This window comes from Melospiza georgiana, chromosome 6, assembly GCF_028018845.1.
Source record: "Melospiza georgiana isolate bMelGeo1 chromosome 6, bMelGeo1.pri, whole genome shotgun sequence".
NCBI classification, from domain to species: domain Eukaryota; kingdom Metazoa; phylum Chordata; class Aves; order Passeriformes; family Passerellidae; genus Melospiza; species Melospiza georgiana.
This window is the reverse complement of record NC_080435.1, coordinates 61671711-61952808: the sequence shown is the minus strand read 5'-3', so window position 1 is coordinate 61952808 and position 281098 is coordinate 61671711. Positions and strand designations below refer to the sequence as shown.

Genomic DNA, 281098 nt, shown 5'->3' with positions numbered 1-281098 from the left:
TCCAGCAAATTCCCTGGCAGAGGGGATTGCAGGGAATGAGCAGCATGGATGGGATTGTGCTGGGGCATCCAGGAGGAGAGGGCTCAGAGCAGAGAGAAAATCAGAACTCAGAGCAGAGGGAAAATCAGAACTCAGAGCAGAGAGAAAATCAGGGTTCAAAGCAGGGAGAAAATCAGGGCTTGGAGCAGAGATAAATCAGGCTCAGAGCAGGGAGAAAATCAGAACTCAGAGCAGAGAGGAAATCAGGGCTCAGAGAAAAATCAGGCTCAGAGCAGGAAGAAAATCAGGGCTCAGAGAGAGAGAGAAAATCAGAGCCCAGAGCAGAGGGGAAATCTGGGCTCAAAACATGGAGAAAATCGGGGTTCAGAGCACACGATAAAATCAGGGCTCCGAGCAGAGAGAAAATCAGAGCTCAGAGCAGAGATACAATCAGGACTCAGAGCAGAGAGAAAATCAGGCTCAGAGGAGAGGGAAAATCAGGATACAGAGCAGAGATAAATCAGGGTTCAGAAGCAAGAGATAAAATCAGGGTTCAGAGCAGAGATAAAACCAGGTTTGGAGCAGAGATAAAATCAGGGTTCGGAGCAGAGATAAAATCAGGGTCGGAGCAGAGATAAAATCAGGGTTCAGAGAGGGAGGAAATCAGAGCTCAGAGCAGGGATAAAATCAGGGGTGTTTCCAGGGGAGTCTCCTGTTTGTCCCTGCAGCACACAGCAGACCACACACTGCCTGTCCCCATCACTCTCCAGAGCAAGGAACCAGAGCAGAATCACAGAATTCCCTGAGCTGGAGGTGCCCCCAAGGATCAGAGCCCAGCTCCTGGCCCTGCCCAGGCCCCCAACAATCCCACCCTGGCATCCTGGCAGCTCCTGGAGCTCTGGCAAGCCTCGGGAATGTCACCATTCCCTGGGCAGCCTGGGCAGTGCCAGCACCCTCTGGGGAAAGAAAATTTCCCTGATATCCAACCTAACCCCCCTCCAACACAGGTCTGATCCTGCCCCATCCCAGGGCTCTGCCCCCAGCACGTGCTGGGCTGAGCTGCTGCAGCTTTGAGACTTTTCCTTGGGTGTTTATAGCCCAAATCAAGAGTTTGCTGCAGAATTAGGCTTTATTTGTTGCATGGATAGGCGCCCCTGCGTCTGGCAGCTTCTCCCCAGCTGGGAGTGGACAGAATCCCAGAATGATTTGGGTTGGAAAGACCTTAAATCCAATCTGGTTTCATGGGCAGGGACACATGCCCATGAAATGCAATGGGATTTAAGGTCCTTTCCTCCTGGGAAGCTGGGATCCCACAGCCTGCCCTGGGGGCACCATCAGAGATGGGATTCAGCCCTAATGTTAAAAATAGGTCAGAAACTGTTGTAAAATAGGTACGCATGTACTGTTAGTTTGGTTATTATATTGTAAAAGGGGTTAAAAGGGTGGTTATGAGAAATAGGGTGCTTAAAGTACCCTAACACAGCTCAGTAAAGTGCAGCACCCCCAGCCTGGACAGACTGTAATGACCATTCAAGCGCCTTAAACCTTCATGCAAATGAAGGATCCAAAAGGAAACCAATCCAAAAGGGACAAAAAAAGGACAAAAAGCAGCTTCTGACCCAGGAAGCTGTGCCACTCCATTGGGACATCAGGGATGGAGTAGGGCTGGCGCTGGGGCTGCTCAGCAGCGATGGCCCCGATGTCCCAGCACAATTCAGTGGGTCAGAAGCTGCTTTTCATCCTGTTTTTTGTCCTTTGGATGGTTTCTGTTTGGATCCTTCATTTGCCATGAAGGTTTAAGGATCTTGATCGGCCCATTGCAGTTCTGTGCAGGCTGACTCGTTTCCTTGGGGTACCTTGGGGGTAGTGCACTTTACTGAGCTGTGTTATGGTACCTGAGTACCTGATTTCTCATAACCACCCTTTAAACCCCTTTTACAATATAATAACTGTTCCAGATTGCAATGCAAGATTGTTTTCCATTACCATCTGTATGGCAGATTATCTTTTGTCAAGTGGGCAGTTTGCCTTATCTCATCTGAGTGATCACACCCACTCCTCCCTCAGGAGGGGACACCTGCTGATAACAGCCATTGAATGTCATTGCATGGCTGATAAGAACTACAGCATCCCATTGGGAGATGTGAGCCCAGAGGGAGGAGCCAAGCATTCCTGCCTGGAATAATCTGGAGATTCTGGAACACCAGCCAAGCATTCCTGCCTGGATATAATCTGGAGATTCTGGAACACCAGCCAAGCATTTCCTACCTGGATATAATCTGGAGATTCTGGAACACCAGCAAGCATTCCTGCCTGGATATAATCTGGAGATTCTGAACACCAGCCAAGCATTCCTACCTGGATATAATCTGGAGATTCTGGAACACCAGCACGGCTTCTCCACGGGATTTCCCAGAGATTTCTCTCTTCCCCTGGATCTCCATAGGCAGAATACATCCTTCTCTACAGGATCCCTGCTCCAGCAGAACCAGCCCTGACCCTGCAGGAGGGCTGAGCCACAATTCCAATGGGACTGCTGCCACCCAGCCTGACCACAGGGTGTCAGGTTGGGTTCTGACCCTGGCAATGTTGTTCTAGTGTACTGCATTGTTTATTTTATCCTTTTATTTTTTACTTTCCCTATTAAAGAACTGTTATTTCCTGCTCCCATATTTTTGCCTGAGAGCCCTTAATTTAACATTTATAGCAATTCAGAGGGGTGGGGAGGGTTCACATCTCCATTTCAGGGGAGGCTCCTGCCTTCCTTAGCAGGACTCCTGAACCATCTATCACCTATTTTACAACAATTTCTAACCTATTTTCAACACTAACAAATCTAAATTTCCCCCCAAAACCTCTTTCCAGCTCATCTCTCCTCTCCTGACCTCCTGGGGCCTCCATCCCTGACCCTGCAGCCCCGGAGGGCTCGGGGGGGTGACTAATCCCAGCAATTAGCCTCGTTCCCCGCATTTATCCGCTTCCTGCCTTTGTCATCCCCTGACAGCTCCTGGGAGCAGCAAATCCTCCCCTGGCCACATTTCCCCGGCCCCATCTGCCCCGCCAGCCTTTGTCCTGCTGGGTGAGGAGGTTATTGCCCCTCGACACGTGTCCCCTGCATCCTCTGTGACCAAAATCCAGCGCCAGCAGTGCCAGGGTCAGCGGGGGCCCGCCCGGGCTGCGGGAGGATGGATTTGTTCTGTAAATTGGAGACGGATGCAGCGCCGGCGGCGTTTCAGGCTAAAAGGGATTTCAGGGCTGAGCGATCCCGGCTAAATGGGGACAGAGGGCTTGGGGGAGCTGGAAATTCAATGGGAAATCTCAGCACACATGGGCAGCACATTTGGGAGCTGCCTGCTCCGCCCAGGACGGGCTGTGCTCCCGCAGGGACACACGGACATCCAGAGGGATGGAAATCCTCCCATCTGTGGGGTTCACAGCCTTTCTGTGCCTAAAGCAATCAGCCAGCCTGCTTGGATTTAATTATTGTGTTTATTGAGATTTTATTTTATAGTTCAGGATTCTTCTCCCCTTAAAATGAGATTGAAATCTTTTGGGGATTTTTTTTTTCCCCAAGGAGGTTTGGGCTGCTCATGAAGGAAGGAAAAGAGAGATGGAGCGGAAAAGGGATGGAGGAAAGGAAGGATGGATTTGGGTTGAAAGGGACCTTAAAAATCATCTTGTTCCACCCTGTGCTATGGGCAGGGACACCTTCCACTATCCCAGGCTGCTCCAAGCCCTGTCCAACCTGGCCTTGGCACTTCCAGGGATCCAGGGGCAGCCACAGCTGCTCTGGGCACCCTGTGCCAGGGCCTGCCCACCCTCACAGCCAGGAATTCCCAATTCCCAATCTCCCATCCATCCCTGCCCTCTGGCACTGGGAGCCATTCCCTGGCTCCTGTCCCTCCATCCCTTGTCCCCAGTCCCTCTGCAGCTCTCCTGGAGCCCCTTCAGGCCCTGCCAGGGGCTCTGAGCTCTCCCTGGAGCCTTCTCCTCTCCAGGGGAACATTCCCAGCTCTCCAGCCTGGCTCCAGCCTTGGAGCCGCTCCAGGTCCCTCTGATGCTGGGGGCAGCACTTTGGGTGCGATGGGATGGGCCGGGTGGCGCCGGGCGCGGCAGGGAGGGGAGGAAAAGGAGCGGGTGGGGCGGGGAGCGGGGCCGGTCCCGGTGACCCCGGTGATCCCAGAAATCCCGGTGATCCCAACAATCCCGGTGATCCCAACAATCCCGGTGATCCCGGGCGCTGCCGCCGCCTGCCGCCCGCAGCGGGACGCGCAGCCCGCACCGATGGGACACACCGACCCACGGACGGACACACAGACCCATGGACGGACACACGGACCCATGGACGGACACACGGACCCGCGGGACCCCTCGCTGTGCCCCCCCAGCCCCGCTGGTCCTTGCTCAGGACAAGCCCCTCCCTCAGCCCTCAGACACCCCGGGGTGGCACAGCCGGGACCCAGGGGATGGTCAGAGCTGCACCCCGGACACACCGGGGCCCCAACAGGTGCCTTCCTTCCTTTATTTCCTTCTCTTTCTCATTTCCTCTCCTTTTTCCTTTCCTTTTCTCTCCTTTCCTTCCCTTCCTTCCCCCTTTTTCCTTTCCTTTTCTTTCCTTCCCCTGTCTTCTTTTTCCTTTCATCTCCTTTTTCCTTTCCTCTCCTTTTTCCTTTCCTTTTCTCTCATTTCCTTCCCCCTTTGTCCTTTTTCCTTTCCTTTCCTTTCCCTTCCCCCTTCCTTTCCTTCCCTTCCCTTCCCCTTTTCCTTCCTTCCTTCCTTCCTTCCTTCCTTCCTTCCTTCCTTCCTTCCTTCCTTCCTTCCTTCCTTCCTTCCTTCCTTCCTTCCTTCCTTCCTTCCTTCCTTCCTTCCTTCCTTCCTTCCTTCCTTCCTTCCTTCCTTCCTTCCTTCCTTCCTTCCTTCCTTCCTTCCTTCCTTCCTTCCTTCCTTCCTTCCTTCCTTCCTTCCTTCCTTCCTTCCTTCCTTCCTTCCTTCCTTCCTTCCTTCCTTCCTTCCTTCCTTCCTTCCTTCCTTCCTTCCTTCCTTCCTTCCCCATTTTTCCTTTTCTTTTTCCTCTTCCCTTCCCCCTTTTTAATTTTCTCTTTCCTTTCCTTTCCTTTCCTTTCCTTTCCTTTCCTTTCCTTTCCTTTCCTTTCCTTTCCTTTCCTTTCCTTTCCTTTCCTTTCCTTTCCTTTCCTTTCCTTTCCTTTCCTTTCCTTTCCTTTCCTTTCCTTTCCTTTCCTTTCCTTTCCTTTCCTTTCCTTTCCTTTCCTTTCCTTTCCTTTCCTTTCCTCAGGGCGGGGATGGCGCCGTCCCCAAGAGGAGCAAAAGTCCCAAAGTCCCAAAGTCCCCTCTGCTGGCGACACCGCCACAGGCAGGATGAGGGGAGCGCTGGATGCATTTATCAAATTAAATTATCAAATTAAATCGGGGGGCTTTGGGCGGGTAAAAGGTGCTCGGTGCATGTTCCCAGAAAAAAAATAAAAAACACTAAAAAAAAAAACCCAAAATACCAAACCAAACAAACAAAACCAAAAACAAAACAAAACCAAAAAACCCAACAAACAAAACAAAGAAGTAAAAGAATTTTAAAACCCTAAACAAAGAAACGCCCAAAACAAAACAAAAAAGAAAAAGAAGAAAAAAAACCCTAAACAAAGAAACCCCAAAACCAAACAAAAAAAATCCCCAAAAAACAAAAAAAAACCCCACCCAAAATAAAACCAAAACAACAATTAAAAAAAACTTCAACAAAAAAACAAAAACCCAAACAAACAAACAAAAAAACCAAAAACAAAACAAAGGAGAAAAAGAACAAAAAAACCACCTTAAAGGAACACAGAAATCCCAAAAACAAAACAAAAAAGAAAAGGAACAAAAAAAGCCCCAAACAAAAAAGAAACCCCAAAACCAATACCAAAAAAACCTCAAAAAACCAAAAAAACCCACCCAAAATAAAACCAAAACAAAAAAACCAACAAAACAAAAAAACCCCATCCAAATAAAACCAAAAGCACAAAAACCCCAAAAACCAAAAAACCCCATCCAAAATAAAACCCCTAAACCAAAAATAAAACCCCAAAAACAACAACAAAAAAACTCCAACAAAACAAACCAACAAAAAAATCAAAAAAACCCCAAAAAACCCAAAGAAAACCAAACAGACAAATAAATAAATAAATAAATAAATAAATAAATAAATAAATAAAACTCCAAATAAACTAAAAAAAAACCCAACCAAAATCCCCAAACCCCACTGTTCTGAGGGATGAAAAACCCCAGGGTGTCCCCAGGGTGTGGTTCCCCATCTTTGTGCCTCTATCCCCGGGTGCCACTCTGAGCTCTCAGCGCATCCTTTTGGCAACTCCTGCCCCCCATCAGGGAGCTGTGAATCCCCAAATCCCCAAACTCCCAAACCCCCAAATCCCCAAACTCCCGAAACCCCAAACCCCCAAACTCCCAAATCCCCAAACTCCTGAACCTCCAAACCCCCAAACTCCCAAATCCCCAAACCCCCAAATCTCCAAACCCCCAAATCCCTAAATCCTCAAACCCCCAAACTCCCAAACCACCAAACCTCCAAATCCCCAAATCCTCAAACCCCCAAACCCCCAAATCCCCAAACTCCCGAACTCCCAAACCCCCAAATCCTCAAACCCCCAAATCCCCCAAACCCCCAAATCCCCAAACTCCCAAATAGCCAAATCCTCAAACCCCCAAACCCCCAAATCCCCAAACCTCCAAATCCCCAAATCCTCAAACCCCCAAACCCCCAAATCCTCAAACCCCCAAACCCCCAAATTCCCAAACCCCCAAATCCCCAAACCCCCAAATCCCCAAACTCCTGAACCCCCAAATCCCCAAATCCTGCTGCCTGTAAAGAGTGAAAATCTGAAATCCTGGTCAGTCTGGGGGAAGCAGAGCTGGGGAAGGAGCCCAGGGAGGGTCCCTGGGAAGGGGAACGAAGCTGGGATGGGGCTGGAAGCACCAGGGACAGGCTCCAGGCAAGGAAAAGGCTTTTCCCAGGCTGGGAATGTCCAGCAGGAGCTGCCAAAGCCTCAGTTCTGGCTCTCCAAAACCCTCCTAGGGATCTAAATGAGGGTTTCCAGACACCAGGATAAACACTTCCAAAGGGAGAGCTGAGCTGAGGGGACAGAATCCAGTGCCCCTGACAAAGAGCAGGCGGGCAGCAGAGACACTTTGGGAAAAGCCAGGCTTGGAAAAATATGGTACAGAAGCAAGGCAGGAACTCCTCACCAAAATCTGGCAGGGAGAGGCTGGAAGGAGAAGCCAGGCTTGGAAAAATTTGGTAAAGAAGCAAGGCAGGAGCTCCTCATCAGAATCTGGCAAGGAGAAGCTGGAAGGAAAAGCCAGGCTTGGAAAAACTCAGCACAGCAGCAAGGCAGGAGATCCTCACCAAAATCTGGCAGGGAGAAGCTGGAAGGAAAAGCCAGGCTTGGAAAAACTCAGCACAGCAGCAAGGCAGGAGATCCTCACCAAAATCTGGCAGGGAGAAGCCGGAAGGAAAAGCCAGGCTTGGAAAACCTCTGTACAGAAGCAGGGCAGGAGATCCTCACCAAAATCTGGCAAGGAAAAGCTGGAAGGAAAAGCCAGGCTTGGAAAAACTCAGCACAGCAGCAAGGCAGGAGCTCCTCACCAAAATCTGGCAGGGAGAAGCTGGAAGGAGTCAACAAAAGTTTTGGGAAAAAACCAAAAAACGAAACAACTAAAATTCCTTGCGGATGCTTCAAGTTTTTCCAGCTCTTCATTTGTCTCTGGGGTTTGTGGCTGCTTTTTCTTCCGTTTTGGGTTGTTTTTATTCCGGTTTTTTTTCCCTCCTCCTCTCCTCCAGGAATGTGACCAGCCAGAAGAGGGTCACGTCGGAAGAGTGACGAACGCACGGGGCAGATTCGTCATCCGTGGCGATGAGACTTTCTCCAAATAATTTTCCCCTCTCCTAATAGCCGCAATTTATGCAAATGACCCCGGGGAAGAGCTAAATGGGGATTTGATGGGACCTGGCTGCCCACGCCCGGAGATGGAGGAGGGAGATGAGTCTGAGCTTACATTCCTGGCTGGACACCTCTCCCAGCCTGAGCCTGGCTCCAGGGATCCATCCCTGCCCACAGGGAAGGATGGGCACTTGTTGGAACCCTGCATGCTGAGAATTTTAGATTTTCTGTGTTTAAAGGCACAGACCCTCAAGAGAGCAAGAAGGATCAGCCTCCCTAAAACTTCCATCTTGCTCTATATATATTATTACATTCTAAACCCTTAAACTCTTAAGTTTTTCACCCTGTGGCATTACACATTTCTATTCAAACTCCCCACCCATAAACTCAGTTCTATCATTCCATTTTGGAAGCTTCTCCGCAACCTCAGGTCAATGCAGTGTTCTCTTGAGGGTTTGTGCCTTTTAACAGAGAAAATCTAAATTTCTCATCACCCAGGGTTCCAGCAGGCACTTGGTGTGCTTGGCCATCCTCAGCATCAGGGGAAGGAATCCAGACCAGGTGGAATCACCCCCAGCCTCACCTGCATTGGATGGTACCTCCTGTGCCTGCTCCCAGGGCATCAGAGCCACACTGATGGTCCCAAAAAATTCCCTTCTCCATCCCAGGCTGTCCCCACGGAGCAGTGCAGGGGGAAAGGAGCAGCAGCACCTCCTGATCCTTCGGCGTTTCCAGCTGGTGCAACCCGGGGCAGCACCCACCTCCAGCAGGGGCTGGGTTTGGTCTCAGTTCTTCCTCCTCCTCTTGCCAAGTGTGGAATTGCCGCTGACCTTGGCCTTGTGGTGGCTGTGCAGGGACTTTCCCATGCTGGGGGAGCAGCCCAGAACTGCATCTCTTCCCCTTCAGAGCAGATGTGGAGTGTGTGGGGTCACAGCTCAGCTGATCCCATCCCTAGGGTGATCGCAGAATCCAAAATGGTTTGGGTAGGAAGGGATCTTTAAAAGACATCCAGTGCCACCCCCTGCCATGCCAGGGACAATTTCCACCATCTCAGGGTGCTCCAAGCCCTGTCCAGCCTGGTCTTGGGCACTGCCAGGGATTCAGGCACAGCTCCTGTGGGGACCCTGTGCCAGTGTGTCCTCCCTGGCATTTGCAGCATCACAGCAGCTGCTCCAGGGATCAGGACAGGCATTGTGCTCCCCCTAAATCAGCTCTGCAGAGATGCTGGGCCCTCCTTCCCCACCTTCACCCTGGGGAAAAGCTGAGGGATCCCATCACATCTCCCTTCCCCATTCCCTGCCGCTGGGATTCCCGCAGGGACCAGAGCGCAGGGTCAGCTCGGGAAGGCGCTGGGTGTTTTCCAGGAGCTATTTTGGAGGATTTCACTCGGATTGCTTCCCAGGGCAGCCTGAATTTCCTCTCCCCGGGGGCCCCAGGCAGGAAGCGGCCTCTGGGTTCGCGCTCAGCCCTAATGAGGGCAGCACTTCAACACCGACCGCCCGTGGGTGAGAGCTGAGCTGCAACGAGTTTATCTTGATTTCTTCCGGACCCGGGACTTTCCCTTGCGCTGCCACAAACAGTCTCTGCCCTCACTGCTAGAGGAATCACAAGAACTACCACTAAAACCTGCCGTGCTGATGTCTGGCCCCTCAAACCCCCTTTCCCGTCCCTGCTGTCATCTTGACACTCCCCTGCCCTTCGAGTACACTCACCCAGGGTAGCAAGGAGTGCTCTGAGAGCAGACAGGCACGGTTTCGTGCTTATTCATCATCACATGCATCCTGCAAGGCGCTGTGTGTGTGTTTGCAGCCGCGGGGCTGCGGTCGGAGCTGCTTTTCCTGGCAGGAGCTCCGGGGGCTTTTCCCGGGCTTTGCTGCTGGCACCGAGGGGCACTGCCAGGGCTGGGGTGTCAGAAACACCTGCGGGATGGGCTGCAGGCAGATGTGCCACCTGCTCATAGCCCGGAATCCCAGAATTGTTTGGGTTGGAAGGGATCTGAAGGATCACCCCGTTCGTGCTGTGGCGGGCAGGGACACTTTGCACTGCTTTGGCTTCTGGCCTGTGATACCCGCAGGGAATCAGCCCCAGCGCCTTTCCCTGGGCTCAGCCCCAGTCCTGGGCCCTGTCACCCGCAGGGAATCAGCCCCAGCACCTTTCCCTGTCTGTGTGAGGGCTCAGCCCCAGCCTGGGCCCTGTCACCCGCAGGGAATCAGCCCCAGCACCTTTCCGTGTCTGTGTGAGGGCTCAGCCCCAGTCCTGGGCCCTGTCACCCGCAGGGAATCAGCCCCAGCACCTTTCCCTGTCTGTGTGAGGGCTCAGCCCCAGCCCTGGGCCCTGTCACCCTCAGGGAATCAGCCCCAGCACCTTTCCCTGGGCTCAGCCCCAGCCCTGGGCCCTGTCACCCCTCCAGGTGCTCTGTCCCCCTCTCCCGTCACTCCCCCACCGTGCTCGGACCCCGCACCCGTCACCCCCCGGGCTCAGCCCTGTTCCCTTTCCCGGCACCCCCAGCCCGAGGGGCTCAGCTCCAGCTCCCTCCGTGCAGTGTCCGCTCCCAGAGCCCCTCTGGGACCCTCACCCCGATCCTTCCCCTCCCTCCCCTGCAGTGTCCGCTCCCAGAGCCCCTCTGGGACCCTCACCCCGGCACTCACCCCGGCCCTTCCCCTCCCTCCAGCCGGGGGAGCAGCGCGGCCCCCCCGCCCCGCAGCCCAGCTCCGACGGCCGGGGCGGGCCGGGCGGGACAAGGGGCTGTCCCAGGGGCCGTGCCCGCTTGCACCGCACCTCCTCCTCCTCCTCCTCCTCCCGCCTTGCTCTCGCCCAGCGGGGGGACAGTCACCACGGGCAGCCGCGGCGCGGTGCGGTGCGCTCCGTCCATCCATCCCATCGCATCCATCGCATCCCATCCCGCTGCGGGGTTCAGTCCCATCCCGTGCGTGGGGACATTCCCGGCGGAGCGGGGCATCCCTGGCAGCGCATCCCGGAGCGGGGCAATCCCATGGAGGCCGAGGGTTACCGCTGCCGCAGCAGCCGCCACATCGAGAGCGGCCAGTCGGCCGTGCCCAGCTCGGTGCTCTTCTCCGCCGGCCTTTTGGGGAACGTGCTGGCGCTGCTGCTGCTGGGCCAGCACCGCCGCCGCTCCCGCTCCTCGCCCGGGGGCCGCCCGCCGCGGGTCTCGGCCTTCTACGTGCTGGTGACAGCGCTGGCGGTCACCGACCTGCTGGGCAAGTGCCTGATCAGCCCCATGGTGCTGGCAGCCTACGCCTACAACCGCAGCCTCAGCCAGCTGGGGCCGCCCGTGCGCGGCGAGGAGCAGCCGGGGGTGCTGTGCCAGCTCTTCGCCTTCCTCATGGCTTTCTTCGGGCTGGCGCCCACGCTGCTGCTGCTGGCCATGGCTCTGGAGTGCTGGCTGTCGCTGGGCCACCCCTATTTCTACCGGCGGCACCTGACGCGGCGCCTGGGCGCGGCGCTGGGCCCGGCGGCCGCGGGGCTGTGCGCGCTGTTCTGCGCGCTGCCGCTGCTGGGCTTCGGCGAGCCCATGCAGTACTGCCCGGGCACCTGGTGCTTCATCCGCATGGCCGGCGGCGGCGCGGGCCGCCTGGGCTTCCCCGTGCTCTACGCCAGCCTGATGGGCTTGCTGGTGCTGGCCATCGTGGCGTGCAACGTGAGCAGCATGCGGCAGCTGTACGGCATGGCCCGCAGGCAGCCCCGCCGCGGCACGGGCCCGGGCCCCGCCGCCCCGCACATGGAGGAGCTCGATCACCTCGTCCTGCTGGCGCTCATGACCGTGCTCTTCACCGTCTGCTCGCTGCCGCTCATCGTGAGTAATCCCGGCGGAATCGCGCTGCCCCTGCGAGGGAGGGCTGGGGGGAGATGCTTCGGGTCGGTCGGTGCGTGGAATCCTTTGGGAAAGATCCTGTGCGCAGCACCGTGCCGTGGCAGGGTGGCTGGATTGATGATTTCGCTCCCTTGGAGTAGTTCCCCACCCTGTCCATAGGGGTCAGGCACGCTGGAATCACCCCATGCCCCCGCGGGTGGTTGGTGCATTAATCCATTTGGAAAAACACCCTTTCTTAGCACCATGTCCTGACAGGGAGGTTGGATTGATGATTTGGCCCCTTTGGAATAGCCCCCACCCTGTCCATGGGGGTTAGGCATCCTGGAATATCCCTCCACCAGCCCCTGCCCGTGGGAGCCTGGCTTGTTGCTTTGGCTCCCCTCAAATTCTCATCACCTCAGGGGTTGGTCATTGCATTAATCCATTTGGAAAAATACCCTTTCTTAGCACCATGTCCTGACAGGGATGTTGGATTGATGATTTGGCTCCTTTGGAATAGTTCCCCACCCTGTCCATAGGGGTCAGCACTCTGGAATCACTCCACGCCCTATTGCTCGGTGCATTAATCCATTAGGAAAAATATCCCTTAGCACCATGCTCTCACAGGGAGGTTGGATTGATGATTTGGCCCCTTTGGAATAGCCCCCACCCTGTCCATGGGGGTCAGGCATCCTGGAATATCCCCCCCACCAGCCCCTGGCTCCACTCTCCCATTCTGGGAGGTTCCCCACCTCGACACAAGCACCACATCCCCAGTCCTCAATTTATTGAAATTAATTAAATAAATTAAATTTATTTAATAATAACAAACAAACAAATAAAACAATCAATTTTAATTAAAGATTATGTCAGATAATTACCTTGTCTCCCCTCTGAGTGTCCCCCACCCTACCCTAGAGATCTGAGTATTGCTTTAACCCCCATGGAATAATGTCCAACACCCATCCTGGGATGGGGGAGTTAATTTATTGCTTAATCCTCCTGGAATAACCCCAACAACCCCACCACCCTGTCCTGGGGGTTGATTTATTGCTCAAATTTCCTGGGAATATTTGCCCCCCATCCCACTCTGTCCCAGGCAGGGTCATTCCGTTGCCCCTCCCTGGAATACCCAACCCCAGCACCACATCCCCAGGGCTCAGCTCATTGGTTTAACCCCCTAAAACAGCCCCCCATCATCACCTCTCTGTCCCAGAGGAGTTGGAGGGGTCAGTGAATTATTCCAGTCCTATCTGAGTGTCCCCTCCCCATCCCAGTTTGCTGCTTTAGCTCCATTGGAATTACACCCACCCCTATCCCATCACCATCCCTCTGTTTCTCTGAGGGTGCCCCTGAGGGGTTTAAGGTTTGGGAGGGGGGTGTCAGTTCATTGCATCAGACCCCGTAATAACCCCCTATTCCCACCCTTATCAACCCTTCAAAACCCCCATTCCCATCTTTATCAGACCCCTTAATAACCCCCCATTCCCACCCTTATCAGACCCCTCAAAACTCTCCATTCCCACTCCATGAGACCCCTCAATAATCCCCCATTCCCATCTCATCAGACCTTTCAAAACCCCCCATTCCCACCCTTATCAGACCCCTCAAGAACCCCCCCAATTCCCACCCTTATCAACCCTTCAAAATCCCCCATTCTCACCTTTATCAACCCTTCAAAATCCCCCATCTCCACCCTTATCAACACTTCAAAATCTCCCATTCTCACCCTTATCAACCCTTCAAAATCTCCCATCCCCACCCTTATCAACCCTTCAAAACTGTCCATTCCCACGCCTATCAGACCCTCAATTGCCCCCCATTCCCACCCTTATCACCCCCTCAGTAACCCCCCCTCTCCACCCCCGTGTCCCAAAGCTGCTGGGCAGATCCAGCTCCCTGTGACCACCCCAAAATCCTCTCTCTTCTTCCCCAGGGGTGGGAGCCCCCTGGCAGGAGGGACCCCTCTGTGCCCCCTTTGTCCCCCGCTCCTGAGTGGGATCCTGCATTTCCACCTTTCCATGGCTCAGATCCTGCACTTCCACCTTTCCACGGCTCAGATCCTGCACTTCCACCTTTCCATGGGTGGGATCCTGCATTTCCACCTTTCCATGGCTCAAATCCTGCAGTTCCACCTTTCCATGGCTCAAATCCTGCACTTCCACCTTTCCATCACCCTCTGCAGGCAGAGCTGGAGCCACAGGCGGGGCCACCCCAAAATCAGGGTGGGAGCTGTGAATGGGTGACAATTTCCACATCCTCTTCCTGCCACCTCTGGAGCCACCCCATGAGGTGGCAGCCACCCACAGCCCTGGCACAGCTGGGCTCAAACTGGTTTTGTCACCAACCCAGGCTGAATCCCTGCTGAGTTATCCAATGGAGGCTGAATCCCATTTCATGGCAAGGGGACCAGCACGAGTGGGGTGGCCCAGCCTTGGGGACAGAGCAGCACTTTGCTCTGTTATTGATGTTGTTGGATGATTCCTTCATCCATGAAGAATTCCTGGCCACTGGGACCACATTTCCACCTCCAACATCCTTGTCCTGATAGGATGTGCCATCCCTGAGCCACGATCATCCCTGATCCAGCCCCACTCCCAGCTGCATCCACAACCCAAAGTAAGCCCCATCTCCACCCCCATGTCCCAAAGCTGCTGGGCAGATCCTGCTCCCTGTGACCACCCCAAAATCCTCTCACTTCTTCCCCAGGGGTGGGATCCCCCCGGCAGGAGGGACCCCTCTGTGCCCCTTTGTCCCCTGATGCCACCTATGGGCTTAAAACTCCTTTTGCCGCCCTGGCAATATTTTTACCCCCACCGCAGCGCGACCTCCTTTAATTTCCTTCCCTAACTTCTCCCATTTCGTGGCTATTTATTTAATTTTCCCCCAGATCCGTGCCTACATGGGCGCCTTCGCCGCCGACTTCAACGAGAACGCCGACCTGAGCGCGCTGCGCTTCCTCTCCGTCAACTCCATCGTGGACCCCTGGGTGTTCATCATCTTCCGCACCTCCGTGTTCCGCTCCTTCGTGCGCCGCGTCTGCCGCCGCCTGGGCCCGCGCCGAGCCTCGCTGTCCCCCCGGGGCTCCGCTGACGGCCGCTTCTGTCCCCGCGGGACGGCCCCGCCGCCGCCCGGCATCCCCTGAGCCGGCGCACCGCGCGCGAGGATGAGGAGCGAGCCTTCGGCCCCCGGCCCTGCCCTGGAGCGTCCCGAGGCGTCACAGAGCGCTGGCAGCGCGGGGAACGGCGTCCAGCTCGCCGTGGAGGGTTCCTGTGCCCTGCCCAGGTTGGGGTTTGCCCCAGAGAGGATCCGGGATCTCCTGGGATGTGGGGATGTTCCGAGCGGCAGCGATTTGCGGAGGGGTTGGGGAGAGCCCGGCTCCGGGAAGGCAGAGGGGCTTTGGAGTGTGGTTCAGGAGAAGTGAGGGTGTGTCCCTGTGGGAATAAAAGTGGTTCAGTGTTTTCATCACCTTTGGCCTGTGCATGATCCCATTCCGTGCCAAGGAATGGGTTTGGGGTGTCCCCAGACTGGGTGAGGAGCAGGAGGCGCTCTGAAATTCCAGCAGCAATTCCTGGTGTGAGGAGGAGCTGGATGCAGGTGGAATCCCTCCCTGGCACACCTGGAATCCCTCCCTCCACCCCTGCCCAGGGTCTTCCCTATTCCCAAGGCAGGGCTGTGGTTTGTCCGCCCTTATCTCGCTCTCCTCTGGAAAACTCCGAGCACTGATGCTGCATTTGTGCTCCTCAGCCGTACCTGTTGTGCTCTAATTATTTAAATTCAGTATTTATGACTGTCCTGAGCCTTAATGAGAGCAGTAATTGAGAGAACACAGAGCCTGGCGTGCAAGAGGGCAATCCTTTTAATGGGAGATCCATTTCCTCTCGACCACAGGTTGAATTAAATACTGGATCTAATTTTTGCCTTAAGTGACCATTTAGGCCAAAAAAATCACGATGACCAAGTGTTGAGTGCCCTTGGAGGAGACAGAGGGCATTTCTCTCCTCTGTTTAGCTAAGCCTTGCAAGGTGTAGCCGTGTTCCTGCCTGCTCTCACGTGATGTTTGCTCTTGGTGCCAAACAGATTCTGCTTTTGAAGGAAAAATATCTTGGAGTTTTTGGAAGTGACCTGCTGGGCTTGGCTCTGGCTGTTGCTCCCAGCTGGAGAAAAGGGCAGAGCTGCGTTTGGGGATGTTTTGGGGACCCCTGTGAGCTGCCAGCTGGGTGCCTCTCCTTGGGTTTTTCCGAGGAGAAAGAAGGAAACGAGGGTTGGTTCATGGATTGGTTTCATGTTACTGGCATGGTATTGACTTGGAGATGGCTCACGTGGTGCTGCAGAGTCAACAGCTCCCAGCCTGCTCCGTGGCTTTCCTGGGACCTGTTCCACTGCAGCCAGGTGAGATAACAGCCCTGGAAAACTTTGTTGTGTCCCTCTAAACTGGGATCTGCTTCCCCCAAATGTCTGTGCTCCGCTCGGGACAGACGGAGCAGGCATGGCCAGGCTGGGAGGGTTTGGTGTGGGATCATGGAATGGTCCCTGAGGTGGGATGAGATTTCCAAGCTGGGGGCATTCTGGGGGTGCAGGGCATCATCTGCCCCTGGTGCCTGTGAGGATTCACCCCTGGAGAGGCCCTGGCCCAGGAAAAGCCCCAGTCCCAGGAAATTCCCTGCCCCATGACGTGCGTGTTTGCATCCCAGGGTAACCACCATCCATGGAAATCAGTCATTAAACCAACACAAACCAAATCATTGTTCTCTATTAAGGTGCAAAAATAGACTCCCCCTGAGCCCTGAGATGATGCGAACTCCTCATCATGATTTTATAATCTCGGGAAATAAACCACGGAGCCACGAGTGACCTCCCCATCCCTGTATGCAGCATCCCTGCACATCCCTGCACATCCCTGCACATCCCTGCACATCCCCGCTCCCTGGCTGGCCCCGCACATTTCCCAGTGACCTTGACACGCTCCCCTGGCTGGAGCAGCGCTTTTAATCGGGATCCTGCCCTTCCTGCTGTGGGAACAGACTCGGAGTCTCCAGCCCGGCGCTGCTGCTGCCTCGGGGCGAGCCAAGCGAGGGTTGGGCTCCAGGAGGATCGATCCTCCCTCCTGGCTGTTCCTGGGGCTGCCGTGTCCCCCGTCCTCGCCAGAGATGGCAGCACGTCCCCAGCCAGGAGGAGCCAGGAGCCCAGGGACGCTCTGCACCCCAAGCTGGTCCCTTGGGCAGCCTGTTTTTCAGTGCCTCAACTCAGAATCACAGAATCACAGAATGCACAGAATCACAGAATGCACAGAATTCACAGAATCACAGAATCACAAAATCCCAGAATCACGGAATCCCAGAATCACAAAATCCCAGAATCACAGAATTCACTGAATCCCAGAATCACAAAATCCCAGAATCACAGAATCACAGAATTCACTGAATCCCAGAATCACAGCATCACAGAATAATGAGCTTAGAAGAGATCTGTGAGATCATTGAGTCCAACCTATGCCCTCACACCTCGCCCAGACTACAGCACCCAGTGCCGTGTCCAGTCTGTTTTTAAACACATCCAGAGATGGTGATTCCATCACCTCCCTAGGAACAGCATTCCAGTACTTTATTATTCTTTCGGTGAATTTTTTTTTTTCCTAAAACACGTACAGTTTGAGGCTTCAGGAGTTATGTGGAAGCTTAGATCCCCTCCTTACCGAGTCTGGGAACGATCAAAATAAAATGAAAATATAAATTGAATAAGAATTGGAATGAGAAATCCCGACAACGCGCGGGTTGGTTGCAAATGTTGCTAAATAGGAGCCGAAAAAGCCCAGGGGACTGTTGTGGAGTTCTCCCTGATCCCTGATCGCATCCTCCCCCAGGCTCCTGCAGTGCTCAGTCATTGCCCTGGGGACCCTCCAGCCTGGAGCTCCCCAAGGGCTGGACCTGGTGCTAATGGATAAAGAGACGGTAAAGAGATGATAAAGGGATGATAAAGAGAGGCTGCTCAGCTCCTTTGGGGGCTCTTTCATGTCCCTGTCACCCTCCAGCCCTGCCCTGTCCCACGCTGTCACTGCTTCACCAGCATCCCCGCATCCCGCTCCTTTCCTGGACATAAATCACACTCAGGGTGTTTTGTTGTTTAGGTTTTTTTTTTTTTTTTTTTTTTTTTTTTTTTCCCAGCTCATGAAATCGAGGCACAACTTTGCTCAAGCTCATTTCCCGACAAATTGTTTCGCTCTTGCAAACAGCTCATTTTTTATTTTATTTTTTTTTTTTTTACTGCCTCCTGCATTTTTCAGTTGTTGTGGAAGCAGGGAGATGCCTGGGCAGGCAGCAGTGCCAGGGCTGCCAGCAGCCAGCCCAGGGGTGCCTTCCTCTGGTTTTTAACCCATGCACCCCAAACCTGGCCCATGCTCAGCCCTGCTTGGCCAGGGTGGGCACTGAGGCTGCTGCAACCTCTGGAGCACGAGATAAAGGGTGGGAAGGTTTGGAAGAGAAATGTTGTGTGGATTTGTTAAACACAAGTCAGGATGGGGGTTTGGTTCAGAAGGGATGAAGTCCACTCACCACAATAAGGTTTGGTTCATAAAGGGGCAAAATAAACAGGTTTGGTACAAAAGGAATGAAATCCACTCACCATAAACAGGTTTGGTTCAAAAGGGGTGAAATCCACTCACCATAAACAGGTTTGGTTCAAAAGGGGTGAAATCCACTCACCATAAACAGGTTTGGTTCAAAAGGGGTGAAATCCACTCACCATAAACAGGTTTGGTTCAGAAGGGATGAAATCCACTCACCATAAACAGGTTTGGTAGAAAAGGAATGAAATCCACTCACCACAAACAGGTTTGGTTCAAAAGGGATTAAATCCACTCACCATAAACAGGTTTGGTTCAAAAGGGGTGAAATCCACTCACCATAAACAGGTTTGGTTCAAAAGGGGTGAAATCCACTCACCATAAACAGGTTTGGTTCAAAAGGGATTAAATCCACTCACCATGCTCTGGTGCATGAGATAAGGGGTGGGAAGGTTTGGAAGAGAAGTGTGTGGATTTGTTAAACACAAGTCAGGATTCGGGTTTAGTTCAAAAGGGATTAAATCCACTCACCACAAACAGGTTTGGTTCAAAAGGGGTGAAATCCACTCACCACAAACAGGTTTGGTTTAAAAGGGATTAAATCCACTCACCACAAACAGGTTTGGTTCAAAAGGGGTGAAATCCACTCACCACAAACAGGTTTGGTTCAAAAGGGATTAAATCCACTCACCACAAACAGGTTTGGTTTAAAAGGGATTAAATCCACTCACCATACACAGGTTTGGTTCAAAAAGGGATGAAATCTTGTAGGGAAAACAAGGCCAACAAACCTTGGAAGGATGTATGAGGGGCTGGAGCGTGTCCAGGGAAGGGAACGGAGGTGGGGAAGGGTCTGGAGCCCCAGGAGAGGCTGAGGGAGCTGGGCAGGGGCTGCAGAATCCCTGAGGAGCTGGGCAGGGCTGCAGAATCCCTGAGGGAGCTGGGCAGGGGCTGCAGAATCCCTGAGGGAGCCGGGCAGGGGCTGCAGAATCCCTGAGGAGCTGGGCAGGGGCTGCAGAATCCCTGAGGAGCTGGGCAGGGGCTGCAGAATCCCTGAGGAGCTGGGCAGGGCTCACCTGGAGCAAAGGAGGCTCAGGGGCCCTTGTGGCTCCGCACAAGGAGGGCACAGCCGGGGGAATCGGGCTCTGCTCCAGGGAACAGGGACAGGATAAGGGGAAACAGCCACAAGCTGCACCAGGAGAGGTTTAAGTTGGATATTGGAGAAAATTTCTCCGCCCCAGGTGGTGTTCCCATCCCTGGAGGGGTTTAAAAACTGTCAGGATGTGGCACTTGGGGACAGGAGTCAGCGGTGGCTTTGGCAGTGCTGGGGGAATGCTTGGACTCAATGCCTTAGAGGACTTTTCCAACTTAAATAATTCTAGGATTTGGTATGGCCCTCGCTAGAGGCAGGACTGGAGCTAAACATGGAAGCAAGGGGAAGAAAACAAGCACTTCCCAAGGCAGGACAGATTGTACCAAGCAGCCTGTTCCTGGTTTCCAGCACACAAGGGGGAATGAATAAAAAAAAATAAATAAAATAAAATAAAATAAAATAAAATAAAATAAAATAAAATAAAATAAAATAAAATAAAATAAAATAGCAAACAAAAAAACCCCAAAAGCCCAGCAATTTTCCTATCATTGCAGAAAAATCCCATCAGAGACAACTGTCAGTGGAGAAGCCTGAAGCCCCAGAAGGGCATTTAAGGCTCCATTAGGCTGCCAGGAAAATGAGCTCCAGAAGGAGCCAAAACCCCTTCCTGAGCTGTGACAGGGAATGCCAGAAAGGAGTGGGAGGCTGGGAAAAGCCTTGGAGCACCCTACAGGGTGCCTGCTGCTGGGAAGGGGCTCTGGATGGGCATCCTGCAGCTGCCTGTGTAAGTGCATACTATATGGCTCTACACAGATATTTACAATATGTATTTCTATGTATTGATTAGTAGAGGTGAATATGTATTTCTATGTATTGATTAGTAGTGGTGAATATGTATTTCTATGTATTGATTAGTAGAGGTGAATATGTATTTCTATGTATTGATTAGTAGTGGTGAATATCTATTTCTATATATTGATTAGTAGTGATGAATATGTATTTCTATGTATTGATTAGTAGTGGTGAATATGAATTTCTATGTATTGATTAGTAGTGGTGAATATGTATTTCGATGTATTGATTAGTAGTGGTGAATATGTATTTCGATGCATTGATTAGTAGTGCTGTGTTAACATTTTAAATAGATGTAGTCTTGTAATTAGAAGGTAACTTTTGTAGTTAAAATAAGAACTATGCTAGTGGGGGTTTTTTTCTAATAAAGGAATGAGGCGCTTGCAGCAGATAGCAGCCACAGGACACCTAAATCTTTCAGGGAAAGGAATTTATTGCCTTCTTATCAGAAGAAGCGAACTTCTTCCCGCCTGGGTGACGCTGCTAGGATTAGAAAGGAGAAGTTAACAATGAACAGACAGAATCCTGTGTTTGATTAGAATTTATGCATCATGTATGAAGTGTATGAATATGCAATGGGCTGTTGTTCTTAGGGGTTAATCTTTTGTGAGCAGGGGTCCTTTTTCGGGCTCGTGCTGCCCAGAGAAGGTACCCGGACGTCCGTAACCCTTTAATTTTATTGTCCCATATTGTCCTAATTCAATTTGTCCAAATTGTTACTACTGTAATTGTGCTACTATTTTTATAACCATTTTATTCCTATTAAACTTTTAAAATTTAAAAAACGAGCCTGGCCTGGGAGTGGCCCCTCGGAGACGGAGGTGCTGCCACAAACCGCAGCTCCCCCGGCCCTGGAGCTTGTTGTGCCCCGAGTTTCCTTTGCGAAGTTTCCTGTTACAAAAGTGTGGGTTTGAAAATAACAGCCAAAGCCACCGGTGTGGCTGCAACCTGCTGGGCGTCCCCTGCTGGAGTCTGCCCTGTTCCTGAGGTGTGCAGAGAATAAATTCAATATTAAATTGTTACAGCTGCAATTGGGGCTGCAACCTGCTCGGTGTCCCTGCCCCGCTGCAGTGTTCCACTGAGGTGCAGGGAGTTGTGAAAAATGTGGATTTTATGACTGGCTTTTTGCAAATATTAAAATGAATGCTAGATGTGTTGTGTTAGAAAGTGATGCTGTGTTAATTCTCTTTAGTAGTGTGTTAAATATAGTTTTAGGTTATAACAAAATGTTAAAATAGAAATGATGCAGTGTAGGATACTTTTTTAAAGAAAGGACTTGCACTGAGATAGCAGCCACGGGACACCTGAATCTTTCAGAGAAAGAGAATTTATTGCTCCATTATCAGGAGAAATGAACTTCTTCCTGCCTCAAAGGCGCTGTCAGGATTCAGAGGAAGAAGCTGACACTGCCCAGACAGAATCCTGTGTTTGAATGGAATTTATGCATCATGGATGAGCTGTATGAATATGCAACAGGCTGCTGCTTTTAAGGGTTAATGCTCTGTTAACGTGGGGCCTTTTTCAGGCTCAGAAAAGGTACCTGGACGTCCATAACTCATTGTCTCTATTGTCTCATATTGTCCTAATTCAAATTGTCCAAATTATCATTACTCTAATTATATTACTATTTTTATAACCATTTTATTACTATTAAACTTTTAAAGTTTCAAAAACAAGTGGTTGGCGTTTTTCACAGAGTAAATTAAAAATTAAATTGTTACAGCTGTCGGGACAGCCCCAGGGCCACGGGAGGGAAAAGATGTTTTTATTCTGGAAGTTACCTGTGGAGAAATAAAGGGAGATTGAGTGAGGGCTGGTGTCCTGAAGGATGGAGGGGGCATCTGAGGCCGCTGGGATGGAGCGTGAGGATTTCCCAGCCCTGGGTGTGTCCCAGGTTGGACGAGCTTGGAGCAGCCTGGGATGGTGGAAGGTGCCCACGGCAGAGGGTGGGATGGATGGGCTTTGAGGTGAGGCTGCACCTCTTGGGGACCTCTGATGGCATGCAGGAGAGGGGACAATGGGGACGTGGCCTGGTGCCAGCTCTGGGCAGGGAATTCTCCGTGGGCTCCTCTGGAGCAATGGGAATTGCCCTGCACAGCCCGGGCTCTGCTGGGCTCGGGGGGTTTGGGGTTGGTTCTGCACCAGGACTGGAGCTGGCCCAGGGACTCTCTGACCACCGAGGGGCTCCTGGAGGGCACCGGGATCCGGGATTGGCACCGGGACAGAGCGGGGCTCCATGGCATTCCAGGAGCCACACCGGGACTGCTGCAGCCGGGCCGGGATCGGCCCTGAGAGCTGCTCCGTCTGGCACAGGGACTGCCCGTGCCCCGGGGCTCTCGAACCGACACCGGGGCTCCTGGACCGGCCCCGGGGCTCCTGGACTGGCACCGGGGCTCCTGAACCAGCACTGGGGCTCCTGGACCGACACCGGGGCTCCTGAACCAACACCGGGGCTCCTGAACCGACACCGGGGCTCCTGGACCGGCCCCGGGGCTCCTGAACCAGCACCGGGGCTCCTGAACCAGCACCGGGGCTCCTGGACCGGCCCCGGGACTCCTGGACCGACACTGGGGATCCCAGACCGACACCGGGGCTCCTGGACCAGCACCGGGGCTCCTGAACCGACACCGGGGCTCCTGGACCAGCACCGGGGCTCCTGAACCGACACCGGGGCTCCTGGACCGACACCGGGGCTCCCGGACCTACACCGGGACTCCTGAACCGACACCGGGACTCCTGAACCGACACCGGGGCTCCTGGACCGGCCCCGGGCCTCCTGAACCGACACCGGGGCTCCTGGACCAGCACCGGGGAGGATCGTAAGAGACGCTCCCGGTCGGGCAGTGCCGGAGCCGGGGCTGGGTCACACCGGGACTGTCCCAGAGATGCCGGGGCTGCCCGAGCACTACCGACCCGGCACTGGGGCTCTCGGACCGCACCGGGACTGGCCGTGTCCCGGGCTCCCACCCCGGTACCGGGACTGTCGGACCTGCACCGGGACTCGCCGTGTCCGGAGCTCTCAGAACGGTGATGGGACTCCCAGACCGGTAGCGAGACCGGCCGTGTCCCGGGCTCCCACCCCGGTACCGGGACTGTCGGACCTGCACCGGGACTGGCCGTGTCTAGGATTCCCACACCGGTACCGGGGCTCCCAGACCGGTACCAGCACTGGCCGCACACCGGGACTGGCCGTGTCCGGAGCTCCCACACCGGTACCGGGACTGTCTGACCGCACCGGGACTCGCCGTGTCCGGGGCTCTCAGATCGGTACCGACACTCTCAGACTCGCACCATCACTGGTCCTGTCCAGGACTCTCACACCGGTACCGGGATTCTCAGACCCGCACCGGGACTGGCCGTGTCCGAGGCTCTCAGATCGGTACCGGGACTCGGCGTGTCCGGATCTCCCGCACCAGTACCGGGATGGTCGGACCGCAGCGGGACTCGCCGTGCCCGGGACTCCCAGGCCGGTACCGGGATTCTCGGCCGGGCCAGGCTCGGTCCGTGCGCGCTCCCCGCCTCCGCTCCGTCCATCCCCGTGAGCGCCGGCCCGGGGCGGCGCCGGGGCCCGGGGCGGTGCCGGGGCCGGGGGGCGGGCGGGGCGGTGCCGTCGGGGCGGGCGGTGCCGGTGCCGGTGCCAGGGCCGGGGGCGGCGGCGCAGTCGGGCGTGCGGCGATGAACGGGACGGGCCGGGCGGACGGGAGCGCCGGGGAAGCGCTGCCGGCCGGGGCTCGCCCGCTGGTCAGCGCCCTCATGTTCTCGGCCGGGCTGCTGGGGAACCTGCTGGCGCTGGCGCTGCTGCTGCGGGGCCGCCGCGGGGCTCGGCAGCGCCCGCCCGCGCTGTTCCACGTCCTGGTGCTGGCGCTGGTGGTCACCGACCTGCTGGGCACCTGCTCCGTCAGCCCCTTGGTGCTGGCCTCCTACCACCGAAACCTCACCCTGACCAGCCTGGCCCGCGGAGGGCACATCTGCCTCTACTTCGGCTTCGCCATGAGCTTCTTCGGCCTCGCCACCATGCTCATCCTCTTCACCATGGCGCTGGAGCGCTGCCTGGCCCTGGGGCGCCCCTACTTCTACGAGCGCTTCCTGAGCCCCCGCACGGGCTTGGTGGCCCTGCCGGCCATCTACACCTTCTCGGCCGCCCTGTGCTCGCTGCCGCTGCTGGGCTTCGGGCGCTACGTGCAGTACTGCCCCGGCACCTGGTGCTTCATCCAGATGCACCTGGAGCCGCACCGCGGGCTGGACGTGGCCTTCTCGCTGCTGTATGCCACGCTGCTGCTGCTGCTGATCGTGGCCGTGCTGCTGTGCAACCTGAGCGTGATGGCCAACCTGGCCCGCATGCACCGCCGCGGGCAGAGGAGCCGCAGGGTGGCCGCCCCCGAGCAGCCCCGAGGGGCCGCGGGCTGCGGGCGGAGAATGTTCTCCATGGCCGAGGAGATCGACCACCTGCTGCTGCTCTCCATCATGACCATCACCTTCGTCATCTGCTCCCTGCCCTTCACGGTGAGTGGCGCTGGGTGTTCTCTCTCTGCCCAGCGCTCATATTTCTCTCCTGGCCTTTGTAAAGCATCCCCCAAGTCTGCTGGCCGGGCCTCGAGGGTTGGGGTGAAAGCTTGGGAGAGCACAGCTCAGCCACGAGCTTGGCAGTGTGCACGTCAGTGGGGAATGGGGGAATCGCTCCCTGCGTCCCCAGGGCCAGGAGGAGAATGGGATGGGGTGTCAGGATCACAGGGGGCAGGAGAATGGGCTGGCAGGAGAATGGGGTGACAGGAGGATGGGGTGGCAGAGGATGGGGTGGCAGAGGATGGGGTGATAGAAGAATGGGGTGGCAGGAGAATGGAAGGGCAGGAGAATGAGATGACAGGAGAATGGAGTGGCAGGAGGATGGGGTGGCAGGAGAATGATGTGACAGGAAGATGGGGTGGCAGGAGAATGATGTGACAGGAAGATGGAGTGGCAGGAGAATGGTCTAACAGGAGAATGGGATGGCATGAGGATGGAATGGCAGGAGGATAGTCTGATGGGAGAATGGAGTGGCAAGGAGAATGATGTGGCGGGAGAATGGGGTGGCAGGAGGATGGAATGGCAGGAGGATGGTCTGATGGGAGAATGGGGTGGCAGGAGAATGGGGTGACAGGAAGATGGTCTGACAGGAGAATGATGTGACAGGAGGATGGAGTGGCAGGAGAATGATGTGGCAGGAGAATGGGGTGGCAGGAAGATGGTCTGACAGGAGAATGGTCTGACGGGAGAATGGAGTGGAAGGAGAGTGATGTGGCAGGAGAATGGGGTGACAGGAAGATGGTCTGGCAGGAGGATGGTCTGACGGGAGAATGGAGTGGCAAGGAGGATGATGTGGCAGGAGAATGGGGTGACAGGAAGATGGTCTGGCAGGAGAATGGTCTGACGGGAGAATGGAGTGGCAAGGAGGATGATGTGGCAGGAGCAGAGGTGCCCTCCCACCCCACAGAGGCTCCAAGGCCAGGCCGTGTGGCTCAGGCAGGGTCTCCTGGACCACACATCATCATCACTGAGATTCCCAGGATCCAGGAGGTCATGGTGGAGCTGTGAGGGATGGCAAAACAACCAATTGCACTTTTAGGGAGGGGATGAAGGAGCTGCCCTGGGCTGGAGGCAGTGGATGTCCGTGCTGGATGGGATGAGTTATCCCAGATCTCTGTGGACAGAGCTGGAGATGAGGGAGGCTGTGCCCACCTCGCTGTCAGACAGAGGTTTCTGCTCCTCTGCAGCAGCGCTGAGGCGCTGGCACAGAGCTGGGAGATTTCTGGGAACAGAGATCTGGCACGGCAGCCACAGCACGTGGCATCCCCAGGGACGTCCCCACATCCCGTGCCCCATCCATGCACGAGGCTGCCAGCAGAAATCCGGGATCCAAACAGCAAAGTGAAGAGGAGAGAGCGAGTGCCCTGCCTCTGCCTGGGCTCTGCCCTCCCAAGGGCCACTTCTCACCCATCCAGAGGCTTTTCCAGAGCCCGGCTGTGTGAGCCCCCCAGGGCAGGAGATCATTTGGTCCCTTTAGGGGTGAGCCCAGCAAGGCCGGGAGCACAGCCAGTGCTAATTTCACACTCCTGGTGTTAAATAGACTCTGCCTTCCCTTCATCCTCCCTTGCTTTCCCTAAGGGAAAAGGAAATAACCACAGGATACGGCCGAGCCAGGGTTTTAGAACAAAGAAATAATGTTCAGATGCTCGTGAGCATCCCAGGAGCCTCAACACCCTGGGAGACTCCAGCTCCTGACCGTGACCCCAGAGATGATGGGCAGCCCTTGCCGTGTCCCAAAACAGCCCTGGGCTGGCTGCTGTGCTCAGGAGGAGCAGAACCCCTGGCTGGGCAGGGCCCTGAGAGCGTGCTGGGGGCAGAGGGGCTGGGAAAGCAGCCCTGGCCGGGCTCCCGTGGGGCCTGTGGGGGCAGACATGGCCTTGTCCAGAGCCAGCTTCCCCTTCCCATGTGGGGCCGCGCTTGGCAGCGGCTCAAACCCAGCCGCCTCCTTGGGTGACACTTTCTCTCGTGTCCCTGGAGCAGCCCAGGCACGCACAAACCCCTCAGGCCGGGAATTCCTCCCCAGACCCCAGCAGAGCTGGGAAATGCTGCGTGCGGTGCCATGGCAGGGTGGTACCCGGGGGATGCCGCGCAGGGCAGCGACGCTCCAGGGACGCTCCAGGGATGCTCCAGGGATGCTCCAGGGATGCTGCCAGCCCCATCCCTGCTGTGCCCAGCCCCAGCGAGGGGGCGGCGGTGACCCGAGTGAGTAAGGGGGGCTGAGTCACCTTCCAGGAAAACCCCGCGGGCTGGGATGAGTCGGCAGGGCAGGAAGGAGCGGCGGGGTCTCAGCGCTCACCGTGCTCATCCTCTGCCCCCGTGGTGTCCCACGGTTCTGCTGCCGTGTGGTCTCAAGGTGAGAGACACCAGAGACGCCACTTCCTCCAGCAGCTCGGGTCTGACCGTGCCTCTGAACGAAGGGCTGCCTTGCATTTAAAGTTCATTTAAACCCACACATCGCCGGCCGGGGGTGAATGTTCAAATCACAAACAGGACGGGGCTGGGAGCTGGTTTATTTTCTGGGAGCGTGCCTTGAGCTGGTTTATTTTCCAGCATCTCATTCATTACATGGTTATTGTGAAAAACGCCAATCACTTGTGTTTTAAAAATTTTTAAAGTTTAATAGTAATGAAATGGTTATAAAAATAGTAACACAATTAGAGTAGTGACAATTTGGACAAATTGAATTAAGACAATATGAGACAATAAAAAACAAAGAGTTACAGACAGTCCGGGTACCTTTTTCTGGGCACCATGAGCCTGAAAAAGGACCCCCGTTAACAAAGGATTAACCCTTAAGAACAATAGCTCGTTGCATATTCATACACTTCATCCATGATGCATAAATTCCATTCAAACACAGGATTCTGTCTGGTCATCATCAACTTCTCCCCTCTAATCCTAACAGCGCCTCCAAGGTGGGAAGAAGTTTGTTTCTTCCGATAAGAAGGCAATAAATTCTTTTTCTCTGAAAGATTCAGGTGTCCTGTGGCTGCTATCTCGCTGCAAGTCCTTTCTTTTAAACAAAGCATCTTACATAGCACAGTTTCTATTTTAACAATTTTTATAACCTAAAACTATATTTAACACAGTACTTAAGAAAATTAATACAGCATTGCTTTCTAACACAACACTTTTAATATTTGTGAAAAGCCAATCATAAAATGCATGCATTTTTCACTGTTGTGACAATGGGAAGATGCCATCAGCTCACATCCCAGAACTTAATGTTCCAACTTACTTTATAAGTTTTCTGACCAATCCCACAAAGCAAAAGCACATTGACAGCAGTTCCATCCAACCACTGTAAGCACAGGTACCTTTGGTTAAAACAATGCTTGCTTATTTCGAATACAATACCTGCTTTTAAGCCTTACAGAGCTCCATTATTAAGCTTCAAACTTCCTAATAGCTCACTAGATAAAGTTTTCTGTAGCTTAGGGAGTTATTCAAGACAAGTGTTAGTACACAGACCATTGTTCTAGTTGTCCTTGCTTTTCTACTTTTTAAACAATTTTTCTGCTGACCTATCCCATGGCTGCTGCTTAGCTCCAATCACAGTTCTGCTGTCTCTGAGCCTGCCTTTTGCAGCTTCCCCAAAACCCTCTGATTTTATGGATTCCCACACCACAGAGTCGGCAAATTTGCTGTGACAGCCCAAACTGCCCCAAAAGAGCTGCCTGGGGGGGCAGATCCTGGGAGCCCAAACTCGGGATTGTTTCTCCCTGTGATTTCTCCCTGGTTGAGGGAGGTGATTGTGAGACCCCCACCCTGCAGGGCTGTGTCCATCTCTGGGGTCCTCCCAGCACAACAGAGACCTGGAGCTGTTGGGGTAAATCCAGAGGAGGCACCAAGCTGATTGAAGGGATGGAGCAGCTCTGCTGGGAGAATTGGGATTGCTCACCCTGGGAAAGAGAAGGATTTGGGGCCGCCTAATTGTGACCTTCCAGCACTTGAAAGGAACTCCAAAGGACTCTTTACGAAGGCCTGGAGTGACAGGACCAGGGAGAAATGGATTCAAACTGGCAGAGAGGAGGTTTAGATGGGAAATTGGGAAAAAATTCTTTGCTGTGAGGATGGTGAGGCCCTGATACAGGTTGTCCAGAGAAGCTGTGGCTGGAAGGGTTCCAGACCAGGTTGGATGCATCTCCTCCAGGCAGCACTGACACAACCAGAGCACACAGCCTGAGCTGTGCCAAGGGAAATACAGGTTGGATATCAGGAAAAGTTTTTACAGAAAGAGTGATAAAGTTCTGGAATGGCTGCCCAGGGAGGTGGTGCAGTCCCCATCCCTGGGTGTGTTTAACAAAACCTGGATGTGGCACTGGGGGCCAGGGTTTAGCTGAGGTGCTGGGGCTGGGTCGGACTGGATGATCTTGAAGGTCTCTCCCAGTCCAGTGTTTCTGTGAATTCTGTGAATTCTGTGAATTCTGTGAATTCTGTGAGTTCTGTCTTCTGTGAATTCCATGAATTCTGTGGATTCTATGAATTCTGCCAATTCTGCCAATTCTGTCAATTCTGTCATTCTGTGATTCTGTGGACACCGTGATTCTGTGATCCTGTGAATTCTGTGATTCTGTGAATTCTGTCATAGTCACTCTGTGAATTCTGTCATTCTGTCTTTCTGTCATTCTGTCAATGCTGTCATTCTGCAAATTCTGTCATTCTGTAAATTCTGTGCATTCTGTGATGCTGTGATTCCGTGAATTCTTTCAATTCTGCCATTCTGTGATTCTATGAATTCTGTGATTCTGTCATTCTCTGATTCCATGGATTCTGTGAACTTTGTGATTCTGCAAATTCTGTCAATTCTGTGATTCTCTGAATTCTGTCCTTCTGTGATTCTGTGAATTCTGTGAATTCTGTCATTCTGTCAATTCTGTCATTCTGTCAATTCTGTCAATTCTGTCATTCTGAGAATTCTGACAATTCTGTGATTCTCTGAATTCTGTCCTTCTGTGATTCTGTGAATTCTGTGAATTCTGTCATTCTGTCAATTCTGTCAATTCTGTCAATTCTGTCATTCTGAGAATTCTGTCAATTCTGTCATTCTCTGAATTCTGTCTTTCTGTGATTCTGTGAATTCTGTGAATTCTGTCATTCTGTCAATTCTGTCAATTCTGTCAATTCTGTCATTCTGTCAATTCTGTCATTCTCTGAATTCTGTCCTTCTGTGATTCTGTGAATTCTGTCATTCTGTGAAATCTGTGATCCTGTGAATTCTGTCAATTCTGTCATTCTGTGAATTCTGTCATTCTGTCAATTCTGTGATTTGGTTCATTCTGTGATCCTGTGAATTCTGTCAGTTCTGTCATTCTGTGAATTCTGTGAATTCTGTCATTCTGCCAATTCTGTCATTCTGTGAATTCTGTGAATTCTGTCAATTCTGTCAATTCTGTCAATTCTGTCATTCTGTGAATTCTGTGAATTCTGTCAATTCTGTCATTCTGTGAATTCTGTGAATTCTGTCGTTCTGTCAGTTCTGTGATTCGGTTCATTCTGTGATCCTGTGAATTCCATGATTCTGTGATCCTTTGAATCCCGTGAATCCTGTGAATTCCCTGGATGCGCCTTGGCTGAACCCCGCCAAGCAGAACAACAACAGGCCCAAACCAGGCCGTTTTTTAACCTCCTCTCCCGCCCTGATCCCACAGATCCGCGCCTACGTGAACAAGCTCAGCGAGGCGGAGGGTGACCACGGCTGGGACCTGCTGGCCCTGCGTTTCCTGTCCATCAACCCCATCGTGGACCCGTGGGTGTTTGCCATCCTGCGGCCGCCCGTGCTGCGCCTCATGCGCTCCGTGCTCTGCTGCCAGCTCAGCCCCGCGGCCCCCGCCGTGTCCCCTGCTGTCACAAAGCTGCCAGCACGGCCACACCTCTGTGGGCAGTAGGTCCGAGGGGGGATGCAGCCTCCTGATGGGCAGTTCTGGGCCCCTCAGTGTGGGAAAGGGTGTGGAGATGCTGGGGAGCGGCCGAAGGGAGTGAGGCTGGAGAGGGGTTGGAACACGAACCCTGTGAGGAAGCCCTGAGGGAGCTGGGGGTGCTCAGCCTGGAGAAAAGGAGACTCAGGGGTGCCCTCATCACTCTGCACAGCTCCTGAAAGGTGCCTGTGCCCAGCTGGGGCTGGGCTCTGTCTCCAGCAGCACTGACACAACCAAAGGACACAGTCTGAAGCTGTGCCAATGGAAATTTAAGTTGGATATGAGGAAAAAGTTTTTTACAGAAAGGGTGACAAAGTTCTGGAATGGCTGCCCAGGGGGGTGGTGCAGTCCCCATCCCTGGGTGTGTTTAACAAAGCCTGGATGTGGCACTGGGTGCCAGGGGTGAGCTGAGCTGTTGGGGCTGGGTTGGGCTCCATGATCCTGAAGGTCTCTCCCAACCCAGTGATTATTCTGTGAATTCTGTGATTCTGCAAAGCTCTGCCAGCCTGGGCCAGCTGGGGGTGGCTCAGGTGTCGCCTGGGAAGTCCCTGTGGCCTCTCACAGGGACAGAAGTGCAGGAGGACAGGGTTGGAACGGCTGGTGAATCCCTGGGGTTGGAAGGACTGGTGAGTCCCTGGGTGCTGCTGGCACCCTCAGGGCTAGAGGAGGGCTCAGCCCTGCTGGGGAGGGTTGGGGGTGAAGCTTGGGGGGTTTTTTTTGTTGTGACCCCATGGCTGGGGGGTGTTGGGAAGCAGAGGTTCCAGGTGTGCTGCCCACCAAGATCTCCGTGGGTTTTTGGGATGCACAGCTGCTGGAGATGGGGCTGGGTGGCTGCAAACACCCATCTGTGTCCCCAGATCCATAAGGATTGGGAAGGAGAGGAAGGGAGCAGTGTGTCATTAAAAAATCCCCATTATTTTAGGCTGGTTGCCTAAAGAAATGCACTTTTTCAGGGCCAGGTCTGTGTGCTCATGTCTGTCTGTCTGTCTGTCTGTCTGTGCCACAGCCCTGAGATTTTAGGCACTGGTGGGTCCCTGAGGGGCACCAAAGTACTAAAAAAGCCAAATTTTGGTACTTCCCTGGTGCTGTGATGGAGCAGAGCAGCCCCTCCTCAGCACCCATTTGGAAATTCCCTTTGGAAGAGCCAGCAAAGGGAATAAAGAGCCTGACCAGGGAATGGCCACAGCCATGAGCTTCAACCACATCCAGGGTGGTGCTGCTGGTGGGGTTTGGGTTTGTCCTTGATTGGAATGAATATTTATTTAAACTAAAATGCAAAAAAATCAATAAAATCAAAAAACCAACTGCAAAACCATGCAGGTTTTGAAGCTGGACAGCACCCTTCAACACCACTATTTTGTTTTTCTGGGATTCCTCTTGCTCTTTGGGACTCCAGGATGGCTCCCACTGGGATGAGGAGCGCCCAACTCCACATCCCAAGGCCACCACTGCCATTAGGAATTTTCTTGTGGCTCCCATTTGAGGAACACCCCACACACCCAGTGGCATTTGTGCAATTCCCAGTGTGGGATCTCATTTGGGAGCTGCAGCTCTGCTCAGGGAGCCCAAAAGTGCCGAGATTTGGGGCTTTTCCGTGGTTTGTGAGGCGAGGTGATGTAAAAATTAAAAAAAAAAAAAAAAAGAGTTATTATTTAAATATTTAAATAATAAATGTGTCTCAAAGGAGCCTGCTGAATCATGTGTGGGTTTGTGCTTGTGATGCTGCTCAGGGTAGATCAGGCTCCTGGAGGAAATGTGTTGGATGTGGATGAAACCACGGGAATGGGGGGAGAGGCAGCAGGAGAGGCTGGCAGGGGGAAGTGGGTGCCTCCAATTTCCTATAAAGTGGCAATAAAATGCATTTTTACAGATGTAGAATGACATTTTCTTAACAGAGCTACACAATTTCCTCCCCATCTCTGAGCTCTTCCCTCAAACCTGCCCATCCCACAGGCAGGGAGAGGCAGGCAGAGCTCCCACCTGTTATCAAAACACCACCCCCAAAAATACCCACCCTAAAAAAGGCAGGGTTGAGGTCACTCCTGTCAGGCTGCCAATGCCCACAGGAAGTCTCCTGGCCTCCCAAATGCGTGTGGGCAGATGTCAGGCAGGGGCTGCTCTCGCTCAAATGAGTTTTTGGCAGCACCCTGTGGCTGGGGGGCTGTGGAAGTTTAGGAATAGGTTTTCCAGATGTGCCTGCCCATGGGGGTGAAGCTGGGGTGCTCCCAACGCCCATGGAATGTCATTAATCCTGGTGCCAACCTTGGGAACACAAATTTGGCACCATCCCACCCAGCACTGGCAGGGCACAGTTGTCCCTTCATTCCCAAATGATTCCCTCAGCAGGAGGAAAAGCAAATTCTGGGCTCAGTTTTGGGGGTCCCATCGTGGCTCAGGCTGTGTTCAGCTGGAAAAGGAGCCAAAAAACTTTAGGAAGAGCCTTTGGGTCCTTGAGCTTTATTTATCTGGATGGTCATGACCTGCTTGCTCACGCTGGAATTTCAGGACCAGTTGCCCAATTCTCCTCTGAGCCAGAGGGAATGGCTGCCTGGAGTGCAAAATATAGAAGGAAAAATTTTTAAAAAATGGGAAAAATGTTGGGAATGGCAAGGAGGTTGCATCCTGCAGGAATGTGACAGGGTGGGAGGAGAGCCCAAGGGCAGGATTCTCCCAGAATCCAAGGATTCACTCCTGCCAGCCCCCAGCTCCTCTGCTGACCACTAATTAGCAGCTGCTGGTTTTTTTGGGAGGTTTATGGCTCCTCATCAGGAAATTCAGCATGCATCCCCTGGGATTGGTTTTTGCTGCAGGAGAGGCACTCTCCCAACCATCAGGGCAGCAATCCTGGCAAGGATGGCTCAGGGAAATCATTTGGATCAAATTCAATGCCAGAATAAAAGGTAAATTGCAAGGAGAGGAACCCCTTAAACCTGAGTCCCTTGGCCAGGACACATCCTGAGCTGCTGGCCAGGGATTACACCCAAGCTCTGGAATCCGAAAACTCCTCCTTTCTCTGCTTCCAAAGGAGAAAAGGGCCTTCAGCAGAGCTCTGGGAGGACAGGAGGACTGTGAATCTCTGCATCCTGAGCCATGAGCCTGCACAAAATGCTGCTTTTATTAACATCACACAGGAGCCTTTGGAAAAAGCAAATTAATTTTCCTCTCATCAGCTCCCTCAGCATCTGCTCAGCTCAAATCCACGATGACAAAGTTTCATTTCATTGTCTGTGCCAGCCCTTAATGACTTTTTTATTCCCACACCGGAAACCTGCTGGCCCAGGGAAGCTCCAGGCAGGTCTTTAACCCTGCATTTCCAGCTGGGAATCTGCTGCTGGACAGGAGGGAGGGAGGAAACATTCCCTGGAGACAACAGAGTGCATCTGCTGCCCCTCAGGCTTTCTGAAAAATGGTGAGACTTTCCACAGTGCCTGAGGGGTGCAGGGAGCGGGGATCTTGTCCAAAATCTGCCATAGAATCATGGAATGGTTTGGGATGGAAGGGACCTAAAATGCCATCCCATTCTATCCCCTATCCACACCTTCCACTATCCCAGGGTGCTCCGAAGCCCTGTCCAGCCTGGCCTTGGGCACTTCCAGAGATCCAGGGACAGCCACAGCTGCTCTGGGCACCCTGTGCCAGGGCCTGCCCACCCTCATAGGGAAGAATTCCTTCCCAATTGTCTGGGTTTGGAAAGCCAGGTGTCTGCTAAGGAAGGCAGGAACCTCCCCTGAAATGGAAAATGCAAATCCCCTGCCTCCAAATTGTTATAAATTTTAAATTAAGGGGCTCTCAGGCAAAAATATGGGAGCAGGAATAACAGTTCCTTATTAGGGAAGAAAATAAAGGATAAAATAAACAATGCAGTAACTAAACCAACCCTGACAGAGTCAGAACCCAACCTGACACCCTGTGGGTCAGGCTGTTGGCAGCAGTCCCATTGGAATTGTGGCTCAGCCCTCCTGCAGTGTCAGGGGTGGTTCTGTTGGAGCAGGGATCCTGGAGAAGGGTGCAGTCTTCCTCTGGAGATCCAGGGGAAGAGGGAAATCCTCTGGGAAATCCCGTGGAGAAGCCGTGCTGGTGTTCCAGAATCTCCAGATTATATCCAGGCAGGAATGTTTGGCTGGTGTTCCAGAATCTCCAGATTATATCCAGGCAGGAATGCTTGGCTGGTGTTCCAGAACCTCCAGATTATATCCAGGCAGGAATGCTTGGCTGGTGTTCCAGAATCTCCAGATTATATCCGGGCAGGAATGCTTGGCTGGTGTTCCAGAATCTCCAGATTATATCCAGGCAGGAATGCTTGGCTGGTGTTCCAGAATCTCCAGATTATATCCAGGCAGGAATGCTTGGCTGCTGTTCCAGAATCTCCAGATTATATCCAGGTAGGAATGCTTGGCTCCTCCCTCTGGGCTCACATCTCCCAATGGGAAGCTGTAGTTCTTATCAGCCATGCAGGGACATTCAAGAGCTGTTATCAGCAGGTGTCTCCCTGGTTGTGGAAGAGATAAGGAAAACTGCCCAGTGAACAGAAGACAACTGCCATCCAGATGGGAAATCAAAAACAATTTGCTTGGAAATCCAGGACACCAATGTCCCATCTAACCTCTGCCAGTGGAAAGCTCCTTTGTTCTGGCCCTTCAGCCCCTTGGAAATAATCCCTCTCCATTCCCAAGTGATGCTGATGCCACACAATGGTTTTGGGGAAAAAGCATTTTGGGAGAGTAGAGAAGAAGGAAAAGCTCTTCCCTCCTGCTCCCTCGTTTCCTGGCTTGTTTGGAACATCTGCCCCACATTTCTGTGCTGACAGCAGGGAGGAAATGCTCATTTTTGGGCTGTCCTGGCTGTGGTTTTATGGGGGCTACAAAAGCCCCTCAGTCCCATTGAGGGGGGTCAGGAAATGTGGGCAATATTTGGGAACACCCTACAAAGGTGGGGATGGGATGGGATGGGATGGGATGGGATCCATGGGATGGGTTCCATGGGGTGGGATGGGATCCATGGGATGGGATGGGATCCATGGGATGGGATCCATGGGATGGGTGCAGTGGTGTGTCCAAGCCCAGCATTCCTGCAGAGCACTTCTGGAATTTCTGCTCCAGACCTTTGGGATGCTGGAAGCCAAGCAGAGCTGCCTTTGCAGGCCCAGGAACCCTCCCTGGGCTCCAGAGGGTGTGATCCATGTTAAATTGGATTACATTAATTAGCCAAGGAAGTGACTTATGGGGACATGGCATGGCTGGGCTTCCCATCTGGCTCTGCAGTGCTTCCAGGGCTTCCCATGCCACAGGAAAATGTCACATTTGGCTTTGCCACAGCTGCCTTCTGCTTTTGCAGCTGGTTTTGCACCTCTGCATCCCCACATATTCATGTGGAACCTTTCCTCCGAGTCCTTCAGGTCACCCCACATCAGAATGATCCTGTTCTGAAAGAGGGATCAGCCTTTTCCAGGGGTTGTTTGTGGCAACCCAAACTTCATAGGCTTAAAATCAACAACAACACTGAGACCCAAAGTGAGGAATTTGTGTTTTTTCCCTGCCATTGTGAGGGGTTATGAGACCTTGGAAGCAGCAGGGCTGGGCAGAATTACCTAAAGTGAAACCAAATACACCTGAGAGATCCAGAACAAACTTTTGTGGGGGCATAAATTCCTTGTGCCACATCAGTTTAACCTGGGAATCCTGCAGTGGAATCCAAGGGCTGGGATCCCTGCATCAGCCCCTCCCAGCCAGGAATTCCCAGTTCCCAATCTCCCACCCATCCCTGCCCTCTGGCACTGGGAGCCATTCCCTGGCTCCTGTCCCTCCATCCCTTGTCCCCAGTCCCTCTCCAGCTCTCCTGGAGCCCCCTCAGGCCCTGCCAGGGGCTCTGAGCTCTCCCTGGAGCCTTCTCCATGTGAACACTCCCAGCTCTCCCAGCAGAGCCTTGAATTTTTGAGCTTTTTTACAATATGTGAGTAATAACAACAATTTTCATTCTGGCTTTTGGGTTCAGCATTGCAGGGGGGTGAAGGTCTCACATTTATTTCCCCAGATTGCCATAAACTGTCCATTTCTCAAGCCTACCAGATTTATTTTAGCTGTGGGCGTGACCTCCTCACTCAGAAGGGCTGTGGCCAGACATTTTCTCACATAATTCAGTTTTTCTCTTCCTCTGACACCAAAACAACAACGTGAACATCCTGGTTCAGTGCAAGGTGTCCCTGCCCATGGCAGGACTTGGAACAAGATGGGCTTTAAGGTCTCTTCCAACATAAATATTCCACAATTCCATGGAGCTGCAGCCCTCCTGCTGCTCATTTTTCCTCACAGATGGAGCTGGGTGTGCTGGGAGGGTGAGCTGGAGCACTTTGGGATGGGGATGGACCCTGTGCCCCTGTATCCTTGAATTTCTGTATCTCTGAATCCCTGATTCCTCAAATTCCCAAATTTCTGTATCCCTGTATCCCTATATCCCCATATCCTAGAATCCCTGAATCCCTGTACCCCTAAATCCATGGATCCCTGTATTTCTGTATCCCCGTACTCCTGTACCCCTGTACCCCTGAATCCCTGAATTCCTGAATCCCTGGATCCCTCTATCTCTGAATCCCTGTATCCCTGTACCCCTGAATCCCTGTATCCCTGAATTCCTGAATCCTTGTGTCCCTGAATTCCTGCATCCCTGTATCCCTGAATTCCTGAATCCCTCTATCCCTGAATCCCTGTACCCCTGGATCCCTGAATCCCTGAATTCCTCTACTCCTGAATGCCTGAATTCCTGAAACCTTCTATCCCTGAATCCCTGCATCCCTGTATCCCTGAATTCCTGAATTTCTGAATCCCTGAATTCTTGTCTCCCTGAATCCCCATATCCCTGAATTCCTGGATTCCTCTATCCCTGAATTTCTGTATCCCTTTACCCCTGTATCCATGAATTCCTGAATTCCAGGATCCCTGAATCCCTGGATCCCTCTATCTCTGAATCTCTGTATCCCTGTACCCCTGAATCCCTGTGTTTCTATATCCCTGTATTTCTATATCCCTGAATCCCTGTATCCCTGCATCCCTGAATCCTTGTGTCCCTGAATTCCTGTGTCCCTGTATCCCTGAATTCCTGAATTTCAGAATCCCTGTATCCCTGAATCCCTGCATTCCTGAATTCCTGAACCTCTAAATCCCTGTATCCCTGTAACCCTCACTCCCCGTGTCTCTGAATTCCTGTATCTCTGTACTCCTGGATCCCTATATCCCTAAATCCCTATATCCCTGTATCTCTGCATCCCTGTACCCCTGAATTTCAGAATCCCTGTATCCCTGAATCCTTGTGTCCCTGAATTCCTGTGTCCCTGTATCCCTGAATTCCTGAATTTCAGAATCCCTGTATCCCTGTACCCCTGAATCCCCATGTCTCTGAATTCCTGTATCTCTGTACTCCTGGATCCCTATATCCCTAAATCCCTATATCCCTGTATCTCTGCATCCCTGTACCCCTGAATTCCCGAATCCCTGTATCCCTGCTATTCCCTGCTCCACCCTTTATCCAAAATGCACACACAGACAAAGGCCTGGATGGATCAGAGCCCCCAGAGCCCCCCAGAATTCCCCCCAACCGAGGGACATCCAACCAGAAACCCAAAGAAGGACAGGGACAAGCCCAGCCAGAGCTCCCGGATGATGCACAAGCGGCTGCAAACAGAAAGAAGGGAAAGTTTTCCAAGCCTGGCTGAAATTCCATCTCTCCCTCGGGGTGGGAGCGGCTCTGCAGGCACCGCTGCTCTGTGCTCCCGCCCCCGGAGAAAGTCCTGTCCCCAAGGAGCATCCCGATGAGGTGTCAGGGAATTTATATTGTTATTTATATATTAATAATGTCCTCCTTCCCCACGCACCCGCCAGGGAGGGCGGGATCACACATTCCCCGTGCCCTCGGGCTCTTCCCGAGCTCTGGAAGGGGCACCTCGTGTCCCTGCTGGGCAGCCTGAGGTGGGGAATGTGCTGGGGACACTCCTGGGTACGGCCAGGGTTTCCCATGCCAGGCTGCTTTGATTTTAACTGGCTTTCCCTGGAATGTGCAAACATCCAAGTGCATCAAATCCGCAGGGAAATGCTGCCCATCTGCTGCTCCCAGAGTGACCTAAATCTCCCAAAGCCAGAGACTAAACAGTGTCAAACTCACATGGAGCATCTGGATTTTATAGGGGCCATAAAAGCCTCGAGGCACGGTGGAGCGGGGTGGATCTCTCACCATCCTGCCCCGTGGGGTGAGCCTGTGACCTCTCCCAAAAAAACCCCACACTTATTAGGATAAAGCAGGATCCCGTCAGCATCCTCATGTGAGGAGGAGAGCAAAGGCCCTGGGGTTACCAAGCAAGTCAGGCCATAAATCCTTGTGGGGTTTTACGTGCCAGCGCTGGGGCTGTGGTTTCGTTGAGGTTCCCACTGGGCTGCCCCAGCTGCAGAAGGTGCCATTTTGTGGCTGAGTTAAAAACTCTCAGAAAAACCACCTGGAAATCTTGCTTTTCTCAGCAGCTGGGTTGTGAGCGAGCTCCTGCCATAGGAAAAATTCCAGCCCTCAGGTCTGGCACATCCCATCCCTGGCAGTGTCCCAGGCCAGGCTGGACAGGGCTTGGAGCACCCTGGCATAGTGGAAGTGTCCCTGCCATGGGGTGGAATGGGATGAGCTTTGAGATTCCTTCCACCCCAAACCATTCTGGGACTCTATGGTTGCTCTGCCTCAGTTTCCCCTCTGTGGTGGTGGAAATGGGGTTGGGAGAACCCTCAAGAGCTCCTTGAGCACATCACCATCCCCAAACCCATTCCAGCACCTCCTTCCTCCCTCTGCACCTGGAAGGTGCTGGACAAGCAGCACAGCGGTGCTTGGCAGAACTGGGATGGATAAATCCACCATAAATCCACCAATAAAAGGGATTGGATATCCACCAATAAACTGGGATGGATAAATCCACCATAAATCCACCAATGAAAGGTCCTGGCCTTTTATTGGGACCCCCCTATCCCAAAAACACCACAGCAGGGACAAGGATTTATCCGTCTGCTCTTGTGGGGGCAGGAGGAAATGGTCAGGGCCAGGCCAGATGTGAAACATCAAAGCAGACAGAGTTTTGAGCAGAGTTGAAAAGAAAAGTCTGTGTTTACAAGAAGCTGTTCCAGAGTGGTTTGGAGCCTGTTTATCCCTGGACATTCGTGCTACCAGAGCTCTGGCCCTGCACAGCAATGGGTTTGTCATGGGAGGGGATGCGTACATGACACAACACTTATTTGTCATGAGCAGCTGCTGCTTCCTCTGCTCCAGACCTTTTCCATGCATCTGGGGCTGGGAATTGAGCTAATTGAGCTGGGAGGTCTCTCTGAGGGCCCTGCAGGGGTTGGATTGGGCTGCAGATCCATCAGGATGAGCCCTCCCAGCAGATGAGTGCCTGGGGAAGGCAGGAGCAGCCCCTGCCCTGCTGAGGGCTCTGCCAGAGCTCCCCGGGGCTGCTGGAGGAAGCTGCTCATCATCTTGGAATGATCTGGAGAGCTGCGGAGTGCTCCTGCTTCCTCCAGGGTCATCCCCATCCTCATCCCGGGCATCTGGGGTCCCCTGGGGCTGTTCCTGGAATCCCTCTGTCAGGGACAATGGCCCTGAGGAGGATGAGGAGCCTCTGCAAACCTCCCTATTTGCAGCTCTTCAAATAGGGATTGGGCACAGGGGAAAGGGAAGGGGGGTAAGGGACGGGGAACAAGGGAAAGGGAAGAGAAATGGGGAAGGAAAAGGGGACAGGGACAAGGGAAAGGTGAAGAGAAATGGGGAAGGGAAGGAAAGGGAGACAGGGGAAAGGGGGCAGGAGGAAAGGGAAGGAGGATAAGGGATGGGGAACTAAGGGAAGGGAAAGGGGATAGGGGAAAGGGAAGAGAAAAATGAAAAGGGGACGTGGACAAGGGAAAGACAAAGAGAAATTGGGAAAGAAAAGGGGACAGGGAAAAGGGAAAGGCAAAGAAAAGTGGGGAAGGAAAAGGGGACAGGGAACGGGGGCAGGAGGAAAGGGAAGGGGGATAAGGGACAGAGAACAAAGGAAAGGGGAAGGGGATGGGGAAAAGAGAAGAGAAATGGGGAAGGAAAAGGGGACAGGGACAAGGGAAAGGTGAAGAGAAATGGGGAAGGAAAAAGGAGACAGGGACAAGGGGGCAGGAAGAAAGGGGAGAGGGATAAGGGACAGGGAACAAGGGAAACGGGAAAGGGGATGGGGGAAAGGGAAGAGAAAAGGGAGAGGAAAAGGGGACAGGGAGAAGAGAAAGGGGAATAGAAATGGGGAAGGAAAAGGGGACAGGGACAAGGGAAAGGCAAAGAGAAATGGGGGAGGAAAAGGGGATGGGTGAAAGGGGGCAGGAGGAAAGGGAAGTGGGATAAGGGACAGGGAACAAGGGAAAGGGGAAGGGGATGGGGATGGGGGAAAGAGAAAAGGGAAGGGAAAAGGGGACAGGGAGAAGAGAAAGGGGAATAGAAATGGGGAAGGAAAAGGGGACAGGGACAAGGGAAAGGCAAAGAGAAATGGGGGAGGAAAAGGGGATGGGTGAAAGGGGGCAGGAGGAAAGGGAAGCAGGATAAGGGACAGGGAACAAGGGAAAGGGAAAGGGGAAGGGGAAGGGGGAATGGGAAGAGAAATGGGAGAGGAAAGGGGGGCAGGGACAAGGAAAAGGGGAAGAGAAATGGGGAAGGAAAACGGGACAGGAATGAGGGAAAGGCAAAGAGAAATGGGGAAGGGGAAATGGGGCAAGAGAAGGTGGAAAGGGGACAAGGGACAGGAAACAAAGAAAAGGGGAAGGGGGTCAGGGGAATGAAAGAGAAAAGGGAAAGGGAACAAGAGAAAGGAGCAAGAGAGGGCAAGGGACAAGGAAAGGGAAAGGGGATGGGGATAGGAGAAAGGAAAGAGGAAAGGGAAAGAGGAAATGGGCAAAAGAAGGTGGAAAGGGGACAAGGGACAGGAGACAAGAAAGGGGAAGGAGGTCAGGGAAGAGAAAAGGGAAAGGGAGCAAGAGAAAAGAGAAAGGAAGATAGGGCAGGGCTCAGGGTACAGGGGACAAGGAAAAGGAGAAGGAGAAGGGAATGGGAGAGGGGAAGAGAAAAGAGGAAAGGGCAAAGGGAAAAGGGGAAAGAGGACAAGGGAAAAGCTTCCAGGCGCTGTCCTGGTGTGTCTGGCCACTGGAACTGCTGTGCCTGGCTGGTTTCTCAGTGTGTGGCATTTTGCCATCATCCCTCCATTCATTACCTTCTGCATTCCCCAGTTTTAGCAGCCAATCAGCCCTGAAACCTCAGCATTCCCTGCAGGATGCTCTGGAACCGGAGCCTTGGTGCTGCTGAGCGCCTTGGGAGCATCCCAGGACAGCAAAACACAGAACCCTGACACTCCTGAGAGGGTTCTGGGATCAAAACCAACCACCAGCACACCCAGGGCAGGACATCCTCTGCTTCAAGCAGCTCCTTCCCCCTCGGAGGGGCCCTTCCCCAGGTGGTTTGCTCAGCACTTCCCTCCTTGTTGGAGTTTCTGCTCAATCCAGGCCAGTTCTGCCTCTCTGGGCACAGCATTTTCCTGCCATGGTGCCACTTGCAGCTGCAGCAGGGACAAACTGGGCTCAGCTTCAGGCAGCCAGAGCTGCCAAACACTCGTGAGAGCTTCACCAGAGCTGTTCCCCAAACGATTCGTGGCTGGGATGAATGTTGTGGGAATCAGTCGGGATTTCCAAGGTTTATAATCAATAATCTTCTTTGGCACATCCCTTCTGTTTGGGAGCAAATATTGAGCACTGGATGAGTTTTTGAGGGGGATCAGCTCTGCCTGGGCATTGCAGAGGTGCTCTCATGGGTATCTGCAGCCCCCACAACTCCATCCTGCCCACCCAAAGCCCCTGGAGAAAATTCCCCACCCCTGCCAGGACAAGGACTGAGGCTCAGCCACCAAACAACATCACACTGCTGCTTTTCTCTGTTTTTCCTCTCTCCCTCTGGGGAGACAAAATGTGTTTTCTGACATTTTTCTGAAGTCATTGTGTGTTTTTAGAAGGAAGTGCTAAGCCAGGGAGGATTTCTTTTCGAGGGCATGTTTTCTCTCAGACTTTCCTTCACACAGCAGTGCCCAGAGCATTTTTAAAAATCCTGTTTAATTCCGCTTTCACCCCTGCTTGGATTCTCTGGTTCCTTCCTGAGAGTGGAAGGCTGCTGGCACTCCACAGGGCCATAACTAACAGGGGACACTTTTGGGGTCCCCATCCTTGCAGGGAAGGCCTTAGGGAGTCACTCAGAGACTCCTTAGGGAGTCATTGTGAGATCCTGTGGCATCCTGAACCCTAACAGGAGGGTCCTGTGGGTGATCCCTGTCCTTGCAGGGATTCATTGTGGGGTTTTCATCCTCACAGAGGGTCCAGACCCCTTTGGGAGTGCCCTTGTCCTGCTCTGAGGTCGCTGTCCCTCTGTAGGGGATGGCAGAGCCAAGGGGAGCTGGGTGTCTCCCACAGGGAGCCACATTCCAGGGACAACAGCCAGGGTGGAAAGGGACAAGGAGCTGGCTGAAAATCCAATTTGTGGGACAGACCAACAGCTGCCGTGGGCTGGAAAATCCCACAGAGCCTCACTGGGGGCATCAGAGCAGGACAGGGTGAGAGGGCAATGGCCAGGAGAGCAAGGAGGGGTGAGCAAGAGCTGAGCCCTGCAGAGAATAAAGTCACCAATAAAGTGACCAATGCCAGCACTGCCAGCTGGGAATCAGGGCTGGCAGGGACAAAAAGTCACCTTGGTCCACCTGGGCAAGAAAATGGTCTAAGGAAAGCTATCTCCTGTCACAGGATCATGGAATGGTTTGGGTTGGAAGGGACCTTAAATCCCATCCCATCCCAGCTCTGCCATGGCAGGGACACCTTCCACTATCCCAGGGTGCCCCAAGCCCTGTCCAGCCTGGCCTTGGGCACTGCCAGGGATCCGGGGGCAGCCACAGCTGCTCTGGGCAACCTTCAACTTTCACAGGGCACGATTCCCAGTTCCCAATCTCCCATCCATCCCTGCCCTCTGGCACTGGGAGCCATTCCCTGGCTCCTGTCCCTCCATCCCTTGTCCCCAGTCCCTCTGCAGCTCTCCTGGAGCCCCTTCAGGCCCTGCCAGGGGCTCTGAGCTCTCCCTGGAGCCTTCTCCTCTCCAGGGAACATTCCCAACTCTCCCAGCCTGTTCCACATCCTGGATACCAAGGATGTTCCCAGCAGGATGTTCCCACTGGATTTTCCTGCACAGGAGGGCGGGAGCACAGAGAAGTTTGGATCAGGGAAGATCCAAGGAGTGAGAGAGAGCAGAGCAGAGTTACACAGCCTTTGCATCTGATGACTCAGCTCCCAACCATCCCCAAGATCTCAGAGGGATGTTGCTCAAGAAAATAAAAAATCACGGAAAGCTGAGGACGTCCAGAGGAAGTGGCCAACAGGAGGCTCGTGATGAACTGGCTTTAGCTCACGTCCTAAAGGCACAGATCTGCCTGGGGAGCTGCTGGGGACAGGAATGTGCAGGGCTGGGCCTGCTGAAAGTCTCTTTGTGGCTCACCCCCAGCAGCAGACACGAGCTGGGATTCAGGGAGCAAGTCCAGGGATGAGGGAAGCCAGGACAACCTCAGCTGGTGATTCCCAAAAGCCAACTCAGCCCCTTCCTGAGGGAAGCCACCCCCAAGGCACCTATCCAGGGCTTTATCCATGGGTGGGGAACACACCATGGGCTCTGGGGGTGCCCCTCCAGGGAGAAAAGCTGGGAACTGCAGCCAGCTGGGCCCTCTGGCATGGCAGGGCACGAGGAATGGTTGAAGCTGTGCCACCAGGAGCCAGGCTGGGCTGTGTCGGGAAGCCTTTCCCTGGGAATCAGACGGCACAGTAAAGTCAGATAAAATATAAAATAAAATAAAATAAAATAAAATAAAATAAAATAAAATAAAATAAAATAAAATAAAATAAATCATATAAAATAAAATAAAATAAAATAAAATAAAATAAAATAAATAAAATAAAATAAAATAAAATAAAATAAATAATATAAAATAAAATAAAATAAAATAAATTAAAATAAAATAAATAAAATAAAATATAAAATAAAATAAAATAAAATAAAATAAAATAAAATAAAATAAAATAAAATAAAATAAAATAAAATAATATAAAATAAAATAAAATAAAATAAAATAAAATAAAATAAAATAAAATAAAATAAAATAAAATAAAATAAAATAAAATAAATAAAACAAAACATGTGAGACCTGTCCCAGCTGGAGCAGACTCCTGCAAGCCAAGCTGCTGGCTGTGAGCAAGGAAGAGAGAAATCCCTGCTGGGGAAAATTCCAGCTTTGTCTCTTACTCAGCCCAGGCAGCATTTTGGTGACCCATGTGTCATCCCTGGAATGTCCCTGTCCCCCATGGCCAGGCTGGAGCACCTGGCAGTGCCCCAGCACCCAGAGCCCTCCCTGCTGTGGGGTGGCACCCCTGGGTCACCCAAAAGCCACAGGGGATGAATCAGGAGGGATTTCCTCTGGCCAGGGCAGCGCTGAATCACATCCCACCCTCCCGTTTCACTCTCTGTGGCTTTCTCCTGAGCTGCTTCACTCCCAGGGACAGAGATCCCCGTGTGCCACCTCTAGGGACAGAGAGATCCCTGTGTGCCACCCCAGGGACAGAGAGATCCCTGTGTGCCCCTTCAGGGACAGAGAGATCCCTGTGTGCCACCCCAGGGACAGAGAGATCCCTGTGTGCCACCACCCCCCGGGACAGAGAGATCCCTGTGTGCCACCCCCAGGGACAGAGAGATCCCCGTGTGCCACCCCCAGGGACAGAGAGAGATCCCCGTGTGCCACCCCAGGGACAGAGAGATCCCCGTGTGCCACTCCAAGGGACAGAGAGATCCCCGTGTGCCACTCCAGGGACAGAGAGATCCCTGTGTGCCACCACCCCCAGGGACAGAGAGATCCCTGTGTGCCACCCCCAGCAGTGGGGACAGTCCCTGCTGGGTGTCCCAGGCCCGGGGCAGTGAGGGACACATCTGTCCCCAGTGCTCAAAGCTGTACACAGCAATTCCAGACCAGGAGAGAGGGCTGGGTGTCCCTCTGGGTGGATGGCAAGAGTGAAGGATGCCACCCTCTGGATGCCACCCTCTGGATGCCACCCTCACCTCACCCTGGGGCTCTCTGCTGCAGGTGCCACCCAGGATGGCCACCCTGGTGTCCTTGGGGATGGTGAAGGTGCCACACAGGAGGTGACCCATTCCCAGCATTGCTGTTGGGACCTCCAAACCTTTTGGGACCTTTTGGGACCTTTTGGGACCTTTTGGGACCTATCTCAACACCCCAAGGTTGCAGCATCCTGTCTGAGCTGGAGCCCCAGACATTCCCAGCTCCTGTCTCCAGCACCACTGGAAATCGTGGAGTGAGGACAAACAGACAGGTTGGGGCTTGGTGGCTTTTTTATTTATGGATTTTGGGTTTTGCTGATGCCCCAGGGATAGGGACGAGTGCCAGGTGGGACACAGGGATGTCACAGCCAGCCCTATAATTAAGCCAGCACTTAATTAAGCTCCAAAAGCACTTCCAAAAGCATCCCTGCTAGGGAGGGCTCTGGTGGGGAGCTCAGCCTGGCCTCAGAGCAGGAGGAATGAGAGAGGATCCTGCTGCACCTGCAGCCTCGCTGCTGCCTCCTCCCCAGCCCCAGGGGAAGAGCAAGGGGCTGCAGAGAGCCAGGAATGTGGAGAGTTTGGTTCAAGCATGGTTTAAAGAAAAAGGCCATGAAGCCATGCAATTGAGAGAAAAGTAACAGGTAGTTGTGAGCAGTTCCAAAGCAGTTCCCAGCCTGATTTCTATAAACAATTAGACTCTCTCAGGCATCACTTTATAAACAATAAGGTTCTCAGGCAGTCTTCCCATAACAAGCAAAACACCTTCTCTGGGAAAAGATGGCACCCTGGGAACAGATGTGGAAGTTTTGGGAACCTTTCACATCACAGTGGGAACACTGGTTCTGTTTTTAATAAACAATTAACGGTGTAGTAAAACAAAAGGTGTGGTCAGAGTTTTCTCTGTTAGCCTATCATGAACCTGGATTTTGGAATATGCATGAAGTTCGTTAACACTATTATTTAAACTGGCTGATCGATCAATAAACTCGAGTTCGATGCATCAAAGGATGGTCGTTCTGCCCTCACTTCAACACTGGAACTTTTGGGATTTGTCCCTCAGCTGGTGTCCCTTGGCAGCCAGAGCCCCTGAGGATGGCATGGCCGAGTTGCCAGCTCATATTTATCGTGTTCTTCTTGAAAGGAGGAGGAAGGATGAGTGCCACCAGGGTGGGGACCCAGGAGGGGACATTGGCCAAGTGACTCAGGTCGTTCCCACCCTGGTTGTCCTCTTAGCTCGCTGCCAACACCTGGAGATGGGTGTTGTCACCCACCCTGTGTCCTTCTGGGGGCTGTGCCCTTCCTGGGGAGCGTGCAGGAATCTGGGGGGAGATTCAGCAGGAGGGAAATGCAGGACCCCAGGGGTGGTTCAGAGGCAGGATTTGACTCTGGACACGTTCACCTGGCAAGGAACCCCACCCAGAGGCTCCTGCTGCCTGTCCCTGCTGCCTGCTTGGATTTACACCCAGCTCTGGCTCAGGGGGAGCAGGCTGAGGTTTCTGAGCTGGGTGTCCAAGAGTGGGTGGGTGTTTCTGAGCTGGTGCTTTCCAAGCTGGGTGTCTGGAGTGGGGAACCTGCTCCACCCTGTCTCTTTCTCGGCTGTTTTAATGACCTGGAAAGGCCCGGGGGTGGCCTTGGGCAGCCCACGCTCCAAAGGACGAGAAGAGGCTTCAGGTTTTTTCTCGATCTCCAGTGTTTATTAGTTTTTTATCTAAAAGATTTTCTCTCTGCCCAACAGAGGTCTGCACAGCAGCCAGCCATGAGCACACTGAGAGCCCCCGGGGCGGTCACCTATCTTTATACTCAAAATTACGTATACAATATTTATCATTTTTCCCCAATACCTTTTACCCTTATTAACCAGTGCACTTTTAGTAATAACGAATCCCAAAGTGCCACCATCACCACAGAAGATGGAGGACAAGAAGAAGAAGGACAGGACACGCCCCAATTCCTCCATCTTACTTCTCCAGCCCCCCCTGTACAGAAATCCTAAACCCTGTGTTTCACTCTCTAATTAACCCATCCCTTCACCATTCACCCAGTGAAATCCTCCCATCCTCATACAGGTGTTGTTTCCTGTGTAGGATCAAAGTCCAGCCACCAGACACTTCTGGCAACATCCCAGGACTCCCGAGCCCCCCAAGGGTGGTCTCAGTCACTCTGCACATCAGTCCTGAGATGCTGAGATCCCACACCACCCCTCTGTGCCCTCCAAAAGCACACAGCCCCTTTGAATCCTCAGGTGCTGATTGCTGGGGAAAAATGAGATTATTTGATTCTTGGTTCCCACATTTCAGCAGCCCTGTATTGACAAGGAGGATGATGCCACTTTTCCCCTATTCACTTTCCAGGTCCGTGGGATGGGATGTCTCCAAAAGAAGCCCCACAGATCCCCCCTCTGCCATAGAAAGGGTAATTAATGGGCAGATGTTGGTCATTCCCCTTTCCCAGCTCTGTCCCCTGTGTCTGGGAGCTGCTCTGGGCTGGGGGACTCTGGCTGCTGCCCACAGACACAGTTCCAACTCTGCTCCTGAAAGCTTTTCCAGCTATTTTTGGGCTGCAAATGCCTTTCCAAATATTTGCCTTGGTGTTGGTGCCTGGCCCTGCTCACAGCTGGGGCTCCCTGCCTGCTCCCTGCTGTGCTCAGCTGAACTCTCCCAGCTGCAGCATCCCTTGTATCTCCATATCCAGGATCCCACCTCTCCCCACGGGTCACTTCTCCCACCCATGTCCCCACAGCAGGTCCAGGATCAACAGGGAGCCACCCCAGACCTGCAAAGCTCCCACTCCCCAATGTGAGTCACTCTCAAGCCAAACTTAAGGAGAGTCCAAGACTTCAAACCCAGCAGGAGCCTGAGGAGATGCTCTCCCCTCTCCTCTGGGCAGGATTGCTCATGGAGCACCGTGGATTTCAACCCCAAGAGCCTGCTTCAGCCCTGGGGACAAGAAAAACGGCCTCAAGTCACTCCAGAAGAGGTTTGGATTGGATATTGGGAAAAATTTCTTCATGGAAAGGGTTGCCAAGCACTGGCAGAGCTGCCCATGGCAGTGGTGGAGCCACCATCCCTGGGGGGATTTAAAAGCTCTGTGGATGCACTTGGGGACATGATTTGGTGGGACTTTGCAGTGCTGGGGGAATGGACTCGATGATCTTAGAGGTCTTTTCCAACTGAAATGGTCCCAGGACTCCATGATTCCATGGCTTTGCCCTCTCTGAGGCTCCTGGATTTTACTCTGCGTGGATCCCTGTGCAGAGCGAGCTCGGGCAGCGGCCAAAGCACAGTACACAGAACACCGCCAAGTTTAGCAACAAAGACCATCCGTGTTCCTTGCAAGCCAGGAAATCCCAGCTGATGGGCTCTTCCCCATCTCCCCTCCCCAAGGAGAGCCCAGCTGGCCCTGCAGGGCTGGGGCAGAGCTGGGAGCTCTCCCACCCCAGCCGCGCTGGGGAACCGTCCCGTGCGTTACCGCGGAGCTGAATCATGGGCTCGCGGCCACGCTTTCAACACTCGGGAGGGATTTGGCAATTCCAGGGGCTATTAATAGAGCCAGGCTGCTCTCCTGGGCCCCACGGCGTGCTGGAGGGGTGAGGGAGAGCAAAGCAAACTCTGAGGGAGGTGAAGGGCTGAGTTTACCTAAGGAGAGGTCGGGAAATAACCTGTCGGGGAGCAGGAACCGAGCGCTGCCCTCTCCCCACTTATCGCTCCCTCTGCTGAGCCAAGAGGGAACAATGGACAAAGAACAGCAATGTCCCCAAGGGGACGTGCCACTCCTGCTCCCTCCATGGCCCCACGGAGCTCTGGGGGCTCCTGCTTCGTGGGAACAGCAGGAAAGGCACTGGGAAGGGATTATTGTGGGATGGACTGTGCTGGGTGCTGCTCTTCCAGCCTGGACTTTGACTGCAGCCCCAGCCTGTGAGCCAGGAGCAGTGAGAACCTGCAAGGACCTGGTCTGGGAATGGAGCAGGAGAGCAGAGCTGTGGGGGCAGTGCCAGCACAGGATGGAGGTGGAGCACATCTGTGGGAATGAAAATACAGGCAGAAGGTGTTCTGTGAGGAGCTGCTCTGGATTGACCTTCCCAGCTCCATCCCAGTCCCCATCCAGGAGGATGGAGCCAGTGGTGTCCTGGAGACCCAACTGCTGCCCACGCTGGGCAAGGGGCAGGAGGGATGGACACCCCTGAAAACAACAAGCTGGGGGCTGGGGGTGCCTTCCTGGGCCATTTGTATTTCTAGCAATGGAAGTGCCAGGTGGAGGAGCCACCCTGTGTTGTGAGGATCCCCATCCTGCCCAGCCAGCACCCCTTACCCCTCATCCCAGCTCCACCTGCACCCTCCTGTGCCCAGCTCTGCTCCTCAGCCACCTCCAACCCTGCCACTATGGCACCAATTGCTTCCCATCCCACCCCTGGGCCAACATCTGTCTGTCTGTCTGTCTGTCTGTCTGTCCCCAGACTGTCCCCGCTCGGTCCCCACCACCTGCCCCACAGTGACAGGCAGCAGGGGCATGGTGTGGGCTGGGGGGGCTGCTTTGGGGTGGGGAGGGGACACGCTGGGGAGGGGACACACTGGGGTGGGGACACTGCCAGTGATGGACACACTGGGGAGGGGACACACTGGGGAGGGGACACACTGGGGTGGGGACACGCTGGGGTGGGGACACTGCCAGTGATGGACACGCTGGGGTGGGACACGCTGGGGAGAGGACACACTGGGGAGGGGACACACTGGCAGTGCTGGACACGCTGGGGAGGGGACACACTTGGAGGGGGACACACTGGGGTGGGGACACACTGAGATGGAGACACACTGGGGTGGGGACACACTGGGGAGGGGACACACTGGCAGGGCTGGACACACTGAGATGGGGACACACTGGCAGGGCTGGACACACCAGGCAGCTGCGGGATCCTTCTCCATCCCCTCGGGCGATGCCAAGGGCACAGGGAACACACGCCGGGCACCAGGATGGATTGCATCACCCTGGATGTCCCCAGGGGTGGGCTGAGGACTGCAGGAGGCTGTTCCAGACACCCTCGGCAGCAGCTCCGGACAAACATCCCCGGAGCCAGCGGCACGGGCGGGAGGAGCTCCGGGGCAGGGATCGGGGCCAAGCCGTGCTGGGGAGGAGGACCCTGCCCCGCAGGGAAAGCATCTCTGCCAGGCTGAGCCGCCAGAAGGGATGCAGGGACTGGTTCTCACTGTCCCCCAGCCCTGCCGGCCTCCCTGTCCCCACCCAGGTCTTGTCCTGCTCCAGACCCTGCTGGAATCTGTCCAGGCAGTCTGTCCTTCCCGCGGGCCTGCTCCTGCCTGGCAGCATCTCCCTCCTGGGCGTCAGATCCTGTCCTGCCATCCTGGATCCCAGAGCAGAGCCTGGCCATGGAATGGGGCTCCCCAGGAAGGGCTGGGAATTTGGAAATTCTCAGCCAATTCGGGAAATCCACATTCCAAGACAAGGATTTGTCTCTCAGCGCCCAGGTTCTGCTCAAAGGGTGGAAAACATGGAAGGAATGCTGTGATTGTTTCCAATGTCCCACGGTTTTGAGAAGTCTAAAATCCTTTAAATGTGGAAAACACAACAGGCACTTTAAATATTCCCTGTGCCCTGTGGTGAGCACTGCTGCCAGCCTGGCTTTGTGGGATTCCTGAAGGATGGGGACAGATCAGGGAATCACAGAATATCCCGAGCTGAAAGGGGCCAACAAGGAGTTCATGGAGAATTTCCTGTTGTTTTGGACAATGAATTGTTTTGCTTTCAGGGCAAGCACATAATCCTTTTTTGGGTGCGTGTGTGTATCTTTGTTTTATCTTCTGATAATTTAAACACCCCTTGAAAGGCTCCTGAAGCACATCCAAATAGCTGCTGACATGAAGTCCCACCAGAAGAAGAGTTTGGTCTGAAGCTGTACTTGATCCCTATCAGCCAGGAAATGTTGAGCTGAGCCTGCACCCCGAGGAAGGCAGAGCTGTGGTTTATCCAAACATGACTTTTGTTGTTAAATGGTTCAAGAGGGAGCTGATAACATCAGTGTCCCTGCTGAGCTCACCTCACTTCAGCAGCAGCTTTGACACAGGGAGGGTGATGAGCAGGAAGACCCTGCTGGCTTCTGTGTGGAGGAGAGATCCTGCTCCTCCATCCTCCTGGGACAGGGCAGATCCCACTCCAGAATCACTGTGTCCCTCCCAGCTGCCCCCCAGAACACGAGCTCTGCCTCTCCTACCTCACTTCTCACCCAAGGCTGTAATTCCAGGCCATGCTGGATGGGAATCAGAGCAGCCTTGTCCAGGGGAAGGTGTCCCTGCCCATGGCAGGGTGGCACTGGATGCCCTTTGAAGGTCCCTTTCAGCCCAAACCACTCAGTGGCTGATTCCATAAACACTTTGAGTGTTTCTTTCCACCCTGCTCTGCCCCAGAGCTGGAGTTGTTGGAAACAGCCAAGTGCTGGAGCATTTCCTCTGCTGGGTGAGGAAATTTTGGGCTGCAGGCCCTCATCAAACTGCCCTCAGCTGACATGTTCCCCCTGTCCATACAAATCCTGGCACATTTCTGCCTCCGTGGATTTCCCCGAGCGCCTGTTTGGGCTACACAGTGGAAAAAAACATTTTTTGTATTGAGGAATAAAACCCCAATAAACCCCAATAAAATCCAGCCTCATCCAGCCTCATCTAGCCTCATCCAGCCCCATCCAGCCTCAGTCCAGCCGCCCCGGGAGAGGTGGGGATCTGCAAAGCCCCACTGGAGATGTGGCACTGACCCCTGCTGACGGCTCCTGCCCCAGCCCTGCACCGGAGAAGGGCTGAGCCTGGAAAAGGACACGTGGAGGAGATCAGGGATGTGGGAATGCCCCTCAAACCCCGGGGAAGGAAAGGATCCTGCTGCTGATGAGGGGCACCTGCCCAGACCCCCTGCTCCCAGCACCCAAAACACGCAGAGGAGCCTACTGGAGATGGAGTTTATTAAAGATGCAATGAAAAACCCAATTATTGCACTTCAAACCGCCAGTGGGCAGGGATGGGTGGGATATTGGGAAGGAATTCCTGGCTGGGAGGGTGGGCAGGCCCTGGCACAGGGTGCCCAGAGCAGCTGTGGGTGCCCCTGGCAGTGCCCAAGGCCAGGCTGGACAGGGCTGGGAGCAGCCTGGGACAGTGGGAGGTGTCCCTGGCATGGCAGGGCTGGGATGGGATGGGAATTAAGGTCCTTTCCAACCCAACCCATTCTGGGATTCGATGCTGGTGGCCAGGGCCAGCAGGGGAAATGAGCAATGTTCAGCTGATGGAATTCAGCAGCGTGAGGACCTCGTGGAGCACAGGAATGATGGGAACACACGAAGGATCTGCTCACACCCTTCCCTTGGGAAGCATGCCTTTGATCAGCAGGCTCCACTTCATTCCTTTAAATACATACATTTTGGCTCCCAGCCTGTCACTCAGTCCAAAAATGGTCACTCTCAATTAAGGCTTCCAGTGCAGCCCAGGACTAATAATCTATTTCTGGGTATTTCAAAAGCCTCACAGCCACGTGTGCTGCTTGCAGGATGAGAAATACTGAGTTTGCAATGCTCTCAGCAGTCCCTTACCAGCATTTTTTCCTCTTCTCAGTAATTTCAGAGCCTTAAGGAGTAGGAAGGGGATCTGACTGTCCCAGCACATCTCTCTGGGAGGGAGATCAAGTTCATTGAAGGGATGCTCATGGAATCCTGGACCATCTGCTTTCAACCTCCTGCCATTTCTTGTCTAGGAGATGTGCAGAGGCTGGAAATGCACTTGCCCAGGTTTTGCATCTCCCCACTGAAGTTTTGGATGTGAAGCAGCTCCATCCCACCTTGGAAGGGTCCAGCCTTGCCCTTCATCTCCCTCCCCTCTTGAGCTTTCCACAGAGCTTGCTCCCTGCACATTCCCAGCTCAGGAGGCACCAACCTTGCTGCTGTCACTGAGAGCAAAGACAAATGGAGGCTGCAAATAGCCCCTGGGCTTGTGACCAAGAAAATGCCAGCAGTGAGCAAAGCCATCTCCCAACCTGCCCACCCCTGGGATTTGCTGGCAGAGTTTTGTCCCAGCTATTCAGGACTGTTGTGTGACCTGAGCTCTGGCTTCTGGAATAAATCTGCTTTGAGCAGACCCTCCTCTTCTCCCGCTGTGAGGATGAACAAGTTCACCAATTCAGGTCACAAGTCAGGTGTAAACACAACTGGGGCTGCTTGGAGCAGCCCTGGAGTGGTGGAATGCTGGTTCCACACGTTTCCAATGCAGATGGAATTGCAGGACTTTCTGTCACACATCAGTAGAGCTTCTCCTGCAGCCAGGGAGGAGAGAAATGGGCTTTTTATCTTGGGATCACTCACCCCTTCCTGCTCAGGGGCAGCTGAAGTGACTCTGAGACTTGAGGAATCTACAGAGCACAGTCTCAAGCTGCGCCAAGGGAGATACAGGCTAGAATTAAGGAGGAAGTATTTTACAGAAAGAGTGGTCAAATACTGGAATCATCTACCCAGGGAGGTGGTAGAGTCACCATCCCTCGAAGAGTTTAAAAAAAGACTGGATGTGGCACTTGGTGCCATGATCTAGTTGAGGTGTTAGAACATGGGTTGGACTCGATGATCTTAAAGGTCTCTTCCAACCTAGAATTTCTGTGATTCTGTGATTCTGTGAATTGTTTTTTTCCAGTGTAGCTTGTTGCTTGATGAGCTCCCAAGAGCAGCCAGGGCACAACAAGTGGGATGTACAGACACCCCCAGCACTCAGCAGCAGGGAGTGGCCTCTCCTTTCACCATTCCCTGACAGCCAAACCTCTCCTCTCCTCGGAGAAAAGGCAGGGACAGTGCCAGGCTGTGCAGGCCAGCCCCAGCCCTTTCCCCTGCCCGGCTCTCAGAGCTCGCCGTGCCTCCTGCCATGCTTGTCCCTCGCTGCCATCCTCGGGGCCGTCCCCCGCAGGCCCCTCCCGGGGACACCACCCTCCTCCGCCGTGCCCTCGTGGGATGGCTCCTCCCGGGTGCCGCTGTCCCCTCCTGCCGGGGCCCCTCCGGGGCTTCTGGGCGGCTGCTGTGCCGGGGAGTGCCCGGGCTGCGGGGACAGCTCAGGCACCGATGGCTCCATCATCTGGAGGAAGTCGTAGGCAGGGAGTGGTGGCGTCCAGTCCTCCTCAGACAAGGTACCTGAGCAGCAAATACAGCCCCAGTTAGCAGGTGAAGAGTTATGTCCCACCTCCGTGGATAGTTCCCTTTCTGAGGAATTATGGCTTCCTCCCCGTTCTAATCAATACAAAATTAAAAATCTTTTTAAAGAACCACAGAACAATCTGGGTTGGGAGGGACCACAAAGATTATCTCATTCCAGCCCCTGCCATGGCAGGGACACCTCCCACTATCCCAGGCTGCTCCAAGCCCTGTCCAGCCTGGCCTTGGGCACTGCCAGGGATCCAGGGGCAGCCACAGCTGCTCTGGGCACCTGTGCCAGGGCCTGCCCACCCTCACAGCCAGGAATTCCTTCCCAATATCCCATCTAACCCATTCCCTGTGTCCTGTCCCTCCATCCCTTGTCCCAAGTCCCTCCCCAGCTCTCCTGAGGAAGGCAGATCCATGCTGGCTTCCTCCAAAGCCTCATCAGGAGGGATGCAGTGAAAGCTTCACAGCACAAGCCAACCCTTTATGTCCTAAAGCCTCCAGTAAAACATCAGCTCTCTCATCCCTTCCCATCCAAAAAGAAATGCAGGAAGGTGCCTGAAGAGCAGCTACTTCTTGCACTGTCAGCTGGGAGCTGGGAGGTTTTTATGAGCAAGCTGTGGTTGGGAATGGGAAAACACAGCCAGATTTGGGGATTATCACAGAGAAAAAATGTCAATTCCAAACCATCCACGTTTGGCTCTGAGCATTAAACAGTCCCAAAGCAAACTTGTGAGTGTGGGCATTCTCTCTTGGCTGGACTGTTTGTACTTCTGCAGCTCTAACAAGCAGAGCTGCTTTTTCCATCGTTAAATTCCAGGGCAGACAATTTATTGCACGTAGGATCTTCTCATAAACACACTGGAGCTCACAGTGTGTGCCTGGGAACGCTGTAAACCTGTGCCCACTTACTGCTGGGAATCTCCAGTCCTGCTTGGAGCTTCTCCAGCCACAGCAAGATGTTCACCTCAGTGATGGGCTGCTCTGAGGGGAACTTGAACACCTGACCCCCAGCATGGAGGTTCACCCAGAGGAGAAGGGGCAAGGGAGGAGTGGTGGAGAAGTGTGTCCTCAGGATCCCATACCCCACTGGAGTCTTCTTCCTGTTGGGAAAAGGAGATTCAGGTTTGGCAGCACAACAGGACTGAGAGCCAAAAAAGCCACCTGTAGTGAGAGTCCTATGTATTGGATAAGTGGGTCCTAGTTGCTCTAAATGAGCCACAGCTGTGAAGTCTTTAGTTGGGCAGCAGCTCTGGCTTGCAAAGATAACTAAGATAAAAGAGGGTGGGTTGAGAGCCCAGGAGGAGCCCCTGTGAAGCCAAGAGGAACTGCACAGCAGAGAAGAGCTACATGGTAGAAAACCAGCTAGAAGGTATGGACTTTAAGATGGGACTCTAGAAATATGAAATACAATACAATAGCCACCAAAGCATTTGGGTCACATGCAGCAAAGCAGAGTTTTGGTGGGACTGCAGAAGCATCATCCCTGGAAGTGTTCAAAGCCAGGCTGGACAGGGCTTGGAGCAACCTGGGACTGTGGAAGGTGTCCCTGCCCCAGGATGGGCTTTCAGGTCCCTTCCAACCCAAACCATTCCAGGATTCTGTGATTCTGAGCACTGTAAATAAGCCTGGTGCTTAAGGAACCTGCTAGGATCCAATGGAGAGAGGGCACACAACAGCCTGGGTGTGTGAAGAAATCCTTGAGCAGGACAAACTCTGCAGGAAGGTGGGAGATGTTTTCCACCTAAAGCTTCTAAGAAGAGGTAGGACAAGAGTGGGACAGGTCCTGCAGCCCCCAGGTCAGGCCCTGTCTGCAGGGACAGCTGAGAGCTCCTTCCAGCCCTTCCAGCTGCTGCCACTGCAGTTCCACAGGGATGGAAAGGCAAATTCCTCAGGTGACACACAGAGAGTGAAAACAGGACATTGAGCCAGGGGGACAGCAAGCCCACACAGGTGCTGAGACAGTCCTGCACTGTTTTAAGGCTTCAGGGCTGAGCTGGCTCTTGCCCTGGCAATGAGGGCTTCTTTCTAGCATGAGGGACTTTTGACAAGGACATGAAGTGACAGGACACAGGGGGCAGGGATGGATGGGATATTGGGGACTGGGAATTCCTGGCTGGGAGAGTAGAAAAGTGCCCAGAGAAGCTGTGGCTGCTCCTGGATCCCTGCAGTGCCCAAGGCCAGGCTGGATGGGATATCTTGGATAGTGGAAGGTGTCCCTGCCCGTGGCAGGGGCTGGAATGAGATGATCTTTACTCTTCCTTCCACCCCAAACCCTTCTGGGGTTCTGCCCTGTTTTGTGGCAGTGCCATTCTGCTCTGGCACAGGAAGTTTTTTGTGTCTCAGCAAGGCAGAGGAGAGGCAGATGTGTAGGTGGGGAAGTTCCAGGGCTCTCATTTCTGGTGCATTACTGGCAGCCCAATCCCCTTGTCCCTGAGCACATGTGCATTTCCCCCTCAGCAAAACTCCAGCCCACGCTGGTCACGGCTTCCCAGACTTCAAAGCAAGTTATGATTAAGCCACTGAAGTTTCTCTGGGCTTGGGCACAACAAACAGAGGCCAAAAAATTCAAAATGCAACTAAGAAGAGGAGGATTAAAAAAAAAAATCCCCTTTCCTACACTCTTTTATTCTTTAGGTCTTAAATTAATTTTGTTGCCTCAATATTTTTTAAATTTAATTTATGGGGCTTCTGGTTGAATCTTTTTGTGAAAGCTTTCTTTCCCCAGTCAATGACCAGTCATTCCCTCTAATTGCTGGTGGAAAATCACCATAAGACATTCCAGGAGGGCAAATTTCCATATTTTTTGTCTTCCCATATGCACTTCATCCCATCCCAACAAAAATGCAAATAACACCAGACCCAGGGTCAAGCTGCTACAAGCACTAGAGAACATTTTCCTCTATTGAAAACGATTTCTGCAATCAATTAAATATTTACTAATTTTACTTTGTCAGGCAATTTCTACAGTTGCCCAGAACACTGAGTGAACCATTGCTCAATGGTTTGACCTCCAATTCCTGATGATTTCAGACCAAATATTCACATTACCAGCTTGTCTTCTCAGCAATTGCAGCCTCAGGGTTTTTTTTTCTGCAAGGCTCAGAGTGAGTTAATGGAAAGAAGAGATTTTCAAACACTCACAGGTTCAACCAGCAAACCACAAATGTCTGCTGGGGTCTTCCTTTTGCCAGCTTCAGCATTTCCTCACTTTCCACCTGACTGATGTCACCAGCACTAAACAGGATGAGGAAGGGTTTTCCCAGCTGCAGGTACTGGGGCAGATTTGGCACGGTGATTTCTGGCTGCAGGACATCACAAACAAGAAATCGGGGGTTATGGGGGGGAGAAAACAGGAGAAAATTCCAATTTCTGCTAAGCAAGGCTTCAGTGTCTATGTGGAATGTGGGAAGCAGGAAGATTTTGGTGCACTTGGAGATGTCTTTGCCCAACCCAAGTGCACCAAGTTCGTGGGAGCAGCTGTGAGCTTGGAGATGGGGATGTGAGCAGAGCAGGCAGAGGCTCCAAAAGGCACAGGGAAAAGCCCTGGGAATAGGGAATAGACCCAGTAATAACTGTGACAACTAGCAGGTGAGTGACTCTGGGGCCAGTCCCTCAACTCCAGGGTCTCCTGCTCCAAGACCACACAGCAAAGAGCAGATTTGTGTCCTGACTCCCTGCTCCAAGCCATAAAATTTAAAAACAAACTCGGCACGATAAAAATAACAAGCGGACAAAACGGCCGTTCCGCAGAACTCCACGCTATAATCAGGGCTCTGCAAATGACTGCAATGGAAAAAAGGCATTTTGATTTTATTTTTACTCACAAAAATGTCCAGCAGTTCATATCTGATCATCTGCAGCATGTCCTGCACGTTGTGTTTGGACAGAGCAATGCCTTCCACGCTGCGGCCGCCGCTCCGGGCCAGGAGCAGGGCAGGGGGGGACACGGAGTATTTCTGGGATCTGAAAAACAGGGATGGGCACAGGGCTTAGGACACACCCTGACCCACACTGCAAGGCAAGGTGTATTCTGTTTGCCATCTGTATGGCAGTTATCTTCTGTTAACACTCACTCCTTCCTTAGGGAGACACCTGCTGATAACAGCTATTGAATGTCCCTGCATGGCTGATAAGAACTACAGCATCCCATTGGCAGATGTGAGCCCAGAGGGAGGAGCCAAGCATTCCTACCTGGATATAATCTGGAGATTCTGGAACACCAACCAAGCATTCCTACCCAGATATAATCTGGAGATTCTGGAACACCAGCCAAGCATTCCTGCCTGGATATAATCTGGAGATTCTGGAACACCAGCCAAGCATTCCTGCCTGGATATAATCCGGAGGTTCTGGAACACCAGCCAAGCATTCCTACCTGGATATAATCTGGAGGTTCTGGAACACCAGCCAAGCATTCCTGCCTGGATATAATCTGGAGATTCTGGAACACCAGCACGGCTTCTCCACTGGATTTCCCAGAGGATTTCCCTCTTCCCCTGGATCTCCAGAGGAAGAGACTGCACCCTTCTCCAGGATCCCTGCTCCAGCAGAACCAGCCCTGACCCTGCAGGAGGGCTGAGCCACAATTCCAATGGGACTGCTGCCAACACCCTGACCCACAGGGTGTCAGGTTGGGTTCTGACTCTGTCAGGGTTGGTTTAGTTACTGCATTGTTTATTTTATTATTGTATTTGCTGGGAATCTGCCCTGATGAAGGCAGGAATGGTGAATCTGACTCCATGTTCTCAGAAGGCTGATTTATTACTTTATAAACTGTATTATATTAAAGAATACTATACTAAAGAATATGGAAAGGATATTTACTCAATGCTAAAATGATAATAATGAAAACTGGTGACTTTTCAGACTCCTGACACAGCTTGGCCCTGATTGGCCAAAGAGGAAAACAACTCCCAGCAGAATCCAATGGAACAATCACCTGTGGGTAAACAATCTCCAAACACATTCGACGTGTGAGCACAACACAGAAGAAGCAAATGAGATAAGGATTGTTTTCCTTTTCTCCGAGGCTCCTCAGCTTCCCAGGAGAAAACTCCTGGGCAAAGGAATTATTTCAGAGAATGTGAATGCCACATTTTATCTTTTAATTTTTCTTCCCTACTAAAGAACTGTTATTCCTGCTCCCATATTTTTGCCTGAGAGCCCCATAATGTCAAATTTATAACAATTTGGAGGGAGGAGGTTTACATTTTCCATTTCAGGAGAGGCTCCTGCCTTCCTTAGCAGACACCTGGCTTTCCAAACCAAGACAACCCCAAATGTGCCACACACAGAGCTGGCATCCTCCTGGAGACATGTCCCATCCCTTGCAGTCTCCAAGACCAGGTTGGATGGGGCTTGGAGCACTCTGGGATAGTGGAAGGTGCCCCTGCCCATGGCATGGGGAGGAATGGGATGAGCTTTAAGGTCCCTTCCAACCCAAACCACTCTGGAATTCTGGGATTGTATTCCTACTTCTCCTTCATGTTCACACCTATGCTTGGGTGATGCAAAAACCCACCCAGAGCTTCACTCTGTCCCCCCAGCCAAGGCAAACAGAGGCCTCAGATTCCATCCAAGCGACACAACCCACACAAAACAACCTCCAGGAGTTGATCCAGGTTTTGTCTCAGTGAAGAAACCCCAAAATGCTGGTGAAGTCCAAGCCCCACATTGGAGCAACACACGCAGGCTGCACCCACCCACTCTTGGTGGAGTAGTCAGATGATGCTTTGTCCCACAATTCCCTTCTGGTAAGAGGGGTTAAAGTACTCAAAGAAAAGCTGAGAAAGTGGGAAAAGCAAAAATAGGAGAAGTCTGAGCAAATAAAAGGGCATTGGGGACACCAAGCTGTGACAGCAATTTCCTAGAAGTTTGAGGAACTTCAGCCCTGGAGGCTCCAGATGGCACTGCCCAGAGGAAGGGTGTGACAGGGGAAATCAGCTGCCTCTGCAGTTTTTGGAGTCAAGTCTGGTTTGTTTTTCAAAGGCTGTGACACCAAAGAATCCCAGAATGGTTTGGGTTGGAAGGGACCTTAAAGCTCAGCCAGTTCCACTCCCCTGCCATGGCAGGGACACTTTCCACTGTCTCAGGGTGCTCCAAGCCCTGTCCCAACCTGGCCTTGGACACTTCCAGGGATCCAGGGACAGCCACAGCTGCTCTGGGCACCTGTGTCAGGCCCTCACCACCCTCACAGGGAGGAGTTTAGGTCATCAATGATACAAAAAGTGGAGGGAACTGCAGATAATTCATTTCCATGATGTCCAGCTCTTATGGAGGCCTTTCCCATCCTCCAACACAGCATTTATCTCTCTGGGACCAACACAACCACTGCAAACCTCACTGTGAGCTGATGTATTTACAGTGATTAAATGTAAAAAAACCTTAGGGCAAAGTAGGACAAAACTCTAAAAAAATATTTAATTCAGGGATGTTGAACATATTAAACTTCTGTGGGTTTTACAGAGATTCCTTGGCTTGGTTATGGCTCAGAGGAGTGAGGATTCTTGTTCCCTGTACCTAAAATGCATCACCTTGTTCAGCAGCCTTTCATAAGCATCTGTGAGGGCGTGAGGCACTGGAAGGATTCCAGAGAAGATGCCCCTGGATCCCTGGAAGTGCCCAAGGCCAGGCTGGACAGGGCTTGGAACAACCTGGAATAGTGGAAGGTGTCCCTGCCCATGGCTGAGGGTGGAACTGGATGGGCTTTAAGATTTCTTCCAGTGTAAACCATTCTGGGGTTCTACTCTATGATTCTATAAGGAAATATCTTATAGACTGCCAGAAAATCACCAAATTCCCCAGCTACACTCTGTCCTGAAATGCCTTCTCCTCTTCCTGGTACTGAGGGCTTGTGCTGTTGCTCAACAGCTTTCCATTTATACAGCAGGACCATTGAGTGGGTAACACCAGTCTTGCATTTCAATCAAAACCATCTGCAAACAAATACTTGGCAGCAATCTCTGACAATAAAGACCTCATGCAAAGCATTTCTTCCTCAATGCCTTTTTCCCCTTCATTAGTGACCAGCCCAGCAGGTGCCTGCTGAGTAAACAGCTTTGCTCACAACAGAATTGTGTATCCTGCAGCCCTTTTTACTCTGGAAAAGGTCTACAGGATGCACAAAAGAGGAATCAGCTTTCTGTGACCTGGGAGCCATAAATATTTTCTCCTTGAGCACTGAGCTCAAGAACGGCGTTTCATTTTCTGAAGAAGGGAAGTGAGCCTGGCTCTTGCATAAGGAATTCCTGTAAGTGTTTACTTTGTGCTTACAGTGGAGAAGTCCATCAGCTACAGTAGCTTCACCCACAAATCACAGCCAAAATCCAAATTTGGCAGGACTATCAATGTAAACTGCACTAAATATTCCTGCTAAACAGGAGCAGGCTGCAGACTCCAGGAGCAGGGAGGTGGATTCTTGCATGTGTCAGCTCTGAGGGAACAAAGGTTTCTTCTACTGGTACCTTGAGAGATCACCCTGTCCTCTGCTTTTTTTTTCCTTCTATCAGCTGGGCTGAAATCCTCAGGAAAGAGAAGTATTGGAGCAGTTTGGTTAATAGAAATGTATCCCCAAGGTATTTGCATTTTTATTCTCCGTGCTCACCACAAAAATGCCAGTGTGTCATCAGGAATGCATCACACCTCTGAGGAACTAATGCAAATAATTCTCTGCTGCACTGCAGGCTGGTAAATGCACACCTGGAAAACAGGCCAAGCACCTCCTGGGATTTTTAACTCTGCCTTGACTGCTAATTCCTGATGGAAATGAGATGCCAGGGCAAGCTGGAGATTCCCCCTGGATCCAGCTGCATCTCTAGGCACTGAAGGACCTCTCACACTGCAACACAAAGGATTTTGTCCCTTGCTGGAGTGTTAATGACACAGGTAAGATCCCATTAACTCCCACCTGGCTTCAAGGCAGGGATGAAATTCCAGCAGGAGTGCAGCTCCATGGCAAGACAACATTTCTTTCCCAGCTTCCAAAGCCTTTTCCAGCACCCAGACTACATGTCCACTCCACTGCCAGCCCAAGCAGTCACCAGCAGCTTCTTTTCTGCCTGTTCTTGGCAACTGGGGGCAACCACCAGAGCAAGGGAAGGCACTGCATTGGCTATCCATCGTTTTTTCCTCCCTCACACACTGATGGTGTAACTTTTCCAGCCTGGTTTTTATTTTCAGAAAGGTTTGCTCCTGTTTGTGTGAGGAACACAACCACATCCACGGGGCTGAAGGACTGAAAATGAAAGTGAGCATGAACAGCAGGAAGGTGACCATGGACAGGCTGAGAAGCTGTGGCAGAGCCACTGAAAATTCCCTTTGGATGAGTCTTGAGCCATCTCCCTGCAGGAAAAAGTCACTTGTGGCTGTTTAATTCAGGGATGTTGAACTTACTGAACTTCTATGGGTTTTACAGAGATTCTCTGGCTTGGTCATGGCTCAGAGGAGTCAGGACTCCTGTTCCCTGTATCTGAAATACATCACCTTGTTCAGCAGCCTTTGATAAGCATCTGTGAGGGTGGTGAGGAACACAACCACATCCATGGGGGCAGAAGGACTGAAAATGAAAGTGAGCATGAACAGCAGGAAGGTGCCTGTGGACAGGCTGAGAACCAGTGGCAGAGCCAAGGTGACAATTCCTTTTGGATGAGTCCTGAGCCATCTCCCTGCAGGAAAAAGTCACTTGTAGCTGTCCCTCAGCACAGTGACACTTGCTCCAGGCACTGCCTTTCATTAAGTGCAGATCAGTTTGAATTCTCCCCAAAGAAAAAGAGAAACCACTTACAAAGCCAAGGCATCATCTTCAAAATACATCCCCATCCTTACGTGGCCACTTAGGATGTTTCCTGCCTCTTCAAAAGCTTCCCTGGCTGGAAGAAAGACAAAGACACAAGAATAAACAATACAAAGAGAGGTGTTGAGGTTTTTTTCCTGGAAACCTGATTGATGCCTGCACATATAACATCCTGCCAGAGCAGATTTTCAGGAATTAAACCAGGATTAGAGGCTCCCAAGAAATTACTGCAGGCCATAGGAGGAGGGGCAGGCAGAGAGGAAGGATTAGGGCAAAATTCCCATTATGAGAACAGTGTTTGCCCTTCAGCTACCAACACTGAGCCTCCAGGATCTGCAGGACAGAGGCACTGCTGGAAAATGAAATATCTTTAAGGACTTAGAGTCTGTAAGTGTTCTTGGAAACAGGAGACCAATTATAAGTCTAAACAAAAATCTTATAAATCCCAGTGACCTTTGAGAAATGATGGATGGTGGCTTTACTGGAGTAGGGCTAAGAGCCTGGAGATAAACCAACCTCTCCCTCAAGTGTCTCTTGGTTTATCCAGCTCTTCCCAGCAGACTGGGGCTGTTGCAGGATAAGCAAAAACCAGGCTGGGCTCTCTTGATCACTGAGAGCACAGCTCCAAAACAAAGCTGGCTGCAGAGCTGCTTCATTCCCTTATAAAAAGCCTCCAATTCCACAGAATTGCAGAATGATTTAGGTTGGAAAAGACCTTAAACTCATTTTGCTCCACTCCCTGCCATGGGTAGGGACTCCTTCCATCAGCCCAGGTTGCTCCAAGCCCTGTCCAGCCTGGCTGTGGTTTCAGGGAAAGCCAAGCTTTGTGGGAACATGCAAGGCACGGTGAGGAACTTGTGAAATGCAGAGATCAGAGCTCCAGAGAGCTGCTGCCAAAGGTGGGGTGAGAACAGGGAGGATTTCAACACCACCACCCCCCTCCTCCTCTGCACTGAGCAACTGAAACAACAAAAGCAGCTCTTCTGACCCAAGGAGAGGGAGAAATCTCACTTTTTGGAGAAGCCAGGTTTTCCCTGAGAATTAAGGGGGTATCTCAGACACAGCCATGACATAGATTGCTGTCACACACCAGTGACTGCTCCTCAGAACCTTCACTGTCACAGCACAGGCCAGCCCAAGCTCCTGGGAGCAGTGACTCACAGCTCAGTAGATGGAGATGCCTCTCACTTGGTGACTTTGTGACTTTTTGGTTCTTTGATTCCTGTTTTGCAGCTCCACTCAAAGCTGTGTTTTCCACTGTTTCCCATGTGGCCCATAAACTTTCATTTAAACTGTTTTCCTTTTTAAATGGAAGGAGTTCCTTAAGGAGTGGCTCATTGAGGGCTCAGTCATTATCACAGAATCTCTGAATGGTTTGGGATGGAAGGGACATTAAAATCAGCCAGTGCCACCCCTGCCATGGCAGGGACACCTTCCACTGTCCCAGGCTGCTCCAAACCCCATCCAACCTGGCCTTGGGCACTGCCAGGGATCCAGGGGCAGCCACAGCTGCTCTGGGCACCCTGTGCCAGGGCCTGCCCACCCTCCCAGCCAGGAATTCCTTCCCAAAATCCCATCCATCCCTGCCCTCTGGCAGTGGGAGCCATTCCCTGTGTCCTGTCACTCCAGGCCATTGTCCAAAGGCCCTTTCCAGCTGCTACAGAGAATCCATTCTTGGATGTTGCTTTCCAGCTCTTCTGCTGTTTGGTTACTTGATTTTATCAGTGCTGAAAGATATTTCCCATCCCAAGTTCCTCCACCAAGCTTTAAATCCCCACTTGAGATATGAACTTGTCTTGAAGTGCTGCCCTGGTCAGCCCTGGCTGCAGGGATTCCCTCCTAAGTCAGAACAACCTCCAGCAATACCAGGTTTATTCCTTGACCTGATGAGATCCTCTCTCCCCATCACACTTCCAAATTTCCCCTATTTCTGGCTGTCCTACACCCAGAGCCACACACCAGCCCATATTTCTCCAGGTTCTTTGCTTTGTACCCAAACTCCCCACAAATTCACACAGCTCCACTGAGGACAGGAAGCAATTAAAAAAAATCCATTTCAGTATTTCCTAGGAAATTATTCCCCCCTGAAAACACGATTTTCATTCCCTGGGGGGGCTGACCATGCTCTGCAGCACAATTTGGGCTGGAATCCCAGCTGCCCTGAATTGCACAAGCACAACCTCACTGCTTTGGGGACAAGAAGGGCCCAAGCTGCCTGATGAGGAAGGGTCTAAAATCCCTGCAGAGTTTTGGGAAGCAGGATCTGAGCTTCACTTTTTATCCCTCTGGAAGGAGGAATCTTCTGGGTGTGCTCTCCAGCACAGCAGCTACTGCTGCATCTCTCCTGCCTTCCTCACTGATGCTGCCAAGCCCTGTGAGGCACCAGAGCTCAGGGATATTTTGAAATATTTTCAAATATTTCAATATTTTCAAATATTCCTGAGGGCTTAGGACAGTTTTACTTCTTAAGATGCTTCCAGTTTCTGCATCAAACCCAAATTTCTGTCCTAGAATTTCTCTGAGTTTCCAGAAAAACGTCATAATACATTCACCTCTTCCTAGAAAATTTTATTTAGGATTTTTCCACCAAGCCTCTTTTAGCTCAGACCCCACAAAGGGTTTCTTAACATAGTCCTGATGCTAAGGGTTGGAAAACCTCCAGGATGTTTTTAGCAGGACATCTCATTGCTGTGTTTCAGTTCACCAGAAATGACAATGACCCCACTCACTGCTGCTCGGGGTTAGAGCAGGAATTCTGCCATGGGAAAATGGTTGGGAATTCTAAAGCTATAATTTGATAAATCTGCAGGTTGGTAAGAGGAACAATGTGGTTCTCCTGACTCCAGCCTGGTTTGATGCCAGAACAGCTGGCTCCAGGTTCCTGCTCCCTCAGGCTGTTCTGCATCTCAGCTCCAGCACCCTCAGGAAGTGGGTGGAGAAGACATCCCAAATTTCATCTCCCTGTGCCTGAGTTACCTCCTGAGGCTGAGGATGCCATTCTGGACTGGAATGTGCCCTGAGGGAACAGACAATCCTACAGGACCCACAAAGGCTCTCTGGAAACCCCCAAGGCTCTTGTTGGCACGGAAGGAAATAAAAAACTTCTCTGTAGAATCCTAGAATGGTTTGGGTTGGAAAGGACCCCAAAACTCACCCAGTTCCAAACCCAAACCATGGGCAGGGACACCTTCCACCAGCCCAGGGTGCTCCAAGCCCTGTCCAGCCTGGCCTTGGGCACTTCCAGGAGCAGCCAGAGCTTCTCTGGGCTGGATTAAAGGTTTTTTGGGATCAGTAGGGTTTCCTGTTGTATTTACCAGATTATTTCTCCAGAGGAAGGCAGAGATCTGGCTCTCAGCTGGCCTGGGGAACACAGCCCAAGTGTTTTCTAGTTGGTTCCAGGCATCCTGTCTTGTTCTTACCTCTTCCCTCTGGACCCCCTCACATGAGAAAGTAGCTTGGTTTGCATTAAACCAAAGTTTGGAGGCACAAGGGAGCTTTAAAAATGAAAAATAGTCTGGAAGTTTCATCTTAAGCAAGATCAGGAAGTTCTCCTATTTTTAAGGCAGCAATTCCCAGGGGGAGCTGGCAACTGAGAGTCTGTGGGGTTGGCAGACCTCAGCTCCCAACTGAGGCCCTGGCACAGGGTGCCCAGAGCAGCTGTGGCTGCCCCTGGATCCCTGGCAGTGCCCAGGGCCAGGCTGGACAGGGCTGGGAGCAGCCTGGGACAGTGAGAGGTGTCCCTGGCATGGCAGAGGTGGGATGGGATCAGCTTTAAGGCCCCTTCTAACAAAAACCATTCCATGATTCTGTGATTTGCCTGAAGTTCTCTCTCCAGACTGACTTTATTCCCTCTCCCCTGGTAACACATTGCATTTCTGTGTGCATCTATTCCAAAACCCACAAGTGAATTTCATTGAGTTGTTCATATTTCCTTCCTTCTGATGCAGGAAATTTCTGCTTTATCCTATTGCTGTTCTGTTATTTAAAAAAAAAAAAAGTTTTGGATTCTGTGTTACAAGAACTGGGGCTACTCCTTCTTCAGGAGAAGCCAGCAAGATCCAAGAGCGGATCTCTTCCTTTTTTAAGAAAATTATGCAGGGAGAAGTGGCACATGGGCTCCAGGAAGAGGCTGAGGGATCTGGGCTGAACCAGAGGCTTAAAGGGAATTATTGCCAGCCTACAACCACTTGGAAGGGACTCATAAAGAGGACAGAGCCAAACTCCTCAGGGTCAGGGGCAGGAGGCACAACAGGGACAACAGGTTTGGGGAGTTTCTACTCCCACTGTGGGTGTAGCAAACCCAGCTGAATGTCCTCTGAGCCAGGGATGGATCTGAAATCCCATCCCTGGAACCACCTGCTCCCCTCTGACTGTACAACTGGAAAAGGCAGTGCCAGGTGTTGTGCTGTGAACTTCCAGCAGCTGGAAGCAGCCCTGTGCCACCAGGAATGAAGCTGGAGAGTGCTAAACCCACCAATCCCAACAAACCTTTGCTGGTGGCTGAGCTAAACACTCCCAGGAGTGAGGGGTGGTGGTGGGATGGGAGCTCAGCTGGAAATTCCCCTCTCAAATATCCTTCTGCTTCAGCCATGGTGGCCAGCTTCAGTGGGCAGGGAACTTGGCTCCTGTGGAAAGGCAGAGAAAGAACTGGGCTGTTGTTTCTGCTGCTTTTGGGGTGAAGAGACAACAGGGCAACCTCAACCCAACAAGGCCCCATCACAATGGGACAAGTGTGACACCTCAGTAGAGACAAAAATGATCATTTGGCATGGTGATAATTATCACCAGAGAGGTGCTGGAGCTGGTGACAGCAAAGGGAGAACAGCCTGAGCCAAACTGAGAGCCTTGGGATCCCCACTGAAAATAACAGAGAAGGAATTGCAGCAAAAAGACAGGGATGGTGACAGAGGATGTGGCAGATGTCCCACTGGGGATTTGTCACTCACAGCAGGATGAAGCTGCTCAGCTCTTCAGCTCCCCACATGCCACCATATGTCACTGGCTGCTGTCCCTGCTGGTAAATCCTCAGGGTGGGGAACTGGGTGACATTCTCCTGGGAGCAGAGGCCAGGCCAGTCCCAGCAGTTCACCCGGGACAGCAAAAGCCCTGGGGTTCCTAGAGTGGAAAAAAATACTCATGAATGATATGAAAAAACTAAAAACAACAATCAACTGGTTGGAAAATAGAGCTTTTTATTAGCCCAGTGGATATTATTGTCTATATTTGTATTAATTCTGGCAGAAATCTACCAAAATCCAGCCCCAAATACAGAATCCCTTTGAGTATAGCCCCATTTCCCTCTTGGAATCACTCACTCCCAGAAAATTCACATCTGACTGGTAACTCCAAGCAACACCACAAAATCCTGAGACAACTGTCCAGGAGCTTAAAAGGCAGCAGGGAAAGGTATTGGAAATACCTTAGGAATAAGGCCAAGAGAAAGAAATAATGCAAGCACTCACTAACAGGAGAGAGGGAAGATAAAGCTTGCCATGATGGAGGAAGAGGATGCAGCCAAGGTTTTTGCATTTATGAAGTTGTTCAGTACTGAAAAATCTCTGTTCTACCTCAAGCATGAAGCCAAATGCACATGGAGCAGTTGAAGGGGATGGAAGAGAGATGCTCCCATCACTGCCCTCAGGCACAGGGTGGGATCCTTGGGGCTGTCCTGAGAGGCAGGAGTTGGGCTTGATGATCCTTCCAGCTCAGGATTTTCTGTGATCCCACCCAAGCCATGAGCAGATGCCTGTAGGACCTTAAGAAAGGGGTCTCACAAGTAAGGGAGTGGGAAAGGAAGAGCACTTGGGAATTACAGAGCAGTCAGTCCAACTGTGGGTCCTGGGAAACGTCCCAAAAAGGCTTTTTAAGGCTCTCACCAACACAAGAAACTCAAGAGGTTGGTAAGAAGTGAAACAAATGGAAAGTTGGTTCCTTGAGTGCTCTCTATGAGCCCAAGATTTGTGCAACTCCAGCATTAAGTTCAGCAAAGAATCATGGAGTCACAGAATGTTTGGGTGGGAAGGGACCTTAAAACTCATTTAATTTCACCCCCTGCCATGGCAGGGACACCTCCCATCATCCCAGGTTGTTCCAAGGCCTGTCCAGCCTGGCCTGGAGCACTTCCAGGGACCTTTTCAGCCTTTCTTTCATCTTTGGGCTGGGTGAAGCCAGCACAGGCTGCTGCTGGTCCATGGCTAAGCCTGACCTGAACCCTGAGCAGCTTCACTCCCTCCCTTCCCTTGGCTTCCAGCCCCACCTGAGCTGCCTCAGGGCCCTGACCAAGGACAGTGTGCAGTTGTCCATGCCCAATCTCAGAAATCTTCATTCCTTCCCCAAATCCTTCTTTGAACAAGACTCAAAACTGCATGGGAAAGATGGGATAAAACCTAGAGACAAGTACACACATGGAGGCAGAGCATGGCAAAGAATCCTGCAGAAACCAGGCTTGGGGCAGATGAGGAGGGTTTCTCAAGAGAAACCAGCCAAGCTTTCTTCTCTCCCTCTCCTGGCTCTGATTCTGATCACTATTTTCATTAAAGGCCTGGCTGATGGAATAAAACTGGTTTTGATCTCAAGCCTAGAGGGGCAGAAAGCAATGTGAAGGGCAAAGTGTGAGGACAGCAGCAATCCATGAGGAGATGCAGGAAAGGGATGGGCACTCAACAGCATCTGCAGCCCATGGGAGGAAAATTAAGTTCTTCTGTCCTGGTGAAACCTCTGCAGAGCCCAGCAAGTCAGCCTGGGAAACGTTTTTGGAAAGGTTTAAGCAAATGAGAATCTGGAGCAGTTTAAAAGATTTTCCTCCCGAGGAAAAACCCAACCAAGTTTGTCCTGGAAATCACCAGAGAGAGAGAGAAACAATAAAATCCATCAACATGTCAGGGGTGCTCTGAGGGGCAGTGGGAGCACTGGGCAGGGTCAAGCAGCAGCCCATGCCAGGGTGGGGAGGGCTGAGCAAATATTGAAACAAGTTGCTGAGAACTGAGCCCAGCTGAGTGTTGCACAAATGCTGTGCAGAGGAGCTGTGGAGCCCCTGACCCCTGGGAGGGCTCCAGGCCAGGCTGGACAGGGCTTGGAGCTCCCTGGGTTAGTGGAAGGTGTCCCTGCCATGGTAGGGGTGGGATGAGATGGAGATTTAAGGTCCCTCCCAACTCAAACCCTTCTGGGATTCCATGAGGGTTTCTGTGGATGGGGGTGAAGGCAGAGGTGACCTCAGCAGGAGTTCCTGCTCCTTATCCCTGCACCCTTGGCCTCCCACAGGACCATGTTCTGCAGCCTTCATTTGAGGTTCTGCTCTGCAGCTCACACCAGGAGTTTGCTGTTCTGCCTTGTGTCAAACTCTTGTGCAGGAAAAGCAGGAAGTGAAGGGCCTGCAAATCCACTCAGACAATAATTGTCCAAACACTCCACAAGAGCAGAAATGGTTTGTGTCATTCCCAGACTCTGCAAGAAGATCTCAAACTGAAAGCCTGCCCTCAGATTTGCTTCACACCTCTGAGCCAGTAGAGCTGGTTCTCATCATCTCTTACCACATCATCTTGTGTCTTGCCCAACTCTGGAAAAGAATTCCATGGAAATGGGGCTTTGATGTCCTGCTAAAATCGAGTTGTGAGGCTGCTTGAAGCCTTTTCAAAGATGAATTTTAATATTTGGATATTAGCACAGGGAATAATTTACCATGTGCTCTGAAGGAGCCCCATCTGGCCTGGAAAACATCTGGTACAGGATGGTCCCTCCCATCCCTACCTGCAGCATTTCATTGATGACTGAACAAGCAGAACTTTCAGGAACTGAGTAACTCAGCAAGGGACTGTCCAGCCCTGTGGTCACTGGTGAGGGGGAGGAAAGGTGAAAGAAGAGCACAAAATCCTCCCTGTGGTTTTAGGTGCTACTAAACCCAGCAACAGCAAGAACCTCTGTCCTAGAGGTCTTAGAAAACCAGGACAAGACAAACCATCAGTGCCACAGGGAAGAGGAAAAATCAGGAATCCCTTGAACTTATAATCATTTGAACTTAAAATTATTTGGAAGGCAGGACTGGCATGGTGCTTGAGCATGTTCAGGGAAAGGAATGGACATGGGGAAGGGAATGGAGCCCCAGGAGAGGCTGAGGGAGCTGGGCAGGGGCTGGAGAATCCCTGAGGGAGCTGGGCAGGGGCTGCAGAATCCCTGAGGAGCTGGGCAGGGGCTGCAGAATCCCTGAGGGAGCTGAGAAGGAGCTGCAGAATCCCTGAGGGAGCTGGGCAGGGGCTGCAGAATCCCTGAGGAGCTGGGCAGGGGCTGCAGAATCCCTGAGGAGCTGGGCAGGGGCTGCAGAATCCCTGAGGAGCTGGGCAGGGGCTGCAGAATCCCTGAGGAGCTGGGCAGGGCTCACCTGGAGCAAAGGAGGCTCAGGGGCCCTTGTGGCTCTGCACAAGGAGGAGACAGCCAGGGGGATCAGGCTCTGCTCCAGGGAACAGGGACAGGACAAGGAGAAATGGCCTCAAGTTGTAACAGAGGAGGTTTAAATTGGATATCAGGGAAAATTCCTTCATGGAAAGGTTTGTCCAGCCCTGGCACAGCTGCCCAGTACAGTGGTGAAGTCCCCATCCTGGAGAGATTAAAAAGCTGTGTGGATGTGGCACCTGGGGACATGGGACAGCAATGGACTTGGCAGTGCTGGTTGGACTCGATTTTGGAAGGTTTTTCCAACCTAAACAATTCCATGATTGTATTAAAAAACAGCTCACTTGAAGAGCTGGTCCAAAGACTACAACATGAAAGAGAAGTTATGTACAAAGTGTACAAAGAGGAAGAATCCAATACAGAATGGGAACAACTACCTGGAAAACATCACCCAATGAGCCCTGAAATCCTCACTCCAGTTTTAAGCTCCATGGATATGAATTGCTAAATCATGCAGCTGATCTTCCTGCCTCTGAGCTAAAATTCCACCTTGTCTTTGTAAATCCCTGGTCAAGAAGACCCCAGGAGCACAGAGGAGAGAAGCAGAACCATTTTCCTTCACAATTTATTGCTCTTCTTAGATACTGATTTCCTCTCTTCTTTGCAAAAAAAGGCCAATAAGCCACCCAAGAAATGCTCAGCAATGTCTCACCTTCACATCCTCTGCTCTTAACCCTGCTGCTTCCAAAAATTCCCATCTCCCAAACCAAACCAGAGGTGCAGCAGGGAGCCCCAGGGGGATGGGAAATTGTTGCTCCAAGGGTACAAAACCTGCTCAGTTCAGCAAGGCAGAGATGCTCCTCTGGATCTCTCAACAAATGGAAAACACTTGAGGGCTGGAAGCTCCCCTTGGTGAGGATGTGCTGAGCAGCTGGGAGGGGATGAAGGGGATGACTCACGGGGTCATTGCAGTCTCCAGCCTCCTCCACTCCCCTGTGTTTGATCACACATGGCCTGTTCTCAGTGCCATTGTGCACAAAGAACTGGCACGGGGAGCAGGACCTGCTCCTGCAGCTCACAAAGTGCCTCCAGCACGGGTGATTCACTCCTCAGACAGCTGCTGCTGGATTCCCAGCCCTTGGGAAGGAAGCTCCACCCCGGAGCAGGCAGGAATACCAGAGCTTCTGGGGAACTCAGAGTGCCCCAAGCCATTCCCCATGTCCTGTCCTCAGTCCTGCACAGCTTGAGGTCTTCTTCCTGCTCCAGCCATCACTGAGAGCCAGGGAACAGCATCTTCTGATGTTTTCCAGCTCCTCTGGTAGCTGGTTCTCCCAGTTCCCTGAGGCTCCTTCAGCAGCAGGGAAAAGGGATCTCCAGATCCACCAATGCAGCTGTTCTGTGTCTGCTCCCAGGTCATGGCAGGGAAAGCAGACTGGAGTCACTCCACAGGGTCACATCTGGCCTGGGAGTCTTTGCAGAGACCTCAGTGATCACAGAGGAAAGGCCCTGACCCCAGGCAGTTCATGATCTCTGCTGAGAATCTGTCTGTGGCTGCTTCCCTGCCCTGAGATTGTTATCAAGTGATTCAGAACACACATGGTGAAATCCTGGCTGGGCAGAACCCACCAGGGGTTGGCCACTGCCTTGGGAAGAGGCTGGGGTTTACCCACAGACCCTCCTGTGTTCTTGGGAAGGGGCTGGTTTTACCCTCAGACCCTCCTGTGTTCATGGGAAGGGGCTGGTTTTACCCTCAGACCCTCCTGTGTTCTTGAGAAGGGGCTGGTGTTACCCACAGACCCTCCTGTACTGTTTGGGAAGGGGCTGGTTTTACCCTCAGACCCTCCAGTGTTGCTTGGGAAGGGGCTGGTTTTACCCTCAGACCCTGTGTTTTTGGGAAGGGGCTGGTTTCACCCACAGACCCTCCTGTGTTCTTGGGAAGGGGCTGGTTTTACCCACAGACCCTCCTGTGTTTTTGGGAAGGGGCTGGTTTTACCCACAGACCCTCCTGTGCTGCTTGGGAAGGGGCTGGTTTTACCCACAGACCCTCCTGTGTTCTTGGGAAGGGGCTGGTGTTACCCACAGACCCTCCTGTGCTGCTTGGGAAGGGGCTGGTTTTACCCACAGACCCTCCTGTGTTCTTGGGAAGGGGCTGGTTTTACCCTCAGACCCTCCAGTGTTGCTCCTTTAGCTGGTCTGGCTGCTGGGAAAGTCCAAAAGAAACCCCAAACCACCACCAACCCCACAACAACAACCTCTGCTGTCCCTTCCTGTTTATTCCTGGGATTTCAGTCCAGATCGAAGCTGCTGCTGACTTTCCCTTGATGAATTCATGCAGACCATGAATCCAGCCCTGCTTTCCTCCAGCCCTCAGCACTGCCTGCAGCATTCCCAGGAACAGCTTCTTGTAAGCAATTCCCACTGCAGCTGCTTCCCAGAAAACTGTGGGGTCCTCTGCACCCCCCATTCATGTTCCCACTGCTGAATCCTGCAGGACACAGTGTCCAGTGCCAGGAAAAATGAGCCTTGATGGAGAAAAAAACCAGGAGAAGGCACCAGCCACCTCCAGAGGTGCTGGAATGGCTCTTGCCCAGATCCATGTGAGGTCCCCACTGTGCCACAGTGGGATGAAGCCACCTCAGTGTCCCCTGCAGCCAAGGGGAGAAAAAAGGCACCTCTGGATGAGATTAATCCCATGTAAGAACCTCTCTCCACAAACCAGAGTGGGATGGGGTTGGAGGCCTGAATGTGGGGCTCACACTGCACAGACCCTGCTGGAGGATCCCTCCTGCCAGATTTTTGTTCCCAGATTCCCTGATGTGCTGTCTCTAAGTGCTGCTCATTGCTCACCATCCCTGTGTTATTTATGGAGTTCTGTGGCCACCTGTGAGAACTCCCACAACTGAGCCAGACTGCAAACCCTGGAGGCACCATCCCTGCAAATGTGACATTGTCCTGCCCTGTGCCCTGGCCTGCCCACACCTGTCTGTCCCATTTTCCTCCAAAGCCAGGGATAATCACAGCTCCTTTTTCCAGCAGAGCTGAGGTGCCACCCAGCACATTGATTTGTCTCCTGGGCAGGACAGGACCCTGTTTCCATGTTCCAGGTCACAGTTCCTGCTGTTTGCTGCTCTGTGTCACCCCCTGGCCCTTCCCAAATTCTCCCTCATGCAGTCACTGTGCCCAGCAAAGGGGATCACAGAGTCATTTGGATTGGAAGGGACAGGGACATTTTCCACAATCCCAGGTTGCTTCAAGCCCCATCCTACCTGGCCCTGAATGTTTCCAGGATAAAATCATGGAATAGTTTAGCTCCAAGATCACTGAGTCCAACTGTTCCCCCAGCACTGTCCCATGTCCCCAAGTGCCACATCCATGTGGCTTTTAAACCCCTCCAGGGATGAGGACACATGGGCAGCTGTGCCAGGGCTGGACAATCCTTTCCATGAAGAAATTTTTCCTAATATCCTAAACCTCTCCTGCTGCATCTTGAGGCCATTTCCTCCTGTTTTGTGTTTTTTTTCTCCAGGAGCAGAGACTCTGCAAAGATCCCTAAATCAGACACAAAGAAAGGTTCCTAAACCACCTGCTGTGGATATGGCTTTCCTTAGGAGTCTGAGGGGTGAAAAATGAGTGTATTCCAGGGAATGAGGTGCCACCAATGCCACGTTTCCTCCTGCCAAGAGGAGCAGGGGAAGCCCTGAGCCCTGGGGTTCCTTACCCTGCAGGTGAGCGGCCACCTCGGAGTAAGAGCGCAGCACGGCCAGGGACACAGCTTCCCCTGAAACACAGGAGAGGGGATGTGGGATCTCAGCACCTCAGCACTGAGGTGCAGAGTGACTGAGACCACCCTTGTGGGGCTCGGGAGTCCTGGAATGTTGCCAGAAGTGTCTGGTGGCAGGACTTTGATCCTGCACAGGAGACGACACCTGTATGAGGATGGGAGGATTTCACTGGGGTGAATGGTGAAGGGATAAGTTAATTAAGGTGTAGAACACAGGGTTTAGGATTTCTGTACAGGGGGGTCTAGAGAAGTAAGATGGAGGAATTGGGGCGTGTCCTGTCCTTCTTCTTCTTCTTCTTGGCCTCCATCTTCTGTGGTGATGGTGGCACTTTGGGATTGGTTATTACTAAAAGTGCACTGGTTAATGAGGGTAAAAGGTATTGGGGAAAATTGATAAATGTTGTATATGTAATTTTGAGTATAAAGATAAGTGACCGCCCCGGGGGCTCTCAGTGTGCTCATGGCTGGCTGCTGTGCAGATCTCTGTTGGGCTGAGAGAAAATCTTTTAGATAAAAACTAATAAACACTGGAGATCGAGAAAAAACCTGAAGCCTCTTCTCGTCCTTTGACACAGCCCTGAGGGACAGCCAGGGACAGCCAGCCCCACCCTGCTCCCTGACAACGCCACATTACCAATCTCTGCATCCTGAGGTGCTTTAAAGCTCTGAGGATTTGAAATAAATAAGGAAAATTTAACTTTCTGCTTCATGTCTAGGCCAGCCCATGAGTCCACGCTACTTTAATTTCCCCTCTTGTCCCACATTTTTTTTTCTTATAAAATAAAGGTTAAAAATCTCTTAATATCAGAATAATATCTGCTATTATCAGCCAATGAGAAGAACTGATTTAATCTGTTATTAATTGTATTTAATTAATTGTATTTAATCCCTGCTCACGGGACAGGATGTGGCACAGATCAATGGCCAAAACTTTTCTCCAGGATCTCTTCAGGATCATGGAAAGCACAGAGAACATCCCAAAGGCACAGAAGGGACAGCCAGGCCACAGTTCATACTCACAGCTGGCATAGAACAGCACCACTGTCCTGGCAGCCTCTGGGAGGGAAGAGTGGAAGTTCTCCTCTGTCAGGACAAGGATCTGCTCCAGGGGCAGCTCTCTCTTCTTGTCCCTGGAAACTGCTTCCACCACCTGGTCATCCTGAATATCTGCAAAAAAAAAAACAAAACAAGCCTGGTGTGTCCAGGGCAGGGGGAACTGCACCCCCTGGGCCACCCCAGTGCATGATTTTGTAATCCAGAACCTCTCAGCAGAGATGTGAGTGAATTCTTATATGGCCACAGACACACAAACAAACCCCCCCAAAATGCCCCAATCCCACCTCACACCAGCTCTGCCCTTGAGTGGAACAATACTCAAAGCTCCTCTAGGATCCTGCCCCCTTTCCTTTTTTATAGAAAACACCCACAGTTTTGCACAGAGAACAAATTCCTTTTCAATTCTGCATTGCAGGGAGCAGAGTTTGCTCCCTGGAGGAAGCAAGTCTGGATCTGCTCTTACATAAACGTGTCTCAAAACCTTCCAAAGGGGTGGATGATTTTCAGATGCTTGTACAGGACACAGTGCAGGGTGCACTTTAACCCCCCCAGCCTTTGGAGCATCCAAGCACATTCCTGTCCCTCACACAATAACTCTGATTTTTCTCTCTGGTGTTTCCACTAAAAATCAGAGCTGTCTGTCATATTCCAGTGACCTCAGAGAATGAAAGAGCCCCTTTGTGGCCACCATGAAGTGACTGTGATGGTTTGCAAGTGTTCTCTAATGCTCTGCCATGTCTGATGCTGATTGCACCTTCTGTCTGATGACAATCAGCTTTTCACTTGATTAATTGCACACCTTGATTGTTATTCTCTTGCTGATCCTCATCTTCCTCCTCCTCCTCCTCCTGCTCATCCTCCTGGATTGGTTTCACCTTGTTCTTATCTTCCACCAGGGTTATAACTTCATCAGTGTCTTCCAAGACCAGGTATTGGATTGGCATTCCCTGAGGAAAACAATCAATCAGTGGCAGCACAACATCCCCCCCCTGCTTATTTTGTCTGCAGATCAGACTCAAGGTTGATGGGAACCATCTCCCAGCTCCTTATTTTTGGGATGTGTCACAGATTCCTGACGCTGCCAAGCAGGGGAATGTCTGGGTAATGCTTCTTTGTCCCAATTTCTCCTGTGCTTGAGTTTGTCTCACTCTAGAATTGATTCATTGATTGATTCTCACTCTAGGATGATGTTTCCTTGTAAATGTAAGGAAAATTGGCTATGTAAGTAAATGTGGCTAGGAGGGATCCTGTGGTGAAAGTGAATACCAGCCCCATCTCCCAGCAACTTCACTCAGATCCAGCACTGCAGGAAAAATCCCAGTGGACAAACAGGAAAGGAGAGCAGGGAAGTACTTGGATATCCCCTCATTAGAGGGGTCAGGCTAGGTCCAAGGAGCCCATCACAGCCTGGGAAACCAGCTCAAAAAATCCTTTATCTCATGGAGCTCAGCCAGGAGAAATGTTCCCAAGTGTACAGGGACTGGCCACCCATGGAAAGAAGCAAAAAAGCAACATGAATTTCTCAGAAATGAGACCCTGTCAGCTTAAAACCAGTGCTGGCACCACTCAGACAAAGGCACTGCAGAGAAAATGGAAAGTGGATCAGGAGCTGAGGGAAATGACAAAGTGCTGGCACCTCCCACGGGCTCCCAGAGCCACCCAAGTGCACATCTCTCAGCAGGCCAGGGGAAGCCCTCAGGGGATGCTCAGGTCTGATCCTGCACCTGAAATCACCAGTGGGACAGTTCAGGTAATCTGGGACATCTGTGTTCCCTGGCATCTGCCAGCAGCCCATTCCAGCCTGCCTCACAAGCTGGGTCAGGTCCCTGCAGGGTTGAACTCATCTTGATCAGCCTCACTGAACTCCCACCCTGCCCTTCTCCCTGCCAGGGGCACTGGGTTACATCAGCCCAGCACTGAGCTTTGCTTGTTTGCTCTTTGCTTCACGCTCAGTCCCTCTCCCATCTTTTGACACCTTTCAGAAATCCAAATCTTTTGGGGAATTTGCACTGGGATGGAGTTCACAACCTTGTGTTGCCTCAAGGTGCACTGGAGATGTCACTCAATGTCTTTAACCCAAAATAAACTCACTGCTTTGTCTTTCCCAGCAGGCACAGTGGCTCTGCAGCACCCAAATCATGGAAGGGACATTAAAGATGACCCAGTTCCACCCCTGCCATGAGCAGGGACACTTCCACTACCCCAGGTTGCTCCAAGCCCTGTCCAACCTGGCCTGGAACACTTCCAGGGGTGGGAAATCCACAGATTCTCTGGATAAACTGGGAAAGAAACTTCCTTGGTTAAATCTCCCAGCTCCCTGCCAGAGGCACTGCCTTACATCAGCCCAGCACTGAGCTTTGCTTGTTTGCTGTTTGCTTCACACTCAGTCCCTCTCCCATCTTTTGACATCTTTCAGAAGTCCAAATCTTTTGGGGAATTTGCACTTGGATGGAGTTCACAACCTTGTGTTGCCTCAAGGTGCACTGGAGATGTCACTCAATGTTTTAACCCAAAATAAACTCACTGCTTTGTCTTTCCCAGCAGGCACAGTGGCTCTGCAGCACCCAAATCATGGAAGGGACATTAAAGATGACCCAGCTCCACCCCTGCCATGAGCAGGGACACTTCCACTACCCCAGGTTGCTCCAAGCCCTGTCCAACCTGGCCTGGAACACTTCCAGGGGTGGGAAATCCACAAATTCTCTGGATAATCAGGAAAGACACTTCCCCCTGAGCTTCAGGGAATGCTGGCAAATCAATCCCAGAGATGAGCAACATCCCACCACCCTCTCCAGAGCTGAGCTGTCCAATAAAGAAATCCAGCATCCAACCTCATCTGGTGTCTTGAGGGCCACATTTGAGCGCTGCAGAACGTTCAGCTCCACGAGGTCCCTTCCAAAACACAAAGTGAACATCAGATGGTGTGACATGGAAGGTCACCCTTCCTCTTTCTGCCCCAATTCCATCACTGCTAAGTTTCCTCTCCAAAATCTCTCTTAATCTGAATATTCTTCCACCCCTAAGCCAGCAAAACTTCCAAATTAATACAATTCTGGATAAATCCTTAAATATGAAACACTCTGTCCCAGGATATAGCTTGGTTTTACTGCCTCTCATCCAAGTGTGATTGAATCCACTGACTGCCATCCTGGTGTTGGGGTAACCCAGCTCAGAAACCCCACAAAAAGCAAGGAGAACCCAAAACCACCAGAAATACCTGAGAAACACCAGAAATACCAGAAACACCTGAGGGAAATACCTGGACAAAAGGGCAACTCCTGCTTTCCCCAGGAGCTGCCAGGCCACCAACTCTGCTGTCCTCCTGTCAGCCTCATAGGTCTCCTTCTGGCTCAGGATGAACACCAGGGGCAGCCCGAGCTGCAAGTGAACAGTGGAGATCTTCTCTGGGTCCTCAGCAACCTCTGTCTGGAGAACAGCCAGGGTTAACAGCCAGGGTTATGCTGCAGCACAGCTCCACAAGTTGAAGCCACAGAAATCCTCAGGAAAAAGTTTCCCACCCCAATTCTAAAACATCCATGGAAGCAGAACCCACACAACTCCAGTGAAGCTGTTCCAACATGTCATGACTTTCCCTGTTAAAAACCTGGGCTTTATTTTGTGGGGATTTTTTTTTGTGGTTTAGCAATTCCAGATGTCAAATCTCCACTCATTTTTATTTACCTGGCATCCACTCCCTGGAGCAGTTTGAAAATCCCAGCCACAACATGCAAGGGCTGGAATCTTTCCCTTCCTGCCTTGGATGTGCTGCTTCATGACAGCACATGAGAGGTGCCTGCTGAAGCTCCATGGGCCTGACCCAGGAAAATGGCTGAAGGAGCATTCCCAGCTCATCCACTCATCCTTCTGGATGGGCAGGAATGAGCACTGGGATCAGGAGGCTGCTGAAGTTCTCTGCCCCTTGGAAGGAGGAAATAGGAGGGAACCTCCTGTCCCTGTGATCACCAAGGTGGGAAGGACTGACAGCAAATTCCAGAGGGTGCTGAAACTCCTGCAGGGAGCCTCAGAGCAGCTGTGGACTTTGGGGTTGTCTGGTTTGGAGAAAAGGAGGCTGAGGGATGATCCCATTGCTCTCCACAGCTTCCTGAGGAGATGCTCCTGAGCCTACAAGAGTAGCTGAGGGCTTTGGGGTTGTCTGGTTTGCAGAAAGGAGGCTGAGGGATGACCCCACTGATCTCCACAGCTTCCTGAGGGGATTCTCCTGAGCCTACAGGAGCAGCTGAGGGCTTTGGGGTTGTCTGGTTTGCAGAAATGAAGCTGAGGGATGATCCCACTGATCTCCACAGCTTCCTGAGGGGATGCTCCTGAGCCTGCAGGAACAGCTGAGGACTTTGGGGTTGTCTGGTATGGAGAAAAGGAGGCTGAGGGATGATCCCATTGCTCTCCACAGCTTCCTGAGGAGCAGCTGAGGACTTTGGGGTTGTCTGGTTTGCAGAAAAGGAGGCTGAGGGATGACCCCATTGCTCTCTACAGCTTCCTGAGGAGATGTGGGGAAGGAAACACTGATGTCTCCAGAGTATCCAGGGATAGAACACGTGGAAATGGTTGAAAGCTGCATCTGGAGAGGTTTACACAGAACACCAGGAAGGTTTCTTTACCAAGAGCACTGGAAACAGCTTCATATTGAGTGGGGAAGTGCTCAAGAGTCATTTGGAAAATGCCCTCAATAATTTATTGATGTTTTGGCCAGCCCTGAATTGGTGAGGCAGCTGCACCAGCTGATTCCTGCTCCTTGCCTGGAGCCACCCTGGAAGGGGCAGATTGCCACCCTCAGCCTTTCTCTCTCCTCTCACCTCCCTCCCTGCCCTCCCACCCAGGCAGCTCCTCCTTCCCAGTCCTACCACCAGTGGAGCCCCCATGAGCTTGAGGTGCCTGTGGATGTTGAGCAGGGTCAGGGGCTGTGCCAGGGCTGTCCTCCTGCAGGCCTGGGCTGGCTCTGTCACCTGCTGGCAGTGGCAGAACAGGAGCCAGGCAGAGGAGACATCGGGGTCATCAGGGCTGGGAGAGAGGAGACAAAACCCACCATGAGCAGGGGTTCCAAGGGCCCTGAGAGAAGGAGCAGGTTTGCTGATGTGTTGCACAGATTATCCTCAAGCCCAGGGTTTGGCAGGGCTGTGGAACAGGCTGGGAGAGCTGGGGGTGCTCACCTGGAGAGGAGCAGCTCCAGGGAGAGCTCAGAGCCTCTTCCAGAACCTGAAGGGGCTCCAGGAGAGCTGGAGAGGGACTGGGGACAAGGGATGGAGGGACAGGACACAGGGAATGGCTCCCACTGACAAAGAGCAGGGAGAGAGGGGACATTGGGAAGTGTGAGGGTGAGGAGTCCCTGGCACAGGGTGCCCAGAGCAGCTGTGGCTGCCCCTGGATCCCTGGCAGTGCCCAAGACCAGGCTGGATGGAGCTTGGAGCACCCTGGGCCAGTGGAAGGTGTCCCTGGTTAGCTGTGACACCCTCACTGCTGTTGGTCTGTGGGTAACTTTGGGAAGTCACTTTCCTTTTCCAATGAACCCATTCCCTACCCCTAAAACAGGGATCACCTTCTTTGGGTAAGGATTTAAGAGCTCTATTAAGCACTATTAAGACCTCAAATCCCGCTGCCCGGCTTGGCTGGAAGCTGTTCCTGCTGGAGAAGCTCCCGGCATTTCAGCAGCTCGGGAGGGGGCGGCGCTGCTTTGAGGAGAATTCAGGCGATTCCTGCGCAATGACAACCGTGCCATCTAGCGGGAGCCACGGCACAAACCCGAAACGCGGCAAGGATGGAACGGCACCTCGGCAAGGGCCACCCTGGTCCCTGTGACAAAACCCCGGGTCACTCATGATGGAGTTATTGATGTTGGAAAAGCCCTCCAAGATCACAGAGTCCAAAAGTTCCCACAGCACTGTCAAGGCCATCACTGAGCCGTGTCCCCAAGTGCCACATCCACAAGGATTTTAAATCCCTCCAGGGATGGGGACTCCACCACTGCCTTGGGCAGCCTGTTCTGACATGAAAACCCTTTCCATGAAGAATTTTTCCCTAATATCCAATTTAAACTTACCTTGGTGCAACTTGTGGCTGTTTCTCCTTGTCCTGTCCCTGTTCCCTGGAGCAGAGCCCAACCTCCCTGGCTGTGCCCTCCTGGCAGGAGCTGTGCAGAGCCACAAGGGCCCCTGAGCCTCCTTTGCTCCAGGCTGAGCCCCTGCCCAGCTCCCTCAGGGATTCTGCAGCCCCTGTCCAGCTCCTCAGGGATTCTGCAGCCCCTGCCCAGCTCCTCAGGGATTCTGCAGCCCCTGCCCGGCTCCCTCAGGGATTCTGCAGCCCCTGCCCAGCTCCTCAGGGATTCTGCAGCCCCTGCCCAGCTCCTCAGGGATTCTGCAGCCCCTGCCCAGCTCCTCAGGGATTCTGCAGCCCCTGCCCAGCTCCTCAGGGATTCTGCAGCCCCTGCCCAGCTCCTCAGGGATTCTGCAGCCCCTGCCCAGCTCCTCAGGGATTCTGCAGCCCCTGCCCAGCTCCTCAGGGATTCTGCAGCCCCTGCCCAGCTCCTCAGGGATTCTGCAGCCCCTGCCCGGCTCCCTCAGGGATTCTGCAGCCCCTGCCCGGCTCCTCAGGGATTCTGCAGCCCCTGCCCAGCTCCCTCAGGGATTCTGCAGCCCCTGCCCAGCTCCCTCAGCCTCTCCTGGGGCTCCAGACCCTTCCCAGCTCTGTTTGCTTCTCTGCACACACTCCAGCCCTTCAATGTTTCTTGTCATGAGGAGCCCAGAACTCAGCCCAGGATCTGAGGTGTGGCCTCAGCAGTGGCAGCACAGGGGACAATCTCTGCCCTGCAGCCACAGGGTGGTACCAGCCAGGTGCCATTGGCCAGCTGGGCACTCTGGGGCTGAGGAAACAACAGCCCCTGTGATGTTCCCAGCTCCTCCCTCACACTCCTGCCTGCAGTCACAAGGAGGGATCTGCCATTCTAAAGCAGCTCCTCCTGCCTGGGAAGGGGCTGGCCAGTGAGGGAATACCCAAATCCATGAGCAGTGCCACAGTCCTTGCTCTTGGATACCAGAGTGGTTTAGGATTTTAACATCAACTCTCCTGGAAAGTTGTGGGGAAAGAGCTTTAGGATTTTAACATCAACTACCCTGGGAACCCATGGCTGAGGTTTGATCCACCAGCCACAGCAAGGAGACACAGGGCTCTTATCCTGTGAAATCCCACCCAACACAGCCACAAACAGCAAGGCCAGGAACACAACCAGCAGCTTCTGGAAAACAGATCTGACTGTCCACCCTGGGCACAGCATCCTAATGCCATCCCAGAGCTGCTCTGGGACTCTGAGACACCAGGAGTGAGGCAAACAGAGCATGGCAGCAGCTCTCCATGGTGGGGGTGTCTCTGGATGTACCTGGTGGCTTTCAGCAGGGCTGCCTCAGTTGTCAGGACAAACTGGTGGATGGTCCCATAGACAAAAGCTGCCTCCATCACAGCTCTGTGCTCTGGAAAGGGAAAGGCAAGGTGAGCTCAGCTCTGTTTCCTCCACACCTCCTGTCTCATCCCTGCCAGGTGCAAAGATCAATTCCCAGGTGTAAATATCAATTCCCAGGTGCAAATATCAAATCCCAGGGGCAAATACCAAATCCCAGTTGCAAATATCAGTTCCCAGGTGTAAATATCAATTCCCAGGCTTTCAGAAACTCTTGGTACAATGTCACAGAGTCTGTCTGAAAACACACTGTGAAGGGAAGTGAGCAACTGGAGCTGGATCCCATTCCTGACACCCAGCAAACAGGTGCTGTGTGAGAATCCATTCTGCAGAGCCAGGATTTATTATTTTTAAGACAGCAACCACTGGCTTGCTTTCCCTCTCCAAGTCCATCTCTCAAGGTTTATGCTCCCAGCAAAACTTTTCTGGTGCAAGTGATCCCTTTGGAAACAAAGCAAGGCATATGGAAGTAGAGATCTTGTGGCTGGGAGGCCCTTTCAGGTTTTCATCTGCAGGATTTTGGGTCAGAAACTCAGCTCCTGGATATTCTACCAAAAAAAGGCTGGGGAAGAGAGGAAAGATGGAAATGAGCATCCATACCTGCTGTCCCAGTAGCTGGTACATAGGCAAAGACCATGTTGGACTTCCCCTTCAATACATTTTCAATGTTCTCAAGGTCTGCCAGTGTTTCAACATATTTAACTTCATTAAAGAGCAGGGCACTGAGGAGGCAGAAAAAACCTCATTAGCAACTGGTTGAAGAGTAAATTTGCAGCCACACAAGCATGATGGGGAAAACAGGGTAAAATTCCAGATTCTGGCTGGCAGATTAAGGATTCACAGCCAAATGGAAGAGCCCAGGTGTGTGCTGGGGAGTTATCTCAAGGGAAAAAGTTTAACAGGGTCAAACCATTATGAAGAGAGAAGCTTGACTGAGAGCAGCCTCTGGAACACCTTGATGCCTCAGGTTCAGCTTTTCTATTTTTCACATTCTGTGCTGCTTTAGTGTGTGGGTCTGAGGGGATATTATGGGATGGTGAGCTCTGTGCACAGAGCAGGGAGACAAAACAATTCCTGCTCCAGCTGGGCACCAAGGACAAATGCCCCAAATCTCAGCCCAGGAGCACAAACACCGTGGGCTGGAGAGAGAAAAACAAGCAGGGTGGGACTGCCTGGGCTAAAGCTGGAATGGGACAATGAACTGCAAGGTGCAAATGGAGCAGAACTGATCCCAGGGACAGAGCCCGTGCCCGGCCGTGCATTTTGGGGCCATTTTGGTTGATCTTGGGTGCAGCCCTGGCTGGGCTCTGGTGCTGCCCAAGGTGGATCCATGGAGGAGATGCTTTGAATGAATCCCTGCTTTATTCTGGAGCTCCATCCAGCCTCTGCTCTAGGGCAGCCTGCACAAGGCATCAGTTTCTGGTGACCCAGATGGGACACAAGGCATCAGCCTGGGGTTGGAATTTAGTGGGAATAGAAAGGAAAAGGATTTCAGAGAGTGGGATGTGGTCTGGGCATGTGGGGATGGACTTCCAGGGATGTGGTGTGGACTCACAACAGAACGTTGGCGACGATGGAGTTGCCGTCGAACAGGGCGTCGGTGGGGAACTCTCGGATCAGCCGGTGCCCTCTGCAGAGAGAACAGAGAGTCACCAAGGGAACTGAGAGAGAGTCACTGCGTGGATCCATGGGAAAAGGGAGCCAAGGCAGGCACAGCAGGACAGGGAGGATGATGGAGAAATGGCAGAACACACTTGAGAGGTCTTTGAGCTGAGCTGGGAAGCGTTCAAGCCCGGTTGAGCAGGTTCCTGCTGCACTTGGGGACATGGTGGCCTTGGCAGAGCTGGGGAAAGGGTTGGACTCGATGATCTTAAAGGTCTTTGGAATGGTTGCACTTGATGATGTTAAAGGTCTTTGGAATGGCTGGACTCAACAATCTTAAAGGTCTTTGGAATGGTTGGACTGGATGACTTTAAAGGTCTTTGGAATGGTTGGACTGGATGACCTTAAAAGTCTTTGGAATGGTTGGACTTGATGATCTTCAAGATCTTTGGAATGGCTGGATTTGATGATGTTAAAGGTCCTTGGAATGGTTGGATTTGATGACCTTAAAGGTCTTTGGAATGATTGGACTTGATGATGTTAAAGGGCTCTGGAATGGCTGGACTTGATGATCTTGAACATCTTTGGAATGGCTGGACTTGATGACCATAAAGGTCTTTGGAATGGCTGGATTTGATGATATTAAAGGTCTTTGGAATGGTAGGACTTGATGACCTCAGAGGTCTTTTCCAACCTTAATTATTCCATGATTGTCAGTACAACAGTCAATGAGAACTGAGCTGATTCATGGAAAAGCTTCCATGTGACAGCCCTAGGAGAGACCGGGAGCTGAACCTTCCCACCCAGGGCAGAAGAGTTAACCCCACCAACAAGGAGAGCACCAAAAAGTGTTTCTTTCTTGGACTAGACCCAAAACCTTGAGGTCTGAGTATAGGTCTGGGGGAGGGAGGCCAGAGGAACAGCAGAACACTGATGGAGAGTTTCTCCTGTGGTTTCATTCCACAGCTCATCCCTCTGCTGCTCCAAGGAACTTGGGGCAGGATGGGAGAATCCACACTGAGGACAAAGCATCTCCTCTGCCTGGGCTGGAATTTTGGGGGCACCTTTGGCTGAACTGTGCAGGTCACTGCTGTCCTCATGGCTCCTCTCATTCCTCCACTGACATCTCTGACTGCTGACAGTGTTTCCTGAAACATTTCCTTCAAACTGGGAAGAAATCCCAGGGCAGAGCCCAGAAATGCCCCTCACCTGAACAGGAAGGCTTTCCTTAATGCATTTTCTTTTCCACAATATCTTGAGACATCCTCCTTGGGACAATTCACCTAGACAGCAAATACATGTAATTACAGATGCAGCCCCACAATGACTCCACACAGCCCCTACAGCTTTCTGTCATGCAAGAGTGTAAATTCAGCCTCTCCAAACCTCCTGGGAGGGAAAATCCATCAAAATGGAGGCCACAGATGGAGAGGGGAGTTTGTACTTCAGTTTTGCAGCTCAGCCTGCTGATTTGGGTCAGATGGGATCAAAGCACCCCATGATCTGCCCAGCATATTCAAAGTGACAGATCAGTGCTTCCTTACTGACCCTGGTCTGTAGCTGGAGGAGATTAAATAAATCCAAATATAAATATATAAACACTTCTTAGAGTCTAATTACACTTGCCTGAATTTGTGAATCTGCATAAAATTTCAGCTAAAAACTCTTTTGTTTGAAATATTTATTGCACTGAGCTGAAAAGAAGTTAACCAACCTCATCCATCATGGAACATGGACACTGGAACAGGGTGCCCAGAGAAGCTGGGGATTTTCCATCCCTGGAAATGTTCCAGGCTAGGCTGGACAGGGATACCCAGGATGGTGGAAGGTGTCTCTGTCCATGGAAGATGAGCTGGAGAGAGATGAGCTTTAAGGTCCCTGAAAGCCAAAGCTGTTCTGTGAGTCCATGATCCTATGAAAAATTTGTGTTCATCTTTCCTTGCTCATCTCCTACTCATCCATCCCACCCAGCAGCTTCCCTGAGCCCCACTTACCTTCACCACAGAGACACCATAGTCCTGGAGGGCCTCAGCTGAGCTCTCAATGTGCTCCAGGAAGGGCTGGGCACCAGGAGAAACTGAAACAAACAAACAAAAAAAAATCCTCTGCGAGTCCTCAGGGTGAAGAGCATCCTCCTGCCACACACTGAGGTGTGGGAGATGTTCCTCAGCCCATGCCAATGTCTTTGGGAAATCACACCCAGGGGATCAGGAAGAACAAAAGGAAGGTCAGGGATCTTCTCCTAATCCATGACAGCCTTGAGTTCTCCTTCATGAAAGGGATTTCTGCTTTTTCTAGCAGGTGTTATGGAAGAGGGGAAAATTCTTAGGAAATTTGCTTTTTCCTCCAGAGTGCCTCCAGAAAATAATCCAGAAAATGAATGAAGATGTTTGAGGGACTGTGCCTGAGGACACAGCCAGGAAAGAACCCATCCCAAGGGGTCAGGAGCACTTGGAACTGTGAAAACACAGCATCTGACCAGTTCCTCAAAACCCCTTTGGGTTTAAAAACCTCAGGAACTGCCCCTTCACTGGGGAGGGCCACAAGTTGATCAGAGGGATGGAGCAGTTCTGCCAGAGGAAAGGCTGAGAAAATAGAAAAGGCTCTGGGGTGAATTAACTGCAGCCTGCCAGTGCCTGAAGGAGCCAACAAGGAAGATGAAGAGAGACTCTTTAAAAGGAATGGAGGGACAGCACCCAGGGAATGGCTTCCACTGCCAGAGGGCAGATTGGGAAGAATTCCTGGCTGAGATAGAATTCCCAGAGCAGCTGTGGCTGCTCCTGGATCCCTGGCAGTGTCCCAGGCCAGGCTGGACAGGGCTTGGAGCAGCCTGGGACAGTGGAAGGTGTCTCTGCCATGGCAGGGGTGGAGCAGGATGGGATTTAAGATCCTTCCAACCCCAAGCATTCCATAATTCAGTGATTGCTCCACTCTCACCAAGCCTTGCTGAGCCCTCAGGCTGATGGAAACTCACATTAAACACGTACCACTGGGGCTGAAAAAAGCCAAGGATGCTTTTCCAGCTTCCAAGCCACTGAAATAGTGCTGGGGGCTTGGCTCCTGCTGCAGGCTGGCACTTCCACACAGTGGGATGGAGAAGAGAAGGAAAACCACGGAAGAAACCCATCTGTCCTTTTGGGCTGGCATGGCTGTTCCCAGCTACAGGCACAGGAGAGTCACAGCTGGGAGAAAAAATAATAAAAAGAAAATATAATACATAACCACACACAAACACATATATGAATGTCTCTCTGTTTTAGTATCTGTTACATGACTGTAATTTCCAACAGTGGAAATTATTATTAATATGACACAAACATCTTGAGGATATTATGAATTACTCACTCAATCCACAGGTGACTCAGACAACTGCAAAGAGGACAGCAGAGGCCACTCCATTCCCTCTGAGTGTCCCTTCAAGTGCACAGACCCTCAGTGCTTTCAGCTTTAGGGCTGCTTTTCCTCCCTCTTTTTCATTTCTTTTGAGTCAAACAAAAATTCCATGCACAGGCATCAAAGCAGTGACAGCAGCATCCACAAACCCCCGCCCAAACTGTCTCAATTCCTGCTACAAAGCTTCCAGGGTGCCAGCAGAATTTCTGTGGCCCTGAAAGGTGTTTGCAAAGGGATGGGATGTGTTGTGGTTGCCAAAAAACCTCAATGGCCATTTGAGGTTCAAATAGGAGAGCTCCTGTTTCAGAGCAAAATAGAAATGTGCATCTTCTGGCACTTGTTTCTGGTCAGAGTGAGGGAGAATTTTGCAGGTATATTTATAAAGATTTGCTAGCTGAAGTCCTTAGCATGAGGATGTTCTGCTGGTGCTTCAGGAACACATGTTCCAAATTATTTTTTTTATAGAATAACTGATTTCTCTCTTATATTTATAAGGATTTATGTAACTTAAATGGATGCTATTTCTGTATATACTGCTGGGTTTTTTCTTTACTCTGTGATCAGACGTTCTATACAATTTAACCTTTAAAGCATTAATTAAAAAATCAGATTGCCCTTGACCTAAAATATGTGTAGCAATAAGTCAGACAAGAATTCTGTAAAATCCTTTCTGCTTCTGGCTGCTGATTTTGCCACTTCTCAGCAGCCACCTTGACTTCCTCAGAGAATTAAGTGTGAATTTTCCTGAACAGATTGATTTTGGTGGGAAGATAGAACAAGAGGACACAGTCTCGAGCTGCGTCAAGCGAGATGTAAGTTAGAATTAAGAAGGAAATATTTCACAGAAAGAGTGGTCAGATACTGGAATAATTTACCCAGTGAGGTGGTGGAGTCATCATCCCTTGAAGAGTTCAAAAAAAGACTGGATGTGGCACTTGCTGCCATGATCTAGTTGAATAGTTAGAACATGGGCTGGACTTGATGATCTTATAGGTCTCTTCCAGCCTTGAACTTCTGTGATTCTGTGTGATTCTGTGAAGTGTCCCTGCCCCTGGGATGGAACAAGATGATCTTTAAGGTCCTTCCCAAGCAAAACCAATCTGGGATTTTGGGATTCTGCTCACTCTAGGCCATGGCAGATGATGTGAGGAGGTTAAAGGATGAGGAGGCACCTTCTTCCCACTGCATTCCTCCCCAGCCTGCTCCTCAGGGATTGCTCTCTGCTGCGGGAGCGTGGCTGCTCCCTGCTCAACAAAGGGACAAAGCTGGGACTGAATCCATGCAGAATTGACATCATGAGCTGCAGCTGCTTCCCTCAACAAACAGCCCTGTGTCCGTGGGCTGTCACTGCTCCAAGCCCTGGCAGAGGCTGGCAGCTCAGCACGGCTGCCCTGGGATCAGCCCAAGCTCCAACACTCCAAAAACAAGCAGGGAAAGATCCTGTGCCATGCTCCAGGAGTGAGGGCAGGCACACTCAGCCCTCACAGGCTCCTTCTCCAGGAGCTCAGGGCTTTGGACCAGGCCTGAAGGCACAACAGAGATGGAAATACATTAATTTTTTTTTTCTTTTCATCTCAAAATCTCCAGTTGTCTCCTTTCCAGCTTTGGGCAGTGTCAGGCATTTCTGGTGCTGTGCCCTTCCATCTGTTCCCCTGGCTGACAGAGGGGACAGGGATCAGGCTGGGGGGGTGATGTTTATTAAATGACAAACTTGGCTACTGCAGGATGGAAAAATAAACACAATCCTAGCACGTGGGAACCAGCCAGCTCAAATGGGAGAGCTCACTGTCAAGGGAGGAAGAGGAGCAGCCTCCAAGGACTCAAAGATGTCTCAGGATTGTATCTGGAGGAGAGGGTCAGCAGCTTAAAACATAACTCCAGCCCCCAAGGAGAGCTCAGAGCCCCTGGCAGGGCCTGAAGGGGCTCCAGGAGAGCTGCAGAGGGACTGGGGACAAGGGATGGAGGGACAGGAGCCAGGGAATGGCTCCCAGTGACAAAGGGCAGGGATGGATGGGAGATTGGGAAGGAATTCTTGGCTGTGACAGTGGTTATGCCCTGGCACAGGGTGCCCACAGAAGCTGTGGCTGTCCCTGGATCCCCGGCAGTGCCCAGGCTGACCAGGGCTTGGAGCACCCTGGGATTGTGGAAAGTGTCCCTGCCCATGGTAGAGGCTGGAATGGGATGGGATTTAAGGTCCCCTCCAACCCAAACCATTTTGGGCTCCAGTGAAAAACGTGTGCTCACCCCTTCCCTGCTCAAATCCTCTCACCTCCTCACCCCTCCCTCCTGCCCAGCAGCTTCCCTCTGCCCCCCATCAACCCAGACATGAATATTCAGCTTTTAGGCCATTTCCTCTGTCACCTCTTTCCCATCCATGGAAAATGAACCCCCTAGGGCTGGAAACAGCCAGAGCCCTGCACCACTGACACCTGCAGGACTGCCAGGGATGTGTGAAATACCAGGGATGTGTGAAGCAGCTCTGTGTCACTGCTGGGAAACCTTAAGCCATGGCCAGGGGACAGCCTGGCACAGCCCAGAGGGAATGCCAGGCCTGGCTCATGTTCCACTGCCATCATGCCAAGGAAGAGCCAGGCAAGGTGCCTGAGGTCACTGCAGTGACCTGAAGTCAAACCAAATCCACCAGAAATATCCAGCCCAAACTCCTGTGGGGGCAGAAACTGCTTGTGCCACTTCAGCTTTGTTTGGGAATCCTGCAGGGGAATCCATGGGCTGTGATCACCTCTGGTCCCAGCTGCTTTCCAGGACACTGCTCCTCCTCAGCTGCCAAGATTTATCACTGAGGATATTTATCCTCAGGGAAGGGTGTAAGAAATAAATTTATAAAAATTTTCAAAGTTTAATAGAATAGAATATATATATATTATATATTATATATTATATATTATATATTATATATTATATATTATATATTATATAATATATATTATATATTATATTATATAATATATATTATATATTATACATTATATATTATATTATATATGCTATATATTATATATTATATATTATATATTATATATCATACGTTATACGTTATATATTATATTATATATGCTATACATTATATATTATATATTATACATTATATATTATATAGTATATATTATATAATATATATAATATATACTATATTATATAATATATATCATATATTATACATTATATATTATATATTACATATTATATATAACATATTATATATTACATATTACATATTATACATTATATATTTTCATATACAAACCTTAAAATAAGAAATACTAACTTAAAAACACCATAAAATAAAGCAAACATTATTTTTAAAATACTATAAAATAAAGCAAATATTGTTAAAAAAGAAACACTATAAAATAAAGCAAGCATTATTAAAAAAGAAACAAATTCCAAAAGATAACCTTACAAATAAAAGTAAATACTTTGGAAAAATAAAACTATAAAAAATGCACTGTAGAAAGACTCACGAGGGGTAATTTTAAATAATTAACTTTAAAGCATTTAGAACATAATGTAACAAAAACTAATGAGCTAAAAAGCACTAATCATTAAGAAATAGTTCACTTCTAATTATAATAAAGGAAATTATAACATCTGTTATAAATAATGAATAGTTCACTTCTAATTATAATAATGGAAATGATAACATCTGTATTATCTCACCCTTCACATACAACTAAAAATAAAATGAAAGTTTTTCAAGCACCTCTCAGTTACCACATCTCTAAGTCAGAAAAAGCCATAATCCCCCAGGAGGGTGTTGTGGGGTGGGATTTCAGAGTCACAGGACAAGGAGGAGCTGCTGTCCTGCTGGAATTCTGGCCTGCACAGCCAGCTGGAACCACCCCACCATCCATGGCCTTCCCTGGACTCAGCAGGAACTCCACCAGCCTGGGCTTTAGTGCCAGTGATGGAAAATCCACGCTTTGTCCTGTCCAAATATCACCACAGAACCCAGAATGGTTTGGGTGAGAGGGACCTTAAAAACCAAAGTTCCACCCTTGCCATGGCAGGGCCACCTTCCACCATCCCAGGCTGCTCCCAGCCCTGCCCAGCCTGGCCTTGGCACTGCCAGGGATGCAGGGGCAGCCACGGCTGCTCTGGGCACCCTGTGCCAGTGTCTCCCCAGAAATCCACCTCCCCTGTTAGTTTGATCCCATTCCATCCTCAGAGGTCTCAGCTGGTGAGTTTTAACTCTCTAAGTAATGTTCCTACACCAGGAGCATTCAGGATGCTCCCAAATGGAGTCACTCCAAGCTCTCCTGTGCTGACAGACCCCAGTGAGGGCTCTCTGTGCAGCAGGACATTCACCCCACACCCTGCTGGCACAGATTCTTGGCAGCATTCTCACCTGCCTTCCATGCCCTTCTGGCAGCACTCACCCAGGGAGCTGCTCTCCCAGATTTCCTGGCAGGGGAGGCTCAAAGCAGACCCCAAACCCACGAGGGGCTGGCTCAATCCCTTAGCTCCAGCAGGATGGGCAGGCTGAAGTTCTCCCTCCAGCTCACCTGGATGTCCCAGCACAAACATCCCTCCTGCTGCTGCTCCAAAATGCAAGGCAGAGAGGAACACTGACAGCTCCTCCTGCATTTCTGCCCATGCAAACAGGTTTCCTTTGGGTGATCCAGAAAAATGACAGAATCCCTAAGGCTGGAAAAGCCCTCTAAGATCATTGAGTGCAATCATTCCCCAAGGGGGATGGCTCCCACTGCCAGAGGGCAGGGTGGGATGGGATATTGGGAAGGAATTCCTGGCTGGGAGGGTGGGCAGGCCCTGGCACAGGGTGCCCAGAGCAGCTGTGGCTGCCCCTGGATCCCTGGAAATGTCAAAGGCCAGGCTGGACAGGGCTTGGAGCAGCCTGGGATAGTGGAAGGTGTCCCCAGGAGTGGCACTGGATGAGTTTTAAGGTCCCTTCCAACCCAACCCACGATTCCTTGCTTGGAATTATATTAACTTTTAATATTTTTCACTACACATGTCCCTTCCTTGCTCCAGACTTTTCCCACACAGCCAACAAGTTCATCATCACAAACCCATGATAATTATCACAGGTTCATTATCATCACCCAGTTAGCTGGCACAGAGCTCAACCCAACTCCTTTCAAATTTTCCAAAAGCAAGTTCTTGGACACAACTGATTTGAGTAGAATGATAGAGCTGCAATTCCCCAGCATCTGGAGCTGGAATAACAGTGAGATGCTTCTCCAGAGCTTTGGGATGAGCCTGCAATTATGGGACTGAAATAACCACTGGCCCTTTGCACTCACTGCATCTCCCTGCCTCCTACAGGGGCAGCTGTGGGAGCATCCTGAAGCACAGGGATCCTTTCCTGGGAACATCCAAGTGCATCCCAGTGTGCTTTACCTGGATTTTTGCTGAATTTTTTGCCTGGATTTTTGATGCTCCCATGCTGCCCTTTATCCTGCCACTTCCAGAAGAGTTTCACTTTCATTTTCATTTCCAGGTCCAACTTCCCAGCAGCCAGGTCTCACTTGCTACCCAAGGCTGCAGGAGGGACAGAGTGCAGCCTTTGTCTCTGCCCACACCAGGAGAGGAGGGCTTTGATTCCTGTGCACAGCAGACACCCTGCAGCATGGAATCACACAGGCTGGAGAAAACCCCTAAGAGGAGTCCAGCACTGCCAAACCCACCACTAACCCATGTCCCCGAGTGGTTTGTGAACATTTCCAAGGACAACGAATCCACCGCTTCCCTGACAGCATCGCCACATGCTGGAATCACCATCTGCTGGTATCTCCACCTGCTGAATTCCAACACTTCCCTGCTGGAACCAGCATCACCCACTGCTGCTCCTGCTGCTCCATTCAGTCTCCTTGGGAACCGGCCCCCCGAAATCCCCGGAAAGCAGCCGGCACTGGGTGCACATCACCGAGCAAGCTGCGGGCGCCTCAGGGCTGTCACCTACCTGGTGTCCAGAGCGTTCAGGCCGATGTCCTCATCCCTGCTCCGCGGTACTGGGACAGCACCGAGGCGTCCCTCGGTCCCGGCTGCAGGGCTGGAAAAGCCTGGATGGGCTCAAACCAGCGCGGGTGGTCTGTGCCAGCCGGGGAAGCGATCCCTGAGCCGGGCGAGGCCTCTCGGTATCCACCGGAGTCAGGAGCTGTTCGCAGCTGAGCTGTGCCGGCATCCACAGGGATGGCCGCCTGCACGGAAGGAACCGACGGTCCGTGAGGGACACCCGGACAGCCCCAGAGACGTTCCCGGTCCGTGAGGAACACCCGGACATCCTCCGCCAGTAACGGGGATGTTCCGGTCCGTGAGGGACACCCGGACATCCTCAGCCTGTAACGGGGATGTTCCGGTCCGTGAGGGACACCCGGACAGCCCCAGAGACGTTCCTGGTCCGTGAGGGACACCCGGACATCCTCAGCCTGTAACGGGGATGTTCCCGGTCCTGTAAGCGACACCCGGACATCCTCAGCCTGTAACGGGGATGTTCCCGGTCCTGTAAGCGACACCCGGACATCCCCACAGAGCCTGAAGCGAGGATGGTCACGCACCCCGACTCTGCCTGCGGAGGTGCCCAGATCCTCCCGGCTCCTCCATGAGACCTCTCAGCGCTCCCCTGACGGCCCCTCTCAAGCCTTCGCTCCCCTCTCTCATCCTTCTCATCCCTTCCTCCCCTCTCCCCGTCCGTCTCTCATCCCTTACCGGCTCTCAGGGAAGGAGGGAAGGAAAGAAGGATGGCGGGCGGGCGGCGCCGCCAACCCAACAAGCAAAGCGGCGGCGCGGCGGGGGCGTCGCGCGGGTGATTGACAGGCGGCGCCGGCCAGTGGGCGCGGCGGGTGGGCGCGGCGAGGGGCGTGGCCGGCGGGCGGCCAATGGGGAGCGCGCGCCGCCGCCCCTCAAATCAGCGGGCTCAGCCGGCTGTCCCCGGCACGGAGTTGTTTGGCGGCGGGCGGGCGGGCGGTGCAGCCGGGCGGGCGGGAGGAGGAGGAGAAGAAGGAGAAGAAGAAGGGGGAAAGGGGGGGTTCTCCCCTTTGTTGCATGGGGGTGTCCAGCCGGGGCTGAGGGAAGGCAGGGAGGGGGTCGGTGCCTCCCGCTGCCCCATGGCCCTCGCTGAGGGGGCAGCCGTGCCCTACGCCGTGGAGCTGGGGCTCACCGTGCTCCACACGGCGCTCTACGCCGCGCTCTTCCTCTTCGCCTACCTGCAGCTCTGGCTGCTGCTCTACTACCGCGAGCGGCGGCTGAGTTACCACACGCTCTGCCTCTTCCTCTGCCTGCTCTGGGCAGCCCTCAGGACCACCCTGTTCTCCTTCTACCTGCAGAATTCCCTGCAGGCCCTCCGCCTCCAGCAACCCTTCGCCCACTGGCTCCTGTACTGCCTGCCCGGCTGCCTCCTCTTCTCCAGCCTCTGCCTCCTCAACCTCTATTTCGCCGAGGTAAGTTTTGCCTTTTGGGCAAAACCCCTCTAAAATTCGCTTTCCAAAACCTCCACCCTGCGGGACAGCGGGGTTGGAAGCTCCTCTCCAAAGTTGGAGCGCCCTGGAGCCGAGGCTGTGGGGTGGGATGGGGATGTGAGCGCCCAGGTGCGGTCGGGGGGCGATCCTGAGGGGCCGGTCCTTGGGGACAGCCCGAGGGGGTGCGGGGATGTGCCCGGAATCCCGGCACGGAGCGGGGCACAGGGGTTGTGCCCTGAATCCAGACTTTGGGACAGCCTGGGGGGATGCAGGGGTTGTGCCCTGAAGCCAGGCTGGGAGGATGAAGCACAAGGATTGTGCCCTGAATGCAGGCTTGGGGAGAAGCACAGGGATTGTGCCCTGGATCCAAGCTGGGGGGGCGGGGTGGGATTTGGGGGGGATGGTGTGAGCTAAAAGTGTGCCCAGAATCCCAGCATCGGGGCTTTGGGGTGCAGGGCTGTACCCTGCCTGCACACCCCGCCTGCGGGGGACAGCACATGCCCTGAATTTGGGATTTGGGGGTGCGGGGGACATGCCCTGCTCCCAGGTGGGCTTCTCCTCTTTGCCCCCCAGACCCACCGCGGGGTGTTTGTGCGTGTGTGTATGTGGGGGGGCATCACTTGAGGGACTGTTTCGCATCTTTTTGGTTATTTTTTAATTGATTCCCGTTTTGCGAAGGGGACCAGAAAGTGGCAGCAGCAGGGGCTGCTCTGGCCTGGAGTGATGCCAACCATTACGTCACCAGCCAGAGCCTCTTCTGCTATTGTTGCTGCGCTCCCTCCTTCCCTCCATCGCTCCGCTGCGAGCCCGGCTTGTTGTTCCGCAGCTTGTCAGACAAAAAAACCCCGAGATCCCTCACACAACAGCCCGGGGCAGCCCAGGGAGGCCCCTTCCCAGCGCCGGCATCGCTGCTGGGACAGTGCGGAGCCGCTTGTTATTGTCACCGAGCCGTGTCCCTGCTTTTCTGGGCTTCCCATCACTCGTATGGTGATTTTTAGCCTCCTTTCCGTAGTCCTTCCACTTGCCTTTATCTCCTAAAGCCCTGGCTCTCCCCTCCCCATCCTCCTCCTGAATATTTTGTTTCTGCTCCAGTTTCTCTTGAGCAGCCCTTTGCTTCGCCTGCCTCCCGGTTCGCTGCCTATTTATGAAACAAGTCACCACTTTTCCCTTCCAGCTTTGTTGTTGTTGTTGGGATTCTTTGCTCTGCAGCTCTCAGCTGTTCCCCAGCCTCACAAAAGAATGGCTAGCACACAGAAATCTCTCCAGTGTGTCACCCACGGGAGTTATGATTTCATTTTCCCCAGGACACCGACATTCACATGACACTTGGAGCTCTGGGGTTGTTCTGCTGTTCTGGTTCTTTTCCCCCCTCAATAAACACCTGGAGGCTTTTGGGGGGTGAGCTGCCTGTTGCAAAAGGTGCTGTTGGTGGAATAACAAATGGTGCATAGAGTGCACAAATCCATCTTGTCTGCCTAAGGGAGCCTGACCTCCCAGTTGCTCCAGCCAGGAGGGGTTGGTGTCCCTTGAAAGGCAGGGATTGTGTGCTCTGCTCCACAGAGTGGCTGGATTTCTGCTTTTCTCTAGGTCACTGGATTTGACAGCAGATTTGCCTCTCTGCAGGCTTGTTTAAAGGTCCTCTTCAAGTAAATCCAAATAGATTGCCAGGCTTCTCCTCCTCCCACGATATCTGTTTTGCACTGAACTCTGCATGTATCCCACTTCTTTCTCCTTGAAGACCTGGAGCCAAGGGAAATCCTGTCTGAGGAAATAAGAGCTCTGAATCTGGAGTGGGGAAGGATAAAGTGACTTACAAAAATGGGTCTGCTTGCTCAGCTCCAGGGAGGGCCTGACACCTCCCTGGAACAACCAGGAGGGGTGTCCATCACTCCGTGGGGTTTTTGGGAAATCTCAGTGGTGAAGCTCCGGAGATCTGGAGGAAAAAGATGGAAATCCTGGAGCTTTTGTGGCTGCCAGGATCTGGAGGTGACTGGTGTGTTTACTGGGTGACTCCAGCAGGATGTGCCCATCCTTTCCCAGTTTTTAAGGCCCGCTTGGCAGCAGCCTGGGGAAGGACTCTGAGCTTCTGCTGCCCTGGGGGTGGCACCCTGAGCTGAGATGGCCTCAGATAAAAGCAGGAGCTGCTGCTGTGCTGAGGGCCTGGCTCATTGTCCCTGTGCACAGAGCCTCCTTTGTGGAGAGGATGGAGAAATGGCATCTGGGCAAGAAAATGGCCTGTGCTGATATTTGAGCTGTTCCTGCTTGATTTGCAGAGCCCCTCAGGCAGCACAGAGGCTGAGGATGGAAAGGTGCTGGGGAAGGAGCTCCAGGAAACAGATACCTGTGGGGAACTGGCATTACTGAACACTCCAGGCTGTTCCAGGGCTGAAATTCAAATTTGCTGAACTGCCTGGTGTTCCTCCTTTCTGTGGGGACAGCTTGTCCTCTTCCTATGCCATGAGATTCCTGAGGGGATGCAGAGACCTGACAGAATCAGTGTGGGATGTGTATTTATTTTTCATAGAGTCCCAGAATGGTTTGGGTTGGAAGGGACCTTAAAGCCCATCCAGGGACACCTTCCACCATGCCAGGGTGCTCCAAGCCCTGTCCAGCCTGGCCTTGGGCACTGCCAGGGATCCAGGGGCAGCCACAGCTGCTCTGGGCACCTGTGCCAGGGCCTGCCCACCCTCCCAGCCAGGAATTCCCAATTCCCAATCTCCCATCCATCCCTGCCCTCTGGCAGTGGGAGCCATTCCCTGTGTCCTTTCATTCCATGCTCTTGTCCTCCCCAGCTCTCTTGGGATGCTTTTTCCACCTGGAACATCCCTTTAGCTTGGGAGCATCTCCTCCTTTCTACTTCAGCTTGTACCAGAAGGAATCCTTTCCTGGCAGCCTGGAGTTCAGAGTCCCTCAGGTCAGAATTGCTCAGATCCACTCCCAGTCTTGCCTCAAGAGCTCTGATGTCCAACCTGGGATGCTCCTTTGCCTTTGGAGCAGCTCCTGTGCTGCTTGAGCCATGCCACCTTTCCCAAGTGGCTGCAACTTCTGCTGTTCCCCAGCTCTTTGTCAGGAGCAGGGAAATGGAAATACATGGAAGGAGCTGAGGGGATTCAGCCTGGAGCAAAGGAGGCTCAGGAGGGACCTTGTGGCTCTGCAGAGCTCCCTGACAGGAGGGGACAGCCAGGGAGGCTCGAGCTCTTCCCAAGGGACACGAGGAAATGGCCTCAAGCTGTGCCAGGGGAGGTTTAAATGGGATATTTGGGGAAATTCCTCCATGGGAAGGAGCTGCCAGGGAGGTTTGGAGTCCCCATCCCTGAAGGTGTCCAAGGAACCTCTGGGGGTGGCACTCAGTGCTCTGGGCTTGTGACAAGGTGGCAATCAGGCACAGCTTGGACCTGATGGCCTTGGAGGTGTTCTGTGAAATGCAGCCACAACAACCTTGATGTTAAAGACCTTCCTGAGCCCTTGGCAGCCCTGGCTGTCCTGGGAACCAGCAGGGATGGGTGAGGAGTGCTGGCCTGGTGTGGGTGGGTTTCTCTGAGTGCTCCATGGGAGGAGATGCCATCAGCCCCTTTCATCCCTTGCTGCTCTAACTGCACTGCAGAGAGCATCCAGCCTGGGAGCTGTTTGTCTGTACTGTCCTGGATCTTCTCAGATGGAAAACTGGGAAAATTTCATCTTTTATTTCTCTCTTTCCACCTTCCCTGTGCAGCAGACACCCTGTGCTCAGAGGGACAGCTGGGCAGGGATCTCTGAAACTCCAAACTGCTCCATCCCATAGCTGCTGCTTGCCATGTTTCCCAGAGGAACAGGTGGCCCTGCTGGGCACCAGCTATTCTGGGAAAGGAGGGAACATGCAGAGTTCCAGCCTGTGTTCAGGATGGCATGGAATCATCTGGATATTAATGGGAGGATGGTGAGAGATCCTCGTGGACACTTCCAGCTTTTCCTCTGTGGGCTGCAGCTGGGGTTTGCACACTTGGTACAAGGTGTGATCCCAAAACAGTCTGGTGAGCAGAGGGATCTGTCTGGGATGCTCCAGCAGCTGAGTGTGTTGGGGCAGGACTTGTTTGCAGAGCCCAAATTTGTGTTTCTGAAGGAAAAAAAAAAAAAGGATTTGATTCCAGTGGACAACAAGTTCCTGGATCTTTCAGATCTGCTGAAAAGTAGCTTGGTTTTGGTCCAGCCTGAGTGCCTCACTGTGAGGTTTAAGGTTTAAGATCCTGGCATTGGGAGTGGACCTTGGATTCATCTGTAGCATCTGGGATGTGTCACTTTTCTTCCCTTAGCAGCTGTGACACCTCCAGGGCACCTTCTGAGGGTGAGTGTGTCTCTGAACACACCCTGGGGGCTCTCTGGGCTGTGATGTGAGCAAGGAAATCACTTTTATGGGATAAACCCACCCAAAAGCCTCCAGCATCCCAGAGGGCTTTGGGGTCTGTAGCTCATTGCAGCCTCACCCCCTGGCTGATGTGGAGTGCTCTGGAAAGGCACCTGGGTGTTCCAAACTGCTGTGAAGGATTTGTTCAGAGTCAATCTTCCCAGTCCTGCTGCTCTGTGCTGCTGAGACCTCTGTTCCCTCTTTTCATGCTGCATTTCTGGAGCTGGGCTCAGCTCAGATTTGAGGGACCCGTTCAGTTTGCAGGGGTTGATGAAGCACAGGGGTTTGTTTTTCCTGTGTTTCTGAAGAACAGGATTGCTCCTGAGCTCTCTGTGCTGGGTTTTCCACAGCAGAACCCTCTGCCTGAGCTGTCCTTGGGCTCTGGGAGCAGCAGAGCCCCATGCAGGAGGCTCAGAGCTCATCTCAAGGATAAGAACCCAGAGTCACCCTGAGCACTCTGCTGGTGGCACCTCCTGACCCAGTCCCTGGGCAGGAAAAGCAACCTTCAGATAACTTATCAGCCTGAATAACCAAAACCAGCAGAGCAGAGGTGGCTGCTCCCTTCCTGAAGTAATTCCTACAACTATCCAGGGGCTAATAAAAGTGTGAGGCTGGAGCTGTGGTCTCCCTCTGCTTTCCATGGCAGCAGGCCAAGCATGAGGCTCAAATTGCTGTTGCACTCTTAACCCTGACTCAGCTTTGTGTGCCTTCATCCCTGGGGCTGCAGGGGAAGCTTTGGCAAGAGTGTCCTGCCCAAAACAGCATCTCCTGTGAGCCAGGGGCACTGCCCTGCTCAGCTGAGGGGCTGGCAACACAACAGTCCCAGCTGGGATACAAACCAGGGGCTCTGCAGGGCTCTTAGAGGTTACAGCAGGAGTGCAGATTGCTCAGTGATTTCCATGCTGCTGGGATGGGTGCAGAACCAGGAGTGCAGATTGCTCAGTGATTTCCAGGCTGCTGGGATGGGTGCAGAACCAGGAGTGGTGCAGATTGCTCAGTGATTTCCAGGCTGCTGGGATGGGTGCAGATTGCTCAGTGATTTCCAGGCTGCTGGGATGGGTGCAGATTGCTCAGTGATTTCCAGGCTGCTGCAATGGGTGTTCAACCAGGAGTTCCCCAGCTGGATGTCACCAATGCCTGTTTTGACAGGACAAGAGGAAACAGCCTCAAGTTGTGCCAGGGGATATTTAGATCCTAACTGGATGTTAGGAAAAAATTCTTCACTGAAAGGGCGGTGAGGTGTTGGAACAGGCTGGTCAGGGCTGTGGTGGAGTCCCCAGCCCTGGAAGTGTTCAGAAAACTCAAAGTGGATGTGGCACTTGAGGGCATGGTTTAGTGGTGAGTGTGGTGCTGCTGGATTAGTGGTTGGGCTTGGTGACCTTGGAGGGCTTTTCCAGCCTCAGTGATTCAGTGATTCCAAAGTGCCTGAATGTCACCCTCAGCAAACAAGGGAGGATTCAGGGATATTTCTGGTTTTGAGTATCCATGTGGCCCAAAGGATGAGTTGTAGGGCTCAGAGTGGACTGTGCCATGCTCCTGCACTTCTGTGTGCCAGGACAAGGGGACAGAGAACATTCCTGGGGCTGGATGCCTCCCTCTGCTGAAGAACCACATTCATTCCTCACTCAGTTCAGCTCATCCTCTGTCAGCAAGAGGAGCCAGGCACTGGACGTGGCTCTTGGAAGGGAATCACTGAAGCTGCCCAATGTCCTTTGAAACGCTTGGAAGCACTGCAGTGGCTCAGACAGCCCTCAGATCCTGGAATGGCTCTGGGAATCCCCTTGGCAGCAGCCTGATTCCTGAAGCTCGTGTGCCATTTCTGCCTCAGTGCTGACGTGGAAGCAGGAGCCAAGGAATCCCACCAGGATAAAAGCTGCCTGAGGATGCCAGGGAGGAGATGGGTGATCCTTCACTGCTGACAGGGAAGGCTCCTTGTGGGAGAAGGGAAACTGAGCCTCCACAGCTGAGCAGTGATCCCACAAGTGCAGGTGGGACTGCTCTGGATGTGTCTGTGCCTCTTCCCAAGTTCCTTCAAGGTCTCCAGTCAGAGCTTTGCCTGTGGTTGAATGGCACCCCAGCTCTGGGATCCTTCCTGGTGGGAGCTGGACACAACCCTAATCCAGTTCTGAGCAGTGTGAGCACAGGCTCCCTGTGCCTTTGCAGCAGGAATTCACATCTGAGCTGTGACTTGGGAGTATCTGCACCTTCCTAAACTGTCCCTGCTCCTCTTACATGGAAATCCAGCATGGTTGAGGTCCTAAAATAGCCCAAAACATTGGGAAAAGGAGGTGTATTTTTGAAGGACTTTGAAGTGCTAAACTCCCTTCTTTTCTTGAAGTCTTCAAGGTGTGGTGTTAAAGTGCTTGTCACATATGGGGTGTTAAATATGTTCATGGTTGTTGGGAACCTGTATTTGGGCTGGGCTTGTACAAGGAGAAAGTGCCATTGTTTTGGGTCCAGAGCAGGAGTTGGTGCTGATAAATAATCCAGATTCCTTGGAGATGTCCAGCTGGCTTCTGATTTCCCTGGTTATCTCTTGACAAAGTTGAAAGGAAACCTAAATTAATCCTGTGCAAATCTTTCCTCCAGGTCATCTTCAAAGTGAAATGTGCAGCTGAATTCAACAAGTACAAGTAAGTGCTGCTGTCCTGACCTTGCCTGCAAAGCTGATCCCATGGGAACTGGCTGGGAATGGGGGGGGACAGGCCCCAAAAGCTGAACAGAGTTCTAATTCCATACCTGTGCTCTGAGAAAGGAGCAGAATTTCACCCTGGAGCAGGACTGGGAGCTTCAAGGGTGCCAGAGGAGCTCAAGCATCCACTTTCCCTGGGTGGACTCCCAGGGTCACTCTGAGCTGTCCCAGCCCAGCACAGATCAGCAGAACAAGGCTTGAGCAGTGGGGGAGCCCCAGGTTTGTGCAGCCCAGGGAACCCCAGGGTGGAAATGCAAGCTCCAGGGGCTCTCCAGAAAGGAGTTGCAGTGGTGCTGATGACTCATGGCTTATTGACTGGAGTTAATGCAGAGCTGGAGCAACACTTCAAATCTGCAAGATAAGAACCTGACTGTCAGAAGATGAGTCTTGTAACTCATGACTGCTTACGCTGCTCATGTGTTCTGAGAGCAGCTCCAACAAATCCTCTGCAGCCTTGGGCTGCCAGTACAACCCCAGAAATGTGCTGGAATGCCTGAGCTGCCCAGCAGGCTGAGCCCTGGGAGGCTCTGCTGACACAGGAGGGAGGTGCACAATGAACCTGCCCTTGTCTCCCTGACCATTTTTCCCCCTCACCGTGTCTCCAGGGTCCTGCTGTACCTGGGCTCCATCCTCACCAGCCTCCTGTTCCTGGTTGTGAATTTAACCTGTGCAATGCTGATCCATGGAGAGGTCCCAGAGAAGCAGCTCAGGTGGACAGTCCTGGCCCGGGCTCTGGTCAATGACAGCCTCTTCATCCTCTGTGCCATCTCCCTGGCCTGCTGCATGTGCAAACTGGGAAAGATGTCTTCAGCCAATGTCTACCTCGAGTCCAAGGTGGGTAAATGCCTTGGGAATTCCCAGCTGGGGCTGGGTGTGCTCACTCAGGGCAGTGCTGGCCTGGTGGCACCTGAGCTGCTCTGGCTCAAATTCTCCTTCCAGTGTGGAGGTGGCAATTCCTGGATTCCTCCCTTTCACAGAGTGCATACTCCTGCTGTGGGAGTGATGTTTCCTGCATCTTTTAGAGAAATACTTTGTCTGCAGCTTTGGCATAACAGATTTATGAGCTGCTTCTGCTTTTCAGGCATAGAAAATCCCAGGTTTGCCTTGAGGAGAGGGTTCTCTCAGAGCAGCAGATGCAGTTTGTGCTGTAAATTTACCTGTAGCAGATGTGTCATGATTCCTGCAATGGGGATCCCCAGAAATCCAACTTTAGGTGGGCTCTCCTTGGGTAGGATGAGATGTCCAGGGTGAGATGAGTATTTTGGAATGGGAGGAGAAGTTGCTGTAGGTCCTGTCCCAAAGCAGGACAGGTGAGGGTCTGAACACACATAGCTCTTTTCCAGCAGCTAGGAAAGTGGAAAAGTCACCAGGATTGTGGCAGGAGGCTGCAGTCAGTGTCCACCTGAGTGCCTGGAAACATCCAGAGGAAAAAGCAGAGCACCTGAGCACAGCCAGCTGTTCCTGAGGCTTTCTCTAGGAGATGTGTGGCTCCTTAAGCAGCAGAGGGCATCGGTGGCCTCCGGGCATGCAGGGGGTGTGGGCTGGGCCTGGTGTCCTGCCTGGCTCTGTGACAGCTGTCCAGAGGCTGCAGGTGGCACCCAGCTCTGCAGTGAGGCAGGGACAGAGGAGCTGCTCACACCCCTGCTGGCCTGGGCCTGCTGTCCAGCTCTGCCTGCCTCTGACCCTCATTAACTCACCCAGTTCCCCCAGTGCAGGAACTTCCTCTCCTCCTCCTGAGGCTGCCCCTGGGCTGTGTGCAATGTGCTCCAGGGAAGCCTCTGCTCTGCACTTGGATACTCACCTTGCTGAAGGTCTCTGCCTCCCTCCCCTGCCTCGGGGACATCCTCTGATGTTGTGTTTGGGAAATTGCTGCAGAAGCAGGCTGGGGATGAGCAGAAATGTCACACAGATGCCCCAGAAGGTTGTCCTGCCCCTGAACTCAAAGGCACACAGCAGGGCTGGAGGTGGGAAGGTTGGAGCTGTGGGAAGGAGGGTGGACTGCAGCCAGCTCCTGTCCTGGGGTCTTTGTGAGCTGCAGATTTGCTTCAGCAGCCTTTGTGCCTCATTGTGCTGCCCTGAGCCCCCAGGCTCAGCTTCCAGTGGCAGCAGGATGTGTGCTGGGCTTCAGGGCTGTCTCTTGTCTGTTGACACCTCTTTCTTGCTGACTCTGAGCTCCAGATCTAGGAAAATAGAGCTGGGATGTGCAGCAGAGCACTGGGATGAACTTCCCCAGCAGATTCTCTGCTTAAACACAAAGGCAGCTCAGGTGCTGAAGGGTGTTTGCCCCTCACTGTGACTTGCTGCCTCCCAGCAGCCATTGAAGGGATTCATGGGTGGATTTAACACAACCTGGTTTGTCTCAGCACTCCTGAATGGTTTGAGCTGGAAGAGATCTTAAATCCCATCCAGTTCCACCCCCCTGCCATGGGTTACCTTTAACTATCCCAGGCTGCTCCAAGCCCATCCAGCCTGGCCTTTTCACTGTCAGGGACACTGTGCCAGGGCCTCACTACCTCACAGCCAAGAATTTACTCCCAATACCCCATCTAACCCTGCCCTCTGTCTGTTTGAAGCCATTCCCTGTGTCCTGTCCCCTCCAGGCCATTGTCAATGGTCTCTCTCCATCTTTCCTGTGGGCTCCCTTCAGGTACCGGGGTTCAAGCTCTGGATGTTTCTGCCCACCCCAAATACTTGAGCTCCTTTCTTAGAGCACTGTTGGGGTGCTGGGTGGCTGCAGGTGAAAGGGCTGGGTGAACACCTCTGCAGGGTCTGGGCTGTGAAGCAGAAGTTGATTTTCCTGCTGGTTGGTTGTTGGCTTTGTGGAGGTTCCCAGAGGAAGGCAGGGGGTGGAAAGCCTCTCCCTGGACCCCCAGTTTGGAGCTGACTGACAGAGTCCTGCCAGGGACACTCCAGGGCCTCAGATCCTTCCCTGCTCCCAGGCAGCTCTGGCTGTGTGGCTGCTGCAATGAACTCATCACATGAGAAAGCTCTTAGCCAGCTCTGAATATTTTAGCAACAACATACAAATGTTCTGGGTCATTCTTGCCTGCACAGCTGCTCATGCATTTAAGGGAATGGGGAAGAACATCACAGCTCTGTATTAAAACTCTTTTTATTTCTTCCTGTCCTAGGGAACATCTGTCTGCCAGGCTATTCTGGTGGGATCTGTAGTGGCCCTCCTGTATTCCTCAAGGGCTTGCTATAACCTGGTAGCTGTGGCCATATCTCCAGACAATGTTCCTGGTCCTTTTAACTATGGCTGGGACAACCTTTCAGACAAGGTGAGTGTGTCACCCCCAAATCCAGAGCCAGTGAAGTGAGATGCAGTCACTCCTCAGCCTGTGAGGGTGAACAGGGGGTTTTGGGGGGATGTCTGAGTAGCTGAACCCCCAAATGAGCTGCCTTTCTGCTCTGCTTGCTCTCTGCACCCAGCAAATCTGAGTCCTCCTCTCCCCAGCCACTCCTTCAGGAAGGATTCCCTGCTCTTCCCTTCCAGCCTGCCAACTCTTCTTGTGAGGGAGAGGAGGGACAGCTCAACTAGAGCAGAACAGCAATGCTTAATTGGGCATGGCTGTGTGTGGGGGAGAGTCACTGGCGTGGGCAGGAGCTCCCAGTGCCCTGGTGGCACCCTCTGAGCAGAACCAGCCCACCCAAACCAGCAGCAGCACCAGGTGAAGGTCACTCTGCTGCTCTGGGGACTCCTGCCTTTGGAAAGGTTGCTCTGCACTCTCAGTTCCAGCTTCTGGGAGCTCTGTGGGTGGCTGGCATGACACAGACCCCTCTGCCTTGTGCCCACAGGTGCACGTGGAGGTGAGCAGTGAGGAGTACGTGGTGTTTGGAGTGGTGCTGTTCCTCTGGGAGCTGGTGCCAACCACGTTCGTGGTGCTGTTCTTCCGCGCCCAGAGACTGAGCCAGAACCTGGTAGGCCTGAGCAAGTCCCCCTGTGCTGGGAGGATGCCTGGGATGACTTTTGGGGAATGTTTTGCTTCTGGCCTAACTCCTTTCTCCTTGGCAGACTCCAGCAGGGATGGTCAACAGCCACAGCTACAGCTCCAGGGCCTATTTCTTTGACAATCCCAGGCGCTACGACAGCGACGATGACTTGTCACGGCTCGGGGCCAGGGAAGGAGGGTAAGGAAGGGTTGTGCTCTGCTCTGCTGCCCTCTGGGGCAGCACTAGAGCTCCTGGCTTCTGCTCCCAGGAAAAGCTTTGGTGGAAGAGGCAGCTTGGGTGGGATAGATGGGGCAGGGAGCCTCTGACAGAGCTTTTGTTCCCTTGTGCAGCTCACAAGGAGTTGCTTTTATTGGGCAGGAGTGAGCAGCTCAGAGAGGTGGATGGTGCTCACAGGTGGTGATGCAAACAGGAGACCTCATCCAGGAGGGGTGGGATCCATTTCAGAGGGCTCTGAAATGATCTCCAGAGGGGTTTCTCCAGTGGGGAGTGAGAGCTGGTGAAGTTCTGGAAGGGAGTGGGGACAAAGCTCTGCAGGAAGTGCTGGTGTGGGGGACAATGGTCAGGTATCCCCATCAAAACTCTTACAAGGCATCCTGGCAGCCCTGTCACCTGTCTCCATGGATCCATGGAATGGTTAGGGATAGAAGGGACCTTAAAGCTCCTGTTGTTCCCCCCCCTGCCATGGGCAGGGACACCTTCCATTATCCCAGGGTGCTCCAAGCCCTGTCCAGCCTGGCCTGGAACACTTTCCTTCCTTTCCACTTCACTTCCTAGTCCCTCACTGTTGGAATAAATCAGCTGAGACTCCATTTCCTTCATGCAGAAAGCAAATTCTTTATTCACAAAGCTCATGTTTGTAGGAAATATCAGCACTGTATTAAACCTAATTGGTCAGCAATGCAGTGAAATTCAGTTCACTGGTCAGTAAGGGCTATTGTATATGTCTATCAAATTTTCTCTCTCTAGATATATTTACATTTTTCCTTTGTGGATTCTCATGGGGCAAATTTTATTATTTACACAGGTGCATTTGTTTTTCATCCTCAGAATAGAATGTTGTGTTAAAGGAACTTCTGATTCTCAAAATAGCTTCACATGGCAACTTGCAAATTGCTTGTTAGCTGCACCTAGAAGAAATGACAGGCCAGCTTTGGCAATTTGATTTCATAAGGCCTTTCTTTTATAATTCTTTTACCTGTCTCCAACATCTCACCCTTTTCATTAATTTAAAAAAGGCTCTGTTCTGGTTTTAAAACAGCTTGCTCTTGGGAGGGTATTATCTCATTAAGGTTATCACTGGTTATCTGTTAGATATGGGATGAAAGGCTGATTACAATCAACAAAGCTTATCAAATTCTATCAAGTCACTGACACAGCATGAGAAAACAAAAGATTAATGTCCAATGTCTCTTAGGGAAATGGAGATAAATGACCATTGTTTTAAAGTCAAATAGTTGAGACTCAGGAGAAGGTCCATTAGCTGGAGGTGTTGATCTTTGACACCACTGAATGTCCTCCTGGATCCTGGAACAGGGAATAGCTGAGGAAGGTTAGCAGGAACACTACACTGTGATGATGACATGAGGCTTTGCTGGCAAATTGCCTCTGTGGTTTGCAGACACAGCTAAGCCTTGGCAGTCCTGCCTCTGTCCCTGCTCTGGCCACGAGGGCTGCAGGGTGATTGGGCTCTTTCTCTTCCACTGGGCCTCATTTTCCCAGAGGTGATCAGTGATTGATTGGACAAACAGGTGACCCCTTTGAACCTGTTGCTGGTAAAACACAAGCACGCCCTCTCTTGAAGTCAATGGATCAATTAGGCTTTGCTAATTGAGGCACACTCAATTGGGATTTAGATTTGGTGATCTCCTTTCCAAATTTTTGATGCAAATAGTGCATTATTCAAAATTCTTTGTTGTCCAAATTTCCAATGGACATGTTACATTATTTGGATGTTCTTAAGGCACTAAATTATCTTTCTTTTGGCTTTTTTAAAATGAGATGCATGTCTTTGGTTATGAGCATGAGGAAACATCAAGGCAAAACCATACATGTGGTGAACAAGAAACTGACAGCAATCAGGAATAAGCCAGGTACAACAATTAATTCAGATAATACACATAATAAATAATACATGTGAAATTAGGTAATTAGGGATCTCTGAAACACTGTACCATCATCCCAGAGTCTGTGAACAGCTGACAAACCTCAATTTAGTGAGGGCTTGGATAATTATTTCCAGATAATAATTCCCAAGCTCTCTCTAAAGATAGGTTCAGCTGTCATATCTAAGGGGTCAAATTGTCAAGCCAAAGTGACCTGAATCCAGTTTTGATGCAGAAAACATTTGGTTTATTGACAAATTCTCCTTCCAGGTAGAGCTAAGGCCTGGCCACAGCCCAGGCTCCATCTGGGAGGGAATTCCCTAAACACATTTTAAAGCAGGGCTCTTATGAGTAGCAGTTATGAGTAAAGGCCTTGGGGTTGAAGACTCATCAAACCATCCAGTAGTTGGATCCCTCCAAAGTTTCCTGCAGGATAGAGATGCTTCAAACACAGCAAACTTCTGGAGTGCTTCTGTAATAAGTGGCAAAACCACAAGACCAGCAGTTCAGAGGAGGCTTTCAGCAAAGCTCAAGTATCTTTTCTTGGAAGTCTGAAAAATGTTTAATTATGAGACAGCATTGGGTGAAACCATATAGCCAGTGAGGGACTAGCCAGAGAGCTAAGCTGGCCTAAGAGATGCAGAAACAAAAAAGAAGGATCCTGAAACCATGTGAATCTTTTTGGATAATTACACAGAGATGTTAAAGCATATAAGAAGCCAGCTATAAATACAGTAATAACATCTTATGAATTATGTCTATTATAAAATCAGTAAATTCACATTATGTAATCAATATATCAGTGGTAACCCTCTCAGGAAGTTGAGGTAACACCTTTCTAAACAGTCATGTACCTGTGACAGCAAAATGAAACAAAGGAAAGCACTAAAACAGCTCACAATCAACAACAGCCACAGTGGAGAATAACAAGTGAGTCTTCTGTGTTATCTGTGGAAGATTAAACAGCAGAGATTGTAACGAGCAATAGAATCTTCACAAAATCCAGGATGAACACACTGTATCTTCTTTATCCACCAGCAGCTGTTTGTCAGTGTTCCATCCCAGCTGTTTTAGTCAGAGTCATCTTATCTCTTAAAAGAAAACAGCTTTATATCTGACAGCATAGAAAGGTAATATTCAACTGTCTTAGATTGCAATGCAAGATGTAACCAGGTGTATTCTATCACCATCTGTTAAAACCAGGTAGGGCAGTGTTCTTTATCTCTTCCATGACCCATCCCCTCATGACTCTGGGGGATAGCTTCTCTTCATGGGCCAGCTCTTAAACCAGGTGGGGCAGTTTTCTTTATCTCTTCCACAACGGATCCTCCCTCCAGGAGAAATTGAGTGTCCCTGCCTGGCTGATAAAATTCCATCATCCCACTGGGAGATGCTCTGCCCAGGGGGAGGAGCCAAGCATTCCTTCTTGGATATAATCTGAGCCTGGGAACAGCACAGCAGCCTTTTCCACTGGATTCCCAGGGGAACACCAGGCACCACTGGACCTTGAGAGGACAACTACAGCCTTCTACAGGATCACCCCTTCAACAGAGCCACGTTTGTCACTCCAGGAGAGCTGCAGCCACCGTTTATTCAGACAGCTACCACCACCCTGACCCACAGGGTGTCAGGTTGTATCCTGACTTTGTCTGCTTCAGCAGTAACATTTTATTTGTGAGCTAATTATTTCTAAACTTTAGGGAACTGCTGCAGATAAAATTCAAGGTTCTAGGACTTGGTTAAGAGATTACTTGCTGCCCATAATCTTGGGAGAAGAGGAGAGCTGAGCTGCAGGCACACAGGGGAGCGGGGTGGAGACGATCCTGGAGCAGCAGTACCACGAGGAGCAGGAGCAGCTCATGGACATGATGGTGAGGGAGATGCTCACCAAGAAGTCTTGGTTCTTGGTTCAAGAAGGCTCCATGACCAGATCCACTCAGACCACCACACCCGGGCCATGCAGGACAGGTCCATGGGAGTGAGCAGCAGCCTGTGGGAGCTGTATGATGACAAGGATGGTCTGCGTGAGGAAGAGCTCAGCGCCATTTCCGGGCCAAATGAATTTGTGGAGTTTTACAACAGACTGGAGCAAATTGAGGAATTTCACCTCAATTGAGGAATTGAGAAGTACCCACATGAGATGTGTGTTCCTATGTCAGTGGAGTTTGAGGAGCTGCTGAAGGCCAGAGACAACCCGAGTGAAGAAGCTCAGAATCTGGTGGAGTTCACGGATGAGGAAGGGTACGGACGATACTTGGATTTGCATGATTGTTACCTCAAGCACATTAACCTGAAATCATCAGAGAAATTTGATTATATCACTTACTTAGCCACATTTGACCAGCTCTTCAATATTCCCAAGGAGAGGAAAAAATGCTGAATATAAGAGGTATCTTCAGGTGCTCCTTGAGTACCTGCAGGGTTACACAGATCGAGTGAAACCATTGCTGGACCAGAATGAACTTTTTGGGAAAATTCAGACGGAGTTTGAGAAGAAGTGGGAGCATGGCACCTTCCCAGGCTGGCCTGAGGAGACCAGCAGTGCCCTCACCCTTGCTGGTGCCCACCTGGACCTCTCAGCCTTCTCCTGCTCACCTCACCCATGAGAACGTGCAGTGTAAGCAGGCACGGACAGGGGAGGAGAGAGAGGAGGAGGAAGAGCAGGTCAGTGACAGCGAGAATGAAGATGAAGAAAATGAAATAATATATAACCCTAAAAATCTGCCTCTTGGTTGGGATGGGAAGCCCATCCCATACTGGTTGTATAAACTCCATGGTCTGAACATCAACTAGAGCTGTGAGATCTGTGGTAACTGCACCTACCGAGGGCCCAGGGCGTTCCAGAGGCACTCTGCAGAGTGGAGACATGCTCATGGAACGAGGTGCCTGGGCATTCCCAGCACAGCACACTTTGCCAGCATCACACAGATTGAGGGTGCAGTCTCACTGTGGGCAAAGCTGAAACAGCAGAAGCCTTCAGAGAGGTGGCAGCCTGACACAGAGGAGGAATATGAGGATTCCAGTGGGAACGTGGTGAACAAAAAGACCTACGAAGACCTGAGGTGCCAAGGGCTGCTGTAGCTGTCCCCAAGTGAAGGAACACAGAGAGAATCTGCAGAGAGAGTGGATCTGACTTCTTCAATTTCTGGATTTTGTATGTGCATGAATATAGATTTCAAGAATACTTTATTGTCACTTTCTAGTAAGCTCCTTAGACATTGTTTTAGATAAAAACCAACAAACAAACAAAAAAAAAAAAAGGAACAGAGGTGCAGCAGGGCACGGGGAGGTCTGCCACACCATCCCATGTCTACAACAGGTTTCTTAGATGAACATCAATTAAATATAGATCAGCTGATGTCAAATGATGGGCAGGCACTGCCCCAAAAAGGGGGAGGAGGGACAAATCTTACTGTTTGCACAGGTGCATTTGTTTTTCGTCCTCAGAATAGATTTGTGTTTGAGGAACCTCTGATTCTCAAAATAGCTTCACATGGCAACTTGCAAATTGCTTGTTAGCTGCACTTAGAAGAAATGACAGGCCAGCTTTGGCAATTTGATTTCATAAGGCCTTTCTTTTATAATTCTTCTGCCTACCTGTCTGCCACACCTCACTGCCCAGGGGTGTAGAGGGCAGTTCAGAGCTTCTGGCTCCTCTTGACCAGCGGGGCCTGGTGCTCTTCTCTCCTCAAAGCCAAGTTCCTTGGAGATACTGCACCTTCAAATTCAACCCCCTGACCAGTGCTGGGAGCAGAACTCTGGAGAAGCCGAATTATTCATCCCTAAAAACCCCATGCCTGTCATTTTTTTCTGCCTCTCCTGCAGCTTGGGCACCTCTCAGTGTGTTTTTTCTGTCTCCCCTGCAGCTTGGCCACCCCTCAGTGCTCGGGCTGCTACGGTTCCCTGGCTGGCACCGAGGGCGCCGCGGACAGCGCGCCCTTGCTCTGCGCCGCCGGCGCCTCGGAGAGCAACCAGCACCAGCACGGCTCCCACACAGCTGCCCCACACAGCTGAGGAGGCTCCCTCTCTCTGCCCAGAGTGGCACTCGTGTATAGGATTGTAACCTGGTTTTTCCTCTTTTCCTCCTCTCCCCCTGAAGCATTAACTCATGACACAAACATTCCACTACTGCCGCAGCCGTGCGGGACCGAGCCCGGCGCTGCGGGCACTGCAGTCAGAGAACTGTGACTTTAAGGTACCATGTAGCAAAGTGAAGCTGAACTCTCTGGAAGCTTTTTTTTTTTTGTTTTTTTTTTTTCCTTGGTCTGGTCTTCAAGATGTTGGCAGCTAAATGCACCAGAGCTTCCTCACTAGAAAAGAAACATCAAATGCATATTTGCACTTTTATCTGCACACTTGGAAGGAACGGATCTGGCTCGGGCCGTGCGTGGCCTGAGACTGTTCTAGTTACTGTTTTAATTGCACATCAGAGCTGGGAGAGGCACTGTCTTCTGCAGAGATGTGTTCCCTGAAGGACTCTGCATCCTGCCTCCCTGGGAGCTCTGTCTGGGCAGGGCCCCCGGTGCTGGGTGCTGGAGTTTTCTGTGCCATATTCCCACCTGGCAGGGCTGGGTGAGCCCTGGGGCTCGGGGGCTCTTGCCCTGCCTGCTGGTCCTGTCCCACCTGGGCCTGTGGCTCAGAGCTGAGGGAGGCCACTGCTCCTGCTGGCCCGTGGCACGGGGACAGGGCTGCCTTGTCCCTGCAGGGGGAGGCTGGAGCTGGCTCAGCAGGAGTGTGTGTGCAGGAATGTGTGTGAATCCAGGGCTGCTGCACCCCCTGGGTGCTGGGAGCAGCCCTGCTCCCCCTCCTCCTCGCCCACAGTGGGGCTCCCCTTGTCCCCCTCAGTATTAAATTGCATTGAGCAGATAACCAAGAGTTTTAACCTGGAGTGAATGTGAACTGCTGGGTCCCCACTGAGGTGCAGGGGGTGTGTGGCTGCCTGTGGAACGTTGCTGTTGCTGAAGGAAGGGGCAGAAACCACAGGGATGTGATCCTTGTGCTCCTTACTCTGCCCTCCCCATGGACCTGGGGCAGGGTGGGAGTGCTGGGCCAGGCTGGGACAGGTCCCTCTGTCTTTCCTTAACCAAAACAGCCAAGTTTGACCTGGCCTGGGCTCTTTGGAGATGAGGCTTGGTGTTATTCCTGGGGCTGAGCAGAGCAGCTTTGGCTAAAGGCTCTGGTGCAGGGAGGGAGCTGCTCTGACCACGGGGCACATCCACCCTGGGCCTGCTTTCAACCTGCCCCGTGCTGCTGCAGCCCTGCTGTGACCCTGGGGACAGGGAATGCTGTGCTGGGAACACACCTGGGAGCTGTGAGAGCCCTGGGGCATCCTCCCCTCCCCAGCCTGGCCCCCTCAGCCCTGGGGCTGTGCTGAGCTCGGTGTCACCTGTGTGTCCCTGTGTGTGCCCCGTGCTCCCCCTGCCCAGCAGAGCAGCCACTCCTGGCTCTTTGTGGAGAAGGCAAAGATGGGAGCTCTGAGCACAGCCCTGAGCCAGAGCCCCACAGCTGCTCCCCTGTGTCCTGGCAGGAACAGGCTGCTCCATCTCAACCCCTGCTTGGCTCATGGCAGAGCTGGTCAAGGGCCTGGCACTGCCACCCTTCCTCCTGCTCCCGTGAGCCTCCAAAGACAGCAAGTGACACTCGTGGCCCCTGTTCTTGCTTAAATTCCAAAGCACTAGGAGCACTTTAAGTTTTACTTTGGAGGGAAAGGAGTGTAGTGCAAAAAAAAAAAAAAAAAGAAAAAAAAAAAAAAGAAAAATTAAAAAAAAAAAACTCTACAAAATCCAAGGGCTACAGGCTCATTGTTCCTCTTGCACTGAAGCACACAGCCACACTATGATCTTCCTGGGGTTTTGGGAGGGCAGGTCAGGGCAGTGAGCCTCGTTGCTGATGGGTTTGGGGGTTTTCTCCTCTGTCTGGACTGACAGCTCCTGCTGGGGCTGCTCCTGTGTTTTACTGAACTCATTTATAGCTCAGAAGTTACAAGGACTTTTTTAATGCATAGTTGCCTTTCATTAAACTTTCTTTTGGGTTTGTTTTTTTTGTGGGGTTGTTTTTTGGGTTTTTTTTTTTTTTTGGTATGGTTTAACAGTGTTCTGGCTTTGCAGGTGGGCAGCAGCTGCTGCCCCAGGAGCTGTGGCCAATGAATGTACCTATTTGTTCTTCACTAAACTGTAACCAAGCACTACTCTGTTGAAATAAATTAAAATAAAAAAGACTTTTTGTGCTGGGATGGCTCCCAGGGTGACCCAGCCAGCTCCAGGTGTGACCCTGAGCTCCCCTGTGCCCTGCCAGGACCTGGCACATGCGATTGCTGTGGGATGGGCTCTGGGGGTGGCACTGGGGGTTTATTTTATCCCCTGGTGTTTCTCTGCTTGCAGCCCTGAGGGAGCAGCTGGAGCTGTGCCAGGGCAGGTTTGGGTTGGATCTCAGGGAAAGGTTCTGCTGCCAGAGGGTGCTGGCACTGCCCAGGGAATGGGCACAGCCCCAGGGATGCCCAGGGTGGGGTTGTTGTGGGTCTGGGCAGGGCCAGGAGCTGCCCTGGTCTCACATGTGGAGCCCTCCCAGCTCAGGGAGGCCCTGCCTGGTTCTGTGTCTCCATCCCGTGAGGTGCAATGTGCTCACACCAGTGTCCAGGAGACATTTCTGGCCAGGGGCTCTGCTTTGTCCTTGCCAGCACTGGCTCCCCCAAACCCAGCAGCACCTCCAGCCCTGGAGATTCCTTCATTCCTTCATTCCTTGCCCAGCTTCATCCACACCCACACAGCCAAAGCTCAGGCTGCCTCTTGTGCTCTCCCCACAGTTTGGGGTGGAAAGCAGAGGGGTTCCACACAGACCCAGCCTTGGAGGGGCTGTTTTGTTTTCCAGCAGCATTTCCCACACCCAAACCTGCCCTCAGTCCTTGCTGGATGGTGCAGCCAGGGCTGGAAGGAGCACCAGGAACTCCCTGTTGCCACAAGAAGAGCAATTCTGAAGAAGAGGATTTCACCTTGGGACAGCAGCAGCTCCTGCAATCCCTTGCAGTTGTTTTTGCATGCAGCAGAAGTTGGTGTGGGCACACTGTGAGTGCTTGGAATGATGGAGCAGACAAGGAATTTCCCCCAAATTTATTCAATGGCACAGTTCTTGCCCCACCTCCAGCTTCCAAAGGCAAGGCCATGGGTCTGATTCATCTTCAAATAGCACAGCAATATTTCAAAAAGAGTTATTCCAAATGATCTTCCAATATATAAAATAAAATTTACACGTAGTCCCCATTTTTATACCAAAAAATAGCTTTTTTTTTTTTTTTCCCTTTGTATAAAACATCTCCTCAGCAGGTAACAGACAATGAGGCCCAGCAAGTGGTTTCCATGGTTTAAGTCAGAGTGGTGCAATGATGGTGTTTGTCCTCAAATCTCTCTTTCTCCACTGAATTCACCTCATGTTTTGTAAGAGATTCCTGAAGTTTTCCAGTTCTTTCACGCTGGTTGAAACCCTGTGTGCAAGGAAAGCAAAGGGAAATGTTACAGCAACATTGATGTAGTGAATTATTTAAAACCTGGGAGAAAGGGGCTGCATCCAGCAAAGCTTCAAGCAGCTCTTGGGAAGAGAAGATTTGGAATTGCAGCTAAATTAGGTTGAGGTTACAACCAGGCCCTTCACTGTTCCCCTGCCTCTTTTCAAAGCAAACTCTGGGACTCACAGGGGAATGGGATGTTAAGGAACTCATCCTTGGAAAATCCTCTTTGCCAGAAACTCCTGGTCTCTCAACATCACAAAGAGCTCATGCATAACCAGAGTGTCCTGAAATCCCCTCTAAAGGCCTCATTATCCTCCTTTTCTGACAAAAACTCCTCATCCAGAGAGGCTGGACTGATGGGTTCCTGTTAAAAATGCCATCATGACCTGGGAATGAGCTGGGGAGAGGCTTAAGGAAAACAGCCCTTGCCTGGGACAATGTGCTCCAAGGACAGTCACACAGTCCCTTAAAAATGATGAAATTCTTTGTATCTCAGCATAAATGCTTCCTTGATTCCCTTACAGAAATGCAGAGTATAAAGAATATTTTAAACCATTCCAACTGTGGTACTCCACACCAACACCTGGTACCAGACTATGACCAGTGCAGGAGTCCCCACCAAAACTGCTGAAATTAGAGCTCAAACTGGGACTACACTGCAAAAGCAGAGGGGAAAGTCTCAAACTCACCTTCCAAAGGCATTAAATAAGGCCACAATTTCTTGTCTGGTCAGCTGGAAGCCATAGGAAGGGCCACTCTCAGGAATCTTCTCGATGAGGTTCTCTGAGAAGAGGATCTTCAGTGCTGTGCCCAAGCCCTGTGTCTGTGCAGGGATCAGAGAGGGGCCTTGAACAGCAGCATTCAAACCTCCCTCCTCCTCCTCCAGGCCAAGAGGATCTCCCTCCATGGAGCCAGGCTCTGCACCCTCCCCTCTCCTGCCTCATCCCAGTTTCCCAGGCTGAGCAAGCTTCCAGCTGCTCCCTGCTGCCTGCCCAGGTGAGGAATCAGCAGCCCTGAGCTCTATCCAGGGCCTGGTTGGGGTCCAAGGGCCAATCCCAGCCCCAGAGATCCCAAACATTGCTGACAAATCTCACCTGCAACTTCCCCCACAGCCGACACTTGAAGCAGCCAACACAGTCCATGATCTTGGAAATGTTCTTGAAGTGCAGCCTGAATTCCTCCTGGGGGGAAAGACATTCATGGTTAGGCATTAATTAGGGCTCTATCCAGGCATTAATCTGAATTAATCCTGGAATTCAGCAGGACTGAGGTAGGAAAAGCCTCCTGCAGTGGGGTCCTTGGCAGAAATTACCTTTAGTTTGGCAGCTTCCTTTTTATTCCCTGCAAAGAAGGAGTTTTCATCGAAATGCAGCGGGAAGGACCTGGAAGGGAATGATGAGAGTTGGATTTCTGCCCTCCTTGGATGTATGGCTGCAGTCAGGGCTGGGATGAACACAGCTGGGAGCCACTGGACATCCCCAGAGGGGTTTTCATCTGATATCCACTCCCAAGGAATGGAATGAGATGATTCAAGGTCCCTTCCAACACAAACCACCCTGGGATTTTATTTTCTCTTCAAATTTGTATTGATGTCATTCTAATTTGTATTTGATTGTATTTTCCCTTCCAATTTGAGCTGGCATCTCATCTTGGAGAGTTTATCACCAATTGCTCAATGGTTTTTAAGCAATTTCAGTGCTGACAGACAGAAGCACAGGAGGGTGAGGAGATAAATCAAACGTTGATCACTTTAGGAGACACCCATTTCTGTCTGGTTCCAATATCTTCCATTCCTTTTACTCCAAACTCCATCCACCAGCCCAAACCTCTGTTACCAAGATATTTAGGATTTTTTTTTTGTTGCAAACACGAAGCCAGGCCTGGTATCCCACAGATGACTCACACAGGTAGCCAATTTTAGGGCTAACACGTAGGCAGTTATTAAATTCAATTCTGCTAAATCCAAAAGGCAGCCAAGGCTATTAAACCATGGGACTAATTAAACTGTGGGACTAATTACTCAAATTTTGTAATTTGCATACAGATATTAATAATGTGTTCCCAGCAAAACTACACCACTGGTTCCATGTCCCTGCTCATGGCAAGGGGGCTGGACTAGACGACCTTTCAAAAGCTCTTTCCCAACCCAAACCACTCCATGTTTCCATGATCCTACTGCACAAATGGCTGCAGGAAGAAGCCAGAACTGCCTTTCCAGGAGCTTGACATGTCAGGTCAGGCACACAGGGATGGTGGCAGAGCCACTGTCCCCAGGCACTGAGTGCAATTACTTGGCCAGATGGAGAATTTCCAGCAGCAGGTGCTTCATCTCCGCGTCCTGGCGCTCGTTGCCGGTGTACAGCTGGAAGCCAGGGCGCTCAAAGAAGGGCAGCACCTTGGAGAGGGCCCTCAGCTCAATCAGGTACAGAAAATAAAGGTTTTTGAGTCTTCTGGGCCCTTCCCCACTGGTGAGGGCTTCATCAAACCTCTGCTGGAACTCCGTGACGTTGGGGCCCCATTTCTTCTCCGACCACGAATCTGAGACAGAAACAAACCCCAAAGCAGTGAGAGGTGGGGGGGTTTGTGGGACCCCCCAAAGGCTCTTTGGATGGGGACATCCCTAAAAAGTTCTGTGTAGAACTGAGAGACAAATGGGATATTTTGTTTTTTTGGTCTCTAGGTTGTTGCTGATTTTTTCTCTTTTCAATAGTTTAGTATGTTGTTTACATTCTAGACTTAGTGTATAAAGAGAAAGGTACTAAAAGTTCCAGGTTAGGTTGTTGTTTATTTTTTAACTAAAATGTTACAGGTTAGGTTGTTATTTTTTCTCTTATCAATAGTTTAGTATGTTGTTTAAATACTAGACTTAGTGTATAAAGAGAAAGGTACCAAAAAGCTACAGGTTAGGTTGTTGTTTATTTTTTCTCTTATCAATTTTATTTTTTCTCTTATCAATAGTTTAGTATGTTGTTTACATACTAGACTTAGTGTACAAAGAGAAAAGTGCTAAAAATTACAAGACACAAAGGTTTAAGGTCTTCTGAAGTTATTTTGTTTAATTAACTTTTAGAATGTATTTTATTTTTACCTTTCTACTAATAATTAATCATTTGTTTGTTCACCCAATATTTGTGTTGTGGTTCTTTCTAACCAATCACTCTGTGTTATTAATACTGTAAAAATAGAGTAGATGAAGAACAAGGAGGAGATCAGATAATGCTCAAAATCCTTCATCTTGTTTTTCTCTCTACCTCCAAACTAAAAACCCAAAACTCTGAGTTTTTGACGCTGTGATAAACTATACTAATATTTATTCCTGTACTAATTCACTATACTAATATAATTAATACTAATAAATATAATATAATATAATATAATATAATATAATATAATATAATATAATATAATATAATATAATATAATATAATATAATATAATATAATGTAAATATGATATGACATGATCTATAATATAATGTAATGTAATATAATATAATATAATATAATATAATATAATATATCATATCATATCATATCATATCATATTATATCATATCATATAATGTAATGTAATATAATAGAATATCATATCATATAATATAATATCATATAATAACATATAAATAACATAATATATAAATAATATATAATTAATACTAATAACTACTATAATTTATACTAATACTAATTCACTATACTTATATCTCACACACTTGTAGATCCCAATCATCCCAAAGTTTTGGAAGCTTTCCCCATGGAGGATGAAGGTTAAAAGCAGAGTTCCCCTGTATTTAAGATTATTCTATAAAATACATAGTGGAAGATATAAAAGTCATCCCAAGCTGATGCTGCAGCCCCAGCTCATCTCTTGCCTCTGATGTTTCCCACATTATCCCATCTCCCAACTCCAACCTGGCCTGACTCACATCCAGGTGAGGTCCAAGTGGGCTGCAGACACTTAAATACAATTATTTAGTTAAATATAAATGATTTTCCCAAATTCCATAGCAATCACTTTGATTTTCAAGTCCAGGGTTGAAACTGGGATTCCTCAGACCAGGTATTTATGGACCAAAGCATGGGAAGGAAATGGAAATGGAAGTGGAAATGGAAATGAAAATGGAAGTGAAAATGGAAATGGGACATGGAAATAACTGCTGGAAATGGAAATGGAAGTGAAAATGGAAATGGCTGCTGGAAATGGAAATGAAAATGGAAGTGGAAATAGAAATGGAAATGGAAATGGAAATGGAAGTGAAAATGGAAATGGGACATGGAAATAACTGCTGGAAATGGAAATGGAAATGGAAATGGAAATGGAAATGGAAATGGAAATGGAAATGGAAGTGAAAATGGAAATGGAAGTGAAAATGGAAATGGACATGGAAATGGCTATTGGAAATAGAAATGGACATGGACATGGAAATCAAAATGGACATGGAAATGGCTATTGGAAATGGACATGGTCATGGAAATGGCTGCTGGAAATGGACATGGTCATGGAAATGGTTGCTGGAAATGGAAGTGGACATGGAAATGGCTCAATGGAAATGGCTCAATGGCCTTGGGAAAGCCCAGCCAAGCATTTCCCAGTCCAGGTGAGGTTCTTGCTGGACTGACCATCATAAAACCAGGCTGGGAAGGAACAGCCTCAACCCACAGTCACTCCAAAGTAACCTTGGAGGAAGAACAGAGGGAATATTTGCTGGAAGGGCTGGTACAGAACATGCAGTCAGACCTGGAGGCATGAGGTAGCTGCATCCCTGACCCTGTTACAGCAGCTGGGTGCTGCAAGAGCACAAACTGGCCTGAGTCCTGCTGGAACAGGCTCCAAGCAGCACCTGGCAGAGCCATGGAGGTGTCAGTGAGGAGTGGGGCAGGAAGCAGGATTTACCTTGCAGGAGGTACCTGGCACTCAGGTGGATGTTGATGCTGGCGTGCAGACCAGAGATGAGCCTGTAGAAAGCTCTTTTCTCCACACAGACCCCTGCAAAGAAAAGGGCAGTTAAAGACACAGAAAGCACTCACTGGATTGTGAGGCAGGAATCTAATCCCACTGAGAGTGGCCACTAATCCCATTTCCCATCTCCTGTCCATCCCAGGAGGAGCAGCCACGTTCAGAGCAAGGATTACCTTTGAGCCACTTGTAAAACGTGTGCCCTGGAAAGAAATGAAAACACATCAGTGAGGGAACAGCCCGAGCCTGATGCCCTGAATCCACCTCCAGGCTGGCCCCAGAGGAGCCTCTGCCCACTCCAGTTTGCAGAAATTGGGAAAGGAGCATTAAAAGAGCAGGGAAAGAGTTTTCCTGCCCCCCCTTGTGAGTGATGCTTCCCTAACACAGCATGGCAGCAACTCAAACAGCACGTGGGCTTTCCCCAGGGGGCTGGGGGGGCACAGCAGGGAAAAACAAGGATCAGGGATTGCTTTCCTCTTGTGGCCACACTGGGGAGAGGGATATTTTTATGAAACAAACAAAGCAAGCAACCAAAAAAACCACAGAGTGCAACCGAGCGTGCAGAATGGCACAAGGCAGGGTTTCACGGTGCCTGCTCTGTGTGCAGGGAAGGGATCTGGAGATCAGGATTTGGGGATGGTCTGGAGACAGGAAAATGCTGTGGAGAAGGGAGAACTGCAGGGAGCAGCCCTTCCCAGGGCCTGACAGAGTTGGGCACCCCTCTCCTACAGCTCCAGATAATTCGGGATTATGAGTCTGTTCAAAGCTTTCTCAGTCATAAGCACTGAAAATATCCCAGAACAATTCCTGTCCCCAAAGGCTCCTCACACTTGAGTGACTGCCTTCAGACTGGACTTGTGCTGTTAAAAAAGTGCTGCTGGACTTTTTAAACCCTTCACAGGAGGATGGGCTGGGACAGCGAGCTCACAGGGATCTCCCTTCACTCTGCTGAGCAGGGACAGGACCCAGGGAAAGGTTCCACTATTCCAGAGGGTGCTGGCACTGCCCAGGCTCCCCAGGGAATGGGCACAGCCCCAGGGCTCCAGGAGTGCTTGGACAGCACTGCCAGGGGTCCCAGGGTGGGATTGTTGGGGGTCTGTGCAGGGACAGGAGCTGGGCTCTGATCCTTGTGATCCCACTCAGGATTTCCTACAATGCCATGCCTCCCATTCCTGGTTTTCCTGATGAATGATTTTGCTAAGCAGGTGCACGATCTGAGGCACAGCCTGTGACAGCAGGATAAGGACACCCCACTTGTTTCTGTTGGCAGTAAAAACAAACAGTGCCACTCACCTCCGTCATCTCCTGGGGAAAAACGCACAAGTGGTGGAGGGAGAGAGAGAAAAAGGGAATAAAAACATTACACACAACCAAAATTAGGCTCCAAAGTGCAACTGCTGCTCTGCTCATCTGCTGTGACAAGAGAAGGATCCTCTCCAGGGAGGTCTGGGAATGTTCTGAACACAGAAAGCCCAAGTGCAGCACTGAGGACACCGGATGAGAACAGTGCTGAGTAACCTGACCAGTGCAGGAGGGATCAATATTTGCAAAGGAAGTACAAGCTGATATTTCCAGGGACATTGCACATCTCCTTCAGCAGGAGAAGAGCCATCCCTTCCCACCAGGGTCACAGCAGGGGGGATGAGCAGCTCCATGATTCAGGGGGAAATGAGGAGCTGGTGGCAGAGGGTGCTGCTGGAGGTTGATGATGATCTCTTGTTCCCAAATCCTTCCCTGCTTTCACTGACCCTGCCTGGCCCTGGCTCTAGGGCAGAGCTGCTCTCTGGGTGGTTCCATGGAGGATCCAGCCAGGTTCTCATTTCCAGCCATCACAGGTGGTTTGGCACTGCCAACTTCAGGGACCCAGGGAGAGCTCAGCCCTGCTCCCAACCCCTTCAAAACTCACCTTTTTTCCAGGACTGCAAGATCAGACATTCTTTCTCCACAATGGATGCTAGAAAAACCCACTTCCAGGTGCCACAAAATTCTACACTTGGTCAAGAGCTACAAGATCTTTCTGATCTAGCAGGAGAAGGAGCCCAGGGAACATTTGCTGCTCCTGGAGCTGGGATCAGTTCACTACTAACCCACTCAGTGAGATAAATGAATGACTCACCTCTGCCAGATGCCAAAGGTCTTTTTACATTCTGAGGCCTAGGAGGAAGAAAAAAATAATTTAATTAAGAGATGTAAATTAGTTACTGTCTCTTGTGTGCACAAACAGAGCAGAGCAGAGGCAGCTACTTCAAACAGCCTGAGGGGATCCAAAATCCTCTCCATGCTTTAACTTTGCTCAGGAAGGGAAAGGATAGAGCAAAATGTGGGTTTCTGTGGGAGGTTGGTGTTGCTTTCTCCTTTTTTTTTAGGAAAAACAGAAAGGAAAAGTAAATTCTCTTCTTTTGGGGCAGCCACATGTCTTGTCCCTGGTGCATCCCACCCTGCACAGGCACTGGAGCAAAGAGGAAGATGAGGATTGATTTCTGCTCCTCTGCACAAACCAGCAGCCTCAGGCTGGTGGAACTGGACCCCACAGCACCTACTTGAAGCAGTTTTCCTCATAAATGCTGTTCCAGATTTTCCAGGCATCGGGGCCCTTGTAGCCAGTGTAACGCTCTGGGTTCAGGAGCAGATCCACGTACTCAGCATCAGGAGAATGGGTGTCTGTGGAGCACAGCTGCCTCAGGGACAACGATTTTCTCAGGGAAAATGACATTTCCCAAGGCTGACCCAGCCACCTCTGCCCCACCTTGCTGAACACAGCAAGGCCCAGAGCAGCAAGGAAGCTTTGTCAGAAATATTTGTGTATTATTTTCAAAATACTCAGGTCAGGGGGGTGGGAAGGAGCAGAAATGCTGTTTTGATGATATATTACTCTGGAATTGGGGCTGTTCAGCCTGGAGAAGAGGAGGTTGTGTAGAGCCCTCACAGCAACATTCCAGGATCTGAAGAGGCTACAGGGAGTGGGAGAGGAGCTCTCACTCAGGGTCTGTAGGGATAGGACACAGGGAATGGCTTCCCACTGACAAAGGGCAGGGATGGGTGGGATGTTGGGAAGGAATTGCTGGCTGTGAGGGTGGGCAGGCCCTGGCACAGGGTGCCCAGAGCAGCTGTGGCTGCCCCTGGATCCCTGGGAGTGTCCAAGGCCAGGCTGGTCAGGGCACCCTGGGATAGTGGAAGGTGTCCCTGCCATGGCAGGGAGTGGAATAAATGGGCTTTACAGTTCCAACCCAAACCATTCCATGATTTAAAGCTGTGCAGAAGTGCACAAATCCCATGCCAGCCTTGCCATCCCTGCAGGTGCCCATACCATCAGCCTCACAGAAGCTGTCTGAGGAGTCGTCGTGCTCTGCCCACTGCAGCACTGCCTGCCGAGTTTCCTTGCTGCAAAAAACGAGGGGAAAACTCTCAGAGAGGGCTCTGATCCCAGATTTCCTTCAGGACAAGGAAGGATTATGGCAAAGGAAGTCAAACCTCAAAGAATCATCCACAGCTCCGAGCCTCTTGGCCTCCTCACACTCCTCGGCGAGGCTGTTGGCTTCTTCTGAGTACTGGGTTGGAAAGCAAAGGGGTGGGGAGGGATGAGGGTTAAAAAATAAATTATTTTCTGTTTTAATTTAGCCTTCAATGCACTATTAACAGAGGTTAAGCCCCAGGAAGGCTTTCATGGTTCAGCCTCACTGTGTTTGTACAGGATGTCCCAAAGGTTTGTGCAATGCTGACGAGTCTTGCAGCCCTGGCAGTGCCTTGGGAGCTTTGTGTGCCTGGTGACACCAACTCCTGAGGAGATGGCAGAACACCTGGCTCCATCCAGCACAGCCACCTCACAGCCTCTGTGCTCTCCAAGCACTTGAAGAGAGTAAAATTCCAAGTCTAAAGAACATTCTGACATTTACTGAGCCACGCTAAAAGCCTGGGGGCAGATTTGGGTTCCTCATGACAGAAAAGACGTTGAGAGGGTCCAGGGAAGGGAATGGAGCTGGGGAAGGGAATGGAGCACCAGGAGGGGCTGAGGGAGCTGGGAAGGGGTTGGAGAATCCCTGAGGAGCCGGGCAGGGGCTGCAGAATCCCTGAGGGAGCCGGGCAGGGGCTGCAGAATCCCTGAGGAGCTGGGCAGGGGCTGCAGAATCCCTGAGGAGCTGGGCAGGGGCTGCAGAATCCCTGAGGAGCTGGAAGGGGCTGCAGAATCCCTGAGGAGCTGGGCAGGGGCTGCAGAATCCCTGAGGAGCTGGGCAGGGCTCACCTGGAGCAAAGGAGGCTCAGGGGCCCTTGTGGCCCTGCACAGCTCCTGCCAGGAGGGCACAGCCGGGGGCTCGGGCTCTGCTCCAGGGAACAGGGACAGGACAAGGGGAAATGGCCTCCAGTTGTGCCAGGGGAGGTTTAGATTGGATATGAGGGAAAATTCCTTCCTGGAAAGGGTTGCCAGGCATCAGAAGGAGCTGCCCAGGGTGGTGGGGGAGTTCCCATGCCTGGAAGTGATCAAGCCCCACATGGATGTGGTACTTGAGGGGCTGGTGCAGTGACAGCTGGGCTCGATGATCTTCCAGGTCTTTTCCAACCTTGTCACTTCTGTGGCACAAAACTGGACCACAAAACAAACCCCCCTCATCCTTTTGTGCTCAGCCACACCCACCTTGTAGCTTCCAGCTCTGATTCCATCAGGGACTTCATCCTGAAAGGCAAAACAAGGCAAGTGCCACCTGTGGGGCTGGTGAGACCCCTCAGCCCCATCTCTGGGAAAGGTCTGGGGTGTCACCCCAGCTGCCAGAGGTGACCACAGCACTCAGCCCAGCTTGCAGCACATCCAACCCCTCACTCCTCCCCACACCAAGGAGAAGAAACATTCCTAGTGGTTTATTTTGATTGTGTTTTTAATCTATCACAAGATTCCTCTTCTCCAAAGGTCTGAAGCCTTCCTCAGGTGCTACATCAGGTTGTGCTTTGCTTATCCCAGCAGGAATTTGGGAAAGCCAGGCAGGAACCCAGGTGCCTCCTCATATTTTTCATCTACCAGCCCCTGACACATGATATTCCAAACTTCCCTCTGACCATTCCATCATGGAATGTCAGCCCCACACAACCAGCCCCAAAATTCTCCTCAACTTCTATTTTCTCCAGGAGTAGGAAGGCAATAGAACCATTTCTACAGGAGCAAATGCTGTGATGGTAAAAAGAAAAATTAAGCAATAAGAGTTATTTTTATTACTATTATTTAATTAAGAACAGCAGGGACAGTCAGTTCTTAAAATAAGAACAACTTTCAGCTAAAACTTAGGTAATTGTAACAGAACTCCATCACATTACTCATAATCACTACCAAAAATAGATTTTTTTTTTTTTAAGGAAGAAAAAGTTATTTAAACAACATTTAGGGTTATTTTGAGGTGTAAAAAAAACCAACTTCATAATTCCATTTTAGAACCCAAGAGTGAGGGAGTAAGACAGTCTGTGCTGGCTGTCAACACCAAAACATGAAATGTCCCCAAAGGGGCCACCAAGCTGTGACTCCCTCACCTCCTGAGCCCTGGTTTTGGGCAGACATCTGCACTCAGGGGGTTTTCTTACAGCTGAGGGAACAAAACCCCTTTGTCCAGGATACAGGGACAGGAGTGCCCTTGGAAATGGGATGCTCAAAGAGCCATTTCTCCTACAACAGGGCTGGGAAGCTCTGAGAGAAATTCATCAGCCAAAATTAAATCACAGTGCAGCTCATGGGCAACAAATTCTGTCAATTAACACAAAAACTATAATGGATTTGCCCTGAAAACTAATTACTAATGGAAAAATAAAGACCAGGAGAAGTTTTTGGCTGTTTGCAGAGGGTCAGCTGTTAAAATCCCAGCCTGCCTTGAAACTTGAATTAGTATCATTACAGAATTTAGGATTTTGGCCTTTCTTAGGGCCAGCAGTGTTGCTGCACCCATGAAAGATCCATCAGAGCCCCAGTTTTGCTGTAACTAAAATAACAAAGTTCAGTCACTTGTTTGCTGTTAACTCTTGCCCTGCAAAAGTTAAATAAATAAAGAAAAGGTAAAAGAATGGATTTGGCACTTACAGAGGGGCAGGGCTGCACAGCACAGTCTCTCATCCCACAGTGGCTGTTGTCCTCCCAAAAGGGACAAGGTTTCTGTAGGTTTACCTGCAAAGAACACATCACCCTGTTCAATAACTCATCTCCCCCTTGCAGCCAAGCCAACCTTCCCAGTTTTCCAAGAAAACTCCAAGTTCTGCACTTGTTTGTTCCAACCAGCAACTCCTTGGTGACCCAGAATCCACCTCATGGAATCCAATCCATGGAATCTCTGGCAGCAACAGCCACCAGTGAACCTGAGGGTCTGGAACTGATGCAGGTTTTCCATGGGGAATCCTCTCATTATGGATCATAAATTAAATTGCTCATCAGCGTCTTTAAATCACAGCTCACCAAAGGAACTCCTCTCACTGATGTGTTGCTGAAGAGGCAAAAATGGATAAGAAAATATCTTTGGAATCCTCTTAAAAGTACATTGCATCTTATTGAGATTCTCCTCATAACAGAAGGCTCCAACTGACTGAGTGCACCCTTAAAAGATCAGGGTTAAAATGCAGGTGTCTGATTTTAAAAAGATCAGCAGTAAGTTCACAGGAGATTAAAAAAAAAAAGGCAGCAGCACACAAATAAATACAATTCTTGCAAGAGAGAATGACCTTGTAATATCTAAAATAGTCACTTTTCAGGAGTTGATTCAGTCTAGGGAAAAGTTTGTAGTTGTTGAAGGCATCGATGGTTTCTACATCACAGGTGCAGTCATCTAAATAACCAGTAACCTGGGGAGAAAAAAACAATAAAATCACAATCAACATCATCAAAAATAAGAAATCAAATACAACAACTAAATATATAACAAATATAAACAACTCAGCCAGGGCTTTTTAACACTGCAGAGAATGAAATAATTCCTAATTTTCTTTCCTTTTCCCAGCAAGCCAAGTTAAGTTTAAGCAGAAGGGACATGGCTGCAGTGAGCACAGGCTGCCAGCTCAGGTCCCTCCTGGGTGAGCCTCAGGAAGCCATTCCTGGAGGATAACAGGGAGGTAGAGCTGCAGTTTGCATGTGGGACCAGTCAGGCAGCAATGCCACAATGCCAGCCCCAAAGAAACTCCTTTGGTTCATCAGTATTGGTTTGGTTTGGTTTGGTGTGGTTTGGTTTGGTTTGGTTTGGTTTGGTTTGGTTTGGTTTGGTTTGGATTGGTTTGGTTTGGTTTGGATTGGTTTGGTTTGGTTTGGTTTGGTTTGGTTTGGTTTGGTTTGGTTTGGTGTGGTTTGGTTTGGTTTGGTTTGGTTTGGTTTGGTTTGGTTTGGTTTGGTTTGGTTTGGTTTGTTTTAATAAGGTTTGGTTTGGTTTGGATTGGTTTTGATTGGTTTGGTTTGGTTTGGTTTTCTCAGGTTTGGTGTGGTGTGGTTTGGTTTGGTTTAATCAGGTTTGGTTTGGTTTGGTTTGGTTTTGTTTGGATTGGTGTGGTTTGGTGTGGTTTGGTTTGGTTTAATCAGGTTTGGTTTAATCAGGTTTGGTTTGGATTGGTTTGGTTTGGTTTGGTTTGGATTGGTGTAGTTTGGTGTGGTTTGGTTTGGTTTAATCAGGTTTGGTTTGGTTTGGTTTGGTTTGGTTTGGTTTGGTTTGGTTTGGTTTGGTTTGGTTTAATCAGGTTTGGTTTGGTTTGATTTGGATTGGTTTGGTTTAATCAGGTTTGGATTGGTTTGGTTTGGTTTGGTTTGGTTTGGTTTAATCAGGTTTGGTGTGGTTTGGTTTGGATTGGTTTGGTTTGGTTTGGATTGGTTTGGTTTGGTTTGGTTTGGATTGGTTTGGTTTGGTTTGGTTTGGTTTGGATTAGTTTGGTTTGGTTTGGTTTGGTTTAATCAGGTTTGGTGTGGTTTGGTTTGGATTGGTTTGGTTTGGTTTGGATTGGTTTGGTTTGGTTTGGTTTGGTTTGGTTTAATCAGGTTTGGTTTGGTTTGGTTTGGTTTAATCAGGTTTGGTGTGGTTTGGTTTGGTTTGGTTTAATCAGGTTTGGTGTGGTTTGGTTTGGTTTGGTTTGGTTTGGTTTGGTTTAATCAGGTTTGGTTTGGATTGGTTTGGATTGGTTTGGTTTAATCAGGTTTGGTTTGGTTTGGATTGGTTTAATCAGGTTTGGATTGGTTTGGTTTGGATTGGTTTGGTTTAATCAGGTTTGGTTTGGTTTGGTTTGGTTTGGTTTGGTTTGGTTTGGTTTGGTTTGGTTTGGATTGGTTTGGATTGGTTTGGTTTGGTTTGGTTTGGATTGGTTTGGATTGGTTTGGTTTGGTTTGGTTTGGTTTGGTTTGGTTTTTGGTTTGGTGTGGTTTGGTTTGGTTTGGATTGGTGTAGTTTGGTGTGGTTTGGTTTGGTTTGGTTTGGTTTGGTTTGGTTTGGTTTGGTTTGGATTGGTCTGGACAGGGCTGGGAGCCCCCTGGGACAGTGGAAGGTGTCCCTGCCATGGCAGGGGTGGCACTGGCTGATCTTCAATGTCCTTCCATCCCAAACCATTCCATGACTCTGTGATGAGTGCAGCAGTCCCCCTGCTGGCCTCAGAGAGCCATCTGGCACAAAAACATCTGCTCTGCATCTGCTGGATCCTTCTTGCATCATCCTGAACTACTCAACAGGCTTTGTGCAAGCCCTGAAGGAAATAAAACCAACAAAGAAAGAAGCAGTGCAAACTCAGCTGTGGTTTCCTGACACATCCATTACTGGCAGATTACAAAGTTGCTCAACACAGAAGTAATTTTGCTTCCCCCACACCCCCAGTGAGTCCTTGGGGAAATCAGAGAATCCTGGAATCATCCAGGATGGAACAGATCACTGAGTTCAACCAGCACTGCCCATGTCCCAGGTGCCACATCCAGGGAGATTTTAAATCCCCCCTGGCAGCTGTGCCAGGGCTGGACAAACCTTTCCATGGAGGAATTTTCCCCAATATCCAATTTAAAGCTCCTCTGCTACAACTTGAGGCTGTTCTCCCTCCTCCTGTCAGGAGCTGTGCAGAGCCACAAGGGCCCCCTGAGCCTCCTCTGCTCCAGGCTGAGCCCCTGCCCAGCTCCCTCAGCCTCTCCTCACAATCCAGCAAGAGCTACACAACAACTGAAATAAAATTCTATTTACCAGCATGGAAATGGAGCAGAGAGGAGGATGCAGAAATGGAGCACAGAGTCACATGAAATGGGGAGGTGGGGGAAAAAATAGCCACAATTCCCCACCCCACTGGAATAACTCTGCTTTGTTGAGGCAGCATGGTTTGGAGGCTCACTCACATTTTCAGTGTTTACACTGCAGCTCGGTGTGTCACCCTCACACATTTACTGGATTCTGTCCTGCATTTTGCACACTAATGAAGATTAGCAGTGATTTAAGATTTCCCCTAACCTGAATCACCCTTGTAAAAACAAACAGCAGCAATTTGCTAATCCAGTTACCCAATTTAAAGCTGTTGCAAATTTATATAGACATTATAAAAAACACATCAAAACAACAAACCACAGGCACTAACCAACCACATCTTTATTTCCTGAAATCTTTACATCCTTCAAGGCAGGAAGCTTAAAGGTTGGGTCTAAAAGTGACCTAAAAAAGGATTTGGGGATAATCTTCAGCTGCACTCTGTATCCAAAGGAATGACATCCCTGTAAAAGTGGGAACATTGGAGTTCCCACCCACTGGCAGCACCATTTGGGCCAGGTCTGGTTTTGTTATGTCTGGTGACCAATTCAAGCCAGAACCAAGCTCGTCCTGAATAAAATCCAGAGATGCAAAACTAACATCACTTTTTTTCTTGTCAAGCCAAAAGAGATGACAGCAGCTCACGTGGACTTAATTTTATTTGGTTTGCATACCCTGCAGGCAATTAAATAATTCAGTTTGCAGGATGAACACTGCATGGGACTACACACAAGAAAGATTCTTGACTGAAATGACATGGAAGTTATACACTGAAAGATCTGAGCTTGGGGCTTCAGCTGCAACCTTGTAATCTAACTTTGTCTTCTAGTAGTAGGAAAAGATGTCAGAGAACAGGAAAACAGTGCAAGAGGAGCTGGAAATAAATGCATGAATGGATAATATCACTGTACTACTTTCTCCACAAGTTGTCTGTGCTCTACCCCACCAGGGAAGCACTGCAAGATGATCCCAAATCCTTAGGACTGGATGGGGGTTGTGTTTGGAGCTCTCCAAATCCCAGTTTATTATAATCCCAGCCTCAGGGCCACCCCGAACACACCTGTGGGGGCAAGGGGCAAAGGGAAAGGTGCTGGGAAAACTCCACATCTGCTCAATCCTCCTTCCTCCAAGCATTTCAGCCAGAATGGGTAAAAATGGGCAATTTCCCCAGGCTGTGTGTGCACAAACTACAGCCAGAGGAGCACAGAAGAGAAGCAGCACCAAGAGCTGAGGCTCCTCAGAGCCCTGGTGAAAGCCCCAGTGATGCCCAGCTTGAAGCTGAGCCACTTCAACACTCAGGGAAGTGGCAGTGCCAGATCATCTGGCAGGATTTCTCTTCATTTCAGAGGTTCCCTCTTGCTCCATGACCCCCCAGAACCTAACACTCAGGGAAGTGGCAGTGCCAGATCATTTGGCAGGATTTCTCTTCATTTCAGAGGTTCCCTCTTGCTCCATGACCCCCCAGAACCTAACACTCAGGGAAGTGGCAGTGCCAGATCATCTGGCAGGATTTCTCTTCATTTCAGAGGTTCCTTCTTGCTCCATGACCCCCCAGAACCCATTTTTCAGCCCTCACCTGGTTTGGGACTTTACCTCCTGCTGCCAGAGCAGCTGAGCTCCGTGTCAAACGTGCCCTCCTGTGGGTGGTACCCTAAAACACCTCCTCCCACCCCACAAACAAAATATTTACCTACATGCCCAGCCTGTGCCAAGGAGAGCAGCTGTTTGAGATAGAGCAGGGATGGATCAGCCCCCAGCACGTGCCATGAGCCTGCTGGCACCATGAATCACCAGCTGAGGGGTTTGCTCTATCTGCCCTGGCTGTGAGAGGCTGGCAGGAGGCTGAGGGGCAGGGCAGGGCTGTGCCAGTGGGACAGAGCAGCAGGAGTGGCTCTGGTGTTGAGTGAGCTCCAGGGTGAGGTGCCACAACCCCAAAATCCAACCTCCACCCCATGTGCTGGGAACACCAACAGCAGGGACTGTGCAATCCCTGGGTTTGGCCTCTGCTCCACCTTCCTTCCCCTCCATGCTGCTCCTCCCACCTCCTTCTGCTGCTCTGAGTGTCACAGGAACATCCCCTGAGCAGTGGATTTTGGGATCTCCTTGAGCTGTGTCCCACACCACAGCCAGGCTGGAAAGGAGAACTTCTCCCTGCATCTCTCCCACCACAGCCAGGCAGGAAAGAAGGAGCACTTCTCCCTGAATCTCCCACCAAAATCAGGCAGGAAAGAAGGAGAACTTTTCTCTGCATCTCCCATTACAGGCAGGAAAGAAAGAAGGAGAACTTTTCCTACATCTCCCATTACAGGCAGGAAAGGAGAACTTTCCCTGCACCCCCCACCACAGCCACAACAGGGCACAGGGAAGGGAGTGCCACAGAGGCTGAGGGGTTGGGTTTAGCCTGTACCAACTTCCCTGGCACTGCCTGCTCCTCTGGACAAGTCCCAGGCTGATGGTGAGCAGATGCCTTCCCTGCTCCCTCAGCAGAAGTTTCCTGGCACAAAGGAGCTGGATTTCCATGATCCCTGTGGGTCCCTTTTCTATGATTCCATGAAATTATTTCCCTTTCATCTTTTCCAGTGCACTTGGGCAGGTTGCTGGCAGCCAGCTGAGCACAGCCACTCCTGCACCTGCCCTGGAACCTTTATCTGCCACTCCAGGTGTTTGTCCCCATCTTCTGCCCAGAAAACAAGGACTCGGTTTCCCAGAACTCACACAGAAGTGAATCTCACATGGGAGACCCAGGATGGGGTCAAACCAGGGCCTGAAGGGCTGTCACAGCACCCCAGAATGGTTTGGGTTGGAAGGGAGCCTAAAGACCATTTAGTTCCACCCCTACCATGCCAGGGACACCTCCCACCATCCCAGGCTGCTCCCAGCCCTGTCCAGCCTGGCCTGGGGCACTGCCAGGGATCCAGGGGCAGCCACAGCTGCTCTGGGCACCTGTGCCAGGGCCTCACAACTCTCACAGCAAGAATTCCCAATTCCCAATCTCCCACCCATCCCTGCCCTCTGGCACTGGGAGCCATTCCCTGTGTCCTGTCCCTCCATCCCTTGTGAATCCTCTCTGTCCATCTTTCCTTTTTTCCATCTCCCTTCAGGTACAGGAAGGTCACAATTAAACCTCCCTGAAGTGTTTTCTTTTCCAGGCTGAACAATCCCAACTCTCCCAGCCTTTCCTCCCAGGAGAGCTGCCCTGATCATCTTGGTGGCCTCCTCTGGACTCCACCAGCTCCATGTCCCTCCTGTCTGCAAGGACACAGAGCAGGACACTGTTCCAGCAGGGATCTCACCAGAGCAGAGCAGAGGGGCAGAATGTACCCCCAAAGATCTTCTCTCCACCTGGAAACTCCTCCTGAAGAGCAGAGCTCCTCTTTGCCAGAGAAATGGGAGCTGTGCTAGGAATGAATCCCTGCCCCAGAGGCTGCTGAGTGAACACCAACCCCACAGGAACACAAGGACAGCCTGAAAACCTGCCCAGGTGCCAGGGAGGAAACTCTCCACGGCCACACTCACCCCTAATGACAGCATCCTGCCCACAGAAACATTCCCAAAGGCAGCCAGCCCTCTGCCAGACAGGAAACCTTCACAAAATCCCCTCTGCCAAACACCTGCAGCACATCCTTAATGCAGCTGCATCAGCCTGTAAACAGCAAATGAACAATAATTACCAGGAATATACAGGAGACAGCCATGGCTGACTAAAGCTCTGATGCAAACAGGAATATCTCGAGGGGGGGATGAGCTGCCTGTAAAATTTGAGGGGATTTTGATATTGGAATGTTAATCAGAGCTTGGGAAGCAGAAAGCAGCATTTGAAACAGCAGTGTTTGCAGCAACAGATGGATGTTTCTAATAAAGGTTTCAGGGCTGCTTGGTCTCTAAGGAAGGGAGGTAAAATAACAGTGCCAAAAAGCAGGTGAGGCATTGCCCTGGGTGCAGAGCAACACCCATTCCAGAATCACTGCCTGCTGGAGTCAGCACTTGGAATATTGCTGGAGCAGCACTCCCAAAAGTGGCCCTTGTCACCTTGTCACCTGTCCCTGGCAGACAAGTCACAGCTCCTCCAGTCACCCACACTGAGGCTTCTGCCCCTCATGAGGCAGCAGGAGGTGGCTCACAGGAGGAACCAGAGCTGTACCAGGCCTGCAAGGAGCTAAACAAAGGGGGCAAAGCAGATCATTGAAGGCTGGCCCTGTGTTTTCTTTGGTGGCAAATAAAAACCACCAGACCAAGTGGATCAGCAGATTAATTTTAACCAAAAGATGAGGCAGCCCTCAGGTGTGATTTAAAAGGTTTGGTGGTTGGAAAGGCTGAGAAATGCTGCCCTACATGACACCTTTTCCTAAAGGTAATAAAAAATCCTGCTCTAAACATTTTAGGGAAAACCAGGGTGCCCCACAGAATGCAAAGTGCATTGCAAGAAGCCAGCAGTGCCCAGAGCAGCACAGCAGCTCCTCCAGCCCCTGGCAGTGCCTGCCATGCCAGAATGCCAGTTCAGCAGTGGTTACAGCTCCTTATCCCATTCCACACTCCTGACTCAACATCCAAACCTCTCTGCTTACAGGAAGCTGCAAGGAAAAACCCTGCAGAGATGCAGAATCTACAGGCATGTTTTTCTTTTATCAATTCTTTATCAGCAGAGTTTTTATTTACCATTTCCACAGGAAGCTGAAAGTGTCAAGAGCCACCCCAGAAGGCAAAGCCAAAGCCAAGAGTGTAATTCCATTTGTTTTCTTTCCCCATTCTCAATTCCTGACCCACATTTAAGGACTAGAAATTTAATACAGCAAGAGTAGCCTTTACAAAAGCTTCCTGTTTTTAAAGGCAACAAAATAAAGGGCTGAAGACATTGTGACATCCTCACTCCTTGATCTTGCAAATGTGCTTATCACAGGAATTATTCAGGTTGCAAAGGACCTCAAAAACCATTTTATGTCACCCCTGCCATGGGCAGGGACTCCTTCCACTGTCCCAGGGTGCTCTAGGCCCTGTCCAACATGTCACATCATAACCACTAAGAAATCAGATGCAATATTCTTACAAGCAGGTCGTGTAGAGCAGAAACTTTTTTTTTTTGTGGTTCCTCAGCGTGAATAAAGGACTAATTTGCTCTCAGAGTAGCATGGAAGAGATGTGTTCAGAAGAAGAACCTGGCCTTGGGCACTTCCAGGGATCCAGGGGCAGCCACTTTGCTTGTGCAAAGTGCTGTCAGAAGGAACTGACACACTACAGAGTGATCTCTTCCTTAAATCCAGGCTTGGTACCCAGCTCTCCCATTTCTGTACCTCAGCAGAAGCTGCACTGAGTGCCCAGCGACACCCCTGGCACACAACACGAGGAATTAACCCCAGAGGAGTTGTAGGGAGCAGAGCAGCCCAGCTCCCACCTGGGCATGGCAGGGCAGGGTGGCAGGAGAATCCTGGACAGCAGAGCTGGGAGAGCAGCAAGGCAGGAGAGGGGATGGAGCAGCTGCCAGGGATAGCAATGATATCCCTGAAACATCCCAGGAGAGGCACCTGGGCAGCTGGGGAAGAAATGCTCAACAAGTTGGAGCACTCCCCTCTACCGACGGGAGCAGGGAGAGAATACAGTTAAGGTGGCATGGAAGAGAACCACAGAACCCTGGAATGGTTTGGGTTAGAGAGGACTTCAAAGCTTATCCAGTCCTGGGACACCTTCCATCATCCCAGGGCGCTCCAAGCCCTGTCCAGCCTGGCCTTGGCACTTCCAGGGATCCAGGGACAGCCACAGCTGCTCTGGGCACCCTGTGCCAGGGCCTGCCCACCCTCACAGAAAGATTCCCTTCCCAATCTCCCATCCATCCCTGCCCTCTGGCACTGGGAGCCATTCCCTGGCTCCTGTCCCTCCATCCCTTGTCCCCAGTCCCTCTGCAGCTCTCCTGGAGCCCCTTCAGGCCCTGCCAGTGGCTCTGAGCTCTCCCTGGAGCCTCCTTCAGGTGAACACCCCCAGCTCTCCCAGCCTTTCCACCCAGCAAAGCTCCCGCAGCCCTCGGAGCATCTCGGAGCCCTCCTGCGCGCTCTCCCCAGCAGCTCCGCTCCCTCCCCACGCCGGGCACCCCCGACCTGCCCACCGAACCCGCGCCCAGCCTCCCTCCCGCTGCCAACCGTGCCCGGGCCGTGCCCACCTGGCAGAAGCAGCTGGGCCGGGCGGCGCGGGGCAGCGCCAGCAGCGCCAGCAGGACGAGCCGTGCCCGCAGCCCCGGCAGGACGGGCCGTGCCCGCAGCCCCGGCAGGACGCTCCCGCTCGGTGCCGCCATCTCCGTGCGCGCTCGGCCGGGGCTCGGCGGGGCCGCCCCGCTCGCACCGCCCCGCCCGGGGCGCGGCCCGGCGGCGACGCGCGGAGCTGCACGGAGCGAGCGGGGCACGGAGCGAGGGCACGGCCCGGCCCGGGACACTGCGGGACACGCACAGAGAGCGCTCCGCAGCGGCGCGGGTTCGCTACGGGTGATAACAAGAATGATCCAGCCTGTCGGATGATGTTGTTTTGAGTTTGGGTTTTTTTGGTTTGTTTGTTTTGGTGTTTTTTTTTTTTTTTTACTCAAAGGTGTTTTAAAAAGTTTTATTCTATTTGTAGTTTCGTTTGAAGGGTGAGATAATGCAGATGTTATAATTCACGCTATTACAATCAGAAGCTATTTATTTCTTAATTATACTATAATATACATATTATACTATACTATATTATATTGTATATATTATATTATATTATATTATATTATATTATATTATATTATATTATATTAGTTATATTATATTATATTATATATGTTATATTCTATTCTATTCTATTCTATTCTATTAATAATAATATAAAAATAAAATTAATTAAATATTAATCTAATTTATATGTATTATATATATTATATATATACATATATATAATAATATATGTAGTATATTATATATAGTATACATAATATATATGTGTGTGTTATATGTATATATAATGTACATATTGTGTATTATATTGCATTCAATTAATTACTATATATATAATATAATATAATATAATATAATATAATATAATATAATATAATATAATATAATATAATATAATAATGTAATATATAATATATGTAATATATATTATATGTAATATATATAATATATATTATATGTAATATATATAATATGTGTATTATATATATATATAATGTACTTATATTATATTATATCATATTACATTGCTATATATTATATATAGTAACATAATATAATATAATATAATATAATATAATATAATATAATATAATATAATATAATATAATATAATATATATCATATGTGTGCATTATTATATGTATATCATAATGTACATATTATGTCATATTCTATTCTATTCCATTCTATTTATTACTATATATAAGAACAGAATAGAATAGAATAGAATAGAATAGAATAGAATAGAATAGAATAGAATAGAATAGATGTGTATTATTATACATGTATATAATGTACATATTATGCTATGTTATATTATACATATATTGTAGTGTATATTTCTTAATTACACTCCATAATACACTACAAGCATTTCATGACTTATCAGTTTAGGCCACACCATACTGTAAATGTTTTAAAGCTTACCACTCAAAATTACTTTTTGTGGGTCTTAATACAATGTATCTTTCATAGTTCAGTTTTTCTAAAGTACTTAATTTTTTTTGTAAGGTTGTCCTTTAAAACTTCTTTCTATTTCTATCTTAACAATATCTCTCCTATTCCATAACATTTCTAAATTAATATTTCTTACCTTAAAATTTATATACAAATCCTTACTATATAAAAACCTTCGATCAGGTTTAAAAATTTTCTACAAATCTATTTCTTGCATGCTAAAAGGACAAGATTTCCAGTGCTGGTGTGCTCCTGGCCAACAGCCAAAGAACACTCCGGTGTGTACAGCCAGTGTTACCTTTATCCTGTTAGTGCTGAGGTACATGAATATTCACGTGTCTCATGCATTATTCAAACATTCTTTCTGACTTTCTGATGCTTTGGGAACTCCTTGGTTTGACTTCTTCACACTCCGGGTCATCTGCACGACATCCTGTGTTTCGGGTCAATGTGTTTCATTTCTTCTTGTGTCTCCATCCTGCTGTTTCACATCCTCTGATAAGGATTTAGTATTAAATTAAATTAAATTAAATTAAATTAAATTAAATTAAATTAAATTAAATTAAATTAAATTAAATTAAATTAAATTTAACATGGTACTCTCTGCTCTGGTTTGTGCCATGGTTATCACCTGGACAGGTTGATTACTGGATGGCCTTACACAGTTTTAGTTACACAAAAGCCTTTTCACATATTGTACAATACATTCATCACACCATTATTTCCATAAGTGATACATAAATATTATATTTCTGTTCTATTATATTAATAGATATTATATTTCACAACTATTTCTGTGAGCAATAGTTGTGCATACTTAAACTGATAGATTATATTATATTAACAAGCAGATAAAGAGTTATAATTTATACTTTTAACATTACTACTACTACTACCACTACTACTACTACTACTACTATTATTATTGTTATTATTATTATTATTTACTTATAATCACTAACAACATGCAAAATCTAATACATAAATGCACAAGCCAATATTACCTGGCAATTTTTCAGTCACACAGTGGCACTGGAGGGACATGGGGCTGGCAGTGCTCCTGGCCCCACTCTTTGGGGGAATTTGGGGTGCAGCCCCCCAGCCCCATGGGCTGACAGATGAAGATCAGATCCAAATTTTTGTTATTAAAAATAATAAAACACATGCAATGTCCCCAGTGTGTTGTGGGATGTTTTGTCTCCACCACGAATTTACAGCTACAAAGGGACAGAGAAGAAGGTGCCAATATCCAGCCCACAGCAGCTGTTGGTCTGCCTTGGGAATTGTTAAAAATAGCTTAGAAACTGTTGTAAGATAGTTGATAGATGGTTAAGCACGTACTGTTCATTTGGTTATTATATAGCATAGCTCAGTAAAGCGCAGCACGAGCCAGCCTGGACAAAACTGTAATGGGCAATCAAGCGCCTTAAGTGAAGGATCTAAAAAGAAACCAATCCAAAGGGACAAAAAACGGGATAAAAAGGGGCTTTTGACCCACTGAATTGTGCCAGGACATCGAGGACATCATCGGTACCATCGCTGCTGAGCAGCGCCAGCGCTGCTCCATCCTTGAGGGAACGCTCCTGCTTGGCCCGGGCCCCCTTGCTTTATGCCTTTCTTTTTTCATAATAAATACTGAAATCACTTTAGTACCGGGAGCCTGCTCTCGTTTGTATCAGGAACGCCCCACAAACTGCCCACAGCAGGAGATGGGACGGACTTCAGGGTCCCTTCCAACCCAAACCATTCCATGACTGCTGGAGCTCCATGAGGTCTCCCCGCACCTCCCCTGCCCACACTCCGCGGCCGCCCTTGACCCCACGCTCTGAGCCTGGCACAGCCCGGTCCCATCGCAGCCGCTGCTCGTGACACTCGCGGCGCCTCACGACAGCAGCCGCCTGTCGCGATAGCCGCAGTCCTCCGCGGCGGCAGGGGGCGCTGCGCGGCGCTGAGGGCCGGCGCCGCCGCCATGGCCCTTCCCGGCATTCCCTATGAGCGGCGGCTGCTCATCATGGCGGACCCCAGGGACAAGGCGCTGCAGGATTACCGCAAGAAGCTGCTGGAGCACAAGGAGATCGACGGCCGCCTCAAGGAGTGTGAGCGCGGGCACGGCGGGCCGTGAGGGGATGGCGGGGGGGCGTCTGTGAGCGCCCCGAGGAGCCCCGAGAGGGAGCGCGGCGGCCGCGGCGCTGCCCGCGCTTCGTCATGGGCCTGGCCCGGCCCGGGGGCGGACGGGGCTGGGCGCTGCCGGTGCCTCCGCTGGGTCCCGGTACCCTTGGGAGGGCTCCGGAGGGTCACGGAATCACGGAGTCATCTCGGTTTGGAAAGATCTGTGGGATCAGCGACACCAGCCTGTGGCTGTCACCTCCTTGTTAATGGAGCAGAGCACTGAGTGCCACGTCCAGTCTCGTTCCTTGGGCACCTGCAGGGATGGAGACTCCGCTGTCTTCCTCGGCAGCCTTTCCCCAGTGACTGACCACCCTTTCCGTGAAGAAATTTTCCCTAATGTCTGTTGTATTGCACTAAATAGACACGGACTCTTGCAAATATCCAATTTAAACTTACCCTGGAGCAGCTTGTGGCTGTTTTCCCTTGTCCTGTCCCTGTTCCCTGGAGCAGAGCCCGACCCCCCGGCTGTGCCCTCCTGGCAGGAGCTGTGCAGAGCCACAAGGGCCCCTGAGCCTCCTTTGCTCCAGGTGAGCCCTGCCCAGCTCCTCAGGGATTCTGCAGCCCCTGCCCAGCTCCCTCAGGGATTCTGCAGCCCCTGCCCAGCTCCCTCAGGGATTCTGCAGCCCCTGCCCAGCTCCCTCAGGGATTCTGCAGCCCCTGCCCAGCTCCTCAGGGATTCTGCAGCCCCTGCCCAGCTCCTCAGGGATTCTGCAGCCCCTGCCCAGCTCCTCAGGGATTCTGCAGCCCCTGCCCAGCTCCCTCAGGGATTCTGCAGCCCCTGCCCGGCTCCCTCAGGGATTCTGCAGCACCTTCCCAGCTCCCTCAGCCTCTCCTGGTGCTCCAAACCCTTCCCCAGCTCCATTCCCTTCTCCACATTATCTCAAGGGTCCTTACTGGTTTCCCAGTCTCACTCTACCTGCAGCTTTGCTGTTGGAAAAGGTCTGGTCCTGTGCTCTTGTGGGGTTGAAGGTCACCAAAATCCTGTGTTTCTTTCCTTTTCTAGTAAGGGAACAGCTGAAGGAACTCACCAAGCAGTATGAGAAATCAGAAAATGATCTCAAGGCCTTGCAGAGTGTTGGGCAGGTACGTGAGGGAAACGAGCCGGTGCTGCCTGTTCATATAACCCTTAGATCCTTTTTTATTTAGCATCAGAAAAGTGGGAACAGTGCAGGTAAAACAAGCAGGAATTGATGGCTCAAGGATGGTTCAGGGTGTCTGAGTCCTGCAGTGTTAATTTCCCTTGAGGCTGATGCTGTATTTCCTCTTTTACAGATTGTTGGTGAGGTTCTTAAACAGCTGACAGAGGAGAAGTGTGAGTACACTGAATTCTTATATTCTCTGAGATTGTGAAAATCATGGAGCCATGGGATGATTTGGGTTGGAAGAGACCTTAAAGAACATCTCATTCCAACCTCCCACTATCCCAGGCTGCTCCAAGTCCTGTCCAGCCTGGCATGGAACACTTCAGGGATGGGGCAGCCACAAAATAATAATCTTTTAAAGTTTAAATCTTGTTAAAGTTACAGAGAAATAAAGAATTAAAGTGTTGGTGATCAGATTATTGGCAGAAAGCATTCTGGTTAATTCAGAATCACAGTTCAGAGGGTAAATTGAATAAATTTGGGTTTTTTCTCTAATTTTCTTTCTCCAGTCATTGTGAAGGCTACAAATGGACCAAGATACGTGGTTGGCTGTCGCCGTCAGGTAATTGATCTCTGTGAATATTCATTAAAAATTTGCTTTCTGTGGGATATTAACATTGCTTTTCATCCACTGGGTCCTTAGTGGAGTGGTTTTTTTCCTTCTTTAATGTGCACACCACTATTTTACCCTGCTCCCCTCTCCCTTTGTAGTGGTAGCAGTGTAACTTCTGGTGAAGACAAAACAACCCACAGCATTCCCAGGACCTTGCATGTGTTTTGTGATTTTTATTGAGTCAAAACTCTGCCCTTCAGCCTGATTTTGGACTCTCTGAAAATTAATTATTATGAAAACTGATTGTGTAATTTCACAGTAGCTGTGCTGTGACTGTTCCTGTCATACTGCTGAGTTTTAGATTTAATGTCATTTCACTCTATATCTTAATCATGGAATGGTTTGGGTTGGAGGGGACCTTAAAAATCATCCAGTCCCACTCCCTGGCATTCACAGGGACACTTTCCACTGTCCCAGGCTGCTCCCAGCCCTGTCCAGCCTGGCCTTGGGCACTGCCAGGGATCCAGGGGCAGCCACAGCTGCTCTGGGCACCTGTGCCAGGGCCTGCCCACCCTCACAGCCAGGAATTCCTTCCCAAAATCCCATCTAAACCTACTCTCTGTCTGCCTAAAGCCATTGTCTTCATCCATATCTTTATTTTTTTCCTCTTTCTGGAGAGAAACTGATGTTCATTGCAGAATTTTGGGACATAAGTAAAATTAATTCCACTCTGGGGCATGTGAGGTAATCTTGATGTTCTGTGTTGAAACAGAACTGAATCCTAAGGGATTGGTTGTCCTTGGATGAACCAGCACTTTGGAGTTTATTCTTCACTAAAAACACTCTTTTATCTTAAAAGATCCTTGATTTGCTACCAGAGGCTCAAAAAAAACCCCAAACAACCAAACAAAAACCCCTTGATTGTTTTCAAAATGTCAAAATATCAAAGACAAACAGTTTCTCCTGGACTAGAAGGACGAGTTTTTGATCAAAGCCCTCCTGGCTGAGCTGCTGCTGCTCAGGAGGGAGGAGAGCAAGGCTGTTTAAGTGGGAGCAAAATCACTTCCCTATCTCAAGTGCATTAGCTGAGAAGGTCAAGTGGTTTCTCTTTGTTTTCTTCTCACTGCAAAAGAACTTCAGTCTCTTGGGCAGAGTTGAATCTGAGAGAATTCCAAGCTGTGATGAAGTTCTTTGGATAAGGAAGCTGGAAAGAGGCCTTAGTTGTGACTCCAGTTAGGGAGGGGGACAGCTTGATCCTAAATCCTTCCAGAGGGTCAAGGACCCTCATGGCAAGGGACCTTATAAATTATATATATTTCCCAGCAGGGACAATGGGAAACTTCCAGCAGTCCTGGAAAAGAGTTGTCAAAATCCTCCTTTAATTCCATCAAAATTGAGTAGGAATGTGTTTAAAAATCCCATAAAAATGAAGTAAGCAGACAAAAACTGCTGAGGCAGGAGAGGAGGCATCCAAGGTGAAAGATAATAATTGAACAGCTGACTTCAAAGAGGGGAAGTAGGGACACAGGAAAATGTTGAACTTTTTGGGAGGGTTGTTTAGTTATTCTGAACCAGCTGTTCCTGTGTGGAGCAGAGGGCAGGATTAGGTCCCACAGGTTGACAGCAGTAAAATTAAAAATTAATGATGGACTAGAAAACAGTCTTTGTTTTAAAAGAGGTGCAGGTAAGTTAGTGACTGCTTGGTGTGTCACTGTAGCCTTGTTTTTGTGTGTGATGGAGCAAGGAGTGCAAACTCCAGTGAAGATTTTGGCTAAAATCAGGGATTGTGTTGGAGTGGGGTCCTAACAGAATTCCTTTTTTTGGGACTAGCTTGACAAGAGTAAGCTGAAGCCAGGGACAAGAGTTGCTCTGGACATGACCACTCTGACTATTATGAGGTAAGATTCTGCTCTTCTTGTAATAAAAAGGGGGAAAAACATTACACAAGGGCTTGAATTATCACTTTTGTAATATTTTGTAAGCATTTTCTGCAAAGCAATGCTTAAGTAAGGATAGTTATTTTGAGGGAAGACTTGTGTGTCTGTTTTAAATTATTTAAAAAGTAATTGGTTATTCTTTAGAAAAATAATTACAGCATTTTCAGCCATGTTTTAGGATGTGGTTTAAATCTTTAAAAGGTTTGCTAGGTTTGGGGTTTTTTCTGTGTTTTTCAGCACGTGAGGTGGGAAGAGAAGAAATAATATTCATATTGCTGTACAATTCATGGGAATAACTTTATGAATGTATAAATGTGTCTACACAATGAAAAGATCTCCTCTGAACTCTTGTTTTCCAGATACCTGCCCAGGGAGGTGGATCCACTGGTGTACAACATGTCTCACGAGGACCCAGGAGATGTTTCCTACTCTGAGATCGGAGGCCTGTCGGAGCAAATCCGAGAGTTACGGGAGGTACCCAGTGCCCCAAACCCCCATCAGATCCTGTCCATGCTCTCAGTGAAGCTCTGCAGGGCAAAACCACCTTGGGGCTGTTCAAGGGTCCTCTCAGATCAGTGCTTTTCATGTTTCATTGCAAGTGCTTGGAATAAAGTGAAGATGATCCTTTAGAGAAGAGGGTTTAAAGGATCCAGGACCCTTTAGGCTGTGGGAGTGCCTTGAAGTTGAAGTGGCAGGGTCAGCAAAGCAGACTGGAATTTTGCTCAAAAACTGTCAGGATTGCTCTGGGGAATGGAGTTAGGGCAGTAGGGATGTGATTTGAGCAAAGAGCATTGAGAGGAAGCAGCAATTGCAGAGCCAAGGCAAGGGAATGGATTGATCCATAGGATCTCTCACATTTTTTTTATTAAACTGTTTCTCACACAAAAATGCTGCCAATAAATAATGCAGCTAGGTAAAAAACAGGCAGGCATGTGCATCATTAACTGTTTTAAACCTCAGAGGCTCAGGTTGCTGTGTGCCCTTCACAGGTCATTGAGCTGCCACTGACAAACCCAGAATTGTTCCAGCGGGTGGGAATTATCCCTCCCAAAGGCTGCCTGCTCTACGGCCCCCCTGGTGAGTCTCTGCAAAGGGCAGCAAGTGTTTGCTTGTTTTCAGACTGGCAAGAGCCCTCTTTGTTTCTACTTCTTTCCCTTTTTAGTTTTTCCTTTCCTTTTTTCTTTTTCATTTTTCTATTTTCTTTCTTCTCTTTTTCCTTTCTCTTTTTTCTTTTTTCCTTTCCCTCTTTTTCCTTTCTCCTCTCTCTCTTCTCTCTTCTTTCTCTCTTCTCTCTCTCTCTCCTCTCTCTCTCTTCTCTCTCATCTCATCTTTGGTCTTTCCTTTCCCTTTTTTCTTTCCCTTTTTTCTTTTTTTTCATTTTCCTTTCCATTTTTCCTTTTTCTTTTCCTTTCTCCTTTTTTCTCTCTTTTCCTTTCCCTTTCCCTTTTTTCCCCTTTCCCTTCCCCCCCCTTTCTCTTTTTCTTCCCTTTCCCTTTTTTCCCCTTTCCATTTTCCCCTTTCCCTTTTTTTCCACTTTCCCTTCTTCCCTTTCCCTTTTTCCCCTTTCCCTTTTTTTCCCCTTTTCCTTTTTTCCCCCTTTCCCTTTTTTCCCCCTTTCCCTTTTTTCCCCCTTTCCCTTTTTTTCCCCTTTCCCTTTTCCCCCCTTTCCCTTTTTCCCCCCTTTCCCTTTTTTTCCCCTTTCTTCCCTTTCCCTTTTTACCCCCCTTCCTTTTTTTTCCCTTTCCTTTTTTCCCCTTTCCCTTTTTCTTCCCTTTCCCTTTTTTCCCCTTCCCCTTTTTTCCCCTTTCCCTTCTTCCCTTTCCCTTTTTTCCTCTTTCCTTTTTTTTCCCTTTCCTTTTTTCCCCTTTCCCTTTTTCTTCCCTTTCCCTTTTTTCCCCTTTCCCTTTTTCCCCTTTCCTTTCTTCCCTTTCCCTTTTTACCCCCTTTCCTTTTTTTTCCCTTTCCTTTTTTTTCCCTTTCCTTTTTTCCCCCTTTCCCTTTTTTCCCCTTTTCTTCCCTTTCCCTTTTTTCCCCCTTCCCTTTTTTCCCCTTTCCCTTCTTTCCCCCTTTCCCTTTCTTTCCCCTTTCCCTTTTTTCCCTCCTTCCTAAGTCACTGGCAGGCATTGTTGAGTCAGTAATTAAACAGCTTCAATCTCTCGTCTATCCAGGCACAGGAAAAACCCTTTTGGCCAGAGCAGTTGCCAGCCAGCTGGATTGCAACTTCCTCAAGGTGTGTAATGGCTCTGCCCCCACCCCCTTGGGCTCTGTTTGCTCTTCATCCTCCTCATCCTCGTGTGTCCTTCCCAAGGTGGTGTCCAGTTCCATAGTGGACAAATACATCGGCGAGAGCGCTCGGCTGATCAGAGAGATGTTCAATTATGCCAGAGATCACCAGCCCTGCATCATTTTCATGGATGAGATCGATGCTATTGGTAAGGCTCCTGGCCTGGGGGGTGCCTGGGCTCTCCTTTTAAGGCTGGAGTCAGCTGTAAAGCCAATTCCCCCCATTTAAAGGGCAAAAATCAAGTAGCAGAACTGATGGGTTTGGTGTGCTGCAGGTGGGCGCCGCTTTTCCGAGGGCACATCAGCTGATAGAGAAATTCAGAGGACTCTGATGGAGGTGAGTGTCAATTCCTCACTGTGGCTGCACAGCCACATTAAATGACAGCACAGGTGGGAATTGTTACCTGGGATCTGGCTTTGCAGAGCCTTTTCTGGGTTAGTAAACTAGAAGTGAACTGAGTGCTGCTTTTACAAAAGGCAGCTGCACATCCTGGTAACTCAGCCATGAGTTCAATGTGGAGACTAATTGAATATTTTAAATTGCTGAAATTATTTGGGATATCTTCTTTTGCTTACTGCTGCTCCCTGCATCTTTGATGGTTTGCAGAATCCCCCTTTCTGTCTCTTTTAGTCTGTAACGTTTTTGAACTGTTGCAGTTGGATTTTCAAAGCTAGGAGGAGCACTTGTATTTCTTTGTTTCTGTATTCATTGCTTTGATAAACTGGGTTGTGTGAAGAGAATATTAAAACCACTGGTGACAATTAGAAATTCTGAAGCTAATGGGAACCTTGCTTAGCCTGTGTTTGCAAACAGTTTGCCTGGTTCAAAAGAATGTGTCTGCCTTCCATAGAGAATTAAATCACTGTGATCAAAGAGCAAGTGCTTTGAGTGTTCACAATGAAATGCCTTCCTGTGTGTGGATTAGTATTCCAGAGGCTGTTCTTCAAGTCTAATTGGAATGTCCTGGCCTTGGTGCACTACAATCCAAATGTGTCAGGCAGCCATTGGCTCCTTCAGTCCTTGCAGTATTTTCTTTGCCTCATTGTTTTAGTCAAGTGTTTCACGTTCGGAGCTTGGCTTTGCTCAATGTCCTTTTCTGTGGGCAAAGCTCTTCATTGCTTGGGATGGAATATTCAGAGAGCTCAAGGCCTTGTAGGATTCTTTTTTTACTTCAGAGCTTTTCATCTTGGTGAAGAATACTTAGGCAGGAAAACAAATCAGACTGGGAAGATTCGGGGCTGTTTAAAACCAGAATTCTGTTCCCTGTTAGTTGTTGAATCAGATGGATGGATTTGACACTCTGCACAGAGTTAAAATGATCATGGCTACCAACAGACCTGACACCCTGGACCCTGCCCTGCTGCGGCCTGGAAGGCTGGACAGAAAAATCCGTGAGTTTGTGTTGCCAGTGGCTGCAGGGAGGATGGAACCCCTGGGAATTGGGGGGTTCTGCTTTGACTGAAGCTCTCATTCTTTCTAGATATCGACCTACCAAATGAACAAGCCAGATTAGATATTTTGAAGATTCATGCAGGTCCTATCACTAAACATGGTGAGATAGGTGAGTAGAAGTTCCCTGGGTGTCATTGCTGCTGCTGTTGGTAGGGATGGGAAGAGGGTGAGTTGTTACAGTGATTCTGACTGTATTCCCACCTTTACACTGCCCACACAACTTCCCCTCTTGGAATTCTGCTTGGTTTGTTTTTTAAATGCATCCTGATTAAACTGTTGTTAAGTCTTTGAAAAGGAAAAACTGAATATAAACCCTTGAGCCCAGCTGGAAACTGGAAAATCAACAAGGTTCTCATCAGGGAGTTTCCTGTTTCTAATGGAATGGCTTAGTGCAAGTAAAGAGTGTTTTTATTCACCCTCAATGAAAGAAATATTGCTAATGAAAGAGTCTGAAAGCAGCAATCTTTAAAAGTCAGGGAGAAACCTTGGAGTTTGGAGATGGCATAAGCAAAACTTGTCTGGTAGTGGTGTGGACCATTCTCTCAGGAATGTAAGGGGAGAATAATGGGATAAAATGGGGAGGGTTTATTTAAGGTCTGTGTCACTCTGAGCTGCCCAGAGTGCTGCTTTCACAGTGATTCCTCCAGTTCTCCTGGAGGAGCTGGGGCTGGGCTCTGCCTTTAAAGCAGCTCTGGCTGCCTGGGAGTGCAGCTCTCTGGAGGAACTGGGGCTGGGCTCTGCCTTTAAAGCAGGGCTGGCTGCCTGGGAGTGCAGCTCTGGAAGGAGCTGGGGCTGGGCTCTGCCTTTAAAGCAGCTCTGGCTGCCTGGGAGTGCAGCTCTCTGGAGGAGCTGGGGCTGGGCTCTGCCTTTAAAGCAGGGCTGGCTGCCTGGGAGTGCAGCTCTCTGGAGGAGCTGGGGCTGGGCTCTGCCTTTAAAGCAGGGCTGGCTGCCTGGGAGTGCAGCTCTGGAAGGAGCTGGGGCTGGGCTCTGCCTTTAAAGCAGGGCTGGCTGCCTGGGAGTGCAGCTCTGGAAGGAGCTGGGGCTGGGCTCTGCCTTTAAAGCAGGGCTGGCTGCCTGGGAGTGCAGCTCTGGAAGGAGCTGGGGCTGGGCTCTGCCTTTAAAGCAGCTCTGGCTGCCTGGGAGTGTAGCAGGGCCACCCCCACCCCCTGTGTGCTGACAGCAGCGATTCTGCAGCCCCTGGAGCTGATCCCAGGCACCATCTGGCTGCATCAACAGCTGCAGCTCAGGGACAGCAGCAGGGAGCTGGGGGAGGGCCAGGCCTGGCCACTGCTTTTCTTAGCAGCACTGCTGGTTTAAAGCTGCACGTGGCTGCAAGCTCAGGAGAGAAGGAGCTCCTGAGCAAATCATGAGCCTGAGGTAAAGTTCTTGGAGAGAAACTTCTTAAAAAGCATGGAGTGACAGCACGAGGGGGAATGGCTTCCCATGCCAGAGGGCAGGGAGAGATGGGGTAGTGGGAAAAAACTCTTCCCTGTGAGGACAGGGAGGCCCTGGCTCAGTTTTCCCAGAGAAGCTGTGGCTGCCCCTGCATCCCTGGAAGTGTTCCTGGCCAGGCTGGATGAGGCTTGGAGAAAGTGAAAGGTGCCCCTGGCCATGGCAGGGGTTGGAATGAGATGGTCTTGAAGGTCTCTTCCAGCCCAAACCATTGTGGGATTCTGGAATGTTCTCCTTCATCCTGTTCTCGTGTCTTTGGCACTGCAGTGGGATCATTCCCTCTGCCATTCAGCAAGCTGAGGTGTCAGGTCCTTGCTGAATTCCTGCAGGTGATGTGGAAAGACTGTGATGGTCAACTTTGATAATGCACAAGGAAGGCCTGAACTTAGCAGCAGGGTGAGGTGGAAATTGGATTAAAATCCAAAGAGAAGGATTTACTCAGGTTCCAGCATGAGATTCTCCTGCTTCAATCCTGGTGTCTGCTGAAAACCCTAAACTCACAAACCTTGCACTGTTCAACCTTGTTCATTCCCTTCACTTACATTTTTTAACTTTCCAATTATGAAAATAAATTTTTTATTTGACATTATACTACATGAAATTAAAATACAGCTAAAGAATTACTCCTCTTTATGAGCTTTAGGATTCTTGAGATAAAAACATTCAATTCAAATGTTTTGAATTTTATACAGAAAGGAAACTGAAAAGTTTTCCAGGGAGTTAATAATTGTAATAAGCAGCCTTGCAAAAATCAGAACTTGCTGGAGGCTCAGCAGTGGTTTAGAAATTGATTTCCACTGAATTATAACCATGGCCACTCTCTTAGTAAATATATGTGCATAAAACATCAGGCTTAATATATTAAGATACTAAGTGCCTTTAGTAGGTGGAGTGTTGGCAGTGGAAAGGGACTGAGTTATGACCACTTGGAGAGAAGCTTTCTGGGCTTTTACAGCATTTCAGTGATAAGAACATTGCCTTGATGGAGCTTTTGCACTTCATGTTGATTCTGTAACCACAAGTTGGTAACTTTGGGAATTAATTATATAACATGAGCTTTTGGCTGCCACACTTTGCTGTTTTAATGGAAGGGCTGATACAGCTGCTGATTCCAGTTAATTTATCAGCCCAGTGGGCAGCTCTGTTTGCACTGAAACCCAAGTTTGGTAGCTGGATGTGTATTTTATTGGCATCCCTAGGGGCAGGGTGATTTATTCCTGACGGGTGCTGCTGTTTTGTGCACAGATTATGAAGCAATCGTGAAGCTTTCAGACGGCTTCAACGGAGCAGACTTGAGAAACGTCTGTACTGAAGCAGGTAATTCCTTAACTCTTCATTGGGATCTGCTAAATCTTGGATAATGCTCAATCTTGGAGCTGTTCCTCTGTGGATTAAACCCAGCAGCTCAGAAATGTTCTGCTGGAACATTTCACTTGAGCTGATCTGAGCCAGCCACTTGTTGGCTGATCCTGATGTGTCCCACTGTCTCATTAGAACCAGATGCATTCCAGAAACAGGGATTGAACCCATTTTTCTCCTTTTTGGAGAGAATTCAGGGTTCTTGGTACCCATGTGCCTGCAGAGCTGATGTTATTTTATGCTTTTTGTGCATTTGGGGTTTGCCTGCACGGGCAAGCTGAGAAAATGCACACTCAAGAGTTTAAACAAATTTTCTTTTTACCAATCCCATAGTTCAGAAAGGTGAATTCCCTCCTCTTCCCAACATCCAAGATATGGGAATGTCATGTAGATAGTGTAACCTGGATCAGTTTTCATTTGAATTTGAGTGAAACTTCATGTTGTGTCTCCTCACACTGTTCAATCCTCCTCCCAGGGATGTTTGCGATCCGTGCTGATCATGACTTCGTAGTTCAGGAAGATTTCATGAAAGCTGTCAGGAAAGTGGCTGATTCCAAGAAGCTGGAGTCCAAGCTTGACTACAAACCTGTGTAAATTAACCATAGAATTTGTGATTTGATTGTACACATCCTACTGGGTTAATGCATAAAAAAAAAAAGGAGAGAAATAATGTACCTCTTGATTATCATTGTAAGGTGTTTGTGTAGCATGTAGCTAGTAATTTTGGGAATGCTAGTTGCAAGTTGGCTACAGGAGTGTGTTTTCTGTACAATTCTGAAATGCAATGTTCATTACAGCCCAGGCTCAGTAAAAATGTGTGGAGATGTGTTGTTCTCTTAGCAATTATGGTGGGAATTTATAAACATGCCTGAAGGGATTCACAAACAGAAGAAAGTCAGTTCATTTCTTGACTTTTTGTATATCAGTAAATCTCCTTTCCCCAAACAGTTTATGAATAAAACCTGTTTAAATCTGTTTATCCTGGTGGATTTTGTGTGTAGCTCTCACAGAGAGGTGAATTTTGTGTCTTCTGAGTTGGAGGAGCAACTTTTCTCTGGTGTAAGGATTGGAGTCCTGTGTGTCCTATACCAAACAGAGGCAGCCTAACCCTCGGAGAGAGAAGGGACTGGTGGGGTCTGGACAATCCTTTCCATGAAGAGATTTTCTTTATTATCCAATCTAAACCTCCCCTGGTGCAATTTGGGGTCATTTTCTCTCCTCCTGTCCCTGTTCCCTGGAGCAGAGCCCAACCTCCCTGGCTGTGCCCTCCTGGCAGGAGCTGTGCAGAGCCACAAGGGCCCCTGAGCCTCCTTTGCTCCAGGTGAGCCCTGCCCAGCTCCCTCAGGGATTCTGCAGCTCCTGCCCAGCTCCCTCAGGGATTCTGCAGCCCCTGCCCAGCTCCTCAGGGATTCTGCAGTCCCTGCCCAGCTCCTCAGGGATTCTGCAGCCCCTGCCCAGCTCCCTCAGGGATTCTGCAGCCCCTGCCCAGCTCCCTCAGGGATTCTGCAGTCCCTGCCCAGCTCCTCAGGGATTCTGCAGCCCCTGCCCAGCTCCTCAGGGATTCTGCAGCCCCTGCCCAGCTCCTCAGGGATTCTGCAGCCCCTGCCCAGCTCCTCAGGGATTCTGCAGCCCCTGCCCGGCTCCTCAGGGATTCTGCAGCCCCTTCCCAGCTCCCTCAGGGATTCTCCAGACCCTTCCCCAGCTCTGTTCCCTTCCCTTGAGGGGCCCAGCGCTGTCCCCAGGGCTGGAGGTGCCTCAGCAGTGCCAGCACAGGGGACAGGCACTGCCCTGCTCCTGTGGCCACACCGTGCCTGTACCAACCACATGCCCTTGGCCTCCTTGCCCACCTGGGCTCACTCACTTGCTGCTGAATTCTGGAAACAGGATTTACCTGAGCTGGTGTTTGTTTATTGCAATAAGTAAAGAAGGTGGTGGTGGTTTTAAGGGCATCTGCTTTACTTTTATTTTGATTTTCCACCCCAAGGGGTGCACACAGACCCACTGCACTGTGCAGCTCACCTGACTGTTGGACTGGAGCAGCAGTGCACTAAATTGTACTTCTGGCTACTTCTAATTATCCTAATTGGATTACTCTGGGCCTGCTCAGCTGACAGACAAGTACATTAGATTAACTCTTGACTTCCCAGGAAACACACAGCATCTCCCTGGCAATTTTAACAGCTGTACTTTTATTTCCTTTCCCATCACAGATCAAACAGATGGTGTAAGATGTAGAACAGTTAAAACAGGACAGGCAACAGTATTTCCCTGTTTATATGGCTGTTTCAGACCTTTCTCCCTGTTGTGGCTGTGTCAGGAGTGTAAAGATGGAATTATCAGGTTTAGTTTTAACAACCTTTTGAGTGCAGCTTGTACAGCCCATGTGCCTGGAACAATGAGAACATGAAATCAAAGTCCATTTCTGAGCAGAACTGTGATGTAAACAGAGAGCTGAGCCTCTGGCTGAGGGAATGGTTGCTGAAAGGTGATTGCTGAAGGCTTCTCAAAGTTTTATTTAGTAAAAACAGCAGAAAGGTGCACTAGAAATAAAAATTGAGACTCTAAAATTCCAGCGCTACTATTTCCAAAAGGACACTTCAAATTTTATTTAAGCAACCAACCCATTGAGTTTGCTTACTTTGACTAAGCTTCCCTCAGAAATTCCACTGATACCAGTGTAGAACTTTGGTTCATTGAAAAGCAAAGGAAAGAAAAACTGCAGTTTAAAGTGAAATCTCATAGAATCATAAAATGGTTTGGGTTGGAAGGGAGCTTAAGGACCATTTAGTTCCACCCCTGCCATGGCAGGGACACCTTCCACTGTCCTAGGCTCCTTCAAGCCCTGTCCAGCCTGGCTTTGGGAACTTCCAGGGATCCAGGGGCAGCCACGGCTCCTCTGGGCACCCTGTGCCAGGGCCTCATCACCTTCACATCAGGAATTCCCAGTTCCCAATCTCCCATCCATCCCTGCCCTCTGGCACTGGGAGCCATTCCCTGGCTCCTGTCCCTCCATCCCTTGTCCCAAGTCTCTCCAGGTCTCCCAGACTTCTCAAGAGTATGGGACCTCAAAAAGCAGAAAAACAGGTTCTTGCCCCAACACTGAGGTGTCTGAGGGCATCGTTTACACCAAGAGGAGCAGACTGGAGATCCCCAGAGTCATTCAGGTTGGAAAAGACCTCTGGGATCATCGAGTCCGATGTGTGACCGATCCCCAGAGCACCGAGGGGACGATCCCTCATCCCCATCCCAGAGCACCGAGGCCACTGAGGCGTTCCTCGGACACCTCCAGGGATGGGGACTCCAAACCTCAGAGAGGACCCGCTTGGCGTTGCCGGCTAAAATGTGAGGCAGCAGCGTCATTGCCATGGGCGATGGAGCCAAGATGGAAGCGGGCGTGTGAGGAGAAGGAGCCCTCGGCAATGTCAGGGCACGGCGACAGGGAGCGTCAATGGCCGCGCCATGGCGTGAGGCGCTCCCAGCCGGGCCCTGGTCACCGCTAACAGCCGAAGCGGCCATTACCGAAACTTTGGGGTGAATAACCCCGAATTTAGGGCTTGCGAGCAGATTCATTAAACGAACGGCGGCGGCAGCCGCCCGTGAGGGGAGGGCAGAGCGCTGAGGGCGGAGCGGGGCGGGGGCCGGGGGAGCGGGGCCCGGGGGCGGGCGGGAGGCTGGGAGGAGGAGGGGAGGAGGAGGAGGAAGAGGAGGGGGCGGAGGAAGAGGTGGGAAGAGGAGGAGGAGGAGGGAAGAAGAGGCGGCAGCAGCAGCAGCAGCATGGCGGCCGGGCGCGAGCGGCTGAGCGCGCCGCCGCCGCCTCCTCCTCCTCCGCCGCCTCCATCTCCTGCCGCTCCCGAGCCGGAGCCCGCGGCCCCGCTGCCCAAATAGCCGCCCTGCCCCGGGTCCTGCCCCGCCCGGACAGCGCCCGGCCATGGAGCTCGCCAAACCGGCCTTCCCCGCGCTGCCGCAGGCCAAAGAGGACTCTGAGGTGAGCGGGAGCTCCGGTCCCGGCCCCCCGCACACGCCCGGCCCGCGGCCCCGCCGGGGCTTCCCCTCACAGCCCTGCCCGCCCTGCGGTGCCTCCCGCGCCCCTTCCCGCGGCATTCCCGCTGGGATCCATGGCAGGCCGCGGGTCCGTGTCCCGCCCTGTGCTGGTGGCACCCCCTGCGACCACCGGCCGCGTGTCCCCTCCCCTGCTCGCTGCCGGGCTCTGCTCCCTCTATCGCCCTCACAGCCCCCCGGCCCTCCGGCATCTCCGCTCCCCGGTGCCTCCGGCCTGGAAGCCTCTCACTATCCCAGGTTGCTCCAAGCCCTGTCCAACATGGCCTTGAGCGCTTCCAGGCATGGGGCAGCCACAGCTTCTCTGGGCAATCTCGCCACCCTCACATTCAGGGAACTGAGCCCCTCCGCTTTATCTCCTTTGGTTTTTACCCACTCCCAGCGGCCCGCACTCATTTTTATGCCCCTTTCTGCGTTCGGTGTGTCTCAGCCTGTCTGTGCCCCCTTCCCTCGGTGAGGCCCCGTCCCGGTGTGAGCCGCCCCACAGGAGTTACCTGCGGGTCCCCTCCGGGCTCTCGGTGCCTTCCTCTCCTGCTCGCCTCCATCGGGGAGGTGTTTGCACGGACTTCCAGAGCCAGGAGTTCTCTCCGGGCGAGGACAGGTGGCAATGAGCGCTCGGGCTCTCAGTGCGGTGTCACAGGAGCGCGGTGTCTGATTTCTGAACTTGGCTGAACTCCCCGGCGCTGACCCTGGACGCTGCTGATTTGTTTTTGTGTGTCACAAAGGTCCCCGAGTGTTCTCCCCCCCTTTGGTGGCCTCAAATATTTAATGTGAAATGTCACAGCCTGCATGAGGGAAACTGAGAGTGTCTGAGCTCTTCTGGCGTCTGTAGATTGTCATATTTCTAAACATCAGCATTTATTTCTGTTTGAACAGCATTGCTCAATGCTCTAAATTACCTGAAATATGGGAGTGACTCTTTTTGTTCTGTTTTTGTTGTCAGGATTTAATGCTCCCCATCACTTCAGAGCTCTGGAGGTGTTACAAGTCATGTAGTTGTTCTCACAAAGTTGTAATCACTTTGTATCTCAGCACAAATCATCTGCCACCCTGTGAGCTTTATAATTTGTTTGTTTTTAAATATCTTTTCTTTCTGGAGAAACCAATCGTGTTCTCCACAGTTTTGTTAACTAAATCAGCCTGGGTGGCTTTTCATCTAAAGTGGCTAAAGAGGAATGTGGGGTTGAAATAAAAATGAAATCAGAGCTCAGTGCCAGTCTAACAGCTCTAAACTGATGAAAACTGAGATTGTAGTACAGTGTCTTTCAGAGCAGCTTTTACTTTTGTCTTTTTGCATGGGCTGTCTGTAAATAATATAACTTGTAGTGTGTTAGAACTTCACATAGTGGGGATTTTCAAGAACTGATTTTAAAAACTGTAAGAATTTCTTTTCAATACGCTGCATTTGTGTCTGACTTGAAATGTCAGACATTTCTAAATGCAAGATCATGTCAGTAAATTCTGAGCTCTGATAGAAGGTAATAAAGAGTTGGAGTATGTGAAGGAAACAGGAAAGTGAAAGCCAGTGGTGAGTGTCAAAGTTCTTGTGGAGGTGACTCGTTAAAAGCAAAGTGTAGGAGACTTCAGCCCAGTCCTTAGGAAAAGCAAACTGAGGGAAATTAAAATCATCCTGCCCACAAAATGTGGATTTTCCTGGACAGCAGAAGATGCTCTGAAGATGCTCTTGTGCATTGCTGCTCTTTAATGAGCAGTAATCCCTCACATTTTGGGAAGTTGGTGATGGATGGTTTAATGCTGGCTTGGCAGATTTGATTTCCAGATACTGGGAAGGGGAGGAGGGAGAGCTTGGGGAATCCCTGCAGCTCAAAAGTGCAGCTTTGTCACTTCTTTAACTCACTCCAGCTCCCTTCTCTGAGCTGACACTCCTAACCATGTCACAGCTTTAATAATCTTAATAATAATTAAAAATAAAGCCAGATCTGCACAGCATCCCATCCCTTCCTGGCACAAGGAGCAGCGTTGAGGGGAGAGCAGCCTGGATTGACTGGGGCAGGCTGCAGGGACGGGCTCTGATAAATAAATAGGTCACTTTTCCAGCCTGGATGTTGTTTGTCCTGTCCCTAATCCATACTGTGGTGCTTGGGATTGCTGCTTTTCTAAACCTCTCTTGGCTCTTGATGCTTCTGGGAGCTTGGGAAATGCCAGAAAACCTGGAACTCATCATTCTGGCAAAGCTTTTCTGAGAATGTCTGTGAACTGTGTGTTCTTTTACAGTCTGGTGAGGGTGAGTATCTCAGTTTTGTGAGTAATAGTGATTATATGTGGTGTGGAACCATTTCTAAGCTTAGATTTTTTTTTTTTTTTTTCCTAAAATCACATTTTCTAAGGTCAGGTCTCAAACTTTAATTTGAGAAGTTCTGTGTTACATGTTTATACTGGGAGGAAAAATTATGGCTAAAACCCATTAAAAAGGGTCAGGTTAATAACAATTAGTACGTGTTGGCTTATTAGTACTTCTGGAAAGAAGGTCAGTAAGGACTGGAATAATTGAAGGAATTTAACAGAAATTATTTTCTCATTAAACTTTAAACAAAACAAAAAAAAAAGGACTGGGATATATGTATAAATATAATGAGAACACAGCAACAATTACCAGTTTATTTTTTGTTAAAGCATATTTGCTTGCATTCAGGCTGAGCAAACCAAGTATTCATGATGTACTTAGATTTTTTTTTTTTTTAGGACTCTCCATGGGCTTTATAATTAAATTAGCAGCCTATTGACTAAGCAGACATATTTGCCTTTTTATTATGCATAAAAGCTGAGTTCTTTTTTAGCCCATGGAGTTTTTCTAAAAAAGAAATTTACATTTTTGACAGCTATATTTAGTCTGAAATGCTAATGTATTTCTGACTGCTTTTTTTAAACTATGAAGTGATGCAGCCCATCTAAAGGTGGAACAAATCTATTAAACTTTTTTTTTACTCTCACTTTTGATAGGCAACACAAACAAACCCCTTAAAACAGCTTTTCCCCTCCTCTGCAGACTCTTTAAAATAAGTAGGAAGCCTGTATCATTAGAATGATTTTACCTGCCCACATAACAGAGCCCAAAAAATGGAGAACAAATGCAGTGTTGTGCTGGGAGATGTAAATCAGGTGCCAGATTTGATCCCAGCTCAGTGGGACACTCTCAGAGTGCTTTGCATAAATCAGAGCAGTGCTCTGTGCAGCTGGGCCTCAGCAGGCTCTCACTCCTGGGCAGCAGCAGCAATAAGCATACAAAAAAGTTCAACATTAGAATAAAATAATTTAACATATTGTGGTCTCTGAGTTAGGGATAAAGTAGTTACCTAAGTGATTCCTTTCCAACCGACCAAGAACATCAATCACATCTAATGATACAATTTCAGCTTGTATAGACACATTCTGGCTTCTGTCCAGTTACTGGAATTCTTAACCCTGTCATAACCACATTTTGATTATCTCTTGCTTGGGGAATCAGCTTCAGACCTCCCAAAGCCACAAAAGAAGCATGGGCAGTTTGTGCTCCCATCCAGGGGACAGGCACAGTTTGTGCAGTTTGGGAGTTAAGGCATGTTTGGGTTGTTTTAGCTAAGTGAGGATTGCCTCAGCAAAGCCCAACTCAGGAATTAAATTAAATAATTAAATGAAAAGGCCATTCCTGCAGCATTAGGAACAATTGTGATATTCTGTGAGTGTAAGGCATGTTTGGCTTGTTTTAGCTAAGTGAGGATTGGCTCAGCAAAGCCCAACTCAGGAATTAAATAATTAAATGAAAAGGCCATTCCTGCAGCATTAGGAACAATTGGGATATTCTGTGAGTGTGACACTTGGAGTGCCTAACCCTGACCCTTTGTGCTTCCTGTCAGCTCAAGGATTCTGCCTCCACTGCTTTATTTCCAATTTTATTGGGAAAAAATTGTATGATGGAAGTTCTTAGCAGAGCTGCTGATCCTGTGTGCTGATGGGATTTAACAAGGTGCCTGTTGGACCAGTGTTAGAGAATGGGACAAATAGGAATTTTGTTTGTACTTTTCCTTTAGTTTCACCTTTTATCCTTTTCTGTGGCTTGTGCTTCTCTCTGCTAAAATAACATTTCCTTCCTTTTTTCCCCCTTCCTTTTTTCCCCCTTCCTTTTTTTTTCCCCCTTCCTTTTTTTTTTCCCCCTTCCTTTTTTTTCCCCCTTCCTTTTTTTTTCCCCCTTCCTTTTTTTTCCCCCCTTCCTTTTTTTTCCCCCCTTCCTTTTTTTCCCCTTCCTTTTTTTCCCCTTCCTTTTTTTCCCCTTCCTTTTTTTCCCCTTCCTTTTTTTCCCCCTTCCTTTTTTTCCCCCTTCCTTTTTTTCCCCCTTCCTTTTTTTCCCCCTTCCTTTTTTCCCCCCTTCCTTTTTTTCCCCCCTTCCTTTTTTTTCCCCCCTTCCTTTTTTTTCCCCCCTTCCTTTTTTTTCCCCCCTTCCTTTTTTTTCCCCCCTTCCTTTTTTTTCCCCCCTTCCTTTTTTTTCCCCCCTTCCTTTTTTTTCCCCCCTTCCTTTTTTCCCCCCTTCCTTTTTTCCCCCTTCCTTTTTTCCCCCTTCCTTTTTTCCCCCTTCCTTTTTTCCCCCTTCCTTTTTTCCCCCTTCCTTTTTTCCCCCTTCCTTTTTTCCCCCTTCCTTTTTTCCCCCTTCCTTTTTTCCCCCTTCCTTTTTTCCCCCTTCCTTTTTTCCCCCTTCCTTTTTTCCCCCTTCCTTTTTTCCCCCTTCCTTTTTTCCCCCTTCCTTTTTTCCCCCTTCCTTTTTGATAAAATAACCCCCATATTTTTAATAGAACTGTCCAAGAACAGGAAGCCTGACTGAAACTGGAGACACAACCTTTCACTTCATTCCTGTTTGCAGATAATTTTGAGGCTCTAAAGTACCACGTTTCACACTGATAGATGTGACAGGTTTCAGTGATACTCACATATTTTCCTTTTCACTACCTCATTTAGTTTGTCTCCTTTCTTATTAAAAATGGGAAATGAGTGTGCTCTGCTACTGCTTTATTATTTCAGGATTTCTCCTGCAGTTGTTCCATTTTACAAATACTGATTTAGATTTTTGTTCTTTGATGATAACATCCCTCTCCCCTACTTTGTTGGGCCATGTAAAATAATGTGTAAAATGCTTTCAAAGCCAAGGTGTGATCTCATTTGTGAGTGTGTGGATGACCCTTAGAGCTGCCTGGGAGTGAAAGCCTTTGTGTGGAGGTCATTGTTGTGGGATCGGGAGCCAGCCCCATCCGAGCTGCAGCCTGGGCAGGGGGATGATGGGATGATGCTGCTGCTGGCAGTCGATGCAATCCTGCCCTCTCTAACACAGTCGGGCTGTCATCTGAATTCTGATATAGCACAGTCAATCTGAATTCTGATATAGCACAGTCGGGCTGTCATCTGAATTCTGGTATAGCACAATCAATCTGAATTCTGGTATAGCACAGTCGGGCTGTCATCTGAATTCTGATATAGCACAGTCAATCTGAATTCTGATATAGCACAGTCGGGCTGTCATCTGAATTCTGATATAGCACAGTCAGTCTGAATTCTGGTATAACACAGGCTGTCATCTGAATTCTGATATAGCACAGTCGGGCTGTCATCTGAATTCTGACATAACACAGGCTGAATTTGAATTCTGATATAGCACAGTCAATCTGAATTCTGATATAACACAGTCAGGCTGTAAACTGAATTCTGGTATAACACAGTCAATCTGAATTCTGATATAACACAGGCTGTAATCTGAATTCTGGTATAGCACAGTCGGGCTGTAATCTGAATTCTGATATAACACAGTCAATCTGAATTCTGATATAGCACCGTCGGGCTGTCATCTGAATTCTGATATAACACAGTCAGGCTGTAATCTGAATTCTGGTATAACACAGGCTGTAATCTGAGTTCTGTTATAACACAATTAGACTGTAACTTGAATTCTGATATAACACAGGCTGTAATTTGAATTCTGATATAACACAGTCAATCTGAATTCTGGTATAGCACAGTCAGGCTGTAACAACTTGAATTCTGATATAACTCAGGCTGAATTTGAATTCTGATATAACACAGGCTGTAATTTGAATTCTGATATATAACACTCTCAGGCTGTAACCTGAATTCTGATATAGCACAGTCAGACTGTAACTTGAATTCTGATATATAACACTGTCAGGCTGCAGTTTGAATTCTGATATAACACAGTCAGGCTGTCATCTGAATTCTGGTATAACACAGGCTGAATTTGAATTCTGATATATAACACAGGCTATCATCTGAATTCTGATATAAGACAGTCAATTTGAATTCTGATATAACACAGGCTGCAGTTTGAATTCTGATATAACACGGTCAGGCTGTAACTTGAATTCTGATATAACACAGGCTGTAATCTGAATTCTGATATAGCACAGTCAGACTCTAATCTGAATTCTGATATAACACATCAGGCTGTAATCTGAATTTCCTGTGCAGTGTTCAAGGCAGATCCAGAGGCTCCCTTGGCCAGAGCAGATGAGGAGCTGGGCAGGTCAGAGCCCCTGGCTGTTCTGTTGTTACAGTTTCTGCTGCTCCAGCTTCACAACTTTTGGGAGAACCTTGTAGCAGCTTTGGAGGAGAGGCTTGGAGTGTTACAGGGAAACAGCTTCAGGCAGGAGGAGTCTCACAGCCCTGGCTTCTGAGGTGCACAATCCATCGTGCAGGAGTCCTGATGGGGTGGAGTGTGATGGGCAGAGACATCTGTGTGCAGAGGGAAGTGATGCCATAAATCAACAACAAAAAACTGGCTGGGAGTTGGGAAAGGGTTGGACATCTGGAGTGGACAGGGAGGATTTACTGGGAGCTCTGTGCAGCTTTTCCAAAGGATTTGGGGTCTGGGAAGCAGGAGGAGTCAGTGCAGGGGTGAATAGCAGCAGTGAAAATCGAGAAGAGACTTCACCTCCTCTAACTCCTGATTGGATTTATTTCCTGGTGATTTTTGCAGCATCTCTGAGAGCCTCTCCCTCACCTGGGCCAGCCTGTGCTTTGCAGGCTCTGTTAATTACAGGGAGCTGTAACCATCCAAACTGGGCTTGATTTCAGGCAGAGCTGAGCTCTGACAAGCACTGGGGCTGTACCTTTTATAAAAGTGTGAGAATCAGATGGGTCTGCAGGCTTCAGCTGTGTCACGTGCATCCAGGGCACTGCATTCCCTCTGCACAGCCACATGCAGGTTGGCTGGAGTGTTTAAAACCCTCTTTGCTTTGCTACACACTCTCAGTGTCAGGGCTGCTAAACTCATTTGAAAATCATAAGATAAATTTTTTTTAGATTAAAGACGCTGTTACAAAAGAATTCCACATCACTTTTTTTTTTGCCATTGAACTGTTCTAAGGAAGAGCAGGTTGTGGTAAAATGTGGACAAAATAACCCAAATTTCTGGCAGAGCTAACAGATATTGGATGCCAAAAGCTCTTTGTAGCGTGGACAAGTCTTAGGTATTAATTCATATTAATTTCAAGTCTTACCTATTAATTGATGACTTCTGTTTATTTCAGCTGGAAATTGGATGGGGAAGGAAGGGTTTGGAATGTGCTTTATTCCCCCTTTTCCTGGAGATCATTTTTAAAACTTTGTAGTTCTAGGGATTATTTTTTTCCACTCCTTCTATTTGGTGTCTTGCAAATATTGATGAGTGAGACTTCCAGTGAGTTGTCACTTGTTCTGGAGAACTTCCCAAATCCCTGTTCTTCCCTCCACCTCTGGCATCACCCTTTGTTTTCTTAGCAAAATTCTTGCAATTGATCTGATCAAAAGAGAAGCTTTCAGTTGTTTTTTTTTGTCTGCTTGGTGCTGCAGACAGTGTGGAAAACCTGGCTGCTGAATGAATTCCTTCAAATGGAACCTGTGCTGGGCTTCAGTCTCCAGTAATAGATTGGGATTTTTACATAACTTTGCATAACATTTGAGTGATCTGGCATTGTTGGTTTTGAGAGCCTCCAAGGGCTGTCAGCAGTCACCAAAATCATTCTTTCAGTAGTTTGTGTACTTGTCTCAGATTAAATGTTTTCCTTAAACACTCTATCAGAGTTATTTTGCAGACTAAATCTCATTGGAAACTGTTGCATTGCTCAGTTCTCACCTATTTATTTTGCACAGTTTGCAGCTGTTGGGGCTAAAAATTTCCTGCCTCTGATGCTTTTAAAGGAACATTTCCAATGTGTTGTTAAGCCAAAATAGTGATGAATTTGTGTTTTCATTGGGCTCCAGATTAAGATTTCCAAATTCTACAAGCAGAGTAATAAAGTGTTTGAATATTCCTGGAGTGCAGTTTAAGCTTTTCAGTTTATTGCTCTTAGGCTTGGTTTTAGACTTGGACAAACTGGGAATTTCTGGCTTTTTGGGGTGAATGATGTTCTTGTGTACAGAGCAAGCCAGCAGGGCTGTGCTGAACCCTCTCAGGTCCCCTTTAAAGGACCCAGTTCTGTAACTATCATCCTTTTGTCACAGCATTTCTCCTTTCTGCTTCCAGCAGTTTATTATTCCAGCTGGAACATGCAGAAGTCATTTAGCTACTCTTCAGCAAAGCCCATTTTGTGCATTTCATTTCCCTGTTTGTGCTGCCACTTTAGGTGCTATCCAAAGGATTTTCTGGAGTGGCTTAATGTTTGTTTGCTTGCTTTTCCAGAATAACTTCACTGATACTAAAATCCTTCTTAATTCCACGAGCAAGAGCTGGAAAATCCTCCCTGTGCACTGTGGGGGTGTCTGAGGGAAGCACAGGATTTTTATTGTGCTGGTAAAAAGAGGTTTAATGTGAATTTAATGCTACTGGGACAAGTGCAGGTGCTCAGGTGAGCAGTGCTGCAGTTTAAGGGATCCTTCCCAGCTGGAATATTTAATGATTAACTTCCCCTTCTTTCTGAGGACATCAGCACACAGGGGAAGTGTTGTCTTAGCTGTGAATCAACAGAGTTATGTAAATCAATGGATGCAGTCTATTGGATATATTTGACTATTCATTTTATTTTTTTTTTCCCTCCAGATGGTAGCTGGGATCTCAGCTCCAACTCCTTCATGTGTGAGGGTCAAGGAATGAGTAAGAGGCTGTTAATAGAGGCCAGTGGGAGTTGTAGGCAAGGAAAGACAGGAATAGTCTCTGCATGAGCAGTTCCTGTTCAGCTCTAGAGCTGCAGAGGATGGAAATGTTGATCCTGGTGTTTGCTCTGGTCAGCTGGGGATGGGGAATGGGAGCTGAGCCCTCCCAGCTCTGGGCTGTGAGTGACAAGGAGTATTTTATTTACTGTGTGAGGGGTAAATAAAACTCTCTGCTCTCTGCCTGAGCAGTTCCTGTTCAGCTCTAGAGCTGCAGAAGATGTAAATGTTGATCCTGGTGTTTGCTGTGGTCAGCTGGGGATGGGGAATGGGAGCTGAGCCCTCCCAGCTCTGGGCTTTAAATGACCAGGAGTATTTTATTTACTGTGTGAGGGGTAAATAAAACTCCTGCTCTCTGCCTGAGCAGTTCCTGTTCAGCTCTAGAGCTGCAGAGTGGAGCAGAGGATGGAAGTGTTGATCCTGGTGTTTGCTGTGGTCGGCTGGGTATGGGGAATGGGAGCTGAGCCCACTCCCAGCTGAATCCCCCATTCCCATTCAGCTGGGGATCTGGGGAAGGGGTAAATGACCAACAGGATCATGGGCAGAGTGTTTTATTTACTGTGTGAGGAGTAAATAAAATTCCTGCTGCTCTCTGCTCACTGCCTGAGCAGTTCCTGTTCAGCTCTGGAGCTGCAGAGGATGGAAATGTTGATCCTGGTGTTTGCTGTGGCCAGCTGGGGATGGGGAATGGGAGCTGAGCCCTCCCAGCTCTGGGCTGTAAATGACCAGCAGGATCATGGGCAGAGTGTTTTATTTACTGAGTGAGGAGTAAATAAAACTCCTCACACTTTACTCTGGGGTGGAGTAGTAAACCATTTTACGAAGGGCTTGCTGTGGTCATGGAGAGCACAAATTTCTGGAATTGTTTGAGCTGAATCCTGAATATTCAGAGGGGATTGGGTGAGGCAATGTGGGTTTTAAGGGAGTCACCTGCTCTGCTTGTTATCTCCTGTTGTTTCAGTGGCTGCAGGAATGCACCAGCCAAAGGAGTTCCTTTGCTTCTCTTACCAGTACAGAATGTTCTAAAGCTTTTTTTCCTTTCTCTTTTTTCCCCTCCTCACTTCAGAGGGAAGTTTCTCAGCAGAAAGCTGAGGTGTGGATAAGCTGATAAGGATCTTTTCCAGCCTTAAGGATTTTTTTATGGAATACTTGAGGTTTCTTCACATGAACTTTCCAAATAGTGTTCCTTGCACTTGGAAAGGTAGCAAGGATCTTGTACAGAACTTGAGGTTATTTTCTATAAAATGCACATGCTCATCTCTGCTTTTCTCTGTTGTATATATAATTATTTTTAATTTTGTTTTTTAAGGATTGGACCTATCCCATGAGGAGAGAGATGCAGGTAGGACACTTTTATTTACTGTTTGAGGCAAAACACATGGAGCATTTAATGAGGAGGAGAAAGAGCTGGTATCAAAATCACTCTTTACCCATAAAGTGTCAGACAGCACCATGGGAGACAGAATTAATTAGTTAATTAAGGTGAGGATTTGCCAGCTTGGAATACAGGTGTGTTTGCATCTCTGTGGTGCAGGTACTAAACAGAAACCCCCCCAAATATTAAATTTTAGTCTTTCTGAATGTTTTTAGGTGATTGCTAAAGCTTTGCCTTCTACCTTGGGTTTGGAAGTGTTCTCCAGTGAGATGGACAATTCAAATTTTCCTACCATGGTGTCAGTCAGAAATCTTTGCACAAGATAAGATCTGCACACCTGCTTATCTTCATTGGGGGGGAGATAAATGGTTCAAAACTGATCTTTTCCCACTGCTAGGCCAAGCTTGAGGGATTTCCACGTGTGTATCTCTTCTCATCAGAGCAATTTGGAATTAATTACAAGACAGGATAATAAACCAAGTTAAGAGTTCCCTTCCCTTTATGTGGGGCTGGGTGAGATGCAGGAATCAAGCTGAGCTTAATCCAAATCAAGGACTTTGTTCCTGCTGCAGAACAAGATCTCCAGCACCAAGATCATGTTTCTCTTATCCTGCCAAACCATTTTTTTTCCTTGTCCTGCTATAAATGACATTGATTACACATTTCAGGAATATGTAAATGATTTGTGTCCATGTTCTGAGTGAAATGTGTTATTTCCAATCATCTGGAGTTGGTATTAAATGTCTGTTCTTCTCCTAGGAAATCTTACCTGGGTTATTTTTAGGCCCATATTCTTCAGCTATGAAAAGCAAGGTAAGATTTTCAGAATATTCTCTCCCAGGGAAGCTTTGCTGTGGTGATTTGATTTGTTACTGTGGAGATCTGCTCTGTGTGTCTATAGAGGTGTAAATTTGGTTGCAGTTCTGAACTGGAATGAAAAATGCCAAAGTGGAAGGAATATGTGCTGCATTTATGGGATGGTCTGAGCTATTTGTATTAAAATTGAGTCTTAAGTATAATTTTTCTTAGAGAATTTAAGCTATTTGAGACACTTCACCAATTCTTATTTCCTTTGCTGAAGTGTTGCAAGATCTGTCACAACTGGGAACTCACACACAGACATTAAAACAAGGAAAATTAAATTCCAATGAAGTCAAGCACTGCTCAGGCACAGCTTGGCTCTGCAAATTTGCCTCATGGTTTAAATGATCTTATTTTGCATGGTCTGCTTCCAGCAAGAGCCCAGTGCTGGCTGCAAATTCCTCTCTCATGTAGGGACTTGAAAATTCAGGTAAAGTGAAAGGTGGGGAGAGACAAACAACTTCATTGAATGCCTTCTTGTTTTGTCATTTTTTCTTTTGGAAAAACAACATTTTTACACTCTGAATTCTAGAAAACCAGCTCAGATTTTCCTTGATATAGCCCTGTTTTGTATCTTAAGTACAGCTTTTCTTCTTATTGCTATTTCTATATAGAATATATAAATATTTATATATTTATTATATATACTATTCCATTTCTATATTCCATTTCTATATTCCATTTCTATATTCCATTTCTATATTCCATTTCTATATTCCATTTCTATATTCCATTTCTATATTCCATTTCTATATTCCATTTCTATATTCCATTTCTATATTCCATTTCTATATTCCATTTCTATATTCCATTTCTATATTCCATTTCTATATTCCATTTCTATATTCCATTTCTATATTCCATTTCTATATTCCATTTCTATATTCCATTTCTATATTCCATTTCTATATTCCATTTCTATATTCCATTTCTATATTCCATTTCTATATTCCATTTCTATATTCCATTTCTATATTCCATTTCTATATTCCATTTCTATATTCCATTTCTATATTCCATTTCTATATTCCATTTCTATATTCCATTTCTATATTCCATTTCTATATTCCATTTCTATATTCCATTTCTATATTCCATTTCTATATTCCATTTCTATATTCCATTTCTATATTCCATTTCTATATTCCATTTCTATATTCCATTTCTATATTCCATTTCTATATTCCATTTCTATATTCCATTTCTATATTCCATTTCTATATTCCACGATAATATGTGTAATCTAGTATAATATAGTAATATATATTACTAGTCCATTTCAGCTTTTCTTTATATTATTAATAATTATTATTTCTTTATCTATTACTGTCTAATAGATGGATCTGTAATTAAAATATTTTTTTCTTTCTCCACAGCTACCTATACTCCAGAAACATGGAATAACCCATGTAATATGCATACGGCAGAACATTGAAGCAAATTTTATTAAACCAAACTTCCAGCAGTTATTTAGGTGAGAAATGACCAAGATTCCTTTTTGGGTGTGTATGTGTGTTCTTTCCAAATATTTTCACTTTGTCAGAATTATTTGAAAAATGTGCTGAGGTGCAGAAAGACTTGAAATCCAAACCATGGATTTTATTCATGCTGAAGGAGCCTGCAGATGAGATTTATGCATAGTTTGCAGTAACTGCTTTTAGTTTTCAGTGATTTCTGAGAGGTGAAATCTGTTCTGGACTGAATTTGTGGAGTTCAGAGCAGGAATTAAAGGTTGTGCAGATTCCCTCCTGCAGGGGAGGGGTTGCAGCAGCTCTGTGATGTTGGGAACTCACAGGAAATTTTCATTGCAGGTATTTAGTCTTGGATATTGCAGATAATCCAGTGGAGAATATAATCCGATTTTTCCCTATGGTGAGTCCATGGCTTGGGAAGGGAAATCCCCAGGAGTTTTCTGAACTTACAAATACCAGTTTGACTTTTGGGATACTCAGCCTCAGGTACCTGCAAGTGCTGCCAGCTCCTGACTTTATTATTGACACTTTAATAAGTGTAATTAACTCCTTTTTACAAGTGTGGAAGCAGGTGGAGCTGTAAGAGCTGCTTCTTGTTATGGTATCAAAAAAAAAAAAAAAAAAAAAAAAGACATAAAAATAAAAAAAGACTGAAAAAAGACCTAAAAATAAATATTAAAGAAGACAGGCCTCAAAGCAGAGAGATTTGGTCATGAGGGAATTCTGGGGCCCTTGACCTGGGGGAAACTTTAATTTGAGCCCAAGAATATTTACATTTCTTGTATCAAATTCAAAATAATAGCTAAGTTTTACAGTCTGCTGCAGATGAATTAAAAAGTAACTTGTAAATTAAACAATGCCCATTATTAGAACAAACCCCTGATTTGGAGCTTATTTATTTTTTTTTATGTTTATTTTAATTCAGTTTGCAACTGAGCAAAAGGATATTGTTCCTTCTTCCACCAAAAAAACCCAAAAGTGCCTTCCCTGGTTTTGCACTGATAATTTTAGGAATAGTTTAAAGTACAAAAGAACAGTTGAAGTAGGGTTTTATTCTGCATAAAGGTGCATTATTGTCACTGATATAAAAATTATATCCAATTTAGGTGTTGCTACAACTTGCACTAAAAATAATCTGAAAGTTTGAGTCTTGTTTGTTGTTTTTTTTTTTCTTTTCAGACTAAAGAATTTATTGATGGAAGTTTACAAAGTGGAGGTAAAATTAATATTAACTTTCCCCTCATAAAACTCAATTAGGGGTATGGATTAGAGGCTCTTAAATAAGAACTTTTCTTAAATTTGGGGGGTTTATTATTGATTTGAACTCTGTTAGACAAATTCAGAGCACAGTGTTCATTCATTTACCTCTAACTGGAAAATCAACCTCTGGGGTTTGGGGTTTTTTCAGGAAACTCAGCTGTGTTTTGAGGTTTTCTTGTCCCCTCTCAAGTGCAGGACCTGAAATCTGCATTGTGGCCATTCTCTCCCCCAGAATCCTCACAGGAGCAGCAATCCCAGTTCTGGAACCCAGAGTGCAGTTAGAAATTCAGGGTGAAGGAAGACAGCACCTGTTTTATTTTTATTTGCAGTTAGAAATTCAGGGTGAAGGAAGACAGCACCTGTTTTATTTTTATTTGCAGTTAGAAATTCAGGGTGAAGGAAGACAACACCTGTTTTATTTTTATTTGCAGTTAGAAATTCAGGGTGAAGGAAGACAACACCTGGGTTGTTTTATTGGGTGTGCCTTGCTGCTGCCTGCTTCTCCATAACAAGGGAAAACATTTCAAAGAATTTTATTCACTTTATACACATATGGTTAATTTGAGTTTCTTTTCCTTCTCAGGAAAAGTTCTTGTCCATGGGAATGCAGGGATTTCTAGAAGGTAGGAAATGATCCACCCTGATATAAATATTTTTAAACAATTGAAAGATATTTTTCTAACTTTTATATTTATTTTTTTCCAGTGCTGCCTTAGTTATTGCATACATAATGGAAACATTTGGGGTGAAGTACAGGTAAGAAAAGTTATTCAGGTTTTAATTCAGGTGGTGTGAGTGGATAATGATTTTGGAGGGAACAGAAACTGTTGTGCTTTCACTCAGCCTCAGTGCCTTACCCAAGGCTTTACCAGGAGCTGATTATTCCAGTTTCCATCCCTGCAGTTGTGTTTTACACCCTTTTTTAAAAGAATCAGGCACCTGCTGCTCTGGGAATGGGGCAGCAGCCTCAGGGGCTGTTCTGAGCCTGTGCTGAACAGGAAAGTGAGCTGAGCTCTGGGGTGGGCACACAGAATTGTACCACTGCTGCTTCCTGCTTTGGCCAAGCAATTTCAGTTGTAAAACCAGTTCTGGGGAGAGTTTAGAGGTTCTGTAGTGCTGAAAAATTGATAATCTGAAGGAAAGCTCAAACCACAGAGACTTTGATATATTTTAAGTGGGTTTTTTTTCTCTTTTTAAGGGATGCATTTACTTATGTGCAAGAAAGAAGATTCTGTATTAATCCTAATGCTGGATTTGTCCATCAACTTCAGGTGACTTTTTAAAAATTCTTGATCAAAACTGAAAAGTCATTTAATGAATCATCTTCCTGCCAAATAGATATTTACACAAATATGCTTTAAAGAAATGTCAGGAGCTGGAGGAAAGCTTGGGAGGAAGATGAGTGGGCACCTCAGTTCCTTAGAGTTAAGCTTTGGACAAAGCAAATCCAGGAATGGAGGAGATATAAAAATCCTGGTTTGTGCAGTGATTGAGAGGCTCTGAAATGTCTTGGTTGGTGCTGAAGGAGCTGCACAGGAAATGTTTGTTCCTTAAAGCCATTTTCTTTAGTCATCCTTGAACTTTTCTTTTCCTCTGACTTCCTGATGGTTTTTGTCATTCATGGCAAAGCAACAGAGAATTCTCCCCCTCCCAAATGTGTGCCTGAATATGAGATGTTCCCTGAATTTGCCCTGCTCATCCTTACAAAGCTTTGTGCCAGAGTAATTCCAATCCACATTTTTGGACATTTTTAGGAATATGAAGCCATCTATCTAGCAAAGTTAACCATCCAGATGATGTCACCTCTGCAGCTGGAGAGATCCCTCTCAGTCCCACCTGGCAGCACAGGTGAGAAGCTTCTGCTGGGGCTGTGAGGGGATTACCCAAACCTTTAGCAGCACAATCCCAAACTCTTGGGATTTTAATGTGCAAGCTGAGTTTAAACTTCATTGTGAAGTGTTTAAATGTCCTGCTTTGCCCTGGCTGAGGTTCCCTCTTGCCTTCTGCAGGAAGTTTGAAGAGGATGCACGAGGAGGATGAAGATCTTGGCACCATGCAGGTGGCAGCAGCACAGAATGGCTGAGGACAAGAACTGCTTGTAGTGAGAATTCCTGCCAAGAAAGGTGAAGAAAACTAGGGAAAAAAAAAAACCCACACAAAAACCAGAACAAGAATTAATGCAAAACAATGAACACACATAGCTTCTTTTCAATTACATGTTGCTTTCAGATGTAAATCTGCCTCTGCAACACACTAAGCATCATTTTTGAGATGTTGGACTTCTTGAATGAATAGATGGCACTGATTGTTTTACTCCTTTTTTACACTTTACAGTTTTATTCTAAACCAAGATTTTTGGACTTGCAAAGAGGTATTATTGCAATAATGCACTTTTCATACTTGAAATTTCTTTATTTGTATGATATAAAGTTATTACTTTAAACAAAATGCAAGTGGGGGGGATTTGTTTATAAAGTTATTTGTGTAATTTATAACAAGAGACTTTAGTAAAGAAAAAGTTTGCTAAAATCCACCTTGTTCTCAGTATGTATTATGGCAGAAATGTGCTTTAGGAACATAAACATAGAGGTTAATTCAAGTTGAAACTATCTAGAACATCCTCAAATGGTTTTCAAGGAGTAGGGGCATCATTTGAGGTAAAAATTGGATTTGTCTTTGAAAACTGAGGCCCAGGGCACTGCCCATAATGGGATCAAGACTTAAAGGATTCACCTCAGCTCTGGTAAAACCTTAGACTCAGCTAAGGAAACATTTCTTGGTGCTGTAAAGTTTCAAACTGGGGATTGTGCAGCTGTGACTCTCCTGCCTCAGCAGCACAGAGGTTGTGCAAGCACAGCCCTGCTTCTGCATCTGCTTTATTTCCCAATGTTTGTTGCCTAAAAGCCAGGGCTGGAATCATTTGGGAGCACTGTGGGGACCCAGCAAGGCTGTTAGAAAAATGTGTGTGTTTGGGAAGTCTGAGCTTGGGAAGCAGGATCAAACTTAACAGGGGAAAATGGGCTCAGGATTTGGGGATCAGAGCATCCAGCAGCACATTCCTGGTCCTGCTGCTACCCTGATAGCAGTGATGGAGCCTTCAAGGGGGTAAAAAACCTGCAAAAATGGTGTGATGGTTTAGGTAGGAGCTTCTCAGCTGGAGAGAAGGAAGTGATTTCTCTCCTGTGCCAGTGCCTAGTGCTGGTTTGCAGGTGCACTGGGTTTGTTCCTGCTCTGAACTTGTCCCTCCATGCAGGAATGCTCCGGGGCTGTTGGGAAATGCATTCCTGGCACTGCCAGCCTGGAGCTGGGCTGGGAGGCATCAAATCCCCTCAGCTGCAGTCCCTGGGGAAGGGAGGGATGGAGCACAGATGGAAGCACTGCTTCAGCCCCAGCCTGCTCCATGTCTGTTCTCTCTGGGGTGCTGGGAACACTCCCTGCTCCTGACAAGCTCCATGACTGAGGGTTTCTCATCAATCCAGGTTTTTTCCTGGCATTGCCCCCTCCTGGTGCCTTTTACAGTCATTCTGCTCTGTCTGCCTGTCAGATCCCAGGGGATTCTGAGATTTCATTTTCCTCAGATCTATTACTAAGCCATCTATTTAAAGCTTCCCCTGTCTGTCTGCTGTAGTTTCGCTGCCAGGAAGGTTTTGTTTCAACATTTGGGTTTGGGGGTTGAACTAAAGGCAGGAATTGGAAGCAGGGTTCCTCACTGTGGACTGGAAGGAGAAGTGGAGGGTGAATTATTTTTATTTCCCAGGTTCAAATATAAAATTGCAACACTCAAATCTTTGGGAATCCACAGCTCTTGATTGAGGTGCTGAAATTGCCTTTTCCAGCTTAGGGGAAGCAGAGTGAAGGAACTGGAGATCTCCTCCTCAGGGTGGGAAAGGTCTCAGCCAAAAAATTAAAATCACAGGGAAGATGTAAAATTCAACCTCTGGAGAAGCTGGTACTGCTGTTAGGGCTGGTTCTGCCAAAAATAAAAGTGTTCCAGGCAATGCTGGACAAGGCTTGGAGCACACTGGGGCAGTGGAAGGGGCTGGAATGAGATGGGCTTTGAGGTCTCTTCCAGCACAAAGCAGTCTGGGGTTCTCCAGTATTAATCAACACTGTGTCCAAATACTGCTGGTTTTATACATATTTATATAAATATCTATAAAGAGAGCTATATAGATAGATATAATTAAGTATATCTAAAACAGAGGCACCCAGCAGTCTGGGATTCTCCAGTATTAATCAACACTGTGTCCAAATACTGCTGGTTTTATATATATATATATATATATATATATATATATATATAATTTGTATTATTATATATTTATATAAAGAGATCTATATAAATATATATAATTAAGTATATCTAAAACAAAGGTAATCAGATGCCTTTGTGGTCCAGGGAAAAGACATTTATGAAAGGTTTGCTGCTTGCCTCAAGGAGGTCATGGTTGATTTTATATATATATATATATATATATATATATATATATATATGTGTGTATGTGTATGTATATATATATATGTATATATATGTGTGTGTATATATGTATATATATGTATATATACACATATATGTGTGTATATATATATGTATACATGTGTATATATATGTGTGCATATATGTATATATGTGTATGTATATATGTGTGTGTATATATATGTATATATGTATATGTGTGTATATATGTGTACATATATGTATATATATATATGTATATATGTGTATATATATGGATATGGATAGAGATAGAATCTTTAGATATATATGTATATATTTAGATAATATGTATATATTATTAATCTGTCAATATAGATTTTATATATACATAAAAGATCCATATACACATTTTATATATGCATAAAATATCCATAGATAGATTTTATATACATACATACTATACATATTTATGTCAGTATTTTAGATCTATTTTTATGTACACATAATAAAAACAGGGCCCTTGCTCTTCCCTCCTCAGCCCTTTGCACTGGGGTTAAATATATAATTTTATATACATATACATATTTTTGTCAATATTTTAGATCTATTTTTATGTACACATAATAAATACACAGGGCCTTGCTCTTCCTTTGCACTGGGGATAAATTCCGGGCTGCTGCATTTCCCTGTCCCGGGGCCATGCACAGCTGGCACTTGTGGCAGTGTCCCTGTGTGGCTGTGGTGGCCCCGGGGCACACCTGAGCCCGCAGTGGCACCTCCCCGTCCCCAGGCCGGGCACTCGCAGCTCTGCAGCTGCTGTTTGTCACCTCTGCAGGAACAAAGAGCCCTTCAGTGCCCCGAGGGGGCTGTGCCCGTTGTGCTTTCAGCGCCATTCATCCGTGTGACAATGATCTGAGCGGGGCCACAGCACCTGCTCCTCACTCTGATCTTCTCATTAACTCCTCATCAGGGCCTGGGGCTCTTTACATGGTGGAGATACCCTGGAATTCAAATAATCCACTTTCCATCCTGGAAATTCTGAATTAATTACAGCTGGGAAAGGCAAGAAAATCCACCCCAGTCACTTGGACTAGCAGAAAGCAGGAGCTGCTTTACAGAATGAGAGTCAGGGCTTGAGCCATGTTCATCTGCTTTCTCTTGGGCCAGAAATCCACATGGAGCTGCTAAAAGTGTTCTTTGCAGCCCAGGGAAGGGGAACAGGTACCTGCAGCAGCTGCTGCTGCTCACCAAGCACATCCTCACTCCATGAAAAACAGTCGAGATACAGGTGGCAATCATTTATTCAGCTTAAACAAAGATATTCTTTAAAAAAATAATCAATAAATAAAGCAGACATCACCAAGGAGACACTGGATGGAGTGGAGAACCCTCAGGAAGATCAAGCAGAGCCTCCAGCACTGTAGAGCTGCTCTCCAGAGCACAAAGCAGGACAGTGTGCAAGGCCTGGCTGCCACAAACAACCCTGCCTGGGGACAATGCCCTGTTCATGCTGTGCCATTTGTCACTCCCCACACAAAGCACCACTGTTGGCAGCAGCCCTGGGGATGTTCTTTGCTTCTCACCCCTGGCCAAAGTGCTCAAATCATGGATCCAGTCCTGCAGCACCAGGGAAGCTCCAGAGCAGGAACAGCAATCCCTTGGGAGAAGGAGGGGATTTCTCTCCTGCTTTGCTGTGCCACAGGTGCAAATCCCTGCTGGCCCTCTGCAGATCCAGGGGTGCTCAGTAAATCCCAGAGTGGTTTGGGTTGGAAGGGACCTTAAATTCATCTCATTCCAACAGGGACACCTTCCACTGTCCCAGGCTGCTCCCAGCCCTGTCCAGCCTGGCCTTGGGCACTGCCAGGGATCCAGGGGCAGCCACAGCTGCTCTGGGCACCTGTGCCAGGGCCTGCCCACCCTCACAGGGAATAATTCCTTCCCAAAATCCCATCCATCCCTGCCCTCTGGCAGTGGGAGCCATTCCCTGTGTCCTGCCCATACAAAAATCCCTCTCCCTCCTTTTCAGGCCCTGGAGGTGGCTCTGGGGCTGCTCTGATTCTGCCATCCCAGTGATTTATAGCCAGAACCCCACTCCTTCACACATTCCAGTTTCCCAGTTACCTCTGCCCCGTTGCAAACCACATTTGGGGTTTTTATGTCAGAAAAACAAAGTAATTATCCTGAAAACCAAGTTATCAGCTAAAGTGCAGGAGCCCTGCAGTGAGAAGCACACATCCATTTTCAGCACAGCCTGGAAGGATTCTCCCCAACCTGCACCAACAGTAACAAATCCAATCTTGGAAAACAGAGCCTAGGAAACTTCACCAGCACTTCCATGAGGTGTCATGGAAAAATCCAGAACCAAGGCCTGTTCTGTGTCACTGATTCTGCATTAGAGAAGCCTCATCCCTTCCCCAGCTACATCATCCTTCCATCAGCACAGCCAGGACAGTCCCAGGGCTGTCCTTGGGCTACTGAGAAAAGAAGCACAAACCTTTAGAAAAATACAATGCAAGAAAAAATTTGAGATAAAAATATAGACCTTTGGTTAAAAACCATCTCTTTAAGGAGTCCTTTGTAACTCAGCTAGAACAGAAAAGCTTCACCTCGACTCAACAGTAGTAAAAATTAGTTCTAAACTTATTTTCTAACCCAAAGGACTCTTTCTAAAACCTCAGTCATTTTTTTCCCCCCCAAGATTTACACATTTGATGTTCATTATTTATAGGGATTGTTATATCTGCAGCAATAAACTATAGAAATTTTCCACGGAGAGAATGTTTGCAGCACAAGCTCCTCCACCAACAGTCTTTCCAAGAAAAAAAAAAGAACCCAGAACACCTCAAATTGTTAATTAAAGAACCGTTGAAACATGTAGTTCTCATCAGATACCAAGTAGCCAAACTTCTTGTAGAAATCCACATTTTTGGGCAGACACTCCAAAGTGATTTTGTAACAGTTCAGTCTCTTACTTAGCAAGGTGAGGGTGGACGTTAATCTGGAAAAAGATAAAAAATCAGCAGTTAAATGCAGGGTCAGTGAATATTCAATGAGTTTTGTTATCACAGGCACAACACTGAGGGCTCACAGCACCCTCTGTGTTCTCCTGCAGATCAGTTCATGCCCAGCTGGTGATCCCAGCTGGCTGAATCCCCCCCAGGTGCTTGGCAGGAAGGTGTGAGGTGTGAAGGGATTGCACAGGTGGGGAATACTCACAGTTTTCCGAGCTGCTTCCCCCTGCACTCCCCGCTGACCACCACATCCTCTATCCTGCCTCTCTGCAAGCACAGACATTGTTTGTTAGCCCTGCAGCTGCCCCTGTGCTCCCTCAGCCCTCTGCTCTGCCACAGCCACTCTGGCTCCTCCCAAGGGACAAAGGGACACATCCCCAAGGGCTCCTTTCCCTTAGCAAAAGCCAAAGCCTCCTTTTGCTACCAGCTCAGCACTCAAGGATGTGATGTATTTTTTTAAATACACAAAATACTTTATATTTTAAAATGTATGTTTTAAATATTTCCATTTTTAAGGTTGGAAAAGCCCTGCTAAGGCCATCACTGCCCCCTGTCCCCAAGTGCCACATCCACATGATTTTAAATCCCTCCAGGGATGGGGATTCCACCCCTGCCCTAGGCAGCCTGTACAGGCCTGGATCACCTTTTCCACACGGAAATTGACCCCAATATCCAACCCAAACCTCCCCTGATACAACCTGAGGCTGTCACCACCCAGTAATACCGTGAAACCCACACTCCCAGAGTCAGGGCCAGGATGTTTTCCCCCCTTCCCAGCTGCAGATTTACCTTGGCACAGGAGTGGGTGAATTTATGCTCTATAACCAGCGTTGCTGTGGCCACGATCTGGCCCAGGTTGGTGTCCTCCACCACGGTCACGTAGTAATCCCCAGACCTCTTCATGTGCTCAAAGGTTTCTGTGGGAGAGGCACAGTGTGCAAAGGCAACTCAGGCTCACAGCAAACTGCAGTTCAATCTGATCCTTGCAGCAGGGTCTGACTGCAAATCACTGGGGGATCACAGGGATGATGCACACAAGAGTCCAGAAAATGGATGCCCCAGAGTCAGATGAACCCGTGAAAAAGCAAGAATTACACAAATTCCTTATTTTCCCAGAAAACCATCCTTGCTGAGCTGCTCTGCACATGGGCACTACAGTGTCCAACCATGGAATGCTCTGGGCTGGAAGGAGCCTAAAGCTCATCCAGTGCCACCCCTTCACGGGCAGGGACACCTCCCACCATCCCAGGCTGCTCTGAGCCCCTGGCTTGGACACCTCCAGGGATCCAGGAGCAGCCACAGCTTCTCTGGGCACCTGTGCCAGGGCTGCCCACCCTCACAGGGAAGAATCTCATGGAAAGGTTTGTCCAGCCCTGGCACTGCTGCCCAGGGCAGGGTGGAGTCCCCATCCCTGGAGGGATTCAAAAGCTGTGAGGATGTGACACCTGGGGACAGGGATTGTGCTGGCTTTGCCTCACATCCTGTGACTTCCTGAGCTGCCTCCCCACTGCCTGCCCGGCCCAGGAGCAGGATTTACAGAGGATCTAAAGGTGCAAAGAAAGCTGGGGAGGGGTTTTGGTCAAGGGCTGGAGGGACAGCACCAGGGAAATGGCTTCCCACTGGAAGGGCAGGGATGGATGGGACACTGGGGAGGAATTCTTCCCTGGGAGGGTGATGAGGGGCTGGCACAGGGTGCCCAGAGCAGCTGTGGCTGAGTGTTCCAGTCCAGCCTGGAGGGGCTTGGAGCAACCCAAATAATCCATCCTCCAGCTATCTAAAGCTCAGTCTAAAAACCAGTTCCACAACTTAGGCAGCAATTTAAGCAGCCCTTGGGCATGGCTGCAGCTGGATGCAAGGCTGAGTGCCAAGGGGAGCTGAACTCATCCCTCCCTCTGGCAGCAGCAGCCTCACACCTGAGCAGCTCTGCTGTCTGTCAGCACCCTGTGAAAGCCAAGGAATGATCAGGTACTCACTGATGAACTGCTCCGGGCTCACCACTCCTGTTTCTGTCAGCTGACCCAGAACCTTAAAAAAGCCTGGCAGGAAAGGAGGGGAAAACAAAAACAACTCTCAGTGAGGGACAGACACACAACCAGCTCCACACAGCAAGGAACAATCCAGCACAGCTGTGTGCAGAGGGACCATGGCACCAGCACATCACCATGGATGGAAAAATGGTGAAAGATTGGCTAAAGCTCAAGTGAGCTGGAATAATGAGTCCAAAGCAACACTTTTATCCAAATTCAGAAATTAAGGAGAATTCATGCACCAAGATGTTTGTTCGTGTTGTTTTGGTGTTAAAGGCTACAGTATCAACAACTGTGCTCCCTCTCCAAAACCATGGGGAATGGGAACTTGTGGATTATTTGGAAGATTTTACTTGAATTTTAGGATTAAAACAGTAAACCAAATTTTCAGGGTCACCAAAAAGCTCAAATTCAGGGGTGTGGTCACAGCCCCAAGGGATGTCAGGACAAGGCTCAGGGGGGCATTGCTGGGGGGCAGGTTCAGGGGCTGGACTCAATGATCCCTGTGGCTCTCCTGCAACTCAGGATATCCTAAAATCCCATCAAATTGTTTACTGATAAAAATAACCCCACTCAGGGAAAATGAGCCATCCCAATGCACCGAGAACTCCAGAAACACAAGTTACCAACTCAGTGTCATTTCTGGCAATAACCAACCAGCATCCTACCTCGATTTACATCAGCTGTGCAAAGTGGCCTCAGGACCAGCCCATCCCCTGGATCCAGTGGAGAAATGGCAGGAGAGAAGGTGGTGGTGTTCTCACTCCAGTCCAGCTCCTGCAGGATGCTGGGGTCGAACATGGGCGTGTCATCGGGCATGACGGTGGCCACGGGCATCATGGCTGCACACAGACCTGCATGGGACAGGCAAGGCATTACAGGGACCTGCTGAAGGTCTCCGTGGTGAGAGAAGGATGAGAATCTTGTTTCTTGATCAGAAGGCTGGATTTATTGATATATGATATATAATACATTATAACTATACTAAATAGAATAAAGAGAAAGGTTGCAGAGGCTGCTCAAGCTAAGCTAAGAATAGCAAGAAAAAATCTGTAACAAAGTTGTGTCCTTTGTTGTGTCTGTAACAAAGTTGTGTCCTTGCAGCTGTGATTGGCCCTTAATTATAAACATGGGAACATGAACCAATCACCAATCAAAATAGGTGTGCATCCTATTGCATTCCACAGCAGCTGATAACAATTGTTTACATTCTTTTTCTGAGGCCCTTGCTTCCCAGAAAATGCAGAAATCTGAAAGAAAGGATCAGAAAGAAATCTGAAAGAAATCTGAAAGACATGAAAAAATGTCTGCGACAGGTAAGGCAAGGGTTAATCTCTAAACAAGCTGTTCTGGCATGGGTTAATCTCTAAATAAGCCTTTCCTCCTGCAGCATGCCATGGGGTGTGCCTCAGGGATTTCCAGGAAGGTGAACACACTGCTGTTCACTTCATCTGCTCAGCCTTCACCTTCAGAGTGTGCACACAGAGCTGCTGTGTTTGTCTGTGCTGGGACAGCCCAGGATAAACAGCACCCCAGAGAGGGGATTCACCTCCACAGCCCTGTGGGAAGCAAAGCATCACTCCCAAAAATCCTCCCAACAACCTGTCCAGCCATCAGCTGCACTCCTACTCAATTGATTTCAAACCTGCATGTTTTTCCCAGGCAGTGCCACCCCACAAATATTGCATCAAGGGGTGATGGCACAGCCACGGCCCAGCCTGCCCCTCCTGTTTGCTGAGGGTGTTTGCAGAGCCCAGCTGCCAAGCACGCCCCACGGTGGCCAGGAAACAGGGCCAAGGTGACAGTGAGACACCTGTTAATGATTGAAGAGACTGGGTGATTCTGGGGGACAAAGGGAGGCATTTTCCTTATTGCAGTCAAGGTTGGACAGGGCTTGGAGCCACCTGGGGCAGTGGAAGGTGTCCCTGCTCATGGCAGGGGGTGCAGTGAGATGGGCTTTAAGGTGCCTTCCAATTCTGGAATCCTATGATAAATCCTATGATAAACCCCATGATAAAGGAAAATAATTCTTATTCTGTCCCATGTGGAATACCTGGTCAGGGTTCTGGGATAAGCAGAGCTCATGAAAACTTCTCATTTCTTTATAAATCTACAGATTGCCTTGGCTGCACCACGAATAGAGCAGTCACACACTACTGCTCAGGCCAAACAGCAGAAAGAAAAAAAAGTGTTTGGGATGGCACTTTTTAAAACAACACACCTGACAGCCCAAAGAAAGAACAGAATGTTTGCTGTGAGGCATCACAGTGTAATGAGCCTCAAAAGTGAAAGTGGCTCTAGAAACCCAACTGAAAGTTCTTCACTAAAAAAAAAAAAAAACAACATAATTTTTTTTAATGCCACCTGCTGGTATACACTGGCCTTTGAATCCCAGCTCTCACCCTAATTTTGCATATGAAAGTAAAAACATTTGCTGTTCCAGCAATTCAACAGCAACACAAACTCTCATCCCGTGTGAATTTTCAAAATGAAACAGCGGGAGAGATGAACTGCAAAGAGAAACATTCCCACAGATTTCTCTGTTCCTCCAGCTCAACCAGCCCAATGTCACTTTTCCTGTCAGAATTCCCAAGTGTCCACATCAACATTCCAACAGTGTCTGTACAGAATAAAGCAAACCTCAAACTCCAGCTCAGGGTTACAGCACACTCAGGGAAAAGCACAAAGAGAAAATCAAATTTTCAATGCTCTGTGAGCAATCAGTGACCAACTCAGAGTCACTTTCCCAACTACTTCCGGCACAGCTGGAGCAGGATGGAGTTACAAGTTATGCTCATTTTCTGGAGGCAGGAATATGACTTGGGATAATGTCAAAAACGAAAAAAAATTATTAAGGTACAGAGAAGAAGAGCTCAGGTCTGTGAGTTGTCCTGGTGCCCAGCTGAAGTTTTCCTGGAGCATCCCAGGATCCCCACACGTGTTGGGAGCAGGGTATGACCAGGGACCCCCTGAGCTGAGCTGCCATCCCGGGGACACCCCCAAGCCCCTGGGAGGGTCAGTGGGTGCCAGGCCAGAGCTCTGCCAGCCCCCAGCTTTGGGGACGGGGTGACAGAGCCCCGCTGTGCCCCTGGAGGGTCCCCAGGGCTTTCCTCAGCCGGAGACTGAGGAACACACCAACCTCTCCAGGGGCTCCCTCACCTCACACATGGCGCCGTGAGGGGATCCCCTCGATTCGGGGGGTTCTCCACACCTCACACACAACCCCGGCGGGTCCCACACCCCCTCACCCCTCACACTGTCTCGGGGGGTCCCTACAGCTCGAGCTGCCCCTCGGGGGTAGAACCCTTCCCCAAACCAGCCCCTCAACTCACACACGCCGTGCTGAGGGCAGCCCTGACTCCATCCGCAGCCCCTCGGTGGCGGTGCATGCCGCTGCCTCGCACACACAGACCTTCGGGGCGCTCATATCAGCCCCGCACACACGCAGAGCCCCTCGGTGGTGTCCCCACAGCGCCCCTGAGCTGCAGCAGCCCCCCGGGGGTGGGACCCGTGCCCAGCCCGACCCCTCAGAGTGGTGGCCCCGATCCCCCCATCCCTCCCTCAGCCCCTCAGGGCCCCCCTGCCCGCACTCACCCGCGCGCGCCGGCCCCGCCGCACGCGCCGCACGGACGTGGCAACCGGTGGGCGGGGCCATGCCGGGCCCGGCGCGCGCGCGCGCCCGCCCTCCCGAGCTCAGCCAATCGCAGCCGACCGCAGCCAACAGCAGCCAATCGCCGCCGAGCTCCGAGCTCCGCCCTCCGGCCACGCCCCCACTCAGTCCCTCAGCCGGCCTCGCGACCTTTAGGGCCCGGCGCGCTCCCTCGCGCGGATTGGGCGGGAGCGCTGTGGACACGCCCCTTCCCTCAGAGAGGCCACGCCCCTCCCGCCCCCCTCAGGGCCCCGCCAAGATGGCGGACGGTGCTGTGTATTGATGGCGGGTCTTGTCCGGGGTCGGTGCTTCTGCCGCTCTTCCCGCTGCCTGAAGGGTCTTTTCACCCTCACAGAAGGCCCAGTGGGCTCTGCGAGGGGAAGGGTGAAGGCAGCGAGGCACGACACAAACACACACTCCTTGAACCCCCTCAGAAATGCCGAGGCTGAGGCATGTGGAATTCCTAACTGGGCTGAGTGGGAAAGGACCTTTAGAGATGATCTTGTTCCAGCTCCTGCCACGGCAGGGACACCTTCCTCTACCCCAGGCTGCTCCAAGCCCTGGCCTTGGATGCTTCCAGACATTCAGGGACAGCCACAGCTGCTCTGGGCGCCCTGTGCCTCACCACCCACACAGGGAAGAATTTCTCCCTAATACCCCATCTAAACCCACCCTATTCCAATTTAAAGCCATTGCCTCTTGTTCTGTCCCTCCAGACCCTCACTTTGATCATTTTTATCTCAGTGGGATTTTTTTTGGAGGCTCCATTGCTCTGCTTGGACAAGCCCTGTGCTGGGACGGGCCTTGTTCAGCGTCCAAGGCTGACAGACTCCATGAGTAAGAGTTTAAATTCATTTTTAATAAAAACCCCCAACTTTGGGATCATCTCGAGGGACAGTTTTACGAATAGCTGAGGTCAGGGCACGCACGTAGCCTGCAGCAGGAGAACTGGTGAACGCAATAATTACACAAAACACTTCTGAGACATGATTCTCATTTTCCATGTCTCTCCCCTGTTATTTTACCATCAGAATGAATCATCCTGTAACCATGGAAACAATCAACATTCCTTAGTTTTTGACTTCTTCAGGCCCAGAGTGACCAGATGACACACACAGACCTTCCTTGGTCCAGGCACACCCAAAATCTGGGGGCGAAGCTCAGATTGCAGCCAGATGAACCACTGCAATATTTAACCTTTTATTGCGAGGGAAAGGCACAAACTGAGTGTGAGTTTCCCCTCCTGTCCTTCTGTTTTGTTTTGAGGGATTCAGAGGAGTGGGAATGTCCCATCCATGCTAGAAATGAATATTTTATTGTGCTGCTTTGCCTGGTTCAACAGGGACACTGGGAGTGTGGACACATTTCCATGGTGTGAAAAATGCCAGACAGGGGTTTAGCTTAACCCTCACCACAGTGCCTTTCCCTGGATGGAAAAGTTTTATAGATTTGAGGTGGATTTAAAAATTTATGTAATTAAATTTGGAAGTCAATGCTCTCTAAAACCAAAATCCTGCCATAACAAGGCCATGGCCACATGGGGTCAGCCCAGCTTTCCCCACTGAGGCTCAGGGCAGAGTTCCTGCACCTGCAGCTGCAATGCAGCAACTTTTGGATAATTCTTCTCCAGGAGCATCCTCCCAGTTCCCAGCAATGGCTGTGGAGGGATATCCTTGTGAAAAATGTGGATTTTGTGATTGGCTTTCTGCAAATATTCAAATGAATATTGTATGTGTTGTGTTAGAAAGTTATGCTGTGTTAATTTTCTTAAGTAGTGTGTTAAATATAGTTTTAGTTATAACAAAATGTTAAAATAGAAACGATGCTATGTAAGATACTTTTTAAAAGAAAGGATTCTCACTGAGATAACAGCCACAGGACACCTGAATCTTTCAGAGAAAGAGAATTTATTGCTCCATTATCAGGAGAAATGAACTTCTTCCTGCCTCAAAGGCGCTGTCAGGATTCAGAGGAAGAAGCTGACACTGCCCAGCCAGAATCCTGTGTTTGAATGGAATTTATGCATCATGGATGAGCTGTATGAATATGCAACAGGCTGTTGTTTTTAAGGGTTAATCCTCTGTTAACGTGGGGCCTTTTTTAAGGCTTATTTTGCCCAGAAACTCTTTGTTTCTATTGTCTCATATTGTCCTAATCCAAACTGTCCAAATTATTATGACTCTGATTGTATTACTATTTTTATAACCATTTTATTACGATTAAACTTTTAAAAACAAGTGATTGACGTTTTTCACATCCTGACCCAGCAGGTGCATCTGCCCTGTGGGATTTAACAGCTGAGCACTGCACTCTGTGTGTGCATCTCAGCCCTCCTGTGCAGCAGTGGAATGTTGAAAAATGAGGGGAAAATCCTTTATTTTGGTTAAAACTCTTGCTCTGCCCCAGCAAGGCTGAGTTTGTCAGTCCTGGAGACCAGAGCTGTCCTGTTCCCCACCACAGGTGCTGACAAATCTTTTTGCAGGTGGATTTTGTAGCAGCAAGAGTCTAAACCAGAGCAGGGGAATGATGTGGATGAGAAAACATTCCTTGTCATTCCAGGCCCTTGTAAATAATCTTTCTCCATGTTTTTGTAGGCTTCCTTCAGGCACTGGAGGCTGCAATTGGGTCACCCTGAAGTCTCTTCCAGGCTGAACAATCCCAATTCTCCCTCATCCTTTCCTTGTGGGAGAGCTGCTCCATCCCTCTGATCACCTTGGGCTCGCTCCAACAGCTCCATTACATTGATTGGGAAAAACTGGATCAGGGATCAGCCACTTGTGCTGAGTCCACACTTGAAATGGGCTTTGCTGAGCAGGGACAGGACCCAGGGAAGGTTTAGGTTGGGTATTAGGGAAGGGTCTTCATGCAGAGGGTGCTGGCACTGCCCAGGCTGCCCAGGGAATGGGCACAGCCCCAGGGCTCCAGGAGCTGCCAGGGATGCCCAGGGTGGGATTGTTGGGGGCCTGGGCAGGGACAGGGGTTGGACTGTGATCCACAGAATTCACAGAATCACAGAATTCACAGAATTCACAGAATCACAGAATCACAGAATTCACAGAATCACTGGTCTGGGAGAGACCTTCAGGACCACGGAGTCCAGTCCAGCCCCAACAGCTCAACTCACCCCTGGCACCCAGTGCCACATCCAGGCTTTGTTAAACACACCCAGGGATGGGGACTGCACCACCTCCCTGGGCAGAACATTCCAGAACTTTATCACTCTTTCTGTAAAAAACTTTCTCCTGCTATCCAGCCTGTATTTCCCTTGGCACAGCTTGAGGCTGTGTGCTCTGGTTCTGTCAGTGCTGCTGCAGAAGGAGCCCAAGCTGAGCACAGGCACCTTTCAGGAGCTGCTCCTTGGTGCCTTCCAGCTCAGGATATTCTGTAATTCTTTCCAAGGCTCCCTGGTGTCTGTGAGGCCAGGATTTCTGAGGGGAAAGTTGAAATAACACCTTTCCACTGTTTCCTCATTTCCACATCTCCTCTCCACCAGTTCCACTGTGGCATTTTCTGTTGCAGTGGGGGAAAAAAACCCCCAAAACTCCAGCAAACTCATTTCCTTTGGCTGCTCTGGATTTGTCAGCAGGAAAATTGCAAATCCATGACTGAGGGACAGCCAGAAAGATGTGAAGGGAGCCATGCACTTGTTTGATGTCAGTGTCAGAGCCTGAGCACACCCTGCTTTATGAGGGGAGAATAAGTGCTCTCCTTTTCCTTTGGCTGCATGACACAAGGCAGGAGGAGCAGAGGAATCCTTGCCACAATAAAAGTGTTTACATTCTGTTTTGGAAACATGCTCAGGGCTTGGAATAGCCAGGGATCAGCCTCTGGCTCTTTTAACCTCTCACAGACAAGGCTGTATCCAGCCACAAACAAATCCTGAGGGGTGGAAATGTCAGAAGAGCAGCACAAAGCAGCTCCAGGCACCTGGAATTTGCAGAGCCTGTTCATCTCCTGGAGAGGAAGATGCTGCTGTGTGTCCCCAAGTGTTTCCTGCAGACAGATAATGAGATACTAAATATTTGCTTAATAAAGTCAAGAGGAAACCTGGCAAAGCTCTGCTGCCATCCAGATGGCCTCCTGGGCCTGGGAAATGGCATTTCCTTGGCCTTTGGGATGGTGTTAGTGCAGTTATGGAGGGAGAAGGGCATCTGGACCGTGTCTGCCTCGCTGGAAATAATTATCCCATCTTTAACCAAGCAGCCAAATGTAATTTAACTGCCCAGAAAGTCTTTGGAGCCACAGGGGTGTTGCATCCACGGAGGCTGGGAGTGTTTGGTGTCTTCAGGTTTTCCCATCTTTCCTGCCCATGTCCCAAACCCACTTCTTTTTCATGGAGAAAATCCCTACCTAAAGCTGACAACATCTCCCCTAATTAATGCTCCAATGTCCTGCCTCAGAGTCCAAGTCAAGGCTTAAAAAATACAACAAAAAAAGCTCCAACTTAATTATGCATCTCACCTTTCTTTGGCTGTGGCTGGTTTATGGGAAGTTATAAAGTATCTATAACCTCATCCCCAAAAATTGGAGCTGGGATCAGATCCAGCATGAATCTGGCCTGGGGGTGAGAAATGGGAGATGAAGCCCAAATGGTGCTTCTGATCCCAAAGTGCTGCAGGTCCAGGGTGTGCCCATTGCAGGTGACTCTGGAAATTTGGGGTAAAAGGACATTTTCTCATCAGCCACGGGCAGAGACTTGGGATGACAGATCTTCCTGTACAAAATGAGCACACTGTGGATTCCATAGGCTGTTTTCCTGGATTAGTGAGTAAATAGCAGCTTTGCCTTTTCCCCTTCCACCAAGGTGGCACCAGGATGGCACCAGGATGGCGTTTGCCTCATGACTGTCTCTGCTGTCACCTGATGTCCCCTCAGTGGGACACTTAAGGAGTGCTGTGTTCCCCAAAGCTCCATTAAATTCAGGATTGAAGCTTCTCCAAAGGAAATGCAGCCCTGATCCCTTGCCCTCCTCTTCCATGGCTATTGGGGGATATATTTAAGGGATATTTTTAAGTGTCCCAAGTGAAGGACTTGAAGAATCTTCTGTGTGAGGCCAGTGAGGGGCAGCTGTTCCTGGGGTGGGAAGGGACAGGTGGGATCTGAGCCAGCCATGGGATCACTGGGAACTGGGAACAGACACACCCAAGGGACAGAGCATTCAAACTGAACTAGGGGAGGTTTAAATTAGAGATTATGAAGAAATTTTTCCCTGTGAGGGTGTGGGGCCCTGGCACAGGGTGCCCAGAGCAGCTGTGGCTGCTGAAGTGTTGCAGGACAGGTTGAACGTGACCTGGAGCACCCTGGGGTGGTGGGAGGTGTCCCTGCCATGGCAGGGGTGGCACTGGATGGGTTTGGGAGTCCCTTCCAACCCAAGCCCTTGTGTGAAGCCACAATTCTGTGGCCATGCCACTGCTGTCCCAGCGATCCCTCCTCTGTGCCAGCACGGGGACCGTGCTCAGCCCGGCTCTCGCAGTCCCCTCTCCCTCTAGGTGGAGTTATTTCCCATCAGATTCCAGCTCCCTCCGTGCCTGAGCTGCTCCTGCAGCCCTGCAGACAACGGGGCATCCCTGCCAGTGCCTGGTGCTTCCCTGCCATCGAGTGACCTGAATTTAGTGAAGCCCAGAGTTCCTCACGAGTTGCATGCTTGGGATGGGGAAGGTGAGCTCTGCTTTGGGGGTGTGTGGACCAGGAGAGGATGGGGATCCCTCAAAATGAAAGGAAAATGAATCAGGGGTGCTCCGTGGAGCATCTTGCCTTAATTCTGCTTCATGAGCTTTTCCTCCTTTCTCTTACCTTGTGGCACAGTTGTAGGGAGGAAGAGGAGGCAGGAAATCCTGCAGGGTTGTTTTTGAATTCTGCCTAATTATTGGCATCGTTTGGATTGACTTGGTCACAGAGGGCTTGAAGGACAATTTGAGACTTGCAGGTTCCAGGTGCTCTCATTTTCTGTGGGCACTTGGGACAATGAGGGTGCTGGGGGAGCAGCTGGGGCTCCCCTTTGCTCTTCCTCCCACCCTGGCTCTTCATCCCCTCCACATCCCCTCACTCCCTGCTCCCACTCCAGTTCCCTTCCAGGATCTGTCCCTTCAGTGCTCTGCAAGATTTACAATTTCCCCTGTCTCAGACACATTCCCACCCTCTCCTCCTGTTTGTGGGAAGGGGGAAAACATCCAGGAGACAAAGCAGCTGCCCACAGCCATCAGCTGGGCCCTCCTGAGCTCCAGGGACCCCTGCAGCCTTGGAAGGGGCTGGCCCAGGATTTTCAGCTGGGAAATGATGTGAATCAGATGTGGTCCCTCCAGAGGGGCCACCCAGGGTGGGCACAGCATGGATGGGGCTGGAGGTGGCCTGGGGGTACCCCTGTCCCCCTGGAAGGATGGGCAGGCTTCTCCCCAGGTTTGCCATTCCCAAGAGCTCCCCTCGCTGCCTCATCAGGGGAAAAGCAAAACTTCACAAAACTCTTTCCTCTGCCCTCCTGCCTAAATCTGCTGAGAGCCATGAGGGATAGCAGGAACCTGGTTTTTCCCAGGTCAGGTCTGGCCATCCCTGCCCCTGGGTGAGCAGGAAGTTTTGGGCTCATTCCCGTCAGACTGGGACCAGCATCCCATCTCCTGCTGGTGGGAGAGAGCTCAAACCTGAGCTCAGTGGGCTCAAAGGCTCTGAAACAGAAGAAGATGTGGAAAAGAGGGCAAGTTTAGATGGGATATTGGGAAGAAATTCCTGGCTCAAGGGTGGTGAGGCCCTGGCACAGGGTGCCTGTTGGAGAATTTTGCTCAGAAATGGCTTAAAAGGCAGCTGTGAGGAGCAAATTCTCACAGCCTGTTTCTGTAAACAGCTAAGTTCTCAAGCCTGTCTTCAATAACATGGAGGCCTTGAGAACTTTCATAACAGGGTGAGAAAATAAATCTTGGGTTCAATAACAAACCACAGGTATTGAAAACAAAAGGAGGGGTCGATGTGTAATCTGTGACCTATGGTGAGCTCGGGTTTGCAATATGCATGAGCCTAATTAACAGGGTTATAAAAACCTGCATTTTGGATCAGTAAAATGGAGTTCGATGCTGAATCAAAGGATGGGTCCTCTCCCTTTGCTTTCAACAGAGAAACTGTGGCTGCCCCATCCCTGGAAGTTTTCTGTGCCAGGTCAGATGGGGCTCTGAGCAACCTGGGATAGTGGATATAGGGATATTCTCTGCCCATGGAATGAGATAAGATGGGATTTAAGGCCACTCTGAACTCAAACCATTCTGGGATTCTGTGATGATGATGGAGAAATTGCACAAGGGGAAGAACAGAGCCATCCCATTCCCCGAGCCCAGTCTGGAGGGCAGTGCAGGGCCTGTGCTTGCACAGACTGGGATCAGGAGCTTCCTTTCTCTGGGCACCCCTGCAGTTCCCCTGTGTCCCCTGAGCTGCTCCTGAGCTGTTCCTGTGCCTCTCTTTGGGACACATCCCCAGGAAAAGGACTACTGGGAGTAAATCCCAGCTGGGATCACTGGTGTGGGTCAAATTTCTAACCCAGATCCTCTCCCATTCCTCACCCCCTTCTCCAGGCAGGAAATCAAAGCCCAGCTCACTCATTAGGGACGGACCAGCTGTTGACCAAAAGCCAAAAATAAAACCCAGAGCAAATGCTTTATTTGCTCAAAGTGCTGCATTCTCAGGGGAGGGGGAGTGGGAGTTCTCCAAGCAGAGCCTTCCCACCAGCTGGGAATCTGCAGCTCCACCAGGAGCTGACAGCACAGGGGAGCTCTGTTACCAGCTCTTTGTCCTAGCTGGGGATCAAAGGGAAAATTTTCTGAATGATTTCAGTATCTGACAGGTTCCTGCCTACTTGAGCCACTGTGAAATGTGGGATTGGCCTTTCTGAGTCACTTGGGAATTTGGGAAACATTTTGCTGCTCCTGTGTCAAGCTAAAAAAAGAAAAAACTCCTGAAATGCAGCTCCACAGATCAGACCAAGTGCTGATCACACTGATGTGAGCTCCCAGGCAGCTTTTCTGGGATGAATTTGGCATGTTGGGATTTCAAGGCCTTCTCAAAGTGGAGTTCCACATCCTCTGCCCACAGCCCATCAGCGGGGGAAGATCCAGGGGACTGCAAACCTTTGGCCTGGGAAAATTCCCTGTTTGCATCCTGGAATGATGAAAACCAGACAGAGGAGCTTAAGGGAAACCAAAGGAGCAGTTTCTGGGGGGAGGCTGAAGCCTGAGATCTGTGGAACAGCTGGAGGGATGCAGGGGGTTTCAAAGGGAAGGCTGGGATGCCGATGGAAACGGGAGCAGGCCAGGATCGCCCTGGTGCTTACGGGAAGAGCTGTGAGCAGGGGGAGGCACTTTATTTGTTTCAGATCTATAACATCCAGCAGATATTTATGGTTCCTTTCTCTGTTTAGTGCCTCTCAGGGCTGCAAATCAAAGCACGCGGGGCTCTTGTGAGACTGAAAGCAAACAAATAAAAACCCCCTGCTCTCCAGAAAGGTTTGGAGCCGCAGGAGCGCGGTCGCTGACCCGCCCGGATTTAATCAGAGCCATTAAAGCCCTCCTGGTGCTGTCACTCTGGACTGTGGAGAGCTTTGGATCCTCCCCATCCCTTCCTGCATCGGAGATGAGGGATGATACACCTGGGAAATGAGGCCAGACAGCACCAGGCACATCCACATCCGTGTGTGCTTCCAGCTCTGGCGACGCCAGGTCTGCCTGTCCTGCGTCCCTAATCAATTCCAGGAGCATCCCTGCTGCTGCTGAGTGCCCTCAGAGGGCCCTGTGTGGGGCAGCTCGGGGTGAAAGGTGCTGATCCCAGCCCTGGGATGCAGGGCAAGGCCGGCTGAAGCTCTGCATCCCTCCTTGCTGGGAGCACTGGGAATTTGGGAGATCTGTGCTCACAGCCAGGGCAATGCTGCCGGCCACCCAGGAGGCTGGAAAATCTCCAGTGTGCTTCCCCAGACACTGCAGTGACTCACCAGCCCTGGCCTTACCAGGGATTCATTGAAGGAGCTGCCCACCACAGGAAAGCCCCTGGGGCGGCAGGAACGGGAGGGCTTTTGGGAACCCACGTGTCCTGGGTAGGGGGAATAACCCAGCTCCTTCTGGAGCGCTTGGGGATCACATTGTGTTAGAGAAGAATCACAGATTTGTGTCTGTGCTATGGAAGAATCACAGATTTGTGTCTGTGTTGTGGAAGAATCACAGAATCATGGAATGCTTTGGGTTGGAAAGGACCTTGAGCATCATCTCCTGCCAACCAGGGACACCTTCCACTATTCCAGGTTGCTCCAAGCCCCCAATCCATTTAACCTTGAAAATCTCCAAGGATGGGCAGTGGTTGCTCTTCCCCTCACCCCAAACCAGCAGCTCCCCCAAAATGTCCCTTTTCCATCAATTCCTGTCAGCAGGATGTCTCCAAACTCAGCTTTTGCCACCCCCTGTCTGCTGCAGGGGACAGCTCTGCTGGGGAGAGATTTGATATATTTTAGATATAGATATTTCTTTAGATATAGATTATATAGATATAGATATAGATATAGATATAGATATAGATATAGATATAGATATAGATATAGATATAGATATAGATATAGATATAGATATATTATATATATATAGATATATATAGATATGATATATATATATATATAGATAGATACGATATAGATGATATAGATATAGATTTGGATGATATAGAGATATATATAGATATATAGCTATATGTATAGATATATAGCTATATATATATAGATATAGATATATAGCTCTATATATAGCTATGATATATATATAGATATGATATATATAGATATGATATAGATGATATAGAGAGATATATATAGATATAGATGATATAGAGAGATATAGATGATATAGTTATAGATATATAGATATATATAGATATATAGCTATATATATAGATATATAGCTATATATATAGATATTATATATATATATATGATATAGATATAGATATAGATATAGATATAGATATAGATATAGATATAGATATAGATTTGGATGATATAGAGATATATATAGATATAGATGATATATATATATAGATATAGATGATATAGTTATAGATATATAGATATATATAGATATATAGCTATAGATATGATATAGATATAGATATAGATATAGATATAGATATAGATATAGATATAGATATATAGCTATAGCTATAGCTATAGATATAGATATATAGATATAGATATATCGTTTATTGCTGTTTTTAAAAATATATCTGAGTGTCTGCAAACCTCTCCCGCATCCAAACCTGCGCCGATCCCGCTCCACACCCGCCCCGGGACTCGCCCATCTGCTCGGTATTAAATTTCTCGGGGCTTAAAGCGCTGTAGGAATCCCAGCCGAGCCCCCAGGCCATGCCTGGCTCACACAGGCATCCCAGTCCCCTGCTGCATGCATTCAGAGAGGTGCATTTTCAGCCTGGCAGCCGGTTTGCATCAGTGCCTTGCCAAAAAGTGATTTATTTTTTCCTTTTCCCCTCCTCGAGGTCCTGGAGCGGGGTCAGCAAGGGAGGAGCATCACCCCCCTGGCCCTGCTGCTGTTGGAGGGCTGGAGTTGTCCCATTTTCAGGCATCTCTGCCACTTTTTTGATGTTAAACCGAGGTTGGAGCAGCCCTGTTGGCTTTGAATCTCCCTCCTCACCATGTGCTTATCACTGGAAGTTGGAAATAATTCCTCTTTCCCAAGCACAGCCGTGGTTTGTGGATGCCAGGCAGTCTCAGCTTTTCCTCCCCGAGGCTGAGTCACCCTGGGGGCTGGGGACACCCACAGGCTGACTTCTGCTGGGTTTGGGTTTAATTTGGATTACTGCTTTGATTACCCAAAAGAAACAACCACGGCCAGATTTCTGTGTCAGCAAAATAAATCTCCGTGTCTTCTCCCAGTGCTGGGGCTGCAGGAGCTGGGAATGGCTGTGCCTTGCCTTGCCAGGACCCTCCTCATCCTCTGCTGCTGGTTTGATGCTCAGACACCCCAGGCCCAGCTGTGATTTCCACATCACTGGAAACCCTCCGTGCCCACCACATCCTGGTTTTCCTTTGGCTCAGCATCGTGGAGCAAACAACCACAAAGCTCCTCGTCCTCTCTGCTGCCTGTCCCTGAGGTGGATCATCCTTCCCTCCCCGTGGGCTCCAGCTCTCCCCATTTCCCTCCTTCATCCCTTTCCCAGTGTGCTCCTCACACTTCCTCCTCACCCCTGTCCATCCTCAGCATGTGCCCACTCCCATCTGTGCCGTATTTTATCTGCTGTTTCTCCAGATTTTAGGAGAACCACATCATTGTTTACCCCAACATCTCATCACCACTTGCATCTTTTCATCCAAGGAGAAAAGCAGTTTTCATCTAGGAAATATCCTGGGAAACCCAGCAGAAAACGACATTGGATCAATCACCTCAAGCCCCCTGTGACCCTTCCCTGTTTCCTGCAGTCTCCCACCCTCGGGGGGCCGTGTGGGGAAGGGCTGTGGTTGTCGGCAGCCTCTGCCTTCCCATGGCCCTTCCCCGACCCCCTCTGCCTCTGTGCTCAGCGTTTGCTGCCTCATCACCTCCCCTGCTCCGGCCAGGGCCAGCCCGAGCCCTGAAAGCCCTGGGGATGGACGGACCGGGGGCTCAGGGTCCATCTTGTCACCTCCCCATCCTGCCTGAGCTCAGGGCAATAGGAGGTGAGTGTTTTTCAGAGAGGCAATAGGAGGTGAATGTTTTTTTGGGGAGGCAATAGAGGTGAAGGTTTTTCAGGGAGGGAATAGGAGGTGAATGTTTTCAGGGAGGCAATAGGTGAATATTTTTCAGGGAGGCAATAGGAGGTGAATATTTTTCAGGGAGGCAATAGGTGAATGTTTTCAGGGAGGCAATAGGTGAATGTTTTCAGGGAGGGAATAGGAGGTGAATGTTTTCAGGGAGGCAATAGGTGAATATTTTTCAGAGAGGCAATAGGTGAATGTTTTTTGGGGAGGCAATAGGTGAGTGTTTTTCAGAGAGGCAATAGGTGAATGTTTTTTTGGGGAGGCAATAGGCGAGTGTTTTTCTGGGAGGCAATAGGAGGCGAATGTTTTCGGGGAGGCAATAGGAGTGAATGTTTTTGGGGAGGCAATAGGAGGTGAATATTTTTCAGGGAGGCAATAGGAGGTGAATATTTTTCAGAGAGGCAATAGGAGGTGAATGTTTTTTGGGGAGGCAATAGAGGCGAAGGTTTTTCAGGGAGGCAATAGGTGAATGTTTTCAGGGAGGCAATAGGTGAATGTTTTTTGGGGAGGCAATAGGAGGTGAATAATTTTCAGGGAGGCAATAGGAGGGGCATGTTTTTTGGGGAGGCAATAGGTGAACGTTTTCAAGGAGGCCATAGGTGAATATTTTCAGGCTGGGCAATAGGAGGTGAATCTTTTTCAGGGAGGCAATAGGTGAATGTTTTTCAGGGAGGCAATAGGTGAGTTTCAGGAAGACAATAGGAGGTGGATGTTTTCAGGAAGGCAAGAGGAGATGAATATTTTTCAGGAAAGCAAAAGAAGGTGAATGTTTTCAGGCTGGGCAATAGGAGGTGAATGTTTTCAGGCTGGGCAATAGGAGGTGAGTGTTTTCAGGGAGGCAATAGGTGAATCTTTTTCAGGGAGGCAATAGGTGAATGTTTTTGGGGAGGCAATAGGTGAATGTTTTTCAGAGAGACAGTAAGAGAGTGTTTTCCAGGGAGCCATCCCATCACACACCCATCTCTGGAGCTGTTCCAGCCGAGATCCTGGTGCTGCTGCCAGGAGCGCGCTCGGCGCCCTGCGCTCGCGTGTCTCGGAGCTGCCCGGACCTGCTGCATCCCAGAGAAGGAGCCTGGGGCTGTGGGGCAGGGCTGGGAGCATCCCTGGCACGCCCTGGGTGCTGCTCTTGGAGTGGGAGGAATTGCCCAGCCCCTCCAGGCCAGCCCTTCCTTATCCTGGTTTTATGGAGCAAGGGTGCAGCCAGTCCCAGGGCACGTGGTGTGAGAGGATCAGCGCAGAACTGAGATGAATTTGTGCCAGGGGAGGATTAGGTTGGGTATTAGGGGAAATATTAGGGGAAATTCCTTGATGGAATGATGGTCAGGCACTGGCACAGCTGCCCAGGGTAGCAGTGGAGTCACTGCAGGGATGTAAAAGCTTTGTGGATGTGGCAGTTGGGGACATTTAGTGCTGGGTTCAGCTCAGATCCGGTGATTCCCTCAATCCCTGGGCTGCTTCCCACGGCCTGGCCAGGGAGTGGGATCTACAGGGGACTCCAGGAGAGCTGGAGAGGGCCTTGGACAAGTGACAGGACACAGGGAATGGTTTCCCACTGCCAGAGGGCAGGGATGGAGGGGATATTGGGAAGGAATTCTTTCCTGTGAAGGATGTGAAGCCCTGTCACAGGGTACCAGAGCAGCTGTGGCTGCCCCTGGATCCCTGGAAATGTTCCAGGCCAGGCTCGACAGGGCTTGGAGCAACCTGGGATAGTGGAGCTTGTCCCTGCCCTTGGCAGGAGGGGGAATGAGCTGAGCTTTAAGGTCCTTTCCAACCCAAACCATTCCAGAATTTTGTAACTTTTTGTTGCTTTTTGGTCTCATTTGTTTCGGCAAACTTGGGACAAGGCAGCAGGAGGGAGCCCAAGGCTGGCATGGGATGGCTCCATCCTATGGAATTGTTTATGGCCTTTCCATGGCACAGATAGACCCCAAAAACCAGGAGTGGCAGCTGAATGTTAAATAGAAGATTTGACTTTTATTTAAAATAAAATGTATTTGAACATAGTCTTGATACCACGGACTGTGGGAACGCAACACTGGATATTCCTTGGCATTAGGTGGGCACAGGACCCCTCCTCGTTAGCATTAATGTGGGAATGGCTTAATGAACCTGGCAGTCCTGGGCCCAGGGATCAGCTACTGAGGGTGTTGTGGCACAGCTCTGGAATCCCCTTTAACTTAGATCAAAATTTACTGGACTGAAATTGTATTTTTTGTGGGTTTTTTATTCCTTGGTTTGTCCCCGTACCCCTTCCAGACATCCTACAGTTACTGCTGATCTATGCAATATCCTAGCTGGCTTGTGAGACTAGTTACAAAAACTGTACAACTTTATAAAATTTGTGGTTTTTTACATTAGTTACACAAAAACCTTTACTTCATAAACCTTTTACTTCATATCGTAATGAAAAAATTTGCATATCAGAGGCAGAACAGTGACTATGCTGGTGAATACTAAAAGTGTCATAATACAATACGGTGTACAAATAAAATTAAAAAAAAAAGACAATATAAATGATTATCAAAAGGCAAGTTAAACAAATAAAACCAAGCTATAACAGACTAACAGAAGATCATCTTCGAGGCCACACAAAACTATCCTCAAAGTCATGTCAGGCACCTTCAGAGTCCTGGTGTAGTGTGAGAGGAGAGATGGCAGCTCTGCTTGGGAGCAGGACGACTTCAAACAGGTCAAATGTACAGAATAAAAACACAAAAAAAAAGGAAATAAAACACTCATGCATTAAACATGATAAATAGACTTCATATAGGTTAGCCCTGGATGGCTTTACAAGAAGATGGCTTAGAGTTCTCTTCAAAAATTGGCTTTTTTAAAGTCAGTTAAATCTTTATCCTGATCTGCCCATCGGAGTCTGGATCTGTGGGTCACCGTCACCCTGCCCAGACACGGTCTGGTTATAGCAAATTAACAGAAGTGCTCATTAGTGCACATAGATTAACTGGTCTGGTAATGAAGAAAAAAAAAAAAAGTAAAAAAAAAAAAGAAAAAAAAAAAAAGAAAAAAACCAACGAAAAATCCAATTGTAAAAAAAAAAAAAAAGATACATTTCAAGCTTACTTTATTAAGCAGCATTATGTCAAAGGACAGCTTTGGAAAGTTAAACATGAATATGGCCATGGGGGTTCCTGTGGGGCGAGGCTGCGGGGCTCACACCCAGCCACTGGTCAGTTTGTAGAACATCTCCTCGTCCAGGCTCTCGTTCTGGTCCTTGGCCCGCGTGGACAGGAAGATGTAGCCCCCGATGAACTCGTGCACCACCTTGCAATCCACCTCGGTGCAGATGAACGACACCCGCACCTCGTCCGCGAACTCCACCGTCACCTGCGGGCACACACAGCCCAGCTCAGCCCAGCCCTGCCTCCCCCTCTCCCTCATTTCGGGGTGTTCAGAGGGTTTTCTAATGCCTGAGCTAAATTTTGTGGTGCCAGTGTAGGAGTGAGCACGGAGGGAGCCAAGGGTTGGAGCTCCTGAATGTTCCCCTGGAGAGGAGAAGGCTCCAGGGAGAGCTCAGAGCCCCTGGCAGGGCCTGAAGGGGCTCCAGGAGAGCTGCAGAGGGACTGGGGACAAGGGATGGAGGGACAGGAGCCAGGGAATGGCTCCCAGTGCCAGAGGGCAGGGATGGGTGGGAGATTGGGAAGGATTTCTTCTCTGGTTGCCCAGAGCATCTGTGGCTATCCCTGGAAGTGTCCCAGGCCAGGTTTAACAGGGCTTGGAGCAGCCTGGGACAGAGGAAGGTGTCCCTGCCATGGCAGGGGTGGGATGAGTTGATCTTCAAGGTCCCTCCCAACCTAAACCGTTCGGGGATTCTGTGAATGGTAATTTGGCCTTGAGGATCCTTATGAGTTTCTTTCCCCTTTAAATATCCTATGACTCTTATTCAAATATTTAGATACTGAAATACCTTTTGTGCCTTTTTTATTCTTTTCTGTTTATTTATCCATTCATTTATTTATTTGAATTACCATTACCCCTTGTATTCCCTCATGACTCAGAAACAATCCCCCAGTGTGTTTCCATCTCTCCACAGTGAGCACGTGGCCATACTTTCCCTGCTTCCAGAAAAAAAGGGATTGGGCACAGACCTGTTGAAATCTGGGCTTTCTTTCCACTCTTCTCTGGTTTTCTAAATTGAATTTTGGCCACTGAAATACCTTATGGGGGCTGGGGGAGCTCATTTTGGAGTGACTGAACAAACCATTCATTTATTGATGCTCATTCTCTTTTTGTTCCCCCCATCACTGACAGCTCTGCAGGAGGGATGGGGATTCCCAGCAGAGTATCCAAGCTGGATAATTGGGATATCTGGGCTTGCAACTGAGTCAAAACAATGACTCTGAGGCAGAGGGGGACGCTGAATAATTTTTCCGGCAACTCTTAATGAGCTGCAAACTGCAGGAGAACAGCCCTCACGTATCCCTGGCAGTTTTAATTGTGTGTTCTGCCAAAAAGGAGCCCAAAAATTTGTGCATCCAAATGTAACAGCAGGAGGAAAGCCCATCTCAGAGCCTGGGGAAGTAACTACTCTGATTTGTTTGGTATTTACATGAAAGTCTGAGTTGCACAGCAAATGAAAGGAATTTTAGTGTGGATAAGGCTCTGTGTATTTGTGTTATGGGTTAGGATGGAGCCTGAGCATCAGTGCTGAGGTTTCACTTCATTTAATTGTGTGGGGGTCAGAGAGTGGAGAAAATAATTCCTTTCTACAGGAGAGAAAGATTTGGGTTTTTTCTTAAAGGTCACACACAACTCCACCAGTGCCTAAAGGGACTCCAGGAGAGCTGGAGAGGGACTTGGGACAAGGGATGGAGGGACAGGACACAGGGAATGGCTCCCAGTGCCAGAGGGCAGGGATGGGTGGGAGACTGGGAACCGGGGATTCCTGGCTGTGAGGGTGGTGAGCATGCCCAGAGCAGCTGTGGCTGCCCCTGGATCCCTGGAAGTGTCCAAGGCCAGGCTGGATGGAGCTTGGAGCACCCTGGGACAGCGAGAGGCTCATGGCAGGGGGCAGGAACAAGATGAGCTTTAAGGTCCCTCCCATCACAACCCATGTGGGATTCCAGGACTCCAGGAGTGGTTCCTGTCTCTCTGACAGGAGCAGGGGAGAGCAAAGGGTGTCAGACACATCTCACCATTTTGATCTCCCAGTTGACATTCCACTGTTTCATGTTGCTGAAGCGCCAGGTCTTGACGGCGTCGCCCGTGCTGGCGTCCATGCGGATCAGCCGGTTGTAGGCGATGCCGATCAGCTCATCCTTCTTCCCACCCTGGAACCTGGCACAGGGATTGAGAAAAACAGGTCACACACACAAACCCAGCAGCTGAGCTTACTTGTAAAACCGTTTTTACAAATCACAGCAGCTCATGTTTTTAATTTCAGCTGCAGTGCGACTTCCTCGGCCAAGGACGTGCACAGGGATGTCCCTGCCCATGGCAGGGGGCTGGAATGAGATGAACTTTGAGGTCCCTTCCAACCCAAGCAAATCCAACTTAATCCAACCCAATCCAAGGCAGCCCAACCCAACCCAATTCAACACAACCCAATCTAACCCAACCCAATCCAATGCAACACAATCCAAGCCAACCAAACCCAAGCCAATGCATCCCAACCCAACGCAACCAAACCCAACCCAATCTAATCCAAGGCAACACAACCCAACCCAATCCAGGGCAACACAACCCAACACAACCAAACCCAACCCAGCCCAACCCAAGGCAATCCAACCCAACCCAACCCAATCCAACCCAGCCCAACCCAACCCAGCCCAACCCAACCCAATCCAAAGCAACACAACCCAATCCAACCAACCCAACCCAATCCAACCAAACCCAACACATCCCATCCCAGCCCAACCCAATGCATCCCAACTCAACCCAACCCAGCCAAACCCAACCCAACCCAACCCAATGCATCCAAACCCAACCCAACCCAGCCAAACCCAACCCAACCCAATTCAACCCAACCCAATGCATCCAAACCCAACCCAACCCAACTCAACCCAACCCAATGCATCCAAACCCAACCCAACCCAGCCAAACCCAACCGATTCCACAATGATTCCAGGGTATTTATCCCACTCCCTGTACCCATGAAGGACACTCCTCCAGCCCAGCCCTGCAGCTGCACCCACCTGGCATTGAAGTGCGTGATGCCGAACTCGGGCAGCGACTGCCAGGCTTGGATGAAGCGCATCTTGGCCTCAATGAGGCTCATCTGGGCCACGTTCTGGTGAGCCTCCAGGATGCGCGCCGTGATCTGCGGGCGGCGAGACACAGCGGGGTCAGGGGACAGGGGACCTCAGTGCCACCTCCGCTGCCACGCGCGCGGAGCCGAGCGCGGATAATCGATAATTCCTCCCCTGAGGTTTTGTTTCGGCTCCGACTGCTCAGAGCCCATGTGGAGATTCCCATCTCCACATACAGGAAAGCAAATATGGATCAGAGCTGTCTGACCAGAGATGTTCACATTCCCACTCATGCTCTCGGGAACTTTAAGGATTTGAGGAAACAACAAGGCGAATTTGTGGTGCAGGGTTTCCAGTTTCACCCCATAAGTCACTGGGGACTGTTATTAAACCTACCAGGGCCCAAGTGTCACGGGGAGGGTGCAGGTTTTGTTAGTGCTGTCACCGCTGCTCTCTAAACCAAAGGGGTTCTAGATTAAATTTATTTTAAGTTTATCTTAATTTTATTGTTGCTGTCACTTACCAAGTCTCTTACATAGCCTGGCTGAAGATGGCAAGGCGAAATGAAAAAATAAAAAAAAAAAAAGAAAAGGAGGCAGAAAGAAAAAAAAGCAATCAGAAATATGGCAACAAAGCAAAGAAAAAGTGTAAATTAACTGCAAACCAAAGTTCAAGCAAAAAAAAAAAAACCAAAACAAACCACATGCACAATTCCTTAGGTGGAAAAGCAGCCAAAGGGAATGTGAGCAGGGACAAGCGAGCAGAGAGTCACCGCTCACGCCGGCCCTGCTGGAGCACTGGAGTGATCCCAGCTGGGCCCTGGCATTGTGGAGAGATGGTTTTGGTCCTCAGATGGTTTGGGATGGGTTTCAGGAAAAGGTTCCTCCCCCAGAGGGTGCTGGCAGTGCCCAGGCTGCCCAGGGAATGGGCACAGCCCCGAGGCTGCCAGAGCTCCAGGAGGGTTTGGCCAGCGCTGCCAGGGATGCCCAGGGTGGGATTGTTGGGGCTCTGGACTCTGATCCCTGTGGGTCCCTTCCCCCTCAGGACATTCTGTGATTCCTGCTGGGGGTGAAGGGGAGGGGGAAGCTGCCAGTTCAGAGGTGGGCTCATGGCCTCACTGTCCTCTCCAGATCTCTGCACAAACTCAAGGCCACTCTGGCTGGGGAAGCTCGAGATGAAGCTCAGGAGCTCACTCTGAGCTCAGCAGATCTTTCTGTTTGGGATATGTGGAGAAATGACTGGGATGCTGCTTGGGATTACAAGCAGATGAAGGGAACATCAGCTGGGCTTCTCAGAGATGTGTCTGCCCCAGCTGGCTCTGACACCAAACTCTGGCAGGGCACCTGGAAACTCTGAAAATCCCTATTTTGGGTCGGTTTTTGTTTATTTTCATTTAGGATTTGGTGCTTCCAATCCCAGCTAACCCTACGCTGCTGCACGTGGAGACAAACATCACCCCAGTGGGTTTGGGGCTGGTGAGGGCCCAGAGCCTCCATAAATCCACAGCCAATTCCCATTTCAGCACCTCCTGTGGGCTGCACAGCCTCCTCCTCCTCCTCCCCCTCCTTCCCTGTGCCTCAGAAGGACCCTTGTGGTCAAATTCCTGACATTCCTGCAGCCTCCATCCCTCATTCCTCTCAGCAAACATCCTCTGCTGCTCCAGGCTTTGCCTCTAGCCACCAAGGAAAATCCTAAATCCTCTGCTTAGCTGATGCCTGTGAGGGCCCTGGTGTCCACACCATGGCCACATCCTGACTGGGACCATCCCCATCGTGCTCATCCCCAAAATTCCATAGATTTTATTTTTATAACCAGGATACCTGCACAGTAAGCAAGTTTTCCAAGCTAATATTTTTCCAGGTGCCTCTGTTTTCCCAGAAATCTAGAAAGTATTTTATATATATAAATATATATATCTATATATATATATATGTTAAAGTAGTATATTTATGCAGCCTCTCCCTCCATCCAAGGGGATATAAAGGCTTATTCAGGAGAATAATAAGGGCTATATAAAATATAACTCCACTGCCAGGAAATCATCGTGCTGTGCCAATAAAAAGTTATATTTTTCCGGCTTCTCTTACTTGCAGCCTTCTTCTGGGCTTGGAGAAATCATATCCAGCCCCAGCCAGCAGCCTGAAGGATTTAAGTCACCAAAAGGCCACGGAGCAATGCTTTCCTTATTTTTGCTGCTGTTCTGACCTATAATTCTCTTTGAGAGAATCCTGCATTTATTCCCAGAGCGGAACAGTTCAGCCCTGTCAGGCAGGGATGGGATGGAGCATGGATGGAGTTCAAGCACGAGTCACAGCAACTCAAAACCGAAGCAATGTTCCAAGGACTGGCATTTGGAAGCAGTGGAAAAGCAAAGAGAGAAATATGCAAACCGTGTTACAGCCAAGTGTGGATAAAGCACTGCAGGCAACTGCAACTCCGCTGATCCCGGGGATTTCTCCGTGGATTCTGTGCAGGGGAAGGGGTTTTAACCCCAGCACCGGGCAGAGATGGGGCAGCTGGAGCCAAACCAGTATCAGCAGGGACCAAACCATTCCCAGAATGTGTTTAAAATAAGCATCAACCAATTTCAGATGCATTTCCAACTGAAGGTTCCCCGCCGTGCCCGTGCACTTCACACAGCACGTGGCACAACCCCGGTGCTGGGTGCCATCCCCAGGTGCTGGATCCAAACCAAACCCTTCAGTCCCACCTCCTTTTAGTAACCACGTGCATCCCAGTGAGTGAGGACATCCAAAACATCCAAACCACGCCGTGTTAAACACCAGCCACCGCCGGCACGCGCGTCCAGCCCAGGCACGGCCACCAGCAGCACCCACCTGCTTGTTCTTGTACTTCTTCAGGTAGCGAGGAGACACCAGGCACTCGGGGTTGATGTCAGTGTTGATCTGCTCTGGGATGAGCTGCGGGTCTGGGTTCAAATGCTGCATTTTCAGGAAGGACAGGATGTTCTGCACTTCCATGCCGTAGGAGCTGTCGGCCATGGTCTTGCCCTTGGAGGCCAGGCGGCAGGCGGCCATCCAGCTGGCGTACTGTGTCTCCTGCCCCCCAAAACAGGGACACGTGTCTGTCACAGCCAGGGGGGCACCACCACACCCCTCAAAAAACACCCCATGGAGCCCTCATTCCCCTCCCAGCCTCAGGAGACTGCAGCATGCACAAAGACAGGCAGGAACCCAACCAACGTGTGGCCAAAAACCACACGACAAAGCTAAAGTTGATTTTCTGCTCCAGGAGGGTTTGGCCAGCGCTGCCAGGGATGCCCAGGGTGGGATTGTTGGAGGTCTGGACTCTGATCCTTGTGGTCCTTTCCCCCTCAGGACATTCTGTGATTCCTGCTGGGGCCTGAAGGGGAGGGGGAAGCTGCCAGTTCAGAGGTGGGTTCATGGCCTCACTGTCCTCTCCAGGTCTCTGCACAAACTCAAGGCCACTCTGGCTGGGGAAGCTCGAGGGGAAGCTCAGGAGCTCACTCTGAGCTCAGCAGATCTTTCTGTTTGGGATATGTGGAGAAATGACTGGGATGCTGCTTGGGATTACAAGCAGATGAAGAGAACATCAGCTGTGCTTCTCAGAATGTGTCTGCCCCAGCTGGCTCTGACACCAAACTCTGGCAGGGCACCTGAGAGCTCTGAAAATCCCTGTTTTGGGTCAGTTTTTGTTTAGGGTTAGGGTTATGGTTAGGCCCTTGGAGGCCAGGCGGCAGGCGGCCATCCAGCTGGCATACTGCATCTCCTGCCCCCCAAAACAGGGACACGTGTCTGTCACAGCCATGGGGGCACCACCACACCCCTCAAAAAACACCCCATGGAGCTCTCATTCCCCTCCCAGCCTCAGGAGACTGCAGCATGCACAAAGACAGGCAGGAACCCAACCAACGTGTGGCCAAAAACCACACGACACAGTCAAAGCTGATTTTCTGCTCTGAACTTCTAGGAAAAGCAGATAACCCCTGACAAGGGGAGAAAAAGGATGCATCTGACTCCATCTTATCAGAAGGCTAATTAATTACTTGATTATACTATATTATTCCATATTATATTACATTACATCTAGACTGAATCTGCACAAATCACCCAACTCAACTCAACTGCCCAGAATCTCGTGAGTGTCTGCTGACCCACAGCCTGCACATGCCCTTGGCCCTGATAGGCCAAGGAAACAAAACACCATCACTCTGGGTAAACAATCTCCACACTGCATTCTGCTTTGGCACAGCACAGGCACAGCAAATGAGATAAGAATTGTTTTAATCATTCTTTTCTCTGCTTCTCTCAGGTTCAGAGAATGTGAATCCCACATGAACTCACAGGTGAGGTGGAGCACATTTGGAATGCTGAGATCAGGCAGGTGGGAGCATTTTCTATTTGTTTTTTAAAGAACAGCCCCTGAGCAGGGGTGGGATGGTGGGAGAAGGCTGAAGAGGGGGCCAGTCCAAGAGATGAACTTACGTTGTCACAGCGCAGCCAAATCTCGTTCATCCCCTCTGCCACTGGAATCAGGAGTTTGATGTTGAATTTCTGACCAGAGATGTTCACATCAGGGGTAACTTCACATCCTGCAATGAGGGGTTTAGCAGGGGTGTGAGGAATGATGATTTAAAAAGTGGCAAAGAAAGTGAAAATAGGAAAAGAAAGAGCAAAGCTGCCTGACCAGTGGCATCTCAGTGCTGCCAAAGGTTTGTCCCACACCTCTGACGGGATGAACACTCCACACAGCACAGAAAAAACCTGTCAGATGTCCCTTTTTACAAGTGTCAGGAAAATGGGGCGAAAAGCAAGACCTGATCTGAAAGCAATGAAGCAAAAGCAAACCCACAGAACTCCTGGATCCTGCCTGGAATCAGAAATGAATCCAGTGGCTGGCAAGCACCCCAAAATCTTCAGTAAAGGACAGGAAAAGGTGACTGGACAGGTGTTGGCTCTCACCCTGAATCCCCTCTATGTTATTGATGAGTGATGGGATGCCATGAAGTGTTTCAGGCCAGGCTGGGGGGGCTTGGACCATCCCAGTTTAGTGCAAGGTGTCCCTGCCTGTGGGAGCCAGGTGGAACTGGATGGGCTTTAAAGCCCCTTCCAAGCCAAACCACTGAGGGATTCCACAATCTGGCTGTGAGCATCCTGCTCCTGGTGCCTGGAGAGGATTCCAAGGGGCTGTGTAAACACAGGGGCGATGAACCGACCCCGCCACGGGCACCGCGCCAAGGCCGCCTCGCAGATTTCTGAAACTGCCGTCACAGCACATCTGTCAAAAGCTCCCAGAAAGGTCCTGGGGGCCAGGCCTTGCTGCCACAGCAGCCTGAGGTCACCTGGCATCCCCCCTGCTCCTGCATCCATGGGGAGAACACACGAGCTCACTGCAGCTCCATGGCTGCTGGAGCAGGAATGTTTCACTTGACACAAGGACAGGCAGCCACCACAGGAATTTCAGCTCTGGAGTGAGCTGCTCCCAGCCAGCAGCAGGGAGAGGAGGAGAAATAAAGGCAGCAGAGGAAGAAAATGGTCTGTTCTTCCCAGTTTCTGCTGTGGGAGTCAGTGCAGTCCTTTGGAGAGCTGACAAAAAGGAGAAGGGCAGGTGGAAGGCTGGAACAAGGTTTGGAAGGTCCCCTCCAACCCAAACCATTCCATGGTTCTCCAAGCTCCCTTCTCAAGGTGTTGGGGGGCTGGTGGTGCTTCCCTGTGGGATCACACATAATCACACTCAGAACTCCACGTCTGTGCCACGATATCAAACCCAGCCTAGTCATTCCTTTACACACCTTTACCCAACCCCAGGATGGAATTCTGAGGCGATAAAGCAGTGGGAAAACAAGATGCAGGAGGAGCAGCCTCTTCCTGGAATAAAAAGCAGCTTCTCTCAGCCCAGCCTTGTGCTTCTCTTACCTCTCAGGTTCATCTGGTGAGCAGGAGTCCCGTTGGATTCCTCTTTGCTTTTGTAGCAGGAGATGGAGGTATCTTTGAAGGTGCACCAGTAGGGCTTGTAGCCTTTCAACGTCAGCTTCTTGGGCCTGCAGGACACGTGGGGGGACATCTCACTTGGCCTGAGCTCCTAAAACAAGCTGGAAACCTCAGTGTTTGCTCAGAATTTCAGCCCTGGCAAGCTGCTGTCAGCAGCCTGGGTTATTCCCACTCCTGCCTGGGGGCTCAGCCTTTCCTGCTGGCTCAAGGAGTTCAGCTCCAATTCCAAGCTTGGACTCTTCAATCCCAGGGAGATAATGTGGGGCAAGGTGGGGGGAGCTGGAGGGCTGTGCTACAAAAACAGAGGAGTCCATGAAGCACTGCAAACTCTGCCTCTCCAGACACCACATGAAACTGGAAGCACTCTGCTCAGGCTCTGGGGGAAGCAGCACTTCCAAGGACGTGTCAGTCACGCACACGCCTGAGCGCACTCCTTGTTTTCTTTTTAAACACTCCACAGCACAAAAGGTTCCCTTCTTTTCTCCACAAAGCATGGATTTTGCTTGACTCTGCAGGAGAACTGGTGGCCCTGCAATGTGAAGTACCCTGAACTCATCTCAGCACAAGCTCAGAGCCTTTACTGAGCCCCAGGTATCAGAATATTTTAACCTTCCCTGATTTCTAAACTTTATTTTAAGGCTGGATCTGCAGCCTCTTACGCATTTCTTGTGTTTTCATCTCAGAAAATGCTGCTGAGAGTATTTTAGATGGGATATTAAGAAGAAATCTTTCTCTGTAAGGGTGGGCAGGCCCTGGCACAGGGTGCCCAGAGCAGCTGTGGCTGCCCCTGATCCCTGGCAGTGTTTAAAGCCAGGCTGGACAGGGCTTGGAGCAGTCTGGGACAGTGGAAAGTGTCCCTGCCATGGCAGAGGGTTGGAACAGGACGGTCTTTAAAGTCCATCCCAACCCCAAACACTCTGGGATTCTGTGATTTTAGCTGGCAAGGGCAGTGACCTGGCTGGCAGGTGAGAGAGAACCATTCCAAATCTCCACAGCCACACCAGGCACATGCTGGGACACATTTAAAAATAAATATGTGGAGTTAAATGTATGGAACACAAGGGACCTGCACTGCTTCCCCAGTTCTCCTCCCCAGCTGAAGTGTGACACATCCAGAGCTGGGACAGCTCCAAACATTGCACCACTCACACTGCATTTCTGGCACTAAAACACCACCTGAGCCCCATTTTTAGGAGCAAACAGAATTCTGTGTTCAATCTGACAGCCTCAAACCCCAACCCCAGGGTTCAGGGCTTGCACTGAGTGAGGAACCAGCAGCTTCTGGCTGCTCCATCCCCTGGTGCTCCAATTTGCAGGCAATTAGCTCCCGGAGTGGTGCCTAATTTGATTGGCAAATCAGCAGATCAAGGGGCAGAACAAGTTTTTTGTTTGTTTGTTTGTTCAAGGGAGAGAAGAAACACCCAGTGAGGGGCTGGGCACAGCCTTGAATCTTCATCCCAATTAAAGGCAGACCACAAGCCCAGACAGAGGCAGAGACCTCATTAATTCACCTCTGGAGAGGGAGAAGGGGTTTTCAGAGCAGAGAGTGCCAGGTTCTGGCTCCAGAACCAAACAATTCATAAAATAAAGGTTTGTTCCAGAGCTGCTTCACTGTCTGCAGCTTTTCCCCCCCACCAGCACTATCCTGCAGCTCTGCTGTGAAATCCCATCAGTGTTTCCAGCTTCCAGAACTTTCACTGCAGCAGGCAATAAATTGCAAAAGATGGTGGTGGCTGCCAAAAATGTTCCTCCAAGGGCAGACGCTGCTGCTCCTGATTTCCATGAACCACCAACCAAGTCAAAGCAAGCTAAAAAAAAAAACCCCTAAATCCTGAGCAAGCTGGGAGAGGGGCAGAGTCAGCTTAACCTGCTCCTTTTGGCATGGAGAGACTGGAATCCTGGCTGGATGGAATTCCTCCAGCCTCCTGCAGACCAGGAGGAGTCTTTGAGGGAGGTTTTTAGGTTTCACTCCTCATTTTAGGATGGTTTGTTCTCTCCTGGGCATTAAATGTTTTAAAGAAACATCCAAGCACACACTGCTGGCTATAGGATGCACCAGAGCAGGAAAACACCTTGAATTTTATATTTAAGAACCAGTTAAGTTAAGTATTGAATATTTTGAATATCATAAGGCAAGGAGATAAAAACAAAAGGAAATTAAGAGGCAGGACCATTAATTATTCACAGGCATTACCAGTTCCACAAGCAGCTCTTCCCATCAGCACTTACTTGAAGACTTTAATGTAGTCAGCGAGCTCAGGGATGGAAGTGATGTCACCCTGGAAATCAAAGATTATCCCAATCACTGGGAGCAGTGGGATCACAGGGAAGGGATGTGGTGCAGGGGAGGGAACCAGGAGCACCATCAGGGCTTAGGGGCTGGGGAACTGCTCTGAGAAAGCCCAAACCACTTCCCAGCAGTGAAAAATGCAAGGCCCAGCTCTGCTGTTTTGAAAGCAGAGGACAAGGATTGATTTTCCTTTGAGGAATTCCTGCTGCTGCTGGAGCCAATTCCCAGCCTGGAGTCACCATTGCACAGCGAATTTTCTCCTCCCTTCACTTATTCCTGATGCTCCAAACAAAAAGAGAAGAGGCACCTCTGCAGAGAACTAACTGGGATTTCTAAGCCTTGAAATATTTTTTTTTCTCCCCCAAAATGTGGAAAATATTGAGTTTAAAACTCCCTTTTTTGCATCAGGGTGGCAATTGCAATTCCCAGGGAAAGGGAAAGAAAGGGAGGATTGCTCCAGGAGCTTCCAGTAGCAGGACAGTTTACTTTCAGTCTGCAATGAGAAACTGTTTACAGATACCACAGGGGAAAAAAATGCAGAATCTAAACAAACAATCCAGTAATTGCCCATTATCCGTATTCAATTACTCGAATGCATCTGGAAATGGCTCCTGCTCCAAAGCCCTACGGAAAGGGATGGGATTTTTTGGATGAATCATTGTCCTCTTCACTCCTGTCTGGCAGGGACTGTTCCTCACTGATGTGTTTCAAATCTGGTTTTGCAAAAGGAATTAGAAAATATGTCTTGGTGATAAAAATTTGTTGTTATTTCTGGTTCATACTGCAAAGCTCTGCTGTTGTTAATGCCAATAAAGCATCTAAGGATGGACGTAGCTTCAAAAAGACCCGTCATAAACACTTAAAAAATTATATGAAGTGTAAAAGTGGAAAATTTCAGATTTTAGGGTTGGAAAGAGATGGTTTAAATGTGCAAAATGCCTGGAAAAACTGTGCTGGGCCAAAGCTGACAAGACTGAGCCCTTTCAATGCACTTTAATTTTCAGGCTTTATATTTTTAAAGGTGGAAAACCAGTGCTAAAACGACATATCAAGAAAAAAACCCCCAAATGCTCTGAAATACAGACCTAGGCTAAAATCCAGTCTAATAAAAATAGGGTTTCATAAGCCTAAATTAGTTCTGAAAATCCAGCAGCTGCTTTAGGTGCTGTAAAACGTGAATTAGAAACAGTGGAAGAGGAACCTCAACGTGGAAAACTCAGTTATTTGGGAAAGTCAGTGGTGAGGATAAAAAAACCAACTTAATTTCCATTTAGTTTTCCATTATTTCATCAGGAGGGAGGCTTGGTGCACAGGGGGGGATCAGTAAAATCCTGGTTCCTCCAAGACTTTTGCAGATGCTGCCCAGGGTTCCCTCATTCCAGAACTATCCCTTGGTATCTAAAATCCCCGTGTTTTAAAGAAAATATTACTGGGGTGTGGGCAACTTTCTCATCAGAATTAAAAGAAAAATAGGAAATAAATGAGGTTGGATGCCTGGAAAATCGCCCTTACCAGGATTGTTGACGTCTTGCCACCTTCCAAGGTGATCTCCAGGTCCGAGAGCGCGGCGTCCACCTCGTCCACGTCCTTGTCACTGTGGTTCAGGTGGTTTTCCGAGGACATGATGGATAGCTTGTTGATGTGGTACTGCAAGGCAAGGCCAGGGTCACCCCTGGGTGCTCCTGTGACCCCAGGATCCCACGGGACCATGGTGACATAGCCACCATGCTTGGGAAGCAGAGTGGGACACCAGGAGCAGAGGCCAGCAAATGCTGGGGGGGTTTGCTGGGTCAGGAGGGACCATCCTGGACGGTTCCCGTCCAAGGAGACTCCAGACACATCCTGAGGGAGATCTCTGGACCCCACAGGGCAGAGCTGCTCCCTCCACCAGGCTGAGGTTGGAAGGGACCTCTGGAGGTCACCTGGTGCCACTCCCTGCTCCAGCAGGGCCACCTGGAGCTGCTGTCCAGGACCAAACCCACCTGGCTTTGGAGGAACTCCAGGGATGGACAATCCACACCCTCTCTGGGCAAACTGTGCCAGTGCTCAGTCACTCTCCTGGTATGAAGATGCTTCCCGATGTGCAGAGGAACCCTCCCATGTTCCAGGCTGTGTCCATGGCCTCTGCTCCTGCCACTGGGCACCTCTGTCCACCCCCCTTCCTGCCTCCCACCAGCTGCTTATGGATATTTGTAAGATTCCCCATCCCTGGCAGTGTCCAAGGCCAAGTTGGACGGGGCTGGAACAACCTGGGATAGTGGAAGTGTCCCTGCCCAAGGCAGGAGGTGGAACAAGACGACCTTTAAAGCCCATTCCAACCCAAACCGCTGTAGGATTCTTTGTCTTTGCATCTGTTTTCACCCCAGAAAACCAAAACATCCCTAAAACCTCACAGGAAGAACCGTGCCCAACCCATGCTGGAGCACTTGGATGTAAATATTATATTTCTGCTTTTCTCTCTTTTTTTCCTGGGAGGGGCCCTTGGAGCAGGCAGCCCTGCTCCTGAGGGGGACATTTCTGCTTCCTACAGCTCCAAGGTGTGCCAGACCACACGGAACAAAGGCCTGCCATCCCTCTCATGAACTCAAGAGCAGGTGGAGCATTTATGCCAAATCACACAGAGCATTTCATAAACCAGATAAATAAATAGTTCTGGGAAAGCCACAGATTATCCCCAACTGGTTTGGGGGCAGAGAGCCAGAAAGGCACAGTTCAGTGACCTCGTGTTCGTATGGGATGGGTTAAGAAGGACAAAACTAGAAGTTAAGATAGATATAAACATGTTCGGTAAAAGCAGGTCAAGTTCTTTTTCATGAGGGATAATCAGTGGCAAGTATTTCAATTATCTCATAAACTCAAGTGAGGATCTGGAGATGGGAAATAACCCAACTCCTACCAGCATGAGAAGGCCAAGCTCCCATCAGAGACAAGGGGAGGCTTAAAATATGAATTTAAACGGAAGAAGGGATGGTTTAGATGGGATGCTGGATAGGAATTCTTGGCTGTGAGGGTGGTGAGACCCTGGCACAGGTTGCTCAGAGAAGCTGTGGCTGTCCCATCATTGGAAGTGTCCAAGACCAGATTGGAGCACCCTGGGATAGTGGAAGGGAGCTGGAACTGGATGAGCTTTGTGGTCCCTTCCAACCCAAACCACTTTGGGATTCCATAATTTCACTTATCAGATTAATGAGCAGAGAAGTCTGAGAACAAAACCAAGCCTAACCCAATCCAGGGGCGTCTGGGGCCGTGTCTCACCTGCAGTGCTGCAAACATCATCATCTCCTCCTCCGTGCACTCGATCTCCTCCAGCAGGATGGCCCACTTGGACTGCTCGTACAGCTGGTTGATCCTGATCGCGTCGTACTGCGGCACAGAAACGCGGAATGCTCGGAAAACCAGGAGCCCAGCCCGACACAAACCACCCCATCCACTGGAAGCTGTCCCTCCCCATGGCAGGGGGGTGGAATGAGATGATCTTTAGGGCCAATTACAACCCAAACTATTCTGGAATTCTATGATCTCTCATCTCATGTCAACACAGTGATCTGAGACTGAAAATCCTCTGCCACTGGCAAGAAGAACTTTAAGAACTCTTTAGAAGGCTTTAAGAACTCTTGAAGCACCTCTAGCAACACCCAAATCCCCTGGTATAATGGAGCACAAATCCTGGGTTTGATGCCTGCACAACCAATTTTCAGACTTCCACGGTCTCTGGGAGATTTACCAACACAACAGCACGTTAGAGAGCAGGCACCCTTCGCTCCAAAGGATGGAAATTGCAAAATGGGAGCGGAACAAGGAGCTCTGTACCTTTGGATTCAGGTCAAAAAAGCTGTAGTACTTGAACCGGAGTAGCAAAGCCTCGTTTTCCTTCACCTCCTGCTCCATGAGGGATCGGGACGAGTCCAGCCACCTGTGGATTGCCAACACGGGATAACGCACACGGGATAACGCACACGGGATAACGCTCCGGCTGAGTCACCACGACGCTCTCGAGAACACCATTAGAAAATCATCCAAAAAACCAAAAACCCCCCAAATCCTCATCTCCTGCACTCACCCTTGGTTGATTTTGGCCTTATCGAGCAGCGTCTGGGGCTTGTACATTTTGGCTAAGGACTCCGGGGAGGTGACGGGCTGGCTCACGGCCAGGATTCCCGGGTTGCCCTCGGACAGGGCGCTGTCGCCGAACCAGGCGGACGTGGGGGACAGGGGGCTGCCGTCGTGGGCGTCGTAGGTCGGCGTCATCGTTTTGCTATAGAGTCCTGGGCTTGAATAGATATTTCCTACCAGCGAGGGGAATAAAAGCCGGGAATTAGCCTCGGGCCAAGCCCTGCCTGCTCCCGGCCACGCCGGCTCCGCGCAAACCCGGAGCCGGCGCATGGAAAACTTTCCCTTCTCATCTTTTCTCAACGGGAAAACGCCGCGCTGCTTGCTCTCCCTGTCCCTCTCCTCTCTCTTGGCTCTTCTCCAAGAGCAAAACTGATGGAAAACTTCCAGCCCAAAGGATGGGAAAAGACTCAGGTCTCCCACACCGGGAAGCTCCTGCCCCCTGTGTTTCTGTGGCATCTGGGACGTGAGTGGCCCCCGACTTACCGGTATTACCTGTTGCTTAAAGATTTTGGAAGTCAAAAGTTTTAGAGGAGCAGGAAAATAAACTAAGGGTGCAGCCAAAGAGACCAGAGGCAGAGGGCAAAAGTCCTATTGAGGTGGAGCTCACCTTTGACGGGGCCGATGTAAAGAATATCGGTGCCTATAGAGAGGGAAAGAAAGGAGGGAAGTGAGAAGGAGAGAGAAAGTCACCCGGAGAGCAGGAGAAGGACAGAAGCCAAAAATGGGCATTTTTGGAAGAGGGCAGAACAGCACAGGTGAGGTTGCACCACCCTAATGGAGCGTTTGCAGCAGCGCTGGTGGCAGCAAAGCAACTGATGTCCCCAGGACAGCTGGGCATGGAAATGTGGCATTCCCGGATGGAAAAGCTCGCTGAGGTGGCCACACAAGTTCAAGATTAATGTGCTGAGTGGTGCAATGTGGTGCCAGACTGATCCCAAAGCAAACGTTACTCCCAGGCCTTTTGAAGCTTCCCAGCTCGTACCGACTCAAAGCAAGACATAAAAACACCCAAACATTTTAAAATTATTAATTTGAAGAGAAAAAAAACCCAAATCCAGTTTGGTATCTCATAGCTTAAAATAGCTGAGAGCTTAACAGAGAGGTTGTGGCTGCCCCATCCCTGGAAGTGTTCCAGGAGAGTTTGGATGGGGCTTGGACAACCTGGAAGGTGTCCCTGCCCTCGCAGGGGGTGCAATGAGAAGTGCTTCAAGTCCCTTTTTAAGTCCCTTCCATCCCAAACCATCCAATCAAACAGCCCCTCTTCACCTCACAGGGACACTGAATTTTTATATAAAATCCAGATTTTCAAAATACGGGAGGATCAACCACCATCTCCTAATGCCAGGAATTCCCCTGTGTGCACACATCAGGCCAGGAGCTCACACAGCATCACCTGCTGGGCCCAAATCTGCCCACCAGAACCAGCAGGTCCAACACCACACTGGATTTTTGGGAAAGGGCTGTGTCCTTCCTAAATCATGAGCCTGCAATTCAGTGCACCCAAGCTCTCCCTCCCAGAGCTCTGCTGAGGTTGTTGAAGATGGTGACAGAGTTGAAATGTCACAAACAAAACCTTTTGTGCCACCTCCTGCTGCTGCCCTGAGCCACCACCTTGGCTCCAGCTCCTTGCTCCAAACCATTCCCACACCCTCATGGCCAAGGAATGACAGAAAACTGAGCTGAACTGGAAAAGTCCAAGACCAAACCAATGGAAAAACCTTTCTGAACCCTCAATTTTCACAACAGGCATCTCAAGGACCAGGAAGAACAGTGGGAATCAGCAGCACCAATGTCACTGACAGCCAAAATCATGGCTAGGAAACTCCACAAATAATTACAAACCTGATTCTAAACTGCCTGCCAGCGTGGAAAATGTAAGTGAAAAGCACCAAACAAGAATGCTTTTAATGCTCCTGCTCGTTTTGCTGCATCCCAGTCTGGATGAATCATTTGGGGACCTGTAAGCACCATGGGGACCTGTCACCAAGACAGAGCCAGCAAACCAGGCAGGAACAAAAAAGCAGCAGGGATGTCAAGGGACGGAAAAATCCACCTTCATTGCAAGGAAAAGGCCAGGGATGATTTCCAGGTTTTTAGACAAGGTACTTGCACTTTGGGAGCTGGGACTCCAGGATCCTGAGGATACCTTCCAACTTGAGCTATCCTGTGATTCTGTGATTACAAAAGCAGCAGGGAGGTGCTCTCCCCATGGATTGTTACAGCACTGGAGCAGAGAACTCCAACAAAAACCAGCCATAAACCCCCATAAACCACTTCCCAAAAGAGCTCTTCCCTCCTCTCCATCCACCCTCACTGCCTCAGCCTTCACATGGCTCAAGCACACAAGGCTCAGCATCAACTGGAACGACAAGAGAAAATCCCACTTTTTGCCCCAAATTTTGGGGAAGTTTTTTCCATGAATATCCCCCACACTCCTGACTGAGTGTCTGCTCCATCAGAGCAAAGCTTCCCCTGCACTTTTCTCCTCATCTCTTTCTCCAAACACCTAAAACATCTCAGAAGAAGCTTCCCTTAAAAAATGTGCCCCAGGCAGGCAGTGTCATGGAAAGTTCCAACAGAAATAGCTACAAATTTGGCTAATTTATATAAACAAGTGACTACAGGTCTTCTAATGGAAAGTGTTGGGCAACACATCCTGTGGGTGTATTGACAACTCTGCTCACTGGGATTTAAATGGTTTCACTGCCAGGTTTGGGGTACTCAGTGACAGAACACTGCCAAGCCATTGAAATCAGCACCTCCTGAATTATTAATTATTTTTCCAGAAGCTTTCAGCACACAAACTGATGTTGGAACAACACTAGCAATGATTTATTCAGATGAAACCCACGGCTTTTATCGAATGGCACCTGAACAGGCAGGAATTCAACCTGCTGTGAGTGATTTCATTCACAAGGAGAGCAAAACCAGCCAAGTGACTCACTGGAAGAGCCATAAATAATTAAAATAAAGCCCAGCTTCTGCATACATTTCCCCCAAAGAAGGCCAAGTCTTTCCTATTAATCTAACAGAGATGCTCTCTGTGAACACTGCCTGTTGGAAAGGCTTAGAATGGACTTTCAAGATGAAAATGCCAAATGGAAATGAAAATTGACTGGAGCCTTGCCCAAATTCTCTGAGCCAGGAGTGGAAGAGGACAAGGCCAGAAGTATTTTTAATTTTAAGAGAGGAGAAAGAGTGGGATCAGAGCAGAAGGAGGATTACTTTTCCTTGTTCCAAACCCGTGGTGCACATCAGCCCACACAGCCAAAACCTTCCTTTCTGCAAGCCCTGTGCCACCACTGGCATTAACCACACTCCATGACCTTCCCTGCAGCTGATTCAACATCAATTAACACAACTTTACAATTCCAAGGTAGTTTTTTTTAATTAAAGCTGCCCTGCTGCCCTTGGATTGCTGGATTTAAACCCGAGAGCTTTGGCAGCCAGACACGTCTCTCCTGCTCACCACCGTGGCTTTCTCCACAAATCCATTTGGGATAAGGTGCTCCCACTTGGCCAAAATCATGGTTTAAACTCCTGCCATTTGCCTTCAGACACTAGAATTCCAGCAGCCATGGAAAAAAGCTGAAAAACCCCTCTGCTTGCAAACACCTGCATCAATTTGCTGCCTGTGGCAACTCCATCAGGGATGTCACTCCAGCAGAAATTCCCTTCCCAATCCTGCTCTGGATCTGGAATCCACACTGGCCAACCAGCCCCCAGCAATAAAAGGATTTTTTTAGCATCACAATCCACAGCTACACAGTTCATGTAAAGCAACACTAAATCAATTAATAAAACCCTGCCCTTGCTGGGCTGTGAATACGGAGCACAACGGTGGCACAGCCTAAACCACGCCAGGAATGTAGACATTAGCAACGATTTTCCATTTAACTCCTTTCTTAACAGGCTAAGAAAAGCTCTCAGCAACACCATCCGAGTGCTCAAGTGGCCACACTTGGGCTCTGGGCTGCTCTGTGAAGCCTGGGGGTTGCTCTGCTCCCAGAAATGCGTGCCAGCTCCAGCCCCAGACATGCATCCGTGCCAGCGAGTGCTGCAGCCTGCCAGGACCTGTGCCATGGACCTGGGGTCTGCTTCTTGCACAGACCCTCAGAAATTCCATCAGCCCCACGTTGCTGTGCCAGTTTTTAACCCTGATCCCATTTTTTTTTTGCCAGCTCACCCGACCCTGGCGTGATCAGAGGCCCCTCCAGCTCGAAGGTGTCGTCTTCACATTGATCGTCCAATTTCTTCTTTTTTTTCTTTGATGGATCTCTGGGTTTCCTCAAAAGGGAGAGCTCTTCTGGATGCCTGATGTCTGGAGGGGAAAATGGACAACTTTTATAATGGCAGGATGGGAAAAAAGGAGGGAAAAGGGGAAAAAGGTAGGAAAAGGGAGAAAAAAGGGAGAAAAAAAGGGAAAAATGCAGAAGAGAAGAGAAGAGAAGAGAAGAGAAGAGAAGAGAAGAGAAGAGAAGAGAAGAGAAGAGAAGAGAAGAGAAGAGAAGAGAAGAGAAGAGAAGAGAAGAGAAGAGAAGAGAAGAGAAAAAAAGAGAAAAAAAGAGAAGAGAAAAAAAGAGAAGAGAAGAAAAGAGAAGAGAAGAAAAGAGAAGAGAAGAAAAGAGAAGAGAAGAAAAGAGAAAAAAAGAGAAGAGAAAAAAAGAGAAAAAAAGAGAAGAGAAAAAAAGAGAAAAAAAGAGAAGAGAAGAGAAGAGAAAAAAAGAGGAAAAAAGAGAAAAAAAGAGAAAAAAAAAAAAAAAAGAAAAAAAAAAAAAAAAAAGAGAAAAAGGGGAAAAAGAAGAATATCTTTCCATTAGGAACAACATCCAGCAATGCCCAGTATCTCCCCAGGATGAATTTCCTGCTCTGTAATGGTTAAAGTCAAGTTGAGATAATTTTCCCTGCAAGCCTGTTGGAAAAAAGTATTGTCCTTGGCTGGAAAGGTAACATAACATTTGGATAAAATGTGGAATTTCCCAGGTGTAGTCACTCATATGTAAATGTGAGCACTGTGACTGAGCCTAGTAACACCTTCATACATTAAATATAAATAATAAAAAATAATAACCCCCCACATTAACAAAATAAAATTAGAAATAACATATAGTATTATAATAGTACACAATAATATAGAAATAATATAAAGAAATGGAAATAAAAATTATAGAAATAGAAAAAAGAAACAGAAATAGAAATCAGCACACGAATTCCTACTTAGCCATGTAGGTAACAGGCCAGACCCTCTCACTTCCACAGGAGCAATCCAAGAGTTAAGCCATTTATTTACACATCAGACTGGAAAGTCTAAAGCCTGTAATTTACCCACTTTTTAAAGAGATTTTGGCCAAAGTGATTCCTTTTCACAGCAAACCTCTCCCATTTTCCTGCCTGGGATCTCTGGAAGTGCCCAAGGCCAGGTTGGATGGGGTTTGGAGCAATGTGGGATGGTGAGAGAGAGGTGTCCTTGCCATGGCAGGGGTGGAATGGGATGGGATTTAAGGTCCTTTCCAATCCAAACCATCCTGTGGTTCTCTGATGGGGATTCTGGACATGCCTGAGCCTGGAAGGAGCTCTGCAGTCTCCTGTGCAGCTGTCTGTCCATGCTGAAGCTCCTGTGCTGTTTCCTGCTCTGTTTTTCGCATCTATCACCCCAAAATGCTCAGCTGCAGAGCCTTCCCTTTGGAATGGATTATAATTAACACAGGATTATAATTAACACTGGAATTTGGTCCCCAGCACGTGACACAGCCCCACAATGCCCACCCTCACCAGCATCATCCCTTCCTGCAAACAGGCTGGGAAATGCCACACTGGGAACTTTCCCCATCTAGGTGATTTTCAGGTAGGATCTCACTAAACCTGGCATTCCTGAATCCAGAGGCTGCACACTTCTGGATTTAACTGTTTTTTCTACTCTAGGTGTCCCATTCCATTATCTTGCTTTGATTTTTTATTTTTATTTATATTCTTATAGTTACTTACACATTATATCTATATATAAAAATATATATTTATTTCTATTTATTTATTTATTTATTTAGAAATCACCATTTATTTTCAGCTTTATTTATATATTTATATTTATTTGTTTCAATCATATCATTGAATCCCAGAATAGTCTGGGTTGGATGGAACCTTAAAATCCACCTTGTTCTACCCCCTGCCATGGGCAGGGACAACTTCCAATATCCCAGTTTGCTCCAAGTCTTGTCCAATCTGCCTTTGAACACTTCCAGGCTAAAAATATATAGATTTAGATATCTATATGGATTTTAGATCTCTAAAAAAATATATAGATTTTTATATATTTATATTTTATAGACAAACTTTTTGAACTTATAATTTAGTTTTATTTCTGCATTTAGAGATATTTATTCCTATATTATTTATTTATATTTACAGAAATATTATTTAAATAAATCGTTAAAATATAATATCGATATAGATATAAATATTATATATAATATATAGTATATATACTATATATACTATATATTATATATAGTATATGTAGTATATATAGTGTATATTTAATAGTATATATAGTATATATAATATACTATATATATAATATATAGTATACTATATATAATATATAGTATACTATATATACTATATATTATATATAGTATATAATATATACTATATATACACTGTATATAGTATGTATAGTATATATAATAGTATATATAATAGTATATATAATATATAATATATAACAATATATATTATATATTATATATTATATATTATATATTATATATTATATATTATATATTATATATTATATATTATAATATCACTTTTTATATATATAGTTATAGTTATAGTATTCATTTTTATATATACAACTTTTATTTTCAGCTTTAATTTAACCCTGATTTATTACCACACAAATCATCTCACTAAACCCCACCACCCACCCCTCTAATTTCCCCGCCCAACTTTTTGACCATTTCTAGCAACAAATACCCAGAGGCTGAGTGCAGGCAGCTCCATGCATTGCCATTTATCCCAGCCAGCTTACCTCATGGAGCAGGAATCTGCTGGGACAACCAGGGTCACATGCAGGGGACAAGAGGCAGCAGCACAGCCTAAATGGAGGAGTTCCCCTGGTATTTTGGAGCAAGGTTGAGGCTCTGAGGTTTATTTATGGTGCATTAGCAACTCTCTCAGCTGGAAGCACTCAGGGAGGCCAGGAGGAGGCTCTGGGCCAGGCTGGGACTCTGGAAGCAATCCTGGAATCATCCCAGGGCTTGACCATCTGATAGCAAAGAGACTTTTTATAGCCCCCTCAGTCGTTCCTGATGCTCCCAGCGGGATAGAAAGGATCCAGGGCAAGTTTTGGGCAGCTGCTTGGAAGCAGCACATGGCTGCAGGGGGTGGAGCAGGCAGCACAGCCTGGGGATGCCAGTGGGGATCCCATGGATGAGCAGGGATCCCATGGATGAGCAGGGACCTTTCCTATGGATGAGCAGGGATCTTTCCCATGGATGCACAGGGATCTTTCCCATAGATGAGCAGAGATCCCATGGATGCACAGGGATCTTTCCCATGGATGAGCAGGGATCCCCTGGATGAGCAGGGATCCCATGGATGAGCAGAGATCCCATGGATGCACAGGGATCTTTCCCATGGATGAGCAGGGATCCCATGGATGAGCAGCAAATTCCTCCCAAGTGCATCCATCCTCAGCCTCCAGGATTTTACAAACCCATCAAGAAATCAGGGAATGGCTTCAAACTGGAGGTTTAGGGATCTTGGGAAGGAATTCCTGGCTGGGAGGTGGGCAGGCCCTGGCACAGGGTGCCCAGAGCAGCTGTGGCTGCCCCTGGATCCCTGGCAGTGCCCAAGCCCAGGCTGGACAGGGCTGGGAGCAGCCTGGGATGGTGGAAGGTGTCCCTGCCATGACAGGGATGGGCTTTGAGATCCCTTCCAACCCAAACCATTCTGGGATTCTATGGGAAGGAGACAGAAAGGCCTGAGCCTGGAAGGAAGAGTTTTGGAGCTCAAAATATGATCAGAAAGGCAGCTTTGAATCTCCAAGAGAAATTTTTCCAGCTCTGGGATGAAGCCATTTTGCTGCCTGCAGCATCTTCTCTTCCATTTGCCTGCAAGATGCTGCCTGTGCCTGCTGTGTGTGGCTGAAGGGAAATCCTTGGCCTTTTTTTCCAGTGTAATCCCTCATTTCTCATACAGCCCCCAACTGTTTTAAAACATTATGACAAACCCCAGAGCTGGGATTAAACCCTCTTCCTTCACAAAGCACCGTCTGCAAACTGACTTAAAAAAAAAAAAAAAAATCTTCCTTACAAGGGTGCAAAATTCCCAATTTATGCTCTTGTGCACTAAATCCACCAAGTAAACCTTGCAGCTGCTGCATCTTCATCCACCAAGGTGTGTCGTGATGGGGATCTCAGAAGGGTTTGGGTTGGAAGGGACCTTAAAGCTCATCTCATTCCACCCCTGCCACGAGCAGGGACACCTTCCACTATCCCAGACTGCTCCATGCCCTGGTCCTGGACACTTCCAGGGATCCAGGGGCTCCCATTCCCACAAGAAATCAGATTTATGGTTTTCTTACATCACCCACATCTAGAACATGACATCATTGACTGGAAGGGCTGAATATGGATGGATGTCCCCAAAAACTGAAATGATGGGAAATCACACTACTTGCAGTATTCAGTTCTCATAAATACAGATAATAATCTGAGACACAAAGAAATTCTTGATGTAGAAAGAAAATTAATGTTGCAAAGAAGCTTCCAGCGTCCAATTTCCTTCCCCATTTCTGGCTCCCCTAAAGGCCAGAGGGCTCCTTCACCTCCTTAATTCCTGAACATAAAAACTCCATAAATTTACTTGTAACACAGACAGCACTGAGGGGAAATCCTCTCTTTAATGCTGATCCAGCCACCCTCCTTCAGGAAATGTGTTTTGAAGTGGGATATCTCTGGGAAGTGGGATTGCTCTGCACTCCCCATCACTGCTCCCTCCAACCAGTGACTCATTAAAATTACAGACTTTGTGCATCACTCTTAAAATCTTAGAAAAATGAGACCTCAAACCTCATTTTTTTCTTCCATTTCAGACTTAAAACCAAAAATAAGGGTGTTTTTTTTTTCCTTGGAATGAGTGAATTCTGTGGATGATTTTTCACAGTGTAAGTTTACAGAACGAAGCCTCTGACTTATCTGCAACATAAATTCTCTTGAGATAAAGTTCTGCAGAACTAGAGGAACAAAAAAAAAAAAAAAAAAAACAACCAAAAAATAAACTAAAAAAGGAACTTACATAATCTGAGGAGTGTCTGGAGATAAGGCTGTGGCTGTGTTGGGCACTGGGCAGTATCTGATGGAGCAGGTCCTCACCTCCCCAGCACAGTTTACTGGGTTTGTACATTCAGTACATTTTATTATGGGTTCTTCAGATGCCCAGGAACTTAAATATTTATCTGGGCAAAAGCCAAGCTCTCCACTCACTGCCTGGGGCCCTGCAGCTCTCTCAGGACATCCCACAAAGCCTCTGGAGATGCCCAAGCAGTGCTATGGGTGTGGAATCAGCTGGGGCTGACCCTGGCAGAGGTTTTGCTGGAGCCTTCCCAAATTGTGGGTGGAAAATCCAAGTGCCTGTTGACTTATGGATTTGCCAGGGGAGCAATGATGTGCAAAACCACCCAAAAATGGGGTCACTGGGGTTTGGAGGGGTGTGAATGTTTGTGCCAGTGGTTCCCAGAGCTGAAATCGGGCACCACCAGCCCAGAGAGACCCAGGAGGAGAAGGAGAAGGAGGAGGAGGAGGATGCAGGCAGGGGTGATGGAGCCAAGCATTACTGCAAGGCCAATAAAAAGAGCCATTGGAGAGGCAGAGTCAACAAACACTTGAATGTTTGGATGTTTTTTTCCATAAGTGGGATGAAATCCCCAGGCTCCCATTATCTGGATGCCTCCTGGAGCATGGGCAGCACTACAGCCTTGCCCCTGAAGTGGCTGAACTGCAGCTCCAGTCCAATTAAACTCCATTAATTGAATCCCACAAACAAGAGAAAAACAATCCACTCACACCCTTCTCTCTGCTTCAGCCCATAAAGAGCAATCCAGCTAATTCCAAGGAAGGCTTGGCCAGCATGCCCCTAATGTCTTCAGGATGGAATTCTATTTAAAGGGTCCCAGTCAACAGCAGAGTAAGGATGAAAAAATTCACTGACTCACACGGTGACATAAAACCTGCTGCTCCTCCACACGCAGAACACCATGGGGTGGGGACAGGGGGGGAGAGAGGAAAGGATTTTTTTTTTTTTTGTCCATCTCAGACACTGTGTAATTAAATCTGGTTATTTCCCTGACCCCAGTTCCTGGGGCTGCTCTGACAGCTGAGCACGGGCAGGCAATAAAAGGGGAAAACGCCGCAGCTGGCAGCCAACACTCGGGCTCTGCAGTTGAAAAAGCTGAGGACGTTGCAGTTTGGCCAGCTCTGGAAATGGGAAGATTTCCTTCCACACCCATTCCCTGGACATATTTAGAAATAGCTGTGCCACTGCCAAAGCTCTGTGCTCGTGGCAGGGAAAGGCAGCGGATCCGTGCTCGGGGTTTCACCATGAACGTCATCCCTGAGCATCCTCCTGATGCTCCTGAGCACCCACAGCCTGCATCCCCACATCCCAGAGGCACTGAGGTTGGAAAAGACATCCAGGATCATCAAATCCAACCTGTGAATCATCCCCACCTTGTCACCCAGCCCAGAGCACTGAGTGCCACATCCAGTCCTTCCCTGGACACCTCCAGGGATGGGGAATCCAAACCTCCCTGGGCAGCCCCTTCCAAGGCCTGAGCACCCTTTCCATGAAGAAATTCCTCCTGAATGCCGGTGTTGCTCCCCAAATTCCCCCTGAGCTGCTCATGTGCATCTACCAGGACTCCATGATTTTAGGGAAAATGCTCCTTTATTTACCAGCAGGGTGTGAGGGAAGAAAAGAGGTTTGCAGTGGCCAGGGATGGTGGGATTCCTGTCCTGTGCAGGGCCAGGATGATGGACTTGATTGGATTGGACTTGATGATCCTTGTGGGTCCCTTCCAATCAGGACATTCTGTGATTCCACAAACTCCAGGCAGCTTTGCCTCCTGGAAAGCAACTGGGCAGGGATGGAGCTCCACATGGCTGTCACAGAGCCCTGGGAATGCTGCACTTCATCTACCAAAGGGTTTCAGTTTTGCAAAAAAACCCAAAAAACAACAAAAAAAACCCCCAAAAAACAACAAACAGTGGCTTTTTATAGAAGTCTTTTTGGCAGCTGAGGGCGTGGAAATATTGCAAATACTTCAGGAGTCAGAGGACGTTCTGTTCTGGAGCGGGGAGCGTTTGGAGAGGGAAAAAAAAAAAAAAGGTAAGGTCACATTTGGCACTGGGATGGTGTCACCTTCCCTGGGCTGGGCTGGGCTGGGCTGGCACCTTGCCACTCCCAAATGCCACTGCCACCTCGGCTCAGGTTGCATTTGGTGGCTGGAGGCTGAGGCAGGCAAGGCTGGCTGTCACCTTCCCACCGCTCGCTCAGTCTCGGGAACCTCCTTATTTTTGGGGTGATGGGAAGGAGCTCTGCACCCTCATGGGACTCTCTGCACCCCCAGCTCCACCAGCTCCTCAGGATCACACCACCCTCATCCTGTGCAAGAAGGGAAGATGGAATGTGGGCATGGAAATGCCCCAGCTGGGCACAGGATGCTCCCCAGACTCAGTTTTCCAAAACAGGTGACTAATTCACAGGGATTATGAGGCAGGAGCTGAGTGTGAGCTCCACTAGACTCTGGGGAAATAAAAGAGCCTGAAGGGGATTTCTCCATCCTACACAGCCTCAGGGTGGGTAGGGAGGGATTGCTCATGAATTTTGGAGTGTTTTCTCCCAGAGCTTCCTCCTCCCAGCCCTGGCACTGAGTTGTTCTCTCTGTGCTCCCATGAACGTCAACCAGAATTTTCCCTGCTCCTCTTCTCAGGCTGGAGGGCAGCAGAGGTCCCAAATCTTCACAGCCAGGGGAAGAGGAGAAGGATAGGAGGTTTTCTGCTGTCACAGCATCTCCCCTCACCCTGCAGCTCCAACATCAGCTGTGTCCCCAGGAGAAGGAGCATTGCTGGGGCAGGAAACGCCGAGCCCTGGGAAAAAACTCTCACTGTTTCATCTTGCTGTTTGCTTTTCCTGTCCCCCGTGCCCACAGAGCAGCAGCAGAGGCTGCCTGGAGTCCCCTGGAGCTCCTGGGATACATGGAAAAAATGCAGGCAGAATGTTGGAAGGAAGCAGCTGTAAGGCATCCACTGGGCTGGAATGAAGTGAAGCCATCCCAGAATCCCAGAATGGATTGGAAGGGACCTTAAAGATCATCCAGTTCCTTCCACTACACCAGGATGCTCCAAGCCCTGTCCTTGGACACTTGCAGGGATCCAGGAGCAGCCACAGCTGCTCTGGGCACCCTCACTGCCCTCACAGCTGAGAATTCCTTTGTAGGAAAAGAGGATTTTTCCATTTGTTGTTACGTTGGATGATGGGTGAGCATCTCCTACCTCCCCAAATCCCACCTTCAATGAGGATATTCCCACCCACACCAATAAATGCTGAGTGCAGCTGATGCCTGAGGTTCAGCTTTTCTGGTTTTCACATTCTGTGCTGCTTTAGTGGGAGGGTCTGATCTCCATATGAGGGGATGGTGAGCTCTGTGCACAGAGCAGGGAGACAAAACAATTCCTGCTCCAGCTGGGCACCAAGGACAAATGACCCAAATCTCAGCCCAGGAGCACAAACCCCGTGGGCTGGAGAGAGAAAAACAAGCAGGGTGGGACTGCCTGGGCTAAAGCTGGAATGGGACAATGAACTGCAAGGTGCAAATGGAGCAGAACTGATCCCAGGGACAGAGCCCGTGCCCGGCCGTGCATTTTGGGGCCATTTTGGTTGATCTTGGGTGCAGCCCTGGCTGGGCTCTGGTGCTGCCCAAGGTGGATCCATGGAGGAGATGCTTTGAATGAATCCCTGCTTTATTCTGGAGCTCCATCCAGCCTCTGCTCTAGGGCAGCCTGCTCAAGGCATCACAGCCCATCCAATCTGCAGTTGGGTAATTGATGGGCAGTTTTCTAGATGGAATTATCTCCAAGTGGGATGATGAGAGCAGGGACCACCCCATCCCAACCCCCCTGTCCCACTGCCAGCCAGGCAGGAAGCATAAATCCCTGCTGCTCAGGGAAAAAAAAAAAAAAAAAAGAAAAAAAAAAAAAGAAAAAAATAAATTTGAAGTTTTACTTTCTCTTTCTCTGGTCTTTAATTGCAGATCAAAGCTGGCCCTTCAGGCTGGAGCTGCCTGCCAGCAGCTGCTCCTGGGCAGGGTTCCAGGCCACCCTTTGGATGAGGGCTGCCCATGCCATGCCCTGCCTGCTCCTCTCCTCGTGCCTGCCAGGGTCAATCCCTGCCTTCAACCCTCCTGAGTGGCTGCTGTGGGAATCGAGGGGCTGCAATCCAGCACTGGGACTGAGATTGGGGTTTTTTCCGGCTTCACACGACCTCCAGGAAAGTGAGGGATGTGTGAGTGGCTCCAGCATCTTCCCAGGAGCCCTGGGGAGCTGCCCTTTGGAATAACCTCCCTCAGCACAAGAACAGAGACTTCTCTTTAAAAATCAACCCCACTCTGCAAGGGTCACACCTCTGGGTAACAACTGAAAGGGAACAGAAGCAAAAGACAGCCTTAAATAATTCATCCATGTGTGCTCCTGCTGGTGTAGTGAGGATTTTATAAATGCAACCAGCCAGAGGCCTGAGAACATCAGGAATTACTTTGGCTACTCACTGGTGATGCTTTGTACTGGAGTTACTGAGGTGTGTCATTAAATGGTCCAGGGGCACTGACAGCAAACAGGTACAGCCAAAATCTGATCAACCCCCAGGCACAGCTCTGTCCTGACCTCCCTGGAGCTCAGAAACCAAGGCATTTCAGAGACAAGGACTATGCTGGGATCACCTTCCCTTCCACCTTGAAATGTCTGCTCAGTTCTCCTTGGACAGACAATTAGCTTGATTAAGATGGAATATGGAGAGCTCTGTGCAGGGATGTTGAGGCAGGCAGGGAAAGGTAATAAAATAAAATGGGGCAGGAAAACACAAATGGGGAGGAGAAAAGGAAAATCATAGAATCACAAAATCACAGAATAGTTTGGGTTGGAAAAAACCTTAAAGATCATCCCATTCCAACCCATGGCAGGGACACTTTCCACTATCCCAGGGTGCTCCAAGGTCTGTCCAGCCTGGCTTTGGACACTTCCAGGGATCCAGGGACAACCACAGCTGCTCTGGGCACCCTCAGAGCCAAGATTTTAATTCTAATATGTAATATATATATACATATATATATACACATATATATTTCTTTATATTCTTATATTCTTATATTTATATTTATAATATATGGGTTTTTACATTAATGTATAATATATATAATATACATATTAAGTATATAATATATGTATTAGGTATATATATAATACACAGTACATATATGTATTAAGTATATTATATATATAGAATATATGTATTAAATATATAAATTATAAGTATATAAATAAGCATATATTTATATTAATATATATCTTTATATTAATATATATAAAAATATACTTAATACATATAATATATAGATATATATAACATATTATATAATATACATATGTTATATATATAACATATATTAGATATATATGTGTTATATATATAAAAATATATAACATATATATGTTATATATATAAAAAGATATATTTTATATATATATATATAAAGATATATATTTTATATATATATATATATATAAAACATCTATAAATAGTGGTAGTGGTATTTCAACATCTATAGGGGCATTTTAACACTTATATAAAATATATTTGTACGTCATTTATATTTATACCTCTCTGGTTCTGGGAAGAGCATCCCAGCCACTCCAACTCCAGCCCTTCTGCACCCCCACATCCCAACCCCTCTTCCCCCAGGCTGATGCCAAGCTCATGTATCATCTTCCCAGTAGCTCTGCTGAACATCTGGCTCCCAGTAAACACAACTGGGAGGGCTAAACAACTTAATCACTGCAGCTTGTGTCTGTCCTCAGACAGCTCAGGCTGCTGAGAGGCACTCAAAGGAAAGTGAAATTTCCAGTAAAAGCCCTGCTTTCCCCACAATCAGGAACTTCAGTACTTCGGATGCTGCAGAAGGGAAGTCAGCACCACCCTGGATGGATGTGTCCCTGCTGCCTGCTCACAGCTCCAACCTCTGCTATCCCAGAGGCTTTTCCCCCCTCCCAAACCTTTAAATATCAGGATTATTCTGCTGGTTTGGTCTTAAATCCACCAAAAACTCTGCAGTTGGAAGAAAAGGCTGCTTGAGACCCACATAAAGTTCTGACAGCATCAGTGACAGATCTCCTGTCTCGTGATGAAGCATATCAGAATTTCCTGACGTGAGTCACTGCTGGAGAGATTCATCAGCGTCCAAGCCTGGGACCTCCCTGTCTAGCACGACATCCCAAATGCCCAAATGTGGGACATGGGGGTGGGGGAAGCAAAATCCACCCAGACACAATGCTGGCTAAGCCTTTTCTATTTTAAGGAGAAATTGCCCAATATTTATATTAAAAACAAACAAAAAAAAAAACCCCAACAAAACAGGAAAGCAACAGCAAAGCTCTGTAACCAGCTAAAAATACCAAGCAAACCACGGATGTGCTGGACACTGCACGTAGGGATGAGCTCCTCCTGCCTCCCCAAACAACTGGGTCAGCCAAGAGTAACCTCAGCTGCCTTCTGAGAGCAGGAACAGATTTGCTACAGCTGAGGATGGGTTGCAGGCCCTTTTGGGAGGGGAGAATTCCAGTATGGAGTGCTTCCTGGAGTTGCCATCTCCTCACTGGGTTTTTTGTTGGTGGGAAGGAAGAAACACTGGGTTTTGGGATGAGGAATTGGTGAAGATGGGTAAAAAAATGATACCTGGTAGGGAATGATGTCTCCTTTCTCATGGGCTTCTCCTCCACCAGGAAATGAGGGTGAAGAGGAGACAGCAAGACTCAGCTCCTTCCCTCCACCAGACACTTTTACAGTGGAGCATCACCACTTAATCTCTAATATGATTTTTCACTAGAAGACAACCCACGGGGCTGGCAGATTTCCCATTTCAGGGTCTGCTTTTCATCCAGCACATAAATTTGCAGGGGGGGAAAAAAAATCACAACCAGTCTGAATAACAAGCAGGGCTGGTACCACCTCACCTGTGACAAACCCAAGGGCAGCTCTGCTATGGAAGAGAATTCAGCACAAAAAAATGCATTTTTTAATCACTTTTTGGCACAATTGATCCTGTTATTGAAGTATTTACACACAAAACAGCAGATCTGGAAGGGAAAAAAAGAGGACACCTGGGCTGTTTGATGTCCAAGCAACTCCTGAGTGCCCAAAGCCAGAAAACACCAAAAATTTATCAAATTTACAGGACAAGCACCAGAGCAAAGGCAGGAGCCAAACCCACCAGAAAACCCCTCAAGAGGGGGGAGGTTTTCAACACTTACTGAAGGTTTTGCAGATGTCAGAAACAGCCTTGAAGACCCTGTCAGAGAAGTTGACTTTGACCTTGACGTACTTCATGTTGGGCAGCTGCAGGCGCAGCAGTTTGTGCTGAGGGGTGAACTGGAGCTTGGCATCCGCCTGGATCCCGTATTTATCCAACGTCCAGTGAGTTTTAAGGAGCCAAGTTTTCTTCTTTTCCCACCACAGAGCGTGATCAGACCAGTCCTTCTTGACATCTGCAACAAAGAAGCCATTTTCCCCCCAGTTAAAAAGCGGCACCAGAACGAGGACAAAAGGAGTTTTTAAAGTTTTTTGGGTTTTTTTTTCTCCTTTCCTGAGAAGGAACTATGGATCCAAAAAACTCCCAACAGCCCTTTCTGGATACAAGGAACTGCTTGTATTCAATAGTGTTTTGATGGGATATAAAAGCAGGGAGGAAGCCAAGGGATAAAATAAAGATGAGACTCAGCGTGTGTGTGGATCACCAGCCTGGCTGTGATCCCACCTGGAACACGAAGCCAAGGGGTCATGAGTGACCCAACACTTCTCCCAGCAGGGATTTTGCACAGTTTTTGGGGTTAACTATCAATTCTTGGGGTTTTCCCCACCATCCAGGACACCTGTGCTATCCCAAGGTGAGCCCAACCACCTCGGCACACATGGAAAACAGAAGCAGGAGGAGTTCTGCAAGGAGAACTCAACAGGACCTTCAGTTTCTACAAAAAACCCTAAAAATTCCCTACTGAAACAAAAAATTGCCTCACAAATGACCAAGAAAACTCAACAGCCACATCTCCTTCCAGCAGGGATGTAACCATGGGGTCCCTGGAGGTCACCTGCAGGTTGGGAAGCACTTGGGGAACCAAAATATGGTGATAACTCCAAGAGATGAACCCTGTGCAATATTTCCCTAACACCTGGAATATTTTTCACCAACATCTGGCCCTGCAGAGCATTCTGACAACAAATAACTGTGCCATGTCCTTCCACCACACAGAAAAGAGAATCTGTACAGGAGTTGGACTGGATGATCCTCGTGGTTCCTCCCAGGCCAGGATATTCCATGATCCTGTGAGAGTGAAGATTGTCCCCACGAGCCACATCTGAACTAAGCTGAGATGAGAACAAGGTGACAAATGAACTTTTGTCTGTCCCTATCTCAAACCAGGATCTGGAGCTTGGGATTACTGAGAAAACCCAGCAGGAGCTGGATTTCCCCTCTGAACTCCCGGCTTGATGGCACAATCAGCTCTGCAGAAAGTGGAAACATTCAGCCGGACTTTTCAACAGCTTTGTACAATCAAATTAAACAAAACCAAATATAGAAAAGCATGCAAACTTGCACAAGCCTTGTCTACCCAGAAAAAAATCCAAGAAATCATTACAATGGACTCTGGTGATGGAGTCCAACTTCTGCCCTACTGAAAGCTGAACGAGTTGGCACCAAAAATCAGGGGGAGGAAAAAACCAAAGGCATCTGGAATGAGTAACATTTATGCCTAACAGAAGGGGATTTAGGTTTACACTGCTGATTAACCATTCAGGCCAAGGCACAAAAACAACACTCTGGGCCTGAGAGTAATTAACACTTTCAATTAACAGTGAGATGCTGGTTCTAGCAGGAAGGGGAAGGTCTGTGCCTGTCCCACGGGGTAGTTAGATATAAAAGAGGCTGGCAAATGTTTAGCAGCTGCTTTGTGGAGCTGAGTTTTACACCCTGACCAGAGCCTTGGGTGCTTTGCAAGGGATCCAGGACTGCTTGGAGCAATCCCTGCAGGCCAGGGAATGCCAGCAGCCTGGTTAAACCTGATCAAAGGTTTATAAACCTTCACCAGAGTCCCAATTCATGAGTTACTGATTTGTTGGGGTTACAGCTGCACAGCAACGCTGAATATTTCAGCTCAACCTCTTCCCATCTACTACCACCAGGCACTGGCTACTTCATATTTATCTACCTATCATATTCATCAATTTATTCATATTATCAACTATTATCAATTTATCATTCATTTATCAGAGTTCAGGTGAGTCTCCAAGCACTGCAAATTCACCTTAGAGATCCCAGACCTGGAATGTAGAAATTTACTACAGATTAGAGATCTCAGAGGTGTTTGAGGATCCAGCAGCTCCTCTGAGCTGCTGAAGGTCATGGACACAGAGCTGCTGGAGGGAGCCCAGAGCAGGAGGAGCAGAGGGATGGAGCAGTTCTGTGTGAGGAAAAGCTGGGATTGCTCAGCATGGAGAAAAGCAGCTGTGAGTTGATCTAACTGCGGCCTTGCAGTGCCTGAGGAAGCCACAAGAAAGATGGAGAGAGATTATTTACAGGGGAGGGAGGGACAGGACACAGGGAATGGCTTCCCACTGCCAGAGGGCAGGAATGGATGGGATGTTGGGAAGGAATTGTTCCGAGGCCCTGGCACAGGGTGCCCAGAGCAGCTGTGGCTGCCCCTGGATCCCTGGCAGTGCCCAAGGCCAGGCTAGACAGAGCTTGGAGCAGCCTGGGATGGTGGAAGGTGTCCCTGCACATGAGGGTGGAACTGGGTGGGCTCTGAGCTCTCTTCCAAGCCAAACCCTTCCAGGATTCCATTAAATGAGCTGCACACATGCAAGGGTGACCAGAAATCACTGCCACCCTCCCAGCCAAGGAGCCCCAGGTGAAGGCAGCAGGGATGGGGGAGCTGGAGCTGGGACTGAGCTCCAGGAGCCCAACCCCAGCAGCAACACCCTGGCAAAGGGAAGCACAGCACTTCCTTCCCGGCCTCCAAAATAAACCCCCACCTTCCCCTGCAGCCTGAACCCAAACCCCTGGAGCCCGGCAGGGCTGGCAAACCCAGCTGTGATTTTTATTTTGTTCCCCCCAGGCAGATCCTGGTGTTTCATTTGCCTCCCAGAGCTGTGCCAAGAGGCAGGAACGTGCACGAGGGACGTCCAGGATGTTTTGTACAGCAAAACCCACGGGTCTGCTCCCCTTGGAAAGCCATTCAGACAGTGCTGGGAATGTGAGAGGCATCTTAAATCACACAAATGCCTGCAGGGACCTCTGTGAGGACAGAACAGCCTGAGGAGGAGTGAAGGGCTGCTCTGTGAAGTGTTTTAAACCTGAGACATCCTCAGCTTTCAATCCACGCAGTCACATCCCGCCAGCTTGTCCAGCAGGAATTACAACTGCAGATTTCAATTCCCACAGCCACCAATAAATCCCCTGAAATCTAGAATCCAAGCAGCAACAAGTCTGAACTGAGATGCACAGAGGATGTAGCAGCAATAAATCTGAATTGAGATGCACACAGAATGTGCTTTAATTCCGGGCTGGCTGTCTCACACAGACCCACAAACACAATCAGAATTCCAGCAGCAAGGCTCAACCTGGGTGAAGGGCAAAGAAAATCCAGGCAGCCCTTCCTGGCAGCCCATTTGTCCCATGTGGGAAATGGATTTGTAGAAAAAAATTAAAGTTTTTAATGTAGAAGACTCACGTAATATATGTTTGCATGTAAACTTTGAGATAAGAAATGTTGATTTAGAAATGCTAAGGAATAAGATAGACATTGCTGAGAAATGGAACTGGAAATAAGTTTTAAGGGGTGGTTTTGTAAATAAGACTAAGTATTTTGGAGAAATAGAATTATGAAAGGTGCATTGAAATGGAACTAGAAATAAGTTTTAAAGGGTGGTTTTGTAAATAAGATTAGGTATTTTGAAGAAATAGAATTATGAAAGGTGCATTTTAGTAGGACTTTTAAGGGTAATTTTAGATTACTGGCTTTAAGGCATTTACATCATGGTGTAGCAAAAGCTGATAGGCCAAGAAACACTTAGAGTGTACTGTAATTAGGAAATAATTAGCTTCTGATTGTGATGGTGTGAATTATAACACCTGTATTGTCTCACCCTTCACATGAGACTGAAAATGGAACAGAAGTTTTAAAACACCCCTCAGCTGCCCCACCTCTGGGTCAGAAAAGGCCATAATCCAACAATCCCATTTATCCCAGCACTTGGCTGCTCCCAAACACTCTCCTCTGCCAATCCAGGGTTTTTAAGGTCCCTTTCCTGCTGCAGCAGCTGCTGAAGCTCCGTCCTGCAGGAGCTCTGCTGTCACTTGGCAGCTCCTCCAGGCCAGCTCAGGACTCACAGGCAGGAGGATACAAGTCTCCAGCACGGTGTAAACACTCAATTTTCCTTGTTATTTCGGGATATCCCCTCTTGCAGATGGGCTCTCCTTCCATGCACTGCTCAGGACAACAGAGCTCTGATATGACTGAATAAATCTCTTTTTTTTCCTTCTTCCCAGTGCATGGTTAAATCCCACTGGATGGGTATTTGAAGGCTTTCCTGGGAATCATCAGATTCCCCTTCACAGCCACATCCAGGATTAAATCCACAGGGCAGCCAAGACCCTGCAAATGCCTCCATCACCTTAATATTGGGGTAAATAATAAAAAATTTAAAATTTCCTGTATAAGCTTGAGGAGGAATTCTGCAAACCTGCCTGGGTTGGATCACTGATTTTTGGTGGAATTTTGGAAACAGAGGATTTGCAGCTGATGCTGTTTTCCCTGGAATTCTCTCCACCTTCAGAGAGGCAGCAGAAGCAGCTGCAGCAGAGGTTGCAGCTCATTCCTTAATTAAAAATGATCATTCCTTAATTAAAAATGAAGGCTTTTAGAGCAATGGATTCAATCTTCAGCATTCCCACAGGAACAGCCCAAGAGGACCATCCCCCTCTGGAGCAAAAGATGCCAGAGCCAAAGCCCAAAACACCGGGGGGGTTTTCCACAGGAGCAGAATGAGCTCCACAGCTTTCCCTGGCTCTTTCCCAAGGGTGGGTTTAATCAGGATTATCCCTGCTCTGCTCTAGGCACACTTGGGAAGCTGAGGTGGCAAAAAATGCCTTTCCATTAGCTCAAATTTATCTATATAAAAGTAAGTTAATTAACAAATACATATGTTTAAACACATATTTTATATATTTTATATATACATATAAAATATATATGTGTAACATATATTATATATGTATTATTATATGTATGTATATATGTATATATGTATTACATATATTATGTATATATACATATATATGTATATATATACATAATATATATATATGTATACATATGTATAGAGACATAATGTATATATATGTATATATATATTACATATATATATGTAATAGTTCTTAAATATCTTGTATTTTTATATATATATAAATACAAGATATTTAAGATCTATTATGCATATAAACATATACATAAACATTTACCCCCTATATATGTGTGTATATATGAGACAAAACTGAATTATATGAATATATAATTATAGATAATTATAGATAAACACACAGAATTAATGCATATAAAATATATCCATATATATATTTTAATACATATTTATATATTTATATATATATTTATATATATATATATCTAAGATACAGTGCAGTGACTGCAACCAACTCACAAGCCAAGCATTTCTTCTTGCAAAAAGTAATTTTTGTATTTGATAATCTACACAAAACCAACCCCAAGTTTTCCACCTTTTCACTGAATTTGGTGCAGATGGGCTGAAACTCCTCAAGGGTTTTTATATGAAAATTAAAATAAAAGTGCTCACTTTTTTAAATTTATGATTTAGGTATTTAATGTGCACTTCACACTGAATGGAAAAAATACCGATGTGGACAAAAAGCACAGAGTGCAGGCAGCTGATTAAAGCACTTTTAAGCACAAATTCCTGCTGATAACACCTTAATCCAGCCCTCACAGCTCCAAGGGGCTCTCCAAGCCCTGGGCTGGGTGTTGGCTGCATCCACACCCCTCTTGGGAAGCTGCAGGAGGAGAAAAAATCCCTGAAAGAAAAAGAGATTTCCAGCAATAAACAGCTGGGAATGCCCTGGGTGAGCTCAGAGATGGGGGAGACCCTCTCCTGCTCCCTGGGGATGTAATCCATACCCACTGAAATCGATACCCAAGGAAAACAAAGCAAAAGGATTTAAAAACTTTGGGAAAAGAGAAATTTAAGGCTGAAAGTGGAAGAAAAGAGAAAAAAATCACCACTACCAACCATCAAAATTCATTGCACAGAATCTTGTGTGGTTGCTCTGGTGGGTTTTTCTTTTCTGTGTGTCCAGGAGAGGGCAAATATTCCTAAAAAAATCCAGAAATACTAAAAAAAGAGGCTAATTTGATGCATGGAGCAGGACAATAGTGATGGGGAAGGAAAAGGATAAAGAAGAGGAAAGAGGGAAGAAGGGGAATAGGGGAAAAAAGGGGGAAAGGAAATTTCAAGGAAATTTCAAGGAAAGGAAATTTCAAGGAAAGGAAATTTCAAGGAAAGGAAATTTCAAGGAAATTTCAAGGAAATTTCAAGGGAAGGGAAGGGAAGGGAAGGGAAGGGAAGGGAAGGGAAGGGAAGGGAAGGGAAGGGAAGGGAAGGGAAGGGAAGGGAAGGGAAGGGAAGGGAAGGGAAGGGAAGGGAAGGGAAGGGAAGGGAAGGGAAGGGAAGGGAAGGGAAGGGAAGGGAAGGGAAGGGAAGGGAAGGGAAGGGAAGGGAAGGGAAGGGAAGGGAAGGGAAGGGAAGGGAAGGGAAGGGAAGGGAAGGGAAGGGAAGGGAAGGGAAGGGAAGGGAAGGGAAGGGAAGGGAAGGGAAGGGAAGGGAAGGGAAGGGAAGGGAAGGGAAGGGAAGGGAAGGGAAGGGAAGGGAAGGGAAGGGAAGGGAAGGGAAGGGAAGGGAAGGGAAGGGAAGGGAAGGGAAGGGAAGGAAGGGAAGGGAAGGGAAGGGAAGGGAAGGGAAGGGAAGGGAAGGGAAAGGAAAGGAAAGGAAAGGAAAGGAAAGGAAAGGAAAGGAAAGGAAAGGAAAGGAAAGGAAAGGAAAGGAAAGGAAAGGAAAGGAAAGGAAAGGAAAGGAAAGGAAAGGAAAGGAAAGGAAAGGAAAGGAAAGGAAAGGAAAGGAAAGGAAAGGGGAAAAAGGAAGGGGAAAAAGGGGAAAAAGGAAAGGGAAAAAGGAAAGGGGGAAAGGAAAGGGAAAAGGAAAAGGAAAAGAAAATCCTAAGTTGGCAGGGATAAAAAAGGATCATCAAGCCCAACTCCTTGCCCTGGACAACCCAACAGCCAAGAGAGTTACTGAAAGATGATGAAGATTTTTCTTAAATAGATATTTATTTATTTTTATTAATATTTATTCATATTGGTTACTTATTTTATATGTATAAGGTGTAAAACTCATATATCTGTGTAGCTGACCCCACTGCTTCCTCCCTCCAATGTCCTCACTGCTCCCACTGACCTCTGGAAACCCAAATTCCTTTAAACATGCCAAAGCCACTCCTTACAGGATAATTATGGAGCAAAAAAAAATTAAAAACAAAGCTATTTTCATTTATCACAAGTCCAGCAGAACTGCTGATGTGTTTGCTGGGTGACACAGTCACTGTCCTGGGGCAAAAGCTGTAATTTTAGGAAAATAGGAGTCTTTCTGGAGTAGAGTCCCCTCCATCCCCCAACGGGGATTTAATTGCAGAGCAAAGTTCAAAATGGAACAAAAAACCCTCCAGCCTCTGGTCACAACACTTGAAAAATGATACTTTGAAATGGGGAGATAAACAGCCCATAAAATTATCATCAGACTGATGTAATAACGCTGCAGCCAGGACAAGCTGATGCTCCCAGAGCTGATGGGACTTGAGAGGGGGTTTAATCACATCTCCCACATGTATCTGACACATGCAATGGAAAAACAGCCACGACCTGTGGAAGGGATTCTATCCATAGGTAACACAGAATGGCACCTGAAATCCTCCTGGATCTGCCACCATGAGCAACTCTCACCATTGTTTTCATGGAATCCCAGGATGGTTTGGGTGGGAAGGGACAATGAAGCTCATCCAGCCCCACATGGGCAGGCAGGGACACCTTCCACCATCCCAGGCTGCTCCAAGCCCTGTCCAGCCTGGCCTTGGGCACTGCCAGGGATCCAGGGGCAGCCACAGCTGCTCTGGCAATCCCAGCCCAGCCAGGAATTCCCAATTCCTAATCTCCCACCCATCCCTGCCCTCTGGCACTGGCAGCCATTCCCTGGCTCCTGTCCCTCCATCCCTTGTCCCCAGTCCCTCTGCAGCTCTCCTGGAGCCCCTTCAGGCCCTGCCAGGGGCTCTGAGCTCTCCCTGGAGCCTTCTCCTCTCCAGGGGAGCACCCCCAGCTCTCCCAGCCTGCCTCCAGCCCTTGCAGCAGCTCTAGATTTCCACCAGCTCCATGTCCTTCCTACAAAGATCTGAAATCTGGATGAAGCAAAGTCCAAAGCAGAAGGAACAAGACACTTGCAGCCTCCTCCCGCCTTGTGTTTGCAACAGGAGTCAGCTGGAACTAAAAATCTCCTCTCTCCAAAATCATTCCCCCTTGTGCTATCACTGTCTGCAAAAATTTCATCCTACTTCATTTTCAGGAAAACAAATGTTCAGGAGAGGATCCACACCAACCCACGCAAGTGCCCAAAAAAGGGTGGAGCCATGCTGGAATTTCAGTCTGAGAAGAATATTTCTTGCATAAAAAAATAGTTTGACTTAATAAAGTTTAAAAAATGGACAAAAGGAGCCTTGTTCCCAATTTTGTGATTCCATGAGCACGACCCAGTTGAGGAGATTCCCCCTTGTCTTATCACTGTCTGCCCATGCAAAAATTTCATCTTACTTCATTCTCAGGAAAACAAATGTTCAGGAGAAGATCTGCACCCACCCTTGGAAGTGCCCAAAAAAGGGTGGAGCCATGCTGGAATTTCTGAGAAGAATATTTCTTGCATGAAAAATAGTTTGACTTAATAAAGTATAAAACATGGACAAAAGGAGCCTTGTTCCCAATTCTGTGATTCCATGAGCATGACCCAATTGAGGAGACCTCTCCTTATCTCAGTGTGCCAGGGCACAGGCTCATGGCAAAGCCCTGATGTCAAAGTCCTGTGCAGTGGCACAAGGTGGTTTAAGAGCAAGGAAAAAAGGAGGAGGGAAGGGGAAAAATAAAAAAGCCTAATGGGCAGTTTCAGGAAAACAAATGTTCAGGAGAAGATCCACACCCACCCACGGAGATGCCCAAAAAAAGATGGACCTGTGCTGGTATTTCAGTCTCAGAAGAATATTTCTTGCATGAAAAAATAGTTTGACTTGATAAAGTTTAAAAAATGGACAAAAGGAGCCTTGTTCCCAATTTTGTGATTCCATGAGCACGACCCAGCTGAGGAGCCCTCCCTCTTATCCTGGTGCCAGGGCACAGGCTCATGGCAAAGCCCTGATGTCAAAGCCCCTGTGCAGTGGCACAAAGTGATTTAAGAGCACGGAAAAAAGGAGGAGGGAGGGCAAAAACAAGCCCAGTGGAGGAGACTGAGCCCATTGGGATGCAGGGCTGCATGTGGATGTTCCGTGTGTCTGTCCTTGCTCAGGGAATTACGGAGTGTCTGCTGCTAATGAGGGAAGGGCTGCTGGAAAGAGATGTGGGATTCTTTTGGTGGCTTTTATTGGGATTCTAAGTGGGCTCTGCAATGGAAAGTTGTGTCCTGATGAGGCAGGGGTGGTAACTGGAGTCCTGGAGAGATGATGCATCAACCCCAACTGTCCCAAAATGCTGCTCCTGGCAGTGCAGGGCTCGAGATGCTCAGCCCATGGGATGCAGGGAGAAGAGCAAATCCTGACAAGCCTGAAAGCCACTCTGTTTCTAAAGCAAACTCGAGGAAGGAAGCTCTTTCCAGTGTTAACAGGATTGCTCAGATAGCTTATTTGAAAGTTTATTAACTTGGATTGTATCTCATTCCACTCCCCTGCCATGGGCAGGGGACACCTCCCATTATCCCTGGGTGCTCCAAGGCCCATCCAGCCTGGCCTTGAACACTTCCACGGATGTGGCATCACATTTTCCTGCAAAATTTCCCCTGTAATTTTTAGTTTTTTGGATATTTGGTAGCTTTATGTTCCATTTAAATGCTTGCACAGCCATACCCAATCCTGTCTAAACCCATGAGACAGGGAGAGAAATTTTCCAGTGATGCTGAACCCAGCTGGAATATTGGGGAATTCTCCAGAGGTCACCTCAGCTACCCAGCACTGATGGGCTCAGGAAGGTCTTTGCCAGTGCTGTGCAGAATTCCTTCAAATCCTTGCACCAGCAACCCAGAGAAATGTGGATTACTCATTTTTCTATGGCATGGGAGAAAGGAAAGCAAGGGTGGATTAGTGAGTTTTTTTTAATTGGATTTGTTTTGAAACAGGATCTTCACAACCTGATTTGCCAACTGCTCCCCCCACATTGATCAAGCAGGAGGCTTTCACTGGCTGCTCCTGCCTCCATGGAATCATGAGGAATGGCAGAAAATTTGATTAAGGAATGTGGTTTCCATGATTCATCCAGCACAAAATAGGAAGCATTAGGAGGAAAGAAAAGGGAAGGAGAAAGGGAAAAGAAAGAGGGAAAAAAAGGGAAAAGAAAGGGGGGAAAAAGGAAGGGGAAAAGGAAAGGGAAGGGAAAAGGAAAGGAAAGGAAAGGGAAAAGGAAAGGAAAGGAAAGGAAAGGAAAGGAAAGGAAAGGAAAGGAAAGGAAAGGAAAGGAAGGAAAGGAAAGGAAAGGAAAGGAAAGGAAAGGAAAGGAAAAGGAAAGGAAAGGAAAGGAAAGGAAAGGAAAGGAAAGGAAAGGAAAGGAAAGGAAAGGAAAGGAAAGGAAAGGAAAGGAAAGGAAAGGAAAGGAAAGGAAAGGAAAGGAAAGGAAAGGAAAGGAAATTTCAAGGAAAGGAAAGGAAATTTCAAGGAAAGGAAATTTCAAGGAAAGGAAAGGAAAGGAAATTTCAAGGAAAGGAAAGGAAATTTCAAGGAAAGGAAAGGAAATTTCAAGGAAAGGAAAGGAAATTTCAAGGAAATTTCAAGGAAATTTCAAGGAAAGGAAAGGAAAGGAAAGGAAAGGAAAGGAAAGGAAAGGAAAGGAAAGGGAAAAGGGAAAAGGGAAAAGGGAAAAGGAAAAAGGAAAAAGGAAAAAGGAAAAAGGAAAAAGGAAAAAGGAAAAAGGAAAAAGGAAAGGAAAGGAAAGGACATGGAATTCTCCAGGGACCATGCTCCCTTCCCTCTCCAAAAAAGACAAGTGTCCCAGGGTGACAGCAGCCTGCAGTCCTGACTCATCCCCAAGGAATGTGCAAGCCAGAGGAGCTGCTGCTGCCAAGAAGACATCACAGCCAGCAAGGGAGCCAGAGGATGTGTGCTGGGAGGGAGGAAGCATCAGGCAGGGAAAGGAGAATGATGGGCAACCTGAATTCCCAACCTCTCACCAGGCAACTCCCCAAGTGCTTCAGCGATGGTTAATCCCTGGCTGAAGCTCAGATCCCTGGGAAGTGACCTTTGGAGCCCCGAGGATGGCTCAGGCAGCCTCACCCTGCTCCATAGCTGTGAGTGTTGGTCGTTCTCCTACAGATCCATGTGGGATCATGGCTGGAAGAACAGGGCCCTGGCACAGGGTGCCCAGAGCAGCTGGGGCTGCCCCTGGATCCCTGGAAGGGTTCAAGGCCAGGCTGGACAAGGTTTGGAGCAGCCTGGGACAGTGCAGAGTGTCCATGGCCATGGCAGGGGCGGAATGAAACGCTCCCTCCAACACAAACCATCATGTAATTCCACGATTTCTTTTTGCTTCTACCTGTTCAGCAAAGTTCATTAATGAACTCAAAACACTTTTAAAGGACTTTAACACCCCCAGCCTTGAGCCTGGATCTGCCTCACCCATCACAGGCCCAAATCCTGGCACTGAAGCCGTGGGGCAGGATATGAGGGCCGTGAGGGCCATGAGGGCCATGAGGGCCATGAGGGCCATGAGGGCCATGAGGGCCATGAGGGCCATGAGGGCCATGAGGGATTGCAGGAGTGTGCTCTGAGGGATTGTAGGAGTGTTGATGCTCTTTGTTGATGGAATGATAAAACTATATTTTGTCTTCTTAAAAGAAAAAGTTTGGAAGTTTTTCTTTTTGATTAAGTGAAAAGACACTTCATAAGACTCAGGAGACTTTACTTCAAACTTAAAGATAGCTAATTAGACAGAAGCTAAAAAGTTCTGCTTGAGCAATGAACTAGAAAAAGAAGTAAATAGAGGAACTAATTGCTTTTGTAAAGTGTTTTTACTAAGAGTAAAAACGTTTAGCACTTAGCTCAGTTTTTCTATTTGTTATTTTGCCTTTCATTCAACCTTTTTGTTTCCAACACTACAACAGAAGCCATCCTGCTAATTTTTATGCCTCCAAAGATAGTTGAGCTTTCTTAGGTGTATTATAAACCTCCAAAAACTTATTAGACCTAGCCTGAAGAAGTTACAATAACAAGGGATGGGGACAATTCCTGCTGCAGAAGCTCTGGAGCTGCTCTGAGGAGCATCAGCCACGATGGGAAGCTGAGCAAGACAGGGACTGAGCTTTTTCCAGGTAATTTCATAAAATTTGACTTTCTAACTGAATTGGAGTTTCAGCAATTCACCCTTCCCCAAGTACACGTGCCTGCAGGGAGCAGGGGAAAAGAAAGAGAACAACCAGCAGCCAAGCAGGTCTAATGGGCTGGGAAGAGATTTAAAATCCATCGGCAAGATGGATTTTTTTGGGTGGTGTCAGGATGTTGTGCAAGCTAAAAATCAGCTGAGGTTGTGGAGGTTTCAGCTGGTGGGGCTGGTTTTTTGTGTGCATCCTCTTTTATGTGCATCCTCTTTTGTGTGCATCCTCTCCCAGAGCTGTTCTCAACCTGTTGGCCAAATTCAGCCACATTTCACCCAAAAGTGGAGGTGTCCCAAGATCCCAGCTGCTCTGGGAGAGGGGGATCAGTGCTGGCACAGGGCCATGCCATGCACCCAGCTGAGGTTCACATCTGAATTTTTTCTTTTACTCACCCATTTTCCAGCGAGGATGCAGCTCCCACTGCATCCTCGCTGGAAAATGGGTGAGTAAAAGAAAAACCAAAATAAATTCTCCAGAAATAAAAATTAAATAAATAAAAAAGATTTCCTGTGGTTTTCTGAGCACTTTCTCAGCACTTCTGAGCACTCCCAACAGTTCTACCTGGTAGGAGCTTCAGCCTGGATGACAGCAATGTGTCAAAAGCAAACCTGGGCAAGAAAACAAAATTACAGCAACTCTGCTAAAATTCCATCCAACAGGAATCTGGAGGTCTCAGCACTTTTCCAAATTACCTATCATAAACCCCAGAAAGCCACTGGAACATTCAGGACTGGAACATTCCTGCCAGCTGAGTTTTGCTCAGTCTTGTTTCTCTGGCCCTTTCTAAGCAATCAGTAAATTCACATTTCAGAATGAGAATGAAGAAATGCAGCTTCCCCAGGATGTTTTCACACCACGAGGCTTTTTCCCCCAAGCACACCCAGGGCTGAAGTCAGTGAGCTGCACAAGGGCTGTAAATCTCCTTCCTTCCCCTCATCTGTCAGGAAAACCACCACTAAAACAACTCCTCCAACACCCAAACCAGGAGCTGGCAGTGCTGGTGTCCCTGGTGATGTTGAAACAACTGAAGTTTGCACAGCAAATAATCCCTCATCTTTCCCAACTCGGCAAACATTCCCCACATCCACAACTTCAGGCACTTATCCACAATCCTTTTTTTTTTTTTAAATCACATCAAAGACCAAGGGTTAAAATCCAGGTGCTGGTTTGCTGAATCATGGAATCACAGAGTGGTTGGGGTTGGAAGAGACCTTAAAAACCTGAATTCCACCCCAAGAGACACCTCCCAGTGGACCAGGGTCCTCCAAGTCCAACATGGCCTTGAGCATTTCCAGGGATTCCATTCTGAGTACAATTTCTTGGAGTTTTGTGTGGTTTAGACATTCCCAGGAGATGCCTGGGTGAAACACAAGCCCTGATGGAGAGGAAGATGGAAGAAAAAAGAAAAAAAAAAAGGATTAAAAAAAAAGGGGAAGTGTGTGAATGGGATGATTTCTATGATTTTTCAGCTCCCCACAGCAGCTTCCCCACGTGCCTCGTGTCAAATCGAAACCTGAGGGAGCTGGAAGAGGAAACTGCTGATTTGGGCTGGGTGGGAGCAGCAACCCCAACAATTTCCTGTCTGTGGTGTGGCAAACCCAGGCTCTGGGATCTGCAGGAGCACCAACACCACCTCCCACCCCGTGCTCCCTCCCCTCCCACTGGCACCTGAGAGCTCTTTCCAGCCCAATCAGACGGCTCGCAGTGACGGAATTAAAAATTAATACATAAAAATAAAATCTTTATTGTTTTTGCCCTTAAAGAACCATCACCACTCTGAATACAGATATTAATTGCTGTGACTGCAGCTCAGAAGCTGCCTCTATGTGGGTTTTACCTCCCCCCAGCCTGAATTCCTCTGCTCACTGTCAGCTCAGCTGAATATTCCACTCAGGCTCACAAAGAGCACTTTATGTGAGCCACCATCGAGCTGAGCCCACGTTGGAGCCTCCTGGAGCCCAAATTTGGATGGAAAGGAATGAGGCAGCCCCTCACTGATCAGTGTGCACGGCTGGGGGGTGTGCTCACAGCACTGGGGTCACTGTATGTCACCAAAAATGTGCATGGTGTCACTGTATGTCACCAAAAATGTGCTGTTTGGAGGGTGAACCCCCAATTAATTCATCAAGTGGCACTAAGGAAATTGGAATGGCAGCAGCTCTGTTGGTCTCCTGGAGGATGCTGCTAAAGTGGAAGCATCCAGTGAGGTACCAATTCACCAATTCCAAGCCAGAACAGCCCAAAATCCTGCCAGGATCTGGAGCAGGAGGGTTTTGGTGCTCAGCAGGTGCCAGATCCCCTCTGTGCTCGCCATCCCACTGCCAGCTGGGCAGGATTTGCTGTTTAAAAGCTTGGGAAGAAATCTCCCAGGGAAATCTGGAGCGGGGTCAGTGCCTGCCCAAAGCACAGCAAACACCATCCCCATTTGTGCCATTATTTGGGACAAGGTCTCAGCATCAGCCCCAGAGGGCACACAAACAGATCCCTGAATGGCACCTGGAGTCCTCTCCTGGTCATCATGCACTTGGAAAGCAACACTGAGGAGTGACCAGCACTGATTTTGAAGGAAAAAACCCTTCTCAGAAGGGGCCAATGAGGGACAGATGAGGAGCTGGGGATGTCCCAGGTGAAGGTGCCCAGGTGACATTGTGGGCACAGATTGGGAAACAGCCCAAGCTCACCTGGCACTGAGCAGGGATGCTCAGACACCTCATTCTGGGAAGGGTGGCTACAGTCAGAGAATCCCAGAGAGGTTTGGGTTGGAATGGAACTTAAAATCCATCTCATCCCACCCCTGCCATGGCACCTTCCACTGTCCCAGGCTGCTCCAAGCCCTGTCCAGCCTGGCCTGGGACACTGCCAGGATGGGGCAGCCACAGCTGCTCTGGGCAACCAGAGAAGAATTCCTTCCCAAATCCCACCCATCCCTGCCCTCTGGCACTGGCAGCCATTCCCTGGCTCCTGTCCCTCCATCCCTTGTCCCCAGTCCCTCTGCAGCTCTCCTGGAGCCCCTTCAGGCCCTGCCAGGGGCTCTGAGCTCTCCCTGGAGCCTTCTCCTCTCCAGGGGAGCACCCCCAGCTCTCCCAGCCTGCCCCCAGCCCTTGCAGCAGCTCCGTGGCCTCCTCTGGATTCACTCCAGCAGCTCCAGGTCCTTCCTATGAGGTTCCCATGTCTGGAAGCAGCATTGCAGCAAAATCCAAAGCACAAGGAACAAGCCACCTACAGGACAAGCCCTGCAGCCTCCTCCTGCCTTGTGCTCTCAACAGGAATGGGCTGGGACAAGGACTCTGCATTTCTCCCCCATAGCCTTAAGCTGTTTCTAAGAGTTCATTCCAGTTGCAAGGCAAAAAAATTTCCCCAGCCAGTCTCACGAGGGCCTGGAGTGTTTATGAGCACTGCAAAACCTCAAACACAAACCTGGGCAAATCAATGACGCTGCACTTTGCTGGTGTTTTATTCATAAACCTGTCAGGGGTCCATTAAGGAGAGGAGGCTTCACAGGCAGAATAACACTAATATTTAGAATTGATCTTGCAAGGAGTGGAGCTGAAATCCTTGGAAGATAACACAGCAAAGTCTATTTCATGGTGAAGAGAGCCCCTGGGGTGAATCCCAGACACATCTGCAGGCTGAAATCGCTTTAAAAAAGAGCTTGAAGTGCTACAACCCAAACTGCATGGGACAACTCCTGTGCCAGTCCTCAGGTGACATCCCAGCCTCTCCCAGGTGACACAAAGAGACAGAGGAGGAGCTGCCCAAGGGAACAATGGAGGTTAAATCAGTTGCACAAACCTTATCCCACCTTCAATTCACAAAAACAAACCCAAGGCTTCAGGAGATGTCATTATCAGCCAGTCTGAGGGCAGAGGGTTTGCTCTGACATTTATCCACGTCAGCTCTCCTGCCCATCACAGGTCACTAAAATAGAGATTCCACTACGTTACCCATCCTTAACCCTTCTGGTCCAGAAGGACATCCATAATTCCAAATCTTGCTGGTTTTTTTTTTCTTTCTTCACCCACTTATCTATTTTCCTCAGGGAAAAGCCCAAAAAGGTGCTCAGTGTTCCCAGCAAACTCTGGGAGCTGGAGTTGCCACCCAATCCCAGAGAGAAATCCACATTTCCATCACAAAACTTCTATGCACAGACTTTCTGAATCTGCTCAGTGCACATTTAGGTCATCTGTCTTAGGCTGTGCCTCTGCCAGACACCATTTGTCCCCCCTGCCCTGTTTCTGTCAGCTATTCCTTTATTCCCAGGACCAGACAGAGCATCCCCCATATATCCCACAGAATTCCATAAACTCCACAGAGCTCCTCCCAAGCATGTTTCAAAAAAAAAAAAAAAAAAAAAAAGCAGGATTTTTTTAATTCCATGTGTTTAAAACACCCTCAAGTTGACAACAACAATAACCCGCGTTCACTTCCTTCCTTCCTCTGCTCCCAGTGATTTTAAACCTCGCTTTATTTTTATTTTTTTTTTGTTTGTAAGTCAATAGTGGCAAAATTCCTAAAAAACCCTGAGAGAGCACCAGGAGTTTCCAGTACAGACCCCAGCCCTCAAAGAGCAACAAAATGCTGCTGCTCTTAAAACCTCAGCAGTTTTCTGCTTATTTTTCAGGGATGACTTTGCCAAGAACTTGGCACGGCTCAATTAATGGAGTGGCTTAATCCAGCGGGTGATGAATAACAGGGGAGCCAACAGGTCATTGCAATTCACTTGAGTTACCAGAATCTCTATCTGCTGCTTGGGCTTCCTCCAATCCCTGCCTGCATCAGCCACAGATTTTAATTGCCTGCTCCTAAAGAGTCAAACTGCAGCTCTGTGCATGCAGGAATCAAGTCCATGGGATTTATGGATATCTGCAGCCCTGAATGTAAGGAGGAAAAGCTTTGCTGGGCTCCTGCTTCATTCCAACAGGATATTTACTGCACTCTTGCTCCTACAAGCATCAATAAATGCTGTAGGAACATTTATAAATCAAGATTATTTTTTTTTTCCTTTTCCAAGCTCTCCTTGCTGCTGGGAGGAGGGAAGGCATTTTTCCTACCAGCACCCTGCAACCACAGTGTGGCTGATCTGCTGCAGATTGGCACTGATGTCCTAAACTCCAGTGGAACTCCAGGCAGGCCACAGAAATCCCCTTTCCAAAGGATTTGTCCCAAAGGATGGAACGGGCAAATCCCAGCCTAAGGCACTGACCCGCCTTCCTTCCATCCCCCACAGTGTGGGGCATCCCACAGGGAAGCACAAAATTGCAAGGAAACTTTATCATTAGGAAATTTCCTTAAGACTCACAGCAGAAAATCTGCTTGGCAGGAGAAGAATAATTCTTTTTAACACTGAAAGTTGTCAAAGTAAGGAATTAAACAGAGGAACGACAGGGACGAAAAGGTTAAAAATGCAGGGAAAGGGTTTTGATGTGGAAAAATTGCAAAATGAATCGATGCAGAGGCTGGATGAAGGGAGGCATTGAGGAGCAGGGGAGAGGACGAGGAACGAGCCCCATCCCACCCGACCCTGCTCAGCTGGCAGCAGCTCAAAGAAGAGCCATAAAAATAATGAGAGGGCTGGAAGAGCTGACACGCAGGAAGATTAAAAGGAACTAAATACGTATAGCCCGGCAGGGCAAGGAAAGCCAAGGGGAAAGGGAAGGCAGCAGCTGGAGATCTCCATGGATGTGACCATGGCGGGAAGGGAGGCTCTGGGGCTGAGCCCCTCTCTCTCCCCACGCCGCCGCCGCATTCCTTCCCTCTCATACAATCCCTAATTTAACAAGTGGAGAGGATCCGGGCACACATTTCGGGGGGGATGGATTACGTCAGGGGCTAATTTAGGTCCGGCCCCGTGCACATGCCCGGCTTTCCACGTTTCCACACACGCTCCGGCCCTGGAGCTGCTCCGGCACTGAGGGGAGCATCGCGCCTTCACTCACGAGTGGATTTTTTATCACCTCTAGAAAGCTGGTTTGTTTTTTTCCCCACTGAACTTCAACAAAACTTTCTGTACCTCCAGCGTTTAATTAAAAAAAAAAAAAAACCAAAAAACAACCATAATAATAAAAAAAACCCAACAACCAGAATAAAATCAAGTTTTCGGGGAGTTCAGGCTACCTCCAACACAAGACCCTTTGATGCGAGCGCTCGCTTCCTTTGGAAACGCAGCGTATTTATATCCATTTATATCCATCTCTTCCTTCCTGCGACTCCGAGATAATTAATAAATCAAAACCTAAGCACGGGGGAAGAGATGGGCTTTTTTTAAAGCCACACGAGGGCTGGCTCCGCATTGGAGCGGGACCTGCAGCTGACAGCTCCGCTACTCCCACAGCCGCAGGCACGCGCGGGACCTCGCAATTAATATTTTATTTGAGCAATTACAGCCATCAGCCCGGGCTGCACCGCTGAGTAAACAAAGCCGAGCAATAAAGAACCGATAAAAAGACAAAGGGGGAGGAGGAGGAGGTTCCGGGGCTCCCCGCTTTCGGCGGGGACCGAGCCGAGCCCCGGTCGCGGCCCGGCGTTCCCACGCGTCCCGGACAAACGGGCCCTTTGTCCAGGTGTGCTCCCAAAGCCACCGCACACCGCCCTGTCCCCAAGGTCCCCCGGCCCACATCACCCCACCGATGGCCCCATGGGTTCTTTGGAAGCGCTTTGCTCGCACGAAACTTCAGGAGGGAGTTTTGGTGTAAATTGTGGGGCGCCTCCAAACAAACCCTCAGCCCCAAGCCGAAAACGGAGCTGGTTCCGAACTCTGTGTAAAACCCCGGGAGTGCAGCAGCCGGCGGATGGGGCTGAAGCAACGGGGTGGTGAAATCGGTGAGAGGGAGAGCCTGGGCAGGATATGGGGGGCTAGGGCAGGGTGTGGGGGCCTGGGGGGCTCCCTGCAGCTGGAAGCTAAGGCAGAGTACTGAGAGAGGGTGCTGGAGCTAAAACACAGCACTGGGGCAGGATGCTGGGACCTGGGGCAGGGTGCTGGGAGCCTCTCTGGAGCACAGGACTGGGATACGGTGCTGGGAGCCACAGCCCAGTACTGGGAGAGGGTGCTGGGAGACAAAAATACAGTCCTGGAGCAGGGTTCTGGAGCACTGTACTGGAGCAGGGCTGCTGGGAGCTAAAGCAGGGTACTGGGTCAGGGTACTGGGTCAGGGTGCTGTGAGCTGAAGCAGTACTGGAGCAGAGTGCTGGGGGCTAAACTGGGGTACTATGGCACTGCACTGAGCAGGGTGCTGGGAACTGGAGCAGAGTGATGGGGCTAAACTGGGGTACTCTGGCGCTGCACTGGGCAGGGTGCTGGGAGCTGGAGCAAAATCCTGGAGCTGAGTGCTGAGGGCTAAACTGGGGTACTCTGGCACTGCACTGGGCAGGGTGCTGGGGGCTGGAGCACAACACTGGAGCAGAGTGCTGAGGGCTAAACTGGGGTACTCTGGCGCTGCACTGGGTAGGGTGCTGGGAACTGGAGCACAATCCTGGAGCAGAGTGCTGGGAGCTGGGCACTGCACTAGGCGGAGTGCTGGGAGCTGGAGCACAATCCTGGAGCTGAGTGCTGGGGGCTGGAGCACAACACTGGAGCAGAGTGCTGGGGCTAAACTGGGTACTCTGGCGCTGCCCAGTGCAGGGCGCAGGGAGCTGAAGCACAACACTGGAGCAGAGTGCTGGGAGTTGGGCACTGCACTGGGCAGGGTGCTGGGAGTTAAAGCACAGCACTGGAGCAGGGTGCTGAGCACTGGGAGGATGCCGGGCTGCCCGGGGGGTCCCGGGGCACTCACCGAGCTTCTCGACGAGGCGCAGCATGACGCCGCCGATGTGGATCTCGCCGGTGACCCGCAGGGTGACGTCGCGGCCCAGGTCGGTGACATGGACGCTCAGCTCCCACGTCCCGTCCGCGTAGCAGCCGTCCGGCATGCGGATCCCGTCCAGCGCCATGGCCCCGGCCTCCTGCGCCGCCGGCCGCGCCCGGCACGGAGCGGGAGCGGGATCAGGATCGGCGGCGGGATGGGCCCGGCTGTGCCCGCTCCGCGCCCCGGGGGAGGGCTGGGGGCGCGGTGGGGCGGGATCGGGACCCCGCCGCAGCTCCTGAGGGGCCGCCGGGAGAGGCAGCGCGGGCGGGCAGAGCGGGAGGCGGAGGGAGGGAGGAGGAGGAGGAGGGGGATAATAATTAAAGGAAAAACGCGCCTGTGGCTGCCGGGCCCCTTGGCCTTTTATGGAAGCGAAGGACGGAGTAAATGGGGGCCGCTCCAACATCCGGGAATCGCCGGGGGGCGGCCCGGCTGGGATCGGTCCGGCCCGGCTTGGGATCGGCCCGGTCTGGCCCAGCACAGCTCGGCTGTGCCTGGCCCGGCTCGGCCCGGCTCAACACAACTCTGTTTATCCCGGCTCAGCTCTGCCTGGCTCATCCCGGTTCGGCTCATCCCGGCTGGGCTCTGCCCATCTCGGCTCGACCGAGTTTATCCCCGCTTGGCTCTGCCCACCCCGGCTCGGCCCAGTTTATCCCAGCTCGGTTTATCCCGGCTTGGCTCTGCCCACCCCGGCTCGGCCCAGTTTATCCCAGCTCGGATTATCCCGGCTTGGCTCTGCCCAGCCCAGCCCTCCTCATCCCGGCTCAGCTCATCCCAGTTTATCTCATTCCGACCCAGCTTTGCTCATCCCTGCCTGCCTCAGCTCGTGGCCGCTGTCCCAGGGCATCCAGAGTGGGAAATTCGGGAGCCAGCCCGGAGAGCATCCATTAGGAACATTGGCATCCCAAACCCGCCTGGGTTACATGGCAGCCGTGCCCACTCTGCAACCTTTGGGGAGTTTTTTAGCACTGCCCCCAAATTCATAGGAAAAATCCTTCCCGTTCAGCAAAACCCTACCTTGGCATAGTAGCCCGTGCCCCCGTTGAGGCTGGGAGATGAGCTGGTTCCCTCCATCCTCATAATCCGTGTGAATATGGGGAAATGGGAACTGTCTTTAAATAAAAGGGTCTGAACCGGCACAAATGGAGGAAAAAAAAATATTATCCGCTTCCTGTAGCTCCTCCACCCAGTGATACACACATCCCGCCAAGCAACCGCGCTTCCTGAAAATCCAACACGCGGAAGGGGCTGTGCTTTGAGGTCCAGCGCTCTGGATGTACCCTGCCCCGTGCCAGGTGATGGGAAGTCACATCCCAGCAAAGCTGTGCCCGCCCTGGCAACCTCGGGGATGGCTCTGCCAGCCAGGAACACCATTCCCACGTTCCTGGTGAATGGCAGTGGGAGCTTTAGGACCACGGAATCATGGCATGGTTTGGGTTGGAAGTGACCATGAGACCATCTGGTTCCAGCCCCCTGCCATGGGCAGGGACAACTTCCACTAGACCAGGTTGCTTTGGCACTGCACAGGCAACAAAACCTCTTAACAGGATGGTAAAATTTTTCCAATTTTCACTTTGCCATTAAAATGGAGATATTTATAATATAATGGAGATATTTATCAAGGCTGTTCTTTTGCTTTAATACCTACTATACTTTAATACCTTTAATGCTAATAAAACCTTTGCATGGGTCACTCTGTGCACACTTAGCCAGGTTTTATGCAAGGGTTTTTGCTGACGTGGCTGATGCTGGCAGAGGGGAATTGGGTGACCCTGCAGCAGGTGACCTCCCCCCTCAATCCCTCCTGGAGCCCGGAGGAGCCCCCATTCCACGTCCCCCAAACGTGGAAGCGGGATCGTGGTTTGGAGAGGGTGACTCCGGAGCGCAGGCGAGAGCCGGTCTGCAGCAACAAAGCTTTCCCAGATGGTATCTCCGTGTTCCTCCAGCCTCAAACAATAGGGCAATAAATAGAAAGGGTTACTCTCGGCCCAAAGGCGTGTTGGACGAGGTTCCCAGCTGATGCAATTGGATACGGCCCCGCGGAGCTGGTAACCTTTTAGTACAGCTGGCTGCACGCTGAGGAAAGAAAGGCTGCCGGCTCCTTCTGCTCCTAAACCCACGGGCAGAGCTTCCCTTTCCCCAGAGCCCTTTTCCCTGCCCTCTCCATCCCCGGGGCTCCTTCCCTGTGTGGAGGGAGAGTCTCCCTGAGCTGCAGCGCTCGGCAGAGGCGAAGCAAGGTCAAAAATGCACGGGCGCAGCTCTTGCGTCAGAGCCAGCCAAGCATCCCCTGGGCTCTTCCCACTGTTTGCAACAAGTCCTCGCTCCCTGGGAGCAGCAATGCCAAATAAGGTGCCGAAATGCATGGCCACTTCCATCGGGCTTGGGATGATACCTCCCAGACCTGCCCGCCCCGCAGCTCCCAGCCCATCTGCTCCTTCTTCCTGGAAACCAGGATAATTCCTTCCCAGTGAAACGGCTCTGTGGGCATCCTTGGCAAAACAGAGGTGAAGCTGAGTGACAATTTCCCTGTCCCCGGTTTGTTTTGTCACTTTTTTTTTTTTTTTTTTAGCCCGTGACCTCTGTTTTGGTTGTTAAAGTGTTCTGGGCAGTTGTTGAAGGCAGCTGGCGTTCCTGCCTGGCTGCTCCGGGCAAGCCGGTCAGACTGGCTCTTCCCAGGGTCACCAGCCATGGAACTCTGTGCTCGGTGCCTTTGCTGGGTGGCTGGAGCTGGGAAAGCAGCAGGACTGAGTGCCTGGCCTGTCTCCATACACAGAGACAGAGAAATTCCCCAAATCTCTGTGTAAAAAAAGGCTCTGCTTCCTCAGAGGGTCCTGATGCTCTGACCCGGTGGTGAGCAGGCTCCTGTCACCTGGGTCTTCATACTCCTGGGTCTTGATATTCCCTGTCTGCAGCTTCTTTCTTAAAAAGGATAGTGTCAGGGAAAAAAAAAAAAACCCAACCAAAAAGGAGAAATGGAGATGCTTGTTATTCCCTCCATTTTTTGTGTCTCCAACACTTCCCAGCCCATATTCTCCCTTCCAAACCGCTGCCACTGGTACCACTGTTCACGTGGGGTTTGCAAGCTCTTTACTTCACAAAATCATGGAATTGCAGAATAGTTTGGGTTGGAAGAGACCTTCAAGACCATCTCACTCCAATCCCCCACCTCTTCATCCCCTTCCGCCTCTTTTGGACGCAGCCAAGGCTCCCTTTTCACAAATGACCATTTCCCAGCAGGGACAAGGTCACGCTTCTGGCAAAGGAAACATGCTGGGTAACTCTGCTTCCTTGTTTATTCCTGGCCACATTCGCTCTTCCCTGGTTTTGTCATTTCAGAAGCATCCACATGACGTGGATTTCTGCTGCTTTTCTGGATGTAAAGGCAGAGCGATGATGCCGTGGTGGTTACGTGTCCTAGGAATGTGCCACCACCTGGGTGGTGCATGGAGTTAACCCAGTATTCCCATCATGAAAGGGTGAAGGATATTTGTGATGAGCATCTTGAAGAGGCACAGGACACGTGGAGGTTTAGTCTTTCCAGGTTGTGACTGTGATTTGGTCACTCCAAGCCCTGTCCGGCCTGGCCTTGGACACTCGCAGGGATCCAAGGGCAGCCACAGCTGGTCTGGGCACCCTGTGCCAGGCCTTCCCCAAACTCCCAGCCAAGAATTCTTTCCCCATCTTCCATCCATCCCTGCCCTCTGTCAGTGGGAAGCCATTCCCCCTCATGCTGTCCCTCCATCCCTTGTCCATGTCCCTTTTCTGATGGCCAAGTCCACATGGGATGAAGCCAGGGACCAAGATTCAACACTGTCACAACCATCCAGCCTGGTCCTTCATGCCTTAAGGTAACAAAATCATAGAAAATAATCCTGGAATAGTTTGGGTTGGAAGAGACCTTAAAAATAATCTCTATTTTCCCCCCTGCCATGGGCAGGGACATCTTCCATAGACCAGGTCACTCCAAGCCCTGTCCATCCTGGCCTGGAGCACTTCCAGGGCATCCACAGCTTCTCCTGGCAATATCTGGAATAAATCCTGGGCTGTAAGAGATGGCTGCACTGAGATAAGAGGCACAAAGCTGCATTGAGGTGCCTCCTCCTTGGCAAGTCAAGCTGATGAGGTTTCGAGGCCCTGCAGCTACAAATTCCCCTCTCATTTCCCTGCCTCTAATTCCTGAAACCAGCCACGGTGCACTGGAGCCTGCCAGGCTTGTGCTGCAGGACAAACCTCCCTGCAGGGCTCTTCTCTGGCCCCTCTTCACCTTCTTTCCAGGTATTTGGGTCAATTAAGCTCTCAAAGCCTCAGGCTGGGAGGTTTTGTCCTCAGCTCTTCACAACCCAGCACTGTGCTGGTTCTCTGGCTGGGCCTGTGTCGGCCACTGCTTTCCTGCTGACATTAATTCCCGTGCTGTCATTTCTCTTTTAGCATTTTCCTGTGTCCTTCTGATGTTTCCAGCTGCCAGGAGTGACCTGCCCTGAGTGTGACTCTGCTTTGGCCCACACAGGAAGCAAGGTGCCCCAAATAATATTCTGGTTGGTTGTCCCCAGTGTCAGGAGTGTCCTTGAATTTTGTGTCCCTCTGGAAGGGCTGGCGGGTTCTAGAGCATCCTAAAACATCACTTGGAGCCAAAGGGAGTTGTTAGCTGAACACTTGAATCCATGTGATGGAGAATTTGGATAAATCCCAGGTAAATTCTCCTAAAAGCTGATTCATCTCCAGGGCTGCAAAACATCCCTGCACCTTCCGGCCTGGTGCCTGAGTGTCTCCAAGAGCAATGCCCAGGAATCCCTCCCACTGCTGATCTTCCTCTGCATCACCTGTGCCTGACTGATGGCTTTGGGACCACTCATCATCCTCAGCTTGTGGCTTCCTGTGGTAAATCCTGCACAGGGACGCAGGAATTTGTCCCTCTCAGGTGCTGCTGTCCACATCCACGTTTCAGACATCTCCAGAACCCTCAGGGATGTTGGATCATTGCCTCCATCCAGCACAAAAGCTCAAACATCTCCCACACCCCCTCTTCTCCCACAACATGCAACATATTAAACCACTTTCTATTGTCCATCAGATGTTTTGAGCCTTTGCCACTCCCGTTCTGGCTTTTCTCCACCTCCAGAAGGCCTCCTATTCTTCTGCCTTTACAAATGCCATTTCTCCCATGGAGCTGAGGCTCAAAGAAAACCCAAATGTCAGGCAACACTCAGTCACCATCCCTGGGGCTGGTGACTCTGGGGTGTCAGAAGTAACACCCTGAATCGTTTATCCACTGTTAGTCAGCACGAAGAGACACCAAAAATCCCAAATAATTCATCTGATGGGTCTGACATTTCTCTGGGAAACATCTATTTGGGAATCATTTACTGGAGGGGGGAAAAAAAACAATAAATCCCCAAATTCCACCATCAATTATTCCCAGCTGCTCTTCAGGCCCTTTTGGGGGGGAAGCCACTTGATGGGAAGTGGAGCTGTTGAACTCACCCTGTGCTGGCGAGTTCCAGGTGGTGAGGGAGGGGAGGGACACTGTGCCCAGCACCCTGTGAGATTCCACAGGGGCAGGGAGTGCTGCAGCCCCGGCCCAGCCCTGGCACATCCCGTTATCTCCCCTGCCCCAGCCCTTCCCTCCCCAACGGCTCCTCGGGAAATTGGCTCCCAGCCCATCAGTTTTCCCTCTCTCAGGGGGAGGAGGAGCTGCTCTGACAGGCTTTTTGAAGGAACTGGGGCCTGGGGCATCCCTGAGACACCCTGGACAACTCCCACTCCATGGATGCGCCCTGGTGGTGCTCTGGAGCTTGGCAAAAATCCCCAAATTGTGGAGTGGAGAAGGAAATGCAGCCCTGGGGATGGGGCTGGCCAGCAGTGCTCAGGGGTGTGGGGATGGGGATGGATTTTCCTACTGTGGAACCCCCAGAAGCTCCAGCCTGGGCCACCCATCCCCACTGGATGGCACTGGGATGCTTCACCACCAACCCAAGTGGTTCCAGAGTCCTGTCCCCACCCCACAGCCCCAAAAATGCTCTGAGGTGGGTTTATTCTTCATCCCCATGACCAGGAGTAGGACAGCAGCAGCTCAGGGAGGGGAATGGGCAGTTGTGTTGGGAATCCCCCAAATCCCACGGAATGGAGGTGATTTGGGAGCTCCTGGAAGACACAGGGTACCTGCAGCCAAGGGTGCTGTGGTGCCCCTGGTGCAGCCCCACATTCCCTGTGAAACAAGGATCAGGGAGGGCCCCACTGAGGAGCCCCAGTTCCTCAGGGAGGGGAATGGGAGCACCCAGATGGGGAGAGCAGGTGGGACACACTTTGGGACCAATTATCCCCCAGAATCCCCCAGCTCCCTTTCCTGTGGCATCCTGAGAAGGATCCACGAGGCCTGGAGCTCCCTCAGGATGGGGCTCACTGCCCCAGGCCCAGGCAGAAGGAAGGAGAGGCAGCAGCAACCCCAGGGGCAATGTTGCCATTGCCTGATCCCAGGAACACCCAAACCCTCGGGAATGAGGGGCTTGGGGCAAGGGGCAGGGAGCTCTGCAAGGCTCCATAAATCACACCTGTCCTAAAAATCACACCCTTGGGACAAATCCCACGGAGAGGAGAGGAGGAGGAGGAGGAGGAGGAGCAGGGCACCGAGGCCGGAGCCGCTGGGCTTTGGCTGCCTTTGCTCATGTGCTGCCAGAGACTGAAAAGCACTGAAGGAGAGTTTTTATCGATTCCCACGTCAGAGCTCTGTGAGAGCTGGCTGATAACAGGTCCCTGAGCAAAGCACCGACTCCACAGGGCTCTGTGGAGTGTTTGGGGACACGGCCCTGATGGAGAAGGACACGGCCCTGATGGATGATTTTCACCCTGTGTGAGACACCAGGCCCCAGTCACAGGTCCAGGGGAAGCGACTCAGCATCATCCCCTGGGACCTTTTCAGCCCCCCCGAATCTCTGCTGTCTTGTTTTTAACCAAAACCAAAGATATCTGCCCACAGCAAGGGGGTTGGACTGAGAGGATCTTCAAGGTCCCCTCCAGCCCAAACCATTCTGGGATTTTGGGGTTCCATATCCTGGCTCTTCCTGCTATGTTGGGGGTGTGTGTGAGCACAGGTCACCCAAATTCCCCGATCATACCCCACAACGAATGCCTGCATCCAAGGGAATCAGTCACAGCCATTTTCTCCTCATTTTCCAGATGGAGAAGTCCAGGCTGGACACACAGCAGGGACTTTCAACCCCTGAGGATGCAGTTCCCCACTGGAACAGGGATCACTCTGCCCAGGATTGCTGGGGTGGAAAAGAAAAGCAGCATTGGTTAAAAAATAACCCCAAATTGCTTCCTTTTGAAGGGAAATTAACACTGTGAAGCTGCAGGGAAACAGGGGGGTTGTGCCCTGATGGACACCAAGCTCAGATTTCCTGGTCACATCCACACATCTCTCCACCACGGATCACTGCAGATCTCAGAGAGCTGGAAAAGGAGATTTGGGGGACACAACCAGAAAAATCCATCTGTTGAAGGGGTTGTTACCTTTTATTTGCCCCTCAGACACCTGGGATGCCCTGAGAAGCTGCAGCAAATTGGGAACCTGTTGTTTGGGGGAAGGGGAGATGGATGATGCCCAGACAGCTGCATGGCTTTGTGCTTTTCCAGCCTCCAGCGGAAGGATGGGATGGAGCAGGCTGGTAATGCAGTTAGAGCTGGAAAAATAGAGACAGAGCAGGGCAGAGTGCTTTAATCAGCCCAGAGTTATTGAATCAGCTGGCTGGGATGAACTCCATCTCTGAGCAGAGCGCTCTGAAGAGATCAGCAGCTCCCCCAGGAAAGGGAGGTGGGCTCCCAGCTGGCTGGGAAGGGAAGTTGTGTTGGGAATCCCCCAAATCCCATGGAATGGAGGTGATTTGGGAGCTCCTGGAAGACACAGGGTCCCTGCAGCCAAGGGTGCTGTGGTGCCCCTGGTGCAGCCCCACATTCCCTGTGAAACAAGGAATGGAGAGAACAGGTGGGACACACTTTGGGACCAATTATCCCCCAGAATCCCCCAGCTCCCTTTCCTGTGGCATCCTGAGAAGGATCCACGAGGCCTGGAGCTCCCTCAGGATGGGGCTCACTGCCCCAGGCCCAGGCAGAAGGAAGGAGAGGCAGCAGCAACCCCAGGGGCAATGTTGCCATTGCCTGATGCCAGGAACACCCAAACCCTCGGGAATGAGGGGCTTGGGGCAAGGGGCAGGGAGCTCTGCAAGGCTGCAAAACCTACCCTGAGTATCTCAGCAGCCCCATAAATCACACCTGCCCTATAAATCACACCCTTGGGACAAATCTCACCCCTGCTGTGGGAGCTTCAAGGCTGGAGGAGGAGGAGGAGGAGGAGAGGAGAAAGGACAAGAGAGTGGAGAGGAAGAGATCCTGGTGGGACAAGAGCAGGAAAGGTTGAAAGAATTCAGGTTGTTTACCCTGGAGAAAGAAAGAATGGTGATAACATCTTGAGGTAGATAAAAGAGGGTTTTTGTAGGGAGGGAGGGATGGAAGAGGGAGGAAATGCCCCTGTTCTGCCTTTCCACAAGGGATGGGCAAAGAGCAATGGGGAAATCACCTGGAGAAAGACTCAGAGTGGCTCTTTGGGGAGGCTGTTCAGATGGGAGGGAGTGAAGGAGTCACCCCACCATCAGAGGGTTTTCAAAGCCAGGAAAAGGAGTCCTGGGTGGTCACTGTGCCCACTCTGTGCTAGCAGGGCTCTCCCACCTTCTCTGGCCAGAAAAAACCTTTTGCTTGAACTGGAGGATGCTGGATCTGCAACAGCTCCATTCCAGCTTCATGTGGCACCCTGTCCATGGCAGCAGGGTTGGAACCAGCTGATCTTTAAGGTTCCTTCTAAACCGTTCTTTGATTCTGTGATTATCCACAAAGGTGGGTTGAAGTTAATGCCAGGCACAGCCTTGCAGGTAAATCTCAGCGTGGACACTCAGCAGGAAGAGAGTCCAACCCAGTCACCAGGAGAGGAAACTGCAGCAACCAGCTGGGGCTTGGGAAAGGGGAAAACACCCTCCAGCCAGGAAAGAAAATAACCTGCTGGATGGAGAGCTGCCTGTCAGTGATGGCTGTTTAACCGTGGCAGGGAATCAGAGCGCTCGAGGAGCTGGATGTGTGTGCAGGAGGACAGGAGATGGAGGTGCATGCCAATATTTTCTGGCAGGGCTGGCTTGGAAATATCCTTCAGCTCCTTAGATAGCAAGGCGGAGATCCCGAGGCGGAGGAATGCGCCGCAGACGTGGGAGGCTGGGAGGAGCAGCCTTGGCCATGGCAGCAGGAGAGGAAACATCCTGGAGACAAGGAGAAACTCAGGTCAACGCTCTGCAGTGCCTTGACAGGCCAGCAGGAAGCTCTTGGGAAGGGGAATGGCACAGAGGGGGAATTGGTTCAGGTGAGGTCACCGAGGGCCCCACTGAGGGATTGGGGGTGAGGTTTCACAGTGGGAGGTTTGGTTTGGATACTGGGGAGGAATTCCTGGCTGGGAGGGTGGGCAGGCCCTGGCACAGGTGCCCAGAGCAGCTGTGGCTGCCCCTGGATCCCTGGCAGTGCCCAAGGCCAGGCTGGATGGGATTGGAGCAGCCTGGGATGGTGGAAGGTGTCACCCTTGACAGGTGTGGAACAAGATGAGATTTAATGTCCCTTCCAACCCAAACCATTCCAGAATCCAGCTGAAGGAGGGTGGGTTATTCCAACATTTTGGGACACTGGAGATGCTGCCAGCTGAACAAGGATGGGTTATTCCAACATTTGTTCCTTGCAAGGAAACACCTCTGCCTCCTCCTCCTCCATCTCCAAGCGATGACACTGGGTGGTGACACAGCCAGGACAAGGCAAGAACTGTGATAGCAGCACTGGAAAGGATAAGGGAAAAAACCCACAGTAAAAACCCCAAAGTTCCTTTGAATCACCATGGAAATTAGGCACAGTGGAGATCAGACACAGTGGAAATTAGGCAGTGAATTTTGCAGGTTCACTCCTGGATCTCCAAGGAGAGGTCCCCACGTGGCCAGAAGTGACCTGTCCTTCCTGGAGGAGACCCCAGGGGAAAGGTGGCACCTGCTGCCCAGCAGAGCCAGCCCCTCCTCAGGAGAAGCCAAATCCTGGCAGCAGCACCTCGGGCACCTCAGGGGGCTTTGGCAGTGACACCACAGCTGCCACCCTCATACCCAGCCTGTGCTCGTGCAGGTGACATCCCAGGTGGCACAGGGAAGAGCAGACTCCACGGTTTGGGGAGCTGCAGGGAGAATGACAATCCCAATTTCTTTTCCCTGCAAGAGGTGACAGAATCCCAATAATTTTTTCTTTTTGCCCTGTCAGGCAGGGCCACCCTGCTGTGTCCTCCTCGTGTGTCTCCTGCCACCAACCCACCACCAGGGCTGTGCTGCTGGAGAGCCACTCACCTGGAACAGCTTTCTCTGGAACCTTCCCAGTGTGGAGAAGCCCAGAGCCAACTTTCCAGGCAGGGTTGTAGGAAATGAGAAGTGCAACAAGAGAGAGGCTGGCGCGTTCCTGCCATCCCGCATCCCACAGCATCAAACAGATGGGGGTGTCCTGTGAGGAAAAGCAATTTCAGGAGGGGAAAACAAAAAGGCAGGAGGTGTTCTTTGCAGGGTGGCTGCTCCAGAGATCATGGGTGACACTTCCAGCAGGGCAAGGAACGCTGCAGGGTCAGATCCCAGCTAATACAGGAAGATTTGGGCTCATTTCCAGGCACTCTGGCTCCTGGCCAGCAGCTTAACTCTCAGCATCTCAGCTCCTGCAGCTGGAGGAGAGAGGGGCAGGGCTTTCTTCCCAGCCTCTGGCATCTCCTGGGCTGGGAGGACTTTGGGATGCACATCCATGAGTGTGGGGGACTCTGGACAGTCACCCCCAGGAAGTGCCCCTGGAATGATCTTAGCCTGATTTTTTCCCTGCTTTTTTTGGGGAGCTGTTTCCTTCCCTTGGCCACGTGCTGGGATGGCTCCTCACTCACCTTTTCCAAGGGAATTTGGCCTCACTGGGGAAGGTCTGGTGGTCAGCACAAGGCGGCCTCTAAAGGAATTCCAGGAGGGACAAGCCTGTCTGTCTGTCTGTCTGTCTGTCTGTCCGTCCCTGCAGGACCCTTCTCAGGCAGCATCTCCCGTCCTTCACCCACAGCATTCCTGAAAGCAAACAGACAAAAGGCCAAGTTCACCTAATCACAGCATCACAGAATATCCTGAGCTGCTTGGAAATGCAACTGCCGTGCCAAGAATTGTTTTAAATAGCCTCAAATTTCCAAAATAGACCCCAGGATTAGCTCAGACACCACACTACAATCACACCGCTGATTAAGGTTGTTTTATCCAAAAATCCTCTTCTGAATTAAAAGGAAAAAAAAAATTACTTGTAGTATGTTATTCCCTTGAAGAAACACACATATCTTAGGGTCATCCAGTCCAGCTCCTGGCTCTGCACAGATCCAGGACAGAGATCTCTCCAAAATTCCCTCAGGCACTTCCCAGCACAGCAATCCTCGCACAAAACGCATCAGAGTGGGAATTCCAGGCTTCTGGAAAAGCATTTCTGTGGCAGGAGAGCTCCCAGAGGCTGCAGGGACCCAAACTCCAGGTGAGCATCCTGCTGCTCCTGCTCTCCAGGACGCTTCTCCCAGGAGCTGGGACCTTGCAGAGCTCACAGAGGCGATTCCCAGAGCTGCTGCAAACTAGAAAACCTTATGTCAGGAAGAAGTCACAAGGCATCCTAAGCAGAAACATATTTGGGGAGTGAGTCAGTGCAGGGGGAAGCAAAAAAGAAAGTTGCACCCTTTAAGTTGATGAAAAAAGCATATGGCAACAGCCAGTATTGTGAACAACATTCCCTGCTCCAGCAACTGAGCCAGGGAAAAAAAAATCATGACTCAATCATTGCATTTCATCCAAATCTAAGGAAAAATCTTGTTGAGGACGGGGTATTTGCAGGCAGAGCCAGCCAGAGCTGAGTTAGCTGGTTAATTAAATAATTGTTTGGAGGAGGGGGGGTAATTTTGCAGCAGGTTTTAGGCTTTAAAAGGCCTGATTGAAACACAGCTTTGGCTGTGGAGTAACAAGTGAGCACTGCAGATGGAACTGGTGCACAAAATAAATCCATCCCTGCTCAGATTGCACACACAGCCTCTCCTGAGGGCACAGCACAAGCCCAGGAGCAGCCTGATCCAGGCCCAGGAACAGCTTGCAGCCAGAGCTCCTGCTTCCCCACCAGGCTGGGAACATGTCCCCATAAATCCTGAACCCAAGCAGGCCAAGAATGCCATCAGGATTATGAAGGAGAGCTAGAAACTGGCCAAATGTTTGCTGCAAAATCCATATGACTCTGCTCTCCTTTGGGGATGCATTGCAGGGCTCAGGGCTGCAGATTTCCCAGGCATTCCCAGGCTGAGGCCGCTCAGGATTGAAATTCACTGCAGGAAGAAGCAGTAAAACCTCAACTTTTAATTTTTTAATTTTTTTATTTGTTTTTTTTTTTTTTTTTTTCCCTGTGGCTGCAGATGTCAGAGCTGTAACTCTGAGGGAGCCCCAGCACTTGGGAAGGGAAGTGAACAATCCCTAGAAAGCAGCCTGGGGATGCTCGTGGGAGCTGCCACATCAGTGCCTGGGTTTGGGCGGCTCTGGGACAGGAATCAGCTGCTCCTGAAAATGGGCTCGAGATGGTGCAGCAGGGCTGGGACAGGCTCAGAATCAGGGAATTGTTTAGGCTGGAAAATCCCTCTAAGGTCCAGTGCAACCACTGTCCCTGTCCCCAAGTGCCACATCCTCACAGCTTTTAAATCCCTCCAGGGATGGTGACCCCACCACTGCCCTGGGCAGCTGTGCCAGGGCTGGACAAACCTTTCCATGGAGAAATTTTCCCCAATATCCAATCTAAACCTCCCCTGGTGCAACTTGAGGCTGTTTCCTCTTGTCCTGTCCCTGTTCCCTGGACACAGATGGTGCTGTGGGCTCTGGGAGATCCCATCTGAGCACACAGGACATGCAGAACTCTGGAAGAGTTAAATCCCAGCAGGACAAGCCTTGGGACAGCCACAATTTGGGTGAGTTCAGATGCACTCAGGGTGAGTAGAGTAATTGGGGGGACAAAGGTTGATGGTTTTGAACAAAAAGAGAGTGGTTTAAATTAAATATTGAGATTTTTCCCTGGGAGGGTGAAACCACAGGGTGCCCAGAGCAGCTGTGGCTGCCCCTGGATCCCTGGCAGTGCCCCAGGCCAGGCTGGACAGGGCTGGGATGACCCTGGGACAGTGAAGGTGTCCCTGCCATGGCAGGGGTGGCACTGGGTGGGCTTTAAGGCCCTTCCAAGCCAAACCTTGCAGGGATTCAGTGAGTGAGAGGGTGCTGTGGGCAGAGCTGAGCTCTGGCTGGGAGCATCAAGCTCTGACATGTGCTGCACACGTGCTGCGCTGGCCGATCCCCATCGGGCTGATCCCCATCTGGCTGCTCCCCGGGCTGCCAAACTTCTCCTTGATTTAATCTGCTCCTCTCCTGCCTGGGCTGCCTCCCCTCCTCCCTCCCGGGCAGATGTGGTGTCTCCGAGGCCAAGGTGGATCCGTGACGGCGCTGCAGGGAACGTTTCTGCCCTCTTCCCTTTCCTGCAGCCACCACAAAGCAGCCTCACCTCCCTGCCCAGCTCCTGCTGGTGTTTAATACCTCGGTTTTGTACCAAAATAACCCCCCACACGCTCAGCTGCATGCGAGGAGGGGCAGCCTGGAAGGCAGAAAGGAGAATTTGCCAAGAGACTGAACCATCCCATCTGAAGGGGCTTTGGAAACACAAAATGTTCACTCTCAGTGTGAGCCCTCCCTGCAGAGCACGCAGGGCCACGTCCCAGATCCTTGTCCAACAGGATCTCACCTTGGCCAGAGCACAGAGCCCAGAAGCTGTGAAGCTATTTGGGAAAATGCTGCTGGAATGTGGTGGGGAGATTGCTGGAACAAAGGGCTGCAAGGGAAATGGAATCACAGAATTGCAGAATGGTTTGGGTTGGAAGGGACCCTAAAAAGCCATCCAGTGCCACCCCTGCCACGGCAGGGACACCTTCCACTGTCCCAGGGTGCTCCAATCCCCATCCAGCCTGGCCTTGGGCACTGCCAGGGATCCAGGGGCAGCCACAGCTGCTCTGGGCACCTGTGCCAGGGCCTGCCCACCCTCCCAGCCAATAATTCCTTCCCAATATCCCATCTGAATCTCTCCTCTTTTAGTTTGAAACCCTTCCCCTTTGTCCTAGAAAGTGGAGTTTGTTTTGGAAGTGCTCTGTCCCTCTTTGCAAATTACTCTAACCTAAATTTCCATACTGAAAGTGCTTCTAGCAAAGCTGAAAGTACATCAAAGTTATTTTTAAACTTCAGTACTGGTCACTTAAAAAGTAATTAGGGATGTGAACGTTTCTGACAAATGCTGCATCCTGGAAAGTCATCAGAGCAGGACATTGGCACTATAAGGTTCAAAGTATGGATGTTCCTCATTTGGACTTTCAGCTCAGCACAGCAGGAGTGGGATGGAAAGGTGGGAAGATAAAACATCTGTGCATGTTTTGGCTCTTCTCATCTTTCAGAGGGTTTTTTTTTTTTTGCCATTTTGCATTTCCAACAGGAAACCCCTGTCCTGAGAGCAGGGGGGGCTGTTCCTGCCCAGCTGGGCTCACAGAGACAGAGGGCAGGGATGGGGGCAGCCCTGCTCCAAACCACAAGAGGAGCTTTAGTTTGGATTTTGGGGAGAAATCCTCAGCTGGGAGGGTGTGAGGCCCTGGCACAGGGTGCCAGAGCAGCTGTGGCTGCCCCTGGATCCCTGGCAGTGCCCAAGGCCAGGCTGGATGGGATTGGAGCAGCCTGGGATGGTGGAAGGTGTCCCTGCCATGGCAGGGGTGGGATGAGATGGGGTTTAAGGTCCCTTCCCACCCAATCCAACCTGGGATTCTCTGGCAGCAGCACAATCTCATTTTTAGCTTTGGGAAGGTGTGAGAGACACCAGCAGGTGAGAGAGACCCCAGATCCCAGCTCAGCAGAGTTGCTCTCCTTTCCCTCCTCCCATGGCTTTGGTTTCCAGCCAGTCTGAGCTTGGCAGGCACAGGAACAGGAACAGAAACCAGAATGGAGCAGTGAAATGGGGAGACAGAGCTGCCCCTTGAGAGCACAGCCTGGGACTGGCCTGAGATGAGATCCTGACTGGAAGAGCCATAAAATGAGCAAGAACAAACTGGATGTGGGGTCCTTGGAGCTAGAGGAGTTTGGACTTCCCCTCTCCCATCCCAGCCCCACTGGGGGCTGGAATCAAATCAACTTTAAGGTCCCTTCCCAAACCATTCTGGGAATTCTCTGTCCGTGCCCACAATCAGTGAGGCCCCAGGGAATGGGCAGCAAGAGCTGCTATTTCATTTAGGAAACAAAGGGAGGAGTTAATCCGTGGCAGATGCTCACAGAACCACCAAATGAAGCCCCTCTCTTTTTGGATAAATCATCAAGGATTTCCAAACCACCAGAGATGGCTCCTTTTTGCTCCTTTTTGCAGGGAGATTCTCACTCCCAAAGGGAAAGGAGTGGCCAAGGTTTGCTGGAGAGCTGCAGAGGGAGAGAGGGGAAAATTGGCTGGAATTTGCTTCCCTGTGGCAGCAAAGGGAACACTGACCCCCAGGGTGACCTGAAACTTTTCCAGGTGTTCCTCTCCCTGCTTTGGGACTTCTCTTGGAAGAGGAGAAGCGTTGACACACTCAGAGCCGCGCTGGCAGCGCTGGAGCTTCTGCAAAGGCACGCAGGGAAACACAAAACTCTGGATTTCTGTGGCAAAGTGGGGCTCAAATGGGTCCCCAGGGAGGCAGGAGAAACACGAGGAGCAAGGAGGCAGCCCTGGGAGAGCCCAGCCCTGGCTCAAGTGCCAGAATTCATGGACAAGGACAGAAAGTGCTTTGTCAGGGCTGGGGCTGAGCTGGGAGCAGCAAACAGAGCGGCACAAACGCAGAGAGGGAACATTGCAAAGCCATCCTGGCAGTGAGCACATCCAGAGGGGATGCAGAGCTTTCAGCAGAACTCCTGGGGATCACAACAGCAGGATTTGCCTCTTGGGGGTCAAAGGGGTTCCAGGATTTCCCCTAAAAGTCTTGAGGCTGCTCAGACAAGCACGAAACAAACGGTGATTCCAGCAGGAATGAAATCCCAGCACTGCAGAACAGGTTGGAGTGCACTGGGGAAGAGACAAAAGCCTCCCCAAAAAAAGAGGGAGCAAAAAGCCAAACCAAGAGAAATGGTGGAATTTTTTTTTTTTCTTTTGGAGGAAAATTATTATTAAATACAGCTCAAACTGGGCCTTGGTGTGTAAAAGCTTTCTGATGGTGACTGAGGATGTTTGGCAGAGCCTGGGGAGGTGACCCTGCACAGGTCAATCACCTGCAGTCCCAATTCGGCAGAAAAAAGATTTGTGGAAGCAGAAATCTCATCTCCAAGCTAATAACAGAAAAAGGGGGAACGAGGAATTCCAAATAAACTCACCTGGCAGAGGGCACACAAATATACATTAACTAACTCAGTGCAAACAGTTGACACAGTGATTCATGAACTCAGCTTGGAAAATAAAAATCAATTCCCAACAATTCAGACACAGCAGAGTCAGCTCAAGAGCCAAGCATGTGGGAAAGGAGCACCAGGAGAGCAGGAAAGCAGGAAAAACAGGTGGCAAAACAGAAATGTGGGAACGTGAAATATGGTTCAGCTCAGCCTGATAGTATGAATCAGGAAAGGAGATAAAATAATTGAAGTTGGCCAGCCAGACTGTCCGTGGTGAAATAAAGCAAAGGGTGTCTGAGTGCAGAGACTCTGGCACTGGAGCAGGGAGGGAGTGAATGCAAATGGAGAGGAAGCTGCAGCAGAACCAGGACAGAATAATTAGGAGCAAAAGGACAGAATGAAGAAAAAGAATAAAACTCATGCTCATTATCTGCAAAAAATGACCTTGTAGCAAAACCATTGTAAGCAACAAAGTTGGACAAAGACCTCAAGGCCAAGTTTGGAAAACAGGTCGGTATCAGGCAGAGGACTGACAGCAGTGAGGAACATTCTCTTATCTTGGTTTCTCAAGAAAAACCACCAGTCAAACACAGCTTGGAAAGCTCAGCATCGTCCTTGCAGAGGAAAACAAGTCAGTAATTGGCAGCCAGGACATTCCAGCTCCACATTGTGACACAGAGCATCTGAGCAGGGAGTTTGGAGCAGCAGACGTGACCCTGCCTGAATTCTGTGCTGCACCACAACAGAAATGGGGCAAACCCTTCCAGCACCTTCAGCACCTGCTCTGCAACCAGGATTTCACCTCTGCAGCAGGAGGAGGGGTGGTTTTGGAGGACTAAAAAGATGAAAGGCTGTTTAACATCTCTGCATACAATTCAGAATGAGTCCCCACTGATTCTTTGAAGGTGTGTTTCATATTCGGAATTTAGCTCGGGAGATTAGCTGGTGGTCCAGGAAGTTGCTAATTAGGGCAGAATCACAAATGAACACACCCATGAACTCAGGAGAAGCACAAAGGGGTGATCAGGTGTTGGATCTGACTGTCCCTTCTCCTCCCAGCAGTGAGATTCACCCCTCAGCTCTGCCTTCCCCCTGATTTTCCAAGGGGCACGCAGCACCTCCAAGTCGGATCTCCTCCCTTATATGGAGAGCAGGCAGCAAGTCCCAGCACGTCCTGAGGCCAGGGGAACAGCTATTCCATAAATCTGAAACATGTCCTGGGCTACAGCAGGCTTTCCACAGACCACAAGAATTGCAGGAATTAACCCCTTTTGTTTACAGCCCTTAAAAAAGGATCCAGGGTGGATCCAGCGGTGGAAAGGGAGAAGGCAGCAGCACCACAGCCCAGCTCAGAGCCCTGAAACACCAACCATGCACATTTGGAAACGTTTTGCACGGTCTAAATATAAAAGGAGATTCTCCTTTTTGTGTTTAAGTTGTCCTCATTAGGAGGAGTTGATTAAACAACTTATCTGGAGGGGCCAGTCCTGTAAACACGAGGCTGTTTGCTGGAGCAGAGGCTTCCTCCTCTCAGGGGGTTATTTTCCTTTCCTGGGATTGCTCATCCACCAGGGTAAACAGGTCAGGCAGGAGAGCTCCAATTCTCTGAGGCCAGATGGGATTTTTCACAGATCCACACTGAAGCAAGGTCCTTTCCACCAGCTGAATGTTGGATATTCACTGCACTGCTGTTTGTGTCATTTTCCCATTCCCCTCCACTCCTCCCCTTCCCTTTCTCTTTGCTTTTCCCCCCTTCAGAATTATTCCCAAATCCCTAACTCCAGCAGAGAATCCAAACTCCCAATTCTTTCCTGGAAGGAGCAGCCCAAATAAACAGAATTTGGGAGAAGAGCCACCCTCTCCCCCCAGGCAGGGAACTCTGGGCTTTCCACAGCTCCAGCCACTGTTCTGGGCTGGTGCTGCCACATCTGCTCACACTGAGAACACAACCATTCACTCACCAACACCACAGCCCGCGTTTTTTGCTATTTTACAATATTTTGCTTTTTTACAATATTTTGCTGTTTTACAATATTTTGCTATTTTACAGTATTTTGCTATTTTACAATATTTTGCTGTTTTAACTGAAGTTCAGGCTCTGCAGCTCCCACATGTGCCATCCAGATCATAAATACCTCAGGCAGAGGCAGCTCTGAGGGCAAATATCCAACACCAGAGCCTTGCTCTAAAATCTCAGCAATGACCCTCTGGTGTTTTATTTGGAGATCATTCCCTTTCATCCCAACACTTCCCTCTTGACTTCTGAATTAGTTTCAGATACAAACTTAATCTAAATGTTGGTATTCTCAGGCCTCACCAAGTTTATTTTATGGTGCCTCCCTCCCCCTGCACATAAATATACACATCCATATGTTTTCATACAAACACACACATGTATGGATTTAATTATGGTAAACAAAGGACAGCTGGGTCCTCTGCAAACCAATCTCACTTTTGGAACCTGAAAAAGCAAAGGCACTTACTTACCTCTGAGAAGAAGGTGACTGATCTCATTTGTGTGAAACCACAAATATTTATTTTTAATGAAAAAATACTTAAAGTGTGCCACAGTGTCCATATATTCATTTGAATAGTAGTACAAAGATATGTATTTCTGAGAAAAAGTCTTAACACTGTAGAAAATAAATGTGGTTCTTAAATTATGTCAAAAGAAATCAGTAAAAAAGTAATGTTTTATACACTGGAATAAAATGAAACAATTAGAGAGAATAATAAATTATAATTACAGTATTTCAAATATTTGCCTCATGCTTTTTTTTTCTTTTTTTTTTTTTCTGTTCAGCATTAGTTTCTAAATGTGTCACATAGGATAGGACCTCAGAAGCCAGGAGTCAGAATGGGCTTCCAATGTGGGAATAATTGGATGTGGAGCTGAATAAAGTCCTGGAAAAATGACACCACTGCTTGTAATTCACAGGTACATAAAACATCAGCACATGGCAGGTTTAGGTTTGTACTGAACATGTATTTTTTTTTTTTTGTTAATGGAAATCAATTTAAGTTTGGTTTGTTGTTGGTTTTTTTTTTTTTTGTTTTGTTTTTTTTTTTTTTTAACCCACTAATTTTTTAAAATATTTTAATGAACTAAACAGCAATTATGGTCATTAACAAGGATGTCACCCAAGCACAACTGCTCATGGGATGCTACAATGCTGTCTTGGCTCTTTGTACAGCCCATGTTGACAGGAATTTGGAACCCTTTCAGGTCTAATTCAGCACTGCAAAACGTTGAAAACTATAAAGTGCTTTGAAATACAAATAACCTCTCCTCTTTAGAAATAGGAAAACCCCCCAAACATGCACTTAAACCTGAAACCTCCATGCCACAGGTCCTGCAGCTCTGCAGCCAAACATCTGCTTTGTGCCGTTGGTTTTTCAAGTTTCCTCTCCTGTCCTCAGTCCAAAATTCAGAGAGTGTCTAAATTGGATTTGTCAGTCTCTTCTTGGTCCTGCTTGTACATGAAGGTGAGCAGGAAGAGGGCAATATCCAGAGATGACCAGTAAGCAGTGTGGGAGGTGACTGCAGACCAGTATCTGCTCTCCACCAGACCTTCCCTGAGCTCAAAGTCGATCCTGTGCTCCAGTTCCACTGGGAAAGGAACAGGAAAAGGAACAAGAGGGATGTCAGAGCTGCACAAACAACCGGGGTGTTTCAGGTTCTGATTCTGGACAAACACACACTCAACATCTCTGTGTTTCAACAAAACCAAGATTTAATAATGTAGAAATACATTTTAATGCACCTCCTGCATTTAGCACAAACCTAAGAGAGTTTAAAAAAAAAAGGCAAAAGAAAAAAAAAAAAGAAAACTATTCTTGCTCTTAAGACATCTTTTCTGAATGATTCTGTGATTCTCAACTTGGGAAAAGACAGGTTTTTTTTCAAGCAGCTGTTTTCCTTATAGTAACTCTATAAATATATTTATTTATACTTGTTATGATAACTACAGAGAGATATCCAGCAAATGCTGAGGCCCCACTAGGAAACTTTTATATCCAGAAATAAATGGATTTCTTGCATTTTTAGTGTCTACACAAGGAGACTACACCCACTACTACAAGCCCCTTCCTGCAAAGTCATCCCTCCACAGCTCTGCCCTTTTAATATCCTGATTATTCCAAGCATATTTCAGCAGCTACCCTTTTATTTCAATGGCTGCTTTGATTAATGCCACATTCACAGCAATTACCGCTGCATTTGAACTGGGCCAACGTGACCCTATTGCTAAGGCACTTCAGAAATAAAATAAAATAAAAATTACAAAAAACCTAAAAGCCAAAGGCCCAGACTGTGTGGAAAACGCAGCCATTTCTCAAAGGCAGTGTGAAGGGATTTGGATTCTCGGCTGGAGGAGCACGGGCAGGGGAGCATGGCACGGGCACACGCGGCCCAGACCCCCCTGATTCCCCAGAGCTGCTCCCCACAAACTCTGCAGCAGGCACAGGGAGCCAGAGCCTCGGAGCAGCAGCAGACAAGCAGCAGAGCCATTTCCAAGAAGGAGAGTTTATCCACACAAACCCCAGTGGCTGGGCAGGAAGGGCCATCGGAGAGGCCCTCACGGGAGCTTGGGCGGGAGCCAAAGCCCAGCAGAGCCCTCTGAGGGCAGAGCTTGGTGGGGATTGCATCATGCAGCTCCCAGCCCTGCTCCACGCTCTCCTTCTATGGAGCAGGGATGGCTTTCCAGCAGGGAGGGATGTGGGATCCGTGCAGGAAGCTCTCAGCGTGCCAGCCCCCCTGAAACGACCCCCTTGGCAGCTCTGCCGTGTTCCCTGTGCTGCTCCTCTGCTTCCCTCACGTCTCACCCCAAGCTTCCTGCCCTCACACACTGACTCAGACAGGTTTTCTGTTGCAATTCGTATGAACAGACAGCAATCCATCATGTGAATGCTGTCACAGGACACTTGTGACTCCCTCAATTGCAAAAAAATCCCCTGGGTGTCCTGCAGGAGTGCCAAGGGGGAGCTCAGAAATAAATCCAAGGATGGATTTCCTGAGAGGAAGGACCTATGCTTTTCAAAAAACCCAGCTGCTAAAATTGCACTTTCTGTCCTGAGCAGTTCAGATCAGGACAAGGGCAGCTTCTGTTTCCAGTCATATGTGTCCTAAAATCCAGATTGCTTCAGAATGGGAAATACAAGGGGGAATTGGGAGTTTAGGCGGGAAAAAAAGGGTTTAAAATGTCAGAGGGCAGGGTTAGATTAGAAACTGGGGAGAAATTCCTGGCTGGGGGAGTGGGCAGGCCCTGGCACAGGGTGCCCAGAGCAGCTGTGGCTGCCCCTGGATCCCTGGCAGTGCCCAAGGCCAGGCTGGACAGGGCTGACCTGAGACAGTGGAAGGTGTCCCTGCCATGGGAGAGGTGGAATGGGATGAAATTTAAAGTCCCTTCCAATCTAACCCAGGAACAGATTCACAAAATCCCAAAATGCTTTGGGTTGGAAAGGACTTTAAAAATCATCTTATTCCACCCCTGCCATGGCCAGGGACACCTTCCACTGTCCCAGGCTGCTCCAAGCCCTGTCCGAGCCGGCCTTAATATTCAACATTTATTATTTTATGGCAAACCCACAACAGCAAACTGCATTTATGGCATTTCCAGCCCCCACCCCACTCTTGCTTCCCTGGACCCACAGGGTGGGCACCCCTCACCTGTGGGTTCGAGGAATCCCGAGCTGCTGTGGGGCAGAGGTGGGGTCCCAACAGTCGTGGCCTTCTTCTCATCCCCCTCAGGGCCATCTTTTCCTGTCTCCAGGGTCTGGGGGGTGGCACTGGACCTGCCAAACCTGGAGAAGAGCATCCCACCGAGGCCCTTCCCGATGCTGGCGGCTCCTGCATCCAGCACAGAGGGGAAAAAACAACCAAGATGCATCAATCAAACTGCAAATTAATCAAAGCCACTGCAAATTAAAGTCACTGCAGCACCCCTTAATAAGAGCTGAGGGATGGGAAACACTCCTGCTGCTTTCCTAGGGCGGGAACATCTGACTGGAGTGGGCTCTGTTCATCCCCAAACTCATCTCATTACAGCAAAAGCTGTAATTTGGAAGCTGTGTTTAGGGGGAAAAAGAGAAGCATGAAACACATCTGCAGAGAGAAATCTGACACTTTGAAGGATGTGTTGTGATTCCTCTTTCATAAATTCTAAGGTAAGACAAAAATGCTTTCTAACAACGTTGGTGCCTTCTGCACTTAAAAATCCCAACAGCACATTTAAGACATCTCTCTTATTCTTATTATATTATTATTTCTTATATTCTTATTATTTCTCTTAGGTCCACTGCTGTAACAGACCTTTAAAAATGTTACATCATCCTTTAAAAGGACTATTTGGGTAGCTCAGGAAGAGGGATATAAAAGTTAAGAGTAGTTTTGTCCTGTTTTATCCCTACTCTGCTGCCACCTCATGGACAAGACATTCAAGTCACTATAGAAAGCCCCCAAAAAGGCACTCTGCTCTGAAATACCACATATCTCTACTTCAGGAAAAACTGCTTTTATATTCTTATTTGATTGGGAAGACTCCTGGCACTAGGATTCTCCCAAATCCCACACAGGGAGCTGAAGAAAAGCCTTGAGTCAACAAAAACTGCAAGTGCCACGATCAAGTATAAGCTCCAGTGAAGGGAATTTAAGCTCACTTAAACCAGGGCTTATTTTGAGTCAGAAAGCCAGAAAGGAGCAGAGTTTATATGAAACCAGCCTGAATTTCCTATTGTAGAATCATGAGTTAAAGGTAACTGTATTGGGTTACATGGTGTGATTTTTCTGCTATTGGCTAATAGCAGAAAATGGAATCAGAAGACAAGGTTTAATTTAATTTTTTTTCCATGAAGCAGAGTGGAAATTGTTAAATCACCAGGATGTTACTTCAATGAGACAGACAAAAATAAGGCAGCAATAGCATGAACTAAATAATCTCCCCCAAGCTAGGACTCCAATGGACATTAACTGGTTTTTATTTCAAAGTAAATGTCAGCTGGGATTAAACCAAGTCAGAAGCTCTGGGTGCTGAGAATTTCAGACTTTCTGTGCTGCCAGGCTCTGACCCCCAGGAGAACACTGCACTGACCTGAGGCCCTGGAGAAGCTTCCAGAATGGAATTTTAGCACTGGGATTGTGGGTGTGGGGTTTGGATAGAAGTGTGTGATATCACAGGGTGAGAAACTTGGAGTTTGGGGTTTTAGAATAGTAATAGATATAAAGCAAGATGGAAGTTTTAGTGTTGGAGGCTGCTCCTTCTTTGCCTTCTCCATAGGTTTGGGTGGTTTTGTGTAATTGGACAGAAAATTCCGCACTGCAGACTGATCGAGTGATTGGTTATTGGGTTAAAAGTGAAAAAAAGTTCAGCTGTCATTTCTTAATTGGACAGTTTATCCTTAAAAGACCTCGTATAGAAAGACAGTTTGCCATTCTGCAGCTTGTTAGTAGGATGCTGCAGAACTTACCACTTGTAACACAGATAAGAAATACCAAACATCCAAGCCTGAACATGAAATACCATCCCAAGCCCCTTCAATCCTGACATCAACAGAGGCAGAAAAAGAAGCTGAGAACCAGCAACTACCCAGAATGCTGCCTCTCCCCTCCCAACCCAGGGAGAGAGGGAACATGACCTGTTGGAGCTCTGGATACTGAGAATTTCAGACTTTCTGTGCTGCCAGGCTCTGACCCCCAAGAGAACACTGCATTGACCTGAGGCTGTGGAGAAGCTTCCAAAATTGCTTGATAGCACTGGGATTATGGGTGTGTAGTTTGATTAGAAGTGTGTGATATCACAAGGAGAGTTTGGGGTTTTAGAACAGTAATATATATGGAGGAAGATGGATGGTCCATCCTCTTCACCTTCTTCTCCATGAGTTTGGGTGGTTTTGTGTAACTGAACAGAAAAGTCGGCAATGCAGACTGATCGAGTGATTAGTGATTGGGTTAAAAGTGAAAATAACTCAGGTGTCATTTCTTAATGGGATAGTTTAGCCTTAAAACACCTTGTATAGAAAGACAGCCATTTTGTAGCTTGTTAGGATGCTGCAGAACTCACCACTTGTAACACAGATAAGAAATAACAAATATCCAAGCCTGAATGCGAAATTCCATCCCAAGCCCCTTCAACCCCAACCTCAGCAGGGGCAGAAAAAGAAGCTGAGAACCAGCAGCTACCCAAAGTGCTGCCTCTCCCCTGCCAGCCCAGGGAGAGAGGGAACATGACCTGTTGGAGCTCTGGATACTGAGAATTTCAGACTTTCTGTGCTGCCAGGCTCTGACCCCCAAGAGAACATTGCATTGACCTGAGGCTGTGGAGAAGCTTCCAAAATTGCTTGATAGCACTGGGATTATGGGTGTGTAGTTTGATTAGAAGTGTGTGATATCACAAGGAGAGTTTGGGGTTTTAGAACAGTAATATATATGGAGGAAGATGGATGGTCCATCCTCTTCACCTTCTTCTCCATGAGTTTGGGTGGTTTTGTGTAACTGATCAGAAAAGTCGGCAATGCAGACTGATCGAGTGATTAGTGATTGGGTTAAAAGTGAGAATAACTCAGGTGTCACTTCTTAATGGGATAGTTTAGCCTTAAAACACCTTCTATAGAAAGACAGCCATTTTGTAGCTTGTTAGGATGCTGCAGAACTCACCACTCGTAACACAGATAAGAAATAACAAATATCCAAGCCTGAATGCGAAATTCCATCCCAAGCCCCTTCAACCCCGACCTCAGCAGAGGCAGAAAAAGAAGCTGAGAACCAGCAGCTACCCAAAGTGCTGCCTCTCCCCTCCCAGCCCAGAAGGACAGAGGGCACGCTCCTTACCCAGGATGCTGGCTTTGCCAATGTTGGTGATGGACTCGCCGTAGTGGCGCCGCACCATGACCGGCGACGTGGTGGGGCTGGGCGCCGCCGAGGCGCTCTCGCTCTCCGGGGCTGAGGTAGCTTCTTTGCTGGGGTTGAGGAAACTTGGCTTCATGTGCTCGTAGGGGAGGGGGTTGGCCGTGTTGTACCAGTGGATCTGCACGGGTGAGATGTTGCTGTAGTGTTTCAGGATTAAGGGTTCTAATCTGTAGGCCTGGAAAGGGAATTCGCAGTGAAGATCAGTCCTGGGAGGACAGACTAGGAAAAAAAAAATCAGTTTTCCTTCCCATCCAGAGCTCCCTCCAACCTCAAATCCAGAATACCTCTCCTAAACAATGCCTAGGAGGTGACACAGTGGTGGGGTTACCGTGTGATTCACTTTTAGTTTCACTATCACTGCCATATTCTCTGGAAAAATCCCTTCCCCAGGATTTCTCTCCTGGGAAGCTGAGAAGCCTCAGAGAAAAATGAAACAATAATTATCTGATTTGCTTCTGCTGTGTTTTGCTGCTTTGGAATGTGTTTGGACATTGTTTATCAACAGGTGCATGTTTGATTGGTTTCATGTGAATGGTTTTAACTTAATGACCAATCACAGCCAGCTGTGTCAGGACTCTGGAAGGAGTCACGAGTTTTCATTATCATTCTTTGTAGCCTTTTGTCTATATCCTTTCTCTCTTCTTTAATGTATTTGAGTGTCGCATTCTTTAACATAACATGAGATCACAAAATAATAAATTAGCCTTCTAAGAACATGGAGCCAGATTCATCAATTTCCTTCCCTCAATGGAGACCCCAGAAACCACCACAGTTTCACAGCCTGCAAGATTTATCAGCTGCACAGCTGCCTGTGAGCTCACTTTTGCACATCTCTGCAACACCTGCATTACAACACTTGTACTACATGTTGTTACCAACACACAGGTTCCTAACAGATGGCTTCACTGAGAGAACAAACTTCATGTGAAATTAGGCTGATTCTAACACAATAAACAGGAATTGGCTATGTAAACATTTTGTTTGATGGCTCTTTGTTGATCCCTGTGCAAACCATGAGTTATGTTTATTTAAAAAATATTTTCCTATTGATTATTTATTTATCTTTGTCCACTTAGATGTACAAAAGCATCTTGCATTTCTTTCTTTTAAAACTAAGTGAAGTTACTATTTGCAGAGTGGAACCAATTGTCCCTGTTAATCCAGGAAAATTCTGGAGTAGCTGGAGCTGAACATGACCATGTTTGGACTGAAGTCTGAAGATATTTAAATTCAGCTACTTTAAATAGGAAAGAATCCCCAAATTGCTGTTGTAGATGAAACTCCCAATCCAATTTGCATCAGAGAAGTTACCAAGGGGATGCAGATCAAAGGTCCAGTAACTGATTTGGTAAGAGCCAACACTGGCTGCTGTGGAATAAGGAAAAGGCAAAGCTACACCAATAATCCTCTCCCAAAAACTATCAACAAACTTTTCCTTGTAGGATCCTTTGGGGGGAAAAAAAATAAATCAGTCTTTGCTTTTCTATATTATCTTGTAAACTGCTCATGAAGCCTTTTTAAACAGCAAAAATATATATTTTAATGGAAGCCAGGAAGTTAAACACAAAATCCTTGTCTGAAAAAGGATTATTTCTTTGGGGAAAAAAAAATCAGAATAATCCCAAATCTTATGCTTATTACTATGAAAAGAGAAGCAAAATATATGTTATTTATGGCAATTACTTGTAGGAAATGTAATTCTACAGTTCCAAACCCCAAGCCATTGTATAACAACCATGAACAAATAATCCTCTGCTGGAACACGCTCGTGTTGAGTCACACACTTTGAAGATCCCACGTTATCCCAGAGCTTAAAACCAGGCAAGGCAGAGGCTCGAGAGGGCAGCGAGGGACTCACCACTGGATCTGTGGGGTGGAAGATGTTGAGCAGGCGGTTGCAGATGGCTCTGGGCAGGATGTGGTCCTGGCTGCCGCTGGTGCCGGGACGGATCCCACGCAGGGCCAGGAACACGGCCAGCGGGGATCCCATACAGAAGAAATTCTCAACCTGGGGAGACATTTGATAAGGATGGAATTGATGTTTCCTGACACTGCATTTGGTTTCTTTCTCCATTTCTTGGTTTCAGTGGAGGGACTCAAAGTCTTGGTTGGTCCAAACAGGGAAGAACAACACAACGTCAATAAATGAGGGTTAAACTGCCCTTGGCTGCATGTTGGGGTGCTAAAAGCAAAAATCAAGTTGGATATTTGAACTCAGAGGGGCCACCAGCACTGGAAAGGATGGAGCAAGAAGACTTTGGGAGACACGAAAGGAAAAACAAAGCCTGGATGTGGCACTGGGTGCCAGGGTGGAGTTGAGCTGTTGGGGTTGCATTGCACTCGATGATCTTGAAGGTCTCTTCCAACCCAGTGAATTGAGTCTGATCTCTCCTGGAGCTTCCCAGACCTCCCAGTCCTCCTCATTCTCTTCCTAACCAAGTTCTCCATGATTTTCTTGCTACACACAGATGGTGCTAAGTGAACAGAACAGCTTGTCCCCAGTGCCACCATGTCCCAGGAGCAGGAACAGCCACTGGCACCCTCTGATGTCACCCAAAGCTGCTGTGACCTCGCTCTCAACTCCTGCCTCCAACACCAACTGAGTAAATCTGAGCTGCCACACCTGACAAGTCACTGAACCTGCATTCTGGGGTCATTACAACCAACCACAACTCTGACCCCCCACTACCAACCCTCAGGCATCGCCTCCTAAAACCATCAAATGGAAAACTCAGCGGTAAAAGACATTTCCCTAAATCAAAATGACCTTTCAGCTTTTATTTTCTTACCTGAAAATTTAATTTTACCATTGTCAAATGCTCAGCCAGTGAGAGAAATTGCTGAATTCTTGCTAAATGCACGTGGAGGATCCTTGGAATGCCATGTGCCTTCCCTGTATGTCAGCACATGGAATGAGGGCAGGGGAATAATGGTCCCTTTCATCTCTTGGATTCCAGTGCTGCACAAATCATTCCTCCTCCTCTGTCTTGGCACTGGTACCACCCCTCTTCCTTCCAAAAGAAGTCTCAACTTGATGGAAAAAGTAAAAACTCGACCTTCAGCATGGTTATTCCATGTCACATGCAGCACAGCACTGCTCTGTCATTAAAACTGTCACTTGGTGCAAAGCTCCTTTCCTTTCCCCAGCCCAAGTTTCACACAGCTCTTGTGTGTTGGCAGCTTGGCCAAAAAGCTTTTTCATCTCCAAACACAGCAGAAAGAGACATTCCCAGTGCAATCCTTTAAACTGAATAAGTAACCTCCAACCCTGTCCATCTGATATTCCTGTGTCAAGCACCTGAAAGGCACAATTATGGTTTTTCTGCTTTAGGGAGGAATCACAGTGCCTGCCAGCTTGCACTCAGCAGAGGACACTCAAAAGGGACTGGGAAAACCCTCAGAAGGTAACTGGTTTCAGTGCTTACAAGGTGTGTGGCTTTTGTCCCACTGCTGTCCCATCATTTCTATTAAGAGTGCTGGAGTCCCCATCCCTGCAGGGTTTTGATGTGGATGTGGCCCTTGGGGACACGGTTTAGTGGTGGACAGGTCTTCTCCAACCTTAATTCTATGATTCTTAACCCCAAATGCTTTAATCTGCAGCCATTAGACTGTCAGTGCTGTTGCAAGGGGGTTGAAGATCAGGCTGCTGTATTGTATTACTGGGAATAAGAGATCAAAATCTTTCTAGAAAATATTTATTAATTTTGGTTGTTTCTCCTGCAATCAGGAGTGGGGCATTTTCCTGTAAATGTTAACAACACAGGAGATGTGTTTATGTGAAATGACCTTTGAGAGAACAACTCTCCTGGTTATGATTCATAAACAGAAGACTTAATGAATTTATTTGTATTTTAAGCAGAAGCTGAGCCAAGCAATCATCCATTCAAGTTAGCACTGCAGTATTTTCATAATTAGGTGAAGGAAAAAAAAAAGCTGAATGAGTCAAGAGAAGTGAGGCAGCAGAGCCCTTCAGTGCTGGGCACAAAGAACAGGAGGGACAGGCTGGACCTTCCTGCAGCCTTGGCTGAGACAGAAGTGCTGAGGAACCCTGAAGTCTTTTGGGCCAGGACATTGCAAGGCCAGATTTAAATGGATTTCCACGGCAGCCCTAAGGAGCAACTGGGGCACATCCTGCTCTCCTCTTCCCTACCACGACTGGAATTCATCCTAAATAAAAAATTCCCAATTTTCATACAACAGAGGCATGCAGGGGCTGGTGTCACACCACGCCCCATGTTCCTATGATCTTCAACCCCTCACCCTTTAACTCCAACTCCTCTTCCAAGGCTGGTGGGGAGAAGGCTGTGATTCTAAATCTTAAATTTACAACAAGGTGTTGGTTTAAACTCCCACTGCTCCTGTTGGTCTAGCAGGCAATTCCATTATCCCATCTGAGGAGAAGCAGAACTAAAGACAAGGATCCCTCTCCCTCAAGTTCCCACTCTTGTGGCTTGCCCAATATTTTATTACAGTACAGCACACCCCATCTCTTCATGTTTTGTGGGGTTTTTCCTCCCTGTGGAGTCAATAATTTCATTTTCTCTATTACTAAGCACGAACCAAGCAAACTGCTGTCTTTCTTCCTGCATTTGTCTTGCCAAAAGCAACTTTGTGCTTGCTCAACATCAAGCACAACTCTCCCTCATGTGGCACCAGTGACTCTGTCCCATCCTGAGAACCCTGATTTTTTTTTCAGTCCATGGAAGAGCTGACATGAAGAGCCAAGGGATGGGTGGGTGGTTTCTGAACAAGGCTGTTCTCTTTCAACAAACCAGCCACCCTCAGTGAGCTGGACTGCTCTGCTGATGAGCAATCCTGTTCCAGCCACTCTGCTGAAATCCTCCCTTGCCATCATTTCCATGGAAAGCTTCTCCCTCTGGAGCTCTGCCTCAAGCCATGGGAGTCACCAGTGTGAAACCTCACAGAAACAAAACACCTCCCTGTCAGGCAAGAAAAAGGATGAACTGCACTGGAAATGCTGCCTGAAGATTACAGATCTAGCTTATCGTTTAGGTAGATAAAGTCCTCTTTATCTAAAGTTTCTTCCCCATTTTTTCCTCCTCTCCATCTAAAAAGCAACTGCAGTTGCTTTTCAGTTTTAAACCCTTCAGTTTCAAACCAAGTGAGTGAAGAATATTCTTTCCTAGAGCTGGGGGAGGACCAGGCTGACTCCAGCTTCCTTGATGGGAGAGATAATAGCCTGACACATGCTTTCAAGCACTGATGAAAAGGAGAAGGCTGTGACAACATGAATTATGGCTGGTTTCCTCTTTTTTTTATGGCTCAACATTGACCTTGGCTTCCAGGAGCCCTTCTGAACTCATAAGGAAAGAAAAATGGCAAGTTAAGAAACAATAATCCACTTAATTCTCATCTATCATGTCACATTTTTATGGTTTAATACTTCAGGATGGAGTTGAGC

The 281098-nt window shown here is 49.3% G+C and overlaps 10 protein-coding genes and 1 pseudogene across 14 annotated transcripts in view; 6 read left to right on the top strand and 5 right to left on the bottom strand.

Annotated features, from left to right (window-relative positions):
* Positions 1-10920: 10920 nt before the first annotated feature.
* Positions 10921-14884, top strand: PTGDR (prostaglandin D2 receptor). The gene is made up of 2 exons (XM_058026735.1): positions 10921-11742; positions 14630-14884. The coding sequence occupies exons 1-2, from the start codon at positions 10921-10923 to the stop codon at positions 14882-14884; spliced, it is 1077 nt and encodes a 358-aa protein (XP_057882718.1).
* A 9037-nt stretch (positions 14885-23921) lies between these two features.
* PTGER2 (prostaglandin E receptor 2) lies at positions 23922-30697 on the top strand. Its single transcript, XM_058026733.1, has 2 exons — positions 23922-24749; positions 30461-30697. Exons 1-2 carry the CDS (start codon positions 23922-23924, stop codon positions 30695-30697), a joined length of 1065 nt encoding a protein of 354 aa, XP_057882716.1.
* Positions 30698-52839: 22142 nt separating this feature from the next.
* Positions 52840-96278, bottom strand: TXNDC16 (thioredoxin domain containing 16). 2 transcript variants are annotated; one of them, XM_058025640.1, is made up of 21 exons: positions 96204-96278; positions 95458-95695; positions 89111-89305; positions 88118-88200; positions 87333-87406; positions 86077-86151; positions 85122-85243; positions 84444-84534; positions 81919-82075; positions 80319-80485; positions 79891-79951; positions 77859-78006; positions 77024-77170; positions 75941-76000; positions 68784-68952; positions 68326-68462; positions 63829-63913; positions 58871-59009; positions 58188-58348; positions 55956-56146; positions 52840-55037 (listed from the first exon to the last, which is right to left on the bottom strand). In XM_058025640.1, exons 3-21 carry the CDS (start codon positions 89268-89270, stop codon positions 54751-54753), a joined length of 2514 nt encoding a protein of 837 aa, XP_057881623.1. In that variant the 5' UTR covers positions 89271-89305; positions 95458-95695; positions 96204-96278; the 3' UTR covers positions 52840-54750. The 2 variants fall into 2 exon arrangements, with proteins under 2 accessions (XP_057881623.1, XP_057881624.1); XM_058025641.1 differs by lacking the exon at positions 96204-96278 and having other exon boundaries at positions 95458-95755.
* Positions 96279-96517: 239 nt separating this feature from the next.
* Positions 96518-115795, top strand: GPR137C (G protein-coupled receptor 137C). Its single transcript, XM_058025649.1, has 7 exons — positions 96518-96934; positions 103923-103966; positions 104631-104859; positions 107157-107306; positions 107824-107946; positions 108041-108156; positions 113948-115795. The coding sequence occupies exons 1-7, from the start codon at positions 96602-96604 to the stop codon at positions 114093-114095; spliced, it is 1143 nt and encodes a 380-aa protein (XP_057881632.1). The 5' UTR covers positions 96518-96601; the 3' UTR covers positions 114096-115795.
* On the top strand, positions 110000-113941 carry LOC131085241 (splicing factor 3A subunit 3-like; annotated as a pseudogene).
* A 1377-nt stretch (positions 115796-117172) lies between the features above and the next one.
* On the bottom strand, positions 117173-141358 carry ERO1A (endoplasmic reticulum oxidoreductase 1 alpha). Its single transcript, XM_058026732.1, has 17 exons — positions 141274-141358; positions 137896-138164; positions 129223-129342; positions 128591-128674; positions 127169-127207; positions 126010-126086; positions 125846-125919; positions 125079-125199; positions 124655-124692; positions 123832-123843; positions 122715-122741; positions 122476-122568; positions 119874-120120; positions 118895-118964; positions 118677-118763; positions 118272-118405; positions 117173-117558 (listed from the first exon to the last, which is right to left on the bottom strand). Exons 1-17 carry the CDS (start codon positions 141356-141358, stop codon positions 117498-117500), a joined length of 1638 nt encoding a protein of 545 aa, XP_057882715.1. The 3' UTR covers positions 117173-117497.
* An 11-nt stretch (positions 141359-141369) lies between these two features.
* PSMC6 (proteasome 26S subunit, ATPase 6) lies at positions 141370-152710 on the top strand. Its single transcript, XM_058025947.1, has 14 exons — positions 141370-141483; positions 142560-142639; positions 142829-142868; positions 143208-143260; positions 145082-145149; positions 145548-145662; positions 146178-146265; positions 147357-147418; positions 147497-147620; positions 147747-147808; positions 148743-148863; positions 148953-149033; positions 151622-151693; positions 152211-152710. Exons 1-14 carry the CDS (start codon positions 141399-141401, stop codon positions 152327-152329), a joined length of 1170 nt encoding a protein of 389 aa, XP_057881930.1. The 5' UTR covers positions 141370-141398; the 3' UTR covers positions 152330-152710.
* Positions 152711-155522: 2812 nt separating this feature from the next.
* STYX (serine/threonine/tyrosine interacting protein) lies at positions 155523-172411 on the top strand. The gene is made up of 11 exons (XM_058025946.1): positions 155523-155720; positions 166224-166256; positions 167049-167102; positions 168527-168624; positions 168962-169022; positions 169802-169838; positions 170466-170505; positions 170588-170638; positions 171081-171153; positions 171637-171730; positions 171892-172411. The coding sequence occupies exons 1-11, from the start codon at positions 155664-155666 to the stop codon at positions 171963-171965; spliced, it is 672 nt and encodes a 223-aa protein (XP_057881929.1). The 5' UTR covers positions 155523-155663; the 3' UTR covers positions 171966-172411.
* Positions 172412-177019: 4608 nt separating this feature from the next.
* On the bottom strand, positions 177020-183012 carry GNPNAT1 (glucosamine-phosphate N-acetyltransferase 1). The gene is made up of 6 exons (XM_058026291.1): positions 182953-183012; positions 180027-180212; positions 179305-179367; positions 178121-178248; positions 177537-177598; positions 177020-177318 (listed from the first exon to the last, which is right to left on the bottom strand). Exons 2-6 carry the CDS (start codon positions 180196-180198, stop codon positions 177171-177173), a joined length of 573 nt encoding a protein of 190 aa, XP_057882274.1. The 5' UTR covers positions 180199-180212; positions 182953-183012; the 3' UTR covers positions 177020-177170.
* Positions 183013-197139: 14127 nt separating this feature from the next.
* FERMT2 (FERM domain containing kindlin 2) lies at positions 197140-250398 on the bottom strand. Of its 4 annotated transcripts, XM_058026324.1 has the most exons (16): positions 250189-250398; positions 229927-230160; positions 217533-217667; positions 213954-213986; positions 213294-213519; positions 213044-213146; positions 212489-212596; positions 210746-210880; positions 209173-209222; positions 206869-206993; positions 205438-205544; positions 203809-204030; positions 201495-201515; positions 200918-201042; positions 199919-200060; positions 197140-198110 (listed from the first exon to the last, which is right to left on the bottom strand). In XM_058026324.1, the coding sequence occupies exons 1-16, from the start codon at positions 250343-250345 to the stop codon at positions 197937-197939; spliced, it is 2097 nt and encodes a 698-aa protein (XP_057882307.1). In that variant the 5' UTR covers positions 250346-250398; the 3' UTR covers positions 197140-197936. The 4 variants fall into 4 exon arrangements, with proteins under 4 accessions (XP_057882307.1, XP_057882308.1, XP_057882309.1 ...); XM_058026325.1 differs by lacking the exon at positions 201495-201515; XM_058026326.1 differs by lacking the exon at positions 213954-213986.
* An 18889-nt stretch (positions 250399-269287) lies between these two features.
* The window catches only part of DDHD1 (DDHD domain containing 1), a 68566-nt gene continuing 56755 nt past the window's right edge, over positions 269288-281098 (bottom strand). Inside the window, exons 9-12 of the mRNA XM_058026010.1 lie at positions 277535-277684; positions 275599-275851; positions 272443-272622; positions 269288-270384 (exon numbers count right to left, since the gene is read on the bottom strand). Of these exons, the coding sequence (XP_057881993.1) occupies positions 270203-270384; positions 272443-272622; positions 275599-275851; positions 277535-277684 (765 nt within the window). The 3' untranslated portion in view covers positions 269288-270202. The remainder of the gene's footprint in view (positions 270385-272442; positions 272623-275598; positions 275852-277534; positions 277685-281098) is intronic.

What these genes read in the sequence shown, in the direction of transcription:
- PTGDR (XM_058026735.1), top strand. Translation starts at nt 10,921, where the DNA reads ATGGAGGCCGAGGGTTACCGCTGCCGCAGCAGCCGCCACATCGAGAGC. An exon ending in TCTGCTCGCTGCCGCTCATC is followed by an intron (nt 11,743 to 14,629) that starts GTGAGTAATCCC and finishes ATTTTCCCCCAG; the next exon opens with ATCCGTGCCTACATGGGCGC.
- PTGER2 (XM_058026733.1), top strand. Translation starts at nt 23,922, where the DNA reads ATGAACGGGACGGGCCGGGCGGACGGGAGCGCCGGGGAAGCGCTGCCG. An exon ending in TCTGCTCCCTGCCCTTCACG is followed by an intron (nt 24,750 to 30,460) that starts GTGAGTGGCGCT and finishes CTGATCCCACAG; the next exon opens with ATCCGCGCCTACGTGAACAA.
- TXNDC16 (XM_058025640.1), bottom strand. Translation starts at nt 89,270, where the DNA reads ATGCCAGCCCAAAAGGACAGATGGGTTTCTTCCGTGGTTTTCCTTCTC. An exon ending in GGTGCTGTTCTATGCCAGCT is followed by an intron (nt 76,001 to 77,023) that starts GTGAGTATGAAC and finishes CCTGTGTTTCAG; the next exon opens with GGGAAGCTGTGTCCCTGGCC. An exon ending in GGTGGCCGCTCACCTGCAGG is followed by an intron (nt 68,953 to 75,940) that starts GTAAGGAACCCC and finishes TTTCCACTCTAG; the next exon opens with GAACCCCAGGGCTTTTGCTG.
- GPR137C (XM_058025649.1), top strand. Translation starts at nt 96,602, where the DNA reads ATGGCCCTCGCTGAGGGGGCAGCCGTGCCCTACGCCGTGGAGCTGGGG. An exon ending in ATGTCTACCTCGAGTCCAAG is followed by an intron (nt 104,860 to 107,156) that starts GTGGGTAAATGC and finishes TTCCTGTCCTAG; the next exon opens with GGAACATCTGTCTGCCAGGC. An exon ending in GGGACAACCTTTCAGACAAG is followed by an intron (nt 107,307 to 107,823) that starts GTGAGTGTGTCA and finishes TTGTGCCCACAG; the next exon opens with GTGCACGTGGAGGTGAGCAG.
- ERO1A (XM_058026732.1), bottom strand. Translation starts at nt 141,358, where the DNA reads ATGGCGGCGGCGCCGGCCCTCAGCGCCGCGCAGCGCCCCCTGCCGCCG. An exon ending in TCAGAGCTGGAAGCTACAAG is followed by an intron (nt 126,087 to 127,168) that starts GTGGGTGTGGCT and finishes TTTCCAACCCAG; the next exon opens with TACTCAGAAGAAGCCAACAG. An exon ending in CAGCTTCTGTGAGGCTGATG is followed by an intron (nt 125,200 to 125,845) that starts GTATGGGCACCT and finishes TGTGCTCCACAG; the next exon opens with ACACCCATTCTCCTGATGCT.
- PSMC6 (XM_058025947.1), top strand. Translation starts at nt 141,399, where the DNA reads ATGGCGGACCCCAGGGACAAGGCGCTGCAGGATTACCGCAAGAAGCTG. An exon ending in TGGTTGGCTGTCGCCGTCAG is followed by an intron (nt 143,261 to 145,081) that starts GTAATTGATCTC and finishes TTTTGGGACTAG; the next exon opens with CTTGACAAGAGTAAGCTGAA. An exon ending in AAGGCTGGACAGAAAAATCC is followed by an intron (nt 148,864 to 148,952) that starts GTGAGTTTGTGT and finishes CATTCTTTCTAG; the next exon opens with ATATCGACCTACCAAATGAA.
- STYX (XM_058025946.1), top strand. Translation starts at nt 155,664, where the DNA reads ATGGAGCTCGCCAAACCGGCCTTCCCCGCGCTGCCGCAGGCCAAAGAG. An exon ending in AGGCCAAAGAGGACTCTGAG is followed by an intron (nt 155,721 to 166,223) that starts GTGAGCGGGAGC and finishes TTGTTTTTTAAG; the next exon opens with GATTGGACCTATCCCATGAG. An exon ending in AGTCCCACCTGGCAGCACAG is followed by an intron (nt 171,731 to 171,891) that starts GTGAGAAGCTTC and finishes TGCCTTCTGCAG; the next exon opens with GAAGTTTGAAGAGGATGCAC.
- GNPNAT1 (XM_058026291.1), bottom strand. Translation starts at nt 180,198, where the DNA reads ATGATGCCCGTGGCCACCGTCATGCCCGATGACACGCCCATGTTCGAC. An exon ending in CACAGCTGATGTAAATCGAG is followed by an intron (nt 179,368 to 180,026) that starts GTAGGATGCTGG and finishes CTTTCCTGCCAG; the next exon opens with GCTTTTTTAAGGTTCTGGGT. An exon ending in TCACCCACTCCTGTGCCAAG is followed by an intron (nt 177,599 to 178,120) that starts GTAAATCTGCAG and finishes CTGTGCTTGCAG; the next exon opens with AGAGGCAGGATAGAGGATGT.
- FERMT2 (XM_058026324.1), bottom strand. Translation starts at nt 250,345, where the DNA reads ATGGCGCTGGACGGGATCCGCATGCCGGACGGCTGCTACGCGGACGGG. An exon ending in GCAAGACGTCAACAATCCTG is followed by an intron (nt 209,223 to 210,745) that starts GTAAGGGCGATT and finishes TTTGATTTCCAG; the next exon opens with GGTGACATCACTTCCATCCC. An exon ending in TCAACTGGGAGATCAAAATG is followed by an intron (nt 198,111 to 199,918) that starts GTGAGATGTGTC and finishes GTGTGCCCGCAG; the next exon opens with GTGACGGTGGAGTTCGCGGA.